The 252,927-nt window shown below is 43.4% G+C and overlaps 9 protein-coding genes across 14 annotated transcripts; 6 read left to right on the forward strand and 3 right to left on the reverse strand.

Annotated features, from left to right (window-relative positions):
• Window positions 1-27,428: 27,428 nt before the first annotated feature.
• On the reverse strand, window positions 27,429-38,280 carry dctd (dCMP deaminase). 2 transcript variants are annotated; one of them, XM_079758997.1, is made up of 7 exons: window positions 38,146-38,280; window positions 33,200-33,296; window positions 29,149-29,284; window positions 28,758-28,874; window positions 28,627-28,641; window positions 28,443-28,539; window positions 27,429-27,892 (listed from the first exon to the last, which is right to left on the reverse strand). In XM_079758997.1, the coding sequence occupies exons 1-7, from the start codon at window positions 38,187-38,189 to the stop codon at window positions 27,808-27,810; spliced, it is 591 nt and encodes a 196-aa protein (XP_079615123.1). In that variant the 5' UTR covers window positions 38,190-38,280; the 3' UTR covers window positions 27,429-27,807. The 2 variants fall into 2 exon arrangements, with proteins under 2 accessions (XP_079615123.1, XP_079615124.1); XM_079758998.1 differs by lacking the exon at window positions 28,627-28,641.
• A 1,002-nt stretch (window positions 38,281-39,282) lies between these two features.
• On the forward strand, window positions 39,283-44,391 carry saraf (store-operated calcium entry-associated regulatory factor). The gene is made up of 7 exons (XM_079729730.1): window positions 39,283-39,470; window positions 39,651-39,835; window positions 40,648-40,840; window positions 41,244-41,546; window positions 42,090-42,315; window positions 43,202-43,296; window positions 43,785-44,391. The coding sequence occupies exons 1-7, from the start codon at window positions 39,404-39,406 to the stop codon at window positions 43,808-43,810; spliced, it is 1,095 nt and encodes a 364-aa protein (XP_079585856.1). The 5' UTR covers window positions 39,283-39,403; the 3' UTR covers window positions 43,811-44,391.
• Window positions 44,392-45,045: 654 nt separating this feature from the next.
• dok1a (docking protein 1a) lies at window positions 45,046-51,812 on the reverse strand. Of its 2 annotated transcripts, XM_079729728.1 has the most exons (7): window positions 51,575-51,812; window positions 51,088-51,178; window positions 50,111-50,265; window positions 47,097-47,207; window positions 46,614-46,686; window positions 46,314-46,486; window positions 45,046-45,947 (listed from the first exon to the last, which is right to left on the reverse strand). In XM_079729728.1, exons 1-7 carry the CDS (start codon window positions 51,629-51,631, stop codon window positions 45,048-45,050), a joined length of 1,560 nt encoding a protein of 519 aa, XP_079585854.1. In that variant the 5' UTR covers window positions 51,632-51,812; the 3' UTR covers window positions 45,046-45,047. The 2 variants fall into 2 exon arrangements, with proteins under 2 accessions (XP_079585854.1, XP_079585855.1); XM_079729729.1 differs by lacking the exon at window positions 51,088-51,178.
• A 46,143-nt stretch (window positions 51,813-97,955) lies between these two features.
• On the forward strand, window positions 97,956-117,046 carry gpm6ab (glycoprotein M6Ab; the record flags this gene model as incomplete). Its single annotated transcript, XM_079728834.1, has 7 exons — window positions 97,956-97,992; window positions 106,735-106,927; window positions 108,397-108,553; window positions 108,888-109,041; window positions 109,175-109,251; window positions 109,847-109,912; window positions 116,894-117,046. The coding sequence occupies 7 exons, from the start codon at window positions 97,956-97,958 to the stop codon at window positions 117,044-117,046; spliced, it is 837 nt and encodes a 278-aa protein (XP_079584960.1).
• A 10,562-nt stretch (window positions 117,047-127,608) lies between these two features.
• Window positions 127,609-143,504, forward strand: wdr17 (WD repeat domain 17; the record flags this gene model as incomplete). 2 transcript variants are annotated; one of them, XM_079759083.1, is made up of 31 exons in its annotated part: window positions 127,609-127,731; window positions 128,206-128,389; window positions 128,813-129,043; window positions 129,669-129,779; window positions 130,112-130,252; window positions 130,690-130,812; window positions 131,503-131,690; window positions 132,027-132,195; window positions 132,507-132,598; window positions 132,692-132,774; window positions 133,515-133,601; window positions 133,910-134,074; window positions 134,334-134,449; window positions 134,534-134,620; window positions 134,769-134,918; window positions 135,279-135,409; window positions 135,759-135,884; window positions 136,323-136,478; window positions 136,977-137,041; window positions 137,651-137,783; window positions 137,892-137,980; window positions 138,330-138,429; window positions 138,605-138,744; window positions 139,051-139,162; window positions 139,260-139,401; window positions 139,512-139,614; window positions 140,320-140,421; window positions 142,181-142,279; window positions 142,875-142,945; window positions 143,186-143,283; window positions 143,385-143,504. In XM_079759083.1, 31 exons carry the CDS (start codon window positions 127,609-127,611, stop codon window positions 143,502-143,504), a joined length of 3,837 nt encoding a protein of 1,278 aa, XP_079615209.1. The 2 variants fall into 2 exon arrangements, with proteins under 2 accessions (XP_079615209.1, XP_079615210.1); XM_079759084.1 differs by having other exon boundaries at window positions 142,878-142,945.
• A 22,429-nt stretch (window positions 143,505-165,933) lies between these two features.
• On the forward strand, window positions 165,934-205,966 carry glra3 (glycine receptor, alpha 3; the record flags this gene model as incomplete). 3 transcript variants are annotated; one of them, XM_079730851.1, is made up of 10 exons in its annotated part: window positions 165,934-165,995; window positions 174,997-175,127; window positions 175,598-175,665; window positions 179,351-179,574; window positions 180,075-180,157; window positions 182,713-182,850; window positions 194,412-194,626; window positions 200,336-200,485; window positions 201,388-201,516; window positions 205,622-205,966. In XM_079730851.1, the coding sequence occupies 10 exons, from the start codon at window positions 165,934-165,936 to the stop codon at window positions 205,964-205,966; spliced, it is 1,545 nt and encodes a 514-aa protein (XP_079586977.1). The 3 variants fall into 3 exon arrangements, with proteins under 3 accessions (XP_079586977.1, XP_079586978.1, XP_079586979.1); XM_079730852.1 differs by lacking the exons at window positions 165,934-165,995; window positions 201,388-201,516 and having other exon boundaries at window positions 175,049-175,127; XM_079730853.1 differs by lacking the exons at window positions 165,934-165,995; window positions 201,388-201,516 and having other exon boundaries at window positions 175,049-175,127; window positions 205,685-205,966.
• Window positions 205,967-209,606: 3,640 nt separating this feature from the next.
• On the forward strand, window positions 209,607-221,015 carry hpgd (15-hydroxyprostaglandin dehydrogenase). Its single transcript, XM_079729332.1, has 7 exons — window positions 209,607-209,921; window positions 211,480-211,603; window positions 213,435-213,541; window positions 214,198-214,294; window positions 218,005-218,081; window positions 219,692-219,855; window positions 220,383-221,015. The coding sequence occupies exons 1-7, from the start codon at window positions 209,829-209,831 to the stop codon at window positions 220,504-220,506; spliced, it is 786 nt and encodes a 261-aa protein (XP_079585458.1). The 5' UTR covers window positions 209,607-209,828; the 3' UTR covers window positions 220,507-221,015.
• A 143-nt stretch (window positions 221,016-221,158) lies between these two features.
• cep44 (centrosomal protein 44) lies at window positions 221,159-234,700 on the reverse strand. The gene is made up of 10 exons (XM_079729331.1): window positions 234,673-234,700; window positions 234,405-234,522; window positions 232,673-232,820; window positions 232,078-232,221; window positions 230,663-230,833; window positions 230,007-230,258; window positions 228,889-228,984; window positions 228,586-228,684; window positions 227,299-227,336; window positions 221,159-221,846 (listed from the first exon to the last, which is right to left on the reverse strand). The coding sequence occupies exons 2-10, from the start codon at window positions 234,491-234,493 to the stop codon at window positions 221,798-221,800; spliced, it is 1,086 nt and encodes a 361-aa protein (XP_079585457.1). The 5' UTR covers window positions 234,494-234,522; window positions 234,673-234,700; the 3' UTR covers window positions 221,159-221,797.
• A 335-nt stretch (window positions 234,701-235,035) lies between these two features.
• fbxo8 (F-box protein 8) lies at window positions 235,036-240,398 on the forward strand. The gene is made up of 8 exons (XM_079758826.1): window positions 235,036-235,164; window positions 236,342-236,453; window positions 236,934-237,020; window positions 237,313-237,457; window positions 237,730-237,856; window positions 238,631-238,749; window positions 239,021-239,217; window positions 239,377-240,398. The coding sequence occupies exons 2-8, from the start codon at window positions 236,342-236,344 to the stop codon at window positions 239,562-239,564; spliced, it is 975 nt and encodes a 324-aa protein (XP_079614952.1). The 5' UTR covers window positions 235,036-235,164; the 3' UTR covers window positions 239,565-240,398.
• Window positions 240,399-252,927: the final 12,529 nt, after the last annotated feature.

Below are 252,927 nucleotides of genomic sequence, written 5' to 3' on the forward strand. Positions count from 1 at the left end.
CTTTTACTTATCTATTATTTTATTTTATTGTATGACAATGTTTATATGTGAAGCACTTTGAGTCTGCCTTGTGTATGAAAAGTGCTATATAAATAAAGTTGCCTTGCCTTGCCTATGTGAGGATGCTGTTTGTGGATTATAGTTCGGCATTTAACACAATAGTCCCCTCCAGACTCGACAGGAAGCTCAAGGACCTAGGCATTGATCCCAGCCTATGCAACTGGATCCTTGACTTCCTAACGGACCGAAAACAGGTGGTGAAGATGGGTTCTAAGATCTCCGCCCCTCTGACCATCAGCACAAGAGTCCCCAGGGCTCGGGGCTCCTGTGCTGAAGCCCCCTCCTCTACTCCCTATACACCCACGACTGCATGGCTACACACGCTCCAAAGCAGTGATCAAGTTCTGATCACTATGATCAGCCTGATCACTGATGTTGATGAGACGGCCTATAGAAGCAAGGTCGACTGTCTGGCTCAGTACAGCCAGGACAACCTCATTCTCAACACTGACAAAACCAAGGAGCTCGTAGTGGACTTCAGAAGGAAGAGACAGATTCAAGACCCCATCACCATCAATGGGTCTGCTGTGGAGAGGGTAGACAGCATTAAGTTCCTGGGGCTCCACATCACCAAAGACCTCACCTAGGAGGAGCACACCAACCAGGTGGTGAGAAAAGCACAGCGGCGCCTATTTCACCTTAGACGGCTGAAAAAGTTTGTGGGGGCCTTCTTCAGAGGCACAACGGAGAGCATATTGACTGGATGCATCACTGCCTGGTACGGGAACTGCACTTCCCAAAGCCGCAAAATGCTGCAAAGGGTAGTGCGGACAGCTGAGAGGATCAGCGGATGTGAGCTTCCCTCCATCCAGGAAACCTACAAGGCCCAGTGTGTCGAGAAGGCCCCCCGAATCATTGAGGACCCCAACCACCCCAACCAGAAACTGTTTGAGATACTGCCGTCAGGGAGGCGGTAACGAAGCCTAAGGGCCAAAACCCAGAGGATGACAAACAGTTTTTTTTCCCCCAAGCAGTCAGACCTCTGGAGAAACACACTACCCCCAAACCATCCACACGCACACCACAACAACAGACTGGTATTTTAACCACATACTTGTCTATTGTATTTGCACAGCATTTATTTATTGCACAATAACACTACCTGTGGCTGCTACCACTACCACTGCCACTTGAAAACCCTACACTTCACACTTTATTACACCTCATTACTTATTATTATCGATGCTGCTTCTTATTTTATATATTTTTTACTTAGTTTTTCTTATGGTTTCTTATCTTTATTTATTTTATGTAATAAAAGTGATTCTGATTCTATCTAGTCTACCATAAAGCATAAAAATGCAAAAATAAATCTTAAAAAATAAAATAAAAAGATCAGTATTGGGCCACCTCCATCTAGGCAATGTCTGACTGGTGTGTGTTAAGATGATAACATGACTTCTTCTATTCAATTTACTTTTTGGGACCATTTTATTTCTTGGAGGCTGAGGTGGAAGTGGACAATGTCTTGTTAGAGGTTTTAAACAACCCTACCATCACTCTGACTCCACAGTGCCTGTGTGATATGTGTGGCCTACACTTCTTTCCAGGATCTTCGCAGCGAGCTACACAATGCAGCTGCACATTCCAGCCATGTAAAGAAGGAAGACTTAAAGGATGTTATCCTTCACTTTTATCACCGCAGTGCTCCCATCAGCAACAGGAAAGAGTGCTGTGGCCTGCCCAATGGGCTAACTGGTTGTCAAGGATCATCACTGTTGTCAAAATCTCCTCTCATAAGTGGAAATAAGGCCCTGTCTTCAGCAATGAGATCCCCCCTCAATAGGCCGCTCTGATGTATTGGAAGAGACATTGTTTTGCTATTTTTGTAAGAAATGTACCCAAACGTTACTAAAAAACATAAAAATAAAAAAAATGTAAATACAAACTTCATAATAAATACTGAATTGTTTGAATTGGTGTTTCTCACAAGTTCAGGGACCCTGTGTGTATCCTCTGTTATTTATGTCTAGGTGTCTGCCAAACAGTAGCAGCAGCAGATGTATTCCAAAACAAAATCCAGAATATGCTACACAAGAAAAATCTGACGATCAACAAAGAGCAATGTAAATACCACACTATGTCAAAGGAGTTCAATGGATACATATTCTCAGAGGAACGCTTCTCAGCCCACCCAAAGCAGAGGTGATCACATTTCTTCCTCAGAATCAGAGTGAAGTAAGTATTAACTAAGTAAGTACTTACTTCCAAGTCTTCTTCGAATGAGGAAATCATTAAAATGTAACCCGATCTCCTTGGTGAGCTCACCAAGAAGGAGACCGATTGGATAACACTTGTCCTTAACATGCTCAAAGAAAGACTCATAAGCAATCCAGGGATGAGCTTCTTTCATCCAGACCGCAGTACGGACATCCTTGTGGAAGGCAGCCCAGTCGGGATAGGTGTGATCCTTGCCCAGAAAACCAAAAAATACCATCACAACGCAGTGTAGCATTTGCAGAAAGAGCACTTAGTTGAACAGAAGTATTCCCAGAAAGAAAGAGAAGCTCTTATCCATTGTATGCAGCTGCAAACATGTTCCCCTGCCAGAATTGAAAATGGACTCAATGCAGCCTTACGTTCAAAATGAAAAACTGTAAGGTTGACTATGTTTAGACATCCATGAAGGCTTAGCTAATCAATGATCACAGATGAATTTGACACCAAAATAGATGTAAAGTTTGGAATTACGAATAGGCCTACAGTAAAAAAAAAAAAAAAACGACCATCCAGGAAGCCAGAGACATCCGATGATCCAGTATTACAGCACTTCATTACAGTCTTTCATTCAAGCCACTGGAAAAGTGTTGAAAACATTTAACAATGTCAGAGATTATCTCAATGCTCTAATAAAAGGAAGTCTTGTTCTCAGAGGAATCCGACAGTCAAGAGCACTCAACTTTGCTCATAAAGGCTTCGGGGGCTTGTAAAGACTAAAACAAGGAAAAACGTTTAGTTTCTACAATGTACAACAAGGACCATGGGAGAACATCTCAGTAGACATCTGTGAACCTTCCCCATCAGGTGACCGTCAGATTCCCCTTTGTGTAGCAAACATCATCCACATCAACCAGCAACGGGATTCCTGTGAGGTATTACCTCTTCTGAACAGTAGGAGGCAGCATAGTAGTAGGAACAGTAGGTGGCCGCGTCTATAAAATGATCCCGACAACTAGCGGAGGTACTGGCTGGGGTCCACGGGGTCTGGATGTAAGGGAAGAAGCAGAAGCAACTGCAATACGAGGATGCTTAGGTAATTTGAAATGGCAGGAGATGCGATTAAAAATCATTGTTTTGAAGATGTTTGAGTGAAAGGATGACCTACAATAGGGCCCCGTTTGTCTCTTGACTGAATGATGATTGCCCGGGACCTGCACTCTGTTGACTACAGTTTGAGTTAATGTGTGAAACTTAAATTCTGACCAATCTAATATTTTCTTTATAATAAATAAAATAAAGACATTCACTGAGAAGCAATTACCCAAATTATCTGTTGCCCTGACCCAAATAGGGTCAGGGATAATATTATAATATAGATGAAATGTCCTCCCGCCCGATTCGTTTTGAGACCTCGGAAATATGCCCATTTTCTCACTCTCAATTTCTGAACCTACACTACTCCAAACTGTAGTCTATCGTGGCTGTGCTGTCAAAATAATTGCTAATCGTTTCTTTTATAATGCCATTATAATGTAAATGAAAGTGTCAGTGAGAATGAACTACTGTGGGTCGTGAACTCCGAGCTCCATTTTCACATCAGCCCATTAATTAACAGAATAGCAGAAGACAGCAGGCTCTCTGCGTCGCATAACAAATTGTCTTACCCATCTGCAGATTCTGAATGTGTATCCACTCCACACTTAAAAAACGAGTTATTGTATTGTTATTATTATTATTGTTGCCTGTACTGCCTACCCTCAAGTGTACAAGGCTTTTGTGCCACATTTCAGAAATGTAAATGTTTTGTGTTAGAACCTGTGAATTAAATACATTTGACCGCTTTAACAAAGTTTCTCTGGTGGTCAGGAATTTCAATGTTTGCTCTGTCTTTTTTTATGTTTGTGTTTCAATAGTTTGTCAGTGGCTACAAACTCAGCAAGTCCTGTAAAAAAAATAAAAATAAATGGACCTCATTTACTTCAATATAAACATTTCATTACAGGTCAGACCAAGTCAAGTAGCTAGATAAAGATGAGCTTTGACATAATGTCAAGGCAAACTCACTGAGCTACATTCCAAGCCCATCAATTCCTCCATGATTTCAAGTAAATATAAACAGCAAGAAAATCAATCTCATCTTCAGACTGGATAGCATCAACAAGTTTAGGTATATAATTTGGCTAAATCCATCTATCTTACCCCTCAGACCTGGACATTGTGAGCGTTACACAGTTTTTTGCCTTTGTTATTGTTCAATACATATGTAAACATTTATTTTAAAATTAAATTATTTCCTATATTATAGCTGTTAGCTATAGCTGTCTGTTTATGCATACAAATAAGATAAAAAATAATAATATTTCTGGGGATTTGAGATTCAGCCTGTGCACAAAGTATTATGGACTATAATTGAAAATAACTATTGGAAATAATACCATTAGAGCTTCAATTGTTATGATGTGAGGATGTCTTTACTTATACATTCATTCATTAAAAAATCTAATTTGACGTTTTAGCGCTTGCATTTCTTTGGGTTGGACGTTATACTGTTGAGGGCTTTGTAACCAGCATCAAACTTGGAAATGTTACTTAAAAAAGGAGAATACATTTGAACAATCACATTGTAATATTGATTTCTGCTTTATATTAAGGTCCTTGTAATAAGCCTTAGTTAATATGTAATAAGACCTTATTATATGCTTATTAACATTAATTTGTGTCAATAAGACAATCAATAAATGTTAATAATAACAAAATAAACATGTTTGTTGTGAGATTATACGACTTTTATAAGCACTTATAAGAAACTTGTTAACTATTTATTGATTGCTTCATAACATTAATAATGGTCTTACGAGTTTCTTATAGCTGTTAATAAACACATTACAAACCCATTTATTGAGTCTCACTAACTTACCTATTATGTCATTGTTAAACCCCTACTAAACATTTTTTATGCTTATTAATGTTAATAAGTCCTTTATCAAACTGCTAATTATACAATTTGTAGGTACTGGATCTAAGGCGGGAACCATGCTTATTAAGGTTAATAAGTCGTTTATTAAACTGCTAATCATGCATTTTGCAGGTACAGGATCTAAAGCGGGAACGATGCTTATTAAGGTTAATAAGTCCTTTAAGCAACCCGGTATCACGCGATTTCATGCTCATGCGCACAAACGTGTCCCAGAGCAAGATTGTACGACTTTTTTCGTGCTCCACAGAACGAAATGTAAACCACTGCATTCTGAACAGGAGCGTTTCACCAATGTTTCCGTGCTACACAGAACGAAATGTAAACCAATGCATTTTGAATGGGAGCGTTTTTCAGACGAGAGAGAGAGTGTGCGCAGACAGTACAGTGCACCCTCTAGTTATATATATGTCAATATTTCCGATTTTTTAAGCAGACCTCCTCAAAAACTGAAACGAACGTGCTCCAGAGAACACGCGTTTCTCAGACAATTATCGTACTCCACAGAACAAAACGAGAGAGAGAAAGAGAGAGGGAGGGAGAGAGAGAGGCTTCAGAAGGGGTGTGGCAGATAGTACAGTGCACCCTCTAGTTATATATCTGTCAATATTTCCGATTTTTTAAGCAGACCTCCTCAAAAACTGAAACAAACGTGCTCCCCCTTCTGAAGTCAAAAAGAATCACCCGATCGAAATGCATTTGTTTAATATTAAATTAATTAAATATTAAAATATAGATTATATATGTATAATAGGGTGGAGCTTAAACTAATACATTTTTTTTCCTTTTTCTTTTTTTAAGTCTGACCCCCCTAATCTGTGCGGCATATAAAAAAACACTCTATGCAAAGTTTGAACAATAAATTCTTATGTTTAGGGGTAGCTCAAGTGCCTCAAAGATTACGAAATTTATAAAAATGCAACGAATTACACCACTTTTAGGAGTATTTCTACAAATTTATTTTAAACAACACTATTTATTTTGAACACAGTAATAGTGAATTCTTGTTCAGTTTCTGACAACTAATATCAGTGTCCAGCAAACTCTAGATTTATTGTTTTCATGGCAGCCCGGACAGAGTCTGTTTCCTGCTATCAGGATACAATCTGCGATGGTCCTCAACAACTTGCAGCAGGAATTGCAGCTGCGTTTCATCACAGGTTAGTAATCCACTGTACTCCTGAATGAGTGCCACTCCACGTTCAGCTTGGTCATTGACAACATTAAGAGAGTTGACTGCTTCTGTAGCCTGCTTGTAATCATCTCTGTCCTGCCACAAGTCCGGATCAACCGCGAGAAATCCATCTGGAAGTTCCATGATTCTGATCAGTTTCATTGACTTTGCTGTGACAAAGTCTTCTAAGTTCTTGTCATTGAATGAATCCAGATGAACAGTGATTGGCTTGGAATGATCGTGCTCTTGGTTTTCTTCATTCTGCATGGCACTAACCATCCGTCTCTTGGTTGACGAACTGACCCGACTGTCGAAGAAAGCCAAGCCAACAAGTTCCTGTGACAAGTACCATAAGTGTTTGGAAAACTTGCGTGATGTTGACTTTGAAATGGCTGAATGGATTGATGAGTATTCAAGCAGTGACTTAAGTAGCATCAGGTCATTGGAAGGAGCACCTGATGCCTGAGGAGCAGAGATCCAGGCTTTCAGGTAGACACGTACTGCGAACACACACACATCACGTAACCCTCTCTCTTCTGCGGGAGTCAGTTTGAACTGAGCCTTGAACATCCAGATCTTGAGACTATATAGAACTTTGGACATCCAACGGGCGTGGTGCATTGCACCAGGTGACATGAATCGCACTCCTCGTGCAGGAGCAGCACCGAGAAACACAACCACGAGTTCCAAGAATTCTTTATAGTCATCTCTTGGTAGACTCTGTTCAAGATGCTTGTTGGCGTAATCAATGGTGCTTTGCTTAATGTCTTCCACAAGACCTGCCACATCATCGGCTGCAATCCCCGGTTCATACTTTGCTGTGTCAATAAATTCCCAGTATTCCTGGAACCGTTTGAAGAGTGGAACCCCGGGAGAAGATGTGGCTCCCATACATACCTGGAACACTGCACCAATTATCAGTTCCATAATGTGGTGCCTACAAGCCAGTGACAAGAGCTCTTTCTTAAGCTTCTGCTCTAGAAGGACACAGGCACCAGCAATCCGACCAGTGTTTGAGCTGGTGGTGTCAAAGCACATAGCTCGGATTCTGTCTGCTAAGCCCCAGTCTTGAATGGCTCCGAAGACAGCAGCAGCCTGAGCCTCGCCTGTTCCGGATGGAAGCTTGGCAACTGTAAGTAGCTGAGAAATTCCTTTCCCTGAAACCAATACTGGCAGACGATCAACCTTCTTTTTTCCAATTAGATCCGGAATCAGTTTGCCATCCCAATGAACAACAAGGGGAACGTTACCCTGAAACTTGGCCTTTATGTTTGCAGCTCTCTGGCCTCTGTGTTGTACTCTGTTTCGGCAAATTGAGTCTCTGTTTAGAGCAAGTTCATCAATGTTCTGCCCCAAGCTTTTGGCAGTTTGTGCTATGATAAAAGCAGCCTTGCGGTCTGACACTTTTGTGCGATCTAGAGCAGCTGCGAGTTCTGGAGTAATGACAGTTTTTCGCCCCCTCTTTCTTTTTGGTGTATGCATTGTGATGTCCATCTCTTCACCATATTCTGCTAAGCTGGTTTCAGAATCAGATGAATTCAGCTCAGCGGTAGATGCTGCCGGTAGATGCGGTAGATGCTGACTGTTTTATTTAATGCACAAAACATTATAAACAACTTAGAACAAGTTATGAACAACCATACTCACTGATAGAGCTTCTCCAAGGATTGGACAAACATCTCTGTGGTGGAGTAAAGAAACGAGAAAAAAAAAAAAAGGCGGCTGCAGCTTTTGGGTATGAGAAACTTCACGGTCATTGAGCTACCTCTAAATATTGTTCAATTGTGCTCATATTTTGCCAGATTTATTTTTTTATATATAGGAACAAAACGAGAGGGTAAGAAGATCATATTTCAAGCGTTCATAAATAAGCTCCACCCTAATGTATAAATATAAAATTATTTTGTTATAATATTATAAGTAGATCATGTAGCCTTTATTCAATTATCGTTATAACAAGAGCTGTATGCTGGAGCGTGCCCTGCGCAGCCCGCCCCCCCTTCTGAAGTCGAAAAGAATCACCAGATTGAAATCCATTGGTTTAATATTGAATTAATTAAATATAAAAATATAGATGAAATATAAATATACAATTATTTAGTTATAATATTATAAGTAGCCATGTAGCTTTTATTCAATTATTGTTATAACAAGATCTGTAGCCTATCTGCACTTCCACCAATGTGTAGGCCTAAGTGTGGTTCAGGTATACCAGACAATATTAAAATATTTATAATATAAAAACGATGTCAAAAATAAGGTTATGGGCCGAATTCAGTTAAAATTCAGCCTCTGCTGGTCCACAACTTGATCGTCTCATTTCCCCGTTACGCGCTTTAATTTAATCATATTTAAATTATTATGACCATGGAGCCTTTATTTTCTTGCCGTTATCATTACATCCTTTCCCGTTATATCGATATGAATTCTCGAAACACAGTGGAAAAGAGAGAGAGGGAGCCATAGAGAGGGACACTGTGCACTGCGGAGCCAAGTAACTGATGGGCTTAAGAGGGCCTCTCCTATATAATGAATATATATGTATATATATAGGGTTAACATCATAGAAACGCTCCCATGCAGAATGCATTCGTTTACATTTCGTTCTGTGGAGCACGGTTATTTTTAATTATTTATTTATTTTCAGTTTTTGAGCAGGTCTGCTTCAAAAATGCAAAAATGGAAATGTTGTCATATATATAACTAGAGGGTGACCTGTACTATCTGCGCACACCCCCTGTGAGGGCTGCAGACACTGTGAACGCCAGGAGGAGCGAGATGGAGCTACTCTCCAGGTAGCTGCCACAGGACAGGTCGGGCCGGATGAAGGTTGGCTGTCTGCAATGGAAGACCAGGAGTGGCAGGCGGCACAGGACAGTGACCCCACACTGGCCAAGGTGGGACAGTGGGTCGACAACCAGGCACGCCCCCCCCCCCCAGCAAGCTGTCTCTGCCTTGTCCATGGAAACCGAGACCTACTACTCACAGTGGGCCACCTTGGCACGGCGTGTTGGATTGCTTTACAGGGTCTGGCGTGCACCAGGCTGGGGGAGAGATGTGTGGCAGTTACTAGTGCCCAAGGACTGGCACCAACGGGTGCTACATGCGGTCCACGGTTCGGTTGGGGCAGGACACTACAGGGTGGCCAAGACCCTCAACAAGCTGCGCCAGCGTTTTTACTGGCCTAGTTGCAGGAAGGACACAGCGCTTTTCGTTCACTGCTGTGACTCCTGTACTGCTAAGAAGGGGCAGACTGGACGTTCCCATGCTCCTTTGCAGCAATACCAGGTGGGGGCCCCCATGGAGCGGGTTGGGGTGGACATCCTGGGCCCATTCCCCACCACAGACAGCGGGAACCACTACGTCCTCGTGGCCATGGACTATTTCACTAAGTGGCCGGAGGCGTATGCGGCCCCCGACCAGAGTGCGGTGACCACAGCCGAGTGCCTGGTGTGTGAGATGTTCTGTTGGTTCGGGGGCACCTCAGGAACTGCACAGCGATCAGGGGCGGAACTTTGAGGCTCAAGTCTTTGGGGCATGGGGGTAAGCAAGACCAGGACGACGCCCCTCCAACCCCAGAGTGATGGGCTAGTGGAGAGGTTCAACCGGACGCTTGCCACGCAACTGGCTATCGTCATCTCACGATACCAGCGAGACTGGGACCGCCACCTACCCCTTGTCCTGTGGGCTTATCGCTCAGCGGTGCAAGAGAGCACGGGGTGCACACCAGCCACACTTATATTCGGCAGAGAGATGCAGACGCCTGTGGACATAGCCTTTGGCGCCCCTCCCGGCACTGATCTCCCCAAGATACCGGGCTTCGAGTACCTGCGGGACATTCAGCAGTGTCTGGCAGACGCTCACGAGTTTGCTAGGCAGCGTCAGGAACAGGTGGGGGCACGACAAAAGCGGGGGTATGACCTCCGTTGCCAGGGCCGCTCCTTCTAACTGGGGAGAGGGTGTGGGTCTACAATCCAACCCGGAAAAAGGGAGTCCAAACTCTCCCAAACTGACAAGCCAGTGGGTGGGGCCCTGTGAGGTGCTAGAACAACTTTCTGATGTTGTGTATCTGGTAAAGATGTGTGTCCGTGGGCGGGTGGTGGTGTTACACAGAGACCGCTTGGCACCCTACCGCCCCTTGGCGGCTGGATTTCCCGACACACCCAGCTCACCCAGCACGGCTCCACTCACACCGACAAGTCCTCCGACTCAAACAGACAGTGGGGGGTTGGGGCATGCGACCCCACGGGCTCACAGACAGCGGCGGCAGCCTCCCCGTCGCTATCAGGACTTTGTTGTCGGCTGAGGACAGGCGACATGCTGGTGGGGCCAATGTAGCGCCGGGGCTATGTTTGTTGTATTGTTTATACCACTTATATTGGTTAATGATGTGTTCCCATCATGCTTTGCTGAGGAAGTCAGTTAGTGAGGAGTGAGTGAAGACAGTTAGTTAATGTTAAGTGCTCGGTTGAGTTAGGTCTTGGTGTACGATTCAATAAAGTCACTGAAAGAATATAACGCCTCTGCTTTTGACATTCGCTACAATACATATCATATAATACATTATACATTATCATCACGGCCAAAAGCTGTGTGCGCCTCCAGACGATATTATGGATCACAAACGACTGCGTCGGGCTCTCCGACGTCTCTGGTTCTTCCACTTCCACATCAATCTGAAGTAGACTGAACCGCGCGCTGCCGGCTACCCGCTGCCGGCTGCTCGCTGCCGGCTGCCAGCTACCCGCTGCCGGGCGGTGGTGCTTAGCGACGGTGGTGCCTCCCGGCAGCGGGTGGCGGGGCTAAACGATGGCTGAGATAACCCCCACTACAGTCTTGTTGTGGAAATACGAGAGACGTCAGAGAACCAACGTGTTATGCGCCATAACTCCAGAAGAACACTTGCGTTACAATGTGTGTAATCTCACACACACACACACACGTGGCGCACGCAAGGTCTTAGCTCATCGTCTCATTGGCGGGCCAAATTCTCTGGGCGGGCAAGGCAGAGAAAGGGGAGGTAGCTTGGCCCCTTATGACGACATATGGGGCCACATTCCAAATCAGCGCGCTTGAGCTTCCATTTTTTCAAAGGCGAGCAGGATACCTAGTCCTCGTTTTACACCGAACGCAAGTTTTAGCCACTGGAGGGCAATAGGCAGGCTAGGAAAACTCATATTCATGTTAGAAAACCTCATAAAGTGAGATTTTTCTGGAGAGAGTCATCCTCCAGTTCGGACCTCTTCCTCTTATCCATGTTTTCTGTGCTTGTTCCTGTCTTTTGTCTGTCAGTTGTTGGTCTGGGGTGCTCGTGCCAACGATTCCGACATGTTCTCCAAACGTTCATCGAACACTTCATCAAGCAAATGTGTCAAGCCGTCATCCACTTGCATAAACAGAACTTTCGGTTTAAAACAACCTTCAAAATAAAAGCCTTTAAAGGATAGATTATAAGAGGCACAAAACAGATCACACTCGCTCAACATGTGCAGACTTATTAACATTAATAACCATTGTTCCCGCTTTAGATCCCGTATCTACAAAATGCATAGTTAGCAGTTTAATAAAGGATTTATTAACCTTAATAAGCATAAAAAATGCTTATTAAAGTTTTAACAATGACATCATATGTAAGTTAGTAAGACTCAATAAATGGGTTTGTAATGCTTTTATTAACAACTATAAGAAACTCATAAGACTATTATTAATATTATTTAGCAATCAATAAATAGTTAACATGTTTCTTATAAGTGCTTATAAAAGTCTTATAATATCACAATAAACATGTTTATTATGTTATTATTAACTTATAGATAGTCTTATTAACACCAATTAATGTTAATAAGCATATAATTAGTGTTACCTATTAACAAAGGCTTATTACAAGGACCTTAATATAAAGCATTACCAAACACTCATAGAGAATGGTGTGATCCTAGTGTTGCACTAGGTCTTACCCTGCAGTGCGTTGTGTAGCGCCTGTCTTCGGACACACAAACAACTATGAGCAGGACCAGCCACGCCGGACGGGAGGACATACAATGAAGTGTTGATGGCTGTATATTCCCCCCAGTGCTCTGAATGGCTGGCTTTGCACTTTGTCTAATTTGCATAATTCAATTTCACAACACATTCACCCTTTGAGAACTGCTATACTCCTGCCTGTTGTACACCCAGACCCCCCACGTACACATATACACACAAAATGACACAACCAAGACAATCTAACTCATTTTAATGAGAAATGACCTTGTTTTCTTATTCTTTAAATCATATTCCTTCCATTGAAGCCACTCCCTGCTCGCTATTTCACAAACAAGTCGAATGGTCAACAAAGTTATTTGCTCCTGGATTTCTGGCAAGACTGCAAAAGTAGTGAAGAATGAGAACACAAACATACACACACAAAGACACGCAGCATTCGTCCTAAATCAATACTGGCTGTGGAACGCAGGGCAAGGAGCATATGTTATTGGTAAACAGCATGACACGCCAGCTGTGCTGCTACTGTGTGTGTGTGTGTGTGTGTGTGTGTGTGTGTGTGTGTGTGTGTGTGTGTGTGTGTGTGTGTGTGTGTGTGTGTGAGAACGAGTGTGGTTTCCTTCCAAGGGCGGGATATGAGATTACTCTATTACAGCAGCCTAGGTGAGAGCAGAACAAATTGGCCCTTTGACAGATTTGTCAGCGCACCGGAGCATGATGCTGCCACTTATTACAGTTCTCCACAAGGCCTTCTCTGTTTGCAACCATGATACTGTTTTCATTACATAGGTTGACTTGAGTGAGCAAGTGTCCGCAGCCAGGTAGGTGGCTACCTGGCTCAAATACACACAAAGCATGCTGCTCTATCTAAAGCCCTAGATAGTCTCAGTGTAAGGTGAAAGATGGGACAAACTAACCAATACATTTGGTCTCTTTCTCTCTGGAATGTTTTGTTTGTATTTTATTTGTTTTCTAGATTTTGGATCTTTACCGATGGAACCAGTTAGAGCAGTTCACTTCATGTATCCTGCATCCAGCCTGCTTTACGTGTCTTATTTGTACTCAACATATTCATTGTGACCAGCAAGAGAGGTACTTGCTGGTTTAAAAACTGTCTATTGATGGAGGTGTATTTGTAAATTAAACTGCGTGGTGCTGCTATGCACTTGACAGCTTTGGTGCGAACATGTGGTTAATTGTCTGGATACAAAACTTGAGGTTTACACAACAAGTCTAATTCTTGTAAGAGAGTCATAGGCCGTGGCCAAGCTGAAAAGGTTGGATGGGACTTGTCAAGGGTCTGGCTGGGAGAAATGCATATTTAATTAATGAATTATGAACTATATACTTATGTTATTGCCTCCCTCTCTTCCTACATGTACTGCCCTCACTTTATTTTGGAATGCAAGTGGTTGAAAAAGAGAAATATCCTGATTTGTTCGTGTTCTCTGCCCCTCTGTAATAATTTACTTGCACATTAACGTGGCAACAGCCGGGCTGCCTCTGTCTTTTTCAGGCTAACAATTCTATGAAAGCAAGCCATCGACATGCCAAGGATCATTCATAACATATTCATTCATTAATACATCCCAGAAATCCATTAAGACAGTGTAATCTTAAAATGATCTTGCTGTGACGTTTTCTTGTTTTACACAGTGTCTGTGACAGCATGTAAGTCATAGGGTCCTATCTTGCATCCAGCGCAATTGACTTTCTACACTGTGTCGTTGCTAGTTTGCAAATTGCGCAGAGCGTTCCTTTCCCTCCACTGCCACGTGTCGGTAAATTAGGGAATGATCTTGCGCCCATAGGAGCGATTCGGCGATAGGAGGAGGCGTGTTCTGGCGCAAACGTTCCCTGGTGCTATTTTGCAGTTTCAGAAAACAATTCCGCCACAAACCAGGAAATACCTGGTTTAAAGTCAGTGGCACTTGTTCAGATGCTATTTTAAGGGTGCATGCAAAATGTTGCTTGTGCACCTCGCGCTTACACTTTGCTTCTCTCATCTACCTAGCCACACATTCTTGGTAAATTATTTGGGAAAGAACAGCTGATACAGCGGTAACAAGTTGTACTTCTAAATTAATGCATCTGCAAACACCATTCAGCAAACACATATTTTCTTGATACAGACATCGTTACAAGCCCATAACTTTTAGGATTGATGAGTATTTGATCATGAGAAAACATTGTTTTACCACGAGTGAGTGTTTAAAAGAATGAATCAATGTGGGCGCGCTTGTGTGCATGTGTAAAAGAATTAATGAATGCGGGCATGCGTGTGTGCATCCATCTGTTTAAACACACACAAACTAAACACGTAACGCATAATACAGTCCATGGCAATGTATATTAACGGGGGGACACATGCATATTAGGAACACAAGTCGATAACGATAATGCATACACTACTGGTAAGAAACGATGTTTGTTAATGTATTGCGTATATCATTAAATAGAACCGCAGTTACCGCATATCATATGTGTGTTAAGTTTTCTTTGCCAAAATTTATTTGAGGACTCAGTGTTTCTGAAGTTGTGAAAGAAAAAGCTATTCCATGTGTGAATTAGGCCATATTATTTGGCCATAAACTGAGCCATTTGAAGTTTGACATTCATGTGGTCATGCATCTGTCTCATCGGAGACTGCAAACACGGTGTCAAAATATCAACTCGTCAGATTCAAATGCGCTCATGGTTCTTAAAGGGGATGGGAGACGGCACTCTCATTGGTTTATTGCACGTTACGCCCAAACCACACCTATGGGTAATTAGGCTACTTTAGACCAACCCTTTTTAGATTCGCGCCGGGCGCAAGAGTCATTTATCCGCTGGTAAAATCGTGCAACATCGCCATAGAACCGCTCACAAAGCTACTTGCCTTGGTGCTCCTCACTTGCATTTCAGACCGTTAAAATAGGGCCCATTGAGTATTCCCCTCTGTCCCAAAGCAGTTTGCTGTGGCAGTGAGTGGGCTGCTCTGTTTGAACTGCAGTGGAGCACGGTTCACAGGGCTTCATACTATGGCACAATACCTCACAACTACAGACTGGTTGGGAAGAATGGGTCATGATCTCCCAATCTTGTGAAAATCAAATGAGAGAACCGCAATGTGTTGCAGGAGGGGGCTCTCACTATGTTGCTGATGTAGATGATGTTCATCGGTTTACCTGAATTTATTCTTAAGTGCCTTGTATTATTTAAAGAAAGCTATTCACATATTCAGCTCCATGGTAATTGTGCTGTCTCGCTGACTTAGTGGTGCTCAAGCTCGACAGTAGAGTGCAGACTTTGTTCACAAATTAAAGATCTTTTACACCTGGGGGTATCCCTCCTTTTTATGTTACTTAATGCAAATGGAGTCAAGCAACAGAAGCCCATTATTCAATTTGTGTGTGCGCATATTGTAAAGTTAAACCGCAACAAAAATACAAATGTTTCTGGTCCGTATTTTTATTTGCCTTTATTTGCATTATGTAATTGGTTTTCGAGTAGCTTTAGCTCAGCATAACTGACATTTTCTATCCTACTAATTTGATTTGATCACCTTAACTAACGTATTTTTCCTGCATTACCCATACCTAGCTGAACCCAAGACAAAACAAAATCCATCTGGCATATTTACATTAACAATTGAATTGAGGGCATTTAGCAGACGTTTTTATCCAAAGTGACTTAATAATAATAAAAATAATACATTGTGCCAAGTGCCTTTCAAGTCACCCAAGGACACTGTACAGTAAAGGTAAAACAAAATGGTGATAAAATAACATAGACATCAAACACTGAACATTTGTTAAACACACTATAGAGAAAAAACAAAACAACTAGATAATGAATAAAACAGTGGTAAAAGATACATGGGAAGAGGAAATGGAAGGGGGGGGGGTGCGTTGGTCAGCCCTGGTCAAGGTCAGGGTGGGAGGCGTTAGGGGTAGGAGGGAAAAGCCAGGGTGAATAGATTGGTTTTGAGTAAAGATTTGAAAGTGGACAATGAAGTCCATTGACGCAGTGCAAGTGGGAGGGAGTTCCAGAGATCTGGACCGGCCATGCTAAACGCCCTGTCACCCATGGTGCGGAGGTTTGCAGTGGGGGTGGAAAGGAGGTGGGCTACAGTGGAGCATAAGGTGCGGGTTGGTTGGTAGGGGAGGTTAGAAAGATAGGATGGTGCAAGTGTAGTGGGTAAGATTATGTTGTGCTTTGAAAGTAAGGAGAATGATTTTAAATTGAATACGGTATTGCACAGGGAGCCAGTGTAATTGGTGGAGGATTAGTGTGGGTGAGAACTCTTGCAGCGGAATTCCGTACATATTCTAGTCTGTTAAGTAACTTTGCTGAGACACCGAAGAGAATGGTATTGCAGTAGTCTAGTCTGGAGGATATGAAGGCATGAATGAGAGTCTCAGCAGTGTTTTTGAGGTGAAAGAAAGCTGTTTTGGTGATGTTTTTTATGTGACTATCAAATGAGAGGGTGGAATCTATAATGACACAAAGGTTTTTAACTTCAGAAGTGATGGTGGTGAAAAAGCCGGGGATGGATAACTGAGAGTGTTTGAGTTTTTCAACATGACTGGTGTGGCAATGATGGTTCAGTTTGAGAAAGTTCTGTGTCATCCAGTTGCTGATGGCATTAAGGCAGGTGATCAGATTGGAGGGCGGGAGTGAGATGGAGGGCTTACTGTGAATACAAATCTGTGTGTCGTCGGCATAGCAGTGAAGGTTAAACCATGCTGACGTAAGATGTGACCAAGGGGGAGGATGTACGTGACGAAGAGCAGGGAACCTAGGACAGAACCCTGGGGAACACCATGTGAGAGGAGTGAGCTGGGGGACCTGAAATTACCTATGGAGACAAACTGTTCCCTAGCTGTGATATGACCTAAACCAGGTGAGCGGAGTGCCAGTGAAACACAAAAGTGTTTCCAGTCGGGTGAGCAGTGTGTTGTGACAGACCGTGTTGAAGGCAGCTGTGAGGTCCGGCAGCAGGAGATACTGACATGGCCTGTGTCAGCAGCTATGAGAATTTTGTTGGTTGTTAATGACCTTGACCAGTGCCGTCTCAGTGCTGTGCTGAGCCCTGAAACCAGACTGAAACACTTCCCAAAAGCTATGGTGTGTCAGATGTTGTTGAATTTGTGAGGAGACAGTGTGCTCAAGGAGTTTGGCTATCAATGGGAGGTTGGAGATAGGACGGTAATTATTGAGATCATCAGCAGCTGCACCAGTTTTTTTGAGTACTGGGGTGATAGCTGCAGTTTGGAGTGAGCATGGCACAGAACCAGTCAAAAGAGATGAATTTATTATGTAAACAAGGAGGGGGCATACTCAAAAACTGGCAGGCAGTTTTTGACCAGTGGGGTAGGCATAGGGTCCAAAAGGCAGGTAGTGAACTTAGCCTTAGTGGCAAGGTCATGGACAAAATGCTCATCCACCAGTTCAAAAGCAGAGAGAAACTGTGCTGGTGATAGAAGGGTAGTGGGGCCATCACTTGGTGCAGTAGCAGTAGGGAGTGATTGAAGTTGACTGTGTATGGTACTGATTTTGTTTTGGAAAAAATGAAGAAACTCACAGTAGATATCAGTTGAGGGGGTAAGTGGGAAGGGTTGGTAGGCTGGAGTAGCTTGTTAACTGTGGAATAGAGGGCTCTAGGTTTGCCCTATCCTCTAGCAATAATGGTGGTGTAGTGCATGGATTTGGCTTTGTTTAGAGCCTCCTTGTAGGCCAAGACATGGCCTTTATATGCCTGCATGTGAACTGTGAGACCAGTTTTTTTGCTGAGTCGTTCAAGTTGATGACCAGCAGCCTTCAATTTGCGCAGCTCAGGTGTGTACCATGGAGCCGAGCATAAGAAGGTGACTGTGTGTTTCCAATGGGGCAAACTGATTTAACGTATGAGATAGATGTATGAGTGTTTAATAGCTCAGGGCCAAGGTCAGAAGGAGAGAAACCAGCAACGCAGACAATGTCTAGATTGTGACCTTTTGAGTGGTCAGGGAAGTTAACATGTTGGGTAACATCAAAGCAGTTCAGTGTATTGAGAAAATTATCAGCAAGGTTACAGTTCGTTGAATCCACATGTAGATTAAAATCACCCAGAGCAAGGATAGATGAGTATTGGGCACACAGAGGATAGCAGCTCAGCAAATTCATTTATAAAAACAGGATGCTTTAGGAAGCCTGTAGATAAGTCAAATGAATAGTGGTAGACTACCAGTGAATTTTAAAGCAAGACATTCAAAGGATGAGAAATCCTGCAGGGGCACACTCACAACCTTATAATAGGAGCGATAAAGCATTTCAAGTCCTCTCCCACGCCCAGGCAATCGTGGTTTATCAATAAGTTCATACCCAGGTGGGATGGCTTCATTTAGTGAGATAAATTCATTTGGTACTTGCCAGGTTTCAGTTAAGCACATAAAGTCAATACCCATATCAGTAATTGTTTTGTTGGGGTTTGTGGGTTCTTCAATAACGACACATTAGTTACTTAAAGAGATAGAACTTTACTGTTATATGACGTGAGCTTCATTCATGTCACAGTTAACGTATATCTATCAGCTTCAGGCTTCGGCAGCTTACTTGACTCATGTAACAGGAGCGCCCCCTGCGGTCAGCACATGATAAGATATACAAAATGTGTGCTTATTATTATTATTATTATTATTATAATTATTATTATTATATCTCCCTTTCTCCAAAAAATAAATATTATTTTAAACTTTAACATTTCTATTGTTTACTTGTTAAACTCAAAGTAAACTCTTAATTTAAAGTAAACACTATAACGCTAGTGTGCAACTATGGTAAACTTAAAGAGAGATTATAACAACATAACCTTACGACAAAATGTATTTAAATTTGTTCAATAAGTCTCTCAGGTGGCTTCACATTTCTCAAGGATGTCCTGTGTGGTTGTTCTTGACTTTGGGCTAATGTCTTAGATTACTGATCCTCGATTGGGGGTGGAGGCTGTTCCTCAGCATCAGTCCTCTGTTGTGCTGCTGTGGCTGTTCCCTTGAGCCAATGCCAACGTTTTGCTACGTCAGGGGCAGACCTCTTTTTGAAAGCTCAGCGTGCTTCCTTTTGCACTGCATCTATATTGCAGCTTTCACTAAGCAGTTATGTTGCTTGTGCTTTCACTGTCTCTGCTGCTCTACACAGAGTTAATGCTTTTTCTTTATCCGGATTGTCCTCTCTCAATAGCCTCTCTCTTAGACCATTAGCTGGATCCCGCACACAAGTCTGTCCTTTATTAAAGAGTCTGTCAGCCCTCCAAATTCACATGTCTTGCTTCTGTTCCTTAGCTCTGTCACATACTGATCAATTGTCTCTCCTGTTTTCTGTACACATGTGAAGAATCTGTGCCTCTCAAACGTTATGTTTCTCTTAGGTATACAGTAAGCCTCAAATTTCTCCATTATTTCATCCAGCTTTATTTTGTCTCCAGCAGTAGCAAAGGTGAAGTTATTATATACTTCCAGCGCTTCATCACCCACAACATGCAAAAACACTGACACTTGCATTTTTGCACTCTTGTCGGCAGCTCCAATTGCAGATATATACAACTAAAAACGTTGCCTAAATCTTTTCCAATTTTCAGCCACATTACCAGTCAACTCAAGTTTGGGTGGTGGGTGTAAGCCTTCCATGTTCACGTCGCTAGATCCTCTTCATCCTACAGCAAGTTGCTACACGACATCCACTGCTGAACTGCTACATCGGTAGAATTAGCTGGTTAGCTTACAGTGCTAGCATCCTCCAGCGGCTAGTCCTCTTTTCTTGCTTTAAGTCTGTTTCCTCTCTTCAAGTCTGTCTTCTGACACCATGTGTTGTTGGGGTTTGTGGGTTCTTCAATAAAGACACATTAGTTACTTAAAGAGATAGAACTTTACTGTTATAAGACGTGAGCTTCATTCATGTTACAGGTAACGTATATCTATCAGCTTCCGGCTTCGGCAGCTTACTTGACTCATCTAACAGGAGCCCCCCCTGCTGGCAGCACATGATAAGATATACAAAATGTGTTCTTATCATTACAGTAATTACATCATTAATGAAAGGTGCCTTGTTGTTGAGAGAGCGTACATTGAGTAAAGCCAAGGATGCATTCTTTGCAGTGGGATTATTTTGAGTGACTTTCGTTAACGGAAAGGGGCAGAGATTGTTGGTGTCCGCAGTGCGCTCAATGTTCCATTTTATGTTCCGAGTCCAGCCCCAGAGAGAGTCAATGTTGTTGGTATGAGGACAGCGGGTAGACTTCCTACGAGAGCCCCTGTGGATGTATTTGGGGCAATGACGCAGAATACCGAGGTGTTGGTGTGACAAAAGGGCATCTGGAGGTTTATAACAGTATTTTCGCAGGCGGTGGAGACCTGACAATGAGTAGTTGAGGGCCATGGGTGTGGAGCACATTAGCCTGTGCAGATGTTGACAAGGCCCACAGGGAAACCAGCGTACCAGACAGAGTTCTGTCTGGTACCTGATTCCAAGGACTTAGAATCAGGCCAGCAATACGGTTGTAGATCCCATTGGGAAGGAGGATCGGAGGCAGCCACAGGTTAGCACTGACACACCTAACCCTCGTTCTAATGATCTGGCACGTTAGCCAGCAAGTGTAACCACTGACACTCTGAGGGCTGGCAACGGAGGTAACCAAGTCCCTGCGAGTGTAATCTTAAGCAAGAGACTCACCCACTAATAAAATCAAGCAAGAGACTTACCCAAACCGACTCAGTGGAGTAGCCATGCGAGGGCTCGCACAACGATGCATAGAGCAGGCGGGCAGGCAGGGACAGAGCGCACCAGCAGACCATCACGTAAAGTGGCAAACAGTTCACCTCCCATTGCTACTCGTCTCGGAAGCAGACCCAGTAGATCTTCAGATTGTATATCGTTTCAATGTTCTTTCTGGTTTTAATCCACTCAGAAGCAGAAACGCTGTGGGCCCACAGTGAAGTTTTCGGGATGGTAGAAAGTTTCAGTAGGCAAAAGGAGTATCCACGGGCAGGGTATATTTAGCGATGGCATGGACAGTGCAGAAAAATATTTAAAAGTTGAATATTTTTGTTAAATATTTTTGTCACACATGCCCTGAATGCCAGCGTACGGCTCCGAGATCCTCGGTCCATAACCCTCTGAACCCCATGCCCATTATTGAGGTACCGTTTGACCGGATAGCACTGGACATTGTCGGGCCTCTCCTGAAGACCAGCCAGGGTCATAGATATATTTTAGTCTTGGTAGACTACGCCACCAGATACCCTGAAGCCCTGTCCCTCCGCGCCGCCACCACCAAGGCTGTAACTAAGGAGCTTATGCTGCTATTCAGTCAGGTAGGGATAGCCAGAGAAGTCCTAACCGACCAGGGGTCCTGTTTATGTCCCGGGTGATGAAAGAACTGCTTAGCCTCCTCCAGGTGAAACAGCTCCGAACCTCGGTGTACCACCCCCAGACCGATGGACTCGTGGAACGCTTCAATAAGACCCTCAAGCAAATGCTAAGGAAGGTCATGGACACAGACGGAAAGAATTGGGACCAGCTCCTGCCCCACATACTATTCGCCGTCCGCGAGGTACCCCAAGCCTCCACGGGCTTCTCACCCTTCGAGTTGCTGTATGGGAGAAGACCAAGAGGACTCCTCGACCTCGCCAAGGAGGCGTGGGAGAGCCGGCCATCCCCCCATCGCACCATGGTGGAGAAGGTGAGGGACCGCATGGCGCAGGTCTGGCCCATCGTCCGGGACCACCTCCGACAGGCCCAGCAGGCCCAGGCCCGGGTCTACAACAGGGGTGCCCAGCTGCGCATATTTCAGCCCGGAGACCTGGTCATGTTACTCATACCAACGGTGGAGTGCAAATTCCTGGCCAAGTGGAAGGGGCCTTACGAGGTTGTCGACAGGGTGGGGGAGGTGAACTACCGGGTATGGCAGCCAGGGAGACGCAAACCTACCCAACTCTACCATATCAACCTGCTGAAGCAGTGGCGGTGGGATACCTCCCCACCGATACCGGCACCCCTGGGTCTGGCTGCCCGGCGCGACATACCGGTGGCCCCCGTGGGAGATGACCTCAGCCCCGCCCAGAAGCAGGACCTTGAAGAAGTCATCCTGCAACACCAGGATGTCTTCTCAGAAGTACCAGGCTGGACCACGGTGGCCCAACACGACATTAGGATCACGGTACGCGTCCCCCCCCTACGGTACGCGTCCCCCCCTACCGGGTTCCGGGAGCCCGTAGGAACGCTATCCGGGAGGAGGTCACCAGAATGCTCCGGCTCCGAGTCATAGAGGAGTCCCACAGCGCCTGGTCTAGTCCCGTTGTCCTGGTCCCCAAACCCAATGGGACGTTCAGGTTTTGCAATGACTTCCGGAGACTCAATGAGGTCTCGGACTTCGATTCCTACCCCATGCCCAGGGTCGATGAACTAATTGAGCGGCTCGGTCCCGCCCGCTACCTCACCACCTTGGACCTCATCAAGGGGTATTGGCAGGTGCTGCTCACCAGAACCGCCCGAGAGAAAATGGCGTTTGCAACCCCGGGGGGTCTATACCAATACACGGTCCTCCCATTCGGCGTCCATGGCGCACCTGCCACGTTTCAGAGAATGATGGACCAGCTCCTTCGGCCTCACCAGGTGTACGCCGCCCGAACGCCTCATATATGGACGACATCATCATCCACAGCGCCAGCTGGGATGTCCACCTCCAGCAGCTGCGGGCGGTCCTGGGGGAGTTGAGGAGGTCCGGGCTCACAGCCAACCCCGCCAAGTGCCGCTTGGGGCTGGAGGAGACGTCGTACCTGGATCTGATCTAGTATCAAGTAGGACGGGGTAACGTCCGACCCCAGGACAGCAAGGTCGCAGCCATCCGGGACTGGCCCCGCCCCACCTCCAAGAAACTGGTGAAATCGTTTCTTGGTCTGGTAGGGTACTACCAGAGGTTCATCCCCAGCTTCGCCACTCTGGCCAGTCCCCTAAATGACCTGACCCGGAAGGCCCTGCCAGACCGGGTAACATGGTTGGAGGCAGCAGAGAGAGCCTTCGGTACCCTTAGACAAGCCCTCTGCTCGGAGCCTATCCTGATAACCCCTGATTTCTCTCTGCCCCTAATAGTCCACACCGACGCGTCCGAAGTGGGACTGGGAGCGGTACTTTCTCAGGTCCGGGGGGGAGAGGAACACCCAGTGACCTACATCAGCAGAAAGCTCCTCTCCAATGAGAAGAATTATTCCACTGTGGAGAAGGAGGCCCTGGCCATCAAGTGGGCCCTGGACAAGCTGAGGTACTATCTCCTGAGCAGGGAGTTCACACTCACCGATCATGCGCCACTCAAGTGGATGGCCAGCGCGAAGGACTGCAATGCCCGGGTGACGAGGTGGTTCCTGCATGGCCCTCCAGGATTTCAGGTTCCAGGTGGACCACAGGCCGGGCAGGGAACACGCCAACGCCGACGCTCTGTCCTGCCGAGATGCTTGTCTCTGGTCGGTCAAAAGCAACCCGAGGCTTCAGCCAGCGGTGGAGGAGTGTGGAAACCCGGTCCCAAACCCTCGGGCCAGAGGGAGTGATGGTGGATGGCGTATACCGCCAACATCCCCCAGTCAGAGCCAGAGAGCGTCCAGTGCGTCACGCTTATCGGCACAATGGGGAACACCTGCGGCGAGGTAGACGAGGTACCCTTTAAAAGGATGTTTCATGTTCTCGAAGGGGGAAGAACTGGAAGTGCGAGCGGGGAGGGAACCACCAGGACCCGATACGGACGGGTAGACAAGTGGATTTAGCAGACCCTTTCCCAGCGGTCCCAAGGGAACCCGCACACCCAGACGACGTAACGCCGACAAGGAACGCACCGCTGGAACAGCGCTACCGACGGGAGCGACCTCCCTCTTCAGGGACGAGACCGGCCCGGGTGGAGAGACAATCACCTGGACTTTACCGTGGCTCACGGAGTCATTAGTATAATTTTCAGTTTCCACGCGTTGGTTACAGACCCACGCGTTTTTTCGTTGTTCAATGAATAAACACCTTATTGGGCTTTGAACGGACCTTGGCGTGTGGTGATTTCCTGAGTGATAGAGACATTCCTGGGGCCGGGTCGCCACAACATGTTAATGCTACAAGCTATTGCCGTGTTCTTGAAGAAAGTAGTTCAAACCGGATCGCTTTTAACTGACTTTATTTGTTAAAGTATTTCGGTATGGTAACTATGAAGCAGAAGGAGGGGAATTGTATTTAACACGCGTGGAGCGACAAACAGCAGACCTTCGTATCTATCTCGTAGCTCGGGGCTGCCATATGTTTCTGACCTCTTCTAACTCCTGGCGCTGCGTTTGTATCGAGTAGGCGTGGCCTATGCATATTAGCTCCGGCTTCCACATATGTGTTAAAGATGCTGCCTTCTGTGGCTGGAGTAGTTATTACAGCTTGTATGTTTGATCCTGCTCCCTTGTGGCTGTGTGTAGTAATTACAGCTTATATGTTTGATCCTGCTCCCATGTGGCTATGTGGGGGTAATGCAGCTTATGTGCTTAATTTACGTAACACTATCAATCACTGATTTCTGTTCCTGTGTGTCTCCTTTGTTTTTGGGGGTTCAATGTGTGGTCTCTGAGAGGGTGGGGGAAGAAGGAGAGGAGTGAGTACCTGCAATGTATTTATGATATATGTGATTTAATGATTGTGATTGCACCTTGAGAACGACAATAAAAAAAAAAAAAAAGACTGGATTATTGCAATTCATTGTTCTCGGGTGTACCTAACTCGACCACTAAAAGTCTACAGCTTGAACTGAATACTGCAGTAAGACTACTGATTAGAAGGAGAAAGTTTGATCATATAACCCCTATTCTCGCCTCTCTCCACTGGCTACCAATAACTGCCAGATTGGATTTCAATGTGCTACTGCTAACCTATAAAGCCTAGCGTGGATTAGTTCCGTCCTACCTGAAGGACCTTACTATTCCTTATAGTCCTTCTCGGCCCCTCCGGTCTTCGGGGGCTGGCCTTCTTTCACTACGAAATCTGGACAGAGAGCGTTCGCCTATCTATGGAATAATCTGCCACCTTCAATCAAGGAACCTGTCTCTGTCGAGCTATTCAAAGCAAAGCTAAAATCGGTCTAGTCTTTTGTTTGGAACATAGGGGCGCCAGAACGATGCTGATGTCGGGAATGATACCCAATGCGTGGATGATGTATGTCGGTGTCTGACCATGACAATGTTTCTGTTTCTGATTGCATCGATGTGTGTTTGTTCGTGCTTGTCTGTGTTGTTAATTATCAGCAGTCTACATTTCCAGTGTGCACTTTTCCCTTCTAATTAATTATTCAGTCTGTTCTAGCGTGTTGCGGTGACTGCGACTGGATGCCTGCACTCTCTTTATGCTTAACCGGCCAGCACCCCATAACAATGTTTTGCCTGCATGTATGTGTGTATGTCAAATATGTAGTCTGGCGCACCTTTGAATATCTGTTTCCTAGCCAGCGGAACCTAGTCTACGACAAAAAACAACACAATTGACGGCAGCTAAGCTGCCACACTTAACAACGTTATGGTAACGAGTGAGCAGTGGTTAGTGGTTTGGAGCAGAATTATTGTTTGGAGTAAATGCCGGCTAAATCATTTATCTTTCAAATTGTAAATTACTCAAGTGCATTATTAAGGTGATTAATCCTCATCTAGGTTTGTGTAAATAACACTTTACACAGAACTCATGAAGTCGTTTGGAACGTTAACTGTGCTTATATTGTGTACATTAATGTTCCTCATCACAGCGTCCCGCTCCTATCACAGGAATCTAGAATCAATATGTTCGGGGGTTGTTCAGAATACATTTACATTTAGCAGACGCTTTTATCCAAAGCAACTTACTTAGAATATATTGTTCATATGACATGTTCATGTATTAAATACAGGATATATACGTGCATGTTACAGAAAATGAAATGATTCCCATAGGTATTAAACGATGGGGTGCCGTACTAAACTATTGCTGCTCAAAAACGGGCTTCAATTGTTCCAGAGTTAGCTCGAGCTTTGCTTAATTTTCCCCAAATTTAGCAAATAAACACAAATTTTCATGTCCAGGCTTAAAACTCTTTATGTAACGATTTTACGAAAAGTCAATGGAGAAAATGAATCATTGTGTCATTGTCGCTCTCTATTTAGTCAAATCGAAACGTCAACCTCAAGTCTATTGGTATTGATTGATGTTTGTAAAAGGTTTTAATTCTGCCAGTTTTTTTCAAAACGAGCCCAGACTGTTCATACCCTCCAAATATTCAATTTTCCAGCCTAACGTGATTAAAAGTAGCGGTTTCCCGCACAATCTGACAACACTGTCAACTGGGTTGGAGGGACGTGATTAGCTTCAATTTTGGAGGTAGTATCCATAATAGACTTCATTTGCCCTTTGCTGCATTTGTTGTTTTGACGTAAACATAACTAGCTAACTTCTAACACGGTACTCACTCCATTACCTCTGGTTCTATCATTATACTCAGTCAATTATCTCTTGTTCTAACAGGCCCTTCACCCCATTACCTCTGTTTTCTAACACTGTATTCACTCGATAACCTCTGGTTCTAACAGGCTCTTCTCTCCATTAGCTCTGGTTCTAACAGTCTCTTCTCTCCATTAGCTCTGGTTCCATCAGCTTCTTCTCTCCATTAGCTCTGGTTCTAACAGGCTCTTCTCTCCATTAGCTCTGGTTCTAACATGATAGGTCCTCACTCCATATTACAGGGGTTGGATCAACTTGTACCTCACCCAGGGCCAGTGACCAATTTACCATGAATCTACAATTAGCTTGACAATTAACTGGAAACCAGAATACAGGAGTAGGAAAGTCTTGAAAATTCAAATGAGGTTGGTTTAGTTTTTTATAAAGTCCTGAATTATACCACGCACCTGCTCCCATGATGCCAATATTTCATTGTGTAATCTTAAAGCATATCAGCCATAATGTTTATATGAATGCCAATAACTAAACAACAAACAATACCATTTTCAAAACCACATTGAAAGTCCAATAAGAAGCAAAACAAAATCCCATGAAAGACACAAAGGCGGTTTGCACATAGAATGATATTTTATTTAGTCCTTGAAAACACAATACAAAATCAATAAGTACTTATTATTAATTGCTGGACTGTATTAGACGTTCACTGACTGCGCCCAAGTTGTGTCAGTTCAAAACCATGTTAAACATATTTAAAAATACAACTGTTAAAGCCTAAATATGAACCCACTATCGCATTGGTCGGTTAAAGGCTTAGTATAAAATTAAAGTTCCTAATAGTCATGAGGTTTATCAAAAGGAAGAGGTAAGAATCCAAAGTGCAGATAAGTATTTTGACAAAGATAATTGGGCAGCATGTGTCTCTGGCATTTCAAAGCCTTCCCCACTGTTCGAATCTCTGGACCATGCAAGGAGAGTCAGTCCCCCCTTCCCACTCTTGTAAAGTTTAGCGTGTCGGGCCATCCAGAGCTCCAGGTTGGTTAATGGAATTAAAATCAATGGTTATCGTTGACCTCTTAGGCTTGAACTCCCTGTAAAGAAACACAGGGAGATAGAAGTGAATCCAATGTGATTTATGAATCAGTCTCCCCATCACTACATTTTTGTTCAGTTAAACAGTGTTTGCATTTTTTTAACCCCTGAACACACACCTGCTTCTAGAGAAAGTCTCAATGAACACTTGAACATTTTTTACCTAAATGTTGACTTTTACTGTGACTAGGGTTAATTATTTTATTCATTTAGAAATACCGGACTTCATCCTCCACAAACCATTTTTAGTTATCCCTATGAAAAATAAAAGTGCTTCCTTCCTAAATTCCCTCCACAGGGAACAGCTCCTAGACCCTTGTATAAAACCCTGCATCCTGTCTAATCTCCCCGTGCATCTGACCAGTGTTCCCTTGACAGATCATTAGAGGACAGGTTGTTGTCTCTACATCCCCCAAGACTCCCACACATGGTCAGAAGCCAGTTCAGGCCCACCAGTCCCCGCCCATTATAAATCACAATACCCGATGGAAAAAATTCTGAAGTGGGTTTCCTGTGGAGTTTGTGAATGTGTGTGTGTGTGTGTCTCACTTGTACTGTATGCGTGCCAAGTCCAGTAACCTCCTAGAAGCCGTCATCATTGGAGTGTCATGGTACTTGTCAGAGAAATACACCACTTCCTTTATACCTGGTAGGATTTTAAGAACACATTAAGGATATGTTGGTAGACTAAATGCAACTGATACATTCACTACCAAAACGTCAAATAACTTACTTATAGTCCTGGCCTCTGCATTACCAGAGGTAAAGGAGAGAGGGGTTCATGACTTTATTTGAATTGATTTATTTGAATCAATTTGTGTGTCCGTGTGTGTGCGTGTGTGTCTCTCCCAGTCTGCCACCCACCTGCTTGGATGATGAGCTTGGCACACTCATTGCATGGAAAAAGTGCCACGTAAATAGTGCAGTCTTTCACATCAGCGCTGTTCTTATTCATTATGGCGTTAAGCTCTGCATGGCACACTGGAGGGGTGTTGGTGAGTGGGGAGGGGGCGGAGGTATATGGCATGTTATGACAATGTTGAGACAAATAAAATAAAACAGGATTACGAAAAATATATATATAAGTTGATGCCTCAAAGCTAATTTGTTGGTTATGTCAGAGCACCCTCTATAGATATAGATTAGAAACTACATTTCAGAGGTCAATTTCCTTTTTTATTCTGGAATATGTATACAGTTTGTAATGAAAAATACAGGTACACATTTGACCCTATAAAATCCAAGTTGAACTCACCATAAGGGTACTTTGTGTCCAATGTGTCGTCAGCCGTTCTTGCCCATGGCATTAGGTCATCGTCACAGCCGTTGGGCATTCCATTGTAACCGATGCCAACAATTTTTTTGTCCTGGTTCACAATACAGGCTCCAACCTGTAATTAGTGAGATTTTCAAATTATATAATATATTAAGTTATTTTCCAATTAACCATAATAGTGTACAAGTTAAGTATAGCATTAAGGAAGATGACTTCAATATCATAAAGAACTCCATGCTCTTGCTCCAAATTAAACAAATTGTCCAGTTGAACAACATGAAAGATACAATTTACTTTCTATGATTGTATCACAATACCACCATATTGCAACAAAATACTGATTCCTGTCCCTACTATCGACTGGTAGTGGAGAAGCTCTGGAGTAATACTGCAGCGATTTGCAATCTGGGTGATGCATTTCTCAACTAACGTTTTTTGTGGTCACAGTTGGAACAGCAGAAAAAGTTGTGGATCTCTGGCTGTGCATCACACACACATAATTAATGCACTGTTTCCCTACGTCATTATCTAATTTGAAGTAGGATGAGTAGTAGATTTAGAGTAGTAGACTTTGAACAACACCATCAACTCAGCCTTTTCCTTCTCAACTCGAGTGATCGTAGTCTCCAAAACTAGAATCCGCAATTCAGTACCAGATTTGTGGCTGCCGGATTACGCCCGCACTCTAGCAAATCATCTCCACATTAAGTTCCAGACACTAAATTAATTTGAAGCAATGGTGTGAGTCTGCAATGAGTCTGCAAAGGACCAATGGGTCCAATGGGAACTTGCGTCTAATTCCTTGGTCAGACGGAAGGCTGACGAGCTTTGCCAATAAACTAGAGCAGAGGTCTTCAACAGGGAGTTCGCGGAGATACTGCAGGGAGGTCGCAAAAGTTTTGGTTGATGACTTTTTTTTTTAAATTCCCCCCGCAATTCTTTCCACAAATTTAAATGCCTTTAAATACACATTAACATGAATCCAAAACACTAGCCGCGTTTACATGGACACTATTGATCCGATTTCTAATCGGAATAGATCTATTCCTATCATGCGATCCGAATGTACTATAGATATGGCATTTACAAAAGTGGTAAGCGTACGTTCGTACGTACGGTCTCTTGCGCACACCTGACACATCTGAACTGGCTCTGCCTGCTCCGTCAATTAAGGAGAAGGACAGCACAACGTCAGTTTCTCGTCCGGTCTTTAAGTCTATCCCCTCCTCTGCAGCAAACAATACGTATTTGGATGAGAGTGCGCAGCGAAGACTGTTGGGAGAGAGAGAGTGCTGTTATGTAAGGGATAATGTACCGGTTATTATCGAGAAGATAAGCGATCAGCAGATAGACCGCCAAGACATTGACGTCACTTAGCAACCGGACACGCTGGGGTTGATAAGTTACCGGACTACTCGCGGATTGTTAAGAAAGACCCTAACACACATCACAACTTTTCGTTTCCACATTTATGTTTTAAAAATGTCCATTTGAATAGCTTTTATGCATGATTACATGCAATTGACAGACATTGTTGATCTTGGCAGGTATCAGTTTATTATGTTATGTTTATGAATGGCAGTGGCATGGCCACCCTGCTCACTGTACCTAAAATAAAAACATGAATATGTGAACCTGTGTATTATTTGAATATCTTAGTATTAAATGCAAAATAGCAAGGTACATTAATACATGGCACTATAGGACCAGTTTAATATAAAACACAATTTTATACAATATATAGGTAGGGGGTCTCCGCTCCATCTCTCCATCAGTTTAGGGGTCCTTGGCCTGGAAAACGTTAGAGACCTCTGAACTAGAGAGGATCACTCACTGGTGGAATCTACGGCAGCCTCAAAAGGGTAATCTTCAACAAGTTCAAGACCACTGCTGTCCAACAGGCCCACAATACTGAAGTGACCCAGCCCATTGGAGGTAAAGGGGCGATGCCTGAACGCTGGGAAGGGAGAGGCCACGGCAACAAAAGCAACGGCCGGGCCTGTCCCCGAGGAGAAAAACCATCGCCATTTACTACTACTACTCATCGCGATATGGCGGTAAAACCAGTGTATCCCCTATATGCATTCAGCAGCGGCCGCTGCTAGATTGTCAGCGGCACTGCAAAAAAAACAACAAGTTTCTTCCAAGTTCAAGGCACATTTTCACAATGATCTGGTCTCGGCAGATCCCTTGACTCTGTTTGGTTGTTATGTCATATTTGGAATCTCAATCTGTACATTTTTCCTCAGCAGAAGTAACCATTTTAAGATCCCATGGCATGAGGTTTTCTAACATTAATATGAGTTACCAGTAGCTAGAAATTTCGTCGGGTGTAAAACAAGCACTAGGCATTCTGCTCCGCCTTTGATAAAAACGAAGCACAGACGCACCGTTTTGGAATTTTCCCTGTAGGTCATCGTGAGGGGAGATGCCACCTCCCCTTTCTCTGCCTTGCCAGCCCAGAGAATTTGGCCCGCCAATGAGACAATGAGCTACGACCGTGCGAGCGCCTCGTGTCTGTGTGTGATTACACACATTGTAACGCAAGTGTTGTACACTTCTTTGTTATTTGGATAACCGTTCTGCTGTTGGTGTTATGGCGCATAACACGACGGTTCTTTGACGTCTCTGGTATTTCTACAACGAGACTGTGGTTGGGGTTATCTCTGCCATGGTTGAGAAGGAATTGGGGGAAAGGAACTTTAGCTTTGACTCCCTGAAGTACATGAACTGTGACATGGAGGAGAAAGAGATTGTTGCCCGTGATTGTCTCCCGCCGGAGCCCAGCTGCCCGCCACCGCGAGGCACCACAACCGCGAAGCACCACTGCCGCGAAGCACCAGTCTACTGGTGTCTACAAGGTTCAGTCTACTTCAGATTGATGTGGAAGTGGAAGAACCAGAGACGTCGGAGAATCAACGCAGTCGTTGGTGATCCATAATATCGTCTGGAGGCGCACACAGCTTTTGGCAGTGATAATATGTATTATTTGATATAGATATCTATGTAGCCTATTATATGATATTATTTAGATATAGAGCTCCAGGACTGTAACGCAAGTGTTGTACACTTCTTTGTTATTTGGATAACCTTTCTGCTGTTGGTGTTATGGTGCATAACACCCCGGACTCACATCTCTGTTATTTCCACAATACCAGAGGTTATCTCAGCCTTTGTTGAGAAGGAATTGGGGGAAAGGATCTTTGACTCCCTGAAGTACATGGACCACGACATGGAGGAGAAAGGGATGTTGCCTGCGATTGTCTCCCGCTTGAGCCCCGCTTCCCGCTGCCGAGGGACCACCGCCTCGGCACTGCCCACTGCAGGAGGCGGTGGTCCCTCTGCAGCGAGGCTCCGGTGGGCAACAATCCCTTTCTCCTCCATGTCGTGATCATATATATTGTATGATGTAGATATCCATGCATAATATGATATTATTTAGATACAGAGCTCCAGGACTCCTGCCGGAGCACCCGGATTGTTGTAGAATTTTTACAGAACACGGCCAAAGGCTGTGTGCGCCTCGCCATTGTGATACATCCACTGTAAACAGAGCACATGGTACCGTGGCCGCAAGCTGCTCAGGGCCACACCCCCACCCTCCTCCTTGACCCGCCTCTCTCCTCATTTGCATTGCACCGAAACGGCGTGTTTGGAGAAAGCTCAATGTGCGACTGGCTCGTAGTGGCTGTAATTCTGCACCACTGCTGAATTTCGGGAACGTCTTCAAATACTGTGTTAGGGGCCCACTAATATCGATATAAAAGCATTCATAAAGTAGCATGCCATGGGACCTTTAAAGGGTTATTTTTCAAATTTTCTTCCGGGGGGGGGGGGGGGGGCATGCCCCCGGACTCCCCTAGCGTTGCTCGGTTACCAACTCACAGCACCACCGCTACAAAAAAGTCTAGGTGAAACACACAAACACACACACACACACACACACACGCACACGCACACGCACACAGGTTGACAGTCATACAAACAAATGTCCAGTATGAGGTAAACATTCAAATAAATAACAATCTACCTGAGAGCTAGGGTCCTTGCTTCTTTGAGCCGACAGGAATGCCACGGCCATAAAATACTCCGGCCATTCCAAGTAGTCCTCCCTCTTTGTAGTTGCACTGGGAGAAGACATAAGAGGAGAGTAAGAATGAGAGACAGATGTAGGAGTAGCACTGTCGATCACACTTTAAACAAACAACAGACTTACAGTTTCACCAAGTTTGGCTTTTAACTTCATAATAACCAACCAATATTTTTACCCAAGTTTGTGAAACTTAATGCTTGTTGTACAAAGTAATGATACTGGAAAACCCTTTCTGATGATTGTGAATTGAGCTACCAGAATATGTACCAATATTATACCATATACCAGTATATCATTGAGGAGTAAATTACATATAGCGAAACCGGCCTTAGCATTGGTCACAATACGTTTGTGTACCCATTCAACCCATTAGCAAGATATTTCCGTTTACACACATCTCCTGCTCTTCGCAGGCTTTTTCATTCAAATATGTATTACTAGTTCAACATGTGAGACTTTCTTCCCAGCGACTTTGGCAAAGATGTGATTTCCCCAATTTCATTACATCACTAAAGGTAAAGCAAGGGGACATTCTGTAAGCAATTTGGCAGACATCAGCACAGTGGAGAGATGTGAAATAGCTTTAATAGCTTGGATGTCGTCACCTGCAACTGTTATGCCTGGCTAGATAATCATACTGGCTTTTTACTGCATGTAAAATTCAAAGGACCCCAAATGTCCCTGATGAAAGTGGCTAGGGGGTGTAACCCATCAATTAAGTCACAGATGGGATCATTCCCCAGATACTTAGCCATAACATCCATGACATAAACCATGGTCATCATGAACCATATGAACTCACCCACACAGAGAATACATAATACAGCCAATGGTGTACTGATTTGACAGGTATAAAAATAGAATAAGAGTAACATTAACCCGAGCCCTCATCAGCATAGCAGGGATATAGAAAGCCCTGAATGATCCACAAACCTGGCAAAGACCCGCAACGACCCATTTCCTCTGGTACTTAAAACTATTTAAGACGTTCCTCTGGTACTTCAACTGTTTAAGTGATCAATTTTCAACCGTTCAATATTACCAAAACGAAATTTCGATAGCGCCAATACTTTTTTCCAGAATCACAGTTTTAGTTTCAAACTGGCATAGTTTTGAGTTGCTCTCATTGATTTCCGTTGACGCCAGAATGTTCAGGCACACAAACACATGCAATAGCTCCGCCATTTCCTTAAAGACACACAGGCTGTGTCTCAATTCAGGGGACGCATCCTTCGAAGGACGCGGTCTATGAAGGTGTGGCCTTCGTAGACCGTGAAGGCCGAACGAACATTTTTAAATGAGACGGCCTGCCCTACGGAGCATTTCAAGTTTGCGTAACAAGCCGTTAACACCCTTTACCTCGCGTGATGACGCGCCGCTCCTGTCACCTAGCAACCCTGACAGCTGCGGTTCAAACCGGACGGCGGAGGAGAAATATGGAGCCGTTTTATATAACCCACTAAGATGTCCACTTTCACTTAGATGTCCGCTTCTTACTTTATTTTTTTATTGTATTTTATTCATAATTTTCTATTTTTTATAATCTTATCTTCTATGCTTGTAATTTCTATTTGTACGGCGCACCTGGAACAAAACAATTTCCCCCCGGGTTAAATAAAGTTTTCTGATTCGGTTATATAATAATTATATGAAATATAACGTTTTTGTCGTGTTAATGAAATTGAACTTTGACAATAAAGTTACAAATTTAAAATAGTCCCAACTTCATTTTAATATAAAAAAGTTTTTACATAGTCGTGTCATTGAATATGTAATTTGCTGCAACTACCGCTTCCGCTCTCACTGACGCCATTTCTGATAAAACCCAACATGCAATGAGTCTTGGGATACGTTGGGCCATGAAGGATCCATCCGGTGTATTCTACTACTACTACTACTACTACTACTACTACTACTACTACTACTACTACTACTACTACTACTACTACTTCAGCTACTATTACTACTTCAGCTACTACTACTATTACTTTAGCTACTACTACTTCATCTACTACTACTTTCAAATACTTCAGTTCAATTAATTTTACATTTCTTAATTTTCTGCAATGCTTTGCGCTTTTCATTCAGCTGTCAGCATTCACACGCGTTTTCTGCAGGAATGCATTTTCTAGTTTTTCTTACTCCTCCCGTTTTTTGGTCTTCAACTCATCCACCATACTTTCAGCTACAGAAACCATTCAACTATCAAAACGTTCAGCTCTTTAACGGCATGATGGCTATATATCAGCGTTTTTCAACTCTTTCATCTTTTTAACTATTCAGCTTTTTCCACTTTTGCTCCGCCGTCCTCCCATTGAGTCGATAAATTTTGTTTCTTTAAATATTGCCACCGTAAAGGATTATCAGATACCACTATCCTTTCGTAAAGGTTGCTCAGGAGTAACCTATGCTAAAGGAGGATTAAAGGATGCATCGAGGCTCCTTTCCTAAGCATTTTTGGAATTCGAACCACCTTTCCTCCAAGTACTTCCGGGTCATCTTGTTAGGAAAGGAAATTTCCTATGAAAAAAAAGAGAATTCATAGAGGCATCTGGTGTGATCCAGATGCCTCGGACACCAGCCTTCCGAGTTGCGTCATATCCGGTCTCGGAGCCCTTATAGCGTTCCCATTCGTCTTTGTGATTGTGTCATGAAATTGGCTAGTTGTTGTTTATTGTTAGCTACATCAGCCTCTTTACCAAACCAGCTCGAAAACAAACAACACAACTTTACATTGTATTGCACACACATCAAGACCGTGCAATGCGGAATAAAGTAGCAATGAATTGAATCAAGTGTGTAAGAGCCAGAGATGGGACAAAGTCACTGTTTGGCAAGTCCCAAGTAAGTCCCAAGTCTTAGCAGTCAAGTCCGAGTCGAGTCCCAAGTCAAGACGGGGAAAGGCAAGTCGAGTCAAAGTCAAACCAAAGCCAAGTCGAGTCCAAATCCCAAACTTTTTCAAGTCTTGAACAAGTCACCATGTATATTTACTTAATAATGTCATTATTAGGCTATTGATCATTATTTCAACATATCACTCTAATGTACATTCATTTCTTATCAATACAGTTATAATACGTTCATTGTTTCTGTCTTCAAATGTGTTATGATATGCGCATGCACCGAAATCTTATGTTGTTAAAAGTAGCCCAATAGGGTGGGAAAACCGCCCAATCTGGCAACGCTGCCTGAACGTCCTCAAAATGTAGCCCAATAGGGCTGTAAAAAACGCCCAATCTGGCAACACTGCTGAACGTCCTCACCTCCAGCGTCAACGTAAATCAATGAGACCAACTGAAACCAAGCCGATATGAAACTTAAACTGTGAACTCTGAATAAAGCATAAATTATATGGAAATTCAGTTTAGATATTATTGAAGATACGAGTGTGTAGATTTGATACATTTTTTGAACGAAGGTAAACGGTTGAACAATGATTTAGTTACGATGTCTTAAGTGTCAGAGGCTGGCCAGACGGCTTCAATGGGACCAACTCAAAACGCAGCCGATATGAAACTAAAACTGTTATTCTGAATAAAGTATAAACGATATCGAAAGTTCGTTCTGATATTATTGAAGTGTAGATTTATCTTCGGTCGCTGTTTTTTTTTTTCATCTTCATTTTTTCATCTTCTTGACTCAAGTCTGACTCGAGTCCAAGTCATGTGACTCGAGTCCACATCTCTGGTAAGAGCATTTAAAATCGACATTAAAATGGCCAACGTTGTACAAATACAAAGACAATAAATCTCTTTACGGGCGCAGCTATTTTTGTTGAGAGCGTCATCACTGAACTTGGTACACTCAGAATTCCGAGGGGGCAAGACCAAAAGGGGACGCGCCTCCGTGTAATGCCGCGAGAAAGCTGGGAGATTTGCCCACTTCCAACTCCGAGGCTTCTGGATCACACCAACTGTCATGTAGGGGAGGCATAGAGGCCACTTCAGAGCACCCTTCATTTTCTTGCAGTAGACATTAGCCTAATTGATTAAGTATTATATTCAAATGGGCATCAGACTACGATTTCCGTATACCCACTTAAGAATGTGCACGGATACGTATCAATTGTTTTGTGACAGAACTTTCACTTCAGTGTTTATTTTTCGCAAATACCGGCTGGGTATAACTGCAATAAAATAATTTTAGCAGGGGAAGTTATCTCCTACATTCATCATTTATAAAAATTCCCCCTGCGCGCTCTGCCCTGTCTCTGACTGTTACGAAGCACGAAGCTTCCCCTGCATCTCTGCATGTTAGTTGGCAGGCCAAGCCCCTCCCTCTCGCTCTGTGATTGGCCATCCACAGGGATGGAAAGTTACAATAACAATATTACAATATGAAAGCAAACTACACTATTTCAGTGTTTTAGTTAGTTTTAAGCCTGGCCCAAAATCTACTGCTACCACTTCGGTTGACCCTGCAGCAGCAGATGCCACTACCAGAGCTACGGAGACTAGCAAGGACACTACAGAAAAGTGTGTGCGTGTGCGTGTGCGTGTGTGTGTGTGTGTGTCCAGTCCTCCCATATTAATGTGTATACCACATAACACGTAGTCAACAGAAGACAATGTTTTAATCCCACTGTATATCTCCTTGTTTAGAGTTAAGGGAAAGTCAGGTCGTTGCACTCTTAAATCCATGCAGCAGGTTGTAGACCCCTGCGTTAGTGAGTGTGGCGCCACACGTACACGTACCGGCGGGACGGGTGTGTACGAGGCTGGGAGGGAATCATCACAGTATACCCACTACAATAAAATAGACTACACCACTGCGTGAAAGTAACTAGTTGAACGGGTTATAGAAATCAGAGATCAAGGCTAGTTTGCATTTCTGAACATGGGTCTGAATTGTCAATATAGTTAATCTCCAAATCAATACGTCACCTAGCTGCACCAGGTGACGTTTCCTCGGTCGTTTTCTGCTCCATGTTGTAGAAATGAACGTTAGTATCAGCGGTGTAAAGCTCCTGAACTCGTTTTGCTGACAGACGTGTACACACAGCAGCGTCTCAAAACCGGATAACATGGAATTCTCCCGCCATGGATTCGGTCACGTGTTTCCGTAGTTTCTAAATATGGATTCGGGTGTAGTACCGCGAGACCACTGCAGTAGCGAAGTCACGCCCTTTCCGGTAGAGCCCATGGGACCTATGAGATCGAAAAATATGAATGGGTTTCAAGAGAAAGTCATTATTTTCTGGTCCCAGTCTTTATATGCCCTGGATTACACAAATGTTGTTTGTGGATTTAAATGATAATTTTTCATGACCGTTTCACTGTTTATTGTGCAATTGTTCAGTTAAAGGCTGTAGATAAAACACAATGAGAAAGACTACATGTCTCGTATGTGCCGTCACGCTCCCTGCGACTGGCGTGGACAATACCGACCATGTCCCCATCGGCATAACTGAAACTCTCCACATGCCCCGACCTATAATGGTTTCCACCTCTTTCGATGCTTTCTTTCTTTCTTTTATCCTCCCCTTGGAAAATCCTAACATTGTCAAACTTCTTCACGAAAATGTTTAGTTTTCTTTGCATGAAAAATTATCATTTAAATCCGAAAACAACATATGTGTAATCCGGGGCATATAAAGACTGAGAACAGAAAATAATTACTTTCTCTCCATTGAAACCCATTCATATTTTTCGATCACATAGGTCCCATGGGCTGTACCGGAAGAGGCGTGACTTCGCCACTCCATTGGATCCTCACGAGATTATCTGAGCGCCGGCGATATGCCCTTTCTCCCACTAGAGGGCCCAGCATGGTAAGGGGCCGGGGGTATTTATTTGAGCGTTGGCGATACGCCCTTTCTCCCACTAGAGGGCCCAGCATCATGGTAAGGGACCGGGGATATTTGTCTGAGCGCCGGCGATACGCCCTTTCTCCCATGCTAGAGGGCCCAGCAGAGTAAGGGACCGGGGGTATTTTAAACATCGCTCTGAAGACTCATAGATGTCGTGCTCTTTTCCAATTGGCTTAGATGTATCAAAACATGTTACGTCGTTTACCCGGAAACGAATATTTTGAGGAAGTTGCGTTTGCCTCATATGACTATTTAGAAAGTTCTCGGTTTATTCATAATATTACCTACAGAATCTGTTACGATATAGTCAGACTGTAACCTTCGTTGCGAACATGAAAAGGTTCCTACTACTGGTTGCACATTGTCTCTTTGTGGTACAAGTAGAAAGTTGGAATCAAGGTTGGTTGACAGCTACGTTATTAATTTATACCAAAAATACGTTTGTAATGTCTTAAATCAATATATTAATGCGTTTGAGTTGAATTTTAATTTTCCGTGGGTCTAGGCTAGTCAATTCAATTCATGTTTTGCAAACATCCCCCGGAAGTCTTCCTTCTAAAGTATAATGTGTACTGCCAGGCTCGGGCAGCGTCCTGCTGCGGGACGTCCAGGTGTTGACTCTGTACAAGGGCCGCTTCACCACCGCGGGCCGCTCCAGCGCCATACCCCAAATCAAGTGTATCGGGGGCTCGGCTGGCTGCGGAGCATTTGTCCCAGAGGCTGTTCAGTGTAAAAACAAAGGCTGGGATGGAGTCGACGTGCAGGTGAGTCTCATAAAATATCTGTCCAGATAAATGTTTGAAGTTAGAAATATACACCGGGTTAATCAGAAGCGGAGATGCAATACGACATTCTGTTTAACTGCCATTTGTTGATTATGCCTTTTTCCTGACACCCTTGGAATGGTCGGGGATCAAAGGCTCCAACTCATACTCAACTGATATGTCCTCCCCTTTATCACATCGGTCATGGCAATTTATTTAAGAGGTATTGCGTCTAGGACAGATGAGACTTCACATTTCAATTAGCAATGATCAAACAAATCATATTTACCTTAAGGACAGAGTTTCCTGTGTTCTCATCAAGTAGAAGAATGGGGATCCCTGCTCCCTTGTGACCGGTATATCCCAGACACAAATGTTAATGTTAGGTAACGCTAGGAAAAGGTTGGTTGGCTAGACAGTTCAAGGAGTAGGAGACAAAGCTTAGATGATGAAGGGGAAAACAACATAGGACTTAGCATTTCTGAGACCTGTGCCGCTGTATCAAAAGTCCTTGCTTTGGCCAATGCATTGGACTTCTGCTTCTGGAGCTCTTAGAGAGATTGCAGGGTGAACTCCAATTTGAGGCCTCAGATTATTGTATGTTTGTAATATGTTTGTGGTATGCTATTGTATGTTTATTACTTTAATACATTAGCCTAATTGTTATAAATTCGGATGACTTCATTCTTATACAGTTTAAACAGAAACGACGAATGGGCAATAGAGCATTTTCCAGTAGAGTAATTTCAAAGAATACATATTTTAATGTGTTTTTATCCTCTTTCCTCTTTGTATGTCTTGCCGTCTTTAAGTGGGAATGTAAGACTGATATGGACAACTCCTACAAGTTTGGTCACATTGAGGTGAGCTGCGAGGGCTACAGCCATCCAGACGATGCCTACATACTGAAAGGCTCCTGTGGACTGGAGTACACCCTGGAGCTGACCGAAGAAGGGAGGGCAAGGCAGAGGTCTGGTTCCACCCACGGATCCAAGCAGTCTGGTGGTAGGAGAGCTGGGAGTGTGTTTGCAACCATGTGGATGTGTGTTGTCTCATCCTTGAGTAGATCTAGGTCCTAGTAGGGGCCATACATCACAGGGCTTTTATATATGATGACAGCTGGTTGAATATATTTTGCAACCATGCTAATATGTCCTGCGATGCCACAGGTACATGCGAACACGTATGGAGTGGATAGGGGACAATGCCTTGTATTGGAAAGAATGCTTTCAAAGTCGGTTTTTTTAACATATGAAAGCTACACAAAAGTGTAGCTTTAAAAAGATTATAGTTTAAAACATTAAAAAAAAATATATAAAATCTATTTATCTATAATCTATTCTAATATTTTATTTGTGTATGTTTAAAATGAAATTTTAAATGAAAAGAAAATGTTCTTTGTCCTTAGGCTTTGGGGATTACGCCTCCAACTTCTTTAGTGGTTTCTTTGGCAGCAAGCATCAACAGCATGGCAACCATCAGCATCAACAGCATCAGGGCTCCTCGTCAGTAGGCAGCGAGGGCTCAGGTAGTATGCTGGGACTGGCCATTCTACTACTGCTAGCCTATGGTGTCTACAAGCTCTTTCTCAGTGGAAACTCAGCTCAAGGTGGCCATCCTGAACCCGAGCCGGGCAGCTATCCTACTGGCCACGATGACAGTGGCCATACCAACAGACCTCCGCCCCCAGGCTTTAAACCCAACTTCACGGGTAAGTTGTATATTTATTGAAGATATGAAGTTAACAAGAGGTGCGTCGTCTGCGGAAGGACACAGGGTTGTTGTTATATGGGGGCCTGTATAACTACAGTTATTTCATTGTATATGATATGGGGTTGCCATGCCTACACCCTACGGTGTAGCCTGACTACAATGCAATCGTATGCAGGAATGCGACTACTCGTAGAGATATTTTGGTTTATTCATAGAGGGACGCGCAGACGCACGTGAAAATAGGCTTGGAGTCTATTCTAGCATTTTGCGACACAGCAACATGCTTTTTGCATCACGTCTGGCGTCAAACAATAAATAAAAAGATAGCACTAAAATCGTAATCATCAGAGATTAAACATAGCACACAGAATCAAGGTTATTTTTCTTCTCATTGCTGAACAGACCCCTAGCTTGAGGCCTGGCAAGATGGATTCTCGCGGGATCATAATCAGGCAAATCAGGCGGCCTCGCAAGGCTAGCTTCACCTCACCTCCACCTGAGCAGTGTTTGAATAGATGTGACGAAGATCCTTCTGCTTTAGGTTCCTCAGCAGGCTACCCTGGTGCTCCTCCTCCAGCCTACCCTGGTGATCCTCCTCCAGCCTACCCCGGTGCTCCTCCTCCAGGCTATGGCTTCCAGAGTGGTTACAGCTCTGGGAGACAGCATTATCCACGGCAGCAAAGTGCCACACCAGGAGCGGGTGGAGGCGGCTTCTGGACCGGGCTCGGGACAGGAGGAGCACTTGGATACCTTTTTGGAAGTCAAAGGTAAATGCAATGTAATTTATGAGGAAAATATACGAACCACGTGTATGAGGGTCATTCATTCCAAGATCTTGTACTTTCTACGGGTATCTTTTGTTCAGTTTTAGCATAATCAGATTGGGGAAGGACATGCTTGTAGGTTCAACAGATTCAATGGGATTGTCTTAATTACCTAATTAAGACAATCAAGAGAGGCACCATGAGCAGGGTCAGCATGGCCATGGATGAGGTAAGAGAAGGTACTTTATGGGTCCGGCACATTCTATTTTATGCAACTAACTAAGCGATGTGTTAGCGGCAGTGACAGTAACAAAAAAGGCTTTAGTATTATTACCCAGAATGTACTGAAAAATATACAGAAATGAAGGCATGGTGACCATTTTAACCAAATTAGCCAAGCTACGTTGCGTACCTTAGTAATAGGTTAGGAGATTTAAGCCGAGAAACACACTTGGGAAGCCAGAAGTTTGCTTGTTTGATTGTCTTCTAATTCCAAAAAAGTGTTTGGCTTGCATAAGCTTTAAGATGCGCATCATATTTTGTAAAGCAGTTCCTCTGCTATTACTGTCAAACTGGTACTAAATATAGCCAGTACAATTGAGCTAGGCAAGGTATTTAATGCAAAGTAGTGGGAGCAGGACACATTCACCTCTACTCCATTTGTCCTCTTCCTAGAAGTCTGCTTTCTCCGGTTTCAGAGAAGATGTGTTTTCAATTATATAAAAATGTTAAGATGGTTCTGTTAATGATTCAACAATATAATAGTTAACTAATAAATACTGGTATTACTGGAGTCCATGAAATGGGGTGTCTTGAAATAAGTGCAGTTTTTCCATTTTTTCTTTTTTTTTCCATAATCAGTTGTTTTGTTGTTTGTTCTTTGCTAAAGGAACCAACCTTACAGTTCCAACTTCAGCGCATCCGGCCACATCCCACGTCCCGCACAAGCGCCCAGCTTTAGCAGTGGGACCCGCAGTGCTTCAGGTACAACAGAGGACAATGTTGGAATGACCCATGTATTGGTGAAGTTAGTTACTGGTACTACACGCACTTATGTAATATGTAGGAGGATGTCTGACATTATTACTGCATTGCACCCATGTTAGTTTATCTTAGTTGTTTTAAGTGCTGAAGTAGGAGATATAGTATATAAAGCTATAGTAGTAAAATAATTGTCATGTTAGTACATGTTAATGGAATATAAGAATTCCTCCCAGGTGTATTTTCTTTCCCTACTACTAGTCCATTCGTGTGGGTATGAATGTTTTCTAGCGTGTAACCAATTACACGCTTCAAAATTTTATTACCAGAACAAGTTTTCACATTTCTAAAAGCAGGGGTGAAACCAAAGGAAAATGTGGCCCCATTTGGTGTTTGTACTATTTATTCAGCAGTCGTGGTGGAACAACGCCACAACATCCCGCCCTGGACAGACTGTGTAAGGGGCTAGCGTGGTTGTTCTTTGTGTCCAGGTTTTGGAGGAACCAAAAGAAGATAAAACTCATTTGGGCGTGTGATCTCCTGTCTGCCAGCTGAGCTACACATCACAGAAAATAAGAGGCCAGAACCGGATGAAACTTCTGGGAGACATCAGCAAGATTTTCTTTTTACCATAAACCTTTTTTTAAAAACCTGTAAGGCTCCAGGGCTTTTTGATTAATCAGAAGTCTCGGGAGAATTAGATGTTTTATTGTGATACGTTAAATGCTCAATTGACCACGTCTATGAATCTGTTCCAATCCAAACCTTTTCTGATTCTTGGGCTGTTGGTCTTTAAACAAGCAGTGGGTGTGCAGGTGTTAGAGATGTGACCATATTGATTATTTACAGCAGATGTTTGTGATATGTTTTCTATTATGTCTATAAACAAAAATCTGAATATTTTGGTGTAAACAATTATATGAGAAAATTATGAAATAATGAGATGACAAGTTCATGTTGTTACTCTTTTTTTATATTGATCATTTTGGCATTTTGAATATATTTCTTTTTGATGAAACACCAAACTATCTTGTTTTTACTGATGGTTGAAGTATTTTCAGAAAAATATGTATTCTAATTAAATCAAATCTAGGCAAACTGAATGTCGCTATACTATAACAAACATGAACTATTTTGTTTTTTATTTAGGTTATATTTGCAGTTTCTTGTATTTTCTTGTTGTGAATAAAAACACAGCAACACTTATAAATACTTTCCCTTATAGTCAGTTGGGGCAAATCGATGATTGTAAGCCTTTATTTACAAATGTATGAATTTAAAGCTGTCATCCATTTGCCATTGTAGCATTATTATCCTATAGTTTATACAGTTGGAGCATGGGAGGAGGGGGTCTGATAAATGAGCACAGTAACAATGCAGCATTTTACTCCTGATACATTTGGTCTTGTGGTCTAATGCGATGAAGTTAATACAAAAAGGGATTCAACAGTGTAATGGTTTAGGACCTAAGATGAATTTTGCAATGAAAATGCTAGCATTTGCTAAACATAGGAAGAAATAACATCATAAATATTGCATTGTGTTCTCCCTACTTATATAAAATACATATATAAAAATTAAAAAATAATTAAAAAAATAAATATATATGTAATTATTGAGTTGATATAGTCAGTGTTTTATCCAAAGAATGCCATAAAATGTATTTAGGGCTGTAGTTTCCTCCAGTCTGGCTATCCATGTGTGGTGTACAACATTATCAATAAAATCTGACTTAAGTTTCTCAAAGCGCTGTGCTAAATGATACCCAGTGTTTCATAGATGACATCGGAGAGGCCCTCGTCGCTAGAGTTTATCACGTTGGTCGGGGCAGACCCTGAAGGTGAGAAAGGGATTGTTTTCTCTGGGGAAGGAGTTAGTTTGCAGACTTGTGCATAAAGGTCAGCGAACAGGTCAGGTCTGTCATCCTTCCTTGCTACTTCCTCAGCTTTCCTCACAGGCTCGGCATAAATGGGTTCTTTCTCTATTTCTCCTTTTTGGGTCTGAGTTGGGTGAGCTCTGCTTTGACTTGGGCTTAGTTTGTCGTACACTTCTGCGTAGATGGGCTCTGAGGGATTGGCATGGTGTGTAGAGGGCCCCGGTGCTTCCATCGTGCTGGAGGTGGTGGGTGGTTTAAGAGAAAGGAAACTCGCTGGGTCAGCGTACACACTTTCGACTCCCAGTTGTGGATTTGGCACAGACCTCTCCGTGACGCCAATGCTGGGGTGTTCGAAGAACGTCACACAGGGCACGGGAGCGGACGCTTTGGTAGATATCACTTCATCAAGAGGCTGAGCGTTACCACATTCAGATGCACTTATCCAGTCTGCCGGCTGAGAGTACAAGCTCTCTTCCGGGTCCACGAGAGAATTTGATTTGATTTTTAGAGTTTTTTGCAAAAAAGCAGGGATGAAGTCCATATCGGGTATCTTGGGCAAAGGGGTACGGGGAATCCGACTGGGCAGTGCTGCTACCCCATCTGGGGTTGGGAGGACTGTGTGGATGGCAGGACTGTTGGTGGGGACAACAGTGGAAGATGTTTGGTGTTTGATAGCCTTCTCAATTAGGCTAAACAGAACACTGGCTTGGCCGGTCTCAAACGTAAAGGTCCCAGGTCCAGAATCACACCGCCTGCCAGCTTCGATGGTTAAGGCAAGCTGTAGGGATGAAAATAGAGCAACTAATTTAGGTGTCTTCTTTTATCTCTATATTAACAGTACATTTAAACTGAAATACTATAATCATATAATACTATACTTAGTCATAACTCTATTCATCTACGAAATATAACAAATAAATGTAATGAACATAGTTATATAGTAGAAGTAGTAGTAGTAGTGTAGTTATTATAAAATAACAACAGGTGTTTTAGTTGAGACTTTACCTCAGGATTGGCTGTTCAATACAGGTGTAATTAACATACTCATTGATAATCATTAATTAATTGGGGGCCAATGATCAAATGTTGATGACCACCAAGAAAATTGTAGAAAACGTCTGGCATCAGTGCCTTCCACCCTTACATTATCTTTTCCATATCGTCTCAGAAGCCGGTATGGCCAGCTCAAGATGGTCCTTGGATTCTCTGCCTCTCTTAAAGACACATCATCCTGGCCCACGTGTAACTTGTACGCCCCCTGCAGGCCGCAACGTGCTGCGGCATCAGTTTGCTGCACCACCACCGAGAACATACCCACTGGAAGAAGAAGCATGAGGGAAATACAAAATATGTTTGGTTAACCAATCTGTATACTAACCTTTGTTAAATGGATTTGAACAGATAGGGTTGGCGTGTTGAAGGTTGAAGATGTATGGGAAATCACCCTCTTCTGTCGAGGCATAAATCACATTGTCTTCCATTTGAGGCTTAGAGCTGGTTCCGCTCACATTGGGATTCTAAGAGAAAGAGAAGATAGAATAAAGAGAAGATCCTTTCCATATTTTAAGGAGCTCTGAATTGTCAACTTTTCCCAAGGTATATATTTACAATTTCCTATATTTACAATTTCAATTTTGACTAGTAATTAGTGTATGTAAGGAGACATTAGTAACTTGCTGGAATATAGCATATTGTTGTATCAATCCAATCATCACTTGAGAGGCTCAAGGCACTGCCTAACTAATATACCTGATGTTATCAAAATTATAGGATTGTCATGTCTTTCAAAATAATTGAAAGAAAGCAAACTTCAGAAAGAGGTACTGAACCATTGTGATGAAATCAATGCTTTAAACGTTGTTGGACCAGTTTCCTTAAATACCCAGGTTCTTGGCAGTATTCAACCAATCAGAGGGTTGTGTCTCACCTGAAAGGCAATTTCGCACACCTTCTCCACCCACTCTGTACTCTCCTCTTTCATGGCAGAAAACACCAAGTTTCTCTCCTCCGTCTTCACACAGAATGCTGCCATGTTATCCTACAACAAGAATCATCTGAGTTGATGGTTTCAGCTTCATTCTATTAACAGTACTTGCTTTAACTAAGATGTTACACATACCATTCCACTCTGAACAGAAAAGGTTATATATTATCCATTACAGGCCTCGACATTAACGGTTCCCCGCTTGCCCGGGGCAACTAAAATTAATATTTGGGCAAGTTGAGATTGATTTCTCATTGCCCGAACGGGCAAGTGGATTTTGGGTGGATGTTAATATAAAGGCTATTTATTCAAGAGTTTTTAGAAACTGCAGAACAACCCTTTGTTCCGCAAAATCACACAAAATAGAAGTGTTTGCAATTGATCAGCACGCTGTCTTCTCTTCTCTCGGACAGCGAGTTAACAGACACGCATCGCTTCAGCGCGAATATAGCCCCGCCTTCTGTCACTCACCCGCAGTGCGGTCTCTGGCAGTGATTCGAAGGTGTTAGCTAAAGGTTAGCCAACACAGCTAGCATCTCAAGTGCAGCGCCTCCGCGAACGGTTTAGGTAGAAGGAAAATGGAGTAGTGATGGAGGAGTGCGGTTTGGAAGTACTTTGGATTGAGGCAAATTACCAAGGAAAGTCATATGCAAGAACACGGTTTTGGGTTTCATAACTGTGCACATGCACAGCAGTAGCGATCTTTTTTACGAAATTGGAACCTCACAAACTATAGATTATATGAAAGCTGAGCCTCCACTTATTCCACCAGTCCAAACCATATCATTCTGTGACTAAAACTAACAACTAAATAACAACTTGAGAAGAAACGTCCCCTTTTCTTTTAACAACCAAAAATGAAGTTTTACCTTTTCGATTTTTGTCCACAAAGTTGATTGTGATCGCAAAAAACCACCATAAACATAATCCAGTGTCTGGGCCAAATTTTGCAACTAAACATGGTGTTCAATGAATGAGATCAATGAATAAGAGAAGGTTTCTTATGAAAACGGTAAATTGCCTTCAATCAGAAAACATGTTCTTCAATCAATCTAGTGGCCATATGTGTATTTTCGAGTGTTTGGCTTGGTGCATTCGATTATATTTGCCCTGAACTTTAAATACAGGTGTCAAGTATCAAATTTTTAAGATAGCTACCTTTATTTGTGTCTCATAGTACGACAGCGCTCCCAAATGATAACGACCCACTGATAATTATTTCAGGTGGAAATGTTATCTTCCACTTATGCTGTGTTCCATGCAAGGGCGTAGGAACCGGGGGGGACGGAGGGGACGTGTCCCCTCCAATATTGGAGACAGGCGCATTTGTCCCACCTAAAAATTATACCGGGGGAGAAAAATATTTTATTTTATTTTGAAAGCGCAACACAGCGTCTTGTCACCGCTTCTTATTCTAAAAAACTGGATGATTGAGCGTGCAATTAAAGAATTGATTTGATATTTAGTAGAATAAAATATATTTGTGAATTTTTTCAGTGTAGTTAATTTATGACATATTTCTGTTCAAACCATTAACGGATCTGTCAGGTTTCCGATATGTGTCCCCCCCAATGTTAAACTCATTCCTACGCCCCTGGTTCCATGGCTTTATTCACTTTAACCAAGTAGTATCCCCATTGAATATTTCACTTGCACAACAATCTTTCTTTTGGCACAAAGATGACATTATCGCCATTGCAGTTGTGGAGATATACTCTATTTACTTTGGGTACGTTCTTTCCTGAAAAAAACTTTTCCCTTGATATCGAAAATGGTATAGAATATCAATATTTTTCCAGGTATTGTATGGAAGTTAGAAAATCCAGTATCGTGACTAACAACACTACTAGAAACGCGATTGTGATTATTCAGTTAGAGCTACAAGAAACGTGAAAGTTAAAAAAGACATATCTTTGCTACTACCTCTGACATTTAGTTATGTATATTTGCATAAAATCATGCAGGTCTACATATAACTGGGCGATAGCTTTAATAGGTTGCAACAGTGGACTGAAATCACTTCATGGCACGATGTGACCGTTCGATAAATAAGTAAACAAAGAGAAGTTTGTTATTTTTTAAACACAACATGTGTGGAAGCTAACATTCAGCTTCAGTCTGAGCTAGGATGAGTTTTCTGAGCCCCCCAAAACCAGGCCGGGTGCCTGGCAAAAAGAGGCTCGTTCACGATTCTGATTATAATTTGGGCAAGTGAACATCACATTCGGGCAAGTTGAACATGACCTGTACTTGCCCGATGGGCAAGTGCTTTTGAAACCTAAGTGTCAACCCCTGCATTAGTATATGCTACAAGTGAACCTCCTAAGTTGGCGCAATTTGATTGGTTCGCTATCTCGGGATATGTGGCAATATCCCATGATTGAGATCTCAAACTCGGTATATTGCTTAGCGCGCATGACTGTCGTCTTGTCACGCTAATAAAAACAAATAAACCGCTATAAAAACAAATAGATCCCGGCAAAAAGTGTTATCTTGTTTCTTTTTGGAGTGTTCACGAGTAGTATATACTAAAACAATTATTCACCTCAGGCTCCGTGAATAGTAAACACTAAACATAAACACTTTTCACTTCGCTTCAGGTGAATAATTGTTATTTACTTCACATACACATGCCTATTCATATTTACATACATACATACATACATATATATATATATATATATATATATATATATATATATATATATATATATATATATATATATATATATATATATATATATATATATATATATATATATATATGTGACAAAGAGAAAACCTTAAATAATGGATTAACCTTAGTCGACATCTATAAAGAGTTAAGTTGACCCCGACTTACCTCCCACTCAGAGAAGACTTAATGAAATCACCATGACTCTGATCATCATGTTATGAAATGGATAGTAAAAACCAAGTCCTGTACTTTGTGTCAAAGGAGAGAATTTGGTGTTTACCATGGGCAGGGCCTCAGCATGTGGGGGCAGCTTGAGTACACTGATGATGTCAGACAGTCGGACCACCTTCAGCTTCCGCTCCTTGTGGCCCTGCTGGTGTCTCTTAGCATCCCCTCCGAGCCCTGCGCTGGGCCGTTCCCCCCCTACACCTGCCCCTGTTGGATCAGCAATGACAGAAATAGTGGTGCTCATCATATTGATGGTGGCATCTTATCCTGATGTAAACCACATGTATTACAACCCAGCCAGGGAGTGTTTGAGGTTTTCATTAAGTTTGGATAGCAGCACAGCTAGAGTTATCTAAGCTTATGCACAACATTGCCTCCGCTAACATCAGCTGGCCAACGTTCAATTAGCTAAATCCCTAACATACTAGCATTAAAAAACGATAGCAGAAAGAAACTCCCCTAGGCAATACGAAACCAAATCTTTTTGGAGATAGATTAATCATCAAAGGTTGTGTTACTACTCTGGCATCAGCTTCCTGTAATCTGATAGGGTCACGGTTTGTGGTGTTATCTCGGTCTACCGCAAAGCAATTTCCCCTCTTGTACTTCCTATGAGGTTTATGAGCCAGTTAACAGTGCTCTGAGTGAGAAGAATAGGTACATGGCGAGAAGCAGAACAACAAACTAACACTGCATGCAAAGCAATATGTCAAACATAAAATGGAAATGTATTCCTGTTCCTCAGATATTCCACAATTGGTGGTCGCTCCCTCTCTGATGATGCCTCTCAACAGTAAAACCCAAGTTTATCAGACACATGTTGGGACGTCCCGCCCTCTTTCTCGCCAATGACGCTCAGAAGCACAGAGCTTCTAGTCATTGCAAGACCGAACGCCTGGGGTGCTTGCAATGAATGTTAATGGCAGGAGAGAGGGAACAAGGTTACATTCGTTTATGGTGCTATAAACTAATACCACCACCAAGCTCTGCCTACGTGATTAAGACGTGGCTATGTCTGCATGACATTACCTGCCCATGAACTTCTAATGTCACTGATCTCCAACCGGCCCATGCTGCATTGACTGGCGGGGTACAGGGACAGCCACACCTGATTCCATTTCTGACAGAGAAAAGAGATGTGGAAGAGTTCATGGCAAATCGGAGAGAGAGAGAGAGAGAGAGAGAGAGAGAGAGAGAGAGAGAGAGAGAGAGAGAGAGAGAGAGAGAGAGAGAGAGAGAGAGAGAGAGAGAGAGAGAGAGAGAGAGAGAGAGAGAGAGAGAGAGAGAGACTCCTACACTATAGGAATGCGGTAATGGAGTTTTGTCTGAACTTGTGAATCTGCCTCAACACATTTCAACTTCACACAATCTATGAGCTATGCCGTGATTTTATAAATTGTTCCCGGCTTCATGTAGATCGTTTCGACATGAAGCCAGGTAGGTATTTACCTAGTATAGGTAAATAAATTAATCCAAACGGTTAATCCAAACGTTGTGTCATGCAATTTCTACTTACTTTGCCAATTTTCCGTGGTTGGAGGTAGACCTGTCCTGCTTTAACGTGCGTATCCATTCTTACAATTTGTGGAATGCTTCAAAAAAAGTCCTTCAAACGTCCCCAAGCCTAAATCGTTGGGTTGAAATGTTGCCTGCAGCTCTGAGCAGGCCGAGTTAATGGAGCTCCGTGGTTTAACAATGTCCCTGGCGAATGAGGCGCACCCCCGTCAGTGGGCACCGACACAGGGGGCTGAAGGTCTGCGTAACCGGTGCGTCACGACTAAATGTGCGTCACCACTACAGGTGCGGTAGGGGAGACCGGGTATGGTTGTAACACAGGGTGGGTTGTAACACGACCAATTCCACCAATCAGGGATAAGATACGAGCCATCTGACAGCTTCAGTCTCCTCCTCCTTCCATTTTGATCACTCGTCGAAATATTCAAATAGTTGGCGCCATTTTTCCAGGAGTTACGAGAGAAATCCAAATTTTGAGGTAAGAAAGTAATTTTTTATTTTATTTATTTTTGTTTTCTAGTACTTTTACCGTTGTAGATAAAGTTGTATGAGTCATATCAGGTCAAACTATAGTTTCTCAGTAAAGAATGGTGTATCTCTCCCTTGCTAATGTCAAAGCACCATGCTAATACAGCTAGCTTAGTAATGGATGACAGGGTGGGGTAGGTTGTAACACATGTTTTGAAAGTGTTACAACCATCCCCTTACATACAAAGTCAATTTTGTTTTGATTTTAATAATTCTACAGAATGCCTAGAACATGGGTGAGGAAGACTGATCGTGGAGTGGATGCCCAGATATTGAAAAGAGCAGCAGAGGAAGTTAACAATGGAACATCTGTCAGGGCAGTGGCAAAAAAGCATGGCATTTGCCATGTGTTGGGGCAAAATAACCTGCTGAGCACATCACATGTACATTATAAATATAGCTAACTCCTACCCTAGCTTAATGAGCACATCACATGGCAGTCACCTTATAATATAGTCAACTTTTAACACATAACACATACATGAGAATATAGTCAGGTCAGGGCCAGAGCCAGGGCCCCATATCTCCTCCCGGCAGATGGTAGACACTCAGACAATGCACCAGTCATCCTCAACGATGGGAGGACCACAACAGGTGATGCTCTGAAGCTCTCCCCCGTAAGGAGGAACACAAGAAGATATACATGCATACACTAGTGCCTGGGAACCAAGGTCAAGTAAAAACACACAGAACCACACACATCTCAAACGCACACACCTCATCACGAGGAGATACAGCATAAGACTGTATCACTCTGGGACTCTTCACCTTCTTCTGAAGCAGACCTTCCACGGAGGCGAAGCTCCGGACGAACCATCAGCGCTGATTAGGGACTTAGACATATTCGATTTCTCACGCTTATGACTCTGTATAACCGTTGCCACTTTACTTAATAAATCCAAGGTCCTCGTGCCGATAGACTTTATTACCTCTCCGTCTCATTTCATCTGGTCCAGTAACTAGACAGACCGTTTTTCCCAACAAATTGGTGACCCCGACGTGATTTTTTCTGAATTGGACCGCAACTGGGAAACGAGAGACGGAGAGCGGCACGGCCTCGGGATCCCGGAGAACCGGACCGATTCCTGCAGTCTCACCTCGCGATCGCCCAACAAAAGGTAGGCAGAACCTGTTGATAAAATCCAAACTCTGCATAGTTATATAGGAACCACATTAGGAGATGAGACTGTGAGAACGGTTCGCTACGGGATATCTCGTGGGGACTAATAGGACTGCACCCCAGCATTTCCCCGTAAAACCCGATTGACCCCGAATGCGTGACACATCGAATATCGGCTCGTTGCATGGTGAAAGAATACCCTCGAGACCATAGGGCCTATAAGAATCGGTCAGTGATACAAGACTACCGATGGCCAAAATAATACATGCCTGAGCCATTGAGTGGACTCAGAGGGATGCCTGGGCCGGGTTCGGAACCCAGATGGAATATATGCCTGAGCCATTGAGTGGACTCAGAGGGATGCCTGGGCCGGGTTCGGAACCCAGATGGAATATATGCCTGAGCCATTGAGTGGACTCAGAGGGATGCCTGGGCCGGGTTCGGAACCCAGATGGAATATATGCCTGAGCCATTGAGTGGACTCAGAGGGATGCCTGGGCCGGGTTCGGAACCCAGATGGAATAATCTGTGTATTAAATAATTCTATGTGGTGAGAAGTTTAGAGTCCTTTATCAGGGTTAAAGTCCCTTTGCAAAGGAAACAGTGTGTGTATGCGCGAGAATAAGAGAGAGAGAGACGGAGTGGCTGTGTGTGTGTGTGTGTGTGTGTAAGAGGCCCAGAGAGAGAGAAAGAAAGAGAGCGAGCGTATTTTTGGGCCGGCTAAAATATGGAAATATGTGTGCAACGCTTGCTTGCTTTGCTATGCTTAACGCTATTCTGCTGTGTCTGATGATTGTGGGTGCGGGACACAGAATGAGAAGTCTGTCGATATGTTTCTGGGTGCGTCTGCGAGAAAGAGGGAATCTGTGAGTGAATCAGTGGGTGTGTATGCGTGATAATCTGTGAGTGAATCAGTGGGTGTGTATGCGTGATCCGCTCTATCTTTGTCCGTTAAAACGGGTAAATGTAGGAATAGATAGATTGATAATAATGAATAAATGTCTCTCTGACGTATTGCGTTGCTCTATGGCGTAACCAGCGGAAATAGATAAATTGACAATGATAAATAACCTTTTTTACTGTGTCGCTTCAATTTACTGTTTGAACCGTTAAAACTAGACCTAGACAAGTTGACAAGGATAAATGATATCTCTTTTACTGTGTTTCTTTGAATTACTGCCGGACCTGTCGCATAGATAAACCACAATACTAAACAACATCTCTTTGCCGCGTTGGTTGACGGTTTAGTCTGATTGACGCAGATTAATCAATAAAGATAAATAACGATTATTGGCTATAAAGAATATCTGGATGTATTGAATAACGTCTATAGGCCCTGTTGTTGTTTTTTGCTTCCCTCCCCCCTGTTTTTTCCTCCTTTTTCTCGTTCTCCTCCTCCAAGAGTGACAAAAGTTACCCCCTAGTCTCTCATCCGCTCTTGTGTGTTAGACAGGCCACACAGAGTTATAGCATCAGGGCCGCCATTTTTTGAGTTCTCTCGCTCAGTCCGAAGCCACACCTCCCCCTCCGCCAAAAGTTTAGCCACTCCAACCTTGCCCTTCCCCAACTAGACTGCCCCCTGCTGGACCACTCCAACCTTACCCTTCCCCAGCCATAGCGCCCCCTACCACTCCAACCTTGCCCTTCCCCAACTAGACTGCCCCCTATTGGACCACTCCAACCTTACCCTTCCCAAGCCACAGCGCCCCTATTGGACCACTCCAACCTTACCCTTCCCCAACCACAGCGCCCCCCACTGGACAACTCCAACCTTGCCCTTCCCCAACTAGACTGCCCCCTGCTGGACCACTACAACTTTACCCTTCCCCAACCACCGTGCCCCCCACTGGACAACTCCAACCTTGCCCTTCCCCAACTAGACTGCCCCCTGCTGGACCACTACAACCTTACCCTTCCCCAACCACCGTGCCCCCCACTGGACAACTCCAACCTTGCCCTTCCCCAACTAGACTGCCCCCTGCTGGACCACTCCAACTCTTACCCTTCCCCAACCACAGCACCCCCCACTGGACAACTCCAACCTTACCCTTCCCAAGCCACAGCGCCCCCCACCGGACCACTCCAACCTTGCCCTTCCCCAACTAGACTGCCCCCTGCTGGACCACTCCAACCTTACCCTTCCCCAACCACAGCGCCCCCCACTGGACAACTCCAACTCTTACCCTTCCCCAACCACAGCACCCCCCACTGGACAACTCCAACCTTACCCTTCCCAAGCCACAGCGCCCCCCACCGGACCACTCCAACCTTGCCCTTCCCCAACTAGACTGCCCCCTGCTGGACCACTCCAACTCTTACCCTTCCCCAACCACAGCGCCCCCCACTGGACAACTCCAACCTTACCCTTCCCAAGCCACAGCGCCCCCCACCGGACCACTCCAACCTTGCCCTTCCCCAACTAGACTGCCCCCTGCTGGACCACTACAACCTTACCCTTCCCCAACCACCGTGCCCCCCACTGGACAACTCCAACCTTACCCTTCCCAAGCCACAGCGCCCCCCACTGGACAACTCCAACCTTACCCTTCCCAAGCCACAGCGCCCCCCACCGGACCACTCCAACCTTGCCCTTCCCCAACTAGACTGCCCCCTGCCGGACCACTCCCAACCTTGCCCTTCCCCAACTAGACTGCCCCCTGCTGGACCACTCCAACTTTACCCTTCCCCAACCACCGTGCCCCCCACTGGACAACTCCAACTTTACCCTTCCCCAACCACCGTGCCCCCCACTGGACAACTCCAACCTTGCCCTTCCCCAACTAGACTGCCCCCTGCTGGACCACTCCAACTTTACCCTTCCCCAACCACCGTGCCCCCCACTGGACAACTCCAACCTTACCCTTCCCAAGCCACAGCGCCCCCCACCGGACCACTCCAACCTTGCCCTTCCCCAACTAGACTGCCCCCTGCTGGACCACTCCAACTCTTACCCTTCCCCAACCACAGCACCCCCCACTGGACAACTCCAACCTTACCCTTCCCAAGCCACAGCGCCCCCCACCGGACCACTCCAACCTTGCCCTTCCCCAACTAGACTGCCCCCTGCTGGACCACTCCAACTTTACCCTTCCCCAACCACCGTGCCCCCCACTGGACAACTCCAACCTTGCCCTTCCCCAACTAGACTGCCCCCTGCTGGACCACTCCAACTTTACCCTTCCCCAACCACCGTGCCCCCCACTGGACAACTCCAACCTTGCCCTTCCCCAACTAGACTGCCCCCTGCTGGACCACTCCAACTTTACCCTTCCCCAACCACCGTGCCCCCCACTGGACCACTCCAACCTTGCCCTTCCCCAACTAGACTGCCCCCTGCTGGACCACTCCAACCTTACCCTTCCCCAACTAGACAGCCCCCTGCTGGACCACTCCAACCTTACCCTTCCCCAACCACCGTGCCCCCCACTGGACAACTCCAACCTTACCCTTCCCAAGCCACAGCGCCCCCCACCGGACCACTCCAACCTTGCCCTTCCCCACTGGCCCCCTACTGGACCACTCCAACCTTACCCTTCCCAAGCCACAGCGCCCCCCACTGGACAACTCCAACTCTACCCTTCCCAAACTACAGCGCCCCCCACTGGACAACTCCAACTCTACCCTTCCCAAACTACAGCGCCCCCCACTGGACAACATCAATACCAATCCAACCCCGACTCTCGATCACCCCCTGCTAGAAGAATTATCCCGGTGAATAATAAAGATAAAAAGACAAACCTCCCCGCACCCGGCCTCCAGTGCAAAGGTGTCCACGACCCCGACCACCCCCACACCAGGCTGCTAAGGAACGGCGAACACACCCACCATGTCGGACGAGCAACGGACCAGAGCGCTGGGCTGGTTGTGCCTCAACGCTGAACCGGGGAAAAATATTGAAAGGCCAAGACCGGAAGAAATGGGAGAACCGATGTGATGTCTACATTAAAACCTGGCAGAAAGAGGGCGTGATCCGAATGGGACCCCTCGACCACACCGGCCGGGCCGCCATACACGCGTACATTGGCAGCCAGTATGAGCGGGCAAAGGTCCGTCGCGACAATGCAGGAGCCAAGACGGGACGAAAGGATGCACTCGAAACCCTAGACCGGAAAAGACAAAAGAGAATCTTAGTATTAAAAGCATTGGCCTCTTGCCTCCCGCCCCACACCCTAAAACCAGCCCCCTCCTCCAGAAATCCCTTCCTAACGGACCAAGTAACCCCTACCCAACCGAGCCTGACAGCTTCACCTTATCCCTCCCTACCAAAGGCCGACGAGCAGGCCCGCCCACCTCCGTACAACCACTCCCTCCCCTATGCCCCGACCGACTTCCAGGTCCCCGGGTCCCCCCATCTCATGTGCCCAGTTATCGAAATAACCCACGCCACATCTCAGTCCCCGGTCACGGTGACCTGGCAAAGACCCCCTCCCCCGGAACCGGAACGAGCCAAAGAAGGGGTCCACTGCACAAGGACAAACCACCCACAAAGCAAGGAAAGCCCGAAGCTGACAACAGCTCCCTCCCCATGCCCGATGATACCAGGAAGGACCGGGCCATTGGGGCAAGAACCATCCAGCACCGAGAACTGGACACCCCCCTCCTCCAGCTACAGCCAAGCCCAGGCCCCCGAAACCAGGCCACCAACACCAGGGGAAGCCCAACCGGAAGCAGAAAGGATGCGTACGCGGATCGGCGTACCTGGCGCCAACACATTGGACTTGGCCTCCTTCCTGATCAACCTATCGTCTAAAGAAGAAGAAACGGAAGTGACAGTAGCAACAACAGAAATGAGAAGACACTCCGGGATTCCCCAGGGGAGACACGGAAGACACGAGGAAAGAGACGAAAGAGGTGAAGAAGACGCAGACACCGTGGAGTGGGACCCAGTGGGAACGAGATGGAAAGAAGAAGCGCTGGAAAGAATGTCCCTCGGCATCGGGACAGAAGTCCATCTCCTGTCTCGACAGCTGCGGGAAAGGAGCGAAGGCAGAGATCAGAGGTGGGGAAGAGGCGCAATCCACAGGACAATTGGCCCGGGCAGATAACAAGCCCGAAGTACCGCAACCCCGATCGCGACCCTGGCCATCACCAGCACTCCACAAGCTGGCCCCCCGACACAACGGAGCCAAGCCCTCGACCGCCGGACGAACCGCGACCTGGATGAGGGTCCAGGACTGATGTTCCCGCTAATGGACACCCCTGCAGGACGAGCGATGTACGTTCCCTGGACCCACCGCGACCTCAAGGGAGTAGTGGAAGACCTTCCCCCGATCAAACAGGGGGCGGGCAAGTGGATCAGAAACCTCGAGCGACTGACCACAGCTGACCGGCTCACCATGGGGGACATCCGAGCGGTCCTCATGAGAGGAGAAGGACCCCGGGCAGTCAACGACGTGGAAACCGCAGCCAGAACCACCAGAGAGCCGGACGACTCCCCTTTCGACCCCTTCCGCCCCATATGGTGGGAGGCCCTGAGGGGCCTATACCCCCCTCAGAACTCAGCAGCATGCATGACCGGCCTGAAAAGAAAACCCAGTGAATCAGCGGGCGAATACCTCACAAGAGCCACTGAACGATGGAAAGACGGATTCGGAACCCGACCAGGAGCCTCCGCCGCCACCGAGGCCATGTTCCGGATCGCGGTTGAGACGGGTCTCTGCACCAAGACCCGCGAAGGCCTCAAAACAGTGATTGGACTCGGAAGAATGAACGCCATGGACTGGGAGGAGGCCATTACACACCACGTGAACCTGGAGCAAGAACGGGAGGACGAGGACGTCAAAGAAGACCGCGACCTGAAGAAACGACTCTTGCGCATGGACGTGAAGAAAGCAACCCAGGAACACAACCGGGACAAGAAGGAGTCCAACAAAGACCACGCCTCCGAGATCATGCCCCTCGAAGTGGCCACGCCTCCGGCCCCGCTGCCTGCCCCCAACCCCTTGGTACAGCCCAGCGGACCCCCTCCGACCCAGATGCAAGCCCCTCCCGCTCAGACATGGGGGCCCCAGTCCCCGCCGTACCCGTACCCGTACCCGTACCCATCGTATCCATACCCCACACACCCACCCTCGAACCCAGCAACACAGACGGGACCCGGGATGTATCAGAACCAACAGTCCAAACAAAGAGGCGGATTCAAATGGAGAGGAAGAGGCCGGACCCCAAACACAAACCCCCGGTCCTACCCCTGCTTCATTTGTGGGCTCACGGGACACTGGGCGAAGGAGTGCCCCCAAACGGGACAGCCAGCGATGCAACACCACCAACAGAATCATCAGCAGCACCCCGGCCCGACCCGCGGTAACCCTGGAAATGGACCGACACATGCCTCAAACCCCGGGACCCCGATGTACCCTCTCTGGGAGGACCCGGGATACAACGGTCAATATTGACGGGACCCGAGAGCCTCGAGAGGGACCCAGGTGGTGAACCTGGGAACGGGAGCCCCAATGGTGGACGGACTCGTAAACCAAACACCAATTCGTTTCATGGTCGACACCGGAGCAACAGTATCCACCATCGGGGACCTGAACCATGAAATCCCGCCCCTCTCCACTCGAACCCTGACTACCATGGGGTTCTCGGGAATAGAAAAGACCAACCCCTTCACCACCCCCTTGCCGCTCACCATCCTGGGACAAACCTTCTACCACTCCCTCCTATATGCCCCCAAGTGTCCCACCAACCTCATGGGTAGAGACATCCTGAGCAAAATCAACTGCCTCATCAGCTGTTCCCCCGAAGGGACTACCATGACGACAGAAGCCGACCAACCGCTCCAGATGATGCTGGTGCATGAACCCCCGCCCCGAAGCCCCCCGTCAGACGTATATTGGATCCGGAACATGACTACCCCGGACGGATTCAAGCCCCTAGAAGAAACATACCGAGAGTGGGCCCCCTGGATCCATCAACAGGGGGACTTCTACCCACCGCACGACCCCCTCCACACGACCCTCAATGTCCTTCGAGACCCAGACGAAAGCTACGACGAACAATGGAGACGCACCATGGAGGGAACCGGCCAGAAGTGCCTCTACGAAACAATGTTCATCGGACCTGAGGGGGTGGCGGCCCTCACCCTTCTCACCCCGGATCAAGAATATTGGTACCGCCTCAAACCCGAGTCCCGACCACACGTGACCCTGGCAGTAGCCAAGCACCACACGGCTATGAAGCTGGGGCCCATGGTCTGCCGAGCGACTCAAGTACGAGAGTGGGCCCCCACCGACAACCCACACATTCACCTAGCCCCTGACAAAGGCTTGATCCGGGTCTCCTTCCCCCAAACGGCCTCCTGGGGGGTGGCAGAACGAGTGGAGTGCGACCGACCGCTCGCCCCGAGGAGGTCGACACCCCCAGCCCCCTGGAAGCCGAAGACCCCGACGTGAAGATCATGCTAGACGGCCTCCCTCAGAATCTCTGGGCCACCGGCGCCTACGACATGGGGTTTACCCCCCAACACAACATCCAAATACCTCTCAAACCCGATCAAACCCCGATTCATCAGCCCCAATACAAGGTCAGACCCGAGGCAGAAGCAGGGATCACTGCCACCATACAGGGACTCAAAGAGGTAGGAGTGCTCCGGCCCTCTCAGTCCCTTTGGAACACCCCGATTCTCCCAGTGAAGAAGGCGGACGGACTCACGTGGAGGATGGCCCATGATCTCCGCCTAATAAACGACGCCACGGAAGGACCCCCCGAGAGGGTGCCAAACCCGCAGGTGGCGCTCCACGTGGTTAACCCCGACCACCTCTGGTTCTCTGCAATAGACCTGGCCAACGCCTTCTTCTGCATCCCCCTGAACAAAGACTCACAAGACATCTTCTCTTTTACCTGGAGGGGAGAAAAACTCACCTACACCCGAATGCCACAGGGGTACCGATCGACCCCCACCATATTCAACGACTGTGTGCGGAAGGACCTCAAGGACACTGTACTTCCCGACGGAGTGGTTATGGTTCAATATGTAGACGACATCCTGCTCGCCGCGCCTACCAGACAAACCTGTGTGGATGCTACCAAGACCCTGCTCGAAACCCTAGGGAAAGCAGGGTACAAGGTCAAGCGGCCCAAACTACAGGCTGTCCGGCCCAGGGTGAAATTCCTGGGGAGGCTGATCGGAGAAGATACCAGAGACATGACCCAGGATACCCGAGAAACCATCCTGAATTACCCAAAACCCGCCACGGTTCGCCAAATGTTGGCCTTCCTGGGCCTGTGCAACTACAGCCGCCAGTACCTCCCGGAATTCACAGAGCGAACGTCCGAACTCCGCCAGATGGTCACCACAGCCGGGGCCCGAAACCTACGGGCCCCGCTGGAGTGGGACTCAGGAAAAGACACCGCCTTCCATCAGCTGAAACAGGCCCTCCACTCAGCCGCCGCCCTCCAAGCCCCCGACTATACGGCCCCCTTCCATCTGGACGTCACACAGAGAAACGGAAATGTAGCGGCCACCCTCTGGCAGGCAAAGCCCGGCACCCGAAGGATCCTCCACTATCACAGCTCGGCCCTACCCACTCCGGGCCTAGGACTCCCTCACTGTGCCAGACATCTCATGGCCATCGCCATCGCCCTACGGAAGACACAGTTCCTCACCATGAACAACCCCACGGTAGTGCACACCACTCACGGAGTCAAGGCTGCAGTGGAGAGCTCACTCTTCACCCTGTCGGCTGCCATTACCCAGATCCGGTTGACCGAGGCCCTGACAGATCCCTCGGTGAGCTACTCAACGAAAGGAGTAAATATGACCGGAGAGTATCCCGCAGACACAGACGGCACCCCCCACAACTGCGCGCCTCGCATCCTGTCGGAACTCCGAGCACGACCAGACCTCCAAGGGACCCTCCCTCGCCCTGCAGCCTCTGACTTTGAGGACGAGCTCCCCTACACACTCCCAACCTACGCCTCCGAAGAGACACTCCCAGCCCCCGCCGACGACTGTGTCCCCGCCGGGCCGGACATCTACCCGTGAGTGCGAGTGGCCTCTCCAGATGCACGGCCCCGGCGTCCTGTTTCCATCACCGTCGGCTGACACCCCACCGCAACACCCCTTCCCTCTTCCCCCCCCCCCGCCTGTGACGTGCTAGTAACCTCTCCAGGTGGGCTGCCCCATTCCCGTCCCCGCCAACGGCATCACCCCCCTCCCACCTGAAGCACCCACGACGCCCGGACCAGGGATCTGCGTTCCGGGACCAGGGGCTGCGGCCCGCTCCCTTACGGCTTGAGGGCACCCCTGGCTGTATTCGCTTCTGTACGCTTCACTGTTTTTAGCCGCTCCCATATCTATGCCCGCGTCTACGCAACCGACGCCGGGAACGTAAATGTTGTTGTTTATATCGCTGTCCCACTAGATGGAGCTCGGGGATTCACACGGGCGAGATTCCAGGGGCCTTGATTGCCCGTTTATCAGACGAGGTCCTGAGCGCAGTTGAATAAAAGGGTCTAATGCTCAGGTGGCGCGTTGCGACCACCTGCCCATGATGACGCTCAGGACTATTCCATGGTTTCAGTTGTTCCCGTGCCCCGGGCCTACCCTGGATGCCCCATGCGTGTGATTGCTTGTTGTAACACGACCAGTCAACTCCTCCTCACATCCTTAGTGTGTGGTCCTCTGGGGATGGGTTGAGGGGGATTGCCATTCGCTATCTGCCTCATATCTTCGCTATTATTTAGGGACACGTTTCGTGGTTACATTTCTTTCCTGTGATCGTTAGTGTATTTGTGTGATTGTTGCATTTATATTGTTATTGTTTAATAATGTTATGATGGTAGTCCCGCGCTGGAGTCCTATCCCTCGTACCCCTAATGAGTAAAAGTCGTCTTGCGACGACTTGAGGGGGATATGTTGGGGCAAAATAACCTGCTGAGCACATCACATGTACATTATAAATATAGCTAACTCCTACCCTAGCTTAATGAGCACATCACATGGCAGTCACCTTATAATATAGTCAACTTTTAACACATAACACATACATGAGAATATAGTCAGGTCAGGGCCAGAGCCAGGGCCCCATATCTCCTCCCGGCAGATGGTAGACACTCAGACAATGCACCAGTCATCCTCAAGGATGGGAGGACCACAACAGGTCATGCTCTGAAGCTCTCCCCCGTAAGGAGGAACACAAGAAGATATACATGCATACACTAGTGCCTGGGAACCAAGGTCAAGTAAAAACACACAGAACCACACACATCTCAAACGCACACACCTCATCACGAGGAGATACAGCATAAGACTGTATCACTCTGGGACTCTTCACCTTCTTCTGAAGCAGACCTTCCACGGAGGCGAAGCTCCGGACGAACCATCAGCGCTGATTAGGGACTTAGACATATTCGATTTCTCACGCTTATGACTCTGTATAACCGTTGCCACTTTACTTAATAAATCCAAGGTCCTCGTGCCGATAGACTTTATTACCTCTCCGTCTCATTTCATCTGGTCCAGTAACTAGACAGACCGTTTTTCCCAACACATGTTACGCTTAATAGATATTGGAAGAAGTTTAAACTTCTTAAAGATCAGGGATCCCAGGACCTTCCTCGGGTTGGATACAACAGTCCAAACAAAGTCTTCAGCAGGGAGCAGGAGGATCTATTGACAGAGTACATTAGCCAGGCAGCTGATATATACTTTGGGCTAGCTCCACGCGAGGTAAGCATGATAGCTGAGAACAGTGTAGAATAGGCAATTTTTCAATGTTTGTGAATGATAAATAAATAACATAAAAGCAGGTAAAATAAAAAAATGAATAAATACCAACATATGAATTTAGACAATCAACAGAAATGTGTGTCCTAACTCAGACTTCCTTTTATGCTTTTGCATAGGTCAGAAAGTTTGCATATGAGTTAGCCGTGAGTTTTGATATAAATCATCCTGAAACCTGGGACAATAAGCTGATGGCGGGGCCTGACTGGTTCAACAGTTTTCTGAAACGACATCCCAGACTATCTATTCGGTGTCCACAGGCAACAAGCCTTTCAAGGGCCACCTCCTTCAACAAGACAAATGTTGAGCGCTTCTTCAGTCGCCTGTCGGAGGCAATAGAAAAGAACCGCTTCGATGGTTCTGACATCTGGAACATGGACGAGACAGGCGTCACAACTGTGCAGGCACCATCCCGAGTGGTAGCGCGCCGGGGGGTCAAGCAGGTTGGAGCCATGACATCAGGTGAGAGAGGCACATTGGTATCAGTTGCATACGCTGTGCAAGCTCTGGGGAATTCCATTCCCCCATTCTTTGTGTTCCCCCGAAAGAACTTTAAGGAACACTTTGTACAGAGCGGGCCATTAGGAAGTGCTGGAAGTGCTAATAAGTCAGGCTGGATGCAGGAGGAGGATTTCTTGCATTTTCTTGGTCACTTTGCAAGACATACAAAGGTGAGTCCAGAGAAAAAGGTTTTGCTCCTGCTGGATAATCACTCCTCACACATCTCTGTGAGAGCCGTTGATTTTTGCAAAGGTCAGGGCATTGTTCTTCTGACCTTTCCACCACACTGCAGCCAAAAGCTCCAGCCACTTGATCGCAGTGTCTTTGGTCCATTTAAGAAAATGGTGAATGCGGCCAGTGATGACTGGATGAGGATGAATCCAGGCAAACCAATGACAATTTACAACATTCCAGGGATCGTGAGGAACGCCCTACCCACGGCCGCAACGCAAAGGAACATTCAGGCAGGCTTCCAGTGCACAGGCATATGGCCTTACCATCCGAACATCTTTCAGGACAGTGACTTTGCGCCCTCCCAGGTCACCGATCGTCCTGACCCAGCTGAGGCTCTCCTGCCACCAGGCTCCTCACCTGCTCACCTGCCGCCAGGCTCCTCACCTGCCCACCTGCCGCCAGGCTCCTCACCTGCCCACCTGCCGCCAGGCTCCTCACCTGCTCACCTGCCGCCAGGCTCCTCACCTGCTCACCTGCCGCCAGGCTCCTCACCTGCCGCCAGGCTCCTCACCTGCTCACCTGCCGCCAGGCTCCTCACCTGCTCACCTGCCGCCAGGCTCTGCTCCTCCTCCAGAGATGCCGAGCACCTCTGGGTCCATCTTAGGACCGTTCAGTCCAATAATAATTCGGCCATTTCCGAAAGCATGCCCAAGAAAAGTAACAGGCAAGGGTAGGAGGAAGAGGCGCTCCGAAATCTTGACTGATACACCAGTTAAGCTGGCGTTGGAAGAGGAGGACCGGCGAAAAAGAAAAAACATCAAAATTAAACTCTTTGGGGGTGATAAAGGAAAGAAGAGGAAGGTCAACAAAACTGCCAAGAAAATGGTGAAAGCTCAGAACTCCTCGTCAGAGGAGGAAGAAGATTTTTGTGTGGTCTGCATGGAAACCTTTCGAAATTCCAAATCCAAAGAGGTGTGGGTAAAGTGTGTCCTATGCAGCTTTTGGGTCCACCAGGCATGCACTCCAGGTCTGCCCAATTTTATTTGTCACCATTGTGATTCAGATTAAGGATTTATTTAATTTGTTTGTTAGAGAACATGTTGCCCTGTTCTAAAAAAAAACAACTGTTCAGCTCTCGCTCTCAAGAGACACAAATACACACACACAACGTATAAACGTTAAGCTTTTTATATTTTGTTCATAACATTAACATAGCCTACGCTACGATACTATTTTTTCTGTACACACACACACACACACAATGCATATGTCACTCTTCACTTCCAATACAGTTTAAGAATATTTTGTTTGGTGAATCTATTTTCAAACCCTGTTGTTTATGGTTATAATTAAATCGGCATATCAAATGGAGTAACATTGGTTTTTTGCATTTTGTCTACCTGTTACAACTTACCCCAGTAGGTGTTACAACCTACCCCGGTAGTGGGGTAGGTTATAACAAAGGTATACATTGTATTTGTCATAATCTCACAAATTCCGTGATATAGTTGAGGAGATTTAAATGGTTGCCACTTGTAGTAGACAAATGTGGGTACGTTGCCTAAAAGGTTCAGAACTGTAGCTTTTAAAAAAATGGTAGATTTAGGTGCTGAAGAAAAAAGTGTTACAACCATACCCGGTCTCCCCTACCCATACCATACTAAATATGGTGTATTATACCATATACCTTATTTATACCATACATACTATTTAGTATGGTTGCATTCCAATACCCATACTACCATACTAAATAGTATGGTAGTATGGGTATTGGAACGCAGCCCAGGCGTGCGCCGTGGCTCCACTCCCCTGTGAACGCTCAGGGGCGACCAATGTCCGAAGACAAACCATAAACGTCCCCTAGGCCTACCCACATACATATATGTGCGATTTAAAATGTTCATAGTCCTCACTTATGTTATATGTATGTTAAAATAGGCATATGTATTTCAATAGTTCAAGGGAAGCACCATTTGGCCGTTCTTTAACACAAAGCATCAGCCATACAACTTCAACGCACAATGAAGTCATTCTTTAGCTATTATCTGCATAGGCTACTAATGATCAGGAAGTATCTGAGCGGCAGCTATGATAAAAGCTGTTTGAATTATCTTAATGCTAAGGAAAGGTGCTTCAATGCTTCCTTCCTTATCTCCTTTAGCATAGGTTACAATGGACCATCCTTTGCGAAAATAAAGGAGATTATAGCCATCCCACAATTCCTTGCGGCAGAAACATTTAAAGCAGGGGTGCCCAAACCTTTTCGGCTTTCAAAATGACCAAGTGAAAATGTTCTACATACATTAAAATGCTAAAATATATATTTATTAATCAGTTTTTTGATGACTTGCACTGAATGGAGACATCCAGGGTTGCATAGTCTGGACAGTAGCTGCGGATAGGTAGTCGCAAGCATGCTTCCAAATGACAGTCAGGGAGGTAGCACATTTCCTCATGTTTGGAAACCTTTCCTTTGTAAATTCCCAGATTGTCCGTCCTGGCCTTAAGCTCAATATCAGCTTGTACTGTCAAAATCTCGTCCTCCACTGCAGACGAGTTCAGGTGAAACAGTGCTGCAATTTTGCCAGTAATCAACCTCAATATCTTCCCTAAATGGAAGATATTGGCCTCAGTAGCTTAAAGCTTGCTGCTGCCGGCGGCCTGGAGCCTGCTGCTGCTGTTGGCGGCCTGGAGGCTGCTGCTGCCGGCAGACTGGAGCCTGCTGCTGCTGCTGCTGTTTCCAGTGAAGACTTCCCAGATGGTTTTGTGTAAAAACCATCTGGGGCAAACACAAAATGTGCAATTTGATAAAAAGCTGGCTGATTTCTCTTAATGCTAAGGAAAGGTGTTGCAATGCTTCCTTACTTATTTCTTTTAACATAGGATACAATAGACCATCATTTACGATAAAAGGAAATAATGGCATCCCACAATTCCTTGCGGATGGAACATTTTAATGTAGGCCTATTGCTGGCTTACACGGTTAGGCCTAGGCCTACATCTGTTATCCGATATCACAGCTTATATTGCACACCACTGCTTTAAGGTTATATTTCCAATGACATAACATCGACTTATAGAGTTTGATTATATATATTTTCACAATAAATTTCAGCACTTGAGTTGAGACGCTGTTATTGTCATGATTATATACACTGGTGCTTATTTCGATGGAGGTGAAAGGCAATATAGGTCACGATAAGGATTTCCCGGTTCACATTTGAATGTATGCCACCTGTATCTTCATTGTATCACCATTGTATCTCAGTAAAGAAATACAAAATAACAGTATTTACATATGGTAGGTCTGATTCATCGTCTGTTTTGAGACGATGAATTGAGGGTCCGGGTCAGTGGGGTTTGAGGGTCTGGCATCCCCCCTGTTCATAGCCAACTGCCATAAAAGCAAGAAGAAGATGCATGTGCATCAGAATTTCCATCTCTCTCAAGCTTTTGCACGATGTCTCGCCAGGTGATCAATGCAATTGCTGTGTTTATATTCTTTCATTCATCCATGATCCAAGTGTGGATCAGGAGTCGTGCATGCTGATATTAACATAATTTCCCTTAATAATTGTATTTTTCTGATGAGCATGGTATACTATGTGTATTGTACCAGAAAACAGTAGCATTAACAGTTTTTGTTTTCAGGATTCTTCCCATTTGGCCTACCATAAACAGCCCTTTCCTTAAGTACCCAATTCTCTTCCCGTTCTGACCCGATTAGTACAGAAAGAACATGGAAATAATTGGCAATTTTAAAAAACAATAATCAGGAACAGTTCTGAGTTTTACATTCAGTATCTAAAAAATGTCCTAAATTAACTTTAAACCTTGTTTAATGCGAGGAAGATGAAAAGATATATGGTAACCTTTTTCCCTACTGCCATTCGCTTTATAAACAGTAAAAACCTTTTATCTTCTTTCACTAATTGTTGTTGGACTTGAAGACAAAATAAGGGACATCTAATGCCTACCCCTCAATATCCATTGACCCCTTAAGAGCAATAGAGGTTAGAAACAGGTATGTCAGGGAGGAGGATGAGAACAGGATGAAGGTGAATCCACATCAATGTTTTACCAACTCTTAAAAAGTAATGTAGGGCTAGAGACAGATGTTTGGCAGGGAAAGAGATGTAAAAACAGGATGAAGACTAAACATATTTACTGTCTAATCTACTAACAGTGAGGTCAGAGACAGGGGTCTGGCAGGGACAGGGATAAGGGCACTGCCAAGGTGTCAACATAATAACTGTTTGATCAGCAATTAGTGTGGGTCAGAGACAGGGGTCTGGCAGGGAGGGGGCGAGTACAGGGAAAAGGTGTAAGGTATACGCTTTTTGGTAAACTAACAGTGGGGGTCAGAGACGGGTCTGGCAGAGAGGGGAATAAAATAGAATGAGGTGAAACCATAATAACTGTTTAGCGGTTAAAACACTCTTCTTCAACTGCTATAGTGTCATTAAGGGGCTTTTGGATGAAGATAATGGGGATAATATAAATATTATGCAAAACAATAGGTGGTGAAGCAGACATCTCTTGTTTAAGCCTTTATTCTGATCATACTTTGAGGTCTATTGGAAATAGGAGGCTATCCTATCAGATTCAAATGCTTATTTTCAGAAACCAACAATCTTTAAAAAACTCAATGTCCAGGCTGCAACTCACTGCTTTGTCTCTCTGCCACTGGTAGCCCATCGACATGCTGCTGCAGGTTTGTGGCCGCCTCATGGCGGGAATGAGGTGATAACAACCTGCATTGTTTGTGGGTGCCATGAGGTCAGGACGGGATGAAGCAATCCTTTCCTCATCAGACATTTCATGGAAACAGCGTTCTACTAACTCATGATCCGGAACCCACATGTATTCAGCAAAATTATTGGCCTCACCCACTCCGTCTGCCTCGTTGTGACCATACAGACGGAGACAATTACAATTAGGGCATATTGGCAGACGCTTTTATCCAAAGCGACTTATATCGGTTAATACACACATTAACACAGCGACAGCAGAGTCAACCATGCAAGGCGACAGCCTGCTCGTCAGGAGCAGTTAGGGTTAAGTGTCTTGCTCAGGGACACATCAACAATCAGCTAGGAGGAGCTGGGGATCGAACTAGCAACCTTTCGGCTACAAGACAACTGCTCTACCTCCTGAGCTAAGCTGACCCCGGAGACAGAGCCAAGACCTTCTCTCCCCCAGATGCATGCTTCAGCACCCTGGCCCTTGCTCTGCTGTGGCTTCTCCTGGGGTCTTGGCTGGCTCTAAACAGCTTGTCCTGGCTTGCAGGCTGAGAGGTAGTTGGCATAGGGGCATACATGAGTCAAAGGGGAATACAGGAAAGGGAATGAGAAATCTGAACAGAGGACTAGCTAAACTACAATCAAGTCATACTAGCAAATGCAGATGCATGCAAAAATGTGACTTCTTGACTTTGTCTTTGCCAAGCCAACAAATTACTTGTGAAAGTAAACAGTACCGTCTGATAGCATGAGGGCCTGATTAAACATGTCTGTAGACTAGATAAAGCGAGTCCACAAAAACATATAGCAACTTGCTTGATTTAATCTTGAAAATGTTCTTGAAGTGTAGTTCATCTTAAACGGTGGATTATAACATAGGGTGCCCACATTTTCAAATTTGGACCCTTAAATTGCAACCTGCATGTTCAATATAGTGAACTAATTTAGTTATATGGGGGTCGGAGGGCACTGCTTGATAAGATCCTAAGGGGAAGACCTATGTAGGCACCCTGACACAAAGTAGCATGTTGTAGTCAATCAGCTATCAAGAATCAATCTGTATAAGGCTGTTATTCATCAGCACTGTTACAGACCCTGTAATAGTGCTGATGATGAACCATTCCCCCATTTCCTTTAGGAGATCATCACTTTATCCAGCCATAGGGCTAGGTCATTTTTGGTCCTTAATTTGTTCTTTAGTTATTTTATCTTAGTGGGTTCCTAATTGTCTCTGACTTGCTTGATGGGCAATGAAACATGATTTGATAAGGCTGGGACAAATGTATGAGGTAAATTGGTTTTGACCGGGTAGGTCTGCAGAAGGCTGGGGGTGAGCAAGACAGGGACGAACCCCGACACTCCAAGAGCGATGTGCTGGTTGAGCGGTTAAACCGTACCCTTGCAACCCAGCTGGCATTCCTACTGAGAATCTGAAATCCTAGCTGAAATCCTACTGCAGTGCTGTGCAAGAGTCCAGCCGGTGTACGCATGCGGCACTAATGGAAGGAACTCCGGACCCCTGTGGATCCGTTGTTTGGGGACCTGCCCGAGCCTGAGATGGCCGTGGCAAAGAACTGGACTAATATTGATGACGGACTGACTGCAAGTAGTCCACGAGTATACCCACCAGGCCCAGGCTATCTCAGGGGTGCGGCAGAAGAGGGCCGATGATAACCTTTGTTAATGAAAAGCTTATGTGCTTAGGGACAGGGTGTGGGTGTTCAGTCCTTCACACAAAAGGGGTTCCCCCAAACTGCAAAGTCACTTGCAGGGTCCGGACCAAATACTGGGGGCAATTCACTGAGGTGGTGTACAAGGTGCACATGCCGGGTTGGGGTGCGTAGTGGTGCTGCACAAAGACAGACATAGTCCCCATCAGCCCCTCCTGCTGCTGGCGACGAGGGTGAGTCCAGTACCCCACATCCTGCCTGGCGCACCTCGCCCACAGAGACATCTTCCTCGGGCACGTGTACAGTTTGTTTGTAAAGTGGATCTGTGTGTTAAAATAAGTCACTACTAATGGTTGTGGATCGGACACAGGGTTGACATCAAAAGAACGCGCTGTCTTTTGTCAATTTGTTTCACAGCATAGCTCACCACAATATATTAGTGTACAGTTTGATAAAATTGCGCATGTTGAAAAAAGAAAATGTTGTGTGTTATTTACCCTTTGTCAATTTTTTTCATGTGTTAATAGCATTTTAATTTTATTGCATTTTGGTATTTGCTTTATATAAAATGCTAAAACTATTGGCTTGAGGCTACAGTAATGTTAATACTCGACATGATTTGGTCTAAATACAATCTGTTCTTTAATTTCTTAGCTAAAATATTTGGATTTCATTATGTTGGGCCAATGTATAAAGGCAACCCTGGCCAACAAATGTTAGTTGCAATGAATATATGAATAAGGATGTATGTGTGCTGACAGCCATTAAATGGTATGCCTCTAGCCTGCAGAGGGCACTCATGGCTAGAAATAAGAGACACAATGCATATATTACGCAGACGACTAGGATTCCCTGATACGGGAGGACTTTGAAAATGTGCTTAAATGATCAGATGTGATACTATGAAGTCATTGACATGATCAAAACAGGAGAGAATGCAGAGCCATTCAAACTACAAGAATGAAACAAAGATGAATCAGTGTAGTTCACAAATCAGTCAGGGAAAATATCGTAAGGTAGAATTATGGCATTGTTGTTGAAGCAATTATACTGGGTAAAGAGATTGATTAATATAGTCATCGACAACTAAGAAGCAAACATTGTGGTCATAAAGGAGTGTACTTACAAATGCAACGTTCTATATGTTGTGAGAATGCATTGACTCAGGTGTGTCTGGTTAACAACCCTCAAGAAACCTGTTTACACATACATATCTGACGGGGATCCCCCCGTCAGAGCTGGTCAATGTGGCCCGTGAAAGGGAAGTCTGGGGTCCCCCTGCTTGAGCTGCTGCCCCTGCGACCTGACCCCGGATAAGCGGTTTGACGATGAGGATGAGGATGATTGAAACAGGCTATCCACCAGTGTTTGCCAAGCTATTTGGTGAGTGTAGTGAGCTAAGCTATGCTCCAAAAACTTGGCCTAAGTAGTTTACTACACAAGAAGCTACTTTTATTCATTTTTCTTAACCAACTTCATGCTTATTAAATGCTATCTAAGTGATAAATATACATGTCAATCAAACAGGTAAGCAGGTCAAAATTATTTTTTTATTATATTATTTATTAAACAATAATAAAGAGATCTCTACTCCCACCACATGCCAGATTTGATCATGCCATGTCAGATTGACAGGTGTTTACTTGTTGAAAAGGGAGGAATAACAGAAGTCATGGAGGTGACTTGCTCCGGTTAGAGCAAATTCCCTCATGTTTGACCTGTTTGCAATTCTACATAGAGTTGCTGTTGTATGAACTGCTGTGTTAGTCTTTGTATGAATTCAATCAATAATATTAATGTAAATACTCAAATTCAAAAATAAACTAAGAAGGTAAAACGACGTCAGATAGATCAACAACTTATCAACGACTTAACTTATTATTTTTCGACAATATTTGTATATAATAATTATGGATCGTCCCGATACCACTTTTTCTCTTCCGATACTGAAACCGCAGCTTTGGCTATCTGCCGATACCGATATCAGTCAGATACTTTGTTTTACTCTTGAACAAATACTACTACTAATAAAATATATGGAAAGAATTTCCTCATGATTGCCAATTAACCATCTTAAACCATCTCACTAAAGAAAAGTTGAATGGCTTAAATCAACTGAAAAGATTTCAACAGAGTTCAAAAGTCTAAATGGAGTAAACAATGTAAACATGCAAAGCATTAAAAAAAATTATAGAGTTTGTATATATTTGAGATAATATAAAGAATAGCTGAGCTGTTAAAGCTGATAGTTTGAAATGGTTGAATCAAGTGTGTGCGTTTGTGCATGTGTGTGTGTCATCACTTCACAGATCACAGATAAGCTCACAAAATGATATGGCTTGTACGGTTGGACTCCTTGGAGTCTCTTTCATATGGCATATCGTTTGTGTAGATAGCATGACGCGAAAAAGATTGTTTGTAACATGAACGTGTGATCGTGCTCGGCAACAGCTGAGTAGAGCCGTGCAACAGCCAGGCTGTTTGTACAGCCAAACTGCCGACATTACTATTCAACAGGTAGATATCATGCACTAGCTCTAATGCGCATGCGCCTAATTGGCTACTACTGTTATCACGTGACATGCTGCGCGGATTGGACCACATCTTTTTCCCCTCCAATATCCAATCCAGCGTACTGGGCCATTATCGCCCCGATACCGATGCCGTGGATCGGATCAGGACATCCCTAGTAACAATGCTGAATACAACAACTACATAGGATAACAAAACAAGTCAGTGTGAAATAGAACACTTGAAATAAAAAGCTTTCCAGAAGTGGACTTTTTTTGACAAATTAACTAAATGATCCTCTGACAAGGTCGGATTTAGCTATATGGCAAATGTGTCACTTAGCCTTAAGGGTTGCAGCACATACAGTTAAACAGTTAAACTAACTAACTACTAACTATTAACAATTGGTGAATTAACAATTGGTCTGTGAGTGTGTGGTCTGATCTTCCTCGCAAGGGATGTTTTTTACACAAAACATAAGAGACGCTTTTCAAGATTTGGATCAGAAAGACGGTTACTCTTTGGGCTGAAAATATATATTTTCCTACACTAAAGAGTTGTTTGCAGGCTGCACTAGCAGCGACTCCTGTGTTGCACTTCAGGAGGATCCTCATCAGTGGCAGGGTTTGGAATGCATTGACAAGGTGTCCGTCTATTGCAAATAGCTGTCCACTTCATTCATTGAGGGAGAACAACTGTTGTTCTCCCTGATGGGAAGAATGCAGTAACTTCATCATTGCCATAACTTGGGTCCTCGCCATCTGTCTGCATGTGATCTGGAGATTGAGTTAGTGGCAGGTTTACTTCTGCTTTCAGGCTTGACTCAACATCAGCCAGCAGAATCAGCCAGCCATCAGCAGAATGTAGGCAAATCTGAACACAGGATGAGCTTCAGAGGTTTTGAGCAACCATGCATTTTGAAAAATCCGTCCAAACCTCAACAACCCCATTGATGATAGCATCTACCAGAGGGGGGATGTAGGTTGGTCTCATGCTTTATCTGCCACATCTTCTGGAAGCGAATCAACATTTCTGGTATCAACACTCCTGTGTAGGTCATTCTATCAGACTGAATTATATATGAAATTTTGTTTGCCACAGTCGCGGGCAAAGCCATGGCCACGGCCTCTCACAGTGCCCATGCCTAGCAGCAGGAAGTGCCATCACACTGCTGGTGCTAACAAAAACATCCTTTTCTTAGTGTCATCGATCAGCAATTTTTCTACACCCCATTTTACGGAGCGCATGCACATGTGCACATATGCACATGCGTGGTAATGCACTTCCTTACCATATAAATAACCTGTCCTTTTCTCAGCAGTCGCTGAGTCTTCCTATGAACAAACTTGCTACTGCCGTATTATATTGTATCGCCCAGAAGGAAACTCCACCGCTGGATTTTTGTTTAGCTTAAGGTTGATTCTTAGTTATCTTTCAGATATAGTTCCTTTTTTAATCTTGTTAATTCTATAGGCTTAATTGTTGCCTGGTACATTTTAGGCAATTAAGGTCCCTGAAAGACTTTTGTAATCTCTCTGCGCCTGGGTCTTGGTTAACCAAAACGTTACAGAAGAATCAGACAGAAATGGACCAAGCAGAGAGATAATTGGAGTCAAAGCTTTATCCAGCTCCATCAAGCAGTTGCAATCGGAGCAGCAGCAGTACCAGTCATCGGTGGGGGATCAGGTAGCAGCACTCACCTCGATGGTTACAAACTCCTGCCTGGAGCCTCCTCATCTGCCGGTCCAAGCCCATCTCCTCAACAACCAGCTGAGGCAGCCCTGTTTCTCCAAGGAGCTAAGCCCAGCATCCGCACTCCGGAGAATTACAAGGAGAGAGACATGCAAAACTTTCCTGATCCAGTGTGGCCTAGCATTTGAGTCGCAACCCATCAGGTACACCTTCACCAGTTGATTGCCTCCTTCAAACACGTAGAGTTCTGAAGGGTATTTGGAGAAGCTTATGGAGATAGGAGGAACACGTCTGACCCAGCAGGAACTTCATCAGCAGGTGTACAAGCGATGCGGCTGGAAATAGGAGACCCGTCAGTAAAGAGGAGCTTCTGACATGTTAGATCTCTGCAAATATGCTTCCTCTTTCCGGAATGTTGCCTTGAATCTGCCTCCCTTTCCTGGGGAGATTCAACCCACCATCCACTTCCTGGACATCTCGCGGGCCCATGAGTTGGGAGTTCTTTTAAGCTAGCTGGAGGATCCTTTAAAGGTAAATGCCCTGGGTGGCCGTCCCTTGGGCTCCAGCAAGGTCAGTCAATGCACTTAGCCACTCATTTTAGCTCTGGAGGGGATCACAAAGAGAGACTTTCGTTCGCCTCATACACTGTGGTTTCTGGCTAGCACAGCGCGATCCTCGTGTTTATTGGACCGTGGAACAATTGTAGAAACGGGGGCCGTCATGTTCACACACAGGACCAGGGGTTCTCTACTTCGGGTGGAGATTCTGGATTTGTCCAAGGTTCCTTCGAACTACGCTGACCTCCATGAGTTCTTCAACAAGAGAAGGGCCTAACACTTTGCCACCACACCACCCATATGACTGTGTGATTAACCACCTGCCTGGTTCCTGTCCTACTCGGGGTCCTCTCTACTCCCTGATCCCTCCTGAGACAGCAGCCATGGAGGCATTAGCGATGGGCTTCATCCGCCCATCTACTTCTCCTTTTATTTTACAAAGATCCATGATTTTTACTAAGATAGACCTTAGAAATGCCTACAACCTGGTTCATATCTGTGAGGGTGATGAGTGGAAGACAGGGCACTATGGATATCTGGTCCTGCCCTTCCAAGCCCTGGTCAATGTCATGCTTCGTGACATGCTAGACAAACACATTATAGATTTGTGTTTGTATATCTGGACAATATTCTGATCTTCTACCGCACTAGGGAGGAATACACTCAGCATGTGCACTGAGTGTAAAAAAGCGGAGTAGTTCCGAGTTCCATGCCAGCTCCATTACACTTCTTGGCTTAATCCTGGCCATCTCTCAAATCAAGATGTAAATGAGAAAGGTGTCTTCCATGACAGACGGTGAAAGGGGTGAGACGCTTAATGGGGTTTTCAAATTTGCGTCGCTGCTTCATCCAGGATTTTAGTTCTGTTGCTGCCCAAATAAATGCTCTCACAAGGAAGACAACTTGGGGTTTCCGGTGGACTTCTGAGGCAGACCAGGGGTTCCTGGAGCGCAACCAACATTACAGACTCGCTGCCGTTCCTCTGTGGATGTATCAGAGGTGGGGGTAGGAGTAGTGTTGTCCCAGCAGTCAGTTGATGGCAAGCTCCACCTTTGCTCCTTCTTCACCTGACGGCTCACACCTGCGGAGGTGAATGACGATGTTGGCAACCGCATGCTCCTGGCAGGGAAGGAGGCACTGGATGAGTGGCGGGATTGGTTGGAGGGGTCTTGAATAAATGCTTTGTAAATCTCAAAGGTGCTAATGCATCCAAGTGTAAGCCACCCATATTCAATTCAGATCATAATGTTGTGCACATGATTCAAGTATAAAAGACAAAGCTTAACAGCAGTAAACCTGAAAAGAAAGTGATTAGAACATGGAAAAATGAACATAAAGAACAACTGAAAGCCTGTTTTGAACTGACAGACTGGAAAACGTTTCAGGAGGGTTCACAAAATGAATTAACTACAGTTACAAATTATTATATTGACTTTTGTATACAATTGGTTGTCCCCACCAATGAGATTAAAAAATATCCTAACAATAAATCATCTGTAACTAAGGACATAAAAAAAGTAATAAACAAAAGGAAATTGGCGTTCAAAAACAAAGATTCTGAAGGACTTAAACAGACAGAAAAATAACTGAAAATATGATTAAGGTAAGCAAAGCTGGCACACAGAAAGCATCTAGAAGATTTTGATTAGTTCAGAAAGCATCTAGAAGATGCTTTCTGAACTAATCAAAAAAGGTTTTGGTTCCAATGAAATCAATGATGGGAATGTCATCCACATCTAAATTCATAGTGACAGATAATGAACTCTATCTTCCAAACGAACTTAGTACATTTTTTGCTACATTTGAATCTATCGATAATCCCATTAAGTGCAAAGAAATTCTTAAAACTGTTTTACCTGCTGCTTCTGACAGAATTGTCATCACGGTGGAAGCTGTTAGGAAAATATTTCAAAACCAAGCTTTCTTTGTCTACAAACACAAAGAAAGCTGCTGGGCTAGAGGATGTAGGCTTTTCTTGTGAGGAACTTTGCAACCCAGCTGGCTCCAGTGTGGCAACACATATTTCAGGCAACCCGGTATCACGCGATTTCGTGCTCATGCACACAAACGTTAATCTATTGAATCGTGTCCCAAGGCACAATTGTCCGACTTCTTTCGTGCTACACAGAACGAAATGTAAACCAATGCATTCTGAATGGGAGCGTTTCTCCGATGTTTCCGTGCTACACAGAACTAAATGTAAACCAATGCATTTTGAATGGGAGCGTTTTTCAAACAAGAGAGAGTGTGCGCAGACAGTACAGTGCACCCTCTAGTTATATATATGTCAATATTTCCGATATTTTAAGCAGACCTCCTCCTTTAAACATGCTCCACAAAATGAAACGAGAGAGAGAAAGAGAGCGAGAGCGAGAGAGAGCGAGAGAGAGCGAGAGAGAGAGAGAGGCTTCAGAAGGGGTGAGCGCAGATAGTGCAGTGCACCCTCTAGTTATATATATGTCAATATTTCCATTTTTGCATTTTTGAAGCAGACCTCCTCAAAAACTGAAATAAATAAATAAATAAATAAAAATAACCGTGCTCCACAGAACGAAATGTAAACCAATGCATTCTGAATGGGAGTGTTTCTCAAAATATACATATATACATATTTTTTATATAGGAGAGGCCTATATAGTGCATCTGTGTCCATCTCTATGGCTCCCTCTCTCTCTTTTCCACTGTGTTTCAAGAATTCACATCGATATAACGAGAAAGAATGTAACGATAACGGCAAGAAAATAAAGGCTCCATGGTCATAACCATTTAAATATAAGTAAATTAAAGCGTGTAACGAGGAAATGAGACGATCTAGTTGTGGGCCAGCAGAGGCTGAATTTTAACCGAATTCGGCCCATAACCTTAGTTTTTACATCGTTTTTATATTATAAATATTTTAATATTTTCTGGTATTCCTGAACCACACTTACAAATTGGTGGAAGTGGATTTTCAACGGTCAATTAGGCTACAGATCTTGTTAAAATGATAATTGAATAAAAGCTACATGGTCTAAATATTAGAGGCTAACTAAATAATTGTATATTTATATATATATATATTTTTTTTTTTTATATTAAATTAATTCAATATTGAACCAATGCATTTCAATCGACTTCAGAAGGGGGGGCGGGCTGTGCAGTGCACGCGCTAGCATCATCTTGTTATAACGATAATTGAATAAAAGCTAGGCCTACATGTCTACTTATAATTTTATAACTAAATCATTTTATATAAAAAAAATATATAGGCCTATATAATATATATTTTAATATTTAATTAATTCAATATTGAACCAATGCATTTCAATCAGATTATTTTGGACTTCAGAAGGGCTGTGCAGCGCACGCTCTCGCCCCCATATCGTTCTATTTCCCACAGTTGACTCTTTTCTTTTTTTTGGTGTCTGATAGTAGGCCTAGGCTATAACGTCACTCTGAGAGATGTGCACGGACACATTTAACGATGCAGGGTTATTTTAAATAATTCATTAAATTACCATGTGTGAGAGGTCATTCCTCCTCCTGAGTGTGTAGGGTGTGTATTGACAACACAGTCTCACTCCGAGAACGTATACCGACTGTTGGCAAGGGCAATTTAGCGTCGGCCGCTGACGGGAAAAGTACCCTTCTGCGTCGTCTGCAGACGCAGGGGGTTCAATTCACGGCCATTTTTAGGGTGGTAGGACCTTCCAATCTCAAAAACTGTTTTTCCACCACATTCTGAACCACTAGGTCTTGCAGGCAGCACTTCTGAGAGGCCTTGTCCAAATAACAGTCCATTTGGGAGAACTTTTTTCTCTAAGGGCTAGAACTCCAAATCTTGGATATGTCGTTCTCCGGACCCCGGGAAATGTGCGTACACATTTTGGCATCTCTAGTTATCTCGAAAAGGCCGGAAAAGGGGCGTGACCTCCAACAGTAGGGTAAATGTTCATAAGACAGAGGTTAGTTTCTAGTCCCCATTTTTCCCGGGATGGAGGTGTACATTTGTGGCTTAAGGTGTGTAGACACAGCTGGCCTGTGGCCAACTTTTTGAAGTCTGGGGACAAATGGTCAAAAGGAGCCGGCACCACGCCGCTTATGAGATAACAAAAAGTTAATGTGCATTTCTCTCATAACATTTTGTCATTATTAAACAGAGGCCTGATTCTCAGACACGCATGTTGGATGGCTAGGGTGTAGGTCTGGGAAGAGCTTCAGGCCAAAAGCGAGCCGCTGGGTCAGGTGCAACGAGATGGAGCACTTGCTGAGTCATTTCCTGTAGGGCTGGAGCCACAAGTTGATGCGTATGCTATCTTTGAGACCCCCTTTGATATAAAAGAGACCCCAGGTCTATAGCTTACTTGTAAATGTCCTTGACTCAGTCACCTATTGCATCACTTCCTTTAGGGCTTCGGCCTCCTAATTGATCATTGTAGTATAATTGAATGCCCTCTTTCATATATATGATACCACCACCACTGGGACGTGGCAACAATTCTCCATATCCATATGGGGGGAGGGGGGGGAGGGGGTGCTTGACAGTAGGGTTGTACACCAGACATAAATAGGAAGCAAACTCAGGAGGAGGAATGAGCTCTCACACATATTTAATTAATTGTTTCAAATAACCCTGCCTCGTTAAATCAATGAGCTTGGTGTTTTGCTTTCAAAAATAGGTTATAGACGAATTCTAAACTGCAGAAAATAAAAACATCCAAGGTGCCTTTAGACCTTGGAATATCTGTCTATTTCCAAACCAGCGGACTCTAGTTTACGACAAAAACAACACAATTGATGGCAGCTCGCCGCATGGTTTTTAAAGCCATGTAAGGGGCAGGGGGGGCGGTCGATAGCAACCACCATAGCAACCATGACAGTCAAGTGACGTGGACGCAGCCCCATTGAAAAGAATGGGGCATGTCATGATTAGAGCCGTTATTGTAATGCGTTTTCCGCGGTGAACCAACGTAGTTACATTCTGGTGTGAGACTGGGTTTAAGAGACATGGTTAGTTTCAGTTTTTGAGGGGGTCTGCTGCAAAAATCGGTTGCTGTTTTGACTAATCCATAACTACAGCGTGCACTGTGCCTGAAGTCGAAAAAAAAATCTCCCCATTGAAATCCATTGGTTTAATATTGAATTAATTACAGATTAAAATATCTGTTATATTTAAATATAAATATACAATTATTTACTTATAGTATTATAAGTAGACCATGAAGCTTTTATTCAATTATCGTTATAGCAAGATCTGTTAGAGCGTGCCCTGCGCAGCCCGCTTCCCCTTCTGAAGTCGAAAAGAATCACCCGATTGAAATGCATTGGTTTAATATTGAATTAACTAAATATAAAAATATATATTATATATAAATATAAAATGATTTAGTTATAATATTATAAGTAGACATGTGGATTTTATTCAGTTATCGTTATAACAAGACCTGTAACCTATCTGCACTTCCACCAATGTGTAGGCCAAAGTGTGGTTCAGGTATACCAGACAATATTAAAATATTTATAACATAAAAACTATGTAAAAAATAAGGGTATGGGCTAAATTTGGTTAAAATTCAGCCTATGCTGGCCCACAACTAGATCGTCTTATTTCCTTGTTACACGCTTTAATTTAATTATCTTTAAATGATTATGACCATGGAGCCTTTATTTTCTTGCCGTTATCATTACATCCTTTCTCGTTATATCGATATAAATTCTCGAAACACAGTGGAAAAGAGAGAGCGAGAGCCATAGAGAGGGACACTGATCGCTATCGTGTACATTTCGTTCTGTGTAGCACGGAAAAATCGGAGAAACGCTCCCATTCAGAATGCATTGGTTTACATTTCGTTCTGTGGAGTACGGTTATTTTTATTTATTTATTTATATTCAGCTTTTGAGGAGGTCTGCTTCAAAAATGCAAAAACAGAAATATTGACATATAACTAGAGGGTGCACTGTACTATCTACGCACACTTCTTCCTTCTGAAGCCTCTCTCTCTCGCGCTCTCTCTCTCTCTCTCTCCCTCCCTCCCTCTCTCTCTTGCTCTCTCTCTCGTTTCGTTCTGTGGATCACGTTAATTGTCTGAGAAACGCGCGTTCTGTGGAGCACGTTCGTTTCAGTTTTTGAAGAGGTCTGCTTAAAAAACCTGAAATATTGACATATATATAACTAGAGGGTGCACTGTACTGTCTGCGCACACTCTCTCGTCTGAAAAACGCTCCCTTTCAAAATGCATTGGTTTACATTTTGTTCTGTGTAGCACGGAAACATCGGAGAAACGCTTCCATTCAAAATGCATTGGTTTACACTTTCGTTCTGTGTAGCACGAAAAAAGTCCGTGCTCTGGGACATGATTCAATAGATTAACGTTCTTGTGCATGAGCACGAAATCGCGTGATACCGGGTTCAGTTCAGGCTTCTGTTGACACACACACTGTCCCGCTGTCATGGAAAACGTTGCATGTTAAACCTTTGCCCAAGGTTCCATGTTCAAAGGAACGTAAGGATTTCAGACCCATAGCCCTTACCTCAGTCATTATGAAATCTCTAGAAAGAACTTTGCTCCGACATTTCATCAGTACAACAGACAATAAACTTGACCCATTTCAATTTGCTATAAGCAGGTCTGTGCCACTGAAGACACTGTTGCCTCCTTAGATCATATTATTTCTAAACATTTTTACAACCCAACATCTTTCTAGATTTTTGATCAGCCCCAATACCATACAAGCAGACATTCTGGTGGCAAAAATGGTCCAGCAGGAACTGAATCCATACCGGATACATTGGTATGCTTAATTTCTCACTAATAGAGTACAGTTTGTAAAGGTAAACAAAACCCTTTCATCTGCCATAATAAGCAATGTTGGCACCCCCAGGGTTGTGTGAGTTGATGATTGTTGATGATTGTCATACAGATACAGCAAATCAATATATACTAAACTACCCTGATGATACTGTTTTATTATCTCTGTTAAGTAACTCAGAATAACCTGAGTTTCACCAACTTGGCGTGAACAAGCTGGTCGAGTGGACTGACAATAAGGCACTTCCGATAAACACTTCTGATAAACACATAATACATATACAGTAAAAGAGAAATTAGCAAAAGGCTTCTTTAAAAAGATAGGTCTTAAGGTTTCGTTTAAAAACAGCTGTAGTCTGTGGGGCCTTCAGGTGGTCAGGGAGGGCGTTCCATAGTCTTGGGGCATCAGCGGAGAAAGCCCGATCACCCATGGTGCAGAGCTTGGTCTTAGGTGGTCTGAGGGCGTGTGTTGATGTAGAGCGAAGAGGGTACGTGAGGTGGTCTGGGGGGTGAGGAGCTCCTGGAGGTAGGGGGGGGGGGGCATGTCCGTGGATGCACTGGTGGGTGAGGAGGGAGACCTTGTATTCAATTCTGAATGTGACAGGGAGCCAATGAAGGGATTTGAGGATGGGGGTGACGTGTTCATATTTGCGCACCCTCATCAGGATCCTGGCAGCGCTGTTTTGTATGTGCTGGAGCTTCTGGATGCTCTTGCCAGAGATTCCGATGAGGAGTGTGTTGCAGTAATCCAACCTGGAGGAGACAATGGCGTGGACGAGCTTCTCTGCATCTGCCAGGGTGAGTGTAGGCCTGAGTTTGGCAATGTTTTTGAGGTGGTAGAATGCGGTCTTGCAGAGGTGATTGATTTGGGTGTCATAGTTCAGTTGCTGGCCCATTTTAACACCCAGGTTGGTGACAGATGTGGAATGGGGGATGTTTTGGCCAGAGAAAGTGATACTGGTGATGTGGGAGGAGTGGAGCTGATGTGGTGTGCCGATGAGGATGGCTACTGTCTTAGAGCTGTTTAATTGAAGAAAGTTGAGCTTCATCCACGCCTCTATCTCCTCCAGGCAGGTGGTCAGTGTGGATGTTGGCAGGGGGCAAGAAGAAGTGGAGGTGGTTCTGAGGTACAGCTGTGTGTCATCAGCAGGCATGGGTTATCCTACCATTGCTATGTTAGGATAACCCATGCCTGCTGATGACACACAGCTGTACCTCAGAACGCTGCCCAGGGGGAGCATGTAGATTTCCCCCAACACCAAGCCCTGGGGGACACCGCAGGTGACACTGTTGGTGTGTGATTTTGCTTTGCCCAGGGTGACATGCTCGGTTCTGCCGGTGAGGAAAGAGGTGAACCAGTTGTGTGTTTTTCCTGTGAGTCCAATGGTGTATTACAGGCGGTGGAGGAGGATATTGTGGTCGACCGTGTCAAAAGAAGCTGTTAAATCCAAGAGGATGAGAAGTGATGGGGATCCGGTGTCTGCTGCCATCAGGAGGTTGTCTGCTGCTTTGGTCAGGTTACCCTGACCAAAGCAGTTTCTGTACTATGTCCAGGGCGGAAACCAGACTGAAATTTCTTAAACTGATTATTTTGTATGAGGTGATCCTGAAGTTGTGCTGCAAATGTTTTCTCCAGAGCCTTTGACAGGAAAGGAAGATTGGAGATGGGCCTGTAGTTGGAGAGAACTTCTCGATTCAGGGTGGGTTTTTTCAATAGCGGTCTGATGACAGCAGTTTTTAATGCAGGTGGGATATGGCCGGCCAGGAGGGAGTGGTTTATGATCTTGGTGATGAGTGGAGAGACGGCAGAGATGTTGGTCTTCAGCAGGGCTGAAGGGAAGGGGTCCAGTGCACAGGTGGATGGCTTTAATTTTCTGATGACGACCTCCACCTCTTCCTGTGTGACATTGGAGAGGGAGCTGAGTGGCTGGACAGTCTCAGACAGTGGGTCGACAGTTCGGTGGGGTGAGACAGCAGTGGTGGCAAGGTGTGAGTGGATGTTATTAACCTTTTGTTTAAAAAAGCTATTGTGCATGTTGCACCTCTCCTCGGTGGCCTCAGAGTGGCAGGATGAAGGGGGTTTGAGAAGGTGGTTAATTGTTGAAAATAGTTGTTTGGAGATACCGGGGCTGTTATTTATGATGGTGGAATATAACCTGGCCTGTGCATCCCTCAAAGCTGCTGCATATGGCCTCTTGTGCGCTCTGTATACCTGTTTGTGAACAGTCAGTCCAGAGGCCTTGATCTGCTGCTCAAGGACACGCCCAGCTGCCTTAATCTTTCGCAGCTCGACGGTGTACCAGGGTGCTGAGCGCGAGAAGGAGACTGACCTGGTTGTTAAGGGGGCGTGGAGGTCCAGGAGACTGCTCAGAGACTAGTTGTAAAAATCTACAGAGTCAGTAACAGAGAGGCAGTCATCAAAGCCAGAGGAGAGAAGTTGGAGATCCTGGGCCAGGGCATCCGTGTCGATATTTTTCATGTTTCTGAAGTGGATCTGTCGCTTTGGTTTGGTGTGGGGGGAAGGGACGGCCAGCTCCATTTACACAACCGTGTGGTCTGAATCACCAAGATCGTAGACCTGTAGGTTGCTGATGGGAGTGGAGTTTGTGATGACCAGGTCGAGTGTGTGTCCCCTGACATGTGTGGGGACATCGCCATGTTGTTGTAGGTTGAGGGAGTCGAGTAGCTGGAAAAAATCAGCAGCGGAATGACATGAGGGGGTGTCGACATGAATATTGAAATCTCTCAGAATTATGATGTTTGCAGATGTAGTACAGAGTGTTGTGAGAAGATCAGACATTTCCGGCATGAAAGCAGAGTAAGGTTTCGGGGGCCGGTAGATGAGGAGCACAATCATGGGATGAGGGGGTTTACATGTGAATGCAAGACACGCGCAGAAGGAAGTTGTAGGTAGTGGGATGGGGGAAAACACCAGGTCCTGTCGGTGGATGACAGATAGGCCACCACTGTGGCCAGTGCTGCGGGCTGCCTCCAAGTAACTGTACCCGGGTGGGCAGGCTTCATTAAGGGCAGAGTGGACCTCTGGCTGGTGCCAGGTTTCTGTCAGACACATGAAATCAAGTCCTTTCTTCCTGATGTGCTCTTCCATCAGGCTGGATTTGTTGTTGATAGATTGATAGTAAAAGAGTTCGAATTTGACCAATGACTGTGGGGTAAATCTCTGCACAGGTCGCAAAGCATTAAAATCCACTTCGCGCAGGCTGGAATCCACTCCACGAAGTCTATCTAGCCAAGAGTGTGGAGATCTCGCGTTGTTTTCCATGCTGGAGCGCAGAGATATCGCGGAATTTCCTGTGTTGATGTTAGCTGGAGAGACGGTGCTCCGATGACGGGTCAGACGTGCGACGGATGATCAGAGAGATGGGATGTTTGTAGCAGAGGAGCTTTGATGAAGTTTAAGGACTGTGAGTTTTCGGCCGGAGCCTCTGTGAATGTAACGAGGGCGGCGGAAAAGTCCAAGCTCGTTGATGATGGGGTTGTTAAATCCAAGAGTGGTTGCGGGGTTAAGTTGGTGGAGTTGCGAGCTGGAATAGCAAAACATCATGCTTGCCAAGCTTTCCAAGGAGGGATGCTGCTGGCCAGACAATCGTTAACTCCAGGTACTGGAAGGTGGTGGAAAGTTGTCCAGCAAGGCGATATAGATGGTTGGAACCAGAGGGCTCTTTTCCCGGTGGGGCAAAGATTGACAGCTGGAAGACATCTGAAGCAGGTAGGTGCCTAGCTACCCAGTTAACAACACTGGTGTGTCTTAGGATCAATGACCCATAAAACTTATAGGGCTCATAACAATAGCTTAAAGTGCAAAAGCACAGGAAAACTTTTAACAGTCACAAAAATCGAAAAAAACTGCCAAACCATCTTCTAAGGAACATCAGCCATATCCGGCAGCAGAGACATAAGCAGCCAAACAAGTTGATTAAAAACCTGCAAAGTGAAGGTAAAGATGCAATGAATGCTTACTTGGATGAAATGTCAATGAAAAGTGTTGCAATAGAGAGTGAGGATGGACTAGCCAATATCCTTCAACGTCAAAATGATATAAGATCCATTCTTGTAAAGCAACAAAACTCTACTCTCCCACAAAGAAAAATAACAGTCTTCAGTGGAGATATTTTGTCATACAGACCATTCAGCAGAGCTTTTGAGAACATCATTGAAAAAAATACTGAGAGTAGTGCAGATAGGCTGTACTCTCTTGATCAGTACACCGGTTGTCACCCCAGAGTCCTGGTGATGAGCTGTCTCCACATGAGCCCAGGCCAAGGCTATGAAAAGGCAAAAGCTTTGCTAGAGGGGCACAATGGAGATTAATTTAAAATCTGTTCTGCGTACATGACAAAGGCATTTGAATGGCCTGCAATCAAGGCTGAGGATTTGACATTGCAAGTTTTTGTGATATTCTTGAGTAACTGTTTTAATGCAATGGAAGAAATGAGTCATGAAATCAACTTGTCATCAAACATGAAAAACTTGATCATGAAACTTCCCTACAGACTCAGCGAAAGATGGCAATCTTATGTGTGTGACTTCATAGGAAATCTGTGAACACTCTATTGAGGGTAAATATTCCTTGAAATAGCAAGTAAGTCAGTCCCATTAGTTGATGGTCACTTCACTCTTAACTTGTCCTTCAGGAAAACAATCGCCACATTGCCATGCAACGTCTCCAAAGCCTGAAAATAAAGTTTAAGAGAAAGGAATCTTTCAATAAGGAGTATACTGCTTTTCTGAATGATGTCATTACTCAGGGTTACGCTGAGCCTGTCCCGCAGCTGGAAATGGAGGGAGCTCCGGGAAGAACCTGCTATATTCCACATCATCGAGTATGCCATCCTAAGAAGAACACGCTCAGGGTGGTGGATGACTGTGGGGCGGTGTAGCAGCGCACATTCCTGAACTCAGAACTGTGCCAAGGCCCCAGTCTTACCAATTCACTAGTTGGAGTTCTGCTCAGGTTCAGGATAGAACCCGCTCATGGCCGACATTAGATCTATGTTCCAACAAGTCAGGGTGTCCATGTCCAACATAGACTTCCTGCCCTTTTTATGGTGGAGAGATGGAGACAATGGCGCGATAAAAAAATTAACGCCGTTAAAATTGGTTTGCGTTAACGCCGTTTAGAATGCGTTTAACTGCCAGCACTAAATAATATATAATATAATATAATTGTATCGATAATATCACGGCCAAAAGCTCTGTGCACCTCCGGATGGCCATAGCGCGGGGAGCTCTCGTAGGGGTTGGGCTTCACGGGGTTTGTTTACCAGCATTGCTATGGTTACCGGTCTTGTGTGGTCCAACGGTTTATTAGGTAGGCCTATCTAATAAATCGCTGTCTAATCAATACTTCATTCACTGCCTCTTCCGTGGTCATTACAATATTATGAATAGACTGCGTCGGGTTCTCCGACGTCCCTCCCTCTTCCACAACAGGTAAAGACATGCAATGGTGGTTATCTCGGTGATGGTTGAGAATTAATTGGCATGAAGCACCGTTTGCGGGCTAAAGATGTGGCGCGACAAATTCGCCTGACAAATCTTGCACAAAACTTGCACAGCAACAGATTATGATTTGTCGCACGACAAAACTTGGGCGACAACGCGAACAGGGGAGAAATGTGTCTTTTGGTGGGAACGCAGCTTTAGACCTAGACAAAGACCAATTGCCAACTGTGCTCTTGGTCTTCAGTGGAGTGTGGAAGAGGACACCTTTAGGTTTGACATCATAATTCCCGAAAAGCCACATACACAGAGAGGAATTCTGTCAATGGTAAGCTCTGTGTATGATCCACTAGGTTTCAAAGCACCTCTCACTCTACCAGCCAAACAACTGTTACAGCAGCTCTGTAAGCAGAGCTGTATTGCATCATCCCATACAAAAGTCCACGTTTTGGATAGATAGTCAGGCTGTATTGAAGTACATAGCCAATGACCTTTGTCGCAAATAGAGTCTCCTTCACTAGAGAAAACAGCAGTGTCAAACAGTGGAAGTTCATTGAAAGCAAGCACAACCCGGCGGATGAGGCCTTTAGGGGACTGAGTGTGCAAAGGTTCCTTGACAACAGAAGATGGATTTGCGGTCCTGTATTTATTTGGAAACCAATGCATACCTGGCCTACAGAAACTGGCAATCCATCTTTGTCAAAAGACTCCCTCTTGTGTGCAATGCCGTAATTCAAGACGTGCCAAGTCCTACTTTTAAACTTCTCACTCACTTCTCAGACTGGACCAAATTGGTGAGGGCTGTGGCCTGGTATCAAAAGCTTGGAGGCAAACTTTCCACTGACGTCACCACAAGTTCACAACATCAGAGTCTGACGTCTCAGGTGCAAGCCTTTAAGTCAGAGCTCAGTGGTCAGCGCATGTCTTTTGAAGACCTTGAGAGAGCTGAGAGAGCAATTATTTTATTCACTCAATGAAAAGTTTTTCCTGTTGGGTATGAGAAGTTAGTAATGGCAGCACCTACTGTTCCTAAAAGTAGCAGATTTACAGACTGGATCCTATGCTGAAAGATGGATTGATTAGAATGGGAGGATGGCTGTCAAGAGCAGCCCTTTCTGAAGACATGAAGTATCCTATCATCCTCCCCAAACCGTCTCACATTTCCAGTCTGTTAATTCGCCATATTCATGAAAAGTGTGGGCACTGCGGCAGAAATTACGTCCTTAGTCAATTACGGAAAAGGTACTGGATCACAAATGGAAATAGTGCAGTAAGGAGTGTCATCTCAAAATGTGTGATCTGCAGGTGTCGGAAAAAACAGAACAGGAGAAAAAAAGATGGCTAATTTGCTATACGAAAGAACACTCCCAGAACTCCCACCCTTCTGTAATGTGGGCATGAACTATTTTGGTCCAATATGAACTAATAGGGAGAAGTTCAGTAAAAAGATACGGTATGCTCTTTACATGCTTGTCTTGCAGAGCGTTAAAACCGACTCCTCGACCACACAATAAGAGATTCATATGCAGATGTGGCCAAGTAAAGCACATATGTTCCGACAATGGCACTAATCTAGTTGGTGCTGAAAAGGAGTTAGGAAGGCTTTGTCCAACTTTAACAGCAGTAAGATCCTAAATACCATGCTGGAAAGAAGAATTAACTGGAATTTCAATCCACCAGGGGCATCTCACCACAGCGGGGTGTGGGAGAGAATGATGAGGTCTGTGAGATGGGTCCTAAATTCTCTTTTACACCAACAAACCTTGACCGATGAAGTTGACCAGACCCTGTTTTGCAAAATTGAGGCCGTCCTTAACAACCGCTCAATCACCACCACATCCTCTGACCTTTCTGATTTGGAATCACCTCCCCATAACCACATCCTTCTACTGAATTCCAAACCTATTCTTCCTCCTGGTGAGTTCACCCGAGCTGACTTGTACGCAAGGCACCGGTGGAAACAAGTACAGTATTTGGCTTACTTATTCTGGAGGCGATGGACACAAGAGTATCTCACATTAATGCAACAACAGAAGTGGTCCAAAGTAAGAAAAAACATCAACACAGGAGACATTGTGGTGATAGTGGACCCTTCTTCCCCAAGGTGTTCATGGCCTTTGGGAAGAGTCCTGGGAACAAAGCCTGATACCAAAGGATAAATCCAAGTCAAGTCAAGTTAAAAACAAAGATATCAAAGCATCATTTAGAGGCCAATTACTAAACTGTGCCAGCTTCTAGAAGAACCATAGGTATGGCCGGATTGAAGAACATGTAATGTATGTGTCTTAATTACTACCTTGCTTATATCATTATATTATATTTGTTGGCTCCTTTAATAGAAGAATTGTTAATTGTTTTATGTTAAGCCTAAAACACTTGTAGGAGCCGGAATGAACAAGGAGAAAAGTTTCTTTCATGTTGAATTTTGTGTTTCTCTGAGTCATCTCTCTCTAGTGGCTGGACCATGCCTGACGTCTGCATAAGAGCAGGTGACACTACCTAGGGGGCCTAACTGAAGCAGGAAGACACAGTCTTCGACCTTGTGCCAGAGAATAGAACTGAACTTTGATTGAACTGAAACCTTAAATAATCTTTCCAATCCTTGTTTTGAATTACCTGCAAGAACTTTTGAGTTTTGTATTTTCATTTAGTCTTATTTGGAATTGTCCACTTTAAGCCATGCTGGACCGGGATTTCTTTGGATTTTGTATTTCTGGTATAAGCGTCAGACTTTCAAGCCCAGCCAACACAGTGGTTAATTTAGGACAGAAATGAACCAAAACATAAGTCTGCCGACTCAGATCTTTCTGAGCAAGTCGACAAATTATTTTATTATTTTTTGCAGCTGTGATTACGAGCATTTTACAGTACTGTAAACCACATGGTACAAGAGTTAAACCGCTCCAGCAAGTGAAAATCTGCTCAAAGATAGTTGGTCAACCACCACCAACATTTCCTGAGACCCCAACCACGTCCTGAGTACAATCTACAACCATCAAATTGGAGAAATAGTGTTCCGACATTCAGAAAGGTTAGACTGAAGCCCTCTTTTGTTCACCAGTCAATCCTCGAACTGAATCAGGCATTCAATCCCAGATCAAATGCAAGCTGAACCTAAATGTTGTTGTCTGTTGTCATACATTCATCATAATGTTATGATGAATGTATGCATTTTTTATTTTATTTTTGAGTCCTGTCTTGATGTCTTGTCTGTAACAGTGGCGTAGTAATGAGTATAACATTGGGGGGGACACATATTGGAAACCTGACAGGTCTGTTAATGGTTTGAAAAGAAGTATGTTATAAATTAACTACACTGAAAAAATTCACAAATATATTTTATTCTACTAAAAAGATACATTTGTTCATGTAAAGGAAAACACATTTTGAATGGCAGTAATGAACTGATAAATATCAAATCAATTCTTTAATTGCAGGCCCAATCATCCAGTTTTTTAGAATAAGAAGCCGTGGCAAGACGCTGTGTTGCGCTTTCAAAACAAAATAAAATATTTTTCTCCTCACGGTATAATTTCTGGGTGGGACAAATGCGTCTGTCTCCAATATTGGAGGGGACACGTCCCCTCCGTCCCCCCCAGTTCCTACGCCCTTGGTCTGTAATGTTTGTAAATGGAGCTGCTGGGATGCAAGACGAATTTCGGACATGCTCTGATAATGAAGTACTATCGTAACGTATATCGTATCGTTACAGATTTTTAAACGTTTGCTGCAGTGGCTAGTCTACACATTGGTGATTTGAAACCTTTACAGACACTTTTCTTTATAGTTTACTACTGCTGGCTGAGTAAGTGTTAGACAATCATGCGTTTACAGATCTCCGAACTCCGTCTAAACCAATTAGCAAGCAAAATAAAGTAGAATGTCCATTACCCAGATTTTCCCTTGTCTGCCATCAGACTTTAGATATTCTAAATTGTGGGACAATATATTAGACAATCCTAGAAAAGGGAGATGTTACAGAAATGCCTCAACCAAATTTATCATCCTCAAAGACCTGATTTTACAGGTTGAGAAATTGATATATTAAACCTTTTACCAGCTACGAAACATTTGTACCAGTGTTTCGCACTCAATGCACCACTCAACACACAAGGCAGGTATAATCAACCTTCCTCTACCTCAAAGTCTTTCCTAGAAGCACGGGTTCAGTTTACAGATTATCAGTCCAGTATTCAAGCCAGAGGCCTCCAAAAACGTTATGTCTCTAGCTGGAATGCTAGAGACATAATTAAAAAAGACAAACTGGAATAGGATCTAAATAAAGGCGAATGTGACGCATACTAACAGGCCACAAATGTCCTTGGCGACTAGAGAGGCGTCCGGCTCACGTGAGGAGCCATTCATTCACTTATCAAATCTGAAGATACCAGCAGGCCAGGTGTCTGAGAAACCCAGATGCTCGAGGCCACAATCCAAGTTGTAATGCCCACAAATAGCCACAAGGGACCAGCAAAGACTACACATACGGGTATCCAGGAGGCGGGAGCTCAGCACCATGCATAGCCAATCAGAGCACATTTCGGAGACCACGCCTGCCCATCATTAAAGTCACATAGCCCTAGGGGCAGAACACTCTAGGTAACGCATCCATCAGATGTCCTACTAAGCATATCTTCACGCGTTCCTATACAATTCCCCTCCTTTTGCTTCATAGAGATTAGACCAAACCTTTACTAAATAAAGTGAGCTAAAATTGATCCTGATTCGGCTACCATTTCTGAAAGAACACAACACGAACAAGGAGAGTGATTGGACATAGGTGGAAATAATGGAATTCTGACTCTACACTAAAGATAAAAATAAATAAAGGAAATAATACTAAGAACTAGAAACCATGAAACATAATTGTAGACTGAAGGCTGGGAGTAACAAGCAACACATACCGGAAATCCTTTAAAACCACAGCTACGCTGCTCTGGGTCCTCTACCTCGGTTGTGATTAATAAGCTTTGGATTAAAAAATAGTTAGACTGTTCCATGGTCATTAAAGTATTGTGTTTAAATAGTTAATGTTTTAACTGATTTTACAGTATAGTTCTGGATTGTTTATGAAAATCGTGCAATCTATAACGTACGCCTATTGCGAGTCGCACTGTTGACTTCGGAGCGTCTCGAGTCAAGTTGGAAACCCGAGTCCACATCTCCGGCATAAACTTTCCAGTTCACTGAACAAAAATGTGTCTGGATGTGGAGGATACCAGGAAAGCTTCAAAAATCATAACTCATCCCTGAAAAATGCCTGAAATGGATCTAATGTGCCCCTTCCAATAGGGCACTAACGGAAACCTGTATCTCCTGGTTTCTGTTAATTGCTATTCCAAGTGAGCTTTTCCATCTAATAATAATAATAAATAAATAAATCATTATATTTATATAGCGCTTTGCAATGACCCAAAGACGCTTACAGTGAAGGGGGGGACCTAACTCACCACCACCAGTGTGTACCACCCACTTGGGTGATGCACGGCAGCCAATCTACGCCAGAACGCTCACCACACACCAGCTTGAGGTGGAGAGTGAGGGAATTAATGAGTCAGTCAATTGTACAGGAGGATTATTAGGGGGGGCAGATTGAATTAGCCTGGTTGGGCCAGGACACCAGGAACCCCTACTCTTTGCGATAAGTGCCCTGGGATCTTTTATGACCTCAGTGAGTCAGGACCTCAATTTTACATCTCCTCCGAAGGACGGCACCTTCCACAGCACAGTGTCCCCGTCACTGCACTGGGGCATCGGGATTGATGAGGGAAGGGGCTAGAGGGAAGAGTGCCACCTATTGGCCACCACCCGACACCACTTACAGCACCTGGTATTCCCAGGCGCTCTCCCATCCAAGTACTTACCAGGCCCGACCCTGCTTAGCATCCGAGATCAGACGAGATCGGGCGTGTTCAGGGTGGTATGGCCATTTACTGTAGTTTACAGCAGAAAATATCCTGCAGATCCTCATCAGAGAATATTGACCCAGTAGGGAATTCCAACCTACATTGTCTCTGAAAAATGTGTTTTTGGCATACATTGGGACAAACCGCAAACACTGGGACAAACATCTGCCACAGTTCAGTTTTGCCCTGAAGGTGCAGGAGTCGACACGGGTCACCCCAGCTGAACTTAACCTGAACCCGCCCTTGCAAGATTCACTGGCTGTTTTAGTTGAAGGAGTTCAAAGCTCCTTTCCAGAGCCCGGAAAGGCAATAAATAATGCCAAACAATTGTGAGCTGGAATGGAAAAACAGTGCCCGGTACCCATCCTTATTTATGGGGTGCTAAGTCTTTTATGGCAAAACGGTCTCTAAAACGGGTTATACCAAAGATGCTTTCATAAGAATTTTTACCACTTAAGGAATGCCAGGGGCAGAAATTTTTTTTTTTTTCCATAAAATCTACTTTATACAAGCTAATCATTCTGTGAGGGTGCCATCTTGGTCATTTTATGATGGTGGATAAGAAGCTACACTTTTTTGTCATTATATTGATTCAATCTTGAACCATTTAGGTGGAAAATCTCTTTAATCTGATTATGGTAATTTCCTCATGCCCATGGCACAATAGCTACCAGCTACTCACCATGTACAAGCTTTATTCACTTACTTAGCATTGCTATCCAATTCATCTAATAATTTTAATGATAAGAAATATTGGTATCTTAAGGCATTTTTACACTGCCAAGCCGGTACGGTCGTGGCTTGGCACACCCTGCAATGTCACTCAGTACGTTTACATGCAATACTTAATCCGATTATAGCCATAGTTCGACTATGCTCCTCAATTCGACAACTGCAAATGTCTGAGTACACATGGCGGTGAGAAAATCGATTCATTGGCCGAAGCATGTCACACCCAGGTATGATAGGTGGCGCTGACCCATTTCAACTAGTGGTAATAGAGCCACCGGCTGACCTCTTTACGTCACCAGCAACAACAAACTCAGGTGGCATTCTATAAAGGTCTTTTCAGTAGACAGATGTCAGTTCGGCCGCGGCGCAATGAATGAATAAAGATGGTAAACAGGTCGGAAGAAAGAAATACTTATTTTGACAGACGTGCCCGAAGTTACTAGCCCGGTCCTACCAGACTCTCGTACTTCATTTCATTTCCCAGAGAGTCTGGACCTACTCAATTGACAAATGTTAACTCACTTGAAGGCGGGTGTCTGTTGAAGTTTAAAAGCTATTGGATCTGCCCAGTGCCACTCTGGGACTGCCATAACCAATCACTAACGTTTGGCCGGGAATCACGTTGCGCGCATGCTGTAAACAAACCAAACACCGTGCGTGAAGAGTTGACTTTAACGTCATTGTTCTCAGCCACTTCCTCTGTTTGCTGATTGGACGCAGACAATTTGGACAGAGAAAACCCACTAACATACCGCAGACCAAGACCTAGTACTGAAGGGAAATCAAAATTGAGCAGAAGTACTTGGAGGCGGAAGTACTTGGCGGGTGGAGCCAGGCTACGAAGTTACTACTTTCCACCTTGTTGATGACCAACATTTAGAAAAAATGTACTTTTAATTCAGCCTTGGGTGAACGGGGTGCACTGGATGCATGCACACTCCCGTGGCTGGGGATACTACTCTTATAGGGGGTTACTACATTGGCACGACACAGGCTTCCTCCACCTTCTTCATCACCTTTTCAAATAAATCTTCATTTCTCGCTTTCCGACGGCGACAACACGACTATCGTCTCCTTCTACTTCCGGCTCACAGCCCCGGGAAAAAATCTTGTGCCTGCGCAGAACGTATAATCCAATTCCAATCCAAGTGAATGTATACATGCAGGGTTAATGTGACTATCAATTGAATAATATGGGGTCTTAATCCGACTAGATTGAGAAACTAGATTCGGTCCGATTTTAGTCAAACTAAGGTGTATACATGCATCTTAAAACCCAATCATAGTCGGACTAACCCAATAATTGATTGCTCTGACTGTCTTGCCTGTGTAAAAACCAAGGGGGTATATTCCGCCTTCGTCAAGGAGCCAGCTTTCTTGGTTCATCGGAGTAGGCAGAACTATGCACGGAGAGAAGACCTCTTTAGAAAAATTTGCATACTCTGAATGTTTTTAAATTTTTATATTCAAGCCTCTCGCATGCAAGAATGAGTAGACGACATCTGAGTGTTGGCTACAAACGCGATTAACTATTTACAAGTGCAAAAACGCCAACATATTCTTTATCTTGCTGACCACTTGTTTTTTATCCCGACGAAAGCCTTGCAAGGAAAGTTCCTCTGCTACTTTCTCGTAGATCGCACCATCTTTCAACGTCTTTGTTAAATGCGACTGCAATACCTTCTTACACATGATTAGCAGCTTGCGGATTTCTGCTGAAATGCTGTCTAATCGCATTTCCATGAAATGAAACCCCCAATATGTGTAGGGTCCGAGAGGGTAAATTGGGGTGCGAAATCAAGCAGGTATATTACCTCGGTCAGTGTAAATGCGCGGACCATGCCAGGAAAAAGGCGGGTATAAGATGGGCATATTTAGCAGTGTAAAAACGACTTTAGAAGCAGTATATTTGCCTTCTTTATTCTAATGATGCATATAATAATATAATAATATCTTTTGAGGAGCAGTGGATATCGCTTGTACAGTTGAAATAAAGTGTACTGCATTTCTATCCTGTCCCATTACACACGGGAATGGCATAGCTCTCTATAGTAACTCTGGTTATAGTGCAGGTTGGCCTCTTAAATAATGAGGTGGTTTTGGAGGACGTGGGAGAGGATATGCCAGAGGTGCACATAGTTAAAGGGGAACTGTCCCACTCTAATGTAGGAGAGTACATCATCAACAACGTGAAATCACCAGCAAAAAAGAAAAATTACAAATTGTCATTGTTTGGGTTTGCTATAAGGGAGTGTAATTCCCCACAAATATCACAGGATGAACTTGAGGTGATTTACCGACAAAGTTTTACAGATTTCTTTGCGAGATTTTGTATTTTTTGTGGTTTAACGTATTGGTACAATGTTCAGGTTTGTGTGATGTTTGTCGGTGGCCACAATTGTTTTTTCAGTGAGCAAGGCTGAACCCAACAGAACATAGTTGATCCAAATGTTGTATGTTGAACGTTGATGTTGACGTTCCTGGCATAAAATAATAGATAAAAGTCAACCTAATTTGGCGTTAGCAAAGATGATGATTTGGTACACACATTGATAAACTTTCCAGCCAATCCATTAAAATAATTCAACATAGGACCTTTGTAGACGTATAATCTGTTACAATACTCTGTTATCCAGGTTATTGAAAATGCTGTTTTTGGTTGGATCCCCAACCAATTGTAACGACTTGCATTTATCACTTACCTGTTTTTTGGCATTTCACTATTTTTCATCAATTATGATGTTTAATTTGAAAATCAATCACCCACAAAGTGGACGGTATATAATGTAATTTAATCAATTTAATCATTATTTCAATATGAAATGCAAATGAAAGCCCTCAGCTTAGGTTTCACTGTTGTTACTAGACAGGGAGGAAAATAAAATATCAATCATCCAATTAATGAGGTAGAATAGACAGAAAGAATGAAAGGTGAATACAAGGGTAAATATTGGTGACAACAATAGCATATATGTTGTTTAAAGCAGAGTGCAAACAGAATGCTGGATCACAACAAAACAGAGGGAACAGAGATAGAGGCAGGGAGGGAAGCAAGAGGAGGGGGACTTTCCTAAGCCGCCGTCATTTGCGCGTGGTTGTGTGTGTGGGGTGTGGGGGGGGGGGGGGGGGTGTGCACAATTCCGCGCACGGTCACCATCTTACACATACATGCACACACACACGTACACATACTGTGCTGAGCGGCAGCAAGGGGCTTTAAACGGCTTTTGAAAAACGAAAGGGAGACAAAAGGACTGTAACCTGCTACAATGGAGGACAACATGGATGATTCCCAGAGCCAGAAAGGTAAGAGGAAGGGCTGGAATTACTGCAATTAAAAAGAATCCTGCCATTTAACTTGCATTCCTTCATCTGGGGATTGTGTGGTGATGCATCCGTCTGCATGAGATATGATTTCTTTGTGTATGATGCAGAGAGTGAAGGGAGAGAGGACGGATGGGGGGAACAAGAAATATAAAAAATGTAAAGTGAAAATGCAGAACCCGTTTCAGCGTCTTTTAAACCACATGAATCCATTTTTTCCTGAATAAAATTGGAGCGTTCGGGCTCGTCTGTGGTCATTATCGCTGCATTGACTGCATGTGACAGAATTCAAAGCCTATTGATGTTTTTATTTGGTAATAGTATATTCTGGGGTGTATCTGATTTTGGACAACAGACCACGAAGGTGGGATAACCTAAAAAAATTGGACATGGTTATGGATGGAGGAGTAGGAGGGAGCACACATCAAATAGTCAGTGTTGTTTTGAAAATAGGGATTCATAAGATGAAGGGGAAAAGGGAGGTGGGAGTGGCAGGAGGGAGGGAGAAATGGAGGGAGGCAGAGAGGGTGGTCAGGGGAAGGAGGGGTGAAAGAAGAAAAAACATTAAATAATTATTTGGAAAGGTTTTTGGGTGGGGGTTTAGCCAAATCTGTGATTGATGCTTCCATTGGGCTACTCTTTGTTAGGCTCCATTGTTACCACTTCACGCTTGTCAGAATGCCTCTCCTCTTCTTTCCTCGCCTTTCTTCTCTCATTGCCTTCATTTTTTCTTGTTTTCTCTCTTACCATCTTTTATCTATCTCTTCTAATGTCCTGCTCTTTTTTCACGGTCTGAATTTCTCCGTCTCCATTGTTTTCTTTTTTAATTTGAACACACCCTCCTCTGCTGCTTCTCAGTCGTTTATCTCTGCATTACATCTCCATGTTGTTCTGTGCGTCTCTCCCACACCCTCCCCCCTTCGGTCCTCTCCCTCCATGTCTTCACCAGTCTGTGGAGATGGGGACACGGGAGGCTCTCCTCCCTGCCATCTCCAGCCTTACCGATGCCGTCCCTCGATGGCATCGGTACTCGATATTTCTTTGGTTCTTTCTCTTGTATTTTTTGAATCCATTAATTTCACTGCGTATTCCAACCGATCTTCGAAATATTGCTGTTTTAAATGGCATAGAATATGGGCGTGTCCCAAGGCTGGAACTGATATGTTCCCAAAAACAGACGCAATGCCAATTTTTTCACACCATGTGTGGAATGCTTTAACCAAAATGCGTTTTAAAATGAATAGTTTATTCCTTTACAGTGTATAAGCATTGTTTCCATGGGAACAAGTCTAGGCCCTAGATTTCTGTAATGCAATAGGTGGACTCAGGGATTTTTTTTCTGGAGGGAAACAGCTTGAGCCAATCAGAAGGCACACTTAGATATAGGGATGCTTATGGCAAACAGATTCTTTGTTTTGAACAAACGAATAACCCTTTTGATTGTTGTTAGCATGAACCTTTCCAGTTTCCATGTTAATTTGATTTAATATAAAAATTTATATTGGAACAGAATAGAATGGCATGTTACATATGCAAATTTGATGTTTTATCAGCTAGTGAGGTAATAAACAGGGAGATGCATTTGAAATTAAATGCATTCATGAGTCAAAGGAATGAATAGTATTGATCTGAGTGTACTATGAATGCAAAGTTGGAAATTGCGGTTGACGGTAATTACAATAGAGCAGGAAGGAAACTAAGAGCAAGAGTTTAGTCTACATGTTTAACTATCGCCTTTACTGACCTACTTTTTTTTGTTGGAGGTGGGGGGATAAAGAAAGCATGGAGTCATCACACACGATTTCAAGAAAGTGATTTTGGATACATGTATTAAGGCTAGCTTATAATAGTTATAATTAAGACAAACTAACCATTTACATTTTTTATTCTCCATTCTCTCTGCTTTAGACAATGTATACCTAAATTGAGAGACATAACTACAATTTAAAAATGAGGTTGCCATAAAAAAATCGATCCTACCTAAAAAAAAATGTTTGTTACATAAACCATCTAGCTGCCACCATCACAAAGCTAGCCAGCCTGTTGCAGCATTAACACCTTGCTCCGGAGATCCATCCCAATCTGGCTGCTTTATGGCCCTGACGGCCTTAGTCACCTGGTTTGTCCTAAACACACTGATGCATGGCCCTTTGCACTACTTCTCCTCTCTGCTTTCCATAACAACTGTGTATTTTGTTACTGACCACTAATAAAAAGCAACTTGGTGGAGAACGGAATAAATCAATACAAATGTAATTTCATGGCAAACCTATGGGGAGATGAGAGTGGATGAGAGAAGCACACATAAAAGCTAGGGTATGATGAAGTAGGAAAATAATGAGGCTGACAGTGAAAATCCATTCAACAAATATGCTTAATAAATTGTCAAGTAACCATAATTGTAAGAACAGAGTGAAATGTTAATGATAATGAATTATATAATTTGATAAAATCTATTTACCCCAGATTACTTGCAAATTGGTTAAAGTTGACATTGTTTAGTTAGATTATGCACTGAATGGAATTCTGCATAGCATTGCAAATGACATAACCCATTGAATATAAGTCATTGGTTTGGTTCTTAATAGAAAGATAGTTGTATTTCCATTTTAAATAGAGCAAGGGGGAGCTCAAATTGTCATCTATTTTCCATTTGAAATGGAGCAAGCGAGGAAGTTGACGTCAATGCATGAAAATTATCTCAGGATCAAACTTTTTATTTTGCTCCCCCTAACCAATTTGCAATGCTGGTCGTGTGTGGCTGCAAATACTACTTCAAAACCAAACCTCTAGTCAAAATAATCGGAAGACCTAACAACATACAGAGCAGCAGTAATGATCAATTGATCCTGCACCATCCGGCAGCTAAGGCCCAACTGGCCATTAGTTTTTCATTTAAGGAGCTTTATGTAACAAATTGGCAATACTAAATCATAAAATGACCATGGAATGTCATCAGAGATTTAGGAAACATGCTAAGTCGAAATTCTGGTTTTCTGACAACAATGTTTCAGCAGGTATGTCCTCCTTTAAAATGTTAGTTCCGGGTCGGGATGTTAGCTTTGTTTTGATTTATATGATTTACTATTCTCTGAGTACCCCAGGTTGCCAGATATGAAAGAAATTGGCCCACAAACATGTTAGGCTGCAGCCATGGAATCAAGCAAACAAAATTGATAAACCGAGGTTGTACTAGATTCTACCTGACCTAAAAAGGTTCGTCCTCCTTTAAGAAGCTCCCTAACCAAACGCTGTGCTTCAACACGGGTACATCTTGGAGTTGCTTTTGAAAGATCGTGACAGCTTATAGGCCAGAAGGACTTTGAGACAGACATGAGCTGGTTTATCATTTGAAAACAATCAATGAATTGCTAACTTATAGATAAGCTGATCATCTCAAATTGTAGGAGTCATTGTCACTTGTCAAAATAGGATAATTCTCATCTAAAAATATATTGATGCTCTCAGCTTGTGTTTGCAACATGGCAACCTGCGTAAGCTTTGAGTCTGTGGAGGGGGAACACCTCTCCAATATGTGGCTAATGGCTGTATGGTAAACATATATATATTGTTACATCTACCATCTTTAAAGTGTATTCAGCAATTTTATATAATTGTATTAGGATTACCCTCATGATTGTTAGCCTGATCTCAACCATACCGGACATGATTGATACATCGATTTGACTGTATTTACAAATTGGATTTTGCAGATGAAAATTACATATTTTGAAGTTCAAATTCTTATTTATATGTAGGGCACTTAGTATATTTACATATAGAAGCTATTATCCAAAACAATTTACAATTAGTAAATTTCCTCTCAGCATATAATGCTGAGAGGACACTGTGATTCCACCCTAACATTGACAAATTTTTCTGGATCATTCTGGGTTTAACAATGCCACTTTATCGTATGCGAATGTCATTGTCGATAGAGAAATTTGGTGTCCATTGGCGAGAGAAATTTGGTGTCCAGGCCCTGAAATCCATACCAAAACAATTTGTTTGTGGTTTTGTGTGTGTGTGTGTGTTTATGGGTGCGTGTGCAAACGTTAGAACATTTCACTAGAAACTCCCTAGACACACACATTAAGGCACTTAGTAAACACAGGTAGATTGCTACACATATGCTGTAATGGTAGCATGCTGTTTGTATGAGACTGTGGAGACACTTCAAATCACTGACTAATGAGACAGCATTCTCACCAAGCACTTGAGTAGAATGGGTTGGTGGGTGTTTGTGTGTGTGTTTGTGTGTGTGTGTGTGGGGGGGGGGGCATGTGTGTGTGTGTGGGCCATTTCAAAACTTGAAATCACAAAAACAAAATAGTTTATTTGACATATGATATTGCAGTTGAGGTATAAGATCCAAGGCTCATAATGAGCACCTCTCTAAAGAATGACTGCAAAACCATATGTTACGCATTCCAAAAAGGGTACAATAATTAACCATTAATTGTCATTATTTAGGTCAGTAATAAGCAACAGTCTAGTAAACTGATGGTCTAGTAATGATTTAGTAATGCTGTGCATGTTTAATCATTTACTAAGTAATTAATTTATAAACTAAATAATGGAGTTAACCCTCAATAATGTATAGAAAAACACCTTAGTTATCATGAACACCATTAGTAAATTATCATCAGACTATATGTTAACTGAGTTAATAGTTAGTTAATGCTTCTTACTGCATTCACTTATGTTAATTAATAGTCCATTTTTGTACCCTTATAGGAAAGTGTTACCAAAACATTTGTACTTTACATGTGGTGATCAAGCTGGTTTACCATACATGTTTTATTATGTATATATAACTGCAGTTAAAGCAAAAACGATGCAGAGACTACTAGCATATTATGTCAGAAGCATTGCCTGTTGTGTGGAACAGGAATAGTGCTGTTGGTGTGATCTACCTTAACACCACAGGGGGATGTTTACGATGGATAGTATGTCCCATGTAACAAGAATGAGGCACAAACAGCCCATCCCTCTGTGTCTTTGTCTTGATCCCGCCCCTCTCTTCCACTTCACTGCTTCTAGCCGTCCTTCTGCTACCCCCGCCCCCCCCCCCCCGTGATTCCCCTATTCTCTTTCGACCAATTATGTTCCCCTAACTTGCTCTGCCTCTGCTACCCTCCTCCCCCTCTCTCCCTCTTTCTCTCTCACTCTCTCTCTCTCTTAACCCTCCTCTCTCTCCCCCTCCCCTCCCCTCTCTCCCCCTCCCCTCCTCTCACTCCCTTTTTCTCTCACTCTCTCTCTCTCCCTCCCCTACTCTCTCCCCTCCCCTTCTCTCTGTTTCCCCCTCCCCTACTCTCTCTCTTCCCCTACCCTACTCTCTCTCTCCCCCTCCCCTTCTATCTCTCTCTCTCTCTCTCTCTCTGTCTCTCTCTCTCTCTCTCTGTGTGTCTCTCTCTCTCTAATCTCCTCATCGAATATCTCTCCATCTGTCGCAGCCGTGTCAAACAGGAGGCTCCCTGGGGATACACCTGACCCAGCGAGACACGCAGACAGACATACTGACAGAAGGACAGACAGACAGACGGATTAAAAGACAGATAGACAGGCACAGAGTCCTTCCGTAATGATCCATGGGTTCAGATCATTAGGGAGGAACCTGAATTGGCAGAATAAAGGCGTCTAGCTCAGAGTCGAAAACAATGTACACATTTTATTTTCAATGGAGCAACCAAAACACATTAACAGTGCATTTTATAGTTGAACCCCCATAAACATCACTAGTGTTTGCCAAACCAAAAAAACAATCACAGATCCAAAGAATCCAAATAAGGGGGATAGCTTTGATCAGCTGTGATTTCAGCTGATCGCTGCACTTAATCACAGAATATTGTGCGGGGGCAGCACTGCATACACACAATATAGAGAGTACGACACAAAGCTAGGAACAGATAAGTGTTCTCTCACTCTCTCTCTCTCTACTGCATAGTATACAGTGAGTGTGTGTGTTTGTGTGTGTGTGTGCATGTGTGTGTGTGTGTGTGTCTCAACACGGTGCTCAGGTTTAATTGACCAGCCTTGTTGTCATGCCAACCACGGGTGTGGTGGGAGCTCACTGACCCACTTTGCCTGTAGCGTTGTCATGACAACAAGCGGGGCTACGTCAAGACCTACAGCTACACTCCAACACGTTCATGAAAATTGTGGTTTTCATACACACCTCCACTGAGCATTTACTATTTATGCACCTGAAGATGTAGATGTCTCTTGTGCACGCACGCACGCACATACACATACAAACACACACACACAAACACACATGGAATAACTGCGTATTCCTTCTATGTTGTGTCAGTGAAATGTGCATATTCTGTTGATGTCTGTGTCTGTGGGTATGTGTGTGTGTGTGTGTGTGTGTGTGTGTGTGTGTGTGTGTGTGTGTGTATGTATGTCTGTGTGTGTCCGTCCGTGTCTGTCTGTCTGTGCATGTGTGCATGCAACCTGAATAAAGTTGCACTGTTTCTTCTTAGTATGCATATGTATCCATATTTTGGCTTTAAATGCAGAAAACCCCAAGTGACCTAGTAATCAGTATGCAGAGTTTGTGTGTGTGTGTGTTTGTGTGTGTGTGTGTGTGTGCGTGTGTGTGTGTGTAAGTGTGTGTGTGTGTGTGTGTGTGTGTGTATGTGTGTGTGTGTGTGTGTGTGTGTGTGTGTGTGTGTGTGTGTGTGTGCATATGTGTGAGTGTAAGTGTGTGTGTGTGTGTGTGTGTGTGTGTGTGTGTGTGTATGTGTGTGTGTGTGTGTACGTGCATTTATGTGTGTGTTTGTGTTTGTGCATGTTTGTTTACCTGCTGTGGTTCTAACATGATGAACGTTTTGAAACTAGCATACCCAGTGCCATCAATGGGTGTTAATTGCCATTAGAGCTCTGATGTCGCATTAAGACATATCATAGCATGATGTACAGATGCAAGGCCCACCATCTAGAATCATAGCAAAAACAGTGAAGAGGACATGTTGCTATCTCAGAGCTCATGTTCCATGCATTACTCTGCTTTTAGAAACCTTTTTCTTTATGCATACATTTATTTATCATATGTGGTGAAAGGACTATACTACAAAGGGCTACTTTCTCTGAAACATTATTTTTACTTCATCACTTCATTGTTTGGATTATTTTAGCGCTATCTCCATTTGGTTCACACAGACAGACAACACAATGTACAGCCATGTTTCGTTTCATTTAGTGTATTCTGGGTGCTGTCAAGCTCGACATTGTCACTGTTCCCCAACAAAACAGTGCAGAGAAAGTGAAGAATGTTGTTATGACCTTAACCCTACAACGCATTGGTTTTGACCTAATCCATCTAAATATTTATTTTATCTTAATGATACCAAGACACCCACACACACACAAACAGATTGTCAAACACACACACAAACACACACACAAACACACACACACACACACACACACACACACACACACACACACACACCAGTACCACCAAAACCACCAGCACCATCCCCATCCCTGAGGATCAACGCCTGCACTCCTCAGGCGTTGATCCTCAGGGAATGTGTGAGAGAGAGAGAGAGAGAGAGAGAGAGAGAGAGACAGAGAGAGGGAGGGAGAGAGAGAGACAGAGAGACAGAGAGAGGGAGAGAGAGGGAAAGTGAGAGAGAGAGGGAGATGAGGAGAGAGAGCATATGGAGGACCAGAGGAGGAGACTCATCACATATTATTTTTAACCATAATGCGGAGGAGAGCCATTGTGTTTTAGCAAGCACAGATGAAAGTGTACCGGGGCAACAGCAGCTGCTGATAGGTCAACTAGAAAGATGAATGACAAATTACATATTCTATTGGTAGGATTTGTACAGGATTTCTCTTGTTGTGGAATCGTGTCTTCAGATTTCATGTTTTCCTTATTATGAAAAATATGGGGGAAAAGAATGAACCTTTAAACCAAATAATCCTGATAATATTGGAGCAAGAACAAATAGGTTTTAGAGACATTAACAATCTACCCATGTAGTCATTTTAATAGGATCATCAGACTTGAACGAGTTCTAATAGAATAGTGTTCAAACCCAATTGGGAATAAAGGTCACAAAGGTAAAATGTGAAAAATAAAGGTGGGAAACATACTTTCCTTTCGTAATACCATAAACTTTTTCCCATCTAACCTCTCATTGAAACTCCATCTGAATCGTAAATGACCAATAAATAAAATACATACATCCCCTGACAGAATCATATTATATATCTATCCATCTACATAATTGTATGTATGTTTGTATGTATGGATGTACGTAATGCATGTATGTATGTATGTATAAATGTATATGTATGTATGTATGCATGTATGTATATCTTGATGAATGTGTATGTATGTATGTATGTATGTATGTATGTATGTATGTATGTATGTATGTATGTATGTATGTATCTATCTATCTGTCTATCTGTCTATCTATCTATCTATCTATCTATCTATCTATCTATCTTTCTAATTGGCAATAGCACTCATCACCATCAATTTGGTTTTAATTGTCCTAATACTTGTAAACTAGCATAAAGGACTGGAGACAATACAGAAACATCTCAGGTCTTAAAGGATGTTCTCCACATAGCGGAAGGCTGCCCTGGAGAACTCTTCTATGCAGAGCGTCACCACTGTCACTCCACTCCACTCTTCCACCAATGACCTGTTGTTTCAGGACAGTGATCTGACGGCGTGTTTGTGCCCCTGTCCTCCAGGCTGTAAGGAGTGCTGTGAGCGCTGTGTGGGCAGCCTGCCCTGGGCCTCCCTCATCGCCACCATCCTGCTCTACATGGGCGTGGCCTTGTTCTGCGGCTGTGGCCACGAGGCTCTGAGCGGCACCGTGGGCATCCTCCAGAACTACTTTGAGCTCATCAAGAACCCCGGCGAGCTGCTGGACGTCTTCACCATGTAAGTGACTGTTGGCAGAGGACAGCGCGCCACACCGCCATGACGCTCGCTGCTGGGCCTCCACCCCCCAGTCTCTCTGGGGGAGCTTCCGTTGCACAAGCGAGCCTGGATGAGGACCTAACAATTGTGTCCGGCCAATCACAAGTCAGGGGTGGTGCAGTAGTTGTGATTGAGCCGGTTGGTCTGGATGGACCACTGTCAGCGACCACAAATCAGAATGCAAAAGGAAGTGAATGAGCCAGACTAGTCTGTTTATTTAAATATATACTCTATTGGCAATACACATCATGGTTTCCCCTTGAAGAAACCATACAATTGTTATTGGAAATATTGATCCAATAATATGACTTTGGGTTATTTTATTAACCATATTTGGTTCAAATAGGTTTCAATTTTATTAACAGCACAATGTTTGAACTAATAGTTCAGGGTTGAGCTAGCTGAGTCATCCTTTGGAGTACTTTTATCAATAGCAAATATAAATGCTTAACTTGAAAACACAGGGGAGACTTTAGGAGCCTGACATCTATTGGCTGTAAGAAAAGAGTGAAAGCACAAGGTGTAAATTGCAATGATAAGGAAATAAGACTTTAAACATTAACTCACATGCATGTTTTGCATTGCATGTGATTTTGTGTTCCCTGTGTGTTCTGGCTTGGACCAAAAACAAGGATTTAAGACTCTCCAGGCCACACCTGCTCACCAGTAACGGATCCAGGAAAGTGGCAGAGAAAGAGGGAGAGAGAGAGAGATGGGGGGGGGGGGAGAGGGAGAGGGAGAGGGAAGGATAAAGCCTTCAAAAAGCAATTCTTGGCAACCCTTAAAATGATGCAAATGTGTGTTTATTTATAACCAACAAAGGCATGTTCACACCATATTTGTGAACAAAAAAGGTGATTCCTGTGCTGCCTAGTGAAGTAGGCATGCGTCCCAAGAGCTGCCTGAACGCATCATGTAACCTGCTGACACGTGATGGAAACTGTGGTCCTTTGCAGGGAGGGGGAACTTATGGCTCTGTTCCGTTCCAAGATCTGTTCCCGAATGGCTCAAAATACCTTGTTTAATCAGATAAAATGCGAGGCAGGGAATGCACGACACATCACTAACATCAAACATTGATCACGCAATAATTTTTAATTCCTATTGGATTTGTCCTTTCCAGAGAGCTGGAAACAAGTGGTTACAGCGCCATACTTTTAGTAAAACAGTGAAATATTGTTCAGCCCTATCTGACATGTCAATATGTGTATCATCAAATATTATTAAAACAAATATTGCCATATGACTCAATACCTATCATTTAAAAAAGAGGTCTAAACATGCGTCCACAACACCTTAAAGCTTTCGTTGACCTCTTTGCTTACGTGTGTGTGTGTGTGCGTGTGTGTGTATGTGTGTGCGTGCGTGTGTGTGTGTCTGTGTGTGTGTGTGCGTGCGTGTGTATGTGTGTGTGTGTGTTCTCTCCACAGCATCGACATCCTGAAGTACATCATCTATGGCCTGGCAGGAGGGTTCTTCCTGTTCGGGGTACTGCTGTTGGTGGAGGGATTCTTCACCACCGGGGCCATCAGGGACCTGTATGGGGAGTTCAAGATCACTGCATGTGGACGCTGTCTCACCGCCTTCGTAAGATTCTCTTTGGTTGACTCTCATCTCAGTGCAGAACCCTCAATGTGTCAATGAATGACAAACATGAATAAACATGAATTTGAAATTAATACAACTGTATAATCCATGCATATGAAACTCCCTCGAAACTTGAAGTTGACTCAAATATCAAATTATATTAAACAATACCAAAGCAACACATAGACAAGGATAGTATTGTTTTACACGTGTAGGATTGTTTTCATAGTTACGCCTGAGTTTAAGTATTACCTTCTGTAGTTCCCTTCTTATCAGCCTCTTATCTCTACGTCCACTCATCATCTCAACCCAACGGTTCTTTCCTCCTACACAGCTGATGTTCCTGGCCTACCTGTTCTTCCTGGTGTGGATTGGGGTGACAGCCTTCACCGGCCTGCCTGTCTTCATGTACTTCAACATCTGGTCCATGTGTCAAAACGCAAGCCTGGTGGACGGAGCCAACCTCTGCCTGGACCTGAGACAATTTGGTAAAAGGGGCTTTGTGTGTACGTGTATGTGTGCGTGTGTGTGCGTGTGTGTGCGTGTGCGTGTGTGTGTGTGTGTGTGTGTGTACGTGTGTGTGTGCGTGTGATGCTTATGTAGTTGTGGATATTGTTACAGGAGTGGTCTCCATCTCGGAGGAGAGGAAGGTGTGCACAGGATCTGAGAAGTTCTTCAGGATGTGTGAATCCAACGAGGTGAGGGGAAAGAGAGAGAGAAAGAGAGAGAAAGAGAGAGACTGAGAGAGAGAGAGAGAGAGAGAGAGAGAGAGAGAGAGAGAGAGAGAGAGAGAGAGAGAGAGAGAGAGAGAGAGAGAGAACTTTTTAAATAGTCTAGCATCTCCTTTAAACAGGTGATACTAGACTTTTAGACACTAAACACAATAGACACTCTAAGTATTAAACCTTTGAATTTTCATATATTTAGTATTTAATATTCTACTATTTGATATGCATATATTTTGTATTCAATGTTTTATATTTGGATCTCCTAATTTTTTACCTGCTTTGGCATTGTAGACATTTGTTTCCCATGCCAATAAAGCTTTTCTTAATTTAATTGAAATTGAGAGAGAGAGGAGGTGTGAGTATCAGAGGAGATGTTTTGGAACATTTGATGTTGCTTGTAATACTACTGAATGTGTGATAATTATTTAGTTTTTTGCGGTTTGACCATATTTTACATTCAAAATGCACATATCCCAAAGATTATCCCTCTCCTACCTCAAAATAAGTACAAATACAGATGAATACCAATGATAGCAGGCACTGAGCCCTCTCCCTATGCCCTCAGCTGGACCTGACCTTCCATCTGTTTGTCTGCGCGCTGGCTGGAGCAGGAGCCGCGGCCATCGCCATGGTGAGGACCTCGTCTGTACCTCTGTAAAGATCGCATGATGACTCCTTAGCCAGTTGAACAAACGGATCGATTGTGTTTTAAAAGGCATCAGAGAAAGAGTCATAAAGATAGATAGAGATAGGGACATCAAGTAGCCAAGAAGTGAAACGCCTTTTTCACCAGTTTCCATGGAAACAAAGGAGTTGAGAAATGGAGTATTTCAGCCGGTGATTCTGTGCCAGCATCCAATCATACATTCTTCATTTCAAGATTTTAAATATATCGTTATATTAGGTACAAATATTCAAGATTCAAGAAACTTTATTTATCCCCAGGGGGCAATTAAAGGAAATATGTTAATATGCTGTTGACTAATTGTGTGAAGTGGCACACACAAATCTTAAATAGGTTTCAGAATAAATGGTTATTTACATTTTATTCTGAAATGGGATTTTATTCTCAAAATCGTATTCCTGATACCCAAGTGGCCATTTGTAAGGTGTGTTTCAAAGAGTCAAGAACTACATCTATTGATATGAATTTATTTCTAATTAGGATGGCGGATGGCTATGCTGTTTGATCAGTCAATGGTTATTCCAGTGAATAATATTTCTAATCGTTTACTCATATTGTCACTTATCTGTTACTTACTACCTTCTTCGTTTACTAATTTTGTAATTTAGCTGAAATGATTATAGTGTACACACCAGTGGTAGAAACTAAGCCACTCACATTTTCCGAACCGGTAGATTTTCTTGCTAAATCAGACCTTTAAAGCCTTTCAATGAGCTCCCCCATTCATCCCTGAATCAAAGGACCAGTCATAAGTGCAGTGAAGAAAGGAGCTTTAGATTTACTGGGGCAGATATAATAGCTTGGATTCCAGTTTTCAACGTTAGCAGAGATCCTGCGACCTGCTAAGGAACTGAGACAGTGATGAGGCCTGACCGGTTTACTGGATGGAGACCAAAGAAGAACAAAACACACAGAGACTGGAACAAAGTCAGGAATCATAGAAGATGATTAGGAACTGCCTAAGGGACAGGGGCATATATATAGGTCTATATATATGCATATATATATACGAGAAGATGTGGATTTATTTCAAGAGGACATCATTCTAATATATATATATATTGTGGCACCCCTGTGCCCCGAATGTCAATGCCCGGTAGGAACCACACAGGAGTCGAGGTTTACAGCCGCAGTCGGCGTTTATTCTGAGGACGTGCGACACTCTAAGAGTAAATATGGCTGAGCTAGGGTCTCCGCGAGCCTCGTAGTCTCTGGCGTACTCGTGTCGTTCTTGTCTCCGTTCTCCCCGTGTCGGTCCCCCGCTCCCCTTTTTGGGGTCTCTGTCCACGTGTCCTCCCACTGGCCAGGTGTCCCTCATCCGGCTGATTGGGTGGGGGGTTGTGCTGCTCTCTGTCGCCGGCTGGTGGATGGCGGTGGTATACGCCCTCCACCACGAACCCCCGGACCCTCCCGGTGGGGGTCGGGATGCCACACTCCTTCACCGCTTGATGAAGCCCCCGGTCGGCTGGGTCCCAACCCAGGCAGGCATCCCGGCGTGACAGGGCATCGGCGTTGGTGTGCTCCTTGCCCGGTCGGTGGTCCACCTTGAAGTGGAAGTCCTGGAGGGCCAAGAACCACCTCGTTACCCGGGCATTGGTGTCCTTGGCGCTGGCCATCCATTTCAGGGGGGCGTGGTCGGTGACCAGGGTAAACTCCCGACCTATCAGGTAGTACCGGAACTTACCCACGGTCCACTTGATGGCCAGGGCCTCTTTCTCCACCGTGGAGTAGTTCCTCTCATTGGGCAGGAGTTTCCGGCTGATGTAGGTGATTGGGTGCTCGTCTCCGGCCCGGACCTGGGACAGCACTCCCCCCAGCCCTACTTCCGAAGCGTCTGTGTGCACAATGAGGGGGAGAGAAAAGTCAGGGGTTATGAGCACCGGCTCCGAGCATAGGGCTTCGCGGAGGGTTCCGAAGGCCTTCTCGGCCGCCTCGGACCACCGGACTCGGTCGGGCAAGGCCTTCCGGGTCAGGTCATTGAGGGGGCTGGCCAGCGTGGCGAAGCCGGGTATGAATCGCTGGTAATACCCTACCAGCCCGAGGAACGACTTCACCTGTTTTTTCGAGGTGGGGCGGGGCCAGTCCCGGATGGCGGCCACCTTGCTCTCCTGCGGCCGTACGTTTCCCCGCCCTACCCGGTACCCCAGGTAGGCCGTCTCCTCCAGCCCGAGGCGGCACTTGGCCGGGTTGGCGGTTAGACCGGCCCTCCGTAGCTCCCCCAACACGGCCCGCAGCTGCCGGAGGTGGATGTCCCAGCTGTCGCTGTGGATGATTATGTCATCGATGTATGCGGCGGCGTAGGCCCGGTGAGGCCGTAGGAGCTGGTCCATCATCCTCTGGAACGTGGCCGGGGCCCCGTGGACGCCGAAGGGGAGGACGGTGTACTGGTACAGGCCCCCCGGGGTCGCGAACGCCGTCTTCTCCCGGGCGGTCCGGGTCAGCGGCACCTGCCAGTACCCCTTGGTTAGGTCCAGGGTCGTGAGGTATCTGGCGGGCCCGAGGCGCTCGATTAGCTCGTCCACCCTGGGCATGGGATAGGCGTCGAACTCTGAGGCCTCGTTCAGCCTCCGGAAGTCGTTGCAGAACCTGACCGTCCCGTCAGGTTTGGGCACGAGGATGACTGGGCTGGACCAGGCGCTGCGTGACTCCTCGATGACTCGGAGCTGGAGCATTCGTCCCACCTCCTCCTGGATGGCCTCCCGCCGGGCTTCTGGGATCCTGTAGGGGGGAACTCTCACCGTTACCCCTGGTGCCGTTCGGATATCGTGGTGGGTGACCGTTGTTCTCCCTGGGACCTCCGAGAAAACGTCCTGGTGCTGCAACACTATCTCCTCGAGGTCCTGCTTCTGGGCCGGGCTGAGGTCCTCTCCTACCGGAACCACCGGGAATTGGCCTCGGGCCGCCAGCGCCGGGGGTGCCGGGTCTGGCGGATCCACTCCCCCCCTCCACTGCTTCAGGATGTTGATGTGGTACAGCTGGGTGGGCTTGCGTCTCCCGGGCTGTCGTACCCGGTAGTTCACCTCCCCCACTCGTTCGACCACCTCGTATGGCCCCTGCCATTTGGCCAGGAATTTGCATTCCGCCGTGGGGACCAGGACCAGCACCAGGTCTCCGGGGCGGAAGGTCCGCAGCTGGGCCCCCCTGTTGTAGACCCTCGCCTGGGCCTGCTGTGCTCGCCGTAGGTGGTCCCGCACGATGGGCCACACTCTGGCCATGCGGTCCCTCACCTGCTCTACGTGGTCCAGCGTGGTGCGGTGGGGGGACGGCTGGCTCTCCCAGGCCTCCTTGGCCAGGTCCAGGATTCCCCGGGGTCTCCTCCCGTACAGCAGCTCGAACGGGGAGAAACCGGTGGAGGCCTGGGGTACCTCCCGTACGGCGAACAGGACATGGGGCAGCAGCTGGTCCCAGTTCTTCCCGTCGGCATCCATGGCCTTTCTCAGCATCTGTTTCAGCGTTTTGTTGAAACGCTCCACGAGGCCGTCCGTCTGTGGGTGGTACACGGAGGTCCGGAGCTGCTTGACCTGGAGTAGGCTAAGCAGTTCCTTAAACACCCGGGACATAAAGCACGATCCCTGGTCGGTCAGGACCTCCCTGGCTATCCCCACCCGGCTAAACAGAAGCATGAGCTCCTTGGCTACCGCCTTGGCTGTGGCCGCGCGAAGGGGTAGGGCTTCGGGGTACCTGGTGGCGTAGTCCACCAGCACTAGGATGTACCGGTGTCCCCGGCTGGTTTTGGGGAGGGGCCCCACGATGTCGAGGGCTATCCGGTCGAACGGGGTTTCTATAAGGGGCATGGGAATCAGGGGGTTTCTGGCCGTGGCTCGAGGGGCTGCCCGCTGACACTCGGGACACGCCTGGCAGTGCTGCTCTACATCCCTTTTTACCCCTGGCCAGTAGAACCTCGCTAAAACCCGGTCCCGGGTTTTGTCCATGCCCAAGTGGGCTCCCAGGAGGTGTGTGTGGGCCATAAAGAGCACCTTGCTGACATACGGTCGCGGGACCACTAGTTGTTCCCTCACCCCGCCCTCTCCCGCCACTACTCTGTATAGCAGTCCCCCCCTGGTGCTGAAGTGTGGGTGTGGTGGTTGACTCACCGAGTCCCGCGCCTGTCCGTCGTGGGCCAAGACGTGGCTCCAGGCGTGTTTCAGCGCCTCGTCTCGGAGCTGGGCCGTGGCGAACTGGCCGGGGCGGGTCGAGCCTTCCCCCCCTTCCGGCAGGAAGTCCGAGAACTCGGTGAGGGGGGAACTCTCCGGCGCCTCCGGGGGGTCCGTTCGGGAGGGGGCCGGGAGGGTTTCCGGGGGGCCGGCGGGGTCCGGCGTCCCAGCGCCGGTGGGTCCTCCCGCCGCTCGGATCGGGGACCCCGGTGGGGAGGGCCCGTTCCCCGCCGAGTCCTGGTCTTCCTCCGTTCGCCCTCCGTGGGAGGACGGGAGCCTGGTAGCCCCGTAGGCCTGTCGCGCCCCCTTCAGCCCTCTGCGTGGTGGTTCTCTCCGGCTCCGGCGTTCTCGCGCGGGGTCCCATAGCCGGTGGAAGATCGGGCAGTCCCTCCCGATCAGCAGCGGTACCGGGAGGTGGGGTACGATCCCGGCCCGCGTCGTGAACGTCCCGTGCGGGGTCCGTATGACGACGTGGCAGGTCTCGTACGTCCGGGTGTCCCCGTGCACGCAGGCCACCTCCATGGGGGCCCCTTCCTTCCCGCCCGCCAAGTCGGGGCGGAGGAGAGTGACCACGCTCCCGGTGTCCACGAGGGCCTGCGTGTCCCGGTTCATCACCCGCGCCGGTATGGTCGGGCTCCCTGTCGTCCCCTGCGCCCAACAGGTCGCCAGCATGCAGGGCCGGTTCGCCCCCGGATCCGCGTCGGCCGACGGCATCGACACATCTCGGTTCCCCGGGCAGTCGCGAGCGAGGTGGCCGGGTTGGCCGCACCCGTAGCAGCGCCTCCACTCGCTCCTCTCCTGTCTCCAGCTCGGCGGGTCGGGGATGTGTCTCGCGGCCCCAGCCGCGGGTCCTCGCGGGTCCCGGCGGGTCTCGGCGCGTCGTGGGGTGGTCCAGGTTCGGGCGCTCTGTTGGGCCACCTGCCAGTTCTCCAGTCGCCGGACCAGGTCGTCGACGGTGTCGGGGTGGTGGTGGGCCATCATCTGTCGCGCGTCCGGCGGGAGTCGGCGGAGCGTGTGGTCTATGATCACCCGATCGATGGGGCTGGGCCCTTCCCCCGCCGTCAGCCACCGCTTCACCAGCCGAGTGAGCTGGGCGATCTGTGTTCGGACGGCGCCCCGGTCGTCGAGCCGCCAGTCGGCGACACGTTGTGCGCGGGCCGCGAGGTTGTGGCCGTAGTAGGCCAAGATCGCCTGTTTGAGGGTCGAATACTGCCGGGCGGCCTCCGCCGGTAGGTCCTGGCTCGCCTGCTGGGCGGGCCCGGTGAGGAACGGGGCCAAGATATGGGCCCACTGCTCCTCCGGCCAGCTTTCCCTCTGGGCGGTCCGCTCGAACATCTCGAGGTAGGCCTCCACGTCGTCGTCGGGGCCCAGCCTCGAGAGCCGGCTGGTCGGGGCGGTGGTCGAGGCGGCGGCCGCGGCCGCGGTTGCATCGGCGGTCGCGGCGGACTGCTGGGTGAGCCGTAGTACGGCCTCGCGGAGCAGGGCTAGGCTCTCCGCGGTCTCCCGCTGCTGCTGCTGGGCGAACGTCGCCGCACTCTCCTCCGGGTGCTGCATGTCGGCTGAGGGGGGTTGTAGCGGGGGTCGTCAGGTTGCCTGCGTTCTCCACCATATGTGGCACCCCTGTGCCCCGAATGTCAATGCCCGGTAGGAACCACACAGGAGTCGAGGTTTACAGCCGCAGTCGGCGTTTATTCTGAGGACGTGCGACACTCTAAGAGTAAATATGGCTGAGCTAGGGTCTCCGCGAGCCTCGTAGTCTCTGGCGTACTCGTGTCGTTCTTGTCTCCGTTCTCCCCGTGTCGGTCCCCCGCTCCCCTTTTTGGGGTCTCTGTCCACGTGTCCTCCCACTGGCCAGGTGTCCCTCATCCGGCTGATTGGGTGGGGGGTTGTGCTGCTCTCTGTCGCCGGCTGGTGGATGGCGGTGGTATACGCCCTCCACCACGAACCCCCGGACCCTCCCGGTGGGGGTCGGGATGCCACAATATATATTACTCATATTGTCACTTGACGTCATATAATAAAAAATAACATCTCCCGTCACATTTCCCTCTGCTGGGGATGTAAGGTATTATTTTATCCTTATTTTAAATTGCCATACCAAATACACACCATATAATCTACTATAATTAGTCACACCTAATGCTAGAGTGACCGTGCTGTCTAAGATGAATAAATAGATAATAATAATAATAATAATAATAATAATAATAATAATAATAATAATAATAATAATAATTATAATAAAGATGATAATAATACTTTCAATAAAAATAATTGTATTATAATAATGCTTATCGATATAAGTATTATTGGAATAATAATTAAAATAATACAAATAATGAAAACAACAATATGAAGCCTGAGAATCACAAAAGTTGAGCTAGTCTCACTCCCCTCATCAACTACATCTGTTTCCATTTTTGATGTGAGTAAGTTACCAGAGATCACTGTTAACCAAGACGTGTGTCTGTGTGTGTGTGTGTGTGTGTGTGTGTGTGTGTGTGTGTGTGTGTGTGTGTGTGTGCGCGCGCGTGTATATGTGTGTGTGTGTGTGTGTGTGTGTGTGTGTGTGTGTGTGTGTGTGTGTAGTTCTATCAACTCCTACAAAAATGGCTCAAAATGGCTGAATGCTACTCATCGGCCAGAGCCTTATTATTTCAGTACGAGTTGGAATGGAATGGCACCTCAGAGTCGTTAACATCATCACTAAGACACGTCAATACACAGATTCCTTCCCCACGCTGACGTGGTGGCCCCTTTGCGCCCCCTACAGGTCCACTTCCTCATGGCGCTGGCGGCTAACTGGGGCTACCTGAAGGATGCCAGCAGGATGCAGAAGTACGAGGACATCAAGTCCAAGGAAGAGCAGGAGCTGCATGACATCCACTCCACGCGCTCGAAGGAGCGCCTCAATGCCTACACATAAACAGGGGAGGATCGATGACGCCTGCACACATGGGATGGCAGACATACAAGCACGATGACCGACACACACACGCACACACAAACACACACACACACACACACACACACACACACACACACACACACACATGCATACTGAAGCAGAGCCAAGATCGGATCACAAACATAACACATAATCTACACATAATCTAATCTACACAAAAGTACACAAAAATACACAAAGATATATTAAGCACACAATGCACACAAACAACCTCACTGCCTACACATATACAAACGATCTCTCTCTTACAAACACACACACACACACACACATGCACTTCCACATACATAGATGTGATTGAATTATTGGTGTTGTGTGGTCGTGGGGTGGGCAGTGTTCTGTAGTGGTGTCATGCTGTGCTGTGTAGTTTCGCCACATTCCAACCAACAGGTGTTACGATGAAAAGTTGTTCCCCAGGGAAAATCTGTAACGTCCACCTTCACACACGTTCTATTCACGCCTCCTCTCCTAATCCCCCCTCCCACACTTCCTCACCACCTCTCCCAATTTTTGTGCTCTGAACTTTCACAATCCATTGATCCTGTTGACCTTTGGTTGCCCCCCCGCCCCCCACCCCCTCCACACACACACACACAGTCAGTCATCCCTTCATCGCCCCGACCTCTCCTTTGTACAGACATGATTGTGAATCCTCCAAAACAAAGCACATCTCAGTAGCACAAAAAGTCAGCGTCTGTATACATGCAAACCTCTTTTCCGCCATTGACATGATCATTTTGGTTTGGTCATCTGTGTGTGGCTGTGTGTGTGTGTGTGTGTGTGTGTGTGTGTGTGTGTGTGTGTGTGTGTCGGGGGGTGTCAGCGTTGTGGGGTGGTGGTTGCGGTGTGGCCTGGCAGGCAAAAAGGGAGTGAGAGTTGTAACTCTTTTTTCACATTTTTGTGTACGGATTTTTTATAGTTTTGTACATGCACATATGTGCACACAAACACACACACACACACACACACACACACACACACACACACACACACACACAAACACAAACACACACACACACACCAAGACAAACACGCAGATACAACATTAAAACAAACATAGCCATGCACATATTTATTCAACTTCATAAGACCTAATGTGGCCCAATTTATTCATGTTATGTTCAATTACATTGTATTACCTTTTGCATCTACAACTCCACCTTAAAGATCACTCTAATTAGCCTGATGAAATAAAAAATGGATCCAAAAATAAGGTAGTCAGAACAAATAAGCTAGTTTCACACCTGAAATGTAGGCATAGAGACCCATTGAGATAAAGATTAGCAAACATTGCTTGTACAATTTAACGCATGGACCAACATAAATTAATTTGTCATTAATTTGTCAACTGTAGATGATCTTTTCATTCCATTGGTTTCATTGGGTTGGATCATTGAGGTGAAATGTACTGCATACATTGTATGGTGCTGGTTGTCATGTACTGATGTGTACTGAAGCGATTATTCTCTGTCAGCCAATAGAGATAGGACTGCTGGCAGTGATGGCAACAGCACCAACAATGATGATGATGATGGAAATAATGAAGCATGGGTCACTGTGGGACACACACACACACACACACACACACACACACACACACACACACACACACACACAGAAAAATAAAATCACACGCTGAAAAGTCTTTTTTCAACACTATCATCACCTTGAGCCATAGCTTTTTGTCGATAGCATTTCACTGGTTTATTAAAACCTCAAAACATTTTAAATGTGATATAGTTATTTAAAATACAAAAAAAAAGAATAAGTATTCTCTTTTTGTGGGCAGTATTCAGCACTGTACCTTCCTTTAACTGTATAAAATACAATGCATATACATATGTAAAACACTTGAGGTAAGCGGCCAAAAGAATGAGGATTGATAATGGAGTGGGGAGAATGTCCTTCTGTGTTTTCTTGGTTCTTTAGTTTTGTTCAGTTCTGTTCTCTCTACTGTGTTATAGACTTAAATTCCCAAAGAGGGCTTGTTTTAACTATATGAATTGATTTGACTTGGCTTTTCCTACAGAACATATTATCTGTTGCAACAAAGACCTAGAATAGACCCTTTGCACATAGGCATCGTGGTAGGACAAACGCAGGTGTAACTCATAACACTAATCATGGGATTGCTACTTTTATGGAGCCTCTGCTGTGATATATATGGATATCCATCCAGTGTATATCCAGACACTTGTCCATAGTGGTGCCTTAACTCTTTCACTTCAGGTCAAAGAGATGTGACAATGGGCTGCAACACTATAGTATTAGCTTAATTATTAAAGACAACTTCTGTTCATTGAACAGCCTCTGTTCAATGAGCATTTCCATTTAAATCTAAATCATCATGGCAGGGCAAAAATCTAGGGGAATAGTACAAAAGAAGGGAGCACTTATTGCTTAAATGCAAAATTGAATCTGAATATTCAGACTACCGAAGGTAACTTTAAATATTGTTTACTAGATTAGATGTAAATCTTTTTATTGAATTATTTTGTGTAGTTTTTTTGCAGCTAATTGCAATATTTAGAGGACAACAACAGAAAAGTATTTGTGGCATTCAGGTGTTTTTGGCTACCTTGCTCTCATTATGGTCATTTTAAGGGTCTGGTTTTACAGTATTTGATTTCATTGCCTGACAATGGACATGTCTTGTCAATATTTTTAAACTCAAATTTAAAAAAAAAGTTTTGTGCACTTATTAACCTATTGTGAGCTCTCTCTATCTCTCTTATTCTTGATGTGTAAGTGCATTGGAATCCTCAGACATGTGTATAGTCTTGCAGCATTGGTAATAATGTGAATAAATAATAATAAGATGGAAGTTGAATAATACAATAATATTAATAATAATAATAATAATAATAATAATAATAATAATAGTAATACTAACGTTATTAATAATAATAACAATTTTACCAATAATGATAATAATAATAATAATAAAAATGAAATTAAAATAATTATAGGTAAAAAAAACGACAGTGAATCTAGTTGTTCTTCGTGGCATGGTTATGCGTTCAATGGTTATACTTTTACTGATTAAAACAAAAAAATGTACTACTGTCTTTTTTCTAATGATTCCTTTACCACTGGTGCTGTTCTTCTGTACTCGTCTGTTTACTTTTCATTGTGCGGTAGTGCTAATGATTTTGCTAATATCTTACCTGGCTTGCTCAGTTGTGAACCATAAAACAATATCAGCTGTTTGATCAAATTAAACCGAATGAATCAATACACACCAGCTCCAAAATAGCTGAAGATATCAACAGCATGTTCTTTGTTGTGATTTTAGGTATGTATTTATGTATTTATAATGATTTATTAATTTTTTTCTTAAGTGAGACATTATTCTGGCCTAATACCCTAAGAAAAATGCCTTCTTCTATCCTCTAACTCCTTTTGGGCATTTAGATTTGCATGCGTGGCAACACTTAGATGTCAACATTTTGACATGTCTTTGTCATCCACAGCCATTTTGTTATTTCAGACATCTTGAATGAGGGGCGACCAAGGATGAGCTAAATTATCCTGCAAATTCACACTGAAAATAACGAAACAGGCCAAATGTAAGCACAATGTGTGACTTATAAAACTTTACATGATTCCTTAATAACAAAATGGATATCATGTAATGATATCCATTCTGATATTGAGGAATTATATTAATTTAGCTTGACCCTCTTTTAGTAACCATGACAATTGCATGGATGTCCCTGACTTACCCTTACATAACATTATACCTCTTGTGAATTTAAGAAGGGATTGGTATATATTTTTGACAATGGACATGTTTTTCTTCGTCTATCCTTCGATCTCTTTTGCATTCAGAACTTTCTTTATTTCAATCTTTTTGCGTAGTAGAAAGCTTTATCTGTTTCACCCCTCAGTTTTGTATATACTTGTGCCAACAGCTTGGGCAGACAGTGGCTTTTTTTCTTAATTGTATGAACAAGAACTTGCCTGCGAATATAAATTCAATCAAATAAAATACACTTGTGTACTTGTTAATAAGGGACCAAAAATTATTCTGCATTTTGCTTTATAAACATGATTTGTTGTTACATTTGAAGAATGTGATTGTGGTGTTGAAGATGATGATTATACTAGTTTTATTATCAATAATATTATTGGTATAAGGGGTATAATTGCTAATATGGCTGCCAAATTTGTATGTTTTCTGGACAAACTTCACGGAATATGAAATCACTGAATACTGAATATTCATTTGATTGCTTATCAATAACATAACAATATTGGATGTTACTGGGTCTTATCTTTTATCCATTTGTATCTTCATAGATGATCAGAAAGACCGTTTACATAGGCCTACTATCATATCTTGAAACTTTTAAGGTGAAGTGTATCAAATTTAGTGACATCTAGCGAAACAGACTTGTCAGAAATATAATTTAATATTCATAAGTATGTCCGAAAGTATGCCCCCAGCACATCCTGTGCATTTACAGGGCTTGCATTTACTAAGTTTCACTTTTGAATCCAAGTGTATAACACTGTCGCGAATTGCATTGTTTGATGGGGGATGAAGATAAGTGGGTGTGCCTTCTTCAACACGTCCATGTGTTGGTGACGTTTGTTTTCAGGTGGTTTCTCTGCTCGACAACTGATAGCAGGCCACACTCTTTTGGAGGAACTTGGTGTCCAAAACCAAAAAAATGTGATACAACTGCACTCCCTCACCTCTCCAAAGCAACCTTTACTCATCTTCCGCAGTGCAAGGGGACATGTGCTTGTGGCACCGACTGCTATCCAGAAGAATGCTCACCACATAACAGATAGCGAAAAATATAAACAACAATCATCTTACATTATATCATGAATGTGGTTTACCTGTGTTATGCTACCTCCAACATGTCATACAACATGCACATGCCATGGTGACCACGACAAAGATACCCCAACGTGAGCCGTAAAACATTGTACGATTAAAGTCTTACATTGTTGTTTTCTCCCCAGCTCATAGGGGCAGCTGAGCAGCCATGTCACGTTACCGCAGTGGCCGGGGTCTGGATGGTCTACTCTAGATGGTCTACTCTAGATGGTCTACTCTAGATGGTCCACTCTAGATGGTCTACTCTAGATGGTCTACTCTAGATGCTCTTCTCTAGATGGTCTACTCTAGATGGTCTACTCTAGATGGTCTACTCTAGATGGTCTACTCTAGATGCTCTGCTCTAGATGGTCTGCTCTAGATGGTCTACTCTAGATGGTCTACTCTAGATGCTCTACTCTAGATGGTCTACTCTAGATGGTCTACTCTAGATGGTCTACTCTAGATGGCATACTCTAGATTCTAGAGTAGACCATCTAGAGTAGACCATCTAGGGTCTAGATGGTCTACGCCAGATGCTCTACTCTAGATGGTCTACTATAGATGGTTTACTCTAGATGGTCTACTATAGATGGTCTACTCTAGATGCTCTACACTAGATGCTCTACTATAGATGCTCTACTCGAGATGCTCTACTCTAGATGGTCTAGATGGCCAAATGTTTATTCTCAGGCGGTTTATGCCCATGGACGATAATAGGTAGACAGGTTTTTGTCATCTTTATGGTATGCTACCTATTTGCCAAATACACATTAAGATGATATTATAATGCTCTGGGCTTGCTTTAAACTGTGATTGACCACGCTCACATTAATCTATGTTGGATTTAGAATACACAAATAAAACGTTCAACCAACAGTTTATCTAAGAGGAAGCACATAAACTAGTCTGTAGTCCCGCCCTGCCGTCTGTAGTCCCGCCCTCACGTAGCAGCGGATGCCTCGAGACGCATTTCAGCACCTCGCAACTGTCCGCTCAGCGCGCGCCTTACAACGGTAAGAATGGCGAACCAACGTCATTATTATTTTTTTAATTGACACGTTCTGTACCGAACATGTTTTGCCTTTCTCACTATAAAACCTAGCGTTAAGCCATGCAACGTTCAATAGCAAAATGGACGGATTTAGAAAGTGGTAGTAATTGTTGCCATGTAAAGCTGTTATGATGCGTTCGAGTCAGACACGAGCGCTGCGACGAGGCGCATGCCCTGCCGCGTCTCAAGAGGCGGCGCCATGGTCGGTACTAGTGCCATCAATGATGAGACACGGAGCTACTCGACATACAGGGCACATTCACACTGTTGCTGCTTCGCCATCAAATTAACACATTAGTGAATCCTTGTTTGGGCAGGAGGAACGCACACACGGCCACCTGTGAGAACAGGTAAGGTAATAACAGATGAACCAGTAGGGTAGCGTTGTCTTTAGACCTGACGTCTAGGCTAGGAGTACATGGGGCCAGGTTGTCTTTAGACCTGACGTCCAGGCTAGGAGTGCATGGGGTCAGGTTGTCTCTAGACCTGACGTCCAGGCTAGGAGTGCATGGGGCCAGGTTGTCTCTAGACCTGACGTCCAGGCTAGGAGTGCATGGGGCCAGGTTGTCTTTAGACCTGACGTCCAGGCTAGGAGTGTATGGGGCCAGGTTGTACTGTGTGGTCTTACGACCTGACGTCCAGGCTTGGAGTGCATGATGCAAAGTTGTCTTTAGACCTTACATCCAGGCTAGGAGGGCATGGGGTCAGTAGGCCTACTGTGTTGTTTGCATGCAGTTAATTGATCTCCTGGGGATATTCAGTTGGTGTTTTAACACCTGGGGTCTTTTCACAAAGAAACAATTTACAACACTGCCATTCGTGATCATTAGATGTCAGTGTCTATTTAATAAAATATAACGCATATCACACAAACACACACACACACCCACTTATGTGTGTGTGTGTGCATGCGTGCGTGCGTGCGTGTGTATGTCGCAGGAGTAATAATCTAATAATGCAGTTTAAATTTACCAGGTGTGAGCCATGCTGTGTTTCTGACATAACATACAGCTGCTACTATTTAGTTGGTCACATTCCACATAAGGCTATTTTTAAATGTAAGGTGTATTTAGTGCATGTTTACAACTTGGATACATTGCAATATGATATATCGTAACGTTACAATGTAACTAGCTTATCACTCCAAGGATTTAGCCGAACCTGTGTTTATATTCACTCTACAGTAATCTTCTTAACGTCCCAGAGCTTAGTGTGTGTGTCGTGTGTGTGTGTGTGTGTGTGTGTGTGTGTGTGTGTGTGTGTGTGTGTGTGTGTGTGTGTGTGTGTGTGTGTGTGTATGCACGGCCCATGTGTACTTTGTGTACACACATAGTCTAGTGTTTCAAGCTGTCTGTACCTTTTAGGGAGGTAAGGCCAAAAATTCCCTTGCATGGTTCTTTTTGCTGTATGGTGACAGATAGGGAATAGCAATATCCATAATTTAAACCTTTAAAACCTCTCCCAGAAACATTGAGGTTTACAGTTCAACCGCAAATCTCTTTTTTGGGGATATAAGTAAGGTCAACAACACCCTAATGGCTTCTCAGGCCTTCAGTCTTCAATACCTCGACTGACATTTTAACTCAGTCACTTCTTAAACCCGACCCATACTTGATTTTATAGCTAAAGGGACCAATTACCTGTAGTATGGGGAGGAGCTACTGACCTTCACACAGAACATGATGTAAAACTTAGTGTTGGAAGCGTTTACGCGGATATTCTCTGTTTAGAGGTTCAACCTCCACATTAGAGGATTTATAAAGAGGTAATTGCGTTAATAAATCAACACAATTGAAAAAAAATCATAGCAGCGGATATCGGCAAACATCTACGCCAATACCAATATATTTGTGATGTGGCTTATATCTGCAAATAAAATCGGCCCACCGATATATCGGTCGGCCTCAAGTAACTTTCCTTGCTTAATCAATTACAATGGTAACATAAGTGGCCACTATCTCCTCTGATGATGCTCCGTGGTGCGTGTAATGTATGAGTGTTTGTGTTTCTCTCTTCTGTGTTTGTGTGTGTCTGTCTGTCTGTTGCAGGAGTAGGTGGGAATCTCTTGGCACCTCACGATTTGATTTGATTCCGATTATGAGGTCAACGACTCAATTCTAAAACGATTATCGATGCATCTCAATGCATCTCGATGCAACAATTTTTTTTATGTACATTTCCATGCGTGATTTTCAAAAATATATATATACATCTGAGTTTGCTACTCAGATTTTGCTAATCACTTCCTACTTTTGTGATGATCATTAAAGACATCAACAGATGAATTAACTAATCTAATATTTTATTAGAGAAAAAGCTTTTGTCACAAATATGACTTTCTATGAACAATGCAAAAATCACTGCAGCTTGCATTACAACACAACATGGAAGTATATAAAAAATAGGTTTCAGTTTTCTTTTCTTTCTTATCGTTTTTTTCTATGTCATTAAAGGAAAAGCTGCTCTTGAATTGAAGGAGTTCTTGTGTCTGGCTGTGAGTTTGCATGCATGCTATGCGTAGGCTGAATCACAATCGTGTCAAGACAAATCAGATTGGCCAATACACACTCAAGAAAAATGTAATAATTTAAAAATTACTATAATTATCCCTCTCCGGTGAACAGAATGTTGTAGCAGGCAAACAAAAAAAAAAATATATATATATATATATTCAGATTATTAATTTTTCTGCATCGAGACAGAATCGTTCTAGAGAATCGCGATGCTTCGAAGAATCGATTATTTTTCCCACCCCTAAGTAATAATAATGTAATAATTCTGTTTATACTAAACTATGAGCCATGCCATGTTGTTGATCTAATCACTCTACACATCACATACAGATACTAAATTTCACACTCGTACTATTGCTAAATAATTAGTACTATCCATCCTTAGCTGTATTCAGCACTTGTTTACATACTTGGATACATGGCAGTGTGAGTAGGCCTACATCTAATCATATTCATTGAAACGTTACAGTGTATCTAGCTTGTCACTCCAAGGATTAAGGCAATCCTGTCTTCCTGTTCACTCTACCGCAATCTTCCTGTCCCATACGCTGTTTGTGTGTGTGTGTGTGTGTGTGTGTGTGTGTGTGTTTGTGTGTGTGTCTGTGTGTGTGTTTGTGTGTGTGTGTGTGTGTGTGTGTATGCACGGGCTAATTTGTACTATATACTGTACACTTAGTCTAATGTTTCAAACTCTGTACCATTTGGTTAGGCCACACGTTACTTTGCCTGGTTCATTTAACTGTATGCTGAGAGAGTGGTTCGGGCTATTTCCATTCTTTAAAACTTCTCCCAAAAACAACGAGGGTTACTGTTCAACGGTCAATTAAAAGTGAGACCATCTTATAACGTCTGTTTCCAATGTATCATTTGCTGCTTCGCTCTCTTCTGCCACAGGGTGGATCTGCTAATAACTTTTTTCCCCATTCCTTTTTCTTAATAAACCCATTAACAAAATCAATATCAGACACCCAGGCATAATTGGGTAACAGATGAACTCTGATCTTCATAAGATAGATGAAGTGCGGTAGCTAGCAAGCATGAGAACAGCAAAAGCACTATTTCATGTTTTTCGTCCATATTCTGCATAAGGAATATTAAAAAGTGAAATAACCGACCACCAATCATAGTCTGTGATTACAACCTAGCAAATGGAGAAATGAATGTGCTACCACCATCCTGAACCCTGTTCAATAAACAATAAATACATTGTTTTCTATTTAGCATATAATTTGCTGCCAACTTGTGATATGGGTGCATTACTTTGCAATTACTTAGATCAGATTAAGTAAGGAAAAAACCCTTTAAAAAGGTTTATCACATTGAATGTATCGGTGTTGTTAAAGGGTTCAGATATCCTCATGCATACTAAGGCAATCACTCCTCATTACCTCGACTGACTTTCTGACTCAGTTACTTTCCCTTGTTTTCTCTTACAGTAATCAATTACCATGGTAACATAAGCTAACATAAGGGGCCTTTATCTTTTTGAAGATGCTCTGTGGTGTGTGTAGGTGTGTTTGTGTTTCTCTGTTCTGTGTGTGTGTGTGTGTGTGTGTGTGTGTGTGTAGGTGTAGGTGTGTGTGTGTGTGTGTGTGTGTGCGTGCGTGTGTGTGCGTGTGTGTGTGTGTGTGCTTCTCTATTCAGTGTATGTGTGTATTTGTGTCTCTGTGTGTGTCACGTCTGTGTGCTAAACTTCTCATTCTCACATAATCACCCATCACATCCCAAAGTTGAATCTACTTGGAACTGATTACATGTACTCAGCAGATAGGAACATCTCACTCAACATATTTAATATTGAATTAATGAGCCTATATTTTGAGTAGTTACCACAGTATGAGTCATATTTAAAATGTCATTGTTCAAGTTCCAAATCTTTGTTTTCCATATTGTTTCTATGTATACATAGTTTACATGTTTGTACGTTTTAGGCCTAATGTTGGTATTTGAGAACTTGCTAAGATCTTTGCTATGGAGTTATTATCATTCAGCTGTACACCACATTAAAACTGTTTTCTGACTTTTACTCAATGTGAAAGCATTTAAAAAAATAAATAAAAAAAACGCTTTGGAGAAATGTCTTGTATGCATCTTAAAACAGTTGTGTCTGTACCAGGTGAGGATGTCCCAGGTTAAGCAGGTGGGACTGCTGGCAGCAGGCTGTCAGCCCTGGAATAAAGATGTGTGTGCTGCGAGTGGAGATCGCTTCGCCTACTGTGCAACTCTGGCTATATACATCTACCAGGTGCAGTGTATACAGTGTTCTACACACACTAGCCTGACACCGCGTTTTCTCTTTTAATCATTAAAAGTGTAAGTGAAGCCCCTGTTTCAGCTCCCCGTTTCAATATGACATTTAAAGAACGACTCGGCTGAGAGTTGTAAGAAGGAGGGGGAGGTTTTTCCCCATGGTTACAGCCCATATCAATATCAATATGTATATCAAACCTTTTGCAACTGAATAAATCTCCTTCATTAAGAAGTAACCCCTTCAACCTGACTCACACTGTGACAGTCTGAAGACAAGAAAGAAGATTTACCAGTTTACCAGTGGCCTTCTATGCTGTTTAGTCTAGTCGAGATATTTCAACTCGTATCCTTTATCCAGCACAGTCTTTTTAAACTGCTCGGTACACAACAGGCCTTGTGTTGCTATTTCATATATTTCTACCTCGCTTTACCCTTTTTCTCTCCCTCTCCCTGTCCCACTCTCTGTCAGTTGGATCAGCAGTACAATGAGTTTAAGCTGCGGTCCATCATGTCGGAACACAAGAAGACCATCACAGCGATCAGCTGGTCTCCGGACCACCCCGACCTCTTCGCCTCGGCCTCAGCTGATAACCTGCTCATCGTCTGGAACGTGGCCGAGCAGAAGGCTGTAGCGCGACTGGACAACACCAAAGGTACGCTGCCAGGTGGAGCCATTTCTGATAGGATGCGTGTGTGTGTCCTTGATGGGCCCTAGCGTGTTGAGGAATCGTGTCATTTACTTTCAGCAGATGCTTTTATCCATATCTCAGGCTGAGAACAAAGCATACATTCAGAATTGTTCTAGCTACAAAAGCAAAAGAACTCACAAAGCTAAGAGGGGTGATTAGTAGACTTTCAGTGTCAATGTAAATGGAGGGTGAGTGAGAATGAGACTGCCGGTAACACCAATGTTCAAGCTGTATTCATCCTGGTGCATTCAGATGCCAAATGCCCAACGCATTTGCAGAAACATTATCTCACATAATTACATGAAAGTCTGTTGTTGAATCTCAGAGCCATAGGCTCATAACGACATGAACACATTGATTTTTGAAGCGTCTTCCCTGCCTACCCAGGTATCCCTGCGTCAGTGAGCTGGTGTTGGAACTCCACCAGCGGCGTGGCCTTCGTGTCCCACAGGGGGCCCCTGTACATCTGGGTCTACGCGGGGCCCGACTCTGGGGTCACGGTCCACAAAGAAGCACACTCCTTCCTCTCGGACATCTGCCTGTTCCGATGGCACCCCACCAAGAAGGGCAAACTGGTGTTTGGGCACACAGACGGCAGCTTGTCCATTTTCCAGCCAGGTAAACTGATTGTTACCTGTGTTCAGCAAAGAGTGGTTTGTTTGGCAGGGATTAATAAAATATAGGGTTTTACCTCCTGTTTTCTCTAATTGATGGTCTTATTTTAGTAACAGTTACAAAAAGTCATAGTTGACTTTAATGGCGATCATATAAGACATACTACCACGTTTAAAAAGGCGTAAACTTTTTTCGGTTCACTGGCTCTTTAATAATCATCCATTAGGCAGGGAGAGTGGACGGCAGATAATGAAATGTTCAGCTTCATTCATCATATACACTGTCAATAGGAAAGCAAGAAATATAGTTAAATATAAATATAAATATATTAAATATACCAAATAAATGGAGAACAATAAACAAACATATCGAATGTATACATATATATGTATACATTCGATATGTTTGTTTATTATTTATGTTTGTTATATATAGGCCTATAATTGCTTTTTGCATATATATATATATATAATAATGTAACCTTTGTTTACAAGTGGATGGACAACAAAAATGGACAACAATAAACAAACATCGAACGCAATAATGTATAATGATGTAACCTTTGTTCACAAGTGCTGTAGACGAAAGACCACACTGTATGACTTGCTGACCTCTGACCTGTCCCCAGGGTCTAAGAGTCAGAAGCATGTGCTGCGTCCAGAGTCCTTAGAGGGCACAGATGAGGAGGACCCCATCACAGCTCTGGAATGGGACCCTCTGTCCACTGAATACCTCCTGGGTGACACCCCATCGCATGCCTCATGCCTTATATATTGTTTGTTTTTCTAAGATGAGATGGATTTGTGTGATATCGTTGATATAATATATAATATAATGTATGGCGGGATATTCATTCATTAAATTTTTGTTTGGGTTTACATTGTGACATGTAGTGAAATGTAATGATCAAATTAAGATTAATATTGATTAAGGAATTTGTCAACAGTGTGTATGCTTGCGTGCATACCTGTGTTTGTGTGTAGGAAGTTATGCACAAGATAAAGTGTGTTGAGGACATTTCTCCCTTGTGATGAAGTGCAAACAGTGTATGAAGTGTATGTTTTGTTGCAGTGTCTAACCTTCACAACGGCATCAGGCTGGTGGACAGCGAGGGCCTGAACTGCATCACATCTTTCTGCTTTCCCTCGGCTGCGGCATCAGTCCAGTGTCTGGCCTGGGTCCCGTCTGCACCAGGCTTGTTTATCACTGGAGGTAGTCCCCATACAGAGTCCAGATCTGTGTATGCACTAGCCATGGACATTCAAATGCAGCCATATATTACCATTGTTTTTAACAGGGACTATTCTAGCATTGAACAGTCAATATCAGGCTAGTCACCAGTTATAAGTGTTGATTGGTTGCATTAAGGATTCATTGGCCCTGTTTGGAATGTGGATGTGGGCCTCGGTAATGACTCAGTTACTAACCATCCACGAGTGTTGGCCTCACCACAAGTTATGTCACATTCAAGTTTATGTTTTGATCTGGGCATGCACGCTACAAAAACGATTCTGGTTGGAATTCTAAGTCAAAATATTTTTTTTTATTATTTAAATATTGATTTACTTTAAAAAGAAATTACAGAATGCTCAGAATGCTCTTCATGGTTCTGAGTACTGTTAAAGTCCATCTGGTGCTGGTTGTGCCAGACTCTCAGGTGGGGGTCCTGAGGATATGGAACGCCTCCCGCTCCAGCCCCCTGGACAACATCAAGCTGAAGAAGACAGGGTTCCACGCCCTGCATGTCCTCCACTCGCCTCCGGCCAAGAAAGGTAGGATTGGAAACCATTTTTTTTATTCTTTCAGAGTATAAACGCTCACAGGGTAAATAACAGTAAGATAGGGGTGTGCAGTTTTGACAGCAAATTTGAATGTCAGTGTTTTTCTCACTGCTTTCCTGATAAGGGATACCGTGTAGCTACATAATGTTGCATATTATAAATAATGTTATAATCTATCCAACTTTAGTCATGAATATTTTCTCAAATGTCCTGCCCTGAAATAGAGAGAAATTCCCAACTAGTTGTCAGGATAGCTCATTTAAAATCTATCATTTGTATTTCTAGAAATATAAATATATTTACCTGTTCAGTCCATATGCAAGTCTCAAGCAGTATACATTAACGTAGTAGCGCAATTCATTGAACAAACCTGTTCACTAAAGCTATATGTGAATAACTGGTTTGCAAATGTTAGTTTATGTTGTTATAGTTAAATTTTATTTTAAGATGTCATTATGGCCACTGATAATAAGAGAGCCAATGGTCGTATAATCACACACTATGTGAATGATGGCTTAAATCATGTTGCTTCGAAAACAAATCAATTCAGAAGTTTTACACCAAACCTTGTCTTTTAACTTTAAACTGTTACCTACCACAGCTCCTTTGAACCATATTAGTTTTTATTATCATGTTTTTCCCACGACTCCATCCTCCCCCATCCCTGTGCCCCTCTTGTAGCCCTGGGCTCTAGCTCGCCCAATAAGAGTCAGTACACCAGCTCCACCAGCGAGGCGGTGCCCCCGCCCACTCTGTCCCAGAACCACTCCTTCTCCCTGCCCCCCGGACACGCTGTGTGCTGCTTCATGGACGGAGGAGTCGGCCTGTACGACATGGGAGCCAAGAAATGGGACTTTCTGAGGGACCTGGTATATTACAATAGCTACCAGTAGGATTATGATAGAAACACATTGAATCTACTTAGTTGAATCTCCGGTGTCTGCAAAATATGGACTGGTTTCAACTATTTACTTTCATCGGTAATTAGCATGTATGCAGTTACGGATGGTATCATCTGGAACAATATTGCTGATTTCTACTGCTTAGAAACTGCCTGAAAGAATACAGCCTGTGAACTGTTCAGGAAGTCAAAATCAATATTAACTCAATTTTGGGATTTATTTGGCAATGACTTTTTGACCTTTGTCATGTAGTCTGTTGACAAATTTATAATTAAAAGACTCCACACCTTTCATTTCTTTCAGGGTCATGTGGAGACTATCTTCGACTGCAAATTCAAACCAGATGATCCTAACCTCCTGGCCACAGCCAGCTTTGACGGGACTATTAAAGTTTGGGATACCAACACACTTACAGCTGTCTACACCTCCCCTGGCAACGAAGGAGTGGTCTATTCTCTATCCTGGGCCCCTGGTAGAAAGATACCACACACACACACACATACCCACAAAGACACAAACACACACACACACACACACCCACGCACACACACACACACACACACACACACACGCACACGCACACGCACACACACACACACACACACACACTCACACACACGCACAGCAACCAAGTAGAATAGATGTATCTGTGATATAAATCTTGAGGATAAGACACAGGAACTAAACATCACTAGGAATTTTGGTGTACTCTCCACCAATATGATTAGGAAAATACTCTTGACGTATTCATGTTTAGAAGGGTGTCTGTGTGTTTTGTTGAAGGAGATCTGAACTGCATAGCTGGGGCTACGTCTCGTAACGGAGCATTCATCTGGGATGTGAAGAAAGGGAAGATGATCACCCGCTTTAACGAGGTGGGGTTCACTGCCATTGGAAGCACACTGGAGCGTGTTCATCTCAGACATGTGTTTCATTGGTACATTGTCACTGTTTTCTTTCTGGTTTAGCATGGAAAGAATGGCATCTTCTGTATTTCATGGAGCCACAAGGACTCGAAGAGGATTGCCACATGTAGTGGAGATGGGTTCTGGTAAGTACCTTCTGTGCTTCTTCTCAGTCTTCCAAAATGTGAAAGTACTGGACCCTATTATTAATCTTGGGTGTAAGGGACTAAAGCAAAAATATTGACATTGGTCCAGTATTGATCCTATTTTCCACTGACAAGCTCAGATTCTATTATATCATTATGGAAAGGATTTCTGCAGGGAAATACAAATTTCAAATTTGCCTTTGAAATCTTGTTTTTGCGGTATTTATATATTGTTCTTGTCATTAACATCGCAACTCTCCTTCACCTGATTCTTTTAGATAGCACTACACTACGCTTACTCTAGTCCAACACAACAAAATCTCCTCTCCCCAGCTCTTACTCACGTGCCACCATTCTCCTCCTGCAAAAACTCAACTCTCGCGAGACTTCTCATTGAGCGAGACTTGGTTGGACACAATAACAATCAGACCATGATCAGGGAACCCGTAGGGATCCTTACCATAATGATAGAATATAATCTGAGCCTGCACTTTAAGAGGACGTACAATGATGCCCAATGGCTTCACCATTCTCACTCAATACTGGACCAACTATATAAATTGTTTTTCAGAAATAGTCACTTGGACCCAAAATGATGGGAAAATAGGTTCCAGGTTGAAGAATTCCTAAGTTCTCCTTTAAGAACACTGTATTTTTTTAAATAACACATATATTCTGCATTGTTTTGTGTATGACTTTTTTTTTGTGAAACTGGGTTTGAATATGGTATTTTTAACCAGTATCATTCGGACCATTGATGGAAAAGTCCTCCACAAGTACAAACATCCTGCTGCTGTCTTTGGTTGTGACTGGAGCCAGAACAACAAGTAAGAAGAAGTATCTTTCTATCTCTCCCTCAGATATCTATATTTTAATCCTATTTATTCACATATAAAGAGAAATCTGACCTCAGAACTCAGTGCAAAACCATAACATGAACATTACTGACAAACATTAAGGGTGTTAAGACCAACCAAGCAATTTTTGATACATACCATGCAGTTATCCGGTCTGACGTATTTTCTCTCTCTCTCTCTGTCTCTGTCTCTCTCTATCTCTCTTTCTCTCTCTGTTTCTGTCTCTCTCTGTCTCTCTTTCTCCCTCTCTGTCTGACGCTCTCTCTCTGTCTTCGTAGGGATATGATAGCAACAGGCTGTGAGGACAAAAACGTGCGTGTGTACTACCTGGCAACCAGCTCTGAGCAGCCTTTGAAAGTGTTCACTGGACACCTAGCTAAGGTGTTTCATGTACGCTGGTCCCCGCTACGAGAGGGAATACTCTGCTCTGGATCTGATGACGGGTAAGGGAGACCGATTGTGTTAGAAAAGACGGATTGAACAAGGGTATATGTTGTGGAATATAGCACACGTCCCTCAAAGCACATGCAAGAAGCTTTTCAGAGGAAGGATGGAAAAATAGGAAAAATGCTCAGGCTCTGGTTGCTAAGTCGAACTATAGCCTCCCCTTGTCTTGACCTTTATGGGTAAAAGGACATGGCTTGATCCCATCCGTCTCTTCTACCCTCTTCCTCACTCCCCTTAACGTCCCTCCCTGTGCAGCACTGTGCGGATCTGGGACTACACCCAGGACGCCTGCATCAACGTGCTGAGCGGCCACACCGCCCCTGTGAGGGGGCTGCTGTGGAACACAGAGGTGCCCTACCTGCTGACCTCAGGTACACAGTCCGGATGACAATACCATGAGGGAACACTGAGGGGAAGGCAGTGAAGTCATCACCCTACTGTACATCATACTGCAGGCTCCTGGGACTACACCATCCGAGTGTGGGACACCAGGGATGGGACATGCCTTGACACCGTGTACGACCATGGAGCTGATGTTTACGGTAGGAGCATATTGCATGAGTGGAAGCCATTTTGTATCGACAACAGAGAAAGAAACCAAAACACTGTGATTGGTTCAGCATTGACACGATCATGATAAATGAGATGGCCACCATCATCATAGCCGTCCCTTTCTGAACGCCTTGTTAGGGTTAACCTGTCACCCGAGCCGCCCGTTCACCATGGCCAGCTGCAGCAGAGACAGCACGGTGAGGCTGTGGTCCCTGACGCCCCTCATCTCCCCCCTGCTGCTCAACATAGTCACTGGGCAGCCCTGGGACCGCATCCTGGGGAACACTGGTGAGCCTGGCTGCTGACAGGATTATTGTCCTTCTGTCCTCTTTAAAGTCTGTATGTATCCATTGATCTTAAAGTTAATTGTATTATCTTTTAAGATGAATTGCAACCTCCAATGTACCTCGGTGCACGGATAAATTGTTAGGTAGTAAATTGGATCAATTTCAAATGCAAAGTGTCACTTTTTTCGGGTTTAAATATAGTAGTTGTTATCTACATTGAAAACCACAGTAGTGAGCACATCTTTTATTATCATAGTTTACATCCCCAGATGTGTTTCCTCTTCACGTGGCAGCAGACTCACAATCGTGTGTTGTTGTGTGGTTACACTTCAAAGACATGAAGGTATTTTCTGTCCTGCAGACAGAGCCATGGTTCCTGGCTCTCCTCCGCTCCTCTGTGGCAAAGTGTCCCGGGACATCAAGCAGGAGCTGGACAAACTCACCTCTGAGGCCAGGGTGAAAAAGCTCCGTTGGTTCTCCGACTGTTTCTCGGTAACTGCACTTATATTGCTAATCCAAATCAAACTTTTATTTGTAGTGTATTTCATGCAGACAGAAATAAACAAAGTGCTTAAGGGAGACAAAACAACAACACAAATAACCACATAAAGTGCTAAACAAAAGAAACAAGTTTTTAAAAGAAGAATCCAAATAGAGACCCAGCGAAACATTTGAGAGGAAGGATTAAACATGGAAAATTATCCATCACCTGATCAGGAGAAAGCACCCACTACAGTTGTATCAGAACTCATTCCATGGGTGAGCTTCTCTACCCGTTAGTATTAATGAATATGGAGCGGTGGGTCCTGGTCATTACTGTGTTTATGTGTTCCTGCTGCAGCCTCCAGGGGGCAGCAACAACCTGTGGGACCTGGTCTCGGTCATCAACGGACAGGACGACTCGCTGCTGCCCCCCAGCTACAGCAAGGGGGTCATGCACATGAAGCACCTGCTGAGGTTCAAAACAGTAGGTCCCTGTCTCGCTCAAATAACCTGCTGGTTCTCCTTATAGTTCAAATGCATTGATAATGTTTATTGTCAGGGCAACAATTTGTATATGCATTTTTATTTTCTAATTACAGTTTATTTTGGTGTTGTTTAATGTCATCTGTCCTAGGATAAAATGAAATGCATTGCTCTACCAATAGACAATAAGCATATGTTTTCTGTATGAATGACTTTACTTTAAATACTCTACATATGACATCCACTTCACATACTCTATGAATGATCTATAAATAACGTTACTGGAGTTAACTTGGTTGGACACACATTAGTCATTAGCCACTGTTTTTTTCTTTCTTATAGATCTTAATGCATTAACATCTGTGTTTTTCCCTGATTAAATCATTTTCTGGCAAAGTAACAGTAAGACGGCCCTTGTTATGGATGTTGTGTGTTGTAGTCAGACGCCCAGGAGCTGACCATAGTCAAGATGTCTAAGTTCGGAGGAGGCATCGGAGCTCCCAGTAAGGAGGAGAGCCTGAAGGAGGCAGCTGACATCCACCTGAGACTGGGACAGATCCAGCGCTACTGTGAGCTCATGGTGGAGCTTGGACAGGTAGGATGCACTCCCCCTGAAAAAGGCTGACCCCCCCTCCCAAAACCCTCCCAAAAAAATTGTGTGATGAAAAATTATATTTTTTTCTATAATAATATTGTTTTTCTATAATAATAGGGCTCTAGGTTCTGTTGTTGGACTTGCATTGTGTTCAATGTCGATGTCATGATTGGGTCCCCAGAAGGAGGAGGCGGGCCTTAGGGATGATTGCATCACTCTCGCAGCAAAGTTTCAATTATGTAGCCCTGGATCATTGGTTCTCGTTTTTCTCTAGTAGTATTATTTGTTAGTTTTTGTTGTGTCAAAAATTTATTAGCACCTTCTATAAATAATCCAGCCCCCCCTTAGCTCCCGCAATCATAATTTGGCGCCACTACTGTTAGGATGTGTGTTTGTGTGGGGTCCCTAACATGAGTACCAATAGAGCAAAGCGTTCCTGTACTAGATGATATGTGTGTCTTAAACAATCTGCACCTCCTGTGTACTTTCTGTTTGAAGTGGGACAAGGCTTTATCAGTGGCTCCAGGAGTCTCAATGAAGTACTGGAAGAAACTCATGCAAAGGTATGACTCTATGTTTTACACTGTTTACTTACACAACATGCTGCACTCATAGTTCTGTTCATAATGAATAGCATCAAAACTACCTTACTAGGATTTAAAGACATACTGTAGAATCACAGCATACACAGGTAAAAACACGATCAATTTAAAAAATGGTTTGTTTCTGTATCAAAAATATATCATTTATATATATATATACAGGGTGCGATTTGTGAAAAAACCAGAGGGGGGGATAATTTTGAGAAACATTTTAAAATGTTTCAAAATGAAGACGGACCCTGTGTATTTTGGTTGTTAATTATTACGATGTAATAGTGAAAATACTTTGGGTGGGGGGGATAATTTTTATCCCCACCGAGGATAAAAATAATTCAGCAGAGGGTAGGCCATGTAAACCAGAGGGGGGGATAATCCCCACCATCCCCACCGGCAAATCGCACCCTGTATATATATATATATATATATATATATATACTTACATACATATAAACATGTGTTATCTATTTAGGATTTATATAAAATATTATATTTATAGGTTTTAATATTATTTTGATTGTTTCTCAGCCCGCTCAAGCCAAAGGAATGAATTGAACCGTTGTGTCCCCACAGGAGAGCAGACCAGCTGATGGCAGAGGACAACGACGATGCCATCCCATACTGCATTGCTACAGGGGACGTCAAAAAACTTGTCAACTTCTTCAGTGGCAGAGGTCAACTGAAAGAAGCCCTGCTGGTAGCACAGGTATAGAGATGAACACGGTTCAATTGGAATGCTGTGTATGCACTACTACTACTGAGTATTAATAGCCAGGTTGTGCATGCCAATGGTTGGGGATATGTGTGTTCCTAGGGTGCATGCGAGGGCAACATCCATACACCTCTGAGCTCAGTCAACAACAACACCAGCAATGCGGTGGACAACAAACAACAATACCAGAGGTATGTATTCCCCTCCCAAGAATGCAGCGGTCAACATGTACATGCTTCTCAAGCTGTTCATTATGCTAAACATATATCACATGTTAGAATTTAACTTAAACTGGCGCCATGCCATGTCACAGCATCTATTTACTCCATTGTAAAAATATCTGAGGTAGACGGTTTCTCGCAGGAATCCATCTGCATGGTATAATCTCAGACGGCTGTAAACAAATAAAACAGATTATTTCTTATGAGAAAGCATTCATAGTGCAGGTTTAAGCTGGGCCAATCTCCTGAGGGACCTTTGAAGGGAATGAGGCGTGATTGGATGGTGGTTCAGGAGAGTTCAGGTTGTGTCTGCTCCTAGTCTCCTCCACAGGGTCTGTACAGAGCTGGCGGAGTGGTACTTCCAGGACGGCTGCTGTGTGCTGGCGGCCTGCTGTCATCTCGCTGTAGACAACATTGAGGTATGTTCTTAAAGTGAAACGGTATCATTGTTGTTTTAATAATGATAAGGACAGATAATGACAGACGGACAGACAGAGAACCCAATCACAAATGTAAAATAGCCTAATTTGTTCAGCTAGCCGACTCCAATCTTTATTTATTGTCTGGTATGTGTTCTTTCTGGGATATTCCCAGTTAGCTCTGTCCACTCTTATTCGTGGTAATGAGTTGGAGCTGGCTGTCTGCGTGGGGGACGTCCTCGGGGAAGCAGCTATGAAGAGCACAGCTCACTGCCTCGAGCTTTTAGCAAGAAAGTACATGACGGCACCTACCTGGTAAGTTACACCTTACCCTTTGGCTTGTACTTATAGCTACATGTTCAACTGTTGCAGAACCGTATTTCAGGATCCCCAAACCTACTTTAACAGCACACAAATTGCAAATATCTATAATATGCAGAATAAACGATTGCAAAATAAATGGAAAGGTTTTCAAGTGAATAAAGAATTGACTAAGTAATCAGATACATTGCTGAAGTATTTTATAACCATTGTTTCCTTCAATTTGTCGATTCACACATGCACTCACACAAACCCTCCTGACCCTCACCCTCAATGTTTGGATCTGCTCTCCACATCCAGGGAGCTATCAGCCGACCTGATCCACATGATTCCTGACAACAAGCTCCTTTTTTCCAAATTATGTGCTTTATACCCCGGAAACCCTGCTGAAAATAACAGTTTGCGTGAGAGGGTCAGTCCACAACCTTGTCCTTTTTAACTGTATACAAGTATTACGTTTTTTTCTTCAATCCAATATAGTGTTTCTTTGTGTAACTTTGTTGTTCCAGTGTGGCCTCCCGCCTTTGGAAGAGTGCAAGAGCCTAGCCGAGGACAGCTTGGCGGAGGGAGACTTGTTATCGGCTGTTCAGTTCTACCTCCTCAGCGATGAGCCCGAGACTGCCCTGTCCATTGGTTTACAGCATGTCAAAGGTGCACACATGTCAACACCTTACTTTGTGTTCATAGTAAGCATTCATATCAAGTTTTGAACATTTTTGAATTGTCAACAAATCGTGCCGTTTTGTGCTCCTCCTCCCCAGAACAATTGAGTGGATCTGATTGGATGGTGGATAGTGTCCAGCCAATCCTGGACCTGCTAAGTTACATCAGAACAGATCGTCTCGTCATGGTCAAGATGACTGAGTAAATGCAATGATAACCAATGTAGTGTTAGTAATAGTATCAGAGTGTAATATAAGCATGGTAGACCAGGGCAGTGGGGTCACACTCCCATTTGCCCCCATGATTAAACCCCTTATTATGGCAAAACCATGGCACATATGTTCTCATGTACTTTATTGAAACTTTAGCTTTTTTTCATGACATATACTACACTACCCATGAGCCTCTTCGATTCTCAACCAATTACCAGAGAAGCGGTTTGATTACAGTCCAGTACAATGCATCATCGCAATTTCACTGTACCATCAGGAAAAGATAAGTCTAAATTAAATAAGGCCTAACCAAGACTTCTACTCTGGAGGAGATCTGCACCATGGGAATACTAGTTGTGGTATATTGGGTTTGATAATGGCCACAGTCTAGTATCCATTACTTATCCATTACTTTCCTGGGAAATCCCTGTTGTAAATCTCATAGGAAAAACACACCAAGAGCCAAAAGGCTTGACCCTGTAACAGCCCAACAACATTGGGCATAATAAGATATTAGGATTCTTCTTATAGTATTTTGAGGTACAAGGCACCTTGATGTGGGTTGGTTTGAGAGATAATACTACTTACTGCCTCTCATCAAGTGTGTGTTTGTGTTTGTGGGTGTCGTTGTGTGTTTGTGTGTGTGTGTGTGTGTGTTTGTGTGTGTGTGTGTGTCGTGTGTGTTTGAGATCAGGGCCCGTAGTGAGCTGTTGATACTCTGTGGCTACATCGGAGCGTTGCTGGCCATCAAAAGACAATACACCAGCATTGTCTCTGCACTATATGAATACACCAGGTGCGTCTCTCCATTCCTCTTCTCCATTCTCAATGCACTCATTCAAAAGCAATTTAAACAGAATATGTTAGTTGTTTTACAGTAGTATCTGACTAAAGTGAGGTATTAATTGTGAGAATCTAAAAGAAATCTGTCAGTTTTTAAGATTTTGACATGCAAGTGAATATCATCCAACTAAAACCACTGCGCTTCGCTTCTATCAAAACCTCCATTAAAGTTTTGAAATATATGGTTATAGGAGCAAACAAATAATAACAAATTATTCTGCCATTTTCCGTGTGCGTGATTATTCGCCTCAGACACAAATGCAAAGTTATTGCATTCAGTGTTAGGCTTATACGCACTAGAAATACAATGCACAACTTGAGAGAAATTTGATGTATTTGGTGAAGGCTGAATATATTGTATATAATATAGACAGAACACAGTCAAAGCGCTTCTATCTGGTGAGCTGGGTTAGGATGCTTTGCTGTTGTTGCTCTCTGTGGGCATTTCATCTTGCGTCTCACACGTATGGGCGCAGATTTCCTCTGTCCTGCGAGTCATTTTTCACAAGGTTGGGACGATCCCCTCAACTCAACTCACACGGACAGCCTTCCGTCAGCTAAACCAACCCTATTCACTCATGATGTACTAGCAGTTATCAAGAGGGCGTCCTCATGTGATGCTGCTTCTCTGGGGTTGGTGTCCTCACGTCTACGGGTCCACTGACTCTCTGAAACTGAATTACGATTGGATGTTTGATTCACGAACGCAGCCGCTTAAGAGGATTCATATAATTTTTTTTTTTTTCAGCGGAGGATATCTGAGTTAATAGTTATTGCTTTTTATGAAGATATTTGCAGTATTTATTCAGTTTGGGGAATCTCAAGTAGTCTTTAAAGTAGTCGTGCTGACTGGACGGATTAATTACTTTCAGAAGCCTTCTGTACCAGGTTGTTACAAAGATGTGATACGGATAAATGGGCCTAATGGCTTTGGCCCTCCAATAGCGTGCTCTCCTCTTTGATATCGTGGCATCGTCCCGTACTCCCTATAGTGGCTGGTGGTGGGAGTTCACCACTTTGTTGATGGAAGTGCTTAAAGCCAAGAAATGAAATTCACCACGAGTCTGTACTCCAGTACTCACTGAATGTTGAAAGTTGTCCAATCGCATGGCCACACACTCGCTGCAAGACGCGCCAATTTGCATAAAGTTAACTGGAGTTCAACATTTTTCCCTCCCATTTCAACGAATGGCGATCCCACAGTCCCCCGCCCGCGATCCCCTGCCCACACACGATCCCCCGCCCGCCCGCGATCCCCCGCCCACACATGATCCCCCGCCCACACATGATCCCCCACCCACGATCCCCCGCCCACACGCGTGACCCGCCCGCACACAATCCCAAAGTGAATGGGAGGCCACACTCGAGGTCACGCATTTGGTGGTGCCGGGCCGCTGGTCAGACCCATTTAGTCGGATCATCATCACTATTTGATATCATCACACAAATAGTGCAAACTAAACGTTTTCATTTGAGACAGTATCTTAAAATGTGAATCTGCCGCTGTTAACGGTAACTATTTGCCAGTGGCCGTGGTATAAGCGGGCTAATCCACTGTTCAATGGGCCGTACATTACGACAACAGCACACCCAGGATTGGATGATCCCTCATGCTGAGGTTATGTTTATGTTTATGTTTGTGCAGTTTATGACATCCATTAGAACTGTAATCCTAAGAGTACCAAGACTGTGTCCGGTGTGTCCTCCATCAGTCAGCTGTTGAAGCGGAGGGAGGTGTGTGTCCCGCTGAGGATAGAGCAGTTGTCTGCAGAGCTGGACGCCTGGAGGACCTGCGCATACACCAACAGCAGGTTGGACGCACACACTCCCCACAACACCCACACAGGCCGGCCGTCCTCTTTCGGATCAACCTTTGAAGTGCTTCTTTGTGGTTCAGTGCAAAAACACACACACTTATTGTATTTAGTGATATATTAGCCTATAGTAAAATTGGATTGGTGGCTCTTAATTAAATTTGTGTGAAAACAAATAATTATATCCACAATTGCTAATTCAGCTTACTGTTCAATATTGCCTCATTTTTGCTTCCTAATCTTAATAGCTCATTGAGAGCTGATGTATTTCAGATTATCCTTTTGTTTCACACATATTCACTACACTATGTACTTCATATTATGTTAAAACTGTGTTGAATATCAATGTCAGCAATCTAATAAAATAATAATCTGTCCGGTTTTCAACGATTTGGTTATGCAAGTGAATATCATCAAACTTAAACCACTGCATCTCCCAAAACACCATGACACATGTTTGCATTTCGCTTTTGGATGAACATTTTGAAGGGCTTCTAATACCCCTCAGGATCTTAATGAGTCTTCCACATCGTATTTGTCTCTGATAAAGCAGTTTTGGTTGACCTGGGATGTGTGTTTATGTTGTTCCCAGCAGCCCTCCTTCAGAGGAGCAGAGCCAGGAGTTCACCTGTCTACAGAACAGAATATGTCCCACTGAGATAGGTAATATGAACCTCCATCTATCATGTTTCCTTCATTCAAACTAACTATGCATTGTTATGTTAAAATATAGCTGGGGAACACATTTTGTCATTTTGTCAATTCACGGTTTGTCAATTCTACATTAATATGACACTGAATTTTGAGGTGAAATACGATGATAATAATTCAAATAATTCAAATAATAACTAATTCCAATGATAACTCTTGTTTAAAAGGCTCTGTGGTTCTGTTCTGTCCCAGGCTCTGTGGTTCTGTTTGGCCCTGACTATGTGACCGGGTCCAACCTGCCCAGCCACTCGGACGTACAGCTCTCCTGCTTCACTGGACAGAGGATACAGGTGGGTGTGCGTGTGTGCGTGCGTGTTTATTCTGCTACAAAGTGCTTTGATTTGGTTGATTAGGAACTGATTTTACATGGGTGCGTTTCTTCTCCATGCAGGGCCCAGTGTTCCTCCTTGAAGACGGTAAATCAGCCATCTCTCTTAACGATGCACTCATGTGGGCCAAGGTCAACCCCTTCTCCCCTCTGGGGACGGGTGTGCGCATCGTCCCCTTCTGATGTGCTCACACCAGACACAACAGTCAGAGCCACCCTGTGGACACAGGGAGAGTAATATTGTTTTGGGCTTGGCCGCTGCGTTCACACATTACACATTTAAATTTGGTCCCATATCACTTTGCCTGATCTATTTGACATTTTGGTTTGTAGAATTCAGGAGAACAAGATTTGGACAAAGCAAAATGATCTGAATTCCTGTCCAGCCTGGGGAAACTTTCATTGTTGTCTGAAAGCACATGATAAGTCACAGAGCCTTCCTTTCACTTTTGTTCCTCATCTGAATGTGATCATAAGGTTTCATGAACATCTGTCTCTGAGCAACTAAAGCAGGCACAGACCTTTAACAAAACCAGTACTGCTGATTAGTTATCATCAAAAATTCACCATAACAAATCTATCAGCTGATATGTGTACATGATTTAAAGGCCTCTCTCGAACTCATTGAAAGTGTCAACATAGTATTTAACCGCTGAAGTTGGGCTCACTTAAGTCTAGTAAACGTATGTTTTTCAGCGTTTGAGCTAGCCCTTTAAAAAACAAAGCAACAACATTGTATTTGTGTGTGATAGTATGAAGACCACTGAGGGATGTGTTGCCAGAGTGGGGCCCTGCTGGGAGCTTTTCTTAGTCAACTTTATCCCACACCTCACCGATACAGCCTCCGTAACCTGGCCCCACATGTTTTAGATGTCATGTTTCAAGGTATTGCTATAAAGAATGACATATAAATACAAAATGAGCCCAATAAACAGGGTTGGTGCCTTAATCTATAAATTAATCTATAACTAGTGGCCTGCATAGCCTTAATCAGGGTTCAGGGTCCCAAAACTGCATCCTATCACAAAACGTAACACGCCAGGAGATGAGTACCACCTACAAAGTAAAACTGTCAAGCGTATAGGATGTAGCACTTCATGAGCTTCTTTGATTGTTTCTTGTTTTCCATGTAAGCTCGAACAAAGCCGTCTTGGTTCAAAATCAATGTACATATTTCTGCTAGGTAACGGGTGGGTCGCTGTCTGCTGAGAAGATGTACTTCAATAAAGGGGAACCCAGCTGTGGGTCAGATGTAGGATGACTGCCTCCACAGATGATTCATGTATCTTTGTGTATTGTACATTTATTGAAAAAGATTGTGAATGTCATCATAGTCAACTACAAAATTATAACCTTTTTTAAATAAATCATTACATTGAGCAACACGCCGTCCAGCCATGGGTTAATAAGCGTTGAATGCACTTTGGGTTTTTGTTACTTCCCACAACCCATGGTTGCACTTTCTGACTTCAACTTGAATAGTTGATTGTTGCGCCTGACGTTGGAGGAACGTTTTTACGTTGTTATTACGTACATTGTTATTACTTTAAACAGTAATTCAAGTAATTAAAAAACTATTATTTAAAACATGCTATTGGAAAAATGTTTGAGAAGTTTACTGCCAGAGCCCTAAGCTCCTCCTCTACCTCCTAGACCGTGTAGAGCAGGGGTGTCAAACTCATTTTCACCCCAGGCCACACAAGCATTATGGTTTCCCTGAAAGGGCCGGTTGTAACTGTAAGACTATATAATTGAACTATTCCTTAAGATACTGTTAAATAACTGTCTGTGTGTTTGATTATTATTTATTCAAGTGGATAAATATACATTGCATACTTGTACATGCAATTACATACATTTGAAAATATATGTAGGCAAGTAAGAAAATTGCTCTGTGTTATAATAACATAAATCCCTTTAATTTATCAGGTTAAGAAAACCAACATTACTCAATAAATGAGAGATCAAACTGTTCAAGTGAATAAAAAACAGTAATATCATCAAACATAAGTTATTACATGAACTTTACCAAGCTCAAAAACTTGTTTGAGGACTGCGGTCCTTCCACCTTAATTCTGTAGGGTATGTCACATCTCAATATTCTGAGCAACCTCCTTCAAAAACTGCTGGAACTGGCAGTGGTCCAGGCCACAAGCCTGTATCACTGCCATATAATGACCAGTTGACCGGTCATTTTATCATCCAGTTCCAGAACCATTTTACACAGGGCTTCTTGGTGTTGAATGCAATGAGGTTATCAGGGGGGTGTGGCAGAACTTTTCTGCATTTTTGCCTATTTTTTTAAGATCTTCAAATTCATTTGAAGCTCCCGCGGGCCACATAAAATGAGGTAGCCGGATTCGGCCCGCGGGCCTTGTGTTTGACACCTCTGGTGTAGAAGTTAAGATGATGTCAAATTCCCATCAAACATCCTCAAGGTAAAATTTGAGAGAAGAGAGCTAGATTTCGTTGATCAACACACTTGTGATTGACTGACAAGATATATTCCTCAATTTATCAGGGAAGCGATAAGCCTGAAATCACCTGAATAATTAGCAAATAGGTTTAAGCCTGGAACTTCTTAATTCGTTTTCGATTTCCAAGGGCCGCCAACAACCAGACCCAAACACCTTTGGACACAATTTGACGGACCTACAACTAATCAGAGAAAAGAGACGTGTGATGTAGCACTGAAAGCTGTTGGTATAATACATTTGACCAAATTCTATCCAAAGTACAATACATCTTGCTTATCAACAAACGCTTAAGGTGCAGTGTTTTTTTATTTCTTTTAGAGAAAATTAACCTTCCAGTTTGCTTATTACTGTTGCAAAGCTCATTTACCAGACTGCTTCACATCAGCAGCCATCTTGGTCATCTAAAGGTTGGGATTTGCCTGACCCAGGCCAGGACGTCTGGAAATCTGTCTGAACAGGAAGGGGGCCAGACAGTCTGCCAAATGAATGCAAATTAAACATCAGCTTTATTTGTACACGAGATTCGTCTGTTGTTGTTTTTTGTCTGAAATATTGATAGTTTCAAACAGGCAGGCGGCGTCAGCGAGAAACTGATATTTTCACACGCACTTCACTCACAAATTCAAATAATACCTCTTCAATCTTACCTACTGCACCTTTAAATTATCTACACTACCACAAGGTGTTCTTACATCTTGTAAAACAGTCAAACTTTTCTGGTATATTTCTGTAATTTCTTGACAAAATCACAAGAAAAGTGTGAATCTGCAGACTATTAACTACAAAGGAGCCAGCACAGCGAAGAACATGTTCAAGAGGGGAGTGTGATGTCATGCCTACCTGGACTCTAGGAGCTCTGTGTGTCTGAGTCAGTGCTGGAGGGGCAGTAGGAACAAGGAGGGAATGCCGACGACTCAGTACGTAACAAAAAAGGGCCTTTAACAAAGCAACTCAATATCTGTTCCAAGAATAGGCAGAAAACACTACAATTAGGAACCAAGAGGAATAAGGGACATTACAAAAAAAAACAGGATTAGGTTTGGGGAAAATTATGTTATTTGTTTATTAAGGCATCCCAATCTGGCAAAGATGTTTTTCCTTTTAGCTCTATTGGTTTTACCTGACATGTCTGCGAAGTTGGCTACTGCTATATATCTTGAAAAATTGTCTACAACTAATAAGTTGTTTTCTTTATTCAGTTTCCATGTTAGCTGCTACTCAGAGGTTCTCTTTTCTGAGTAGGCTTGGACTCATGACATGGCTTGGACTCGTGTTTACATGTGCTGACTTTTCCTGAATGTCTCCCACACTACACCTAGCCCATTATCTGCAATTCAGAATGCCTTAATTCCCATCAAGTATGCACTGCAATATCTCAATACATCACAGTCCTCATGTTTTGTGGCACTACTAATTGTATCGTTGTGCCACACTAGCCCTTTTCTTGTATTGCATATTTGGGCCACCCCTTCATCACATCGTTTGACCATTTGCAGCTCAGCATCCTGTAAAGTGTGCTGCTTGGCTAAGTCAAGAAAGTGGTGGATATAGGCCATGCTTTTTGATTAGCTTCTTTATAGGCCTGTATTTGACTGCTCACAGTTTCTTGTGTCAAAGCTGCTTGGGGATGTCTAGAAAGGAGATCTGCTATAACAAGTTCTTTCACTGGCACATATTCTGATATGGGCTGATAGTTCATCATACCTGGCAGTAGTCTCTGACCTCATAGGCACTAAATCAAGGTCATTAAAATGCATCATCCTGGTCCTGGCAATAGCGGCATCTGGAAAGATTCCCACAAGCCAGGACTGGCTTGTGGGGTGTCGAGGTGGTAGCTCAGGAGGTAGTCTTGTAACCAAAAGGTTGCTAGTTCGATCCCCAGCTCCTCCTAGCTGAGTGTTGATGTGTCCCTGAGCAAGACACTTAACCCTAACTGCTCCTGACGAGCTAGCTGTCACCTTGCGTGGTTGACGCTGCCATCAATGTGTGTATTAACCGATGTAAGTTGCTTTGGATAAAAGCGTCTGCTAAATGCCCTAATTGTAATTGACAGCAATAAACTTCTTCCATGCTGGGCTTACTCAAATATATATATATAATTCTCGTACAGGTGATTATGTAATGAGTTGTTTCATCTACTTGAAGGCTTCTTCTTGCACTGCACTCGAAGCCCTGAGGCATCATGTTTGAGTAGGTTGTTATGAGGTTTGGTAAACTCACGCAGGTTTAGTTAGTGTCTACCTAGGTAGTGGATCGTTCCCAGCATTATTCTCCGGTCGCTCGAGCAGCTTGGCGGCTCAAGCTCAGTGATGGCCTTGACCTTGGCTTCATCCGCACAAATGACGTGCTTATCAACGCAATGTAGAGGCAGATGACTGGTCGACAACAAAAGAGGCATTTCTCATGGTTTAACTTCAAACCCATATTCTTGAGTTTCTGGGGTTTTCTGGAGCTTCACTTCATGTTCTGGATGTTCTGGGGTGATGAGGATATCATCCATTAAAATGGAATCTCATTTGACCTTGAACGATTTCCGGCACACATTCAGATTGTCTGTTAAAGTAGGACTTACTAATGGGAGTTATATATGTCATACATTAGGCACTCTTTCTGGGTAGTGGTGTCTGCCTGATAACACTTGCTTGGTCGAAAAGAAAGAACACATGGGCACCTGCCCATGTGTTGTAATCTGTTGTTGGTAGAATGCAGTTCTCACTCTTCAAAGCCTTATTCAGCCTATTAGGATCAACACTTCTCCTTGGCTGGTCTTTGTCCTTCTAGGGCACAGCGACTATTGGAGCACACCACTCCATGGCTGTGATTTCTCTGAGGAAATGGACTTGTCTGCAGTCCTCTTCCTCAAACGGGTGCAGTAACCACCATCTGTCTCCCTTAAGGACTGGACCACATCTGGAGCATTTGAGTTACTTGTTTACATGATGCCTTTTGCCTTGGCCCTTTAATTCCCTCCATGTCTGTGAGTGTATATATATATATATATATATATATATATATATATATATATATATATATATATATATATATACACATACACTGTGTGGCAACATTACTTAAAGGAGCAGTGTGTAGGATTTAATGGCGGTGAAGTTGCAGATTGCTTCCAACAGAATATGCCATTAGACCGTTCTGGGCGACTGTAGAAACAACATATTTATGAATATTAAATTACATTTCTGCAATGTCCGTTCTGCTTGATGCCACTCATTTCTAAACATTGCACCTTTAAAGGGGACTGAAAGGACAACGATAGATAAACTAATAGGATTAAAACGAAACAGGGAGAGAGAGAGTATCTCCCTGAGGAGAACCACAATGCTTCTACAGCCAGAACGGGGGTGCGTGCATGCGTGACGAGTGTCCCTTGAAAACCAACCAGACGAAAAAAAGGCCACGGTGCCGTCCTGCTGACCCCGGCTGCTCTGAAACCCATTCCCACAACACTGGCCTCCAGCTACCACCTGTGCTCCATGAGTCCTGCTCTCCGTGACATCTCCCCTCATGTCCCCGCGCTCTCCCTCTGCTTCTGCTTTTATGTTCCCCGTGCTTTCATCTCCACTCTTCAGGCCATGCCTTTATTTATTTGATTTCCTTTCATGAGATGTTTTCAGTCTGTGAACAATAGCCCTAATGCAGACTGGAGTCCCAGCACCACTCCATGGTACACCCTCTGGCACCATGCCACTCTGAGATCATAATCACATTTCAACTGACTTCACGTGCCAAGTCCATGATAATCCTATGTGTAATGGGTACAATACATGGACCTGTATGTTCTTATTGTGTGCATTCTCACAGGAGAAATAGTGGGTCAGTTCTTTATCATGAGCCAAAAAAAAGACATTGTCTGATGGATTAGTTTGTAAGCCAATCAGGACACGAGGAGGAAAAGGAAGAGGGGCGGGATAACAAGAATAGGGGGCGAGAGACTTGGCGGTGATGAGATGTCACGCATGAGTTGGCTTTCTGGGCCCGGTTTCACGACAACGTTCTCTCTTAGCGCGCTACGAAGACTCCTACGTTGAGACTTATCACAGTTGTTAACCTCTATCGGCGTGTTTCCCGAATGGTCTCTTAGGAGTCTTCTTAGGAAACACTCCTTATGTCGTTCGTAAAAGGCTCTGTCCAGAAAGAACATGCTGAAATCGATTGCTCAGAGATCGAGTTTCAATTTCATGCGCATGACAGCGTTCTAAATAATATTGCAGTCTTTACGAATAAAACATTGCTCGAAATCCTTCTAGTAGGCCTAAACATTTATTTAACCATGGACGAACATAGCATAGCCTACACTGATTTATCAAAATATATAGAAAAATTGACATTTTGAAATGAAAACTAATTTTGAAAAGTTCATGTAGCTTATTATATAATACTGTTTATGCTGAGACTGCTTTGCTTTTTGTTACCTGTAGGTGTCTTTGTGTGGGCTCTGCGCACCGCCCGGCCAGTGTGTGATTGTCAGGTGAAAGCTAAATGTCAAGGGAAAGAGGCGGTGGTTAAAAAAAGTCTTTCCACCACTTATTACGTTTACTCATTTCTTATAATGGTTTATCCGTTTCCTGGTATAATTTCCTTAATTTAGAAGACAGTATTGTTCATTTTTGATTTGTAAAATAAATAGGCTACAATGTTTTTTTGAAGTTGCGAGTTTTCGAAATTATTGGGAGCAAGTCGAGCTGACCTCGCCTTGCAGTACCCACGGCCAAAACAAAGAACAGCCGAGACAACATCCTTCATTCAAACATGCCGTTTCATTTGGCCTCAATTGGCTATGAATGCGAACTGTTTCCTGGAACCTTCTTAAAGCCTTCTTAAAGCCTTCTTAACTACATCATTCATAACCTCTTCTTAAAGTTCTTCGCGTGATTCATGAAACGTTCTTTGCTAGGATTCTCTTTCATAGTCGTTTGTTTGTAAGGTTGGTCTGAAGCGCTCGTAGAACCTTCTTAGCTCTCCCCGTTGCGCATGGAACTGCCACATTGACAGTAGCTGCGTTTACATGGACACTTCTGATCCGATTAGATTTCTAATCTGAATAGATCTATTCCTATCATGCAATCCGAATATATTGTATATATGGCATTTACAAAAGTGGTAAGCGTACGTCCGTATGTCTCCCGCGCACAACCCTTATGTTGGTCTGGACTTAAATGATATACGTAAAGGATAATGTTGTAGGACGCCGGTCATTATCGGGAAAATGAGCCCCAACAGTGTGAACCGGACCCCCACGCGAACCGGAGGTGTCTTTCTTCGCCCTGAAGGGTATTATTTTCGATAATGACCGGCGACGTTCTATACATTATCCCACTTATTAGACGGCGGGATAATTATCCCGCTTATTCACACGGTGTGTCTTTGTAGAATTACCATTTGTAGTGTTGATCAGCAGAGAAATAGTACGCCATAGACGTTGACGTCGCTTAGCAACCGGACATGCTGGGGTTGATAAGTTACCGGACTACTTACGGAGTGGTAAGAAAGACGTGAATCAGGCAAAAAATCCACTTTCCTTGACAGCAGTCTAGTTCGGTTTGCATAAAAGTAGGCTACCGACGGACCAATTGCGAACTACTGCAACTGCTGATGCCATCTCTCTAAGCTAAAAAGCAGCCGCACCCACCCCAAACCAATCGGTATAAGTGTATAGGCCTACATGACGATTATAGCGGACTACACCACATCTTCTATTCCGCATGGAATTATGTTCCGATCAGAGGCGTAGCCTATATATCATTTATTTCGATTGAGCTGTTCTTTCACTTCTAATCGGATCAGAAGTATCGATGTAAACGCGGCTAGTGTCAAGGCATGCACAATTCTGCAAGCAATTTGTGAAATTTGCAAATTGACAAACAATTAGGCTCTGAGTGGCTAAGAGGTAGCTGCCGGCCTGTCCTGGGTGATCCTCAAAGCTGGGGATGTCCTCGCAGCTGGGGATGGGGAGCGCCGTGGCCTGAGATGTACTGGCAGAGAATGGGGATCGCCTGGCTTGAGAGCGTCCTGAGTCACCTCTTCTAAGGTCGATGCCTCCCGAGATCCCATTACAGGAGATCTCACCTATAATCGCGAGCGCCTTCTCCTCCATCTGTGTTAATTCTGGGACTGTGCTGGGCCCAGCACCAGTTAGAAGCCGGTCTCTTCAAAAAAATATTGTATTTATTAGGCTGTACAAATCAAAAATGAACAAAACTGTCTTCTAAATTAAGGAAATTATACTGGGAAACGAACAAACCATTACAAGAAACGAGTGAACGTAATAAGTGGTCGAAAGACTTCTTTCAACCACCGCCCTTTCCTTCTTTTGGACATTTGGTTTTCACCTGACAAACACACACTGGCTGGGTGGTGCGCAAAGCCCACACACAGACCCCTACAGGTAACAAAAATCAAAGCAGTCTCAGCATAAACAGTATAAAATAAGCTTAATAAACTTTAAAAAATGTAGCTTTCATTTCAAAATGTATTTTTTCCAGACCTCCTCGAAGCAAACAAAATAAATAAATATATAAATATGATCTGCTGCAAAACTTGGAGTATCCATAATACAAAGCATTGACCCTTTTTGTCATTTGTGGTTTTTGACATAGGGCGGCTATACATAAATAGGTGCACTGTAGTTTACTATCTGCGCACACTCCTTCTTTCTCTCTTTCTCTCTCTGCCGAAATTGAGAAATATATTTTCTTAATTCAATAATGTAATAATATATATATATTTTCTTTTTACAAACCTTAATTTTTGGTGCCCCCCCAGGTACTTGGTGCCCTACGCACTCTGCATATTGTATATAAACTTAGCACAAAAAGTAAGGAAATTTGTGTTTGGTAGATTATTTCTCTGTGGTAACAATGCTTTTTGGCAATAAATCTTATACCGTTGGAAAGCCTGTTTAGTTCCCTTTGAAATGGTGCCCCAGGAAAGGAAAGTAAGGAACATGCTTTTGTGGGATGAGCAGCAGCGCTGAGTATGTTGGTTGCATATTTGCCAAATCTTTTCTGCCATTGCCAAACAGGTTATTTTGCTCTTGCTATTGACACTTGTTTTGAGCTTCTGCTACTGGTTCTGCCAATCAGGTGCCTGCTTGACACCTGATTGGGCAACTTCAAGCTGGTGTTCCGCAACCAAGTTGCAGCATTATTTGGAGTGAACCCTAGTACCCTCTCCAAACTGAAGGCCAAGTTCCATATAACGGGGGATGTCAAAGACATGCCGCGAAGTGGGCGTCCCAAGAAGACGACACCCCAAGAAGACCGTTTCATCACCCTGTCTGCACTTAGGTGCCGTAGGCTGTCTTCTACAGATTTGCAGTCAAGGTTTGCAGGACGATATGGCCGACAGCTCTCTGCCCAGACAATCCGGAACGGACTAAACGCAGCCAATCTCCGGTCTCATAGGGCTGCCAGGAGTCCTGCCATGACTGCCCTTCACCGTCAGGCCCGTTTGCGCTGGTGTCGGCAACACGTGCACTGGAACCTGAACATGTGGAGGAACGTTATGTTCAGTGATGAGTCCAGATTCTGCCTACGACGGCAGGATCATAGGGTCAAAGTGTGGAGAAGACGCGTAGAACGCTATGCTGATTGCTGCACCGATACAATAACATCTTTTGCTGGAGGCAGTGTGATGGTGTGGGGTGGCATCTCTCTCACTGGAAAAACGAGGCTTGTCATCATTGCAGGCAATCTCAATGCAGAGAGGTATAGAGATGAGATTCTGCATCTGCTCTGCTGCTCATCCCACAAGTGCATGTTCCTTACAAATGGGGCACCATTTGAAAGGGAACTATACAGGCTTTTCAACAGTATAAGATTTATTGCCAAAAAGCATTGTTACCACTGAGAAATAATCAACCAAACACAAATTTCCTTAATTTTTGTGCTAAGTTTATATATAGGCCTATATAATATTCACATTTTCCTTAGACCAGGTTGGACGTAATCGGGAAACCGGGCGGTCTAGCCTGCTGTTACACCTTACCTGCTGTCGGCTCCCAGACCATAGTCGAGGAGCACAGGGAAGATGTTCCCTCCAATGTTTTCTCGGGGGTAACACCCTTCACTTTGACCGTCAGTGGCTCTGCTGCTTATAGTTTGGAATATGGTCGGAATGAAGCGGCCACTGATTCTTGACATAAGACTGACACACGCTACCGCTCGCTCTCCTCGCTCGTAGGGCCCTATTTTAACGGTCTGAAACGCAAGTGAGAAGCGCCAAACGCAAGTAGCTTTGTGGGTGGTTCTATGGCGATGTTGCTATTTTACCGGCGGATAAATGACTCTTACGCCCGGCGCAAATCTAAAAAGGGTTGGTCTGAAGTAGCCTAATTACCCATAGGTGTGGTTTGGGCGTAACGTGCAATAAACCAATGAGAGTGCCATCTCCCATCCCCTTTAAGAGCTATGAGCGCATTTGAAACTGACGAGTTTGCAGTCTCCGTTGAGACTGCAACTTCAAATGGCTCAGTTTATGGCCAAATAATATGACCTAATTCACACATGGAATAGCGTTTTCTTCCACAACTTCAGAAATACTGAGTCCTCAAATAAATTTCGGCAAAGAAAACTTAACACACATATGATATGCGGTAACTGTGTTTCTATTTAATGATATACGCAATACATTAACAAACATCGTTTCTTACCAGTATTGTATGCATTATCGTTATCGACTTGTGTTCCTAATATGCATGTGGCCCCCCGTTAATATACATTGCCATGGACTGTATTATGCGTTATGTGTTTAGTTTGTGTGTGTTTAAACAGATGGACGCACACACGCGCGCCCACATTCATTCATTATTTTTAACACTCACTCGTGGTAAAACAATGTTTTCTCACGATCAAATACTCATCAATCCTAAAGGTTATGGGCTTGTACACGATGTCTGTGTCAAGAAAATATGTGTTTGCTGTACGGTGTTTGCAGATGCATTGATTTAAAAGTACAACTTATTACCACTGTATCAGCTGTTCTTTCCCAAATAATTTACCAAGAATGTGTGGCTAGGTAGATGAGAGAAGCAAAGTGTATGCGCGAGGTGCACAAGCAACATTATGCATGCGCCCTTAATATAGCATCTGAACAACGCGCCACTGCCTTTAAACCAGGTATTTCCTGGTTTGTGGCGGAATTGTTTTCTGAAACTGCAAAATAGCACCAGGGAACGTTTGCGCCAGAACACGCCTCCTCCTTTCGCCGAACTGCCCCTTGGGGCGCAAGATCATTCCCTAATTTACCGACGCGTGGCGGTGGAGGGAAAATAACGCTGTTTAAGGAGCAACGATGCAAGATAGGGCCCGTAGACTCACTTGCTGACTTGTGCTTGTGTGTTTCCAGCAATTATTTTCTTCATGAATGACTTAAACCCATTGGTGAAACACAACACTGCCAATGTGGCAGTTCCATGAGCAACGGGGATTTCTAAAGGTTACAGTGGTGGCGACTAGCGGCCCATTACTATTATATACTTCAGAAGCTGAACCATCACTATTGTAGAGCTAAGAAGGTTCTACGAGTGCTTCAGACTAATCTTACCAACCAATGGCGTACGTAAGAGATTCGTAGCAAAGAACGTTTCGGGAAACACGCGAGATGTTAAGGTAGAAATTAAAGTAGAGGTTACAAATGACTTAGCGTTAAGAAGGCTCTAAGAAGGTTTCGGGAAACCGGGCCCTGGTGAGTACATACTTGCGGGAAGGAACCAGTGAATGAAAGAAAGAACAGTGCTACACTACAAGGTAAGACTCTTTGAGCTGTCGGTATTGTGACCTTATGTTTCTGGAAAGCGAGCTAATCACCATCTGGCTGTACTGCGCCGCTCGGAGGGGTCTTAGCGCAGACTATACAGCTGCTCCAGTCTAGAGCGTGAGGGCCAGAGGGTGGAGTAGTGTCGAGCCAGAGGGTGGAGCAGTATCCAGTCAGAGGGTGGAGTAGTGTCCAGCCCAGAGGGTGGAGTAGTGTCCAGTCAGAGGGTGGAGTAGTATCCAGTCCAGAGGGTGGAGTAGTGTCCGGACCAGAGGGTGGAGCAGTATCCAGTCCAGAGGGTGGAGTAGTGTCAAGTCCAGAGGGTGGAGTAGTGTCCAGTCCAGAGGGTGGAGTAGTGTCCGGTCCAGAGGGTGGAGTAGTGTCCGGTCCAGAGGGTGGAGCAGTATCCAGTCCAGAGGGTGGAGTAGTGTCCAGTTCAGAGGGTGGAGTAGTGTCCAGTACAGAGGGTGGAGTAGTGTCCAGTCCAGAGGGTGGAGTAGGGTCCAGTCAGAGGGTGGAGTAGTGTCCAGTCAGAGGGTGGAGCAGTATCCAGTCCAGAGGGTGGAGTAGTGTCCAGTCCAGAGGGTGGAGTAGTGTGCAGTCAGAGGGTGGAGTAGTGTCCAGTCAGAGGGTGGAGTAGTGTCCAGTCCAGAGGGTGGAGTAGTGCCCAGCCCAGAGGGTGGAGCATGTCCATTCTAGGAAGGCGGAGACAAACGGGGGTTCTTTTTATGGCATAACTTGGGAGTCTGTGTGGGAGGAGACTCGAACTGTCTGTTACTGTGAAAGGCCCTGTCCACCAGCAGTCACACACACAAGGTTAAAGAACCTGTAAACACAGCAGTACCTCCACTTCCTGGGCCTGTTAAAGAACCTAAACACAGCAGTACCTCCACTCCCTGGGCCTGTTAAAGAACCTGTAGACACAACAGCACCTCCTCAATCCTACTTTCAGTGTTCCACTGTCTGTATCTTTATTTAGCGATTCCCTCTCTTTGTCGGCATGTGTTTATCCATCTCCGTTCCCATCCTAAACTCATGAAAATAATGTATCCATTTTAAAGAGGATCTTTAATAGACTCCTTTAAAATTAAATGTTTTTTTGCAAAACGTGTGTATGTGTGCGTGTGTGTGCGTGCGTGCGTGCGTGTGTGTGTCTGTGTGTATAATCTGCATGTAAAAGTATTTGTGTGTTAGTGTATGTGGATGCTATATACATCTTTTTGCAGGGGGCCAGCCTGTGGAGTTTTGGTGATTCATAACGTGTCATCCTTCATTAGTGTTCTTCATTTGGATTCTGTTATCCTCAAATCTTCTTTACATCCTGTTCTGCTTGTCTTCTTGGGAGTATGCTTTTGCATGTGGAAGTGTTTTTGCGTGCTCCTCTCTGTACTGTGGTTTTCCCTCTGCTTCTCTGAGATTGGTCCATCTTCCAGACACCTCATACCCCCAGGCCAAATACAAAAGACTTTGGCCTTGTAAGGAACATGGCTGATGGCAAGGCTACTTGCTTTAGCCCACATATGGCTGTTTTTGAAGAAGACTAGGGAATTCATGTTGGGCAGGATATGTATTAAAATGACATTCTGGGTAGTTTACCCATTCATTTGCTCTTCCCTGTTTATGAGCAACACTCTGCTGCACAGATAATGATACAATCTGTATATGTTGAGAAGAGAATGTTGTCAGAATTTGTTTGCACATGCATGCCCTTATATGCATGCATGTGTGAGGTCTATTCCTGCTATATTAATGGCCATGCGCATTGCTCCTGGGTACATTTTATTAGGAAATGTTTCAGAGTCATTTCTTATTAATTTCTTCTGACAAAACTTTACGGCAGATGCAATCACATAACGAATACGATTTAGAATTTGGGGCTCCAAACTGCCTCCTAAATGTATTTATTTATGTTAATTATTGACGAATATCAAATAGGGTTAATTGCTTTAGAATAATGCATTTGGTTCTCTCTCTGCAACGTTATATTATATTGTTGTGTATACTTTTATAAAGAAATAACTCGCAGATGAAGAATATACATTCCATTTCGTGGATGTTTTATTCCAAAGCATTTTACAATAGCAGGAGTCCATACATTCCTATAATGCAGATTTATTTATTTACTCATTTTGATGGGCACATAAATCTGTGATTTACTTCTAATTATGTTATTAAGTGATTAAGGGATTATCAGGATGTGCATTAGGCATCAGAAAATGATGATCCCTGAAATCCATTGTCATGTTTTTCAGCCTGTATCGGTTTCCCTCTATTCCTCCAAAGATGATTAATGCGTGGAGTCTATTTTCCCTCCAAGCTACGCAGCAAACAGGTGACCAATGGCTGGACAGTCACAGTAAGGCTACGTTGCAGCTGACAAAATACCTGTTACCTCCTATGAACTGTAAACGCAATTTAGTTAGTTTGACCATGGACCAAGGCACTGGAAAGCAACGGAACATTTTAGGTCTATCCAATGTGTCATTTTGGTATGCAACTGTTGGTACCTTTGGAAATAAAAAATTAAGTGAGAGGCTCGGGACTAATACGCATTCGTGAATTGGTCCAGCGATTCAGGGCTGGGGTGCATCCACATAACAATGCAATCAATAGATTGACAGATAACTCCAATACAAACAACAGCAGAAAACTACGCCTCGGCAATGCATGGATGGAGCGGTCAGGGGCTTTCTGAGGGGACGGTGGCAGGATGGACTCACCACTGCTGCTGTGTGGAGCCCTTTCAACCCACACAATGTTTCAGGAGCAAGGTGACATCCGGGCATCTGAAGCCTACTTGGCTGATTGCAGATTTTTGAAATCGAACTTGGGCTGTGAGTGGTGACGTTTCACAAGCAACGCAAGAACACAAGCACAGACAAGAATGCTGCTGGAGGCTGCTTCAACCAATCATCAACCACACACACTCCACACAGTACCCCCTGGATATGTGGCTGCCTGGTATGTGGGATGACGTTTAGAACGGCGAAGGGAAAAGTTTCTCCACCCATGGACCCACAAGGCATGGGGACTAGGTGCCATCCCTGATCACAAGGGGCTATTATGTCATATGGAATTGGCTAACACAGTACAAAGTCACTATTTGTATTCCAGCTCAACCCTTCATCATATTATGAAGGGATCATATAATAATAAACACCTTTTCATTTCAATATATCAGTAAATAAACAGAGAGCTTGTCTTCAGAGTCCTTGATGTAAGTAAGGAGTTGAAGCTGGTAAGATATGCACAGGGCGCCTTATGAGGACAGCACAAAGCCAGTGAAACCTCAGGACATTCTGGTCCTAACCGCATGGCGTGCGTGCCGTGAAGATGGTAAGCACACACTCTGGTGTTTCATTAATTTATTAAACCATAGCACAGGAAACAATGAGGCTATGGGATGCGTTATAGAATATGTTGCAGATGGGTAAAAAGATGGAGGGCAAAATCAATGCAAAAGCCCTCTTCTTATTCTTCTTTTTGAGAAAAATGGGATTGAGAGATCACCTCTATTACCGCCAACTACCATTTGGTTATTTTAGTCCAACACTAGAAAACCCTCCTTTGGAAAAGTAAGAGATAGAGACATGTTTTAACGTTTAATATAGCGAATAATGTAAATGAGAGAAATACGATCTATCAATCGCATTCAATCATATCACTATTATGTTTGTCAACGGCCTTTCTGCCAGTATATTTTGTACTGGACGTACAACTCATCTCTAATTACCTATGTGATCTGGCATGAGCCAGATCCGGAGCACAGTGTGTGCAGGCGTAGGTCCATTAGCCCTGGCCTGCCCAGGGGAGCTAAGCTTCACATGCATACAGCCCGAAGGTCTCTCATGCAGGCGTGAGAGAAGAAAGGGGAGTCCAGGCTGAAAATAGATAAACACAAACAAAGTGGAGCAGAAACAATAAATGTGTGTGTGTGTGTGTGTGTGCTTATGTGTCTGTGTGTGTGTGTGCATATGTGCGAGAACATGCGAGCGAGGCACAACCTAAGATGGGCTCAACATTTCACTGTGAATAATAGAATGGTCTAAATCAGATCCTGCTATGCATTTGATCATGCTCATCTTTACACAAACACAGCAGGCATGAAAAAGTACGTTCCTGTTTGGGAGTGTGTGCACACATTTATCCGGATGTTCATGCGTTAAATATATCGTTTTTATAGCATGATTTCCTCTTGACGGTGCTAGGGAAGAATTGCCGGTTGTTAAAATAGAGATGAATTGTTCCACTCCACACCTGTGCTGCAACTATGAGAACACCAAGTGTGTGAATGCGATTGACAGGCAAGATGGATTACCTGAACCAATCAGACAAGAGATCGCCTGATTGGTCAGACATTAGCCTGGCTCATACAGAGGCTGGCGCAGCCTACTAGAAGCAGATACTCCAAGAGCACATTTAGCTCACTAATGGTCAATGTATAGTTCTTACAAATTATACTAAACCAATAGCTATTATATTTATTGTACACACCTTTAATGCTAGGACATCCCATTTGGAGACACCAGATTTCTAAAGTATCCAAAGCAAAAAATCCCAAACCCCCTCCCCAAAACAGGTGCGTAGCTCGCCAGCCTTAGCGATAGGTCTGCCTGGCCTTTGGATGACTGGGTCATGAACAATGAATGAATGGGCACAGTGGACGCAGGTTGACAGGTAGGTATGTAGACACAGACAGGCGCCTGTGTAATTCATTTGGCCCATTTATGAAATCATTGGACATGCTTATTACGCTCTTCTGACAACCACAGATACCACAATTTTACCCTTTTTTTCTGAGAGCAATTTGTTTATTGATTGCTGTCAGGATGTAGAAAGAATTTCAATAAATATGACAAAATAAGCTTCTAAATTCAATGGCCTAGACTCACAAATTTTTCAGAACAAAGAGCGAAATTGCTGTTAATGGAGTTCCTAAAGAACCCCATTAGAGTCCCCCCCTCGGCCAGCCAGCACAGGAGCCAAAGGCCCCGAGCTCCACAAGGGAGACGGGCAAAAACCCTGTCGCCCTGGGAGAGGGGGGGAAAGGCCCTGTCACTCTGGGTAAGGCTGGCCTCCCCCTAGACTGTTCTGCGTCCTCCGTGAAGCTAACGCCATGATCAAGCAATCGGCCCCCAAGCTCATCCAGACCACCCTTCCACCGCCACCACCGCTTCTGCCAGGCAACGCGGTGTCCCAGGCCTCTTGTCTCCATGTTGGAGGGGGAGGATGGGTGGGTCACACTGTGGAGGTGTGGGCACAATGGGTTTTCTATTTAGTTATTTTTGCGTATGGTTACCCCGTTGTAAAGTCCAGTTTGTCTTTTCTTTTGGATAGAGGGGGGGTTAACCTCAATTTGGTTTGGGATTGCGGTAGTGTGTGTGGAGGATGTCTGGTTTAAGCAGCCTCACCTGGCTGAGTCTGATTGGACTCTGGGGCTGGGTGAGGCTGCACCCCTGTGCAGGTTAAACCAGCCATCTTCCAAACACGCAATCTGGGAGTGTTTGCCAAGATGGCAACATGGAACACCAGGCTATGTATCATTTTAACAAACAACTAACACATACAATAAACCGGTCTCAACAGCACCAGCCTGCTGCCTTTGCTTTGGAGGAGCCCAATATGAGACACGCAGTCGGCGTGTAGGGTCGACCTTGCTACAACGATCATATTTCCCAAGTGTTTCATGCGTTTGAAAATGCTCTTGAGAAGATGTTCTAAAATGCGTAGGACAGGATATTTAAAAAGCTTCCCTGGTTTGATTTGAGGAGCAGTTGGCAGGGAGTGTTACATATTTTACCATGCAACACTTTTACACCCAGAACCCTAATGTCTAATTCACAGCCAGCACTTTAGCAAGGAGGGACATGAAAAGGTGGTTTGGTACAATTTGAAACAAACACAATCCCTTGTCTTTGTTTTGAATTGTATCAAACCGCCTTTTCATGTCTCTCATGGCTAAAGTGGAGAGATTGAGCAGGTGAGAATCAGCGGAACAAGCTCAGAGTTAAATTTTGGAATGTGACTATGCTTATACTAAGCTAATTTATCCAATGAGTATTCAGAACCAGAGACTTACAATTGCTCTCATTAAGCATTTCATTTGAAATACATACATCATTTGCCTTCACCTGCTCATTGTCCAAAATTGGCATGTAAACAACATATATTCCTTAAATGAGTGTTTAAAAGCAAAGCTGAGTTCTCCAAGGCATCTGCTTCACCTTGTAAATACCGCTCCTAGATTCTTTGGACTCAGAGTTAAGTGTAATTTTGTTTGCTGATCCAATTATTCTGGCCTTTTATTGGACCCTGGGCAATGGGTCCTGTCCACCATCGTTGCTATCAGCAGGCTACATGATGCATGCTGTGGTTTTGCTTGCTGTGCATGGGTCTTTTTGGACCCCTTTGTTTTAGAACTACACTATAACAATATAGAAAAAAATGTTACATTATGCTAGGATTATGCGTTCAGTGATGTGTGAAAGAGTCAGGGTTTTTTGGATACTGCAAATTCGGACATTAAATCACTAGGTTGTAAAAATACCCCTCGAGCATGGCTGGCAGGGGTCTGTATAATTGTTGTATTAGTTAGCATATCATCAGGCAAATGGTTGTGTTTTGTGTGTTTTTTGGTAAATGTAGGTCTACTGGAACTAGAACTCCCTCCCACAACATATCCGCGATTCCCAGTCCCTCGATATCTTCCAGGCCCACCTCAAGACCCATCTCTTCTCCTCTGCGTACTCCTAGACCTCCCCCCACCCATCTCCCATCAACTTTGCATTTATTTTTGTTATTTATTTGTTGTTTGTATCCTCTGTAGAGCGCTTTGAGTGCGAGAAAAGCACTATACAAATGTATAAATGTATAAAGACAATGTATCATTATTATATTATTACTGCAGGATTTGGATGATTGTACATATTGTGAACCTAATGCAATTTCGTTATGTCCACAGCAACTAGGGGCTACATTGACATGCTACACTTTTCAATGGTACCTTATGTGTGGTGTCTGTCTTGGTTTGTCTTGGTTTGTCTCTCTCTTTGAGGCTGTAGTGTTGCTGTGTATTGTTTGTTTTGCTCCAAAGGTTGTCACGGATGCCAAAAGGGTTCACCAAACAAACTAGGGCCTATTATAGCTACCCCTGACCAAATTTAATCCTCATTAAAGTAATTTACTTATTTAAGCTGGTCTGCTATTATTATAGTAGGCACCGGTCCACGTGATCTCCAACCTGAAAAAATATCAGTGGTGGACAGTGGTATACATTTTTCCTGATTATTCTGTTACACAAAATGTATTTATGAAATCATCCTTTATTATGGATTTTTCGGAGGAGGTAAAGCGGAAAACACGCCAGCCTAGTCCGTCTTAAAGAAGAATAAATGTAATCCCTGGGTCACTCAAATTTGATTTGAAAGAACATCATCCGTTACACAAAATAACACTTAACAGCTCAGACGACTGACTACACAACGCAAAGTCATTGATTCACATTGATTCAAACGTCCATGCGCTTTTACCCCATTTATAAAAACGGTGCTAATTAACATAAGTGATCTGAGAAGCCTGCTGGTGACATGAAACATGACTCTATGTGGAGTCAGGATGTGATGTCCATAACAACAGAAAAATCTGTCAAGCCTCACTAGGGATAATTATTTGTCTCTGCAATGAGACCAGGATTACTGTATTTCAGTATTGTGTTTAGAACGGCACACATTCTCCATATCACAGGTCTCAACAATACACTTTCAAATTATCCTAGACTGTAGATGTGTCTCAATGTGATTTCTGCACAAATCACTAATGGTACATTTAAAATCTAAATGTTGAATTGCAGCCTTCTAAGGAGCTTGATAATTCATTGAAAACACACATTTATCCGTAGGCAAAACCAATGATTAACTGTTCTTTTCATATTTTGCCGACTTTATTAGTATGCTTTTTTCTTCAACAATTTCTTCACAATCAAAGGAAATTGGTAAAAACGAATTTGAAAAGGTATTGCAACTCCTCCTGATGCTGAATTCAAATGGTAAATGACTTGCTCTCTCTGACTTCAGCCATCGATGTCCTTGCTACTGTGTGTTTCTTGGGTAAAAGCAATGTCTATGTTATTTTTTTTCAAGACTTAATAAGCAAATTTCTTTACATGTCTTGCTCCGTTGAGACTTAGCGACGCAATCCTAAAACTACTCACGGTCAAGTAGTTAAGTATGGTTTCCGCTCAACAGATAATTATTTATTGTTTGGAAATTCATCTTCCTCATTTGTTTGCAGCCTTTGCACCCTTACCTCAGCCTGTATACCTCTATCTCTAAGATACCATCCACGCCCCTCTGTCTCATTCATTTCCTTGCAGTCCCAATTAACAACAAACACTTAGAAAGAATTATCAAGAACAACGTCCCTTTTGCCATAAGTTGTTTCTTAAAACGTGCATACTTGCTCGAGGCTAAGACCTGGTCTCCTATGTCCATCCGTCAAAAGTCTTTCTGAAGAAACGAGGATTCCCTCTCAATAACGGATGTTTTATATTTAACCTTTATTCGTTCAGTGAAGGCCACAACATGTTGACCCCGCTGTGTCATTTTCAATTGTGCACCTGATGAGTGACACAACTCTTTTCATCACTGGTTGGAAGAGGCGAGAGGGTGGTTTGAAATTGATGGTTGGAATGTGGCACTTTGGGTGGAAGGGATTTTTAAGGAGATACATTGATCAGAATCAGAATCAGAATCAGAAAACTTTATTGATCCCCGGGGGGAAATTGTTTCGCTCCAGAAAGGTAAGGTGGGGGGAATAGGTGATCACGGCTGGAACATGGGTTTGAAGCAGACGATGACGGTTGGGATTCCTGAGACCTACAGCGAGTTGTTAGAGGCGTGGAGGAGGTTGTTATCAAAGGTGCAATATGAGTGCGATGGGCAAAGATCAAACATAACTTAAAACATTAAACGAACCAAGATGTATCAAAGGAGGCCTTGAGCAAGTGAAAGACCTCATGTATGAGGTCATCCCAGGATTCCTCAGGAAGAACTGCATATTTGATGCACTGTGGGAGATAGATTGCATGAATAAAGATGAGGTAAAGCAAATATATGATCAGGTTATAAGCAGTATACCAGGGGAATGGGCTGGACTGATTGAAAGTGAATGTGTGGGTATAAAAGAAGTACGTATGCCTGAATTGTGTGTGAAGGGGAAGGGGTTGAAGGTGGTTTGAAGGGTATGAGTATGACAGTGGATTTGTTTAAAGAGCCAGCAGCAGGTGAGGTGTGGAAGGGGGTGTTTGTGAATATGTGGAGGTGGATTACAGATGTTTTAATTAATCAAAACAGAATGCACACAAATGTGGTGCTGAATAAAATGTATTATGAGGTTATTGTGATGCCTGTGGCGTCACAATAACGTGTGCGTGCGTGCGGTCATGTTGCATGGCACCTAGTTGGTGGACATAACAAAATTGCAGTTTGTTCACACGTGTGTACAGTACAAGAGCTAAATTCCCTGATCTATAGCTTATCATAAATAGGGAAATGTGCATTTAGTTTGGTAGCCAACATAAATGTCTCGCGTACAAAGAATACCTCATCCCTATGCCATTACATTTGTAGGCTATGTAAAATAAAAAATAAATCTGATATGCTCAATCTCATGGTGTTCATGTGATCTGATGTTTCTCAAAAGGCAAAAGGTCAGACACTTCACAATCTGTCAAATCGACTGCCACGAGACTGCTGGGCCAGTGCAGAATAACTATGTACAGCCTTGTACATAGAGAGAGAGAGAGAGAGAGAGAGAGAGAGAGAGAGAGAGAGAGAGAGAGAGAGAGAGAGAGAGAGAGAGAGAGAGAGAGAGAGAGAGAGAGAGAGAGAGAGATTGACTCACTCGTCTTTCAACTTGAATTTTAACTATCCAACTATGGCTGGGAGATGTGGGACATTAGTTAAGCCGCTTGTCACTCAAGTCGGTCCAGTGGGGGCGGGATCTTCTTCAGACGCGCGGAGCGAATCTGCTCTTAACAGCTGCCGCGCGGTCCTTGTCCGACTGTTTTTAGCGTGTGGAGATGTCTTCTCACGAATATGTCATCGTAATGTGACGCTCAGTTCACTGTCTTGTGATGGGTAGACACGGCGAATCTTAACTTCTGTGAGGATCTTTTTTTATTTTTTGTTCGTTCCATGTGGATTAAAAGCCTACTCTGTTCCTGATCTCATGTCTCTGAACTGGCTGCTCCACTGTGGGGTACCGCCGAGGGACTGGTGACTCGGATCAAGCAAAAGCCGGAGACCAGGAGCGTTGCTTTCACAGTGGCCAGTCGGTGTCTCGAGCTGGAGGGTTGAGTCTACTCAAAGATGAGGAGGAAGCTTCCAGCTGCCGGCATCATGCTGTGCTGCTCATTAGCCATGCTGCCGAGGTAGGTTGGGTCAAGTGTGTGTGTGTGTGTGTGTGTGTGTGTGTGTGTGTGTGTGTGTGTGTGGTGTGTGGTGTGTGTTATTGTGTGAGTGTGAGTGCGTGTGTCTTTGTGCAAATCTAGATGATCAATAACTTATTTGAAAACCACAATTATGTATTTCAGTTACATCATACATACAATCATACATAGGCTGGCACACTTGCAGACATGCAGTTACTGTGCTTTTAATGGCCCAGGAAACTCGAGCAGTACTTCATAGTTTAAGTGTAAGTGAACCACCTGTTTATTCTTATAACACCATGGGGTTAACCAGGGGGGAGTTATCCCCATGGTTACCAACCACGCCAACTTTGTAATACTTTTCTAGTACCATCGTTGTGTACAGTCCCTGACAAAAGTCTTGTCGCATGGGTACAAGTTGACCTTACGTGCCCCTCAAATATATGTCTAATCAATTTGTTTTACAAGAAATGGTTAATTTCAACCCAAACAGCTTTTGAAATAATGTTTTGGTGCCAAACGAAACTGCTGAAAAGCATTCTAACTTTCAAAGCTTGGTAAAGCCCACTGAGTCAGTTTTTGCAAAGACAAAAGTCTTGTCGTCTTGTCATATGATGCACCCAATCCTAGATTACAGCCTCACCTGTGATCAATAATTGATCAATCAATTAGTGGGTGTGTATAAAAAGAACCCCAGCACACCAGACCTTCATATTACCTGCAACTTGACCTCTGACAACATGCCTAAGATTCTCCCTGAGACCAAAGCATTGATTATCAAGAGGCTGAAGACCAGATCCACTGCTGAGGCGGCTGACACTTTCAATGTGTCTGAGCGGCAAGTACAAAGAATAAGAAAAAGATTTGAAGAGACTGGAGATGTTTTTGACAAGCCCAGGTCCGGTAGACCCCGCAAGGCAATTGCTCGGGAGGACCGTTTGTTAGCTCGAAAATCTAAGGCCAGCCCCTTTTCCACTGCAGCAGAGCTCCACCAGGCCTGGTCAACTCAAGTCCCCGTGTCAACCAGAACAGTTCGTAGAAGTCTGTCTTGAAATGGCCTCCATGGTCGAATCAGTGCCCAGAAACCAGCACTAAACAAAAGGCAATTAAAAAAACGTATGGCATTTGTCAAGGCCCACAGCCTGCTAAAAGGATGGACGCTGGAAATGTGGCAGAAGGTGGATCTCTCAGAAGAATCTTTGGTTGAATAACATCATAGCCTCCGCAAGTATTGCAGGAGACCTACTGGAGCCCGCATGGATCCGAGATTCACCCAGAAAACAGTTACGTTTGGTGGCGGAAAAATCATAGTCTGGGGTTACATCCAGTATGGGGGTGTGCGAGAGATTTGCAGGGTGGTAGGCAATATCAATAGCCTAAAATATCAAGAAGTATTAGCTACCTCTTACATTCCCAACCATAAAAGGGGTCAAGTTTTGCAGCAGGATGGTGCTCCATTGCATGCTTCCATCTCTACATCAAAGTTCCTCAAGGCAAAGAAGATCAAGGTGCTCCAGGACTGGCCAGCCCAGTCACCAGACATGAACATCATTGAGCATGTATGGGGTAGAATGAAAGAGGAAGCATGGAAGACGAAACCAAAGAATCTTGATGAACTCTGGGAGGCATGTAAGACTGCTTTCTTTGCTATTCCTGATGACTTCATCAATAAATTGTATGAATCATTGTCGAACCGCATGGATGCAGTCCTTCAAGCTCATGGAAGTCATACAAGATATTAAATACGGATCTCACAGCACCACTACTTAATTCACTGATGTAATGCAACATTTTTTTGTATTTGAAGTAAATTATTTGTTCAATTTTAACATCACTCTCTGTAAGCGACAAAACTTTTGTCTTGCCAAAATCTGACCTTTCTGTGTTCATTAAATTATCAATCTTTCTTCAGTGAAGCAAATTTATTTAAGTATATTAAACTTAATTTGGGAGGGTTTTAGCTTTCGTATGAGCCATTTCTAAAACCAATGGGTTAATTAAAAGTCAGGTCATAAGCTGTTGTTTCTACAAAATCGTTAAGTGACAAGACTTTTGTCAGGGTCTGTATTACCCTATAGCGTTATGCACATCACACACAGAGTGAAGTTCTACAAGTGTATCCCAACCCTGTCTTGGGCACGGACATCAGAATAAGCCGTAGCCTAGACAGGGCTCCACACATCACACACAGAGCTCCACACACACACACACACACACACACACACACACAAACACACACACACAGCTCCACACATCCACACACACAGAGCTCCACACATCCACACACACACACGGTGCTCCACACACACACACACAGACGCACACACACAGACACACACACACACAGAGCTCCACACATCCACACACACACACACGCACACACACACAGCTCTCCACACACACACATACACACACACACACACACAGCTCCACACGTCCACACACACACGGTGCTCCACACATCCACACACGAAGCAGCACACCCTTCCACACACACCTCGCGGCTGTTGTCCTTTTAGTCATTGACGTCGAAGGACACACACTAAGAGGCCCTTGACGTCACGAAAAGAACGGCATCATAGACATAGGATATTAGCCCTGTGTGTGTCATAATGGCAACAAAATGGCATAGATTACTTGACCCTCATATGAGATTATTGCAGTTTAGATGATTATGTGAAATAAATATATTACCATGTAAAATAAATGATTTAATAGTCATCCAATCCAAAAATAAATCCAAATATAATTTATTGAGGAAAAAACAAAAAAACACATCACATAAGAATCTCAATCACACACTGCTGGCTTTCAGAAGCTTGTCTTGGAGGGAAACAGAAATGAAGAAAAGAAACACACAGAGAGAAATATATTTCAAATGGGATCAGTAGTGTAAGACCTACAAGTTTAGGCGGACACGCCTGTTGAATTCAAATTCAGAATACATCTCTGACGTTCTAAGAAGATTTGCTAAATCTTTGATATTCTCCAGCAAATTGTCATCCCATCCTTCTCAAGTATAGCTTTGTGTACGTTTTAGAATACCAAAATCTTAACACTTCAATGGATTCCATTTGTATATAGTACTACAGTGAGGAGCTTAAAGCTATCGCCAGACTTACCCATAGTGGGCCGCACACAAAATCTCAGGGTTAAGCTTAAAAGACACATCCATACTTCCAACCTACAATTGGGCCCAGGGAGGCCCCCTGCATGTGTTCCATCATCCATTGATTTCTACACTCATGTGTTGCATGTGGTGGTGATGAAAATAATAAAGGAGAAATACTTTATGGTTTTAAATTAGCAGAATATTGCGAATGATTTACGGACCATAAACATGGACATCACTGGTCTACAGAGAATACACAGACAGTGATATGAGAAAAACACATATGAACAAGAATATATTCGCTGTTATTATTATTTAATCCAAGTACCCCTTGAATATTTTTCTACATTTCCAAATGGTTGTTTAAGTTAGGGTTAGCAGTGAGTTGATAATTAATTGCCCCCCTAACTGGATATTCATGAGTGGTGAGTTTAGTTTTAAAGTGGACATTTGATATAATGTTGGCATTTTATGGGCACATTGAACTGCAACATTCACTCATTCTTGTCTCAATAGCAAACATCAAAACACAAATCTATATTATTTGTATATGCTACACGTAAACCTCCTAAAATGGCGCAATTTGATTGGTTTGCTATCTCTGGATATTGGGATATTGGGCAATATCCCATGATTGAGATCTCAAACTCAGGATATTGTTTTCAGAGGTGTGACGCCCGTCTCATCACGCTAATAAAAACAACTAAACTATTTGGAGTGTTCACGTGTAGTATATACTAAAACAATTATTCACCTCAGGCTCCGTGAATAGTGGGAAATAGCTATTCCCCACTATTTACTTGAATAATTGTTAATTATGCTATGCTCATTATTTCATTCATGTGTTATTATGTTTGAATGTTAGTATTGATAAAGTATAAATAATAAATATATAAATACAGCCACACACGCACACACATTTAAACATATTTAAACAGCTCATAAAGAAAATGCTCATTCGAACTGAGTCATATCTATTACTAGCTGTTGAGAAACAACAACAGGAAGTCACAATCCGCAATCCCAGTGTATGCACGGCATGCCATCATTATAGTGAGAGTGCCCAGTGCATGCTGAGCGTGTCTTCCTGCTGTCGCGTGTGCATTTGTTCACCTCGTTTGTTCCAGGAGGATTATTATTTTTGATCTTTGAGGTAATCAGTAAGGGGCTTACCCTGCACGGCACACCACTAGCCTCCAGCATGCATACATACATACATACATGAACACTCACTCACAAACTCACTCACTCACACTATGTTGCCAACCTATTATAACGCATTTTTTAAACTATAATGAGTTCCAATGTGGCGCTTCCAGGAATAAAGACTACATTTCCCATCATGGAGTGTTTACCATGTCCTAACACGGTCCTTCTTTTACGCTCAGATTTCACTGGAAGATTTAAGGAACCTCCTGGTTAATACTTGGTTATACTGAAAGTTTTATGTATCAGAATTCACAAATACAAAACACACATACACACACCCACTCTCCTCATCCTATATCACAAAGCTCTCCCTACTAATAATAACTGGCTGTCAAGCGAGTAATACTCCAGTTATGATTCTTTTTTTCTTTTCTGACGTTCCATCAGAAATAGTGCATTTCTTTGCACGCTCTTGAATAGCGCTAGTGCTGTGGTGCGATTTCTTCTAAACTTTGCACAAAGTAAGAACCATGCTTTTAGTTTTATGATACTCTGAATATTTGAAAGTTTCAAGAAATGGCTTTTATTTATTTTTCTGTTTCTTCCACTGAATTTGGGTAATTTTTGGGTAATTATTTACTCCTCCAGTTTAACCACTACCAAAAAGTGGGGCATATATCAATGCAGTGCACTTCAACTTTTAGAGATCAACCATTGCAACCTTATTTTTTATATTAATATTTAAAATATTATTATTTAATATTGAAAGTTACTGGGGCAAAAACAACTCCAAACCTGAACACCTGGGAGATGTCAAACTAAATTGGCACATGTTCACTACATCTTTCTACCATTCTCCAAGCATCCCTCAAAGCATTTTAAGCTGGCTTGATTGATCATCCTCTGCAGAGAGTGCAACTAGGCTCCTGATGAGATTTGGCAAAAAGGACATCATAATACTTTGGGGTGTACATAGAGATTAACTTTACTTTTGCCTGGACATTTTTATGATTATCTGCCTTTCACTACAAAAGTGCCTTTCGCAAAAACTTGTAAACAAACCAACCCCTCTTTTTACCACAGCCAGATGTTAACTGGTAGGGTGCAGTGATGACACTGTAGACATTGAGGTAATGTTCAGAGCAAGATGTTAACTGGTAGGGTGCAGTGATGACACTTCAGACAGTGAGGTTATGGTCAGAGCCTGATGTTAACTGGGAGTGTGCAGTGGTGACACTTCAGACAGTGAGGTTATGGTCAGAGCCAGATGTTAACTGGGAGTGTGCAGTGGTGACACTTCAGACAGTGAGGTTATGGTCAGAGCCTGATGTTAACTGGGAGTGTGCAGTGGTGACACTTCAGACAGTGAGGTTATGGTCATAGCCAGATGTTAACTGGGAGTGTGCAGTGGTGACTCGGACACTTCAGACAGTGAGGTTATGGTCAGAGCTTGATGTTAACTGGGAGTGTGCAGTGGTGACACTTCAGACAGTGAGGTTATGGTCAGAGACTGATGTTAACTGGGAGTGTGCAGTGGTAACACTTCAGACAGTGAGGTTATGGTCATAGCCAGATGTTAACTGGGAGTGTGCAGTGGTGACACTTCAGACAGTGAGGTTATGTTCAGAGCCAGATGTTAACTAGGAGTGTGCAGTGATGACACTTCAGACAGTGAGGTTATGGTCAGAGCCTGATGTTAACTGGGAGTGTGCAGTGGTGGCACTTCAGACAGTGAGGTTATGGTCATAGCCAGATGTTAACTGGGAGTGTGCAGTGGTGACACTTCAGACAGTGAGGTTATGGTCAGAGCCTGATGTTAACTGGGAGTGTGCAGTGGTGACACTTCAGACAGTGAGGTTATGGTCAGAGCCTGATGTTAACTGGGAGTGTGCAGTGGTGACACTTCAGACAGTGAGGTTATGGTCAGAGCCTGATGTTAACTGGGAGTGTGCAGTGGTGACACTTCAGACAGTGAGGTTATGGTCAGAGCCAGATGTTAACTGGGAGTGTGCAGTGTTGACCCGGACACTTCAGACAGTGAGGTTATGGTCAGAGCCTGATGTTAACTGGGAGTGTGCAGTGGTGACACTTCCGACAGTGAGGTTATGGTCAGAGCCAGATGTTAACTGGTAGGTTGCAGTGGTGACACTTCAGACAGTGAGGTTATGGTCATAGCCAGATGTTAACTGGGAGTGTGCAGTGGTGACACTTCAGACAGTGAGGTTATGTTCAGAGCCAGATGTTAACTAGGAGTGTGCAGTGATGACACTTCAGACAGTGAGGTTATGGTCAGAGCCTGATGTTAACTGGGAGTGTGCAGTGGTGACACTTCAGACAGTGAGGTTATGGTCAGAGCCAGATGTTAACTGGGAGTGTGCAGTGATGACCTGGACACTTCAGACAGTACGGTTATGGTCAGAGCCTGATGTTAACTGGGAGTGTGCAGTGATGACCTGGACACTTCAGACAGTACGGTTATGGTCAGAGCCAGATGTTAACTGGGAGTGTGCAGTGGTGACACTTCAGGCAGTGAGGTTATGGTCAGAGCCAGATATTAACTGGGAGTGTGCAGTGATAACCCAGACACTTCAGTCAGTGAGGTTATGGTCAGAGCCAGATGTTAACTGGGATTGAGCAGTGATGACCCAGACACTTCAGACAGTGAGGTTATGGTCCCCCAGTTCTGTTCACCACTCTCTGACAGAGAGATGACAGCGATTTGCGCTGGTCCCTTATCACGTCCACGATGGACAAAAACAATGTACAACAGCAAATATATATTCAAACTGCTTTATTTTCATGCATCTCAAACATGTAAAACATACCACAACGTCTGTGATAGTGCCTCCAAAGATGGTGTGTGTGTGTGTAAATCGGTTTCATATTTCTGCCTCACGCAAGGTCTTTTGAATTTAAATCTATTCAACCCAGTTTAATTTCCCTCTCACCCTCCTTCTTTCTTATATTTCTTATAACTTTCTAATTTTTTTCTACCAAATGATTAACATTTGGTAGACACCCTGATTAAAATGATGTTAGCATTAAGTGATGCGGTTTTGAGTTTGTGTTCACGTGTTAAAAGACATTGTGCTTGCTGAAGGCTACATTCAACCTTGTACACATTACAGTGCTTAGGCTCTCTCACCATGTTATATCAAACATGCCTGGAGGACTCCACATACATCATTATTGTCTATTGCCAGGTTCAATCCACTACGATGTCAATCATTCCGTTGACAAGTAGAACTAAGAAGCAAATATATTTGGAAGCAGTCCATGTCTGACTACATTGTTTTCGAAATGAGAGGGACTGTGGAATGACAGTCAACAAATGATGAGCTTGTAGTGTGGGAAATGCATAATGAATTATTATGTGGCCGAGGGAGAGCATATATAGAGAAAATCAGAAGGGACTGATGACAGACCCCTGTGGGTCCCCACACTACAGGAGCCGATGGAGAGATGTACTCCACAAAATCTACAGCAATGCTTCCATTGGAAAGCACTCGTAGGAGAACCATTGCAGATCACTGCCTGATCCGCGACCCAATCCAGAGCCTTTTGAATTAGATAACGAGATTCATAGTTTGAAATGCAACACTTTGGTCAAGCGTCTCCAAAATGGACTGCTCATTGTTTGTGGATTGGAACTAGTGATTTATCTCTCTCCCTTAACTTCCTCATTATTAGTGGTCTTGGATCTTAAAGTGTAATTCCGGCGAAAATTGAGACCAGGCACATTTTTTCTAATAATCTGTTAATCTAGTATAGAGATTGCCCGGCGCAATGTAACAGCCCAAATGGCATCCATGTTATTAGCTAGGGGCAGAGCGAATGCTTCCAAATCTGCATTTTGTAACCACTAGTATTGCTCAAAATAGCATCAAACCTCTGCAGTAGCATGATTACACATGAAACGAAGAATCAACAACTTAGTTAGCGTAACGGGAGTTTATTAAATACACTCACACAACGTAGTAGCAGAGAGATTACAGAGGGATACAAATTCTAATCCGAAGCAACATGGTCTGTGTGTGATCAGTAGGATCAGTGGGCCACATTATGTAGTATGGTCTGGGTGTCATCAATTACAACATGGTCTGGCTGTGATCAGTATGATCTTGGTGTGATCAGTATGGTCTGGGTGTCATCAGTTAACAACATGGTCTGGGTGTGATCAGTATGGTCTGGGTGTGATCAGTATGGTCTGGGTGTGATCAGTATGGTCTTGGTGTAATCAGTGTGGTCTGGGTGTGATCAGTATGGTCTGGTTGTGATCAGTATGGTCTGGTTGTGATCAGTATGGTCTTGGTGTGATAAGTATGGTCAGGGTGTGATCAGTATGGTCTGGGTATGATTAGTATGGTCTGGGTGTGTTGTCACTACGAACAGCAAGAAATAATGCATTTCCTGTTTGTTTTCATGCAAATATGTGCTTGGTACTGGAATTCTACCAAGCATACTGCGAGTTATAAAGAGCACGCTCGCTTTATAAAATGACTCCCATTTCACCCTCTGAGCTCCGTACCACAGTCAAATTAAACCAGAATTAATAATGTGTGAACGTTATCAACATCAGAAACTGGATTCTACGTGAAAACTAGTACCAAAGAAAAATTAACTGAAGATACACCTGTTGTTGGAAATAATAAATACACATAGTAGTCAATAGTTCAATAGTTCTCAAGGATTCTGGATGATTATCTATGCTCACTTTGTTTCCATCACTGTCTTTTTCAGTGGAAGTCACTGCAAGGAGCCGGACCATGGTGCTAGGAGTCGCCCCATTCCCATGTCCCCATCAGACTTCTTAGATAAACTCATGGGCAGGACGTCTGGATATGATGCCAGGATAAGACCAAACTTTAAAGGTACTTTTGTAACTAGTATCATCTGTGTTTCTTTGCATGACTGAAGTTTTAGTAAAGGTATTATGTTAGAGATGATTATACTGAGGTCTACGAATACATTTCTGTTTTGGTACTAGAGGTTATTTTTCTATTTTCCCCCACACCACTTTCTACTACCAATGGCTGGTATACTACAATATGGATGCTCACTGATCCAAATGAGCTGGAATAGTTCAAATCTGAATTTAAAGTCACCGCAATGGGCTGTTTGTGAAGTGGGTATTTTATTTCAGAGGTGTGTCATGCACCCTCTGAAATGTGGAATGCAAGATAAAACATTGTATGAATATTAAGCAAGGGCAGAGATTATTATTATTATTTTTTTTTTTTTAATTGTGATCATACCATTGGTAATTTTTATTATTGAATTAAAAAACCTATCCTGTTTTGCCTCTTAAATCTCTGTCCCTTCTCTGCTTGGTCTATCACAGGTCCAGCCGTCAATGTATCCTGTAACATTTTCATTAACAGCTTTGGTTCAATTGCTGAGACTACAATGGTACGTAAGAGTTATTTCTCAAATAAGCATTTGTCAAAGCTGATTGTGGGGGGGGGGGGGGGGAAGGGGAGCCTCTTTTTATATATTAGGTAAAAACATATAATTGCCGAAATTGAGTGATAGGTTATGCAATTAAGAAAAAACAATGGTTGGCCTCTTCATAACTAATTTATATATTTTTTTTTATACGCAGAGTACGCACTCTGCGTACTCTGCGTATAGGGAGCGGCGGGCCTGAGCGGGCTATTAATTACCTTCATCATTTGGGAATTACGGATACAAGAGGACCAAATATACAGTAGTAGTAGAAGTGAAGATAGTAAATTAATCCATCTTCAAATATCTTACCACTGGCATGCAAAAAGGGGCTTTCCCTTCATGACCATCTCTGGACGTGTGTCCTCCCTCCCAGAGCAGGGCTCTGTAGACCTCCGTATCATCGTCAGCTGCCCCATTCTCACCCGGGGGTGTGCACCTGCTCCCCCATCAATCTATGAGTGTTGCTGAAAATACATAGCTGCTTCATAACACCTCTGCTTGCCGAGTGATTGCGTGGTCAGTGCAGCATGCCTATTAAATATGTCTTACACAATGTGTATATTCATGCTCCAATTTAGTTTAGCAACTTTAGCTACCAAATGGAACAGCCAAAGGGGCAGGACCAATATCATAAAATCATCAAATCATAAGCTCTTAAGGTAGTGCTAACCTTTTGGTAGCAGTTGGTCTAATAAATATTAGAAAATGGATAAAGATATATGTAACATTTCCTCATTCAGATATCTAGAAACAACCACATGTAACGAACGGTCTCTTACATTTGGTCGCATGTCAATGGCAACATATGCCCTTTGGCCCCTAAATTAATCCATTAGCGAGCTTATTTATGATGTATGATATTACAATATCGATCTAGCTTGCTCCAAGGTGCTACTTTGACAAGTTGCTTGTGCCATACAATGCCATACGTGATCGGCAGTGTTTCCCCTGCATTATTTATTTTTTTAAATGGGTCAGATCTTATTTCATTGTACAGCTGCACGTTACACATTGATTCACTCTCGCTCTTTCTCTCACACACACGCTAACAAGGGCCCATCTGGGAACAGCCCCTCCTCCTCGTGAATCAGAACCCCATCATGCGTGGGATGAAGGATTGTTGTTGGTTTTCCCCCCTGCAGAGGAACGGCTTGCTGATTTAATTAATGTGTCAATTCAGAGTTCACCAATCGGTATTAGGGATGGAAGGCATACCTTTAAATATTAGGTTGTTATCCTTTAAATGATTAATATAATTACATAATTGCATGTAAGAAGACTGCATAGTGAATTAGTGAAGATTTGTGTAATATTGGTCAAAATACAAATAGCTGTTATTATATGTTACCTAAAAGGAGAAATGGACATTTGGACATTATTCATTCAATTGTTGACATTGAACTCTAATGAAGGCCGAGATGTGAAATACAAAGGATGGAGCGATAATGTAGACTGAGATGTGAAACACAAATGACAGAGTGATAACATAGACCGAGATGTGAAATACAAATGACAGAGCGATAACATAGACCGAGATGTGAAATACAAATGACAGAGCGATAGTGTAGACTGATAGAGGGAAGGTGGGTGAAACAGACAGTGGGTGATTCCGAGGGAGAGGGAGGTCTGTACGGGCCATATGTCACGTAGCAGGGCTTACAGTGGACCTCTCCTCTCCGCCATCTGGCTGTTCATCCCTCCCTCCTGCTGTTAGCTTCTCTCACAGGCGACATAGCCCCGGACTGGGGAGCTCCCTGCGTACCGCCGGCACTCCCCACACACAAACATGAACTTAGTGCAACTCAGAGAGCGACATGTCCGGTCCAGACCCCCATCAGACTCACTACACCCTACGTGTGTCTTCAGGCTAGTCCTCCAAACATGGTAACCGTCTCCTCTGTTCTTCAAGAACATCCCGGCCTAATATCATTTGTCAAAATGACATAAGAACACAAGAATGTTCTCACAAGAACATTAAGCCTGAGTGCACCTCCCCCGGATGTAAAGCACTCGCGTCTTTTGGAATTAATGTTGAGTTTGAAAGTACTTTCCAAAATCTCTTATAACAATGACCAAAGTGCTATATTGCCATTGATGTAAAGGCAGAGACACATTAAGTCACTCTGCTAAATGATATTAGTAACGGATGTCTCAGTGATGACAGGAGGCACGGTGATGGTGGTTTGGTCACCCAGACCTCTATAACAGGACCTAGTTACTATTCCAAGGACTCAGGACCCAACTAGAGGGGGCTGGGGCTTTAGGGCTGGAGCACTCTTCCCTTGGAAGTGGGAGTAGGGTCTCTGTGGACACTTGAATAAAGCCTTCAAAGACACCTCTTCCAGGCTTTTATTGAGCAGTATGTGCAATATTATGTGTTTTTATTACTGATTTTGTTTTATGTCCAGTTTTGTTTGGCCCATAAAGCACTCTGTGACTTAGTTTCTATGAAAGGTGCTCAACAAATGCATTTGATTTGCTTGCTTACTTGAAGAGTTGGTTTAGTTAGGTCAAATCAGAAATAGACTGTGAGAAACAGTGCTGTGCATGAAGCCATGCCTCTTGTTCTCTGCGTGTGTTCATGTGTAGTGGTGTTCAGAGTCAGTGGAGGCATTTAGCACAGAGGGGGATATAAACCAACACAGCAACTCACAACAAAACATAGCCTTGTGCCAAACTCATCATGGGATGCCGTTTGTAAAGGTAGCCGTCTTCAAAAAACTAAATAAAAAGACAGAGACTGTCATCTTGGCTTAATCTTTACTCCCAAATAAAGACAGATGGAGATAGGGATAAGAGGGATGAAGCCCATTTTTTGTTGCAAAAACAAAAGGTTCCTTCTCTTACTGTAACAACAACACCTGTCAAAAATATTTATGTATTTCTTTACTTCTACTTTCTAAACTGAACTGACTAAATATAGGCCAGCACCACCAGAATCCTAGCAGAAACTGTCACGCCTTCAATCCTGCATGCCATTTGTGGTGAAATGTGAACTTCAACAGGCCATGTTCTAACACGATGAGCCTCTTTTGGGCTTGATGGAAACCACCAGCTTTTAAAACCCCAGGGTCACAACATTTGGGAAGCTTTTGGAACCCACTGACCTTATATTATATGCATCTATGCTAGTGATGCTCCACTGAACAATCGGGCGTGCTCGTAAATATGTGTGAGTGCATGTTTTCTTATTTATTTCCAAAACAGTTAACTTCACTGAATGCATAAATTCCAAGAATCCTTCAACCAGACAATGTGTGAAAACGTTAATAAAACACAACATGTGGAGACAGACACACAGGCTCATTACACAGGTACATACACACACATACAGTACATACATGTACTGCATGCAAAGGAAGCACAAAGGAGAGCACTTTAAATGATTATAACACAAGGCAGATGTTACTCATGAAAAGCAATCTATCGATGGAAATTGACTAATTTTTTTTATAAAAAGCGCACAAATCTACTTTGAAATATCAGCAAAATATGTAAACGCCATTCAGCTTTTTATAACTGTTAGTTCCTTCATTCTGCTCTCAAAACCTATTGGATAAATTCATATCACTCTCTTATCAATAGGCCGATGCCATATTAGACCTTGTCATATGAATGGTCCTCTGATGGTCTCTCTCTCCCTCAGGACTACCGTGTGAACATCTTCCTGAGGCAGCAGTGGAACGACCCCAGGCTGGCCTTCACTGAGTACCCAGACGACTCCCTCGACCTGGACCCTTCCATGTTAGACTCCATATGGAAACCAGATCTCTTCTTTGCCAATGAGAAGGGAGCCCATTTTCATGAAGTCACGACGGATAACAAACTTCTCAGGATATTCAAGAACGGCAATGTTCTTTACTCCATTAGGTAAAAGGTGGTGGGTGTGGCATTGAATAATGTCTCCTCCACATATTGACTCTGCCATAGGCTCAGGTTGTATATGATAGGATCTCTTCCTATGACGTCAGTACTTTCAAGGCTCACATTTAGGCAAATATGAAAACTACATTTTCTGCATAAAAATAAGCAAAGCATACCAGTTAATTTAGTCAAATCACACGGGTCTAGTACGGGTCTGTCTTTGGGGACCCCGTCCAAACAGCAGAGCCCCCGGGGGGGCAGAGCTGGTAGCAGACATGCTGAGGGACACAGTGGTGGTGTAATACACAGTGTAGCTGGGCTGGATGGTGGCGGACGGCATGGCAACCAGCAGTAGGTACGGTGGAGTGGGGGAGGTGGTGGGTGTTAATGGTGGAATGGTAGAATAATGCTTTTATCATATATGTCTCCTTTATTTTTACCAACCTTTGTGTCTTTTCCACTTTCCTCCCCCCTATCTTTGTATTCTCGTCCTCCATCTCTATCAGGCTCACACTGACCCTGTCGTGTCCCATGGATTTAAAGAACTTCCCAATGGACGTCCAAACATGCATTATGCAACTGGAAAGTTGTAAGTGAAAGAATAAATAGACACATACACTAGACATGCATGCCTACATGCAACCAAACCGGCACACACGCATGCACGCACACACACTCACACACACAAACTTATTCACTGTCTAACAAACATACAAATTAACCCACTCACACACACACACACACACACACAGTCTCTCTTGCAAACACAAACACACACACACAAACACATACACACACACACACACACACACACACATACACATACACGTATACACACACACACACACACACATACTGTCTCTCTAACATACTCTCTCACAAACATACAAATAAACACACACACACACACACACACACACTCTCTCTCGCAAACACACATATCCGCACAGGTATTTCAACATAACATTATCTGTCTAAATATTGTGTATATATATATATATAAATATATATTTACACTGTTAAAAAAAAAGAAGTAATATATATGTAATTATTTTTCTTAAATTCTAACCCTGTTGAGGACTTGGCCTGTTTGTTTGTGTGATGAAACATGTTCCCAATGGGCTTGTGTTACTGTGAGTTGAATGGAACTGACAATAAGAGGTGGCATTTGACAGTTGCTTCAGTTTATAAAAATAGTAATAGTAATAGTCCTATATAGTGCACTATTATAGGTGTTTTACATTTACATTTAGGGAATTTAGCAGGCGCTTGTATCCAAAACGACTTACAATAAGTACATTTATCAGAGGAAAGGGGAACAATATATATTGCTGGCGTTACAGTAAAGATATATATAGAAACAAGTGCTTAGCATTTACGATTGCTAGGTTAACATGTGTCGTCACCATTTTTAACACTGTACATAATGTGTGTACAAATCTGGTTCCTAAATATAGTAGTGTGTATATATATATATATATATATATATATATTTAAAATCATAGTCATATACTGTATGTTGTATATTACTTAATACCCATAATGCACTGTAAAAGAACATACAACTGATATGCCGTTATTTCCACTAGCCCTAACCCCAACACTATGTCCCATGATACAAAGCAGTTTTATTTGTCATTTGATTTATTCAATTGAGATGACATCTGACACAGGGCCATCTTGTTTGGTTACCAGTACAAGTCTATGGATTTCCAGCTCATAATTAGAATCCCAATTCCCCCTATTGCCGGCCCTACTTGTTTCAAAAGTGGTGATCTAAATAGTGTAAATTAGAAAATTCATTAGAAAGAAAGGGAACAAGTTATCTATTTCGAATGGCACCATAGTCAGACTGTATTATGTATAAGGACAACATGATCAGGTATGTAACACAACAGCGGGATGTCTAACAGCCGACCCCCTGACCCCCTCTCTATCTGACCTCTTCTTCTCCAACTCTTAAGTCTGTGTGTGTTGTCCAGCTTTTTGCATCGCAGGCCTTGATTGGATGTGTTGTTTGTTGCTATTTTCGTTCCTTCCCATCTGTTCAAATAATCCCTGTCCTCCATTTGCTTCTGTTTGAGAGCTTGTTAAAGCATATTGATGGTCTCATGACTCACCCATCGTGGCATGCGGAGCGCGGCCCGACCCCAGGGCTGTTGTGGAGAGGGGGGTCGAGGATCGGTCTTGGTCCTAATCATTAGCTGTTTTAATTTGGTATTTTCTTTTGCTTCACTGCATCGCCGCCAGCCCGCATGAGTGAGACCCAACTGTGCCGTCACATATTGTTATTACATCATAGACTGGAGATTGTTTTCATCTGCTGATTTCAGTCAGTTGTAAAGTGAGTCTGCAAAGGTGAGGGGGAGGGGTCTCCCCCTTCCTCCTAACAGTTGGATACACGGGGGGAGAGGGAGATGGCTCAGTTGCCTCCCTCTCCTCCCATGTCCCCCCCACCACTTAACAGTGGGAGACATGGGTGGAGAGGGAGACAGCTCAGGTGTGCTGGCTCCTCGTCCTCTGTGTCTCAGCCATAGAAAAATAAGAACAGATGGTAGATGGGATGTCATCATCACCACTTATTCCACTACTTTGTTTAAGAATGCTTGATTTTGATTGGCTGGGAGGAGGGCATTGACCCGGCAGGTTGCCCGCTGACTTGTCGGTTGTACTTGCTGCTGACTGGCAAGTTTCTTTGGCAAGTGACCATGGTATAAGCGGGATAATGCCCTTCGAGGTGTCCAAAACATGTTTGATCGATCGTAATTAAAGGGGACTACTTTTTGAGGGAGATGAAATCAAACAGAGTATACATTTAATAAGCATGCAATACAAATAAGAAAAAGCATAATTATTAAAGTGTTTAAATTGTTTTATTATATTGTCAAGCAAGAAGTAGAATAAACGAGATAATCACCTCAAGGCAGAGCAATAAACAGTTTGATATGCCCGGCTCGTGGAAGGTCAACGTCCACGAGCCGGGCATATCAAACCCTGCCACTCTGTGATTATCCCTTACTTAACACAGATGATTCATCAATCCTGATGAATCATCCTTGGGAACGATGGAGGTGAAAGGTAAAAGAAGCATTCATGTCATGTGAGTGGTCACCACTATTATGTTTCTATGTCCTCTCTCTCTAGTTGGTTACACCATGAATGACCTGATCTTTGAGTGGCAGGAGAACGGACCAGTCCAAGTAGCCGATGGGCTTACCCTTCCACAGTTCCTCCTCAAGGATGAATCCGATCTGAGATATTGCACCAAGCATTACAACACAGGTAATGCACACATTCACTAGTGAGGACTCAATAGACAATCGATTTTTCCGAGTAGTTCTCTCTTTTGCAGTGTTATTTTAATATTATTATTCAGTAAACCCTGCATTTCTTAAATTGTATTTTTGAAATGTTGCTGTGGTTTTAGTGCTCTGCTTTCCATGGCATTATTTATATTTATGCATGCCTTCAAGCAGCAATCAGAACACTGAACAAAGTGTGTTGTAGCTTGTGAATAATGGAGAGGCCAACAATTGCAAATTTCATGAAGCCAAAGAAACCACTGTGTGCATGTGTGAGTGACTGTGTGTGTGTGTGTGTGTGTGTGTGTGTGTGTGTGTGTGTGTGTGTGTGTGTGTGTTTGTGTGAGTTTGTTTGTGTCTTTCACACGAGCACCACGTGTTAGTGGTTGAAAATGTGAGTGATGTTTGTTTGAGTTTATGCATAATGCAAAATATTGACTCCATGGCCTCTGACGTGTTACATAGCTTTTGGCTAATGTCAACTAAGGCCACATATCAACACTGCCTATAAACTTCTAAATAAGATCTACCTTATTATTATTATTATTATTATTATTATTATTATTATTATTATTATTACTATTATTGTTTTGTTAAAATAAGTTACAATTCATTAGGGTTTTAAAGGGGCTTAAAGGGTGTCAGGTCCTCTCCGACATTTGAGAACAGATATTTTATTAGTGTGATTAATAAAATGCACTGTTAACAATAATATACATTTTTATTTAGCATTAGCATAGGGGTAAATCGTAGCGGTTAAAGTTAACCCTAACCCTAACCCTGTTAGTTAACATGATATCCATAAGTAGAGAATTAGTTAACAGTTAATTAATCCTAAATTCATTATTAGTTTATACTTATTATTGCGTATTTACTTATGTTAATTAATGGTTAATTAATGTACTCTTATTATTGTGTGTCTTAGTATAAGTATATATAGTATATTACCAATTACCTTTTGATGATGTTTGGTTTTTGTATTCTTATGTTAAAGTAATCAGCTTAACTCTATATAGGCAAGGACAAGTCCTAAAACAGTGAAGAAAGTAAAAAAGCTTAAGAAGTACTCATCAAACAAACACTAACCAACGGGATCAATTTTTCAGATTGAAAAGAAGTGCTTGATGAGAGATTGAACAGAGAGGACAGAGAGGAAGTGAAGGGGGAGAGTTGAGGGAAGGTGACATAACATCAGAACGTTGCTACAGGCTGACTCTTTGTTTCCCATCACCTGATAATTGAAAAAGCATGTTTCCACCGCCCCACTCGCCTTAATTATGTATTCTTACTTTTCATTCTACAACTCTCTCCACCTTTTTGGCCTAGCTCCCCAATCCTCTCCTGGCAGCCGGTGGCTGCTACACCTCTCTCACATTGCACTTACACATCACGCATGTACAGGAACACGCGAGCAGAGGGAGCATTTGTCCCTTTTCATTAATCACTGATGCACCATCTGCAAAATATATGGCTCACAAGGGAACTATAGGATGAAGGACTGACAACTTGTCATATGTTTTTTACTCATAGGATAGATAGGCAAGCTTCAGTGGTTGTAAAACAACATTCGATCAGATCTGTCTAACTATCGGTCCATCCATCCATCCATCCATCCATCCATCTATCTATCTATCTATCTATCTATCTATCTATCTATCTATCTATCTATCTATCTATCTATCTATCTATCTATCTACATATACTAACCAGATTCATCAAGTAAAGAGAGTGAATAGGGGGTAAGTAAGCCAGATAGTGCATCAATGGCTACAATCATCACAGTATCAGCAGCATATTAGAATAACTGCAACTTCTAAGCATACATAAATACTCATTAGTAAGCTATTCATTATTAGTTGTAAATTATCAATAATATCATTCAATAAGATTTTAAACACTTAAAGATCCCATGGCATGCTACTTTATGGATGCTTTAATATAGGTATTAGTGGGCCCCTAACACAGTATTTGAAGACGTTCCCGAAATTCAGCCGTGGTGCAGAATTACAGCCACCACGAGCCAGTCGCACATTGAGCTTTCCCCAAACACGCTGTAGCTTTAATGCAAATGAGGAGGAGAGAGGCGGGTCAAGGAGGAGGGTGGGGGTGTGGCTCTGAGCATCTTGCGGCCACGGTACCATGCGCTCTGTTTACAGTGGATGTATCGCAATGGCGAGGCGCACACGGCCTTTGGCCGTGGTCTGTAAATATTCTAGAACACTCCGTGTGCTCTGGCGGGAGTACTGGAGCTCTATATCTAAATAATATCATATAATACATAGATATCTGTGATGTTATAGGTTATGGCATGAATGAGACGAATGGACAACTGTTTATCAGAACTCGGGTTTATCTCCGGGATAGAAACTGAATGTTTGACTCGTTCCCGTTCTATGTCATGACCAATACCATATACGGCAGTGTCGCAAACACTACATCACTCCCTTTTTTTTTTAAAGATGCCTAACATCACAACAATTCTGAATAGGCATACATGAACTTATGCATTGTAAACAGATGAGGCTACCATTTACTTGTGGCTTCTAGTAAACAAAATAACATTTCACACACAGTAATATGAGCTATGTTGAGCTATGAGCTATGTACCCTGCTCTTGAACACTCTCCTGTTGGTGTCCTGATGGGGTGACGTGACATGGAGTCGGCGGGGTTCTCTGCGCCTTTCCGGCACTCCACGCAAAAGTTGTAGGGCTGGAGTCTCAGTCCCCATCTCTCGATTCTCGCCGGTGGTTTTGATTTGGGGTTATTCCAGATCACTTCGAGGGCTTTGTGTTCGGTGACCAAGGTGAAGGGGTTTACGTAAATATATAAGTGGAAATGTTCACAACTCCACACGATGGCCAGTGCTTCCCGTTCAGTCTGTGGGTAACGTCTTTCCACGTCACTCAGAGCACGGCTGGCATATGCTATGGTGTGCCTCTCCCCTTTTCTGTCCATTTGATAAAGAATGGCGCCTAGGCCGACTGGGCTGGTATCTACGATCAGCTCTGTGTCCTTAGCTGGATCGAAGTACCCCATGACTGAGTCACTGGTGAGGCTGTCCTTGATCGTCTGTAGCGCAGCAGCGTGCTCCGGGCCCCAGCTCCATTGAGTGTCTTTTATGGTGAGCTTGTGTAGTGGAGCAGAAACGGTGGCAAAGTCTGGTATGGATCGTGCACAGTAGTTTGCCATGCTGAGTAGGCTTCTGACCTCCGTCGGGTCCTGTGGGTCGTTGCTTGCTTGATGGCGGCGACGTTTTTGCGGTCGGCTGGGATTCCGTCTGCTGAAAAGATGAACCCAAAGAATTCAAGGCCGGATTTATCAAACTCGCACTTTTTGCGATTGAGTGTGAGACCTCTCTCTTTCAGTCTCTGGAACACCGCTCTGAGGGTGTCGTCGTGTTCAGCCTGTGTCTTGCCCCGGATGTCGTCACTCAGGTTTTTGACACCGCTGATCCCTTGTAATGTCTGGCATATTGCGTTCTGGAATACCTCCGCTGTAGACGATATTCCAAAGTTTAGTCATTTGTATCGCCTCAGACCTTGGTGTGTGGTGAAGGTCGTGATGGATCTGCTGGCCGGGTAGAGCTCTAACTGATGATATCCGGCAGTCAGGTCCAGCTTGGAGAAGACCGTAGCTCCGTTGAGCTCGTGGGTGTGACGTGGCATTCACGCTGTATGGCGGTGTTGGCTTGTCTCATGTCGACGCAGATCCTCGCTCTATCCGGGTCTTTTGGTTTGGGAGGCGTCACAATTGGGGAGACCCACGGCGTAGGGCCTGTGACTGTCTCTAAGATGTCATCATTCTCGAATTTCATCAGTTTGTCTTCAACTTCTTTTTGGATGTGAAACGGCACCCGCCTGTGTGGCTGACAGGTAGGCTGCACGTTTTTGTTGATTTGTAGCTTGACTTGAAAGTCTTTTAGTTTGCCTATTCCCTGGAAGAGCTCTGGATAACTGTCCACCAGCTCGTCTGCCACTGTTCGGCCGGTTGTGGAGGAGACGCTGTTGACTATTTTGATCAGGCCAAGCTCATCAGCTGTTTTGTATCTTAACAGAGAGCAGCCATCGCCCCCCAGCACGTAGAACATGCCCTTAGTCTTTTTGTTCCTTGCCTCTATGTCACAGTTGAATGCTCCAGCTATGGGCTGTTGGTTGGTGCAGCCATAAAGATATATCTTTACGCTGACTGTGGTGAGCTGCGGGAGTCATTGTGTTGAAAACAGACTCACTGATAATATTCACTGCAGCTCCAGAGTCTGAGTGCTGATATCTTCGTATCGTTAAGCTTGAGGCTGCATATTGTCACTCTTGCTATGTATTACAAACTCATATTTCTCCTCGCTGCTAGACGAGTTGTAGCCATAATTTTGCTCTGTGCTGGTCACATTGTATACTTTGCGTCTCTGTTGTTTACCTTTCTCTCTGTCTGCGTCTTTTGGTTTGCGCCCTTTGGTTGGTTCTTGTTGCTTAGATCTGCATTGCAAAGTGATTCATCTTACCACATGCTTTGCAGTTCTTGCCCCGTGCTGGGCAGTCTCCTTCATGTGGATATTGTCCTCCACAGTTCCTGCACTTGTTGGGCTGCTATTGATGGGCTTGCCTCTCCCAGTGTATTGGCTGGGCCGCCAACTCTGCTGGATCGAATTCACTGATGCAGTAGCTGTCTGTTCCATGCCCGCTGCTTGCTGCTCGGACAGTTCTAGTGACCTACCATGGTCGAGAAGGTCATCTAAGTCCTTGTCAGGCTCTCTCAGCGCGCGTCGACACAGCCTGGTTGAAGTGCAGCTTTGAATCAGCTGTGCTTTGATCTCTTTATCAGCGTCTGCAAACTCACAGTTCTTTGCAAGCATGCATAGTCTAGTACAGTATGTGTCCAGATTTTCGCCTGGCAGTTGCACTGCCTTTCTGAACATGTAAGCTTGATACTGACTGTTCTTCTTGGGGTTGAAGTACGTTTCGCCTTTACGTCTGCATATTTGTCTCCCTCTTCTGCGAGCGTGTCGTAGATATCATACAAGCGCTCTCCTGTTAGGTGCAGCAGCAGTGCCTTTAGCCTAGCATCGCCGGTGATGTTTGCAGCAGTAGTGTAGTTTTCAAACCTTTGAACCCATTTGGCCCACCGAGCTTGGATCCGTTTCCGAGTCAAATGCATTGAGCGCAGGAGTATGCGCGAGCGACATGACGAGTCCGGCGTGGAGTGTTGGCCACTCAGTCCTCGGAATGCTGGCTATGCTAACTGTGAAGCTAGCTAAACTACCGTGGTTACGAGACGTTTTATATTCCTCTTCTTTTCTTTTATAGTTTCATATTTACCCTCGTCGCCAATGTGATGTTGTAGGTTATTACATGAATGAGACGAACTGACAACTGTTTATCAGAACTTGGGTTTATCGCCGGGATAGAAACTGCATGTCTGACTAGTTCCTGTACTAGGTCATGACCAATACCATATACGGCAGTGTCGCAAACACTACAATATCTATATCATATAATATATATATTATCACGGCCAAAAGCTGTGTGCGCCTCGAGACGATATTATGAATCTCAAACGACTGCGTCCATGAGACAACGACTGTGTCTCTGGTTCTTCCACTTCCACTTCCGGAGCCCCACTGCCTGTTGACAAGGCACCACCTCCTCGGAAGCGGGCAGCATGCCTTGTGGCGGCGGGCAGCGGGGCTCCGGCGGGAGACAATCGCGGGCAACAATCCCTTTCAACTCCTTGTCGCGGTTCATGTACTTCAGGGAGTCAAAGCCAAAGTTCCTTTTCCCCCAATTCCTTCTCACCCATGGCTGAGATAACCCCCACTACGAGTCTTGTTGTGGAAATACCAGAGACGTCCGAGAACCCGACGTGATATGCGCCATAACAGCAGAACGGTTATCCAAATAACAAAGAATTGTACAACAGTCGTAGCTCATTATCATTGCCGGGCCAAATTCTCTGGGAGGGCAAAGCAGAGATGGGGAGGTAACATGTCCCCTTATGATGGCATACAGGGAAAAAATCCAGATCGGCGCTTTGTTTGTTCAAAGGCCGAGTAGAATACCTAGTGCTCGTTTTACACATAACGGCATTTCTAGCTACTGGGGGACCATACTCAGGCTAGGGGAACTCATATTAATGTTAGAAAATAAAGTGAAATTTTCATGCCATGGGATCTTTAATAATGCTGTGATTCATGTACTCGCATGTACTCATGTACATGCGAGTACATGAAGTACATGAATCTCTCCCTCACTAAGCCTTTATAAATAGTATTTAATGGCTCAAAATTACCATGGCAGCGGTACCCAGTAATAAGTAGTATTAAAGGAGACCTATTATGGTGTTTTCCCAACAAGTAAACATAGTATACGAGTTCCAGAAAACATGTTTTTGAATCTGTTTGCTGGAAATAGCTTTTAGAAAAAAAGATCTTGCCTACCGCTCTTCCCCTCTGTTTCAGCTGCCCATTGACCAATGAGCTGTCAGAGTGAACCACAGCATGAAGTAGAAGTGATTGTTGCCGTATTATATAGATATAGCCCGGAGCTCTATATCTATATAATATAAAATCATATAATAATAATAATAATAATAATAATAATAATAATAATAATATTATATAATATATAGGTATTTATATAATATTATATCTAATATCATGGCCAAAAGCTATGTGTGCCTCGGATGATATTATGAATCATAAAGACTGCGTCTGACGTCTCCGGTACGACTTCTTGTTGTGGGTTCCACAACAAGTAAAGACTCGTAGTGGGGATTATATCGGCCATGGTTGAGAAGAGCAGGGGTAAAGGAACTTTGGTCTTGACTCTCTGGAGTCCATATTGAACCGCGACATGGAGGAGAAAGGGATTGTACTCCCGGAAGCTGAGCTGCCGGACTGCCGCCAAGCTCCCCCAAACAGAGCTGCCGGACTGCCGCCGGAGCTTCCGCGCCGGAGCTCCCGCGCCGGACTGCTGCCAGAGCTTCAGCGGCAGTCCGGTAGCTCCGCCGGACTCCCTACCAGGCAGTCACATGGCAAACTGACAAATTACACATCTATTTTTGTATGGAATATCCCTGCTTCTGAAATACACGAACATCTCTGCCCAGCGCTCGTCCGCTGATCCACAAAATCTTAGCTATGCTCTGATTGGAGGGGGGTGGGGAAGTGGGATGTAATATTCAAATGTGCCCCCTTCACACATAGAAGGGCGCAACGAAACTGACTCGCTCGTTTGGTAACGGTAGGCGGGGTACTTTCAGAAATGCATATCTCATTCAAAAAATCATGCACAGACTTTTTTCAAAGTTTGTAATCGTGTGGGAGCACCGGAGACCCAAAACAACACCCCAAATCCTAGGAAAATTGTTGTTTTTATAATATTTCCCCTTTAAATAGTAAGTGGGGCGAACCGATCGCCCGGCCATCAGCCAGAACCAGACAATTTCTGTTCTTAACATGCGGAAATTTGCTAATACAAGAATTGATCACATGACTCAAAAACCTTCAATAAATCCCAATCAACAGTAATGAAAAGTATATGCTCCCGGTGATAAACATTTGCATGGGCTGTTGAGTTGTCAAACTGAAGGACATTTGAGAGCTTTTCTGTAAATTAAAAAATAAGGGTTTGATTGTAGAGGGCTGTATATCTTTTGTTGCAGCCGCGGGAGTTTTACCATCTTTCTAATCATTGTTTAAATTATTATCTTTCATATTATAGCACTAGGTTTTATTTTGGGTCTGTGTGGCCTCACTGGGTTCATAAACCTGGATGCTCCAGTTTTAAAGAAATTTGTGACATAACTGAACAATTTTGGGCAAAATTGGCAACCAGTATTAGTATTGGCCACGATAAATCCGGAATTGTGCATCCCTAGTAGTAATTATGATCCTCAATTTAGATGAGCTCACACAAAGACTTAACCAATGGTTTTTAACTACCTGAACTAATCATGAATTGCATCATTATTACGTTTTTCTGAAGCATTAGTAACACAATGGAAATAATTGTAAATCATAAATGTATGCTTTATAAATAATCATATAAACTATTTTTCTCACCATCATTTATACCTGATTCCCCATGAATACAATATTTACTACTCCTTCATAAATGCATCAAAGTTGCAGTAATTCTTAAGTGCTAGCTAAGTTTTGCTAATTAAGATATGCTGTAGTGCAAACATAAGGGTGACAGAGTAAACTACAAGTCTAATAGGCTACGAGTCAGGCAATTAGGTTGTCATCTTTTATAGACCCTCTTTCACGGAAGTGTCATCGTAAGACAAAACATGAGTCTCTCATAACATTAATGTGTCTGATACTTTTGCTTTCATGGGTTTATTTGGTATTATTTTACTGATTTCGATCCGCTACTATAATACATGAGAGTAGTGTGTTTTTGCTGGTTACACACATAGGTTGGCCTAATTATCAGACATTGGATATGATGTGGTTGGATATGTTTAATTATAGAATGCTGTCATTTGCTGTGTATTACTTCTTCTCAATCAAATTGCTTCATGTAATATTTGTATATATTTGTGGACTATGGATGACTTTGTAACACACATGACCAGATGATGACCATAACGCTGGGCTGTAAGTTCAGCTGGGCAGCTGAACTTGATATGCCTATTCATCCTAAAGCTATTGCAAACAACGATAGAGAAGGAGAGATAATGTGTGTGTGTGTGTGTGTGTGTGTGTGTGTGTGTGTGTGTGTGTGTGTGTGTGTGTACGTTCATGCGTGTGTGCATTTGTGTTTGCTTGGCAGTATTGTGGTAGAGGGATTGGATGAAAGCAGAGTGTGTAATGTGTGTCCTGTGCTACTGCAGCAGCAAATTAGGATTATCCTCATAATAACCACTCCGTTCTGAGCTTGAAGCTTTTTAATGAACTCTGCTTTCAGCATGCCAACCACAACAATAACTGCTCTAGTTTCCGGTTATTAAAAGATGTTGCAGATTAAGTCCTGCAAATATAGGTTTTCTAAAGGGAAAGCAACCGTTATAATTTACAAAACACAGATAATAGGAGAATTATCTTTTTAAAGTAATTTACATTCTTCTTTGTAACAAGATTCAGTGGCGCAAATCATGTGACCTTGTTATCCAGTCAGGGGACAGCTGGCGTAGTTCATTATCCATCTGAAAACATGTGTCCTTTCGGGCTTCCACCTCCCATCTGCCGAACACCATGAGACATCACAAGTGTGAGGCGATGACATGCCTTCAGTTCATTCATGTTGTGTACCAGCTTCAACAGACATGCTTGACAGAGCTCAGACACAAAGCTTTCTGCTGGGATGGAAACATACGATTCATACATGACATAATGGCTTTCACTTTATTCAGACTATTCTCATAAACAATTACAATTAATGTATAATTAGTACATGTTTTATATAGAAGTCAATTTGTTAAAGATATTCTACATAAAACATCTCATTATCTAATTAGGATAGTATTAAGAATTGTATGATGTTTAACTATGAGGTAAAGGGGATTCTGGGGGCATACCAAGGCATACTCTCACACTTTTATTATATATTTTGTTCAATTATAATTAATCATGTTATCATTATTAATTTTTTTGGAAGGTCTTGGGCTACGATTGCTTTTCACTTGTGAGGAAACCACGCATGTTTTAAACCATGAAAAAAAAACATTAATATGACAGTGTGTTTGTGTGTGTGTGTGTGTGTGTGTGCGCGTTTGTCGCAACACAAGGGGGTTACGGACCCCTTACGTCCTTGCGGACCCTCCTTGCGTCCACCGCAAGGTCCTGACGTGCGCAACCCAAAAATTGTAACCTTGCGTCGAGGTGCCGCAGCCACTAGGGCTGTAATTGGTCCGCTAACTACATCATTTCCGGCAATACGCTTTGTATGTAAAAATAGGCTAGACAACGACGACCAACCAGCAGCCTTTCTTCTGTTTTTTTTGCACATTGTTTGAGTCGTATTCAGCTTTCAAGTAGTCAAAACTTTCAAAACTTCTAGTAGTAGACCGATTGTAAAGTAATAGCATGCACAGACAAAGACCAACAATTTGTTCTCTCTTTACCACGGAAATGCATAGTGACACGTAAACCCACCATAGGACCATAAAGGCTCATGACTACGTTGAGACGACTGCGTGTTCATTTTGTTGCATGGACGTGGAACCATAATCAGGCCTTTAGAATGCATGCATTGTTTGTGTGATATTGAGGGTCGATTTGAATGTCTGGATGATTCAGAGCCAAAGCTAACACAAAGCGTAAAGGATGAAGCAAACATAAATGTGGCAGAGGACATGAGAGTGGTGGGAAGGGGATTGGACAGCAGGCAGGACCTACTACTGACTGGACTTACCTCCTAATAGTAGGAGAACATGCACCATTCACCTTGTTATTCTTCAAATAAACTGTCTAGTAATGACCTGGATAGAGTACCAGATCTCTCTAACACATTCATTTGTTTTCTTTAAAGGTCACTTTGTATAAAGCCTTGTTTCCACCAAAATTACCCTGAGCTTTGAGTCCAACTGACTACATTTCAAGGGACATGTAGTACCTGGGACTCAAAGTCCCTTGCCCCTTGTTGTCTTTGTTTCCAACACGAGACCCATGAAGGATAGGCAAATTAAGGAACATAATGAATAAAGGACAAAAAAAATGAGAGAAATACAGAGAAAAGTCAGACCAACAGAATCAGATATGATTAGAATATGCAGCCTTTCCAATAAGAATCACAACAGTAAAAAAAACTGATGACACCCTTGACCTCATATATACGCACACATTTGTATTGTGAATACAAATGTGTGCTCCGTACTGACATCAAAATATTCTATGTATTTAGAGGATTCAATATTTATTTATTTTCATGATATTTTCCTTGTTCATTGGATAACTAAAAATGACTCTTTCATGGGAAGTTGGTTTCCTAAACAAAACTGTTGCTATAAACTGCACATGGTCATGTTATCAAAAGCAACCTTTATTCACGTACCATAGTGCAACTAAACATTGGTTGTAGCGCCGACTGCTATCGAGATAACAGAAAGCGATAATTATATGAATGTAGTGAACAGCATTGGATGCATAATAGGACTGTGTGATGTACTGCAGGTCGAAGTGAACAAAAAAATTGTCGCTTTGCGGCTGCAGATGTTTAAATGGCTGAAATAAAACGCTTCGAGAACTCAACCAATCAGAGATGTTTAGCACTGCAAACTGTACCTTTGGAAGTGACTTTCCCCTAGCAGCGACCTTCTGGGGGTAAAACAATGTCCCTGTGACTTCATTTAGACCCTATTTCCACCAAAGGTTCTTCGTTCCTATGTCAATGTCTGCGGTGGAAACTCGGCTTTAGATATATAAAAAAGTTGCCAAATTTTGAGGCAAAATATAAATTATTAAGAAATTAATACATTAATAAATAATGTAGTTGCGTTACTTAAAGTATTTATTTTCTCTCCTCACTGAACTATCTCTCTGTATATATATATGGCTCCATCCATCTATCCATGCATCACCTGCCTATCTACCCACCTTCAGGTAAATTCACCTGCATTGAGGTGCGGTTCCACCTGGAGCGGCAGATGGGCTACTACCTGATCCAGATGTACATCCCCTCCCTGCTCATCGTCATCCTGTCCTGGGTGTCCTTCTGGATCAACATGGATGCCGCGCCCGCCAGGGTGGCCCTGGGCATCACCACCGTGCTCACCATGACGACCCAGAGCTCCGGCTCCAGGACCTCTCTGCCCAAGGTGAGCCTCTCTGGCCGGTCCGAGGAGCATCCAGGGGAACGGGTTTCGGAGTCACCATTATGGGTTTGGTTTGTTCTTGTCAACGTGTTGTTATACTATTTCACTACAAATCACGGCCGAAAACAGCAGTGGTCGTTTGCAGATCAGTGTCTGATTGACAACACAGGGATGAGCTAAAGGAGGGTTTACCTTCAGCCAAGGCTTCCTGTCACAGGTGATTGGTCTAAACTTCAGTAGAGGCCGTTGACACAAGGGACCTCCACCACTGCACTCCACTGCAGCCATGCTTTCTCTCTCATAAGGGAGTGAGAGAGGGAGGAAGGAAGGTCGCTGATCAGGTCACGTGATGCTGTTGGGAAACACACCACAACAATCTTTTGGATGTGGTAACGTTGGACATTCTGACGCAAAGCTTCCCTTCCCCGGGATTTGTGGTGGTGTCCTGGTGGATCCACCCTCTCCATGGACCAGGCCTGCTGCTGCGTTGGGTCAGTACAGATGCCCCCTGCGGTCTCTTCCTCTTGGATGATGTCACATCAAGGTAGGGCTGGGCGATTATTCGAATTTCGATCTCGATTTCGATTTTAGCATCAAACATTCAAAAAACGAATATAATCGATTTTCTTTGGGAGAGACATGCTGAATAAATACATCATGTTTTCAAACTCGAAAATAATCGTTTGAATAATCGGGATTTCAATATTGACCAAAATAATCCTGATTATGATTTTTTCCATAATTGAGCAGCCCTATATCAAGGGTTGGTCAAACTGTCAGCCTCTCACTACATTGTCTTCCTCCTCTATTAGTCAACAATCTCTTGCCTGTGGCGCTGCAGCAGTAGCATGCCTCAGGTATCTGCCCCCCCGACCTCTGCTCTCTGGTGGCCCCGCCTTCGGGCCCCTCCATGGAACATTCCTGATCCCTCCCGACAGGCCCCTAAGTCTCTGATGGGACAGGCTTGTGGTCCCCAAGGGCCTGTCTTTGAGTAGGTTGAAGCCTCTTCGTAAAGGCTTCCTCCTTTTATTTTTTCCCCCTCTCTGATGTCATCTCCATGGCTGCCTGACTCACAGTGCAATGACTCTTTAGCAATTCTGATAAACGTTCATCCCATGCGTGCACGGCATGGCGTCTTGGTACAGAGTCTGCTCTCATGTTGCTATCGGTACGGCCGAGACGCCTTAACAGATCAATTCCTTCCTTCCGCCCTTGTGTTGTATAGCGTCACAAACACTGGTCCAATGGACAGCACTGGTCCAATGGACAGCACTGGTCCAATGGACAACACTGGTCCAATGGACAACACAACACTGGTCCAATGGACAACACAGCACTGGTCCAATGGACGACCCTGGTCCAATGGACGACACTGGTCCAATGGACAGCACTGTTCCAATGGACAACACTGATCCAATGGATAACACAACACTGGTCCAATGGACGACACTAGTCCAATGGACGACACTGGTCCAATGGACAGCACTGTTCCAATGGACAACACTGGTCCAATGGATAACACAACACTGGTCCAATGGACGACACTGGTCCAATGGACAACACTGGTCCAATGGATAGCACTGGTCCAATGGACAACAATGGTCCAGTCCCAGCTCAGGGCCAGCGCTACGCCTGATTGCAGAGAGGCGGTGGTGGAGCAGTCGCATTCGGTCCACTGGTGCAGTCTAGATGCATCTAAATCTGTATCTCTTACCTAAGCAGATTTTTATTTCTATCATTTTTCTCTGTCCCACAAAGGAAATGCACACCAACATATTGGAACACTTTTCCTTTTCGGTTACTATCCTAACAACCTTCCCTCTTACTGCGTTACCTTTCTAAAAGTTATCCCATTTCAGCAAAAAACATTTTCTATAACTCAAACTCCTTGAGTGCACTGTCTCCTCACAAATTCAACAACATCTGACACACCATAGCTTATGGGAAGTGTTTCAGTCTGGTTTCAGGGCTCACCACAGCACTGAGACGGCGTTGGTCAAGGTCATAAACGACCTTCTCATTGCTGCTGACACAGGACATGTCAGCATTCTTCTGCTGCTGGACCTCACAGCTTCCTTCGACACGGTCTGTCACAACTCACCCCTCTCACATGGTGTTCCCCAGGGTTCTGTCCTAGGTCCCCTGCTCTTCGTCATGTATATCCTCCCCCTTGGTCACATCTTACGTCAGCATGGTTTAGACTTTCATTGCTATGATGATGACACACAGATTTATATTCACAGTAAGCCCTCCAACTCACTCCCTCCCTCCAATCTGGTCACCTGCCTTAATGCCATCAGCAACTGGATGACACAGAACTGTCTCAAACTAAACCATAACAAAACAGAAGCCATTCTCATTGCCACACCAGTCATGTTGAAAAAACTCAAACACTCTCAGTTATCCATCCCCGGCTTTTTCAACACCACCACCACCACCTCTGAAGTTAAAAACCTTTGTGTCATTATAGATTCCACCCTCACATTTGGTAGACACATAAAAAACATCACCAAAACAGCTTTCTTTCACCTCAAAAACATTTCCAAACTCTGCCCCTCACTAAACCCCACCACTGCTGAGACTCTCATTCATGCCTTCATATCCTCCAGACTAGACTATTGCAATGCCCTTCTCTTCGGTGTCCCAGCAAAGTTACTTAACAGACTACAATACGTACAAAATTCTGCTGCAAGAGTTCTCACCCGCACCAGGCCCTGGCAACACATCACTCCCATCCTCCACTAATTACACTGGCTCCCTGTGCAATACCTTATTCAATTTAAAACCATTGTCCTTGCTTTCAAAGCACAACATAATCTTGCACCTTCCTATCTTTCTAACCTCTTGACCCCCTACCAACCAACCCGCACCTTATGCTCCACTGTAGCCCACCTCCTTTCCACCCCCACTGCACTCCTCCGCACCATGGGTGACAGGGCGTTTAGCATGGCCGGTCCAGATCTCTGGAACTCCCTCCCACTTGCACTGCGTCAATGCACTTCACTGTCCACTTTCAAATCTTTTCTCAAAACCCACCTATTCACCCTGGCTTTTCCCTCCTACCCTGACCTTGACTGGGGCTGACCAACGCTCCCCGCCTTCCATTTCCTCTTCCCATGTATCTTTTACTGCTGTTTTATTTATTATCTAGTTGTTTTGTTTTTTTCTCTATAGTGTGTTTAGCAAATGTTCAGTGTCTGTTTTATTGTCCCTGTTTGATGTCTAATGCTATTTTATTACCTTTTAGTTTTAGCTTTACTGTACAGTGTCCTTGGGTGGCATGAAAGGCGCTTGAAATAAAATGTATAATTATTATTATTATTATTATTATAGATATTGTAAACTCTCCAGTGGCTTTTCAAAATGTCTCTCATGTCTCTCCCCATTTTAGATCTGTATACACTAATTATCATTATTAATATCATTTCATATTCTATCTTGTTTAAATGTCTCACCACATACTTCTTTTTATTATTAATCTTATTTTTCTAACTAGATCTGAGACTAAGATCAAGTCCTTGCCTTGGATTAAGTTTGCTTGATCAATGCAATTCAAGGCCTTAAACAAGTCCTGATTTAGCATACTTTTAGTATTGTGGTCTGAACCTGTCCCGATTCTTTTCCCTCAGGATAACACAGTGAAAAATCGATCTATTCTCCAAAGGCACTCTCTTCATACCCTATCAAGCTGGCTATTGTGAGATGTAACCTGCTTGCTCTGGTGGGCTGTAACATAGTATAGTAAAATGTTGTATCGAATATGCAGTAAGATATTCACTTCTACCATGAGTATTTTGTTGTCGGCAGGATTCGACCCCAATGGATTTCTAGTCCGTCGCCTTAACCACTCGGCCACGACTATTATCAAAATCATCATGACGTCACCACATACTGTCACCTCATACTGACAGTTTTAACAATGGGAACCACTAAATGTACAGAGGAATAAAAACATGGAATAGAATATAATGATGAGAATAGAAACTTATTTTTTATGACCATGTTCACGTGAAGTCTGTAATTTCTTCGAGGACAGTGTATTGACTGGAGATAGATATTCATAACATAAGATTATAACGTTGTCGGCAGAATTCGAACATGCACGGGAAGATCCCAATGGATTTCTAGTCCATCGCCTTAACCACCATCACCTTAGGCAGTCCATTCATTGGCAGGTACGGCCACGACAACACTGGCAATGACCAGCTAGGAGTCAGAATACAATCGTAGTGCTTACTATAACAGTTTAAAAATCTTCCCAAATACATTAGTCACTGCAATGATAGGGTTGACAAATAAAGAGAAGATTTAAGTCTTCTGTCAATTGCCTAGGGTTAGGGTTAATATTGAATGCCAATTTAGTTGAATGCCATTTAGGCATTCATATCATCAATGTTCTATTATGCTTCCCCACAGATAAACCACTGTAATCTGGTATGGTACTTACATGAACTGCCTATCAGCACACACACATACAGACACACACACACACACACACACACATACACACACACACACACACACGCACACGCATACACACACACACACACACACGCATACACACACACACAGAAACACACACAGAAACACACACAAACACACGTAGGGAATGGGACTTGGAAGACACTGCCTCATTTAATTGTACACTGCTTCTACACACATCCTGTAAAGCTCAAATGTAGTTTGTGTAAAAAGAGTATGTGGGCGTCTACGTGTGTGCTCTAGATGAACGTGTGTGTCTCTGTGTGTGTGTGTGTGGGGGGGGGGGGGGGGGGGGGGGGGTTGTTTGTGTGTCTGAGAAAAGCAATAGACTGCTGTTGTCCTAGTGACTGTTATGCATGAGGGAACATCCAACATTAAACAGTTGGTTACATGGTCCTCATTTCATAGCCTCATACACAATCTCTATCTCAGCAAAATGTATCTTTCCATCTTTCATTCTTTCTCCCTCTCACACACTTGCATAAACTGCCATTATAACATAACCGCACAAATTAAGTTGTGTGTCAGTGTGAGTGTGCGCCATGACTGTTTTCCTTGTTTTTACAGCACTGTCCTTGACATCGTTTTCAACTCAGGGTCTCTTGCATGTGTATCTAAATTAGTCATGGATTTATATATAGATTGGCTACTCATCATTAATACAGAAAACGTGTTGATATATTCAATATTTATTTAAGTTTTTCTCGCAACAGATTTACGGAATTATAGTATGCTGCAAACCCAATATAAGTACACTTTTTCTAATCTAAGATGACAGATTGGCCATGCATGACATATGAGATCTTGTGTTACATAAAATAAATTACATTTGTTATTCTTTGTAATAAAAGAGAATAGCAACAAAATGCAGTCAAAGGCTTGGAATAAAGCATGTTGTGTTTAACAATGTAAAAACAAGGCAGTTGAACAGCAACAATTGTCGAGAGAGAGAGAGAGAGAGAGAGAGAGAGAGAGAGAGAGAGAGAGAGAGAGAGAGAGAGAGAGAGAGAGATTTATAGATCATATATAGATCATCTGTAATGCCAGGGTAAGTTCAGCCTGGAATAGGGATTGAAATGTATACAATTTGGGCTCAGAGTTTATTTGTTATCATTTTTTTAGTTAGTGCAGCGCACCCTTAAGCATATAAATGCCACATGTATCCATGTCCTTCCATTCATAACAGCAGACCGATGACAGCCATAGCGGCGTGTGTTTGTGTGTATGCAGGTATCGTACGTGAAGGCCATTGACATCTGGATGGCGGTGTGTCTTCTCTTCGTCTTCTCGGCGCTGTTAGAGTACGCGGCCGTCAACTTTGTCTCCAGGCAACATAAGGATCTCCTCCGCTTCCGGCGGCCGCACAAGAACAAGCAGAAGGTGAATGAGGACGCACACGTCTCTTACGATCAGCCTCATGGCTCATATGTGGGTAACGCTAATCATTGTCAGACAAAGGATTGTGCAGAGTTCAATGAGCCAGGGCCTCAGACGTAATGGTGCATCTGCAGCCTATGATTTTAACCCTGTTTGGAGGACAACTGGTACGGCTTTAAAGAAGAGAGATTTCACAATTTGGTTTGCAAAGGTGTCTTGCGTCCCCTGTGTGTGCACTGTCCGGTGTCTGCATGACACAGCATGGCTGTAGCCATCTCTGTGTGCTTTGATTATGTTGTTCTTTATTTGATGGACCATTGCATGCCAGGGTGGACAGCAGAAGCCCCTGATTCAGTCAAGTCATCCAATTGAATTGAAGTTAAAAGGTTTTGTCAATCCCTCGTAAAATTAAACATAATTACTACAGAAATTATAAAGAAAAGTATATCAAATTATAGTTTTCATTTAGACGTTGAAGCTGCTATCAGCAATTTCTGATCATCCCACCTAGTTGTGATTCAATTGTGTTTTGATATAGTGTCATGGTTCTCATGCATTTGGCTCTAGGATAATGGTAAGTATAATTAAATGATGGGTGAGAACCCTGAGCCACATCAAACTAAATGTAATCAAAACAAAGTGGAGCAAGCTCTTTTTTTACGATACATTAATAGTAATTGACTGAATCGTCCACCCTTGTGTTTTATTCAGAAGCCATTGTTCTTTCTTTACATCTGTGTATGTGTGTCTGTGTGTGTGTGTGTGTGTGTGTGTGTGTGTGTGTGTGTGTGTGTGTGTGTGTGTGTGTGTGTGTGTGTGTGTGTGTGTGTGTGTGTGTGTGCGTGTCTGACCCCCCCTCTGCTGTATCCACTATCCACTGCATGCATGCTGCCCTCTGGTGGTAGAATAGTAAAGGTGCAGTCGATCCTGTGGAGCTGGCTGCCTCCCTACAGCGTATTAACACTGACAACGGCCTCAAGCCCCCTGGCCCACTGTATGGGTCTATGACCAACATCTACACCAACAACCACAGGGTAATAACATCTTGTGCATGCGTGAAAGTGTGAGCTGGAACAGGGTTGACGTTGTTTGAAGGAATATCCGCACTATGTGGGTTGCAAGTCCTACCACTTTTACGATTGTAAATGGTGGTCACCCAGTGTGTTGTTGTCAATTGCTCTCAATCCTATTTCTCCTGTTATAGCTCTTAATAAAAACCTACATCTTAAATCCTAGTGTAGAGTATGTGTACCATTGAACACAAAAACACAAAGTGAAGGAATCAGACGAGGTAACACATTCTTGGTATACACTTTGCGTTTTTTGATCCATAGATGAATCTTGGTTCCAAAGCCTTGACCTTTATCCATGTCCTACTGATTATAAACATGTAACAATATAATATTAATCATAAGTAGCTCTACTGCACCTGATGGTCTGTGTTAGTGTTCCAGATGGATTTTTGCTTATTTGTTTGTAAATCTTTCAGTTTCCTTTTTTAGGGTGATTTGATTGTTAAACAAATGTTGACACAAAGCATAAGTTGTAGCAGCAGCAGCAGCAGCAGCAGCGGTGACCAGGTATGCAGGACAACAGGCTCATGACCTCGCACAAGGCCTACGTGTTTGCATCCTCTTACTCTGTTCCCAGAGAAAGCAGCCTTCTTGTCTTATATTGGGAGTCGCTCGTTCAAAGAGAGGTCATCTAGTTAAAAGAATCCAAACCCTCCCATCCTAGAATAACTCCCGGTGTGATCCAGGGCAGACGGAAGTGGAGGAGAATAGAGGAGGAAATAGAGTATAGAGTATTTTAGTGTATCACTCCTACAACCCTGAACTGCAACCAGTAATAAGTCTTTACTTTATAGAGAGAGAACACAATGTAAACTAAATGAAGGACCACATTCATTGAGTGCAGACTCAAACAGCTGTATTAAGAGGTCAAAAGGTCATAAAGAAATCAAAAGTTAAATAGACATCAATGCAATTTATTAAGTAGTTTAAAGGACTTAAGATAATGTTTTTTTCCCCAAATGTGTCCCATCGTCTGATGGGGTTGCCCATGTTGCGTCTGCTGCTAGAGAGAGCCAGTTGGCCATGTTTTAATGAACCTGCTGGCCCGTCAAGCTGAGGGTGATGGCCCTCTCTAGGTTAAACGTGTTCCTCCATGCTATTTGCATGGCATATTCCTTCAGTGTGGACAGTGTTGATCTAGGATTTGTTCCATCAGATTCTGGTAAACAATATAATCACAACGCGTCCATAAGCAGGTCATAAGCAAACGGCTCACTGAGCCATGAAATAATATAATAATATATATTCTGGCTGTATCACAAACTACATTCAGGTTTTGGACATTGGAAATAAATGTATTCAGGAAGCCAGTGATCCAAAAAGGAAGATGGATGAGGGCAAAGGTCAAAGCTAAAGCGATAGTGAGGCTGTTAGACAGCTTAAGGGAACACAGCCATATTAGTTTTGGCTCAAGCGTATCGGGCCTTTGGCAGTGTTTTCCCAAACTGGGGTCGGTCTCTTTGCTTATAGGGTCAACAGAGATTGCTGAATAATAAGCTATAGATGAAAATTAACTGAAATGATGTAAAACATGAAACAGATTTAATGGTTCAGATAAAGGGAGTATATGCGAGCAGACTGACTCATGATTCGTAGAAAAACTACTGCTGATCCCTTAGTGCGCTGCATGGGTTCAGTGCGATGTTGCTATTACAGGCAGAGTAACAAGTTGGCAGGGTTGAAAACATATCTGGCAGTACCTGTAATACCATACCTGCACAAAACTGTAAGAGGTATGTGTTCCATGGAGGTTCAGACCATAAAAGGTTGATTATCAACTGTGTTGGACCACCAGAGAGGTCACATTTAAAGACACATTGCAGGGAGAGCTATGAGGGTTTGAGTCCTTCAGTCCATTACGAGAGTGATGCAGAGTTTGAGGGCCCCTCAAGCTCTCTAACTGTAGTAGCCAGGACCAGGGCCGGATTAAGAAATGTTGAGGCCTGGGGCTATTTACCAGGAGGAGGCCCCTATATCACTTCGACGCACATGACAGGCACACAAGCCCTCGGCCCTTGCACTGAAACGTCAGCACTTTGAAGTCCATAGAACCCTCTATGAATCTGATCGCACCCTAGACAGTTTAAAGCCAAGGACAGAATGTATGTGCCATGACATACAACTATATGTCTATTGTAAACCAATAATGTAAATGTACACTGATTTTAATTTATTCCAAAGCAAAAACTAAATAGCCAGGGAATGGCCATTATTACTCACAAAAAGGCAGTCAGCTATGCCTAGAGTGCAAGTGCAACATCTCCAGGGTGGAACGCATTTGAATTAGCCTTACATACAAACAAGCTTTTTTTAAACTATTTTACAATTAAGGGTACTTAAAGATACTTTCATCTCGGCACACTTGTGATTATGGACTAGTACCTGGCCCTTGCTCTGGATCAGCATCAGCAGAGCTTGTTCTGCTAGTAAGGGCACTGGCAGACTGGCTAGTCATGTCAATTGCAGTTGGTTGGCTAGTCGTGGTAGATGTAGCAGCAGCAGCGGGCTGACTAGCCGGGAGATTTGTGGAAGCACTCCATACATTTGTTAATTTTTGAGTCTCCATTAGTAATTCTGACACTCTCTCATGTTTTAGTGCTTGTCTTTTTCGGGCCCCACTCGTGGTTTGTTTGACCGGACATATTCGCAAATATTTCTTTGCTCACTCTGAAATGTTCTAACGTTATGTGCAGGCCTCAAGTTGACTCCCTCAACATGAGGCCTGCTGGTGGCGAGGCCCGAGGCTGCAGCATTTGAAGCCCATTTTCTTTCTGGACTACTGCTGTGCAATATCGTACATTGTTCTGACTACACCACAAGATATTTCTTGGGACCCTTCAAAGTACTTGATTTAATGGAGAATGATCCTGGGAAGACACGGTGGCAGCTTTTACCAAGCATGTTCAGAGAGACAATGGCTACATGATTCTTGTAGGGATCTTTCACATGGTTGGCAGTAACAACAAAGGATTTTGGGTGTGATATCGACAAAACGAAGATGGGGGATGGGACCATGGTCCAGAGTTAAGGGTTGGCCGTGGCACTAACCAGGCCTGGCGGGAGGGGCCAGGGTAGTTTACAATACGATGGGGGAAGTGGACAAGTCTGCTAGGATGCAAGACCGCTACAGGAATCCACACATAACCAAGTCATTTTACCACGACTGCTCCATCGCTTTGATCATGAGATCAAAAATACATTGTGTGAACAGTAGTGGTGATCAGTTTACCAAAAAAACGATTCTTAAAAAGTGAAATATACAGCTACTCTTGTGGTTAAATTCATATTGTTATATATTTGAAACAGGAAAACAACTCCTTAAAGGTCGTTACCAACACTATCAGGTGTTGGATAACTGAAAAACATTCTGATCTGCATTAAGTGCGTGTGCGATTTACTTAAGCGTGCGTGTAATTTACTTAAGCGTGTGCGCATAGAAAAAATAATTACTCCCATGTCACCTCCCGGGTTCCCTACAGATCTGCATAACACCAAAAATATATATATATATATTGAAATAAAAGGAATTATATAAAATAAACAATATACAAAAATATATAATTTGTTGCTTTCTGGCAAAACACAGCAATAATTCCTGGGTTTTTCTCATACCATTGAAGTAGAGATCTGATAGAGTCCTACTGCTTTGGTGGCATATTCTTCTTTAAGCCAAGACCATTTTTTGTCATTTTGTTTTTTTCATTTTTGTCTTCAACATGTATGATATTCAACATAGTAAGCTATATCATTTTGTCACTGTTATTAAAAATAGGACTAAGATAAGAGAAAAGTGGTGTGAAATCCTGTTTTTGCGTCTTTTCGTGACGTTGAAGTCTGAGCAGTCTGAGCAGCGGTTGATGTTGATTGACACGTCCGAGAGAACGTTACGCTTCACAGACTTCATTATTATTGGATTGAGGATCCACTTTCCACAACAATTATCCTGTTGCAAGCTTCTCACACACACACAGACACACACACACACACACACACACAATACCATAGAGACATCACAGTACCCACACATTTGTTGTCTCATGTATGATCATTCTGTTTGTCCTCACAGGGGGAGGAGCTACGGGACAAGCAGCGCAGCGTCACAGGCTCCGCCCACGGCAACCACAAGGAGTCAATTTCCAAGGGCAGCGCAAACAGCGCCGTTGTCGTAGCAACAACCCCAGGAGGGAGCGCGGCCCTGGCTGCCCACAGCCTGCCCGGGGCGGCGGGGGGGAAAGCGGCCCCCGGCCCCGGCGGCAAAACCCACGAGCAGATGAGGAAGCTGTTTGTCGACCGCGCCAAGAAGATCGACACGGTGTCACGGGCGGGCTTCCCCCTGGCCTTCCTCTTCTTCAACATCTTCTACTGGGTGCTCTACAAGATCCTGAGGCACGAGGACGTGCACAAGCGCTAGCCCACGGAGCGGTCCTCTCTGGGGCCCAGGGAGCGGCCCTCTCTGGGGCCCAGGGAGCGGCCCTCTCTGGGGCCCACGGAGCGGCCCTCTCTGGGGCCCACGGAGCGGCCCTCTCTGGGGCCCAGGGAGCGGCCCTCTCTGGGGCCCACGGAGCGGCCCTCTCTGGGGCCCAGGGAGCGGCCCTCTCTGGGGCCCAGGGAGCGGCCCTCTCTGGGGCCCAGTGAGTGGCCCTCTCTGGGGCCCACGGAGCGGCCCTCTCTGGGGCCCAGTGACTGGCCCTCTCTGGGGCCCACGGAGCGGCCCTCTCTGGGGCCCAGGGAGGGGTCGGAGGTGAACAGGGGATTTATTTATCAGAAGATCGGGAAGAGGAACATTGGAACTACCTGATTACTTTCTAAAAATACTTGCATATCTTGCACTAGAGTGTGCAAGATATGTTTTGTGGATAAAAATGGAAAGTGTTATAAATGGAAAGATAAAACAGTGATATAAAGGAACTCCATTTAAAGCATGCTCAGACATGCCCACCATTTTGGCGTTAATAGGCAGAAGGGGTAGAATACGTCTCTTTATGTTTCACATACACACAAACCCTGAGTCACGGTTTGCATACACGTGCTGTCGGTTGGATTTAAGAGCAATTATTTGAGGGCAATTTGTTAGAAATGGCTTATTCATCTGTCAGCTAATAGTGAGTGAAGAAATAAAATTATGTATACACGCTAATCATAATGTATGAACAACATAGACTCTGGTTATGGTAAGTCATTATGCCTTCATAGCAGCTTAGTCAGTTATCTTACTCTAAAATAGTTATATTACACAACCAACACAGCTTCAACACATTGTGCTTTGTTTCACTTGATTTACTTCTGAAGGACCCCTGCTTATTTACAATGCATATTACCAGTTTTGTTTTGTAACGATTGAAAGATCCCTGAAAGTTGAACAGCTTTCAAAAAAAACGAATATTTTGTTGGGGACTTTTGAGCAAGCACATGTGTACATTTAATTATATAACATAGCTGTTCTCCCTGGTAACAGCTGGATATCCTATGCATAATTTAAATGAATGGAAATGGACATTGAGGTCTGCCGATGTCATTGAACAATGTGAATTTCAACTTAACATTGCGTTCTTTGGAATATCCTTTCCACACTGTGAAAGATGCACTATGATGCTTCCCTAAGGGTTACACGTCCATTCCATTGACTTTGGGCAACAGTAAAACTACAAAACATCAGGTTTTTAACTACAAATATTGGGGTCCCTTCTCAAAAAAAGCTAAGAAATCCCTGATTCGAAATACCAGTGCTATTATGGACTTGTACAATGGAAAATATAACATGTACTCACTGCAGGTATGTGCAGGTATGACTACAAACACTGCAGGTATGACTACAAACACCAAGTCTTTCACTGTCCTGGGGACTAGAGGTGAACCACTTGGTCATCCCCAGTGGCAAAAACACATGCTATGCATACATGTGCGCACACACACACAAAACATACACACATACAAAAAGACATAAAGTTATATATATATATACTCCAGTCTTCTGTTCATCCATAGATTTACAAAGAAGAAAACTAGTCTTGAGCTCGATGTGATTCATTTATCACGTTCTCATTCCTTCTCGGACAGACTTCTTTATAAGGATAACATTATTTTGTTAAACAATCTTTTTTCCTATGTTCTTAGTATAGAAAGCAGGTACACAAATGAACCCATGCTAGCAACACCAGCCTTGCAACACTGCCACCGTGTCATGCTTAAACAGAAGCATCAATACACAACCGCACACACAAACACACGCAAACAGACAAACACTCCAAGTCTTCAAAAACACCAGTGTTGTCTTAAGATTGCCAGTCATCACTCTAGTTGTGCTTAATCCCCACCAATATACGGAAATCATTCATCATGGAGCAGCTATATCAATGAACCACCAACATGCCCTTTTATTTCATTCTCTGTTCAACGAGGATGGTAAGTTCAGTGGGCCATGCACAGAGGGAGCCAAACCAGCCAGGCCTGCCAATCCAGTTCCTCCTCTCTGTGGAGAGACTGGGAGAGGGGAGGAGGAGTTATGTTCCTCCTGCTCAGTGAATACGGTTTTGGGGTTTTGCTGCTGGCGACCCATGTGGTGGTTCTCCGGTCCTGCTGTTGTTTCGACACTGTGGCACAATTTGACAAAAGTCAATCCTGTATTTAGATGTATATTTCTATGGTAAAGAATATATTGCAAATATTTTTTTGTACAAGTGATGATACTAATAAATGTCATGCATGAACCCGGGCCAGTTTCTGATTTTGTTCAAAGGCCTGTATTTATTGCATGTTTTTGTTAATCTTTTAAAAGATTAACTCAGTTACACAATTAGTAGTAGTAGTAATGGATAATAATATTATAATATATTGAGAGGTGGAGCAGCTGTCTTGTAACCGAAAGGTTGCTAGTTCGATCCCCAGCTCTTCCTAGCTGAGTGTTGATGTGTCCATGAGCAAGACACTTAACCCTAACTGCTCCTGACGAGCTGGCTGTCGCCTTGCATGGTTGAACTCTGCCGTCGGTGTGTCAATGTGTGTATTAACCGATGTAAGTCGCTTTGGATAAAAGCGTCTGCTAAATGCCCTAATTGTAATTGTAATTGTAATTGAACAACTACTGCTATTACTACTCCTGCTATTCTTCAGTAGGGGCTATTTGTCCAAGCCAAGGTGTCAGGTAACAAAAGGTTCATATTTAACACATGGTTTATATTTAACACATAAAAAATGGTGACTTATTTACACTTGTTGGGTGGGTTAAAGTAGGTGTGTTTCGTCAACCGTTCTGTCCAACATTCTGTGTACGGTGTCCTGGTTTTAGAAACAGTGTTGCTCCCAGGTGTGTTTCAATGGCCAATCACCGGCTCTCCAGACACCTATACTGGTGATTATCATCATTAGTGAGGTACTTTGGGGTTACATAAGGGGCAGATCTACATACATGACCTCCTGTGATGTCGGCTAAAGCACTGAAGGAAGCACATCAACCTTATCTATTTTGTGTTAACAAAGTGCAGAACACTAGCTCCATGTTTCATGGCAGAATCGAGGCGGCCCTCAACAAGGGTCAGAGAGAGGTGCCCGTAAACACCTTCCACCGGGCAGGGCAGCGCAGCGCATGTAATCTGTATTTACACAAAGCGTACACTAAGCCTTGTGCTGTTGCCATGGAAGCATAAGGGGGAAGTAAGCAAGATACATGCAGGAGATGAATTGAGGTATGTAACAGCTTAAAAAAGTTAGAGGGAAAAGCAACAAAAGCAGAGCTAATACGTGCACGAGAAGGCCATTGAGAGGCGCCTGGAACGAACACATAAACATATGTTTGTATAGAGTGATAGAAAGGGGAAGGAAATGATCACGTGGCTAAAAGAGAGAGAGACAGAGAGCGACAGGAGGAAGAAAGGAAAAGAGGGCGGGAAAGCAGCGCTGGTAAGAGAGATAGCACACACACACAAACCCACACACACACACACACACACACACACACACACACAGGAGTCATTACATGTAAAGTCTGTCAGATAAGGGAGTGCTGGGGAGAGATAAGGAAGGAGGGAGAGAGGGAGGGAGGGAGAGAGAGGGAGAGAGAGCGAGAGAGAGAGAGGGAGAGAGAGGGAGAGAGAGCGAGAGAGAGAGAGTGAGAGAGAGAGAGGGCAGTCACTCATTCCCAAGGAGAGCATCGACACAGCGGGAGTGAAACACATTTCAAGAAAAACATTTCTCCTGATCCAGAGTGAAACTATAGAGCGAGGGTTTGTACTGGGTTTGACTTCTCCCCTGAGCAAGCAGAGGCCAGCGGCCGGGAGATGTCGCTGAGCGGGAAGGTGGGACTGGTGACCGGGGGGGCCCAAGGCATCGGCCGTGCCGTGGTGGAGTCCCTTCTGGAGAGTTCAGTTAAGGTTAGTAACACACGGCTGGGACCCTAAGGCTCAGAGGCAGGCGGCAGTGTCCCGTCAACCAGGACTGTCACTCACAGCCCGGGTTGTGCATGCCTTTACCTTTTTACTAACAAGGCATTCTGTTAAGGAAAGGATATTTAATACTGACATACTGTGTTTGTTCAGTGCTTATAAAGAGACAATTGCTTCATTGGGCGTGATTGTAGTTCAATGTCTGCTAGTTTATGTGTGAGTGTGTAACACGTCTGAGATAGATGTGAAGTTAGGGGAATACGAGCTATTGGCCCGGATCGAGGCTGATCACTTACTGCTTGGCAGCACTTATTATTTTTGTATTTAGAAGAAATAGCTTTGCTGAATAAGACAACTTGTATATGACGGTTCTTTTTATTTTCGCTTATTAAACATTTGTCTTTGTTCAGCACTTGTATGGAGAAAGAGAAAGAGAAAGACAATCCTTCTATTTAAATGAAATATGTATTTGTTATTGTGAATTGAACCTATACATTCATAGTCAACTGAAAAACAACATTTTATAATCACATTTCAGACTACAGAACACTTATTTACTGGTAAGTTTGTTATAATGTATACAGCTAGGAGATATCAAATTCTAAAAACAAACTAAAAAGTAATTTGTGAGTGCAAGTAAAAAAATACTAAAATGACCAGGAGTTCCCCCCATATAAATCTACCTTACAGTCCATATACTGGTCGGCTGTTTTGGTTACCTTAGAAAATACCACAATGCGCTGATGTTTCCAGTACATGGATATTAGATGTATTGCTACTATGACAAATTATGTATAGAAAGTTGGAAACTTTGGCACAATTGATTTAATCAGTGGTTAGTCAGTGGTGCACTGCATTTCCAGTTTGAGCAGATTCAAAGCATGATAGCGGTTGTGTCTGACATAACAAAGTTTCAAAAATGTCAACAGGAAATAGTCTGTATAATATACCTTTACTTCACAACACACATAACTGGTTTTTGGGCCATTTGATTGTCTCTGCAGGCGTGGCCTGTAAAAACACTGCTAGACACAATATCAACAAGGCCTTTGGTGAAAACTGGTTTCAATCATGGTAGCTCCGTTTGCCAAGAAAAGAATAGACACTTATTGACAATTGTGTAAGTCATTTCAAACTTAGACATGATTTTAAATTGATACTGAAGTTAATATAAATGTGATTTGGCAATTGTACTTTGAAATGTGATATATTCTGTAACTGGAACTCACTCCAGGTCTTCGCGGTTCTCCAATTTGGAGTGTAGCCTGTGGTTGTGGTCAGCCTCACGTGTCAGTGTCTTAAGGTAAAAGTATATTCTGCTGAATGACTACATGTCCGTCAGTATGGCTGCCTAGACAAAGCGGCGGATGGAGGAGATGCAAAGTTCAGGTCATTAGCCTTGCTTCTGACAAGCACGTCTGCACGTTCACGCTACATTAATACTTCATCTTATCTCTATTCGTCTCTTTCTGTTGTTGTACTGCTGACAGAGGTAACCTATACAAACATATGAGAATGAATGTCTGTGTGTTTGGTCCTTCTGTAGGTGGCTGTGGTGGACCTGAACCAGGAGGTAGGCCGTGACTGCAAGGTCCAGCTGGAAGCTCGCTACGGAGAGGGGAACTGCACGTTTATTCAGTGTGACATCACAGACGGGGATAAACTCAAAGGTATTGGATTATATTATTCTTGCCAATATGCATCTGGCTTAGAGCCTTCTGCGCTGCTCTGATGTTTCTCTGTAAATCGATTGAAAAGAGGATATACCTGTCTATGATGAACGTTACTATGTTGTTGGAGCGATGATGTACAGAAACATGATTTCACTGTCAGTAAACCCGCTCTGATTGGCGTGTTGATTTACGAGCTGACTTTGCAAAATCTCGCTAAAGGTTGATAACATAGCAAAGACATGAAACTTCAAGTATGCCTATCTAGTGATATACCAACACTTTCCATCTTGCAGTAAAGATGCGTCAGGAAAGGCAGTGTCTAAAAACAAAACAGGGTTTCTTTGTCTGTTGAGGAATTAGGGAATGCCCGCAAGCTAACTGAGGAATGCTGTTTCACCCAAAGGTCTGCTCTGCTGTTCTCAGTTCACAGAGAAAACAGAACAAGGTGTGTGCATGTGTGTGTGTGAGAGAGTGTGTGTGTTTAGACTTTGCACATGAATCCAGTTTATAAAGATGAACGATGTTCCGCTGTTTGTAAATATTTAATAAGTGTATACATGCATGTGAACTCTTGTGTAAGCTTGTGAGGTTATGTGTGTGTGAGGTATTTGTACTTTCTTTTTTCCACTTTATTCTACATTTCTAATTTCCGTTCAATGTATCTGTCTTATTTTGTCAGTTTAGAAAAGGATTACGATTATGACCATGTCTGCCAAGAACTAGACCACTTTAGATTTTACAAAGAGGTTATTGCATAATCAAATATAATACATAGTCATAATCCCATGGTCATGTGATTTTTATTTTCAGGACAATTTATTCAGACATGGCTGGCATAGTTCTATGTTGTTTTATTTCTTCTGATTTCAGACATGCCAAATATAACAATCCAAAGCAGGATTATTTATCTGCAATAAGAACCGCAGACTATTTCGGTGTTATTGCTTTCCAAAAGCAGTCACAGAGCTTCCTGTATACGTTCAGTCTGGCTGAAGTCAGGGTTCAGGGGGAAGAAACCATCTTCTTTTAAAAACGTCTATCAAGTTACAGCAAGATGATGAACTACCACCACGTATGCAGCATTGCATCACATCAAAGCATGGGGTGTATTCTGTAGGCCATAGCTACACCATTGGTCTGGAACTTGTAATGTGCTATAGAACAGCAGTTTAATTTGATGAAAAGAAGCGTTTACCTATCAAATAGTGAGGTTAGTTTAAGACTTGTGCAGAGGAGAAAAACACTTTTGTGTTATTGGTAAAACAACATTCATTTACTTGGGTGCCACATGTGCATTGGCTTGTGCAGAGTGGGATTATTGTGCACACATGAATGTTTTGGTGCAAATCCTCAAGCCCCGGAAATATTTGAAGGTGCCTAGACTGCACCTGTGCTTCAAGTTTATACAAGCATAAGTATATCACTGAGTGAATGCATTTGCTAAATGAATGCCCATGTAAACTTGTACAGCAGTGTGTTTGGTCCTAATTGTTGGGTGTCCTAGTGTGGAATGCAAATGGCACAGGTAAAGACACATACTGGATCTACTCCCTCTGGTTCGGCTTCATTCATTGTTTGAGGTTTACCTGAAAAGATTAGATCAACGTTTTGCTGGACTTAGCCTTTATTCTTCAGTATTTGTAGATATTTGATAGTTGTTCTTATTCTCTATTCATTTCCGAAATCTGTCAAGAAAGTTTCCTGCAATTAGGGCTCATTCAGATGATTCAATAGTCTGAAATTACTCACAGAAGCCCTTTCGTTGAGGAATAAATGATCATGTTACAGTTTACTGGTTTGTTCTTCTCTTTTGTCTCTATTGCCGTAGATGCCTTCCAAAGAACCGTGGACCAGTATGGCCAGCTGGACATTGTGGTAAACAACGCTGGCATCAACAATGAGAACGACTGGGAAAAGACTATACAAGTCAATTTGGTAAATTACGACATGTTATCCACTGGCCTTTTGAAATTATGTTTAACATACAAAAAAAAACTCAGAGCCAATCATCCCCCCTAAAATAGAACACAAAAACCTCTGAAAATATTGAAATAAATGGATATTTTATACAGGCAGAGTAGGCCTATGGCTAGAGTTCTCAAACATCGTTATTAATCCTTCGGTTGTATAATTATACATTAAAAAAAGTTAATGTCATTGCAGCCATCAGGCCTATCATCCTACCTTATCTCCTTAGGAAGCCCATGTAAACTACGTGGCCTTTCCTTTTGTAACCCCTCAAATGAAAAACCCTGCAGCCTGTCTGGGGCTTGATATCTCCTAATATCTTGATGTATTAATATCTCCTAACTCGGTAGGCCTAACGGCCCCAATACATAGATGCAAATGCAAGACGCAATTTGAGAGGAAACTAATGTTTAGGGTTCTATGTGTCAAGGCACTGGTAGTCGCACTCTCGCACATTTAGCCACATTATAAAATGCGTCCTTAATATAAGTATCCCCCCCGCGCCTCTTTATTCGCCATTTGTATTTCCTATAACGACTGCTATCACCTGCAGTGACTGATTCATTGTGATTTCTACTTTGGTAATGCAAATGTCTGATTCTGAGAGTACTCTGTCTGTGCAGACGTCAGTCGTTAAGGGAACCTATCTCGCTCTGGACCACATGAGCAAAGAACACGGCAAGAAAGGCGGGGTCGTTATCAATGTATCCTCCATGGCAGGTAAAACACACACACACACACAAAGGTAAAAGATAACACACGTCTGCATGCATTATAACTGCACCTTGCCCTCTGGAGGTCACCTGACAGGACAGACTCAAGGCATGGCTTTGTCATGGAACCAGACTGGGTTTGTCTACATGTGTACTGGATCATCCCATCTTGATGATCCAGTGTTCTGTGAGTTCTGAGCCACATTGGCACAGAACTCTCTTCATGAGCAGGTTCCATTTCCTGAACAGTGGCAGCAGTGAGGGGCTGACCCACCATGTAAACCATAATAGCTTATATAGCTCATAAGCAGCCTCATCATGATTTTCTACCGTGCCATTGTAGAGAGCATCATTAGATATGGGATCACCTCATGGTTTGGCAACCTAACCGTTAAGCTAAAAAGCAAACTGGCCGGCATGCACAAAACAGCAAAGAAAATAATTTCCAACTCCCACACACCCACTCTTCCCTTAATATGAAACCCTGCCATCAGGGAGAAGACTCTGTGTGCCGCTATGCAAATCTAACCGTCTTAAATTATCATTTGTCCCAGCCTCCATTAAGCTGACGAACAATGTGCAATAGAATAATGTGCAATAAATAGGTTACCACTTTAGCAGATAGTACTTTAGCACATAGCACTCTATCAATAAGTTCTAGTGCAATAAACACTTGCACTTTATCCCCATGCTGTAGATTTCTATGCTATACAGCAAGGTGCAATTTAAGTCTATCAAGCTCCATGTTCTCGATGTTAAAATGTTGGTTTGTCTGGTTGTGTTTGTGTCTGTGGTTGTGTTTTTGTTCTGTTGTACTCTGTGTAGGTTAAGAAAGCAATGATGCACTGTGCCCAAGACAAATTTCCCCACGGGGACAATAAAGTTGAACTTTGACCTTGACCTTGATGCTGACAGCTAGTCTGGCTATTGACAGACCAAGCTCAATCGTAGATTGCACGTTGGTCTGGGGAAGCTGCCTTCATTTCCTTCAGTACAAGAGGCGTGATCAACAGGCCTAGTTCAACTGACTCTGTACGCGATTGGCTGCTTGCCGTCCCTTCCCTGTTGTCATTGTGTTAAACCAGCAAATAGCGCGCCAAGGGGAACAGCCAGCTTGGTGATTGGCTCCCGCGGAAACGTATCGGAAGCAGAAAGAAATGTATTGCTCTTCTCCAGACCCTTGTGCAGGAGGAACTCAAATTGCCGTCAGAATAGGCGGAGCTAACCAGTCTAGCTGACAGCAGGCTTACAAAGTTTTTTCTAAACATGCAAATGTCCTCCAGATAGATGAATACAAAACAGACGTGAATGAGGATGAGTTGAGGACAGACGGGGGCATTCACACAAAGGCTGTCATCACTCTGGACTATTGCAGTGACCAAAACGCTGTGAGGAAACAGAGCGGGCAGCTTCAGTACCACAGACAGCGTCCGCTCTCAAGCACTGCCCCACAGAGCCCTTGTGCCACACACACACGCACGCACGCACGCACGCACGCACGCACGCAGGCAGGCAGGCAGGCACACACACACACACACACACACACACATACACACACACACACACACACACACTCCAATGTTCACAGTTGGAATGTTGAATGTCACACTCAAGTTAAAGGTTTAGCTGAGCATTGAGTTAGGTACAAAGCAAGGCAGGTTTTACTTACTTAGTTACTTATCAGTCTGTGAAAAGAATATACTTGAAGGCATATGGTTTGCCAATTTGTGTGATACCGGTTTGTGAATAATAAGCACTCAATGTGGTAATGGAGTAAGATAGATTTAACATGGGGTTAAAAGTTCAATACTTGACAAAATGTCACACACTTTACAAGAAACTTGATGAAATGCGCTGCAGTTTGGTTATCAGCATTGTGTCATCCGGCTTTATATTGTGAGAGGATGTATTTCTGTCTGCTCCTCTCGCAGTCTCCCACCCCCTCAATGCTTATCCAACCTTTCCCCCACATATTTGGCTTAGAAAACTTTCTCTCTGGCTGGATTTGAGACTCAAGCACAAAGGAATTGCCTCTCCAGGCATTAGATTAGATCTTAGTTATGATAGTTAACAGCGTGTTTTATTCCTTTCACAAGATTATGTCTCTTGTGTAAAACAAACAAAAAATAGTTGAAATTTATTCAATTAAAAGGACAATTTGATGAAATAAAAAAGAAAAATGAAATACGGTACCAAGTGAACTTGAATTAACTCTTTGTTCATTAAACAGAAAGAATGAATGGGCAAAGTTTAAGCCAACACCATTCAATCTCCCCTGCACTGCACCACTTGAAGCAGAGCAAACAGGGTACCTTCTGGCTTGTAGTTGACTAAAAATGGGTGCGATTTGTTTGCTTCTTTCCAAGAAAGTATTTCCTTTCAGGTCTTCGGGGAGTCCAGTCATTGATACCGTACTTATACCATGGACAATGAAATGAAGGGTTGTTAGTGTGGTGTTGAAAGAATACTGAAGACTTTACTAAACTATGTTTTTGTTATAAAGTATTCTGTTTTGCAGCCTACATGGTGTGGCCTCAGTACATCTCCTTAACTAAAACCTTCGCCTTCTTATCTTTCTCTTATTATTGATTCAATTTACCACTTAACGTTATCAGCCTTATGTTAGTCAGATAAACAAACGACTAAATTATTGGCCTATATATCGTCTTTAGGCCTACAGCATAGCCTGTATTAGAGCATGGTTATAGAAGGCAGCTGGCAGCAGTAGTCTACTGAAACGTAAAGTACTGACACATTCTACTGAATGCTAATGGAGCTGCTTGCAGGGAGAATTCATATTTCAGATTCTGCCTAAAACAATAGAAGGACGTTTACAACATTATTAAGCTTTGGAAACGTTGATAGCGCTTGGACATTTTATGAGCAGATTTAGCTTTTTGAAATAACTACATCTAACTAAAACACCCAATCATCCTTTAAATAGTCAGTGTTAGTGTTGTTAAAATCAAGGTTTGAGGTCATTGTCCTCAAAACCTGAACTTTTCGGAGTTCCTGTAAAACCAAGTAGATGGTAGTATTCAACATTGTTTTGTGCTTGTCTCTGCATGTTTTGTTCGTGTGTGTGTGTGTGTGTGTGTGTGTGTGTGTTTGTGTGTAATAAATGTATCAACTTGTTAATGTTAATGTGGGTAATCATTAATGCTTGCATCAGTGAAGATGTTGCTGTTTGTTAATAGAACGTTATGGGACTGACAATGTTTTGATTCATAATCTTGGCATATTCAAATGTTCACATCATAATATCCCTCCCCTAAAATGAATTGAATTATCTAAATAGAACACATGGGTCATTAAATGATTCATGTGTGTGTATAAATATGTAGCAAGAGCAATAACGATAATGCAATTACTACAATAGTTTAATATACAATTAGTCCAATTATTATACACAAGGTTAATGCAAATAGCCCTCAGGTATATAAGGATACTATTGGAGTACAATATCCTGTCAAACCTTTTGACAGTAACCATTTTAAGATAAAGTAGTTGTTTCCAACATTTTATCTTGTTTCACATTGAAATGAAAATGAAATTTAGTTTCAATGACATTCATTAGAAGATGCCCAGATGAAGCATCCCTATTCATATTCAACAAGGTTAACTTTTTATTTGATATGCATCTACTGCTCATACCCACACATCTTATCAGATTCAAGACAAAGCCTTTCCTTGTGTTTGTTTTCCTTTGTAATCCAGCATTCCTGCATTCTCCACATCAGCCTGTCTACACGGCGACCAAATACGGAGTCATCGGTTTCACCAGAGCAATAGCGGTTGGTAAAACACACACACACACACACACACACACACACACACACACGCAGAGGAAGTCTGGTCATGTTCAGGTTTCGATGTGTTTCGTCTATCATCACAACTCGTCGTGAACCACCCCTTTCTCCACCTGTGTGTCCTGGAGACCCACGGTTGGAAATACCAGGCTGATGATAGGGAAGCTCAGCTACTGCTACTGTACCCAATGGTCCCTCTCCCAGTGATAGTCTGCAGCCTGGTGGCTCCCAGCAGCCTCCCAGCTGCTGCAGCCCACCGTTTATAACACGCCATTCACAGCTAAGACAGCTGCTTATTATTCAACTCTCTCACAGCACCAGTGAACCCTGCACTCATGTATTTACTATGGTTTATGGAAGTAGTTGCAGTCTGGACTTTTCAGTTTGCAAAAGGCAGTCTTCTCTTTTCTTTGATATTTGCATTAAATATGCTGAGGATCTATAGATCCAGCCAACAAACTTATGATATCCCTGCAGATCCACCAATGAGAATCTCCAATAGACACAGGTGCCTAGAGGCAGACTGAAACCTAAACAGTAGGGTTACTTAAAAGCCCTAAAGGACAAAAAGTTACTTATTGTCTACCCTCCACCCTTCATTTCTTACAACAGAATAACAATAAAGGGTAACATTGAACTATAATGGTACATTAATTAACCATTAATTAACAATAGTACTATTCATTCAAGCATGAACTTACAATTGAATTGCTGCTTTGACTTTTGATAATGAATGGTAAATGATTGTACCTGTTCTATAAACAAATAATGTTGGATGTTGTCATGGATATTTACATTAAGCATGTATCTTCCTCTGTGGTAAATGTTTCCTGTCGTGTTATGTTGTTCCACATTGCCGTTCCTAGCACTGTTCCTGGACCACACCGTGGGAGCGGTTCAAAAGCCCTTTCCTGATGCTGAAGACTTGATCACTCAATCACTAATCATCAAGCACATGGAAAAGACAAATTTGCAATCTTGTTACCACATTTTTTAGCGTATGCCGCTAAATCAACCAAACGATGTAAATATGGGTAAGGGCTAGGGTTAGGCTCATCAAAAAGGAAGTACAGCTATAAGACCGTTTGTCTAGTCACGTCATCAAAGAGTTGCTCAAATACTTTCTTTCAGGAAACCCTGATCCTCGTATCCTCGTTCCCAAGACGGTTGTGTGGCCTGATGGAGCCTCTCGTCTAGCCTGTTAAGCAGCTAAACAATGGGAACGGCGGGATAAATGACGAATGGTGTTAGCATCTGGAGAGCAGGGAGTGTGAGTCAAATCACCATAGATGGACTATTGGAGTCCAGGATTACAGAAAGAGGCCATTCTGGGCGGCTGCTGCTCAGGGTGTTTTCTGCAGGACACAAACTCCATGTTAGTTGTGTTAAAGACAGGAGACTAATCCAATAGAAGATCATCTATTACCGATCTCTTGAGATTGATGGCAAGTCGAGAGATGTCAGTATTAATTATCTTTACAACTGCCAAATCTTCTGTTGTTCGAATCCACAGCCATGAAAAGAAGCATGAGGCATGGTCGGATTAAGGTTTGTTTGACATGTTTTTGTTCCTGTGTGTACATGGATCTGTCCAGGACGCCTCGTTGCTGGGAGACTATGGAGTCCGGATCAACGTCCTCTGCCCTGCGTTTGTCAACACAGCCCTGCTGCACTCGGTGGAGAACGAGGACAACATGGGGAAGTTTGTGAAGTTCAAGGATGACTTCAAACAGAGCATGAAGAAGTTTGGAGTACTGCAGTGAGTTTATACACAAGCACAAAGAGAGTGGTTTTAATAACCCTCAACTTATCCCAGCTGCACTTCACTCATAGAAAGCAAACCATTATGCGCTCCCCCCTCTATCGTGGCACTCCTCCAAGTGCCACACTAGTCAATGATTCACCCTGCTGAAACCAGTCCAGTCGGTACATTAACACACCTTACCTGAGGGTCAGTGATTGCACCAACCGCCTTTTCCCTTACCTTCCTAAATAATACAAAGCATACAAAAAAAATTATCTATTTAAAAAAATGATTTGATAACATAAGCCCTACAAATGACATTCAGTCGTATCCAATTAAAAACATATTTTCCACCAACCGGATGTAAAAATAGATGTGCGTTGATAGACTGCAGCCCTACCCTTGTTTTGTTTTCTCTGTTCTTGATTGGCTGAGATAAACAGGAAAAACAGCAGACAACAATGTTCTATTGCACGGCCCAGAGCCTAACCCCCATTTCCTCCTGCCACTGAGCTGACTCCTCCCCTCCCTCCTGTTTGAAGGCCTTCGCTGGTTGCAGAAGGGGTGATGAGGCTGATAACAGACAGCGGACTGAACGGCGCTGTGATGAAGATCACGTGCTCCAAGGGAATCCACTTTCACACATATGAACCTCCGTCCGCCTGAGCCCCACTGACTCACTGCTCCTGTCACAGCCAGCCGCTACTGCGGCAGGTCTCACATCAGTGGGATGGTTTCAATATCAATACACTGATGTGATCTGTAGCGTATCGTTTCCAAAAGGAAATATATTTACACACGTGTCCATAAAGACAACATTAACACAATAGAAGGCCCATGTCTCTAATAACCATATGGAATATTGAATGAATCAAATCTTCTCAGACACAAAATACAGAGCGAATACATAAATACATTTACACTTGAGGCCAGGTAAAACCCATATCACACTTGTTAGCTTTTTCTTTCCTCTTTATTCTTTATTGCAGATACAATGCATAACGTATGTTATACAAGTATAAAAGTTTACCTTTGCTTATGAGATGCAGTTTTCGTGTTTTGATAATGCTTTACGGAAATACGTTTATCAGGCTTACATCCACAGTAATTATTTATTAAAGACAAACAAGTGGAGTAATAATTTAACTGTTTTAATAAATTCATTGTTGACTAACGCTATTGTGTGTTGTTACAATTTGTATTGTACGTTGTATAAGAAATTGTATTGTATTTATCAAAGTCAATAATGTGTGTCTGCTCGAAGTTTTCAGATATTGGCTTTTAGGCCTTCTGGACTTAGTGTGTAATCTGATCTCCTGTTCGAGATCATCTGAAGCTTCTGCAGAGCTGCCACACTCCCCAAGCTCTCAATTACCCTTTTTAAGTTTTCCAATTTCCTTTACTGCCAACCACCACTTTTTGTTGAGTTTCAAAAGTTCAAAAATAGAAAATGTATACATTTCTTTCAAGTTTAGCAAAACGCTAAAATGTAAGTCCATCAAGTCAACAACCGACTAATAAATACCTTGTTAAATGAATCAAAACAAATTGAAGTCTCAGATACTTGGTATAATCAAGGATATATAGGTAACACATGGTCAATAAAGTAAATAAAACCTTTCAATAATTGCAGTGTATTAAAGCTAAGCATCATAAGGAATGTTGTGTATCTATTTGAAAGTATAAGCTGAAATATGCTGTGTATACTTGTTGTTGCATAAATTATATTTTAATGCATGCAGGGTTTTGGGCTGATAAAATAACCATTGAAATAAGGTTAAAACGATTTAATCATAAATAAATAATATTAGACATTGAATTAATTCCCTTGCTTCTAACAGTCTTATACAATGCTAGTTTAAAGAGGTATAATTCTAAAAGTTGTATTTTATTAGACCTTAGGCACATGGTGGAATAACATTAATTATAATAAAGGTTTGAGATGATAATTGTAGAGTTATATGGAGACATCAGAAATCTTCAGCAGGCTTGAGGTATTTTTCATCCTGTGGCATACACACAGAAAAAAATGTTTAACATATAATAATCATAAAATCAACCTTTTGCAGATATCAAAAGTAAGTTGTTCAATTGGCTTTAATTGCATAGAAGTGGTTTAAATAAAATAAGATGTGCCCTCCTTCAAGCACATCTTATGCATACTCAATAGACCAATGCTGTTTAGGTCTCTTTTGCTCCCACTCTAAGGACTGGGAGCAGTCAACAGATGGAATTCATATGCTGAGCAGCAAGCTAGTCATGGCAGCTAAAGTAAACAATAATGTGTTTTACAGTCAAGCCAAGGGGATTACACCATCTCCTCAAGTGTCCAGTTATGTGACCTAATAATGATGCATAGACCTGGACGAGGCCAAGTGTCTTCATTAGGTCTGCAGGGCTTCCAACCGCTTCTAAATGATTGGCCGTCTCCAAAATAAAATGGAATTTCACAATAGAAGGCAGAGAAAATACACATGAAGACAATGTGCTCATCTGTTGATTCATGTCAGAATCATTATCTAATTGAACAGAAATAGTCTTTATAAAAACTCTAGTCCAATATATTATAAATACAATATACCATTGAATATCTCTGTAATCCAGACGGAGAGTTCTGGTCTGTGTGATAACTGACGTCATCACGGCTGATCAAACAGAAACAACATGATTGCTCCCGCAGTGGATCAATAGAACAAAGCTGCACCGGTCAGTTTAACACCACAGTGAAATTGCCTTGCAGAAAGAGACTTTGCCCCCGTGCAAGGGTTGTCTGCATGTGAGCGTAATACCTGCCTGTTGCGATTTGTGTATCGTGGCCACTAAAGACACATTTTACTGGACCATAGAGTGATTAAAGCACAGGGCCCCATCAGCGGCCCCAGTGGGTCTAGTGGCTTTAACTGCTACGACCTGACCGGTGGTCGCCTCGTTCCTGCCCTGGAGAATTTAGGTTTCACACTGCTCCTGCCTCACTTGGGACTCATCAGTGCATCTATTCTGATTGGTTTGACTGTTAATCACATGTGCAGGCACAGCCTTAAGGCCCATTCACACCCTACGGTAAATACGGAAAGGGACCCTTTCGTCCGGTCCCTGGGGTCCTTTCGTCCGTCAGTGGGTCCGTCACCTCTGAGCTTACGAATCCGGAGTGCTCCGGGAGAAACGGAGCAATACCAACGGAAATCGAGGCGGCAGTAAAGAGTCAGAAGTCCAACCATTCACGAAAATTGAGAGAGAGTAGTTGTGGGGGGACGTGCGACGTCTGGCCTGCAGGGGGAGTATGGACAGGTTGGGACTGCACGGGATTGGCTGGGGGGATTGGACCTGGTGGTGAGCAGGTGTCTGCACTCAGGTCAATCAGGGAGGGTGTACTTATGTGCCTGCTTTCTGTTATAGTAGGGGAAGGAAAACCCGGAGCACGGACCCCCGAGATCCCGCACGAGGGAAACCCACACGAGTCCAGCCAGAGAGAGACATTGTGGGAACGAACCCCTTTTTTCGTTACCGTTTCGAGTTTTGTGTTCTCGTTTAAAAACAATAAAAGAAACCTCCCGCTGAGGGACAGCAACCCTGCCTGCTCGCCTTTGTGCATTTGTGGACCTGTTACAGTAGTATAATATCTGATTTGTATATATATATATATATATATATATATAGTATTTAACGTTTTATACTTATATTATACTATATAGGCTCCCTGACCTTTTTATTTTATTGTTCACCTGCTTTGGCAATGGCGCAACATTTTGAGGAGGGAATCTGTGCCTTGGTGTGTCACATACCACCGCCGCGTAGGCCTACACGTTTTGCGCCTTTTTTTTGCAGATTTCGAATGACACAAAGCAAAATCATCTCCTCTACAGATGGCATGTTTGCGTTTGTCAATGCCGGTAATTTGCGACACGGGTTGGAGCGCAGAAGTAGGTGACACAGTAAGACAGGCTGGTTGCAGGGTTCATTGTAGAAGACATGCTTCCCCTGTCGACTATTGAATCACCCAGATTTAGAAAAATACTAGATAAAATACCCGCGACTCGCAAGCCAACATCCAACAGGAAAACATTTTCCCATTACCTGAACAAGTGTTATACCGACATGGAATCGAAGCTCAGAATAATTTTCGAGTCCTGGATCATGTGTCCACCACCGCAGACATTTGGTCCGCCAACAACAAAAGTTACTTAGGATTTAGGAATGACTACTTTAAAACTTGAGAAGGCTGATCTTGCCTGCAAGAGGGTTTGAGGAAGACACACTTACGATGTCATATCTTGTGAAATAGATCAGGTTCATTCAGCCTTTGGACCAAATAAAGTAACAGCATGTGTCAGAGCTTCGAGCTCTGAGCTCTGAGCTGGGTCCTCGGCCGTACGCAGACGGAGCAGAGGTCCAGCTCTGAGCTCTGAGCTGGATCCGTGGCTAAGTAATTTCGGACGCAAGCTAAATATAATGCGGACCACGTCAATTGCCTTTTATCGTCATGAGATGAGGCAAGTTGACAGTGGGTAGGTCATTAAAGGCAGTAGGTCATTAAGGGCAGTGGGGCTTTAAAGGCAGAAGATCATTAAGGGCAGTAGGTCATTAAAGGCAGTAGGTCATTAAGGCCCAGCAGATCATTAAGGCCCAGTAGATAATTAAGGCCAGTGGGTCATTAAGGGCAGTGGGTCTTTAAGGGCAGTAGGTCATTAAGGGCAGTAGGTCATCAAGGCCAGTAGGTCATTAAGGGCAGTAGGTCATTAAAGGCAGTGGGTCTTTAAGGGCAGTAGGTCATTAAGGGCAGTAGGTCATTAAAGGCAGTGGGTCTTTAAGGGCACTAGGCCATTAAGGGCAGTGAGTCATTAAGGCCAGTAAGTCATTAAGGGCCGGTAGGTCATTAAGGGCCGGTAGGTCATTAAGGGTAGTAGGTCATTAAGGCCAGTAGGTCATAAAGGGTAGTAGGTCATTAAGGCCAGTAGGTAATTAAGGGCAGTAAGTCATTAAGGCCAGTAGGTCTTTAAAGGTCCCATGGCATGAAAATTTCACTTTATGAGGTTTTCTAACATTAATATGAGTTCCCCTAGCCTGCCTATGGTCCCCCAGTAGCTAGCTCAGACGGGCCAGGTTACCTCCCCTTCTCTGCTTTGCCCGCCCAGAGAATTTGGCCCGCCAATGAGACAATGATCTACCTGATCTATCTGAGACAATGACTGTTGTACACTTCTTTGTTATTTGGATAACCGTTCTGCTGTTGGTGTCAATTCTAATTTTAACCAATTGTAGTTTACTTGTATATAGGAAATGCACTTTGATCAACAGATCAAAAGTATCTCATATAATAACATAAAGAATACCACATTTTATGAATCCACAATCACACTGATTTGTTTTTACAATTTGTAAAAACATTTAGATAAAAGGCATGTGGCTTTCTGGGATATCTTTTAAGGCCCTGACAAACCAACCAGATCGGTCGTCGGACATTCTGGCGAGCTCGGTGACCTGAGTCTGTTCGGTGTGTGCTGTGTGATCAGCCGTCGTCAAAGCCGTCTGTGATCTTTTCAAGCCTGTCTGGGTTGAATTGGCCATGACCAAATCGGTCCGACTGCCTTTTCTGCTGACGATTGGCAGTCGGAATGGTGTGTCCGGGCCATTAGGTGTTCTGGCACTAAACCTATGGTCTTGTTTTGAACGTATGCCTGACTGATGTCAGTTTCTGCTAGCCCTAGATTAGACCAAATGTGAGAGCGGCACAGGATAATTGCTGGCCAAAGAAGACACCCTTCAGACAGATGCTGGCAGATTTGCCATCTGATTGATATGAGTGAAATCCAGCAGAGTAGGCCCCGGGGCTGAACCTCACAGGGCCCCTCTGGAGCCAGCAGACAGGACCTCCAGCAGGGTGGGCCCCTCTGGTGCCAGCATACAGGACCACCAGCAGAGTGGCACCTCTAGAGCCAGCAGACAGGATCCCCAGCAGAGTGGGCCCCGGGGCTGATCCTTACAGGGCCCCTCTGGAGCAAGCAGACAGGACGCTCTGAGAAGGGCGTGCTCTTTGAGTGCAGCAAAACATGTGCACTCGTGCAAAAGATTGGGATGGGCTGGTCTAGGCCAAAAAAAACATACTATTTAGATAAGGCTTAAGTCCCCGATCCACCAAGGGCAACAATGAAAGCATCCTCGGTATTATTGAGATTTGGTTTGTTCATTCAGAAATGAAAAAAAATGTTTTGATTCTTTGTTTATCAGCAGTGCTCAGGCAGGGTTCGAATTACGGGGGGGTTTGGGGGGGGTCTGACCCACTCGAATGGGATTTGGACCCCCCCAAAAGGGACTAAAACGACAGTTTGGGGGATACTGAAATACTTGATTTAGTATTAAATTTACAAGTGTTTGGTTATGTAGTATTTCTCAATCTGTGCTCATCATGCAAGGAATAATCTAATGTCATACAATTTCAAACACCCCTTCAGTGGACTGTACCATTTCTGCACCTTCAGCGTCTTTTGTTTACTTGACATCACTCTTGCTCCAATACGAAACACCGGCGGCACTTACAGCGATGCAGGTTATGTGTGTTTGTCGTTACCAATAGAGCTGCGAGGAAAGATACGGTATCAAGGTGAAGGTTCTTTATGAGTTGTGGAAAATATCTAGGTATTAGCCTACTCTCCTACTTTTTGTCAAAAACAATATATTGCCTTATAGTTTATAGATTTAGTGATATTATGTACGTCCTTTATTTCAGTTAGGGGAGTAAGCAAATTGATTTCAATGCCAGGAGAAGGGGAATTATGTCCATGCGTAACATAGCGTTTATGTTCTGCAATCGTCTCTGTAATAAAGCATTGATCGTCACTGTTGGTGTTGGTCCGAAGAAGGCCCATGATGTATGGACATTGTAACGTCAGTGAGGTTGGTTCAGTATTCACTTGTTGTCAGTCACGTCAGTTAGCCTGATCACCACATTCATCGTGCCGCTGCCCCAACTTGCAGGTCACGTGAATGAGCAATCGCGAAAATGCTCCCATAATTCTTTCTTGATTAAGTTGGTGTTTTTGTTGTTTCCCCAATATATCTGATAGCATGTTTTTCTTTTTAGAATTAGCTACCTGTCATAGGCATTTTATACAATTTCAGAAGAATGTACCTGGCATAGGCATTTTGTACAATTTCAGAAGAATGTAGGCTACACATCACAAGTGTGTAATGATGTAGGCATGGATATAGAGGCAGGGCTTTCTAATGATGCCATCGGCCTCTCAGTGGAAATGCTGACCCCTATTTTTTTGCTTTGGACACTTAGTAACCCTGTAATGCTGGTAACCCTGTTCTTTGAGTGAGGAAAGACTAGAAACCACAATGTCTGTCCTTGTGGAATCTCTAGAAGACACTATAATATGGCAGAAAATGTATGGATTTGAAGTAATCTACAAAAAGTGTTCTTATACTCTTCAACAAATGATCAGTATTAGAACTCACATGCTGGTTATCCTCTCCAGCCTGTCCTGTAGATCGTCCTATGAAGAAAAAGAAAGAAAACAATGAAACATCCACACTTATGCGTGATAGTCTAGTTTCAATTGCCATACTTTGTGCTCCCTTTGAATACATATCCACATACATTACAGCATTCTCAAATACATTCTTGGCCCACCCGCTATGAAAAAAAGAGATAATTGAATTATTTCAGCTTGGGTCTTAACCACTGCCCTGTAACAATGTGTGGGCTTCTGTTGTTTTGAAACGTCAGCTTCACCACCCCTTGTTTACAACAGTAAATAAGACTACACTACGGAGCCCCGGAGGTGACATAGGAGTCATTGTTTAATAAAGCATGCATGTGTTTTATAACTCGCACGCACACTTTAGTAAGATGCACGCGTGCTTTAAGTATATTGGTTCGGTCTGGTCCGTCTCCACACGCCGATTGCCCTACGTCTTTGTTACCCAGTTCCTCCCTGTTTTTGAGACTCAACTGATCTAGCCACATCTAATGTCTTGAGAATCTTTTCAATTACTATTCATTTTTCCATTTTGGGGATTTTTTATCAATTGAGATGAAAATAGAGTGAATCAATTTATTCCAACACCTTGAATGAGAAACCAATCCTCATGGAACATGCATATGAAATGTGAAATGAATAAATCCCCTGAAAGAAGAGGTTTCCCATTTTACCAATAGTACTACTACTATAAAACTAGGCCTTGAATAATCTCCCATCTTTATTCAGAACCTGAACAACTAACCCCTGCGTTTGACATGCAACCCCTTCTTTCACATTATTAATGTGTTTACGTTGAGAATTATATGAGCCCTTCACTCACATGTGATTATAATTATTGCGGTGTGCTTCATTGTCAAATACTTCAATCAATACTGTTGACCTGAAATGTGTTGAAGGGTTCCAAAAAATACAACTATAAAAAGGCCAATGAGTCCCTGACAAAAGTAAAATCATCTTGCTGATTCCACAAGTATAGAGTATACTCCATCTACAACACATTTAGTCTTTACAAAGCCAATAAGGTGAGGACCTAATAAATGGCCATTCAAGTAAGCCATTTGTAATGCATGTCTTTTAATTATTCTGTGCTTTACTGGCATCGGTTTTCAAGGTCTCCTTTAATGTGTGGTAGCACGCAACCGTAGAGAGTTGTGCATACTTTACATGCGACTGCATACTATAACTGCTACTGCAGAGTGGTGCATACTGTACTTTTGGTGGATACTCTACCTGCTAGCATACAGATTTGTGTATATTGTACCTTCTGCAGACAGGAGATAGGAGGACTGAAGGTTAGTGATGAGGGCTGGACTTGGGTTACTGCCTGTTTGTGCTCATAACTTCCTTCCAGGGGACCTCTCTGAGGAACATGTAAACAGCACATGTCATCAAATATTTCTTTAAATCATTTTTTATTTCATTTCATTGTCTTTCCTTTGATTCTTTATGCACTGCATTTAAACAGCAAACCTGTTTATCTAGTTTATAGATTAACAGGTCTGCTCTTCACATTAGATTCTGGTATGTGACCAAATACAACAAAACCAATGATTTACATTTATACCTGGATACTGGCAAGTTCTAGTTTAGTTTCCAACAACAAAACTCTGCTATGAAGATTGTCCCAGGTCTCTTTTGAAATGGTAACAAGGTCTTGATTCTGAAATACAAAAGATGACCAATATGAGCATGCTTGTATTGTGATTAAATGATTTCAATGTTAATCAGGTAATGCAGGGCAAAACAACTTATCAAACAGCGTTTCGTGCACATGCTGGTTTACAATAGAATCTTCAATATTTCTTCACAAACATCTTCTGGACTGTTTCTATAGGTTAAATTTTGTCATTAGGCACACACTAGTGGCATAAGGTCGAGAATTATCAATCAAGCCTGTATATAATATTGGACAAGTATAAAAGTGCTTCATGGCCAAGTTTTTAGTGAGAACTTGACAGAGTGAAGAGTTCAAACTAATGGGCTAACTAAAAGCTACATGACAAGGAAAAATTCAGAACTAGGATAAACAAAGGATTGCCATCTGGAGAGCAATGAGCGGAGCAGAATGGATACCAACGTGTCGTTTTTGTAGAACATCATTTGCACGTTTGTCTTAACCGTTAATACCCCAATATTGGAAGTAGAGCTTTCTCAACCAATTCTAACGTTGTCTCGGAAGTGTCAAAGGATCATTTGGAGTGGGTAGTGACAGCAAACATTTACCAGTGGGTGGTTAATGCATATTTTCCTGGTTCATCGTAGATAACCACTTGGGCCTGATTAGAAACTAAATTAACACATGCTACCCATACATGTTTTACTGAAGCAAGAGGCTTTTACAAAGCCCTTAGGAGTCTTGTTGTGCCACCTAGTGGTACCTAGTTATGCTAACATTACGGTTCTGCAGTCCTAAAGTTGAATCTCACACAAACACAAATGTTTCTTGTTTGTTTGTCTTCTATACTCTTAAACTGACTAGTGTGTCATTCTTTCAAAGCTAACAAATTAATTACCTAATTGGTTTCAAATCCTGTCTTTTTGCCAACCATTCTGTGAAGTTTGTTCTACTCTGCAACAAACTCTCAAACGAGGCATTTTGACGAAATCCTAACTACAGCAACTTTTATAAGGGCAAAGTAAAGGCACAGAGCAAGAGAACCGCAAAAGAAAAGTGAGGAATACCTTATATGGGCATCCGCAGGCCGTCCCTTTCTCCAGATGCGTCTCCAGTTTAGCCAAGCGCGTTTCAAGCATAGAAAGCTTTTCTAGAGCAAGAGGAAGGCCCTCTAACCGGGTTCCCAATGTAGAAAGCCTTTCTAGGGCCATAGGGAGGCTCTCTAACTGGGTTCCCAGTGTAGGAAGCTTCTCTAGGACCAGAGCAAAGCTCTCTAAACTGTCTTCCAGGGATGAAACCCGCTCTTCCACAGGTGGGACCTGCACAGGTGAGAAAGACTGAGCTAGATTAAGCGATGAGACGTTTTCTCTGTTCAAACAGGGTTAGACAACCACTAACATAACCACCGCCGGAGGTGGTGCACACTCAATCTAGATTAACGATTCTTATCTAGATGGAAACTTTCAACTCTAGAGTCATCAAGTCACCTGCTTAGCTCCCACATCCCCAGTTCTCAACCAATATAGAGCACAGTCATATTACAAATTAAGTCATTCAAAGATTACTAAAGATAAAGTAAATGATTGAATATTTAAATTTCTCTGGCATATCGCTGTGCTGTGCCAATTTGTTTACAATTCCTAGCTCCTACGAATATATTATTTAACATGATTAGTGACGTTAGCCAAAGCAATGCAAAGAATAAGCAGAATCACACATTTACCTGGGATCTCCTTTTATCTGGGAGCTCCTTGTCTTCTTTCCCTTCATTCATCCGTTGACCATTCAGAGTACCAGGAGAGTTCAGAGGCCCATCGTTTTCCTTATTACAGCAGTGTCTGGATAAAGGCTGGGCGTCTGCTGCAGTTTTCCCGGAATAGGGTTCTTTACACAACTGGGGAAAGTAAAAGTATTGCATCAAGCCTATTAGCAAGTATTGCATGCATTGTTAATCATATTGATTATCCACACACACACACACACACACACACACACACACGCACACACACACACTTTGTGACTAGTACTGTCTGACATTTACTTTAATCTTTAAACACATGACACTTACTGAATTGTTTGTGTTACGTGGCACAATAACTTTCATTCTATTGAATTATTAGTCAATAATTCAATAAATTATTGACTTCTTCCCTGTGTCAAACCTTCTTCCCTGTGTCAATGAGGGCTGGGTATCGTGGCCAATTTCCCAAATCGATTCGATTTCGATTCATAAGGTTCTGAATCGATTAATCACGATTCGATTCAATTCAATCTGCTCTTAAATAATGAAAATGGCTCAACTGTGTTACAAAATACAAATGTACTTTATTTTTTCTCTTCATCTAAAACAAAAGGAAAAATTAAGTGCAAACTTGTTAATTGGACAGTTTAAACTTGAGCTGTAAACAAAACTGTCTCAAGTCTCAAAAGGGCAATTTTGAAATTAGAAAGGAATTGCAAGTGAAAGTGTACTTGAACTACAACATTTCATCACTGCAAATTGCATTAAGGCATTGTTTATTAAAGTGCAAAAATAATAATAATGGTAACAAAACTAAAAAAAAAAAATAATAAAAAATAATAATAATCGATCTCATGCCCTATGAATCAATATTGCAAAATTTAAATGAAATCGATCCAAAATCGATTAAATCGATATTTTTACCCAGACCAGTGTCAATACAACACGTAATTTTCAGATGATTACATCCATTATGTTCCACCAGCCGAGGGCCGATAGATTGGACAGGAAAAATACTGAAGGGTTAAAAATCATGGTAAACCAATTACAATCTACTAAGCAATTATTTTAATGTGAGTTTATAAAAAATTAGTAAGAATACATATTTTGGACCCTGCAGGCTTGGCATCCCAGTTCAACAGTTTCAGTCTGTGAACTAGTCCTGAAGGTTACCAGACTACAAAGATCCTGTCACAACATTTACTTTTATGCAGCATGATTGCCAGCTGCATTGTGTACCAAAATATATCTGGTGTGTTAAGATGATGATGTTGACAGCCAATCATTCTCTGATCCATTGAGCTTCAACAAGTGCTCCCCTCTTTCCCCACAAACATTAAAATATCAATAACAAAATAAGCCCCTTCTTCAATGACACAGTGAACACACACACGTACCTTTTCCTTTTTCAGCTGCTTATGCCGTTGCAAGACAAGGTTAATAATGTCACAGATAACAGCTATTTTACTTTGAGAGAAACCACACTGTAGGAACTGCTGCTTGGTAAGTACGGGTTTGTACTGGAAGACATCCCTCAGCACCTGTTTCCAGACATAACAACTGTGTGTTAATGCTAATTTCCTGTTAGGAATGTCTATAATAGGTTTAATGTTGTAATCGAACAATACAATTTGTTTGAATTGCTACTTATTTTAATATTGCATCTATTCACATTAGGACATATAATAATGCAAGTGAGATTTTGAACTTTCATCACGGATATGCTGTTACAATTGCCTTATATGGCTTGTATGTATACATCTAATGATTTCAATGAGTAGTGAAAACGTCCTAAATTGTTTTAAAAGATCTTAAATAAGGCTAAAGACCCTAAGGGGTTAATGGGATCTTCAGTAGGTTCCATTGCATGTGATGTTATGCCATGCATCTTACTTTCCTTTCTCAATTGCTGTAGAGACTTGAAATAAAGTAATCAAGATAAATGACACTGTCTCCTATGGTTCTGAGGAAAACAGTAGCACCGGTAGATACCTTATAAACAGTGTCGGTGAATCGAAGATCAGTTTTTCCAGTGAGCTCGAACTCTGCCGTGATCAACTGTGCAGTGAGGAGGGGGGAGAACGTTGTCAAGCTGAAGTCCACTATTGGTAGGAATGCTGATGGATCTCCTTTGGATAAGCTGCTCCCAATAGAAACACATAGTGGGAGAGAAAACCAAGTTACAAATTAAAAACACCAGAATAAACAAGTCGCTTTGGAAAAAAAAAACGCTCGAAAGTTAAAAAAAAAAAAAAAAAAAAAAAAAAAGACTGATTTCCTGATATTTACAAAAAAATGACTGTTTTAACACAAGAAAATAACATTATTTTTTTATTGGACAGGCATCCAATACAATTGAATATATATATCAGGATTTCCAAGCAGATGTTTAAAGTTTCCATGGCATGTTACTTTATGGATGCATTAGGCCCCGTTTGCACGAGGACGCTTGCGGGTAAAAACAACAAAATATTTTATCGGAAGTGCCTTTCGTTTAGACGGTGACGGCGTTTTGGGGGCTTAAAAACGCAAAAATCTGAAACCAGAGTGGAAGCCGGCCCACTCTGGTTTCAGATTTTTGAACTTTTTTAAACTTGCAGGAGTCTTTCCATGAAATGTACAGGATATGTACAGATATTATTAGTGAACAGAGAAGGATCTGTAATTATGTTTTGGTTTTCGCGGCGCAGATAAGAGAAGAAAGAAGATTCTACGCATGCGCTCAGACATGGCGGTGTTGTGTGATAGTGTATCACAGCACCACCTAGCCGCCTCACATGCAAACCCAATCGAATTCGACACACATTTTGCGTCACCGTATGCAAAAAAAAAAATATATATATATATATATATATATATATATATATATATATATAAAGCCCAATACATAGTTATGTCATCTTATGTTAAAACGCAATTAAGGTGTAGATAGACGTTTCATTTGTAGTAGCTAGTTGGCAACTCTGCAGAAGCAGCTCCATGTTTTGCTTGTAATATCAACAACTTCCCAGATGCGGTCAGGGAATATCAGCAGAAGCTCCCAGCAGCTGGAGAAGGGACATCTCACCTCCCAGCTTCACCCCTCTCTAAGGCATGCACGTTCAGACAATTATGTGTGGTCTCTGTATAAATGATAATACACTGCCATGTTGTGTTGCAGTTACACCTTGTTGCTAATTAAATGTAGGTATTAGTAAAATGGCATAACGTCTATTTGTACAGTGCTACTTGTATGCAGTAGAATAGATGACGTAATGCAGTGGTGTAACAGTAAGGATGTACTGTATGTTTACATATTTTGCATGGAAAAACATTGCTTCATAGGTCTAATCTAACTTCTTAACGTTCTCCAATGCTCTTAATGACAAATGCTAATCCTGCCTATGGCACCGACATGGTGAGAGCAAGCCCTGCTCCCGTCTTTTGAACAACAACTCTTGACCCTCTCCCAGGTGACAGACTGGGACTTTACCAAGCCAGTCTACAGTATAGTACAGCACTACAGCCTCCCACTAAATATATAGAGCTAGATGTCCAGCAGGGTATTTGACACCATCGCCTCAGACTAAACAAACTTAAAAAAGGGGTGGAAAAAATCTAGGTACGTGTTCTTGAATATATATGAATAACATAACAGTTAAAAGTCCAGCCAATAATTTCAAATCCAACTATCGCACTTATATCCCACTTAATTGTATGTTCCTACAGTGGGCTGCAGACCTACCCGTTGTAATCGACGTCTCTTGGATACTTCATAGCCCGCAACAACGGATCCAGTTTACGGAGAGCACCTTTTAAATCACCGGTGGACATCGTTCAACGGTCGAGGCAGGGCCAATGTCCTTTAAAGCAATGAAAGATTCAATTCCGTTTAGGCCTCTTAGTTGTTTCACAGTTTAGCGTCACTCTTGGGTTATGTCAGATATGTAGAGAGGCTGCTCACTGTTAAACATGTACAGGCCTACCCTATGAAAGGCAACAGTTGGACTCACCCAGGCGGACACAGCGATACGTTTGTTTTCCGCGGTGAAAATAACCGGAAGCGCTTCTTTCTACGTCACAGCACGCACCGGCTCCACGCCCCGATACGCGATTTTACTTTGTTAATTATTTTTATTTATTGTAGAATAAAAATAAATATTTTATGATTATTTTACATTAATAATGTGTGTGTGTGTGTGTGTGTGTGTGTGTGTGTGTGTGTGTGTGTGTGTGTGTGTGTGAGACAAGAGCCGCCCCTCTTGTCTCACACACACACACGCACGCACACACACATACACACGCACGCGCGCACACACACACACACACATTGTTTTTAGACTGGATCTAAAAGAGGAGGAGTCAGGATAAAAACAGGAGTACTGTACGACCGATACACTCTGAGCCTAATACCAAACTACTGTTTCTGTTTACACTCGTTATTCCCCGCTGTCGATGTTGACAGTCGGGGCGGTGGAGGGATTAATTAAATCACTAAAACTCAGGTAAGTGTCGTTATGGCTTTGGATCGTATGACCTAATAAATAGAATACGCAATACCTATAGAGTGCTGTAAAGGTTTTTCACTGTTCAAAACTAGCTTCGTTTGCTAGCCTGGTGAGTTTATGATGGATAGGATTTTCAGCAAATCGCTGACTTAGTTCAATGGTTAATTTCTCTTGGACCAATAGTAGAGGAGTTGAGGCGGGGACTACGGGTCAAAAATACAAGCATGCTAGGTGATACTTCCAACATCACTGTTTACAACGCAGGGTGCCCTACCTGAGAGACTATGCACAGGACTATTCTGTCTGAACGGACAGAGCTGAGCTGGTGAAGTTTATGTGGTAGGATAGAGATAGTTGAGTTAAGGTATTATAGAGAAGGCTAGGTCAAGGTTTAAGATTATAAATGGTTAAGTTATGGTATAACAATGTTACAGATGGTTAAGAAAGATTAGGTATTAGGTTATAGATGGTTACGTTTAGGTACATGTTGGAGATGGTAATGTTTATGTTTTATCTTAGAGCGTTGTTTAGGTATAACGTTGGAGATGGTTGGTTTTAGTTATTAGGTGAGAGATGGTTAAGTTTAGTATGAGGTTACAGATGGTTACTTTTGGTATGAGGTTATAGATGGTTAGTTTAGATATGAGGTTAGAGGTGGTTAGTTTAGATATGAGGTTAGAGGTGGTTAGTTTAGATATGAGGTTAGAGGTGGTTACATTACGGTATTAGGTACTAAGGAATGGGTTGTTTTAGGTGTTAGGCTAGAGGGGGTTAAGTTTAGGTATTAAGTGAAAGAATGTTAAGTTCAGGTATTAGGTTAGATATAGATGCATTAAGGTTTTTCTTAGAGGTTTAACTTGGCTCGGGTGGTCTGCCTTGTCTGTTTATTCTGGACCATCATGGCATGGGAGAGATATCTGTTCATCTCGATGTTTACTATACTCTACATTTGGCTTTTGGGCGGTCAGAACTAGGCTATTCGATTTATGTTCATATGTAATGTGTTTGACTGGCAGCCAGCCTGGGGTCAATCACAACCCCCCCTCCCCCGCGCCACCGGGGACATGAAGTATATTTTATAGCAACGTAACTGTTCAGAAGGTTGAAGTACACTAGATATTATTCGGATGATTGATGATGACGGGATTTCCCGGGGTGGTTGTGATGTCCACAGATGGGTCAGGCGTTGTGGAGGCTGCCACTGGACGCTGGACAACAGCAGCAGCTACAGGAGGAGTTAGTGGACCACCTGGCCGACAGAGAGCAGCAGAGAGCTGGGGAACAAGGCAATGCACATGTTTCTCACTAACACTGGTGTAATGAAAGGGGGGGACCATTTGAATACATAGTTTCTCTGTGTGAACCGTGTATACGTGTACTTCAAAATGTTCCTTTGAAGCCCAATATGTATATCGCAGTTTTGCTTGATATGGACGTAGTGCTCTCTGTTCATGTAACAGTTCATACTGTGGTCTGAATGCTACTGTATTGGGTCAAATAAGTAGCAGACTTAAATGGTTGTACACCGCCCAGAGCCTAACCCTGATCTGGATACAATGCTTAAACTAAAAAACAGAACAATATGTTGGACACAAAGAAACCATACCAATGCAGAAACGTATAAGCCCTCTGTACTCTTTTCATTAGTTATGCCCATTAGGGTAATATGAAAAGTTTAATTTCAATGGTTGGAATAATAAATTCATGTGACATGATTGTTGGTGTATATTCAGTAATGAATCCTTTGTATGTTTTTTTTCATACAGCCACAAGAGAAGGAGGCCCCCAAAGCAGGCCCCCCCAACACTGCCATGGACTTGGGACTGATATATATCAGCTACTCAGGAGGGGTGGTACGAACAAACCAGCATTACATTTACATTTTAGTCTATATATTCACCCTAAGAGAATAACTCAACTTTAGACTTTTGGTCTTTTCCAAGACAGACCATTGGTTTAACCTCATAGCTTTGGTTCTGCTTTGATATCAACCCAGGCTCTTATGCTGCTAAACTCAATTTAGGTATTCCTAACACAAAAGGGTACTGTTTAAATGTTTCTATTACTTGTCTCAACATATAAATAATCACTAAAGATGTATCTTTTGCTCTTGACTTGTCTTAATTTCTGCGTATCTATTGACAGGAAGGGCCCAGCACAGGTTTATAGATTTGGAGATGCTCCCGCCAGAACTAAGCATCACCATCCTGTCTTATCTTAATGCTACTGACCTGTGCCTGGCAGGCTGTGTTTGGCAGGACCTGGGCCATGATGAATATCTGTGGCAGGGGTAAGACTCATGCTCATTCGCCTTATTTCTTTTAAATTTGAGCTCATCATTGGCCAAAGAATCGGTTATAATTCACCAGATATGTTAAGGCTGTTAAGATGTATTCCTCATAGCTTTATGTATTGATATTATATGATACAAACATTTTCATGTCATCCTCATTCATATAATTTATCTTTAATAAAAAATTGGTGATTTATTTCTAAAGTAAGAAAGGACAAATCTAATTGAACATGTTGCTTTTCTACACCTTGTGTGTTTGTCTCTCCCAGGCTGTGCAAGTCCACATGGGGTCACTGTTCCATCTATAACCGGAGGCTACCCGGTGGCTTTTCATACAGGAGACTCTACTTGCAGCTGGATGAAGGCAGTCTGACATTCAATGGCAATGCTCATGAGGTTTTACACTGCGTACACCACACATACATGCAAACATACATACACATTGTAATGAGGCTGAAGCTTTTAATCAGCAATGTCCTTTAAGGCCTTATATAATATATTCTGTATTTGGTTGACTATTAGGCTAATTGCAATAAAGAGTAGGCTGTATGATATAACATTTGTTTGGCAAAGTACACCAATAGCTACAAGTTGAAATAACCTTCAATGACCCAAAATCTGTGTCTTTTGGGAACTTTTGAAAAACACACACACACACACACACACACACACACACACACACACACACACACACACACACACACACACACACACACACACACACACACACACACACACACACACATACCTGGTAACTCCAAAGGGTTAACCCTTGGCCTGTGTTCCTAGTGATAACAAAGTGTGAGTGTGTGTGTGAGTGTGTGTGTGTGTGTGTGTGTGTGTGTGTGTGTGTGTGTGTGTGTGTGTGTGTGTGAAGGGGAGGATGAATCGTCACATGTATTAGGTTAAATTTGATGATGTCACTCCAATGTTATGCCTCATTTATATCACTATTGAAGACTCTTTTCAAGTTTATGTTTGTGTGCAAATGCAAGCATGCACGCACCTGGGTGTGGGTGTGTGCGTGTGCGTGTGCGCGCGTGTGTGTGTAAGCCTGTGTGCGATCTGGATCATGAGCAAGATTATGGCTACTTTAGACCTCCATTTAAAAGACACATGATAGCCCTGCTCTCTCTCCATCTCTCTCCCTGTCTGTGTTTTGCCTCGCAGGGGATCAGTTATTTCATGTCTAAAGGAATCCTGGTGGACCATCCCATGGAGCTCGCTAAGTTTATCTTCTACACCCGACGGCTCAACTGTAAGATGTTGAGGATGTACCTCGATGAAAGGTGCCAGCTCACATACCTTTACCTACACAAACGTGTATTCTGTGAGAAAGCAGAAAGCTTACCAGTTTTATTTTTGAAATGCTCAAATTATATGACACCACAACTTCACTTTCACTATTTATAGGTATGGAAATTCACTTTTTATATGTATTCGATGGTATGTAAGTGTATCATAGGGTCAGCATCTGTGGTAGAATCTGTGCTCCTTCCTTCTTATTAAACATTAATTTCTACTGTGATTGTGTTCCTGCTTTTGAACCTCTGTAATCAGACGGGACGTCCTGGACGAGCTGGTCACCCTGCACAACTTCAGCAACCAGTTCCTGCCCAACGCCCTGAGAGGTTTCTTCAGGCACATCCATGCCCCCGAGGAACGGGGGGAGTACCTGGAGACCCTCATCATTAAATTCAGCCAGAGGTTTTGCACTTGTAACCCGGCCCTCGTTCGAGAGCTTGGCCTCAGCCCCGGTCAGTACCAACAGTCCCTATGGACTTGCTTCTGCACCACACGTTAACCTTGATGTCTGAGCATTTGTTCGCTTTACTGCCTTGTACTCTACGCAGTGTTGAAGCCGTTTTATGCAGTATGGTCAGTTTTGTTGATTTTTTTCTCCCTTTTCCTCTCAGATGCGGTCTACGTCCTGTGCTACAGTCTGATTCTGCTGTCCATCGACCTGACGAGCCCCCACGTCAAAAACAAAATGTCCAAGAGGGAGTTCATCAGAAACACGCGACGCGCAGCCCACAACGTTTCAGATGACTTTGTGGGCCATCTCTATGACAACATTTACTTGATTGGCCATGTAGCTGCCTAGTACCGCCCACTTAACTGTCAGACATCCAATTGCAGCCCATGTTCTATAATGCACTGAAGAATAGCGACTGGTGATTGAGTTCCACCATAGGTAAGAATGTATCAATGCTAACAAGCACAATTTGAACTATTTTTTTTGTGTATAAAAACAAAAATCAAGAGAAAAGGTTTTGAAGACCCTAACCCCAACCCTGGAAATCCACCAACACACTGTGAAAACATGCACCTGTCGTAAGGCCGCATACGGGACAAAGTGTGAGTCACTCTCTTTGACTATAATGACTATTGGATGTCTAAAGCCCCAAGTGTCATGGAATATGGCTTTTCAAATCCAAGTATGTAAAGGAGTGCCCAAGAGAAGTCTTTTATGTTGCACTTGAATACAAAGGCTGCTGATTTATTCATGACGACGTGTGCTCACCCTGAAAGCGGAGCCAGGGAAGCAATAAAGATTCATCAATGCACAGAATCTGCTCACTCACATTGGCCAGAAGAATAACCAAAAGTAGGGGCGGGGGGGGAAATGGGCCCGATCAGAATGGTCTCAATTACGAAGGAGGTTTCTGGCCGCTCTAGCAGCACTGTTGTAGCATCTCGTCAGTCTAACGTTTTAGTGAGCATGAAGCCCTTGCTCCATCATGAGGTAGCCTCGACCAACACAGAAATGAATGAAGCATAGCTAATTGTTAGACTCTGTAAAAGATTTAAATCGGTGGGAATAGCCAGACTTTGACATCACTGTACAAAATGTAATACTGCAATTTTTTATGACTAATCAAATTACACTAAGACCATGGTTCTTATGCCTATGTTGTTAATATACTTACTGAACTCTGAACTGAACTGCTGTTATAATAAACGGCACAAGTTTTACAGTTATTTTGCTGACTTTTTGTATTATTAATGTCATTATCGAGGCCTAGTCAGGCTTTAATAAGGTAGTTGTTGAATTCAAAATACCAGTGAAATGTTTAATGTAATGTACTGTACCTTATGTTTAACCATATGATTATATTGGGTTCTAGTCCAAAAACAAACGCACATAAAACCGCTGACATTTTATATCCTATGAAAAGCAAACCAACCCAAGCTCCCATTTTGTGGAGTCAAGTCATGAATATATAGAATGTATAGTCTAGGTTATCAACCAGCTACCAAACGATGTCATAAACAAATGGGTTTGGTCCCATGAAGTTATTCAGTACAAGCTATGATGACATTTCTGGTGACATTTCTGGAGCATTAGCCCAGAGCCAAGCTGATGTTGTGTTGTGTACCCCAGCACCCCTTCAGCCTGACACCCGCCACAAAGGCTGTCCTTTGAACTAGGATCATACCATTATCATTCATCATCATTTTAATATTATAGTAGCCTAGGTGTTAAAATGTACCAAGCTGAGCTGTTTTTCCAGTCTTCACTTTGTTGAACAGCAACAATCAACATCAATAATATTTAACAAGTAAAACTTTGGGCGATGGACAAATAAAGAAAAAAGCAGCCAAAACATCAAAACCATCTCTAGGTAAATTCATGTAAATAATCACAAATATATACTTATGTATACTTTTTATAAACCATTGAGTTGATTTAGTGTGTTCATACACACATCCCTTTTTCCATCAAATTTCTAATTTTCTTGCTGAATACATTGTTATGCTATGATTACAAATTACATTGTTACGTAGAAAATAACATATTTAATCAATACTTCAAGAACGAAACGGCATACACATACAAAACGACAGACAATTTTGGGGAATGACTAGGCGAGTAATAAAATAATAATCTTCCAGTAGCAACTCAATTACTGTTTCTAATAACTTTGTTTTAAACAGATATTTCTCTTTACTTCATGAAATAACTAGATAGCTAAACCCTGGGTCATTATTCATGAAAAATGGGTCTGTCAAGTAGCCCTGTGATTAGCAGCCAATGTCTACTGTGGTGGTAAGTGGGCTGAGTGTTTTGGTGAGCGTGTTTTGGTGGTTTTGCGTGTGTGTACGTGTGCGTGTGTGTATGTGCGTGTGTGAGTGAAAGACTGAGAGACAGAGCGAGAAATCAAGGTAAAAGAGTAAATCCTCTCCAGACACAACATGACCTCTGACACTTGACCTATGTATTTATGCGTGGGTGTGTGTGTGCGTGTGTTTCTGTGTGTTTTTACTATGCATGTGTTTGTGTCTGTGTGTATGAATGTTGCAGGGGTGGTGTGTTTTATGTACTGCAAATGAGAAGGGAAAGCTATGGGCAGGGAGAAATAACCTTTTCACAAAAACACGGCCACAGGGGCAGAGAGCTACGCTACATGTTGCTGTCACTCTACGGACATCAGGCTTTAAACAAACCTCTGTTCTGAGCTATGGATTATGGATATTACCCTCCCATGCACTTCACATGGATATGGCTTTCCTGAATGTTCGTGGGAAACCTCACTTGTTTTTTGTCTCTGCTAATTTATTGGCTTTAATTCTTTTTGGAATCATAACATATTATTTGGAAGGCTTAATAGGCCTACAATAGAATATGTTCTATTTCTCTCATGTTGTTTATGTGCTGTTCAATGTCAATAGTTAATATTATTCTTTATTATGACGCAAAATGTTTCCACTATAGACATACATGTGCCGATTTAACGTGTTGTTTTATATTCTTGTAAAATTGGGGGTTTTATTTATTTCTTCTGCTGTTACTTTTTTTTCCATTACTGTTTGGGGCAAAAAATACAAGAGTAATATTTATTTTTATGCATGGAATGTTTTTCTCTAGCAATATTGATTAATACTCCTTCAAACTTGTAAGTAGTGGATCAGCCGTTATAGAGAACTGAAATATCTTTACTGCACAGAGTAATGCCAATAATTATTTATGTGGGGTTCATTTGAATATATATTTAATGTATTGGCAAAATATTTTTTCTGCATTTGATTTCAATACCAATTCACTGAGGGTTGGAGTGCATAGTAGATAAACCAAACACTATCATAGATACATCTATTTTAGGAGAATTCTGAGGAAACAGCCTTATGGGCATGCACCCATGTAATCCAACAGCTCTTCTTGGGGTTTCTGAATACAAAAGTAATTATTCTAATAATAGTTAGATTTATTTAGGTTTGGATCACTAACAATTTCAGATAATATAGGGCGTTTAACTCACAATACAATAGAATGAGGAAGGAGCCCTGCTCGCTCATATTGTAATCATAGCCAGGCAGGAATATTACATATCTGCATATTCAAATGTGTCTATCCACATGTATCTAATTGTAGGGGTAAAATAATAATGCACTTCTACACATAGTTACATATCTTTCATATCTATCAATGGAGACCCATGTAGGTTAGAGGAAGTCAATATATTAAGTAGTATGAAGGATACTAAAATGAAGATGAGGTTGAAATTTTCTTACTCTTTAACATGGTCTGGTTGTATTTAATTATCTTATTTAAAGCTAGGGTACGATGTTTATTTTTAAATGCATTTTTTAGATCAATAAAAAGAAACAACAATAATCACTATATGAGCCTGTAATAACAGGCCTGTAATAAGCCTGTCCATTTCATTCGGCATCAGTCAAATGAATAGACGGATCAGCTGTCTGAATACCTGTGTCTGTAAGCTACCTGTCCACACTCTGCCCATGGACACTCTGCCCGGCGTGGACACTCTTCCTGTTCACACTCTGCCCGTTAACACTCTGCCCATGTACTCACTGCGCCTCACCCCAGACCTCCAGAAAAGCCTGGCCGACCTGTTGCTAAAGCTACAGCGAGCTCTTCACGTGTTTTGAGGGAGAGGCTTTGAACGAGGCTTCAAGGGAGGGGCGGGATTTTTCTCGGTTGGATACTTTAAAAATCAAGCTTTTCTCTGGCTGGTTTCTCCAAATGTCCTAACTTAGCTTTCATTATTGATGATGGGATTTTCAAATAAACCTCTGGGGCCAACCTGTTTTAATAGTCTCATTTAGGAGTCTGTTGCAGGCCTGCTGAATGACCCAAGCAGAACTATATGTAGCCTTGACGACATCCTATGTTACGCACCCAACAGTACAGATGGGTATGTAGGGGAGCCTTGTACGGCTCCAGACTAACCGTATTGACTGGGTTTAATTACCATTTCCATAACTTACCCCCCCCCCCCCCCCCCCCCCCCCCCCCCCCCACTTCCTCTAGTCTGTGCACAGTTATGTTACTGTCTGAAGTAGAACAAAAAGAAAGTTAAACAACTTAAAGGGAGGATGTGCCGCAGAGTCCTACCATAGGAGCTTAATAGGATCCTACTCGGGTCCTTGAACTGTCACAAAGGCTCGGCCTCAGAAACGGGTTGCTTTGTCTCAGCCCCCGGCCTGTGGCAGAGACAGCTGCTGATCCCTCTCCCTGCTGTCGGCCTATCACTGCCCTCTGTGCTAGCTCATCAGGACTGGATGTCATTTTACTGGCCACCAGTTTAATCACCGCCTACCACTGTTTTGATACTACCACTGGTTTTCTGGACATGTTACACGTACATCGTATTGTTTATCATTACTAAATCGGATCCATGGGGGAAAACACCAAGAAACGGGATGCTATTTTAAATTAGATAAGACATTTTGTCTGGCACAACACTTAGATGACCAGCATACTGCACCACGGTGCACCTTCTAGTTGGAGACTGCCTCCTCTTATTGGTCCACTTGTGAGGGAACCGTGATAAACACACCCTCTTCTCATTGGTTCACTAGTGAGGGAACCGTGCTAAACACATCCTCCTCTCATTGGTCCACTTGTGAGGAAACTGTGCTCCAACACATCCTCTTTCATAAAATATGAGCGAATATATATGAGGGAAATAAGAGCTTCTTTCTTTCCAAAAATCCCACTGCATCAACTCACAAGCACAGGTTGCAGTGAAAAAATATTCAATTGTTGTCCTCTGCTGGAACTTTCTGTGAACTTATCGAATAGCTTATACAGTATAATGAGCAAAACTTCTTATTAAAGGTATTAATCTTATTAATCGTCAAGGTTTAGACGCTAGTGAGATGAAGCACTACAGCTTACAGCTCTGAGCAAGCTAACTATATACATGAAAGTAAGCTGTTTTATCAAGTCCTGACATCTGTTAACCAGCTGCCCGTTGATGCCTCACTTCATGCCTCTCAGTCTGTCTCTTTGTCTTTCTCTGTCTACATCTCTTTCCGCTGTCTTGCGCTGTCTCTCTCTTTTTTTCTGTCAGACTTTCATTTCCCTGATAGAGTGAGAGGTGAGCGGGGATAGGTGGTGCCGAGATGCTATGTTGCCATAAATCTCTTTGAGGAGCCTGGCTTACTGACATCCAACCCCCCCGCCCCGACCCAACAACCACCCCCAAGCATGTGCACACACACACACACACACACACACATACACACACACACACAAACACCCACACACACACACTACCCGGACTTAGCCTCAACATTTAATTTGTTGCACATGGTTTGAACAGTTGAAATGCAAAAAAATAAAGCATTAAATATAGAATTTGTTCTTCTGTTGGTTGCAGCTTTTAGAAAACTAATGAAAACGCATATGATAAGTGACTTTTTTAAACTTTAAATTAATGCAATTCTAGGCTAGCTTTTAAAAGTATTGAGGTATTTGGTCTGTAAAACTATTGGTCATAGCTTACAAGTCACATAGCGATGATGAATGTTAATTGTTCCACATTGTGGTCATGTTTTAGCCTCTCTAGAACTGTTGATCAGCGCTGAGCTACTGTTGAAACATGCAGCAGGCTCTGTTGAAGAAGACCCCCTCCGTATAGCTTTAAAAGGCTCATTTTAAGGTTACAAAGACACTTGTTTTCAAGGGATTAAAACCGTATGAATAATTTATCCCATATCTGCCAAATTAATCTGCTAGCTGCCACTAAATGATATACATTTCACCTTTAATTGAGCTATAGGACCTAGATTTAAGAGTCTAGTCAGAAGCAAATCATGATAAAAAAAATAAAAGCCTTACTCTGGTCACTTTCAAATCAATCAACATGTGTGGAAGTTGGTTAAATTATGCTGGAGCTGGACTAACCACGAGGGGCTAGACCAGGTGTATGATCCCACACAGAAAAGGCATGGGCAATGGAGGAGGAAGAGGTGCCTAAAGCCAAGGCAAACAAACAATGTTTGGGTTCCAATGTTTTGGTTCCCAGATGACATAATGCTCTGATGTTAAGGTCCTCAAACACATTTTATAGTCAATGTATAGTAGTCGGATAGTTGTGTGGTTGTCTCACAGCTTCTACGTTGGCACGCCTGAAAGGATATTAAAAATGCAAATACATTTCTGACAGAGTCCAGTACGATTCACAATACAAATGTAATTCTGTATGGATCCTGCCCAGCAAGGAACCGCTCTCAAACAGCCAAGACTGGTCTTTACCTGAGTTGGACGGTTCAATTCTCTGCAGAGGACTCAATACACCTAATTCTTCCAGCAGACCCAACAAAAGTTAGACTATAACGACTAGTCCCAGATAAATCCTTCCCAGTACTTCCTAGATAAATAGATTTACACGTGCTGCACCACTACTAATGTTCAAGTGCTGAATGTTAATGTCCCTAACTTGCCGTTGGCATTGCAACATAGTGATTCTTATCCAGCCATTTGCTTAAGTTTCTCAGGTCAAGTCCTACCAGTTATGGACCTTCTTATCAGAGACATGAATGGAATCCATAATGTGAAAGGTGGCCTGGAAAGCCATCTGGTTCATCTCTTAGCGTGCCTACCCCACCTAGACCATGTTGATAGATGTCATCAAGCTGTGTGTCCTGAATATCATTAAACACAATGATATAATAACAGGATATAATGACTGGATAGTGAAGGCTCACTTGAGTTAAGTATGTGTCATGAGTACAATCTGGTCACCAAGTACTATGCAATCCCACTTTCCTGTGGTATTCCTTATCCAAAGTCTGCAATGCTCAGATTCTTTTTTTATATGGCACTGGCACCTCCAAAGTTACATCCAAAATAAAACAATTGAATTTTCCCCTTTTGAGGCTCAATGACCAACGTCTCAAATAAATTGGTTTCAAAGAATATAACTGACACCATCATGATAGCATGTGAGATAATCTCTCATCTTTTAGTGATGTGCCTCAACCAAACTAACAAACAAATCACATTGTCTGTGATGATTAATCGACCAGTGATGTGCCGGTGACAGGTAACCCTCCGCTCAGACTACCCAGCCAGAAGCAGAGAACTACCTTTTTGGGAGCACAATGGGGAATTTGGAATTAAACAACTTGTCTGATTCTGAGTCAGACAAGCAAACGCCAAGTTATAGATATCCCAGTGTATCCCTTTAACCTTAAATGTTATCCATGCCCAACATCCCGAAGTCTTACAACTGAGACTATCAATGCATTTGAATAATGCACAATTTGTGGTTATAGATTTTGTGAGCGTTGCTTGCATTCTTTCAAAAATGTCAATCTGTCTGGCTCATCACTCTGGACTGTTTTTGGATTTTGGTCAATATTGGCCAATATTTCTATGCCAATATTTCTCCACAGAAATATGACAAAGATTTACCCATTCTCTTGTTGTTGATAATTATCCAATCTGAATCAAATAAAAGTTAGGGATTCAATAAATACCAAAAGTCAATGTTTTACAAATAATAGTCTCTTATTTTGAGGCATCATTAGGCATCTACAGCTATAAAAAATCCTCTTTTCTTTTCTGGTGTGTCACATATCTGCATATTTCTAAATTGCTGTTTACATTTTAACATTTATTGCCCAAGTTAACGTGTTTTACCCAACATCCTGGCTACTGTAACATGATGTTTGACCATGGCTTCAACTGCTGGGAAAGTAAACAAACAGAGCTGCCTGTTGTCGTTTCATATTTTGCTGGAGGCGATCCTACTCTGCTCTGGCCTACCTTTGGCCCAAGGAAACCAAGACTTCACATTGCATTACTGAACAGTTTGAGAAGGAAATGTCCAGAGCCGTAGGATGACTGGCCCCTGACTGGCAGGTTGGCCCCCTACTGGCCCCTGAATGGCCAGTTGGCCCCTGACTGGACGGTTGGCCCCTGACTGGCCATTTAGCCTCTGACTGGCCCCTGACTAACCCGTTGGCCCCTGACTGAACGGTTGGCCCCTGACTGGACGGTTGACCCCTGACCGGCCATTTAGCCTCTGACTGGCCCCTGACTAACCCGTTGGCCCCTGACTGGACGGTTGGCCCCTGACTGGATGGTTGGCCCCTGACTGGCAGGTTGGCCTCTGACTGACCGGTCGGCCCCTGACTGGCCTGTTGGCCCCCGGTTGGCCTGTTGGCCCCCGGTTGGCCTGTTGGCCCCTGACTGGCCAGTTGGCCCCGGACTGGCCCCTGACTGGCCGGTTGGCCCCTGACTGGCCGGTTGGCCCCTGACTTGCTGGTCGGCCCCTGACTGGCCGGTTGGCCTCTGAATGGCCGGTTGGCCCCCGGTTGGCCGATTTGCTCCTGACTAGCCGGTTGGCCCCTGACTAGCCCCTGACTGGCCCCTGACTGGCCGGTTGACCCCTGACTGGCCGGTTTGCCCCTGACTTGCCGGTCGGCCTCCGACTGGCCCCTGACTGGCCGGTTGGCCCCTGACTTGCCGGTCGACCTCCAACTGACTGGCTCCTGACTGGCCGGTTGGCCCCTGACTTGCCGGTCGGCCGCCGACTCGCCGGTTAGCCCCTGACTGGCCAGTCGGTCCCTGACTGGCCGGTTGGCCCCTTACTGGCCCCTGACTGTCCGGTTGGTCCCTGGTGTCAGACCCTGGATGATCCACAAGGTTTACAGGGAAAGGTGCAGTTTGCTAATGTCTCTCTCACAGGGATAAGTGTAAACCACAGCACAATTGAATATGCTGATTAAAAATATTTCTTAACAACCAATTACAAATAGTTACAATTTCTTAAGAACCAGACTGTTTAGGGCAGAATGGATTAATGTTTTGACGGTTTTGATGGTTTTGATCAGCCTCTGGCCAACACTGAGGACAGCAGCCAACTGGTCTGAAGCTGGTCTGTGTTTAAAGCGGTGGTTTTGTAGACAATGTACTTATATTTAGAATTATTATTGAAATGCTTCTGTCTATGGTATTCTTTACGCGATGGCCGTTACACGCACAGAAAAAGACACACAAACGCACAAACGCCTACCCGCACACAGACTGTCTGAGCAGGCAGCAGTGGACGCCGTGTGATTTACTCTAATTTGTTTTAGGTCCGCGAGTTCTTCACACATTACCTGCTTGTAAAACAGAAGAGGCCGTTAATGAAGTTAAGAGGCGTGTGTGTGTGTGTGTGTGTGTGTGTGTGTGTGTGTGTGTGTGTGTGTGTGTGTGTGTGTGTGTGTGTGTGTGTGTGTGTGTGTGTGCGTGTGTGTGTGCGTATGTGTGTGCGTTCGTCCGTGCGTGTGTGAGTGTATGAGAGTGTGTGTGAGAGAGAGTGTGTGTGCGTGTGTAGGAATACTCCCGAGAAACAGAAGCGGCGGACTGGTTTGCGCTTGTGGAGGTTTTTCAGGGTCTTTTCGAAACGAAACATAGCGATTCAACGTTGTCCTCTTCACGTCCATCAGCAGGTAAAGCATCACGAGCGACACTAACAGGGAGCCTATCAAACACACGGAGACAGATACACACAGTATGAACACGCAGATCCAGGGGACCCCGCGCTGTGGGCTTATAGAGGATTAATCATGTCTCCTACGGTGTGTTAGTGGGGGTCAGTCACTTAACCCGTCTCATTACACCTCCCATTATCTGCGTTTGGGGCTGGAAAGCAGCTTAGGTCTACAATTATCTGCATTTTGCACAGAAAATTCACCATGCTGGTTGGTTAGTTGGCCAACACAATTCTACACTCAGCGATAGGCTATGCAACGAGTTGTAATGAAAATGTATGTTATTATTATTACTATTTGTATTATAATCATCATCAATTATTAATAGTATTCTAATAAGAAGTAGTAATATTATTTCTCAAATATATGCATATCTTTGTATTAATTGCTATTACAACATATCGAACTGCCTTGACCCAAATTGCCTAGAATAGCATCACGGCTCTAAACGCTCATCATGAGGAGACAGAATAAGGAAGGGTGGTTTTAGATATGATGCACCTTATCTCTGGGAACCTGAAACGTCAGATCCACTCCCCAAAGGGGGACTGTAAAATGTTACTAATAACCTTGTCAATATTTGGGAATGTTTAGAATGATGAAGGCTCTATGTCTCTGATGGTCTCGTCTGTGATGTGTTATGTAGGCCTTTATTCAGGCCTAAGTGTTAAAATGTTGAAAAATAGATTTCGATCCCACTGGTCTTATAAAAGAAAGGTTAAATAAAGCTTTCATTAGTATTAGACTAGAAGGATAAACAAAGTTATTACAGTCATTTCTTATTATGAATCTTATACGGCAGGAAATATGCGGTTTGATTTTTTTGCATTTTTCGACACTTATTTTTAATAAGTCCATTGCATAGCATATTAAACATGAAGTATTAAGAAATTAAAACAATTGTTCAAAGTAGTTGCACTCAGATTGTTCAATAGACCAGACAGGTTGGCGCCAATCAGATTCAATGCGCTATATTCAACTCGTCCTATTATATATTATTCTGCTTTCCCACAGCTATAAAACAAAGTCTCAGATAGGCCAGTAACATACTCTATGGGTTAGAAAAAAATAAACTTTGAAATTGTTTTAAATAAATCCATTTTTGTCATGTTTAACATGAGCATTTATCCACGCTCTTACGAACAGTAGGGCACTTCCAAAATCAAAATTACAAATTTAGATCTTTAATTTAGGAGCTGATGTGGAAAATACATTTCTATTATAAAACTCTTAAAACAAAGACTCGGAGTTTGACCGTGCGTTGCGCTGAGCCCCCATCCAGAGGAGATAGACCGAATGAAGCACCATGGATTAATACACACGACCCGCTCTAAGGATAATCACAACATCAACAATATGTCTTCATCAAGCAGCAGTAGTTATAGGCCTACGGTGGCTAGAGTCATTATGGTAGTCCTAAATCAGATCATGGTAACTAGAGTAGGCCTACATTAAAGACCTCACCCTCTCGAACTATGGTTCATTTGTATGCATCTTCCAACTGTAGCCTTGAGCTCAGTCCTATACATGCGGTGGATCAGTAGTAGTGGTAGTAGTAGTATTGCCCTGCACTCATTTTGGTTCCTTGTCGTGTCTTTTGGCTATTTTAAAGGTTAACCTCCACGAGCTCAAACCAAATTGTGGTAGCTGAACATTAGTAGGAGGATCAGGATGATGTCATTATTATTATACAAATGAAAAGAAGTAGTAGCAAAAATAGTAGTACTAGTAGTAGTAGTAGTAGTAGTAGTAGTAGTAGTAGTAGTAGTAGTAGGCTACTCGTAGTAGTAAAGTATAGTTAGACTAATGTAACAGAAAGTAGGGTAGAAGTATAGTAGTGGTAGCAAAGTAGAAGTAGTATACTAGTTGTATTATGGATCAATTCATCAATGGTGCATGGCATGTTACATAATAATGTAAAAATACTAGTTATTCTCAACACAATTATTAAATTGAAGGTTAAATCTCTATCCTGATGCCAGGCCACATGAGTCGCTTCATCATATTTTAAATGTTCAGAGGGATTAACTCTTTTTAAAATTTAAATAATGATGATAAAAATAGGCCTATTTTTCAGAATACATGATGCTGTGGGTTCCTTTAACTTCTGGAAATAAAGGTGCTCAGCGAGAGGTTATGTGACACAGAACAATAATGTGTTCTCTTTTTACATTCAGATGGGGATAGTCTTGAAATCCATAGGGCCTATAGCCCTGTCCAGTTTTTATCAAATAATATGTAGGCCTAAGTATTATTCAACGATATAACTGATCACTAATAGGCTAGGGCGACCAAATGGATGATATTATCTCCATTCAGTTAAATCCGTGCATCTCATCAGGTCAGTATATTACAGGACATCGGCTGGGAAGTTGCTTGCAAGCATCCAGTATTATTTTTACTTAGTCCACTTTGAACCTCGGATACCTGCGCTAAATGAAGATCGAACAAAATGGTCCTGAATAATTTATTTCACGGAAAAATAAACTTTCCCCCGAAATTTAAATCATCCTATAAACTATTCTTACTAGGAACTCTAAATCTCAGCATGTTGCGACATTGTCAAGGGGATTTAAATGAGTTTAAAAAAAGTCCCACGATACAGCAGCCTCCACCTCCTCTCGTGGAGATCTGCAGCTCTGAAAATATTAAATGTTAGGCCTACACATTATTACTGAAACATAAACTAGATAAATATCCTCCATCAGATTTCTAAAATCGGTTAACTAGCCGACTTGATTAGGCTTATAGTTTTTCACCGCTGTGTGTGTGCGTGCGTGTGTGTGTGTGCGTGTGTGTGTGTGTGCGTGTGTGTGTGTGTGTGTGTGTATGTGTGTGCGCGCGTATACGTCCATGTGTGCGGGCATGTGTGTGTGTATGTGTGTGTGTGTGTGTGTGTGTGTGTGTGTGTGTGTGTGTGTGTGTGTGTGTGTGCGTGTGTGTGTGCGTGCGTGTGTGTGTGTGTGTGTGTGTGTGTGCGCGTGTGCGCGTCCTTGTGCGTTATAAGGGATATCCTCTTGGCCTTGGGAAAAAGCAGTGTGCGACAGACTGACAGAAAGCAGACCGCCTCATAGAGCTTCCTCTCTACTAATGAATTCCTGATCGCATTTACACACACATACACGCATGCACAAAGACACATAAAAGGTTTCCCTGCAGCTTTCAAATAGATTTCAGTTCAAGGCTAGTTTTTATTTAAAATCAGATGTGGTTTGCACCTGCAAATATGGAACAAGGCGTCAAGGAGGACGGAGAGGAGCGGGGGAGAAGGGATCCCTGTTACAGGCCGTAAGCTGTTCTTAAAACACACTGTCACCCGTGCTCTCTGCGGCTTATCTCTCCGAGAAGTTAAATCATGTTAACACATAGGCCTAACACATTTCGGTGTCTCTGTCCGTTTTATTCTCTAGCTGTAGCTATATATCTCTTCATCACAAATAGCAACCGGAGAGCTGACCCTCCTATAGTGTGCTTGCAGCGTTAAATGAGGAGTAGGGCGACGCGTTAATTATACCCGTGATACCCGTGGTGTCTATAGGAATAAACACAGACTATCAATAAAAAGGGACGATGGAGGAACTGAACATCATTAAACCGCAAAAAGATTAAATCCTTGTCTAATATCTGTTTGACTGAAAAAAATTTTTTATCCAAATAAGGTGTAAAAAGAGTAAAAATTCCAAGTGCATGAATTGTAAAACATGTCGCCTATCATTTGAATTGTATCC

This window comes from Pollachius pollachius, assembly GCF_949987615.1.
Source record: "Pollachius pollachius genome assembly, chromosome: 2".
In the NCBI taxonomy this organism is placed as follows: Eukaryota; Metazoa; Chordata; class Actinopteri; order Gadiformes; family Gadidae; genus Pollachius; species Pollachius pollachius.

Coding starts and splice junctions, on each gene's coding strand:
- dctd (XM_079758997.1), bottom strand. CDS start 38,189: ATGGAGCAGAAAACGACCGAGGAAACGTCACCTGGTGCAGCTAG. Junction 29,285..33,199: donor GCAAGGACCCTAGCTCTCAG/GTAGATTGTTAT, acceptor CACTAATTACAG/GTTGGAGCCTGTATTGTGAA. Junction 27,893..28,442: donor TTGGCACGCATACAGTACAA/GTGAGACACACA, acceptor GTTTCTTTACAG/GGAGTTCAAGCCTAAGAGGT.
- saraf (XM_079729730.1), top strand. CDS start 39,404: ATGAAAAGGTTCCTACTACTGGTTGCACATTGTCTCTTTGTGGTACAA. Junction 39,471..39,650: donor AGTAGAAAGTTGGAATCAAG/GTTGGTTGACAG, acceptor GTGTACTGCCAG/GCTCGGGCAGCGTCCTGCTG. Junction 43,297..43,784: donor TGGGACCCGCAGTGCTTCAG/GTACAACAGAGG, acceptor CTTTGTGTCCAG/GTTTTGGAGGAACCAAAAGA.
- dok1a (XM_079729728.1), bottom strand. CDS start 51,631: ATGGATACGCACGTTAAAGCAGGACAGGTCTACCTCCAACCACGGAAA. Junction 46,487..46,613: donor TTATGCCTCGACAGAAGAGG/GTGATTTCCCAT, acceptor TTCTTCTTCCAG/TGGGTATGTTCTCGGTGGTG. Junction 45,948..46,313: donor GACGATATGGAAAAGATAAT/GTAAGGGTGGAA, acceptor TCATCCCTACAG/CTTGCCTTAACCATCGAAGC.
- hpgd (XM_079729332.1), top strand. CDS start 209,829: ATGTCGCTGAGCGGGAAGGTGGGACTGGTGACCGGGGGGGCCCAAGGC. Junction 209,922..211,479: donor TTCTGGAGAGTTCAGTTAAG/GTTAGTAACACA, acceptor GTCCTTCTGTAG/GTGGCTGTGGTGGACCTGAA. Junction 218,082..219,691: donor GTTTCACCAGAGCAATAGCG/GTTGGTAAAACA, acceptor GGATCTGTCCAG/GACGCCTCGTTGCTGGGAGA.
- cep44 (XM_079729331.1), bottom strand. CDS start 234,493: ATGTCCACCGGTGATTTAAAAGGTGCTCTCCGTAAACTGGATCCGTTG. Junction 232,821..234,404: donor AGAGACGTCGATTACAACGG/GTAGGTCTGCAG, acceptor TATTGGGAGCAG/CTTATCCAAAGGAGATCCAT. Junction 228,985..230,006: donor CCTGCGGATGCCCATATAAG/GTATTCCTCACT, acceptor TTTGTATTTCAG/AATCAAGACCTTGTTACCAT.
- fbxo8 (XM_079758826.1), top strand. CDS start 236,342: ATGGGTCAGGCGTTGTGGAGGCTGCCACTGGACGCTGGACAACAGCAG. Junction 237,857..238,630: donor TCAATGGCAATGCTCATGAG/GTTTTACACTGC, acceptor TTTGCCTCGCAG/GGGATCAGTTATTTCATGTC. Junction 238,750..239,020: donor AGGATGTACCTCGATGAAAG/GTGCCAGCTCAC, acceptor CTCTGTAATCAG/ACGGGACGTCCTGGACGAGC.